This window comes from Sminthopsis crassicaudata, chromosome 2 (genome assembly GCF_048593235.1).
Source record: "Sminthopsis crassicaudata isolate SCR6 chromosome 2, ASM4859323v1, whole genome shotgun sequence".
NCBI classification, from domain to species: Eukaryota; Metazoa; Chordata; class Mammalia; order Dasyuromorphia; family Dasyuridae; genus Sminthopsis; species Sminthopsis crassicaudata.
In genome coordinates, this window is record NC_133618.1 from 65,947,065 (window position 1) to 66,235,422 (window position 288,358).

Here is a 288,358-nt window from a genome sequence, read left to right on the forward strand (position 1 = left end):
GGTATAGCACTAAATAAATAGATTAGTTTAGGGAGTATTGTCATATTAATTATATTCGCTTAGCCTATCCAAGAGCACTGAATGTCTTTCCAATTATTTAAATCTGACTTTATTTTTGTGTCAAGTGTTTTGTAATTTTGCTCATATAATTCCTGACTCTCCTTTGGTAGATATATTCTCAAATGTTTTATACTATCGACCATTATTTTGAATGGAATTTCTCTTTGTATCTCTTGCTGTTGGATTGTGTTGGTAAGGTATAAAAATGCTGAGGATTTATGTGGATTTATTTTGTATCCTGCAACTTTGCTAAAATTCTGAATTATTTCTAATAGCTTTTTAGCAGAGTTTTTGAAGTTCTCTAAGTATACCATCATGTCATCTGCAAAGAGTGATAGTTTAATTTCCTCATTTCCTACTCTAATTCCTTGAATGTCTTTCTTGGCTCTTATTGCCGAGGCTAGAGTTTCTAGTACTATATTTAATAGTAATGGTGATAGTGGGCAACCTTGTTTCATTCCTGATCTTACAGGGAAAGGTTCTAGTTTATCACCATTACATATGACGTTTACTGAAGGTTTTAAATATGTGCTCCTTATTATTTTAAGGAATAGTCCATTTATTCCTATACTCTCAAGCGTTTTTAGTAGGAATGGATGTTGGATTTGTCAAATGTTTTTTCTGCATCTATTGAGATGATCATATGTTTTTTATTAATTTGATTATTAATATGGTCAATTATACTAATAGTTTTCCTAATATTAAACCAGCCCTGCATTCCTGGTATAAATCCCACTTGGTCATAGTGTATTTTCCTGGGGATGATTTTCTGAAGTCTATTTGCTAATATCTTATTTAAGATTTTAGCATCTATATTCATTAAGGAAATTGGTTTATAGTTTTCTTTCTCAGTTTTCGATCTACCTGGTTTAGGTATCAGTACCATGTCTGTGTCATAGAAGGAATTTGGTAGGACTCCTTCAATCCCTATTTTTTTCAATTAGTTTACATAGCATTGGAGTTAGTTGTTCTTTAAATGTTTTGTAGAATTCACCTGTAAATCCATCTGGTCCTGGGGACTTTTTCTTAGGAAGTTGGTTAATAGCTTGGTCTATTTCTTTTTCTGAGATGGGACTATTTAGACTACTTACTTCTTCCTCTGTTAATCTGGGCAAGCTATATTTTTGAAGGGATTCTTCCATTTCATTTAAGTTATCGAATTTATCGGCATAAAGTTGAGCAAAGTAGCTCCTAACTATTGTTCTAATTTCCTCTTCATTAGTGGTGAGTTCACCCTTTTCATTTTCAAGACTATCAATTTGCTTTTTCTCTTTCCTTTTTTTAATCAGGTGTACTAAGGGTTTGTCTATTTTGTTGGATTTTTCATAAAACCAACTCTTAGTTTTATTAATTAAATCAATAGTTTTTTTACTTTCAATTTTATTAATCTCACCTTTTATTTTTTGAATTTCAAGTTTTGTGTTTGTCTGGGGGTTTTTAATTTGTTCCTTTTCTAGCAATTTTAGTTGTAAGCCCAATTCGTTGGCCCTCTCTCTCTTTTATGCAAGTAGGCCTGTAGAGATATAAAACTTCCCCTTATTACTGCTTTGGCTGTATCCCACACATTTTGGTATGATGTCTCATTATTGTCATTTTCTTGGGTGAAGTTATTAATTATGTCTATGATTTGCTGTTTTACCCAATCATTCTTTAGTATAAGATTATTTAGTTTACAATTATTTTTTGGACTATTTTCCCCTGGCTTTTTATTAAATGTAATATTGATTGCATTGTGGTCTGAAAAGGATGCATTTACTATTTCTGCCTTACTGCATTTGACTTTGAGGATTTTATGCCCTAGTATATGATCAATTTTTGTATAGGTTCCATGAACTGCTAAGAAGAAGGTATACTCCTTTCTGTCTCCATTTAGCTTTCGCCAAAGATCTATCAAATCAAACTTTTCTAGTATTCTATTTACCTCTTTGACTTCTTTCTTATTTATTTTGTGGTTTGATTTATCTGATTCTGAGAGTGCAAGGTTGAGATCTCCCACTATTATAGTTTTGCTATCTATTTCTTCTTGCAGCTCTCTTAATTTCTCTTTTTAAGAATTTAGATGCTGCACCACTTGGTGCATATATGTTCAATATTCATACTGCTTCATTATTGATGCTACCCTTTAGCAGGATATAATGCCTTTCCTTATCTCTTTCAATTAGATCAATTTTTGTTTTTGCTTGATCTGAGATGAGGATGGCTACTCCTACTTTTTTGGTTTTGCCTGAAGCATAATAGATTCTGCTCCACCCTTTTACTTTTAGTTTGAATGTATCACCCTGTTTCAGGTGTGTTTCCTGTAAACAACATATAGTAGGATTCTGACTTTTAATCCAGTCTGCTAACTGCTCACTCTTTATGTGGGAGTTTACCCCATTCACATTTATTGTTAGAATGACTAATTCTATATTGCTTGCCATCCTATTAACCCCTGCTTATGCTTTTCCCCTTTCCTTCCCTCTTATCCCCCTACCCAGTATTAAATTTGTGAACACCACTTGCTTTTCACAGCCCTCCCTTTTTAAGATCCCTTCCCCACCTTAAAGATCCTTCCCTTATTTTACCCTTTTTCCTCACAATTTCTTTATTCCCTTCCCCTTAGCTTACTCCTTCCCTTTCACTTTTCAATGAAGTGGAAGAAATTTCACCATAAATTGAATATGTCTATTGATACACACTATGTTCATCTCCCTCCTTTCTTTCTCTCAGATATAATAGGTTACCTTTGCCTCTTCATGAGATGTAGTACCACCACTTTACACTTTTTTATGATATAATTTTTTTTCCACCTCTAGTTTCTAAGACAAATTGTACATATGTTTTTTACATATTTTTTTTTTGGCAGAAGTATAGTTCTCAAAATTTCTTTTTACCTTCTTAGAAATCTCTTGAGTTCTGTATTTGAAGATCAAACCTTTCATGTAGGTCTGGTTTTTTCATCAAAAATAGATGGAATTCATTTATTTCGTTAAATTTCCATCTTCTTCCCTGGAAAATGATGCTCATTGTTGCTGGGTAAGTTATTCTTGGCTGCATACCAAGTTCCTTAACCTTTCAGAATATCATATTCCAGGCCCTGCATTCTTTTAATGTAGACACTGCTAGATCCTTGGTTATCTTTATTGTGGCTCCTCCATATCTAAATTAATTTTTTCTAGCGGCTTCCAATATTTTTTCCTTTGTCTGATGGTTCTTGAACATGGCCACTATATTTCTTGGCATTTTGATTTTAGGGTCCCTTTCAGTAGGTGATCGCTGAATTTTTTCAACGTCTTTTTTACCCTCTATTTCCAAAACGTCTGGGCAGTTGATAATTTCCTCGAAAATAGTGTCCAAGCTCTTTTTTTCCTCACATTTTTCAGGGAGTCCGATTGTTCTCAAATTGTCTCTTCTGGATCTGTTTTTCAGGTCTTTTGTCTTTCTAATAAGGTACTTAACATTCTTTTCAATTGTTTCCAGTCTTTGGTTTTGCTTGACTACCTCTTGGTTTCTCCTTGAGTCATTCATTTCTACTTGTTCGAGTCTAATTTTCAATGATGTGTTTTCTTCACTCACTTTTTTAATATCTTTTTGTAATTGTCCAATTGTGTTTTTAAGTGAGTTTTTTTCTTCTATGGAATTTTTTTTTCCATTTTATTTTTTAGAGAGCTTATTTCTTTATTCAGCTCATTAATCCTGTTTTCCTTGGAGTTGTTTATATTTTCCAATTCACTAATCCTGTTTTGCTTGGAGTTGTTTGCCTTTTCTAATTCACTAATTTTATTTCTCAATGATTTGATCTCTTTATCCACTCTGGATAACTTTTCCAGGCTCTCTTTCCAAGCTTCCCTTTCCTTTTCCAATTTCTCTTCTAGCTCTCTTGTGAGAGCCTTTTTGATTTCCTCTATGGATCATACCTCTCCCCCCTACAGTCTGAGCTGTGTAAGCTGTCTGACTTGCTCTGGCTGCAAGCCCTCAGTCTGTGCCCAGTCTGTTCTACCCTCCTCTGAGCAAACACAGACCTTCTCTGGCGAATTTCAAGGATGTCTTCTCTTGGTGATTATTTGTGGGTTTCTTTTCTGGTCAACTATTAACTCTGAGGCTTGTCATGAAGTAAGTCTTGAGAGAAAGCGTGGAGCTCAAGTAGCTGTCTTCCTCTATGCCGCCATCTTGGCCGGAAGTCCCAAAAACCTTAAGCCATCATCTTTTATATTTATTGCATTAATTCCCTTGATATTCTTTACCTTTTGTTGCTCCAGAATAATTTTATTATTTTTTTTCTAGTTCTATAAAATAAATTTTGCCAATTTTATTGGTATGGTATTGAACAAGTAGATCAATTTAGTCAGGATTGTAATTTTTATTATATTAACTCAGCCTCATGAGCAATTGATATTTTTTTCAGTTGTTTTGATGCGATTTTATCTGTGTGAGGAATGTTGTGCAATTATGTTCATCCAATTTCTGTGTTTGTCTTGGCAAGTAGACATCTAAATACTTTATTTTGTCTACAGTTATTTTAAATGATATTTCTCATTTTATCACTTGCTAAGTGGACTGTCAGTAATATATAGAAATTAAAATGATTATTTTGGGTTTATTTTATATCCTGTGATTTTGCTAAAGCTGTTGATTGTTTTAAGTAGGTTTTGAGATAATGTCCTAGGATTTTCTAAGTATATTATACTGTCATATGAAAAGATTAAAACTTTAGTTCATTCCTGATTATTCTAATTCCTTTAATTTATGTTATTTGCTTATTGCTAAAACCAACATTTCTAGTACAATGATGAATCATAGTGTTGATAATAGGTATCTTTATTTGACCCCAAATCTCATTGATAATACTTGCAATTTCTTTCCTTTAAAACAAACAATTCTTGTTATTGGTTTTAGCAAGATAATGCATATTGCTATTTTTATATGTCTTTTTATCATAGCTTTTTATTTACAAAGCAAATGGATGAATTTTTTTTCAGCAAAACCTTCTGTTCCAAATTTTCCTTCCCCCTACACCCTTCCCCAGATGGCAGATGGTCCAAAACATGTTAAATATGTTAAAATATATGTTAAATGCAATATATGTATGTGTGTGTGTGTGTGTATATATATACACACACACACACACACCATATATATATATATATATATATATATATATATCTTGCTGTAAAAGAAAAATCAGATATAGAAAGGAAAAAAAAAACTGAAAAGAAAAACAAAAATACAATCAAACAATAACAGAAAGAATAAAAATGCTTTGTTGTGGTCCAAATTCAGTTCCAGAGTCCTCTTTTTGGGTACACATGGATTTCTTCATTACTGAACAATTGATACCTCTCTGAAACATCTCATTGTTGAAGAAAGACACATCCATCAGAATTGTTTGTCTTATAGTCTTGTTGTTGCCATGTGTAATGATCTCATGGTTCTGCTCATTTCACTTAACATAAATACATGTAAATCTCTTTAGACCTTGATGAAATAATCCTGATGGTCATTTCTTACAGAAAAAATAATATTCCATAACATTAATATACTATAATTTATTCAGCCATTCTCCAATTGATGGGCATCCATTCAATTTCCAGCTTCTAGCCACTACAAAAAGGGCTGCCATAAACATTTTTGTACATGTGGCTCCTTTTCCCTCCTTTAAGATCTCTTTGGGATATAATCCAAATAGAAATACTGCTGGGTCAAAGGATATGCACAGTTTGATAACTTTTTGAGTATAGTTTCAAATTGCTCTCCAGAATGGCTGGATCTATGCATATTTCCACCAAAAATGCATCAGTGTCCCAGTTTTCCCACATTCTCTCCAACATTTGTCATAATCTTTTCCTGTCATTTTAGACAATCTGACAGGTGCATAATGATATCTCAGAGCTGTCTTAATCTGCATTACTATGATCAATAGTGATTTGGAACACATTTTCCTATGACTAGAAATAGCTCCAATTTCTTCATCTCAAAATTAGCTGTTCATATTCTTTGACCATTTATCAATTGGAGAATGGCTTGATTTCTTATAAATTTGAGTCAACTCTATATATGTTGGAAATGAGATCTATATCAGAACCTTTGAATGTAAAAATGTTTTTTCCAGCTTATTGTTTCCCTTCCAATCTTGTCTGCATTAATTGTGTTTGGCCAAATACTTTTTCAACTTAATATAATCAATATTATCTATTTTATGATCAATAATTATCTCTACTTCTGCTTTGGTCGCAAATTGCTTCATCCTTCACAGGTCTGAGAGGTAAACTATCCAATGATCTTCTAATTTATTTGTAATATCATCCTTTATGCTTAATATGGTATTAAGTGTGGGTCAAAGTTTTAATTTCTTTCAGACTAGTTTCCAATTTTCCCAGTAGTTTTTGTCAAATAGTGAATTTGTATCTCCCAAACTTGTCAAACACTAGATTGCTATACTTATTTAATATTTTGTTCTATGAACCTAACCTATTCCATTGATATGTAGTCTATTTCTTAGCCAGTACCAAATGGTTTTGATAACTGCTGCTTTATAATATAGTTGTAGGTCTGGTTCAGCGAGACCATCTTCATTTTCATTCTTTATTCATTAATTCCCTTGAAATTCTTGACCATTTTTTCTACCAGATGAATTTTGTTGTTACTTTTTCTAGGTCACTAAAATTGTATCTTGGGAACTTATTAGTTATAGCACTAAATACATAGATTGGTTTCTTAATATTGTCATCTTTATTATATTCTCTCAACATATCCAAGAGCACTTGATATTTTTTTTTTTTGCAATTGTTTAGATCTGTCTTTATTTGTGTGTTTTGTATTTTTGCTCATATAGTTTCTGACTTTCCCTTGCCAGATAGAGTCTCAAATATTTTATACTATTGACAGTTATTTTAAACTTAATTTCTCTTTGCATGTCTTCATGTTGGATTTTGTTAGTGATATATAAAAATGATGATTTAGGTGGATTTATTTTGTATACTGTAACTTTGCTAAAGTTGTAGATTATTTCTAATAACTTTTTATTTGATTCTCTGAGGTTCTCTAAGTATACCTTCATATCATCTGAAAAGAGTGATACTTTGGTTTCCTCATTACCTACTCCAATTTCTTTAATCTCTTTTTCATCTCCTATTGACAAAGATAGTATTTCTAATATTTCTAATATATCATCATTGCTAATGGTGATAGTGTGCAACCTTGTTTCACACCTCATCTTACTGGAAATGATTTCAGTTTATGGCCATTACATATGATACTTACTGATAGTTTTATATAGATGCTACTGATTATTCTTAGGAAAAGCCAATTTATTCCTATGTTTTCTAGTGTTTTTAATAGGAATGGGTATTGGATTTTATTAAATGCTTTTTCTGCATTTATTGAGGTAATCATATGGTTTTGGTTAATTTGGATATTGATAAAAATCAATTATGCTTATAGTTTTCCTAATAGTGAACAAGTCATGCATTCCTGATACAAATCCTATTTGGTCATGGTATGTTATCTGGGGGAAGATTTTTTGCAATCTCTTTGCTAATATTTTATATAAGATTTTTACATCAATATTCATTACAGAGATTAGTCTGTAATTTTCTTTCTCTATTTTCATCCTACCTGGTTTAGGTATCGGTACCATTTCTGTGTCATATAATGAATGTGTTAGGAGTCCTTCCTTCCCTATTTTTTCAAATAGTTTATATAGATTTTGAGTTAATTGTTCTTTAAATGTTTGTAGAATTCAAAGGTAAATCGTGGAAATTAATAATTATTTTAAGGAAAGTTCCCTTTACCTCTTTGCTCTCTACTGTTTTCAATAAGAATGGGTGCTGGGTTTTGTCAAATGTTTTTGAGATTATTTTATAGATTTCTGTTGGTTTTGTTATTGATATAGTCTATTCTCATAACAATTTTCCTGATACTTAACCAGATTTTTTCCCCCTGGTAAAAGACCTTAAGCATAATGTATTATCCTGATGATAAATTATTGTAGTCTCTTTGCTAATATTTTATTTAAAAATTTATATCAATATTCATTAGGGATATTGGTCTGTAATTTTCTTTCTCTATTTAAGCTCTTCCTCGTTTGGGCATCAATGACATATTTGTGTCATAAAATTAATTTTACAATACTTTTTAAAATCTATTTTTGCAAATAGTTTACATAGCATTTGAATTAATTCTTATTTTAATGTTTGGTAAAATTCACTTGTAATCTGGCCCTGAAGATTTTTTTAAAGAGTTCATTAATGGCTTATTCAATTTCTTTTACAAAAATTGTACCATTTAAGTAACTTATTTCATCCTCTGTTAAGCCGTGTGATTTATATTTTTATAGATATTCATCCACTTAAATTAAATTTTCAGGCTTGCTGCTATAAAGTTGGACAAAATAGATCCCAATTATTACCTTAATTTCTTTGTCATTGGTGACAAGTTCACTTGATGATGGTGTTTTGTTTTGTTTTGTTTTCCTTTCCTTTTTTTGATGACAGTAATGAAAGTTTATTGATTATACTGTTGTTGTTGTTTTTTCCCCCACAAAACCAACACTTAATTTCTTTTATAAGTTCAATATGTTTTCTTACTCTACATGTTGTTTATCTCTCCTTTTAGTTTCAAAATTTCTAATTTAGTATTAAATTTGGGCTTTGTAATTTTTTTTAAAAACTTTTTTAGTTGCAGCCCTAATTCATTTAACTTTCCTTATTCTATTTTATTCATGTACCTATTTAGAGATATACAATTCCCTCTAAGAACTGCTTTGAGTGCTTAACTTTTGGTATGTTTTTTGTTTGTTTGTTTGTTTCTTTTTGTTTTTTTATTGTCACTCTCTTGGATAATATTATAGATAGTTTTTTGTGATTTTATTATTTGACCAATTCATTATTTATAATTAGATTATTTAATTTAAAGTTGGTTTTTAGTCTTTCTTTTCCTGACCCTTTCCTGAATTTTATTTTTATTCCACATGGTCAGAAAAGAAAGCATTTGCCATTTTTGTCTTTCTTCATTTAATTCTGAGGTTTTTGTGATGTAATACATATTCACTTTTTGTGTAGATTCCATGCACTGCGAAGAAATTATATATTTATTTCTTTGTGTCTATATTCAATTTTCTCCAGGTGTCTATCCTATCTAGATTTCTTATTAATTTTGTGGTTAGAGTTGTCTGATTCTTAGAGGGCAAGGTTGAGTTCTTCCACTAGTATACTTTTGTTATACTGTAACTGGTTTAAAATCTTCTCTAGGAATTTGCTCATCTACCACTTGGTGCATATGCATTTAGTATTTTTACTACTTCATTGTTTACACTACCCTATATCAAGATATATTTTGCTTCCTTATCACCTTTAACTAAATCTATATTTACTTTTTTTTTTTACCTGAAATTAGAATTGCTGCCCTTGCTTATTTTAGTGCAGCCAAAGATCAATAAATTCTGTTCTAATCATTTACCTTTAATCTATATGTGTCTCTCTGTGAGAAATGTGTTTCTTGTATACAAGTATTCTATTTTTTAATCTATTATGCTACTCACTTCTGTTTTTATGGAAGAGTTCATCTCATTTACATTCACAGTTATGATTACCAACTCTGTATTCCTCAATCTTATTTTCTCTGCTGTATATACTTTTGTAATTTCTTTCCACCTTATCCTTAGTCTTGTTTATTTTTTAATTTTATTTATAAAATTTTTGACAGTATATACACATGAGTAATTTTTTAATAATAACATTTTCCCTGGTATTCATTTTTCCAAATTATCCCCTCCCTCCCTCCACTCCCTCCCCCGATGACAGGCAATACCATACATTTTACATGTGTTACAATATAACCTAGATACAATATATGTGTGTAAATACCATTTTCTTGTTGCACGTTAAGTATTAGCTTCCGAAGGTATAAGTAACATGGGTAGATAGAGAGTAGTGCTAACAATTTACATTCACTTCCCAGTGTTCCTGCTCTGGGTATAGTTGTTTCTGTCCATCATTAATCAACTGGAAGTGAGTTGGATCTTCTTTATGTTGAAGATATCCACTTCCATCAGAATACATCCTCATACAACATTGAAGTGTAGAGCAATCTTCTGGTTCTATTCATTTTACTCAGCATCAGTTGATGTAAGTCTCTCCAAGCCTCTCGGTATTCCTCCTGCTGGTCGTTTCTTACAGAGCAATAATATTCCATAAACTTCATATACCATAATTTTCCCAACTATTCTCCAATTGATGGACATCCATTCATCTTCCAGTTTCTAGCCACTACAAAAAGAGCTGCCACAAACATTTTGGCACATACAGGTCCCTTTCCCCTCCTCAGTATTTCTTTGGGATATAAGTCCAATAGCAGCAATGCTGGATCAAAGGGTATACACAGTTTGATAACTTTTGGGGCATACTTCCAAATTGCTCTCCAGAATGGTTGGATTCTTTCACAACTCCACCACCAATGTATTAGTGTCCCAGTTTTCCCACATCCCCTCCAAAATTCATCATTATTTGTTCCTATCATCTTAGCCAATCTGACAGGTGTGTAGTGGTATCTCAGAGTGGTCTTAATTTGCATTTCTCTGATCAGTAGTGATTTGGAACACTCTTTCATGTGAATGGATATAGTTTCAATTTCATCATCTGAGAATTGTCTGTTCATATCCTTTGACCATTTATCAATTGGAGAATGGTTTGATTTCTTATAAATTAGGGTCAGTTCTCTATATATTTTGGAAATGAGACCTTTATCAGAACCTTTTACTTTAAAAATATTTTCCCAATTTGTTACTTCCCTTCTAATCTTGTTTGCATTAGTATTGTTTGTACAGAAACTTTTTAGTTTGATGTAATCAAAATCTTCTATTTTGTGATCAATAATGATCTCTAGTTCTCCTGGTCATAAATTCCTTTCTCCTCCACAGGTCTGTGAGGTAGACTATTCTCTGTTCCTCTAATCTATTTATTATCTCATTCTTTATGCCTAAATCATGGACCCATTTTGATCTTATCTTGGTATATGGTGTTAAGTGTGGATCCATATCTAATTTCTGCCATACTAATTTCCAGTTTTCCCAACAGTTTTTTTTCCAAATAATGAATTTTTATCCCTAATGTTGGTATCTTTGGGTTTGTCAAGACTAGACTGCTATAGATGTACCCTTTTTGTCCTTTGTATCTAATCTGTTCCACTGATTGACTGGTCTATTTCTTAACCAATACCAAATGGTTTTGGTGACTGCTGCTATATAATATAGCTTTAGGTTAAGTACACCTAGGCCACCTTCATCCGACTTTTTTTTTCATTAGTTCCCTTGAAATTCTCGACTTTTTATTCTTCCATATGAATTTTGTTGTTATTTTTTTCTAGGTCACTGAAATAGTTTCTTGGGAGTCTGATTGGTATAGCACTAAATAAATAGATTAGTTTGGGGAGTATTGCCATCTCCATTTGATGGGAGAGTTCATCCCATTCACATTTACAGTTAAAATTACTAATTCTGTATTTTCTGCCATCATATTATCCCCAGATTATGCTTTTTCCCTTGACTGCCCTGAACCCCTTCCCCGATATTTAATTTATAGACCCCACGAGTGATGCACAGCCCTCCCTTTTTTAGCATCCCTCCCCCCTCCTTCCAAGTCCCTTCCCTTATTCCCCTTTTCCTTTTCCCTTTTCCTCTTCCCCCTTTTAAAGAAAAGCTATCATATCTGAGAGAAGTTAGAAAGGGGGAGGAACATTATGTGAATATTACTCTCATCAGAATTGGCTAAAAGATAAAATAATTGATATATTTGTTTTACAGAGAATTCTCTTACCTCATTAAAAAGGAGGGGAAAAAAAGGGAAAAGGGAAAGAGTAATAATGGAAGGATACAAGAAAGAGGAAGGAATTTAAAGGGAAGGGGAAGGGATACTAAAAAGGAGGGCTGCATGATGCAAGGGAGCCCATAAGTTTAATACTGGGGAAGAGGTTCAGGGGGGCAAGGGAAAAAAAAAGCATTATCTGGGGATAATATGATGGCAGGAAATACAGAATTAGGAATTTTAACTGTAAATGTGAATGGGATGAACTCTTCCATTAAGTGGAGGTGGATAGCAGACTAGATCAAAAGTCAGAACCTTACAATATGTTGTTTACAGGAAACACTTTTAAAGGAGGGAGATACATACAGAGTAAAGGTAAAAGGTTGGAGCAGAATCTATTATCCTTCAAGTGAAGTGAAAAAAGCAGGGCTAGCCATCCTTATCTCAGATCAAGTAAAAGCAGAAATTGATCTAATTAAAAGAGATAAGGAAGGAAACTATATCTTGCTAAAGGGTAGCATAGACAATGAAGCTATATCAATAATAAACATATATGCACCAAGTGGTATAGCATCTAACTTCCTAAAGAAGAAGTTAAAGAGAGTTGCAAGAAGAAACAGATAACAAAACTCCAATAGTGGGAAATCTTAACATTGCACTCTCAGAACCAGATAAATCAAACCACAAAACAAATAAGAAAGAAATTAAAGAGGTAAATAGAATATTAGGAAAATTAGGTATGATAGATTTTTAGAGAAAACTGAATGGTGACAGAAAGGAATATACTTTCTTCTCAGCAGTTCATGGAACCTATACAAAAATTGACCATATATTAGGACATAAATATCTCAAAATTAAAAGCAGGAAGGGAGAAATAGGATAGGTTTTCTTTTCACATCATAAAGCAATAAAAACTACATTCAACAAAAGTTAGGAGCAAATAGACTAAAAAGTAATTGGAAACTAAATAATCTCATTTTAAAGAATGACTGGGTGAAACAGCAAAATATAGAAACAATTAATAATTTCACTATAGATAATGACAACGATGAGACATCATACCAAAATTTGTGGGATGCAGTTAAAGCGGTAATATGGGGAAAGTGTATATCTTTAGAGGCTTACTTGAATAAAATAGAGAAAGAGAAGATCAATGAATTGGGCTTACAACTTAAAAAGCTAGAAAAAGACCAGATTAAAAAAAATCAAATAATAAACTTGAAATTCTAAAATTAAAAAGAGAAATTAATAATATTAAAAGTAAAAAAAAAAACTATTGAATTAATAAATAAAACTAAGTGTTGGTTTTATTAAAAAACAAATAAAATATATAAACCTTTGGTAAATCTGATTAGAAAAATGAGAGAGGAAAATCAAATCATTAGTCTAAAAAATAAAAGGGGAAACTTTCCACCAATGAAGAGGAAATTAGAGAAATAACTTTATGCCAATAAACTTTATGCCAATAAATTTGATAATCTGAGTAAAATGGATGACTACCTCCAAAAATATAGGCTTCCCAGATTAACAGAGAAGGAAGTAAATTGCTTAAATAGCCAGGATCAGATGGATTTATATGTGAATTCTACCAAACATTCAAAGAACAATTAGCCCCAATGCTATATAAACTATTTGTAAAAATAGGGAATGAAGGAGTCCTGGTAAATTCCTTTTATGACACAGACATGGTACTGATATATAAACCAGGTAGGTAGAAAACAGAAGAATCTTTGGGATTCTCTAAGTATACCATCTTATCATCAGCAAAGAGTGATAATTTAGTTTCCTCATTACCTATTCTAATTCCTTTAATCTCTTTCTCCAATCTTACTGCCAAAGCTAGCATTTCTAATACAATATTGAATAGTAATAGTGACAGTGGACAATCTTGTTTCACTCCTCATCTTAATTGGAATGGTTGCAGTTTTTCCCCATTACATATGATGCTTATTGATGGTTTTAAATAGATAATACTGATTATTTTAAGGAAAAGTCCATTTATTCCTATATTCTCAAGTGGTTTTAATAGGAATGGATGTTGGATTTCATCAAATGCTTTTTCTGCATCTATTGAGATGATCATATGATTTTTGTTAATTTGGTATTTATATGGCCAATTATACTGATAGTTTTCCTAATATTAAACCAGCCCTGCATTTCTGGTATAAATCCTACTTGATCATGTTGTATTATCCTGGGGATGATTTTCCGTAGTCTTTTTGCTAATATCTTATTTAAGATTTTAGCATCAATATTCATTAGGGAAATTGTTCTATAGTTTTCTTTCTCTGTTTTCTTGAATGTCCATCTTATTCTCTGAAAGATAGTGCTCATTTAAGTGGATAGCTTCTTCTTGGCTGCAATCCAAGTTTCTTTCAGTTTATGAATATCTGATTCCAAGCCCTTTGATCCTTTAAGGTGAGAGCTTCAAGATCCTGGGTAATCCTTATTGTGGCCCCTTGGTATTTGAATTGTTTCTTTTGTGATACTTGCAATATTCTTTCCTTGATCTGATACTTCTAAATTTTTGCCATGGTATTACTTGGGGGTTTTCATTTTGGTTTTCTTTCAGGAAGTTATGGGTGATTTTTTTTTTAGTAGAAAAAGATTGCTAAGGTATATATATACATATATATATATATATATACCTGTTTCAATTTCAACCCAGAAGAAACTGTCTAACAATATCTGGTTTGATACCCCATTTCCTTTTGGTATTTTCACCTGCCTTCCTGAGAAGTTAGGGACAGTGTGATCACCTCCTTTTTGGTGTTCTCATCTTTCTTCCTGAGGAGTGAGCGAAGGAATGACCACCTGTGTTCTAAAACAAAAAAAAAAAAAGTGGGAGATATAGTAGGCAGGAACTGTGAAAAGGTATACTTGAATCATGACATGGTGCTTATGGCTGCACATGCTAAATGTGATGTAGTGAGGTAATTTTACTGAAGGTTTTAAGTGTTGAGGGAGGGACAAAGAACTCTCTTAGCCACAACATTCTCAGGAAGAGAAGACTTCACGCTCCAAATTCCAGAATCCAGACTCTATCTTTGACCAGCCATGTGGCCATTCTCCTGCATCCTTCAATTCTCCACCTAAAAACAAAGCATTCTAGCTGATCTCTAGGTCCTCCAGAGAGCTATCCTGGACATTACAATAAGGGACAATAAAGTCTAGCCTGATAATTTCATAGTAAAAATATGGTTTTAAAAAGTTATATGATTTGCCCAAAATCACACAGGTTTGAAATTATCAAGGCAGAATTCAAATCTATGTCCTCTGACTTCAGTCATTTACTTATTTTCATAGATATGTTCCACTCAGAATATTAAGGGAAATTTTCACCTATATTGCACAAAATTGTGAGTAATGATGCAATTATTTTTAGGAGAACAGATTATATTTAAGACATTCTGACTTCTAACACAAATCTAGAAACATGTAAGGGAAGTATGTATGACTGGTAGAGCTGAACAAAAGGGATAGTGTTCAATTGTAACTCTTCAATGTGATGGAAATAGCCTCCCTAAGAAATGCAAAATTTTGATCTGCATAATGTTTTTGATAAGTGCCTTCTTTACAGGTAGTTTGAGGAATGTCAACTTAGTTCAATATAGTATATGAAATATCAAACTGAGGGGCTTTAGCCCTTATTTTGGCACAATACCTATGAAATTGACAAATAATTTCTAATTTTCAGCCCTCAGTTTCCACATTTTCTATGCTTCTACAAAGTGCTTTGGAGGTTATTCCCAGATTTTTATAAGATCTTCTGATCAAAGAACTAAATGTTTTCCATGGTACCTTTCTTTATATTATGAAATTCCTCCTAAATTATAAATTTTATGATTAAGTAATGATAGCTTATTCATGGGAAAAATTCATTAGAAGGGGGAACAAGAATCATATCAACTACAATTGAGATATAATTAAGAAAAACATTTCTCTAGTCAGTAACTTCTAACTTTCCTTTACATTTTAGTGAATATTGTCATAACTTGTATTGCACTCTATAGGGACAATTCTAGCTGTGTATTAGGAATTTGGCAGAACACACAAATGAAGGAAATGTCTTCTAATTATTTAATTCTCCCTAGCAAAGACATGTTGGGGCCAAAAGTCCAGCAGGAGAAGTCAATATTTTAAAACAGATTAGAGAGCATTTTAGACTGAGCATGTCAGAAGTCATGATGCCAGAAGACCAAAAGGAAGACTTTTCAAACTTTTCCTTAGGATTTAATTTTTATGTCTTTCAATATTAAGTTTTATTTGTAAAAACAGCAGAAAACCTTTGATATGGCCCCAACTTGTGTATTCACCAACTCAGAAGAAAGTTATTTTAATTTTCAGTGCTATCCATCATTTCTTGACTCCATAAACCACACTGTCCATAGGATTTTCTTGGAAAATATATTGGAATGGTTTTCTACTTCCTTTTCCAGTGGATTAAGACAAAAAGAGATTAAATGATTTCTGCAGTTATATAGAGAGTAAAAGTATTAGACCAAATATTAACTCAAATCTCCCAGACTCCTGGCCCAGCTCTCTATCCACTGAACCCCAGAGGTGCCTATTATGTATAAATAGAAGCTAAATGGCTGCCAAAAGTTACATAGATCTTAAATATTTGAAGCTGTTTTTGATCACACCTTCCTGACTACAGGTCTAACACTGTTTTCACTGAGCCATCTAACAGGCCTTCAAAAGGAAAATTTTTATGTTCTAACAGGACCCAGAACAAACTTTCAACAAATGTTCTAAAAACAATCAATATTGTGAAAAACAAAATAATTTAAAAGAAAGGATGCTGGATTTGAATTAAAAATAATTAGTTTTAAAACTTTTTTCATATACTATATTACCTAAACAAACCAGCTGTTCTCTTTGGGGTTGTTTTCACATTTATAAAATGAGACTGCTGGGCTGTATGACATTTGAGAGTCATTCCAACTCAAAAGCTGTTATCTTTTGATTTGTGGTACAGGGGCCCATTATAAACTCCTTAAAAATGATAATTCTGACCCATAGACAGTTGTAATTGTTTGGTTGTTTGTCTTGCAGATCCTGTTCTTTCATTGAGACTCGTTTCATGGTCAAAAAAATCATGTTGTCCTGAGAACTGGGAATGAATAGAAAAAAAGATATTTTCTTTCCCCCCCTCATCCTCAATTTAATGCAGATTACAACACAAAGTAAAATGATTTTACTAAAAAGATATTAGAAATAATCCACAACAAGATTAGAAGGGAAGCAAAGTGTCAGGATACAAAATAAAACCACATAAATCATCAGCATTCTTATATGCCACTAACATAATCCAACAGTTAGAGTTACAAAGAGAAATTCCATTTAAACTAACTACCAATAGTATAAAATATTTAGAAATCTATCTGCCAAGGAAAAATCAGAAAATATATTAGCAAAATTACAAAACACTTTCCACACAAATTAAGTCTGATCTAACCAATTGAAAAAATATTAAATGCTCTTGGATAGGGAGAGCAAATATAATAAAGATGACAATACTAATTAACTAATCTATTTATTTAGTGCTATACCAATCAGACTCCCAAAAAACTATTTCAATGACCTAGAAAAAATAACAACAAAATTCATATGGAAAAACAAAAGGTCAAGAATTTCAAGAGAATTAATGAAAACAAAATCAAATGAAGGTGGTCTAGCTGTACCAGATTTAAAATTATATTATAAAGCAGCGGTTACCAAAACCATTTGGTATTGGCTAAGAAATAGACTAGTTGATTAGTGGAATACGTTAGGTCCAAAGGACAAAATAATCAATAACTTTAATAATCTAATTTTTGACAAACCCAAGGACACTAGCTTTTGGGATAAGAACTCAATGTTTGACAAAAACGCTGGAAAAATTGGAAATTAATATGACAGAAATTATGTATTGACCCACATTTAACACAGTACACCAAGATCAGGTCAAAATGGGTTCATGACCTCGGTATAAAGAATGAGAATATAAATAAATTAGAGGAACATAGGATAGTTTCCCTCTCAGACCTGTGGAAGAGGAATGAATATATGTCCAAAGAATAACTAGAGATCATTTTTGATTGCAAAGTAGAAAACTTTGATCATATCAAATTGAAAAGTTTTTTTTTAAACAAACAAAACTAATGCAGATAAGATTACTTAGAATGGAAACAATAAACTGGGGAAACATTTTTACAGTCAAAAGTTTTCATAAAGGTCTCATTTCCAAAATATATAGAGAATTGACTTAAATTTATAAGAAATCAAGCCATTCTCCAATTGATAAATGGTCAAAGGATATGAACAAGACAATTCTCAGAGGAAGAAACTGAAATTATTTCTAGCCATATAAAACGATGTTCTGTCATTATTAATCAAAGAAATGCAAATTCAGACAACTCTGAGATTCCAATACACACCTGTTAGATTGGCTAGAATGAGGAAAGATAATGCAGAATGTTGGAGGGCATGTAGGAAAACAGGGACACTGATACATTGTGGGTGGAATTGTGAAAGAATCCAGCCATTCTGGAGAGCAATTTGGAACTATGTTCAAAAAGTTATCAAACTGGGCATACTCTTTGACCCAACAGTGTTACTACTGGGCTTATATCCCAAAGAGATCTAAAAGAAAGGAAAGGGACCTATATGTGCAAGAATGGTTGTGGCAGCCCTCTTTGTAATGGCCAGAACCTTTTTCTTCAAGAATCCATTGCCAATTATGTAATAGTAGCCAGGTTATCTTTAATAGAAATCTGTGTGTAAAATTTGGAGTTGTGGCCAATAAAATTTGCTCCTGAGGGATGGTTTTACAGCATACATTAAATTGTGCATATATTGTCAGGGTTTATCCCAGATAATTGTCCTATTCACTCAATGGACTTTAATAAAATTCTTGAGACAAGCACTGGGTAAAGAATAAGGCTTTGTAATGGTTGTGTTAGAAGTTTCACCTACTCTATCACACTGTGTCCTTGATAAAGGACTGCTGTGAATGATTCTTTTATAACAAAAACTGACATTTCCAAGAGTTTTTGAGTAACATTTTCAATCACATTGGATAAAGTCAGTTCAGTTTCTCTCAAAGCCTCTTGAGCTTCTCTTGTAAGCTCACATGGATGTTTAAAGCAGCTTCTTCCTTTAAAACGTCATATAATGTTTGTAATCCATTGGATATCTCCTATCAATTTCTGAAAGTCATTTAAGATGTTCATCATCTCTGTTCTTTTTTTAAATTTTATTTTAATTTTATTATTATAACTTTTTATTTACAAAATTCATGGATGGGTAATTTTTTTAGCATTGACCCTTGTAGGTTGCCAACTATCACCATTACTATTCAATATAGTACTAGAAACGCTAGCCTCGGCAATAAGAGCCGAGAAAGAGATTCAAGGAATTAGAGTAGGAAATGAGGAAATTAAACTATCACTTTTTGCAGATGACATAATGGTATACTTAGAGAACCCCAAAGACTCTGCTAAAAAGCTACTAGAAATAATTCAAAATTTCAGCAAAGTGGAAGGATACAAAATAAATCCAAATAAATCCTCGGCATTTTTATATATCACTAAAAAAATGCAACAGCAAGAGATACAAAGAGAAATTCCATTCCAAACAAATGTTGAGAGTATAAAGTATTTGGGAATCCATCTACCAAAGAAAAGTCAGGAATTATATGAGAAAAATTACAAAACACTTGCCACAAAAATAAAATCAGATTTAAATAATTGGAAAGACATTCAGTGCTCTTGGATAGGCCGAGCAAATATAATAAAGATGACAATACTCCCCAAACTAATCTATTTATTTAGTGCTATACCAATCAGACTCCCAAGAAACTATTTCAATGACCTAGAAAAAATAACAACAAAATTCATATGGAAGAATAAAAGGGCGAGAATTGCAAGGGAACTAATGAAAAAAAACTCAGAGGAAGGTGGTCTAAGTGTACCTGATCTAAAGCTATATTATATAGCAGCAGTCACCAAAACCATTTGGTATTGGCTAAGAAATAGACCGGTAGATCAGTGGAACAGATTAGATACAAAGGACAAAAAAGGATACATATATAGCAACCTAATCTTTGACAAACCCAAAGATACCAACATTAAGGATAAAAATTCATTATTCGGAAAAAAACTGTTGGGAAAACTGGAAATTAGTATGGCAGAAATTAGATATGGATCCACACTTAACACCATATACCAAGATAAGATCAAAATGGGTCCATGATTTAGGCATAAAGAGGGAGATAATAAATAGATTAGAGGAACAGAGGATAATCTACCTCTCAGACTTGTGGAGGAGGAAGGAATTTTTGACCAGAGGAGAACTAGAGATCATTATTGATCACAAAATAGAAGATTTTGATTACATCAAACTAAAAAGTTTCTGTACAAATAATACTAATGCAAACAAGATTAGAAAGGAAGTAACAAATTGGGAAAATATTTTTAAAAACAAAGGTTCTGACAAAGGTCTCATTTCCAAAATATATAGAGAACTGACCCTAATTTATAAGAAACCGAACCATTCTCCAATTGATAAATGGTCAAAGGATATGAACAGACAATTCTCAGAGGAAGAAATTGAAACTATATCCACTCACATGAAAGAGTGTTCCAAATCACTACTGATCAGAGAAATGCAAATTAAGACCACTCTGAGATACCACTACACACCTGTCAGATTGGCTAAGATGACAGGAACAAATAATGATGAATGTTGGAGGGGATGTGGGGAAACTGGGACACTAATACATTGCTGGTGGAGTTGTGAAAGAATCCAGCCATTCTGGAGAGCAATTTGGAACTATGCCCAAAAAGTTATCAAACTGTATACCCTTTGACCCAGCAGCGCTACTACTGGGATTATATCCCAAAGAAATACTAAAGAGCGGAAAGAGACATATATGTGCCAAAATGTTTGTGGCAGCTCTTTTTGTTGTAGCTAGAAACTGGAAGATGAATGGATGTCCATCAGTTGGAGAATGGTTGGGTAAATTGTGGTACATGAAGGTTATGGAATATTATTGCTCTGTAAGAAATGACCAGCAGGAGGAATACAGAGATGCCTGGAGAGACTTAAACCAACTGATGCTGAGTGAAATGAGCAGAACCAGAAGATCACTGTACACTTCAACAACAATACTGTATGAGGATGTATTCTGATGGAAGTGGAAATCTTCAACATAAAGAAGATCCAACTCACTCCCAGTTGATCAATGATGGGCAGAGGTAGCTACACCCAGAGAAGAAACACTGGGAAGTGAATGTAAATTGTTAGCACTAATATTTGTCTGCCCAGGTTGCATGTACCTTCGGATTCTAATGTTTATTTTGCAACAAGAAAATGATATTTGCACACATGTATTGTACCTAGTCTATATTGTAACACATGTAAAATGTATGGGATTGCCTGTCATCGGGGGGAGGGAATAGAGGGAGGGGGGCGTAATTTGGAAAAATGAATACAAGGGATAATATTATAAAATATATATATATATATATATATATATATATATATATAATAATAAAAAATTAAAAAAAAAACATTGACCCATGTAAACCCTTTTGTTCCAACTTTTCCCTGCCTTCCTCCCACCCCCTTCCCTAGATGGCAGGTAGTTAATACATGTTAAATATGGTAAAGTATATGTTAAATCCATTATATGTACACATATTTATACAGTTTTCTTGCTTTACAAGAAAAATCAGATGTAGGAAGAAAAAAGCCTTAGAAGGAAAACAAAAATAAAAGCAAACAATAACAAAAAGATTGAAAATGGTATGTTGTGGTCCACACTCATCTCCCATAATTTTTTTCCCCTTGGGTGTAGCTAATTCTCTTCTTTTTATTTATTTTAATTTTATTTTATTTTTAAATAGTTTTTATTTACCAATATATGCATGGGTAATTTTACAACATTTACAATTGCCAAATCTTTTGTTCTAATTTTTCCCCTCCTCCCCCCCAGATAGCAGGTTGACCAGTACATGGTAAATATGTTAAAATATAAATTAAATAAAATATATGTATACATGTCCAAACAGTTGTTTTGCTGTACAAAAAGAATTGGACTTTGAAATAGTGTACAATTAACCTGTGAAGAAAATCCAAAATGCAGGCAGATAAAAATAGAGGGATTAGGAATTTTATGTAGTGGTTCATAGTCATCTCCCAGAATTCTTTTGCTGGGTGTAGCTGGTTCAGTTCCTTACTGCTCTATTGGAACTGATTTGGTTAATTTCATTGTTGAAAATGGCCACATTCATCAGAATTGATGATCATATAAGATTGTTGTTGAAGTATACAATGATCTCTTGCTCCTACTCATTTCATTCAGCATCAGTTCATGTAAGTCTCTCCAGGCATTTCTGAAATCATCCTGTTGGTCATTTCTTACAGAACAATAATATTCCATAACATTCATATACCACAATACCACAATTTATTCAGCCATTCTCCAATTTATGGACATCCACTTAGTTTCCAGTTTCAAAAATTCAGGTGAATTTCATCTATTTCTGATGAAAAAGCCTTAGTTGAAAAAAAATTGATCTTGGATCCATACTAAAGAAAAACATAAAAAGATAAAAAGGAAAGAATGCTTGATAATTATATTTCTGTTATGGGTATATTTAGAGAGTGCAGCTATAATTTGATTTCATTATGAAAATATGAGAAAGAAATCATAAGTAGAAAGGGATTTGTACTAGAAAATAAAAAGAGGAAAATAGAGGTAAAATAAGGGTACTTCACATATCATGAAGAAGCAAAGAAGACCTATTATAACTGATGGACAGATGGGAGAGGGATGAGCATTGTGTGAATTTTACTCCTCTAAGAATTGGCTCAAAGAGATAATATCTGACATATTTGTTTTCACAGAGAGACTTGTCTCACCTTATAGGGAAATGGGAAGGAAAGGAAAGGAAATGCTAATAGAAGGGTATAATATTCTCCTCTAAAATGTAATGTTCTCTCGGAGCAGATTTCTTGGGGGGCTTATGGAGGCATCTGTCATTTCAGTTCAGAGTAATCACCCAAAATCCAGCCTGGTATTAAAGTCCAAATTATTTATTGTCTCCTTCTCTTGGGGCTGGGCTAATTTTTTAGAGGCCTTCCGGATCTTGGTCTCAGTGTTCTCCACAGGACAACCTGCCACCTCTTCTCTGTCTTCCTTGGTTCTGCCTGATTGCTTTCTCTGGCTTCTGAATCTGCTCAACTGAATTCTGGCTGAGGCTTGGAGAACTTCTAGTGGTCTTGTCCTTTCTGGCCCTGGGAGCTCTTCTTTATATGGTCCACACTGAATATACACCAATCGTTATATTACTAGGAAATCATTAATTTTTGTAGAATTAAATCAATGCTAAATTAGATTTAACCATTGTCTCCTCAATTCCACTTAGTAACTTGTTTCAAGTTCTGGCCCATAACATTTATTTATAAGATCAGATCAATCATACTGAACAATGCTAAATTAGATAATTATTTTCTCTTTCAATTCCACTGTCTTACTACCTTGTAAGAATTGTAATAGAAGGGAAAACAGAAAATGTGTAAGGAAGGGGGAGGGGTTCCCAAAAGGGAGGTGGTGGTGAGAAAGAAAATATTGGGGAGAAGGGAAAGGGGAAGGGAGTGAGAAAAGAACAACTTGAGGTGAATGAGATGGCAAGAAATACAGAACTGTTCATTTTAACTGTGAATATAAATGGAAAGAACTATCCCATAATACAGAAGTAGATAGAAGACTGGACTAAAAGTTAAAATCCCATAATATATATTTTTTACAATAACACATTTAAAGCAGAGTAAGGTAAATGACTAGAGCAGAATTGATTATGCTTCAGCTAAAGAAAAAAAAAAAGGGGGGGTAGCAATCCTGATGTCAGGTCAAGCAAAAGCAAAAGTAGATCTAGTTAAAGGAGATAAGATATCATGCTAAAGTATACCAAAGATAATTAAGCATATCAATACTAACCATATATACAGGAAGTGGTTTAGTATCTAAATTTCTAGTGGGAAGTTAAAAGAGCTGCAAGAAGAAATAGATAACAAAACTATACTAATAAGAAATCTCATCCTTGATTTCTCAGAGATAGTTAAATTAAATTACAAAATAAATAAAAATAAATTAAAGAGGTAAACAGCATTTTAGAAAAAAAATAGTTATGAGAGATCTTTAGAGAAAATTGAATGGAGACAGGAAGGACAATACTTTTTTTTTTTCTGGGCTGTGCATGGAATTTATGCAAAAATTGACCATATATTAGAACATAAAATCCTCAAAATCAAATGCAGAAAGGCAGGAATAGTAAATTCATTTTTTTTCAGATCATGATGCAATAAAAATCACATGCAATAAAAGGTCAGGCAAAAAGAGATGAAAAATTAATTGGTAATTAAATAATCTAATGCTGAAGAATGAATGAGTGAAACAACAAATCATAGACAAATAACTTCATCCAAGAGAATGAAAATAATGAGACAACATAACAAAATTTGTGGGATGCAGCCAAAGTGATTATAACGATAAATTTTATATCTCTATATGCTTAGTTGCATAAAATCGAGAAATAGAAGATCAATTAATTGGGTTTACAACAGGAAAAGCTAAAAAAAACAACAATTTAAAAGCCCTCAATTAAATATCAAATTTGAAATTCTGAAAATCCAAGAGGAGATTAATAAAATGGAAAGTAAGAACAATTTAATTAATAAATAAAACTAAGAATTGGTTTTGTGAAACAAGCTACAACCTTTATTTAATTTGATTAGAAAAAGCAAAGAAGAAATATCAAATTATTAAGTCTCAAAAATGAAAAGGGAGAACTTTCCCACCAATGAAGATTAAATTAAACCAATAATTAGGAGTTAATTTTCCAATTTATTTGTCAATAAATTTTATAATATAAATGAAATGGAGAAATATCTACAAAAATATATAATGTCCAAGATAACACAAGAGGAAATAAATTATTTGAATAGTCCCATTTCAGAAAAATAAATAGAACAAATAATTAATCACCTCCTTCAGAAAAAGTCTTCAGGGCAAGATGGATTTTCATGTGAATTGGACTGAATATTTAAAGAATAATTAATTCCAAATATATGAACTATTTGAAAAAATAGGGAAAAAAAGATTCCTACCAAATTCTTTTTATAACACAGATATGGTGCTGATAACTTAACAAGACAGGGTCAAAACAGAGAAAGAAAATTATAGACCAATTTCCTAATGAATATTGATGCAAAAATCTTAAATAAGATATTAGCAAAAAGATTATAGAAAGTCATCCCCATGATAATACAATGTGACTAAGTAGGATTTATACCAGGAATGCTGTGTTAGTTAATAAAACTATTAGCATAATTGACATTATCAAACAGACTAACAAAAATCATATGATTATCTCAATAGACACAGAAAAAAACATTTGCTAAAATCCAACACCCTTTCCTATTAAAAAACACTAGAGAGTATAGGAATAAATGAACTTTTCCTTAAAATATTCAGCAGCATCTATTTAAAACCATCAGTAAGCATCATATATAATGAGAATTAACTAGGAACCATTCCCAATAAAATGATCATTACTATTCAATATTGTTTTAGAAATGCTAGTTATGGAATTTAGAAGTGCTAGATTGAAATGAATTAGAGTAGATAATGAGTAAAACAAATTATCACTTTTTGCAGAAGATATGATGATATATTTAGAGAACCCCAGAGAATCTACTAAAAAAAAAACTATTAGAAATAATCCACAACTTTAGCACTTTAGCAAAGTTGCAGGATACAAAATAAATCTACATAAATCACAACATTTTAATGCATCACTAACAAAATGCTACAATAACAGATAAAAAGAGAAATTCAATTAAAAATGATTGTCAGTATGATAAAATATTTAGTAACCTACCTGCCAAGGGAAAGACAGGAACTATATGAACAAAACTACAAAACACTTTCCACACAAATAAAGTCAGATCTAAACAACTAGAAAAACATCAAGTGCTGTTAGGTCAAGCAAATATAATAAAAATGGCAATACTACTGAAACTAACCTATTTATTTAGTACTATACCAATCAAACTCCCAAAAAACTATTTTGTTGAACTAGAAAAGATAACAACAAAATTCATCTGGAAGAATTTCAAGGGAATTAATGAAAAAGTAAGCAAATGACTAGTGGGCTTATATCCCAAAGAAATACTAAAGAAGGGAAAGGGACCTGTATGTGCCAAAATGTTTGTGGCAGCCCTTTTTTATAGTGACTAGAAACTAGAAAATGAATGGATGCCCATCAATTGGAGAATGGTTGGGTAAATTATGGTATATGAATGTTATGGAATATTATTGTTCTATAAGAAATGACCGGCAGGATGAATACAGAGAGGATTGGAGAGACTTACATCAACTGATGCTGAGTGAAATGAGCAGAACTAGGAGGTCATTATACACTTCAACAACAGTACTATATGAGGATGTATTCTGATGGAAGTGGATATCTTTAACATAGAGAAGAGCTAATCCAACTCCAATTGATCAATGATGGACAGAATGAGCTGCACCCAGAGAAGAAACACTGGGAAATGAGTGTAAACTGTGAGGATCCAATTCTTCCTTTGCAAAAACAACAACAACAAAATTCGGTTCTGCACATATATATTGTACCTAGGATATACTATAACATATTTAATATGTATGGGAATGCCTGCTGTCTAGGGGAAGGGGTAGAGGGAAGGAGGGGAAAATTCGGAACAGAAGGGAGTACAAGGTATAATGTTGTAAAAAATTACCTATGCATATGTACTGTCAAAAATGTTATAATTATAAAATTAATAATGAAAAACTCCAGCACTGCTAACAAGAGAAAGAAAGAAAGAAAGAAAGAAAGAAAGAAAGAAAGAAAGAAAGAAAGAAAGAAAGAAAGAAAGAAAGAAAGAAAGAAAGAAAGAAAGAAAGAAAGAAAGAAAGAAAAAAAGAAAGAAAGAAAGAAAAGAGAGTCAGTGAAATAGGTTATATTCACAGGACAAAGTAGCCAATAACTATAGCAATATAGTATTTGAGAAACCCCCAAACCCCAGATTTGGGGATAAAAATTCACTATTTGACAAAAACTTCTGGGAAAATTGGAAACTACTATGGCAGAAACTAAGCATTGACCTACACCTAACACCATATAACAGATAAGGTCAAAATGGGTTCATGATCTAGACTTAAAGAATGATATAAACAAATTAGAAGAATATAGGGTAGTTTACCTCTCAGACTTGTGGAAGAGGAAGAAATTTGGTATCAAAGAAGAACTAGAGATTATTATTGACTACAAAACAGATAATTTTGATTACATTAAGTTTTTTTTTTTTGGGGGGGATGATATGATCTTTTTTTTAATTTTTATTTTATTTTATAATTATAACATTTTTGACAGTACATATGCATGGGTAATTTTTTACAACATTATCCCTTGCACTTACTTCTATTCAGATTTTTTCCCTTCCTCCCCCAACCCCCTCCCCCAGATGGCAAGCAGTCTTATATATGTTAAATATATTACAGTATATTCTAGATACAATATATGTGTGTAGAAACGAATTTTTTGTTGCACAGGAAGAATTGGATTCAGAAGGTAAAAATAACAGTTTACATTAATTTCCCAGTGTTCCTTTTCTGGATGTAGCTGGTTCTGTCCATCATTAATCATTGGAATTGGATTAGCTCTTCTCTATGTTGAAGAAATCCACTTCCATCAGCATACATCCTTGTACAGTATCATTGTTGAAATGTATAATGATCTTCTGGTTCTGCTCATTTCACTCAGCATCAGTTGATGTAAGTCTCTCCAAGATTCTCTGTATTTCTCCTGTTGGTCATTTCTTATAGAACAATAATATTCCATAACATTCATATACCATAGTTTACCCAACCATTCTCCAATTGATGGACATCCATTCATCTTCCAGCTTCTAGCCACTATGAAAAGGGCTGCCACAAACATTTTGGCACATACAGGTCCCTTTCCCTTCTTTAGTAGTTCCTTGGGGTATAAGCCCAGTAGTAGTATGGCTGGGTCAAAGGGTATGCACATTTTGATAACTTTTTGGGCATAATTTCAGATTTCTCTCCAGAATGGTTGGATTCTTTCACAACTCCAGCAACAATGCATCAGTGTCACAGTTTTCCCACAGCCCCTCCAACATTCATCGTTATTTGTTCCTGTCATCTTAGCCAATCTGACAGGTGTGTAATGATATCTCAGAGTTGTCTTAATTTGCATTTCTCTGATCAATAGTGATTTGGAACACTCTTTCATATGAGTGGAAATAGTTTTAATTTCATCATCTGAAAATTGTCTGTTCATATCCTTTGACCATTTATTAATTGGAGAATGGCTTGATTTCTTATAAATTAAAGTTAATTCTCTGTATATTTTGGAGATGAGGCCCTTATCAGAACCTTTAACTATAAAAATGTTTTCCCAATTTGTTACTTCCCTTCTAATATTGTTTACATTAGTTTTGTTTGTGTAGAAACTTTTTAATTTGGTGTAATCAAAATGTTCTATTTTGTGATCAATAATGGTCTCTAGTTCTCCCTTGGACACAAACTCCTTCCTCCTCCACAAGTCTGAGAGGTAAACCATCCCATGTTCCTCCAATTTATTTATGATTTCGTTCTTTATGCCTAAATCTTGGACCCATTTTGATCTAATCTTAGTATGTGGTGTTAAATGTGGGTCCATGCCTAGTTTCTGCCATACTAATTTCCAGTTTTCCCAACAGTTTTTGTCAAATAATGAATTCTTATTCCAAAATTTGGGATCTTTGGGTTTGTCAAAGATTAGATTGCTATTTTTATTCACTATCTTGCCCTGTGAACCTAACCTATACCACTGATCAACTAGTCTATTTCTTAGCCAATAGCAAATGGTTTTGGTGACTTTTGCTTTATAATATAGCTTTAAATCAGGTACACTTAGACCACCTTCCTCTGACTTTTTTTTCATTAGTTCCCTTGCAATTCTCGACCTTTTATTCTTCCATATGAATTTTGTTGTTATTTTTTCTAGGTCATTAAAATAGTTACTTGGGAGTCTGATTGGTATAGTACTAAATAAATAGATTAGTTTGGGGAGTATTGTCATCTTTATTATATTCGCTCAGCCTATCCAAGAACACTGAATGTCTTTCCAATTATTTAAATCTGACTTTATTTTTGTGGCAAGTGTTTTGTAATTTTGCTCATATAATTCCTGACTCTCCTTTGGTAGATATCTTCCCAAATATTTTATACTATCGACTGTTATTTTGAATGGAATTTCTCTTTGTATCTCATGCTCTTGGATTGTGTTGGTAATGTATAAAAATCCTGAGGATTTATGTGGAGTTATTTTGTATCCTGCAACTTTGCTAAAATTCTGAATTATTTCTAATAGCTTTTTAGCAGAGTCTTTGGGGTTCTCTAAGTATACCATCATGTCATCTGCGAAAAGTGACAATTTGATTTCTTCATTTCCTACTCTAATTCCTTGAATGCCTTTCTCGGCTTTTATTGCTGAGGCTAGAGTTTCTAGTACTATATTGAATAGTAATGGTGATAGTGGGCAACCTTGTTTCACTCCTGATCTTACAGGGAAAGGTTCTAGTTTATCACCATTACATATGATGTTTACTGAAGGTTTAAAATATATGCTCCTTATTATTTTAAGGAATAGTCCATTTATTCCTATACTCTCAAGCGTTTTTAGTAGGAATGGATGTTGGATTTTGTCAAATGCTTTTTCTGCATCTACTGAGATGATCATATGTTTTTTATTAATTTGATTATTAATATGGTCAATTATACTAATAGTTTTCCTAATATTAAACCAGCCCTGCATTCCTGGTATAAATCCCACTTGGTCATAGTGTATTTTCCTGGGGATGATTTTCTGAAGTCTATTTGCTAATATCTTATTTAAGATTTTAGCATCTATATTCATTAAGGAAATTGGTTTATAGTTTTCTTTCTCAGTTTTCGATCTACCTGGTTTAGGTATCAGTACCATGTCTGTGTCATAGAAGGAATTTGGTAGGACTCCTTCAATCCCTATTTTTTTCAATTAGTTTACATAGCATTGGAGTTAGTTGTTCTTTAAATGTTTTGTAGAATTCACCTGTAAATCCATCTGGTCCTGGGGACTTTTTCTTAGGAAGTTGGTTAATAGCTTGGTCTATTTCTTTTTCTGAGATGGGACTATTTAGACTACTTACTTCTTCCTCTGTTAATCTGGGCAAGCTATATTTTTGAAGGGATTCTTCCATTTCATTTAAGTTATCGAATTTATCGGCATAAAGTTGAGCAAAGTAGCTCCTAACTATTGTTCTAATTTCCTCTTCATTAGTGGTGAGTTCACCCTTTTCATTTTCAAGACTATCAATTTGCTTTTTCTCTTTCCTTTTTTTAATCAGGTGTACTAAGGGTTTGTCTATTTTGTTGGATTTTTCATAAAACCAACTCTTAGTTTTATTAATTAAATCAATAGTTTTTTTACTTTCAATTTTATTAATCTCACCTTTTATTTTTTGAATTTCAAGTTTTGTGTTTGTCTGGGGGTCTTTAATTTGTTCCTTTTCTAGCAATTTTAGTTGTAAGCCCAATTCGTTGGCCCTCTCTTTCTCTCTTTTATGCAAGTAGGCCTGTAGAGATATAAAACTTCCCCTTATTACTGCTTTGGCTGTATCCTACACATTTTGGTATTATGTCTCATTATTATCATTTTCTTGGGTGAAGTTATTAATTATGTCTATGATTTGCTGTTTTACCCAATCATTCTTTAGTATAAGATTATTTAGTTTCCAATTATTTTTTGGTCTATTTTCCCCTGGCTTTTTATTAAATGGTATTTTGATTGCATTATGGTCTGAAAAGCTTGCATTTACTATTTCTGCCTTACTGCATTTGACTTTGAGGTTTTTATGCCCTAGTATATGATCAATTTTTGTATAGGTTCCATGAACTGCTGAAAAGAAAGTATATTCCTTTCTGTCTCCATTTAGCTTTCGCCAAAGATCTATCATATCAAACTTTTCTAGTATTCTATTTACCTCTTTGACTTCTTTCTTATTTATTTTGTGGTTTTATTTATCTAATTCTGAGAGTGCAAGGTTCAGATCTCACGCTATTATAGTTTTGCTATCTATTTCCTCTTGCAGCTCTCTTAATTTCTCTTTTAAGAATGTAGATGCTGCACCACTTGGTGCATATATGTTTAATATTGATACTGCTTCATTATTGATGCTGCCCTTTAGCAGGATATAATGGCCTTCCTTATCTCTTTTAATTAGATCAATTTTTGTTTTTGCTTGATCTGAGATGAGGATGGCTACTCCTGTTTTTTTGGTTTTGCCTGAAGCATAATAGATTCTGCTCCACCCTTTTACTTTTAGTTTGAATATATCACCCTGTTTCAGGTGTATTTCCTGTAAACAACATATAGGAGGATTCTAACTTTTATTCCAGTCTGCTAACTGCTTCTTCTTTATGAGGCAATTTGCCCCATTCACATTTATGGTTAGAAGGACTAATTCTATATTGCTTGCCATCCTATTAACCCCTGCTTATGCTTTTCCCCTTTCCTTCCCTTTTACCCTCCAATCCAGTATTAAACTGGTGAACACCACTTGCTTTTCATAGCCCTCCCTTTTTAGAATCCCTCCCCCACCTTAAAGATCCTCCCCTTATTTTACCCCTTTTCCTCGAAATTACTGTATTCCCTTCCCCTTAGCTTGCTCCTTCCCTTTCACTTTTCAATGAAGTGGAGGAAGTTTCACCATAAATCAAATACGTCTATTGATACACACTATGTTCATCTTCCTCCTTTCTTTCTCTCAGATATAATAGGTTACCTTTGCCTCTTCATGAGATGTAGTACCACCACTTTACACTATGATATAATCTCCTTTCCACCTCTAGTTTCTAAGACAAATTGTACATATGTTCTTTACATATTTTTTTGACAGAAATATAGTTCTCAAGATTTCTTTTTACCTTTTTAGAAATCTCTTGAGTTCTGTATTTGAAGATCAAACCTTTTATGTATGGCTGATTTTTTCATCAAAAATAGATGAATTCATTTATTTTGTTAAATGTCCATCTTCTTCCCTGGAAAATGATGCTCATTCTTGCTGGGTAAGTTATTCTTGGCTGTATACCAAGTTCCTTAGCCTTTCGGAATATCATGTTCCAGGCCCTGCGTTCTTTTAATGTGGACGCTGCTAGAACCTGGGTTATCCTTATTGTGGATCCTCCATATCTGAATTGCTTTTTTCTAGCAGCTTCCAATATCTTTTCCTTTGTTTGATGGTTCTTGAACTTGGCCACTATATTTCTTGGCGTTTTGATTTTAGGGTCCCTTTCAGTAGGTGATCGATGAATTTTTTCAATGTCTATTTTACCCTCTGTTTCCAGAATGTCTGGGCAGTTCTCTTTGATAATTTCCTCCAAAATGGTGTCCAAGCTCTTTTTTTCCTCCCATTTTTCAGGGAGTCTGATTATTCTCAAATTGTCTCTCCTGGATCTGTTTTCCAGGTCTGTTGTCTTTCTGTTAAGGTACTTGACATTCTTTTCAATTGTTTCATTTCTCTGGTTTTGCTTGACTACCTCTTGGTTTCTCCTTGAGTCATTCATTTCTACTTGTTCCAGTCTAATTTTCAATGATGTATTTTCTTCACTCACTTTTTTATATCTCTTTGTGATTGTCCAATTGAGTTTTTATCTTCTATGGAATTTTTTTTCCATTTTATCCATTTTATTTTTTAGAGAGCTGATTTCTTTTTCCAGCTCACTAATCTTGTTTTCCTTGGAGTTGTTTACCTTTTCCAGCTCACTAATCCTGTTTTCCTTGGAGTTGTTTACCTTTTCCAGCTTACTAATCTTGCTTCTCAATGATTTGATTTCTTTATCCAGTCTGTCTTTGAATGCATGGGATGCCTTCTCCAGGCTCTCTTGCCAAGCTTCCCTTTCCTTTTCCCATGTCTCTTCCAGCTCTCTTGTGAGAGCCTTTTTGATTTCCTCTAGGAGATTCTTTTGTATTGAGGAGCAGCTTATATCCCTCCCAGGGGATACATCTGGGGACAGTCTGTTCCTAGTTTCCTCAGCATTTGAAGTCTGCTCCCTCTCCACACAGAAGCTGTCAATGGTTAGAGCCCTTTTGAATTTTTTGTTCATTTTGTCAGAGCAGGAATCAAAGAAAACAAACTGACAAGAGAAACAATTGGTCTGTTTTGCGGGGGATGGGGCTGGTTGGTATTAATGGGCTTCCTCTACAGACTGGGGGTAGGGCAGCAGAGAGCCACTAACAGAACAGTAATGACTGTACTGAGTCTGCGCTCTGAGGCTGGGAGAATGCACTAAGTCATTCCAGGTTTGCGTTGGGGGTGGCCGGGCTCTGAGAGATGCTGGCTTTCTGGGGTTTTAATCTTCACTTCTGGTGTTTACACCCTCTCCGCTGATCCTAGCTTGCTGCCAAGATGGAGTATCCACACTGGGGAAAAAGTCTTTTCTCAGAAATGGCAGAGATCGTACCCCTCCCCCTCTGGTCTGAGCTCTGTGAGCTGCCTGTCTGGCTCTGGCTTGCCTGCCCTCAGTCTGTGCCCAATCTGATTGACCCTCCCCCAAGCAAACACAGACCTTTTCTGGCGACTTTCAAGGATGTCTTCTCTTGGTGATTATTTGTGGTATTCTTTCTGGGTCAAGCATTAAGTCTGAGGCTTGTCATGAAGTAAGTTCTGAGAGAAAACGAAGAGCTCAAGCAGATGTCTGCCTCCACGCCGCCATCTTGGCCGGAAGTCCTTGATTACATTAAGTTAAAAAAAGGTTTTGCACAAAGAAAAGTAATGCAGACAAGATAGAAAGGAATCAATAAACTGACATATCATTTTTACATTTAAGTATTCTAATAAAATCCTCATTTTAAATATAGAATTGACTCAGATTAATAAGAATTCAAGCCATTTTCCAATATATAAATATTTGAACACATAATTTTCAGATGAAGAAATTAAAATTATGTCTAATAATATGAAAAGATGCTCTAAATCACTATTGATTAAAGAAATGCAAATTAAGACAACTTCAAGACACCACTACATACTTTTCAGATTGGCTAAGATGACAGGAAAAAATAATGGTGAATATTGGAGGCAATGTAGGAAAAATGGCACACTAATTTTTTGTTGGTGGAATTATTAAAAGATTCAGTCATTTTGTAGAACAAATTTTAAGTATGTTCAAAATGTTGTTAAACTGTGCATACCCCTTGACTCATCAGTGTTTTTACTGTTCTATCTCAGAGAGACTTAAAGGAGGGTAAGGGACCCACATTTACAAAAATGTTTATTGCAGCCCTTTTGTAGTGGCAAGAATTGGAAAGCTCATTGCTTGGAGAATAAGCTGAATAAATTATGGTATATAAATGTCATGGGATATCATGTTCCTATAAGAAACAATCAGGGAGACGATTTTGGTGATTCCTGGAGACTTACATAAATTCATGCTAAGCTAAATGAACAGAACCAGGATATCATTGTATATGGCAACATTAATATTATATGATTGTCAATTCTGAGGAATCAACTCTTTCCAACAATGAGATGATTGATGCCAGTTCCAATGATCTTGTGATGAAGAGAGCCATCCACATCCAGAGAGAGAAATGTAGCAATTTAATGTGGATCACAATATAACATTCTCGCTCTTTTGATGTTTTTTGCTTGCATTTGTTTTCTTATTCATTTTCTTTTTGTTTTGGTGTGATTTTTCTTGTGCAACAAGGAAATTATATTAATATGTTTACACATATTAGATTTAACATACATTTTAACCTGTGTAACTTATATTTTATTGTTTGCCATCTAAGGGAGTGGGTGGGGGGAAAGTGAGGAAAATGTGAAACATAAGTTTATGCAAAGGTCAATGTTGAAAAATTATCCATGCAAATATTTTGAATATAAAAAGCTGAAAAAAAAAGAAAAATTGCCCCAAAATGTGTACTTCTTTTAATCCTGGCCTGCTGATCATAGCAGATGGCTATCTCACTTTGTATTTAAAACCAATGTGCAGAATCTTTCTTGAAGATAATTTCATTTACCATTGATTCATGGGTGGTAAACATTCTGATGGGCAACAGAAAATCCTATAGACCCAAAAGATGAACAATTCTTGCTTCAAGAGAACTCAATAGGTATTTCATCCAAATAGCACCTCTAAGTGAAACACAGTTGACAAATGAATATAAAAATGAGAACTGAATACATTTTCTTTTTCCTGGAGTGAAGCCCTGTTTACCTGGCATGGGTTTTACAATCAAATCTAATATAATCAACATGCTTATATGCCTCCCAAAAGGGGTGAAAGACATATTCATGATATTGTTAACACTTGTAGACACATTCCACACCATGAGCAACAGTGTGTATGCTCCCACTATTATGAATCCTGATAAAGTCTAATAAAAAAATATTATGAAGACATGAAAACTGTCATCATCAATATTCTAGAGGACAAGCAGCTTGTATTTCTTGGGGTTAACAATAATAATTAATAATAATAATAATAATAATAATAATAATAATAATAATAATAATAATAATAATGTTGGCACCTTCAACCAGATGTGATAGTGAGCACTTAGGAGGAGTGAAGTAGGATTCAGAGACAATTGCTATCACTTATCATTCAAGACTTATTCATCTCATGAAATTCTTATCACCAAAAAATGTCTTCCATTTACCTAAACACAACAAAGTTTTCTATATACAACCTCACAGCAAACATTGACATTTACTAGACTATATCATCATAAGGAGAAAAGACAGTTAGGATGGCAGTATGAAGACAAAGTATGGCACAGTAATGGACAAGTCACAGACTTACCCTCTCCAAGCTAAGTTTTCACATGAAACAAAAATTGGCAGCCCCAAGGAAAGACAACTACCAGAAGACATAATATCAACAATTAGAGTATTTATCCATATGTGAACAATTTACTGCTAATTTAGAGGGAAAGCTGAGCCTACCAACAGTTGTCAACTCCAGAACAGAAAATGTACATACAGGTTTTAGATATTTTGTATAGAGCACCATATTTACTCTTCTGAGTCAGAAAACTCACAAATAATAGATTTAGTTTGATTACAAAGATGGGAAAATTCAGAAACTGTTAATAGAAAAAAAATGAGATCTTCAGAGTGATTATCAACAAAAGAGTTTGTCCATTTCTAACAAGGCTCTGTTCAACTCTATCACAAGTTAAATGTAGAAAGATTCAGAATTCTTGGCTAAGAAGACAGATGAGATGCAGTTTTACAACTTACAGTAAAAATTCAAAGCTCTTCTATTTATGGGTTAAAGATACTGGTTCATCTCATCCATTTTTGTGTTGATGGAACCCCACTGATTAATGATAAAAGACGTGATTCTAGAGAGATGGCTGAACACTTCCATAGTACTGTCAAGAGGCCATCATCAACCAGTGAAAATCATTAACTGTATAGGTTAGTTTGAAATAAATATCTCCCTAAGCTGAACTTCCAACTGAAGATAAAGTGTTTTTTAAGCTTTTTTATTTTCAAAATATATGCGCAGATAATTTGACAACGTTGACCCTTGAAAAGCCTTGTGTTTCAGATTATCTCCTCCTTCCCCTCACCTTCTCCCCTAGATGGCAAGCAAGTCAATATACTTTAAACATGTCAAAACATATGTTAAATCCAATAAATAAACATATTTATTCAATTTTCTTGCTGCAAATATAAATGAGTAGAAAAACAAAATTCAAGTGAACAACAAAAAGAGTGATAATGTTATGTTATGATCCATATTTAGTTTCAATAGTCCTTTCTATGGATGTACATGGTTTTCTTCATCACAAGATCAATGGAAATGGAATCAATCATCTCATTATTGGAAAGAGCAACATTCATCAGAATCATTCATCATATAATATTGATCTTGTTAGTTCAATGATCTTTTGGTCCTGCTCATTTCACTTAGCTTCAGTTCATGTAAATCTCTTTATATCTTTCCAAAATCATTCTCCTGATAATTTTTATAGAATAATAATATTCCATAACATTCATATACCATACCTTATTCAGCCATTCTTTAGATGACGGGCATCCACTCAGTTTCTTGCACTACAAAAAGGGCTACAACAAACATTTTTGCACATGTGTGCCACTTTCTTCCTTTAAGATTTTTGGGGGGATATAAGCCCAATAGAACCACTCCTGAATCAAAGGGTATACACAGTTTGATAACTTTTTGAACATAATTCCAAATTGCCCTCTAGATTGGCTGGATCCGTTCACAACTCCACCAACAATGTATGTGTCTGTATCCCTTTCAACATTCATCAATATTTTTTTCTTGTCATGTTAGCCAGTCAGAGAGGTGTGTAGTGGTATCTCAGATTTGTCTTAATTTGCATTTCTCTTATCAATAATGATTTAGAGCACCTTTTCATATGATTAGAAATTCTTTTAATTTCTTCATATGAAAGTTGTCTGTTTACATAGTTTGAACATTTATTAATAGGAGAATGGCTTGGATTCTTATAAATTTCAGCCAGTTATCTATATATTTTAGAAATGAGGCCTTTATCAGAACCCTTAACTGTGAAAATGATTTCCCAAGTTGCTGCTTCCCTTCTGATCTTGTCTGTGTTAATTTTGTTCACTCAAAAACTTTTTAGCTTAATATAATCAAATTTTTTCTATCTAGTGTTCATTTATGATACCCTGTACTTCTTTGGTCACAGATTCCTTCCTTCTTACAGATCTGAGAGGTAATTTACCCTATGTTCCTCTAATTTACTTAAAATATCAATCTTTATGTCTAGATCATGAACCAATTTACATCTTATCTTGGTATATGGTGTTAGATGTGTGTCAAGTCCTAACTTCTTCCATACTATTTTCTAATTTTCCTAGAAGTTTTTGTCAAATAGTGAGTTCTTGTCCCAGATGTTGCAGCCTTTAGCTTTATCAAACACTAGATTGCTATAACTATTGCCTATTTTTGAAGAAAAAGTTTTCAATACCTTTAGTGTTGCTTTATGTGCCAGAACATCTAATCAGTAGAGATTTACAAGGCAGCGTATTCATTACTCAAACAAAATTTAGCAAAAATCTTTCAGTTGACAAGGTAAAATCATATTATCCCTAAGAATATAAAGCTTGATGCTTTTGTCAACCTACACAAAGGAAAAGGAAATAAATTGGCCTATGCCAACTATATGGAAAGAGAAAGGGAGTTGATACATTACCAGTAAGATTATTTCCAGAGAAAAAAAGTTTTTTAGTAGGCTGATTCTTCAACTGGAATGTAGTTATCAACCTGGGAGCCAGTATGACTTCAGGAATGGAAGAATAATGAATATGTTTTGGGCTGTTTATTATTATTATTATTATTATTATTATTATTATTATTATTATTATTATTATTATTATTATTTTGCTATAGCTCATTTGTTTTTTTTTTCTATCTGACAACACCAACAGATATGCCAGAAGCATCCTAAGCACCTGAATGTAATGTTTATTAATATGACCAAAGCCTTTAGTTGTGTCAGTTAGGAGGAATTGGGAAAACAAGGTAAAATTTAATTTCTGAGAGAAAATTCTAGTGATCACACAGACTCTGCCTCTATTATAACATCTAAGCTTTCAAACTCTGCTGAGGAAAGCACAATGCCAATGCCTGGCCACATTCTTCAAATGCCAAATGTGCATTTACCTAAAAGACTGTTTTATAGTAAATTTTCTGGAATGTGCGTTCATAAAGGTAAGAAAAGTTTCAAGGGTATTCAGTGTCTCACTTAAGAATGTTGCCTTTGATTGTGAGATATGGGGAATTCTGGTATACGACCATAGCATCCCTGTATCAAAGAAAGTATTGTATTCCATGAGCAAAGTAGAGTTGTAGCTGCTCAGAAATGAGATTCATAAATTTAGAGATATCTTCAGTCTAAAAGTTCTTCTTGACTATTTATCCTCATTTTATGATTCACCCTTCTGAGCTTGGATTGGTCTGATCAGCCATAGTTGAATATATCTTACTTTGACCAGGATAACATGTTATTTTATTTTTCTTTATATGCAAAGGACAATGACAATGTCTTCTTAGGTTATGAGAAAACTCTTCTTTAAACTGTAAAGTTTAGTAGAAGACTGAGTTAAGGTTGCATGGCATGATTAATTGGTTAGAAGAATTCATATTATGTTTTGCTCCTCTGACCCCTTAGGACCTGACAGGGAAGGAAGAATGAGGCCTTTTATAGTTCCCTGAGTTGCTGCTTGTAGCATGTGTTCATTGTCAGTTTCCTTGAGCTTTAAATTGTAAGGAAATACTATTAATTATAAATGATTTGGCTGTCAGGAGGAATAAGGCTGGCATCCATCCATACAACACCTTCCCTTGGCTCTCACATAAAGTGTTTGTGCTGATAAATGACAGATTATGACCTCTGGGATATTGGTATTCTGAGTGGGATCTGCATTCTGTGAGGTGTACATGCATTTCTCAGTCTTATCCCTCTTTGCTTTCTGCAGTTTATAAAAATGTTCTGCTGACCAAATTTCCTTGTAACTCATTGCTAAAGAATCCCTAAACTAGCCAGAATGATGCAATAGGAATAATGTTGAACTAGAATCAAAAGAAATTACATTTAATTTTAACTACAATTATATTTGGAATTTTGGTTTTAAATGATTCTAGGTTCTGAAAAGCATTGTCCGAGGGTCATGCTTTCTATCAAGGCAGAAAAGATGATAGGCTCAGTGTATTTTGCAAAATTGTCAATCAAGTGGGAAAGGACTTGTCATTAAGTAGGGGACAGATTTTGGTTATCATCATGAACATCATCTACATAAGTGATTAATACAACACATTGTAAAGAGTAAGTGCATAATAAATAGTAATTATATTTGTTGTCCTTCAAGTAATTCAATTAATGTTATTCCTCATAGTAGAATGAAGATGATTCTGAGTTTCCAAGTCCTGTGATAGTAGAACATAAGTTTTAGTTGGTCATACCAAATTGTCCTGACTTTGAATCCATTATAATTTAGCACAGTGTTCTTTTATAAGAAGATCATTCTACTTAAGTTCAAAAAAAGTCAGAATAGCTTTTGAGCATAAGGAAATCTTTGAAAATTTCATTTTGGAGAGGATATTGGAAAGATGGGGAATAGGTCAGGAAATATCAAGCTCTCCAGATTCCCACCCTCCAAAAAATCATCTTGTAGTTAACATAGACTAGTGGAAAATTAAGAAAACTTGGGGACCTTCTGTAAAAACCCAAGAAGGTCTAAAGAAAAAGCACAGTCTCTGCATTAGCCCATATAAAGTACAAATACCTAGGCTACCTCCATAAAAACACCAAGTGTGGACTCCTGGGGCTAGCAGGGTTTGGCTAGAGCCTCTGGAGGAACCACAGGAGTTTTCACCTCCTGCAATGTGAGAGAAGTAGAGTGGTCTGAATCTAGGAAGATTGAGTGAACTTTGAGAATGCCAAGCCTGGTTGAACTATAGAGACTCAGTCTTGGATGAAAAGGAGTTAACAGTAGTCAGGGATGCTGCTGGCTGTGGACACTTATCGGAGGGGAAAGTTTTGATTTGGTATTCTATATCAGAGGGGAGAGATGAAATGAAATTAGAGGTGCCATATCCCCATCCCATGATTAGATGTATTACACTAATACTTCTCATTAAATAAAATAAACCAGCAAAGGCTCAGCAAAGAAAGAACCTACCTTAGAAATTTAGTATGAGAAGAGGGAGGACACCTTTTCATCTTCAGAGGAAGACACTGAAGTAAAAAAGCCTCTTCTACCCCAAAGAATAACATTAAATGGCTCCCTACTCAGAAGAATTTATAGAATAATTCAAAAATTATTTAAGACTCAAATAATAGATATTGAAAAAAATTAAAAGTGAAATAAAACAAAAACCATCCAAGAAAAACAAGATTGTGAAAAAAATTATCCAACTGGAAAAAGAGGTACAAATCTTAAAGATGAAAATAATTCTGAAATTTAGAATTGGGGGGCAGCTATATGTCATAGTGGAAACAGCATGAGACCTGAATTTAGCAGATCTGAGTTCAAATCTGACTTCAAACATTTAACACTTTGTAGCTGTGTAATCATGGGCAAGTTAATTATCCCCACTTGACTCAAAACAAAACAAAAAAGCAAAAAACAAAAAGAAAGAAAGAAAGAAAGAAAGAAAGAAAGAAAGAAAGAAAGAAAGAAAGAAAGAAAGAAAGAAAGAAAGAAAGAAAGAAAGAAGAAAGAAAGAAAGAAAGAAAGAAAATTAGAACTGCTCAAAGGGAAGCCAGAGAAGAGACCAAGAAATAAGAAAACATAATGTAAAAAATGAAAGAAAAAAAAAAAAAAAGAATGTGAACCATATAAAAAAACAACAGATCTAAAAAATAGATCAGGAAAAGAAAATAAGAATAACTGAACTGTGACCCAAAAAAGAAACTTGACTCCTCAATAATCCAAAAAATAATACAACAAAATTGTCCTGGAGTGATAGAATATTATGGGGAAATAAAAATAGAAAAAATCCACCAGTCATCATCTCAAAAAGACATACAGGGATATTATTACCAGATTTTGAAACCCCTAGATAAAAGAGAAAAAAAAAAAATTAAGAAAAAATTCAAATAAGCTGAAGCTACAAATAGAATTGTGTAGGACTTTTCAATAGCTACAATAAAAGACAGTAGATTCTGAAATCATATATACTGGAAATCAAAGGAACTAAGCCTGTGGCCAAAATAACATAGCAAACATAGCAAAATTATCCATACTTGTATTTAGCTCAAAAGACTTAGGAAGCATATTTTTGCCTCCTTATGATTGTAACTGCCTCCAAGATGATTGTCAAGAATTAAAAAAAAAAAAAATAGAATTTTTGAGTAAAGAACTACTCTTGCTTTAAGGTCTGAAAAAGCAAGCTGTTGTTTTCTCTGAGAATCTTTCACTAATTCTCTCTGGTGCTTGTCATTCTCTTATTCTTTCTAACTCTATGTGTATGTCTCTGCCTCTCTATCTCTTCGCCTCTGTCTTTCTCTGAGTCTCAGTGTCTCTGTTTTCCTGCTTCTGTAGGTATCTCTCTCTGTCTCTATTTTTATTTCTGTATGTCTGTGTGTGTCTCTTTCTCTCACTGTGTGTGTGTGTGTGTGTATGTGTGTGTGTATGGGGGGGTGTGTGTGTATGCCTCATTCTGGCTCTCTATATATCTCTCTGTGTCTCTGTCTCTCAAGTGAAGTGATTTTTGTCCACCACATTCCCTGTGAATTTAATGATAACTTAATTTAAAACTTACCAAAAAAGTACAAGGAGAGTTATATGTGCTCCTCCATAGAGTTTCAGATACTTTGAACTTATACTAATGAAAATTATATTTCTTTTTATTTTGGTACCTCTCCCCATTTTTTTAATAAACCAGATTTTCAAGTTCATAAGAATGAGTTTTCCCTACCAAAGCATCTAGATTCTAGAGTGTTGATACATATTTCTGTAGAATTATTTTGCAGCACAGAACTGAATAAGAACAAAAGTGAACTTTCCTGTTTTGGCACAACCTTCAGATGGAATTTTTCTAAGGTTAAGTTTATCTAAAAGCCACCTAAAGGAAGAGTTCTTCAAAGGCAAGCTTTTTAGGAGAAAGAACAAAGGCTATAATAGCCTTATTATTGATTATAATCATTGTCAGAGATCCCAAAGAGATCTTATCTATATGATAACTATGATAACTATATGATATATATATTTGTGGCAGGAGGAGGAAGGGAGATGGCAATAGCTTGAATACCGTAGTTACTATATCTAACAGAGTTGAAATTGATGTAAATTACACTTTATCCTTAATAGAATTTCAAGAATTAACATTGAATTTTACATGTAAATAAAAATATTATTTGATTGGTACAATAATTCTTTAAGGTAATTCTTATTACCTACATTTCAAAAGATAGGAGGGCCAGTAAAATTAAGAGATTTACCAAGAATTATACAGCAATAAAATATTTAAGAAGTAATTCTGATCTTTCTGGATCTAAAAAGCTATATTCTATATAGTCATATATATCTGTATTTATTTATATATCATTCTCTATATAGGTACAGTATAGGCATATATTACATAAGCATATACTCTACTTGCATACCTAAAATGCATATGTATACACGTTGGTCATTCATATTTTAATATATCAAAAAAGTTAATATTTATGCATGTATATAAAATCTGGTTCTCATAATTGTATATATTTTTAAACTTCCCATTTTTTGTATTCTGATATTTCTCACAACTAGTGTCAGCCTTATATCCAGACTTTTTTTTTATGTACAACATTGTGTGACTGGCAAGCTGGGATGCTCATGCCTGCTACAGATGCTGCTCCATTTCATGGATTTTACATGTAGTATATATACAAGAGTTCCTGTACATACATACATACACACACACACACACACACACACACACACACACACACACACACTCACACACATCTTTTCTTCAAAAAAAAAAAAGACTTGAAGTTGACCATTTCCAATATCCAAGCTTACAAGTGAACACGATGAATCCATTTCTTAGCATTGGAGTTCCAACTTTGTCCGCCAAGTATGATTCATGGTAATGTTTCTTCTCAAGCTGAAAGGAAATTTCACTGCTTTGTACATTTGTTACAACATGAATGATGAACTGATAGCTTTGAGGGAAAAAGAATGAATCAGCATCAGGCTTTTGAAATGTCATTGTTCTTTATATTGAAATTTACAGAAACAATATCACTACATAAAGTAATGCCGGGGGAACATGTTGCTGGGTTTGCTATCACTATTTGTGTCAATGAACAATAATTCCTTTTAAAATAGGACAATTGTAATATTAACAACTTCTCTCATACCCTCCAAGAAATGCTGATACACTTTTCTCAAAATGTGTTTGTGTTCCCTTTTATAATCAAATGAAAAATTGTGCCCTCATATTATTGACTGTTGCTATTAAATATCAAAGAAAACAAAAGTTCTGATTATTTCAACATGTTTAATGGCCTCTGTTGGTCATCAAACAGATCATAGACTAGCAGAATGATTCCTGGTTTCCACTAACAATACATCATGGTGAAGCTAGTGCATTTATAATAAATGATGCTGTAACACAAAAGATAAAAGAAAGCCAAAAATGTCTACTTGAACTGCAGTAGCTCAGGATTGTTTAAGTTTGCTTTTCTGGGAGTTTGGGAGATGTTTGGTAGGTTGACATAGTCAGACATATTAGAAGACCTGGGTTTAAATCCTAAATTCACCAATTATTGGATATGTGACCCTAAGACAGTTATTCAACCTCTTTAAGCTATCTAAATGTAAAATGGGAAGATGGAATTTTAACATCCTCACAGTAAATATACTAAGACGTGCAAACGGATGTAGAAAAATACAATTAGAACTTAAGTAACATTGTGCAAAAAACCCCAAAAAAACACTAAGAGAAGGTGAAATGTTAAGTATAATGTTCAATTTTGTATTTTTTTTCTTTTTTTTCTTTAATTTTTATTTTATTTTATAATTATAACATTTTTGACAGTACATATGCATGGGTAATTTTTTACATTATCCCTTGCACTTACTTCTGTTCAGATTTTTTCCTTTCCTCCCCCAACCCCCTCCCCCAGATGGCAGGCAGTCTTAGACATGTTAAATATATTACAATATATTCTAGATACAATATATGTGTGTAGAACTAAATATCTTGTTGCACAGGAAGAATTGGATTCAGAAGGTAAAAATAACAGTTTACACTCATTTCCCAGTGCCCCTTTTCTGGATGTAGCTGATTCTGTCCATCATTAATCAATTGGAATTGGATTAGCTCTTCTCTATGTTGAAGATATCCACTTCCATCAGAACACATCCTCGTACAGTATCATTGTTGAAGTGTATAATGATCTTCTGGTCCTGCTCCTTTCTTTTTTTTTTTTTTTTTTTTTTTTAATTTTTTTTTAATTTTTTATTTTATTTTATAATTATAACATTTTTTGACAGTACATATGCATGGGTAATTTTTTACAACATTATCCCTTGCACTTACTTCTATTCAGATTTTTTCCCTTCCTCCCCCAACCCCCTCCCCCAGATGGCAAGCAGTCTTATATATGTTAAATATATTACAGTATAATTTAGATACAATATATATGTGTAGAACCGAATTTTTTGTTGCACAGGAAGAATTGGATTCAGAAGGTAAAAATAACAGTTTACATTCATTTCCCAGTGTTCCTTTTCTGGATGTAGCTGGTTCTGTCCATCATTAATCAATTGGAATTGGATTAGCTCTTCTCTATGTTGAAGAAATCCACTTCCATCAGCATACATCCTCGTACAGTATCATTGTTGAAGTGTATAATGATCTGGTTCTGCTCGTTTCACTCAGCATCAGTTGATGTAAGTCTCTCCAAGCCTCTCTGTATTTCTCCTGTTGGTCATTTCTTATAGAACAATAATATTCCATAACATTCATATAACATAGTTTACCCAACCATTCTCCAATTGATGGACATCCATTCATCTTCCAGCTTCTAGCCACTATGAAAAGGGCTGCCACAAACATTTTGGCACATACAGGACCCTTTCCCTTCTCTAGTAGTTCCTTGGGGTATAAGCCCAGTAGTAGTATGGCTGGGTCAAAGGGTATGCACATTTTGATAACTTTTTGGGCATAATTCCAGATTGTGGTCCTGCTCCTTTCATTTAGCATCAGTTGATGTAAGTCTCTCCAAGCCTGTCTGTATTCCTCCTGCTGGTCATTTCTTACAGAGCAATAATATTCCATAACAGTCATATACCATAATTTACCCAACCATTCTCCAATTTTTTCAATGTCTATTTTACCCTCTGTTTTCAGAACGTCTGGGCACTTCTCTTTGATAATTTCCTTGAAAATGGTGTCCAAGCTCTTTTTTTCCTCACATTTTTCAGGGATTCTGATTATTCTCAAATTGTCTCTCCTGGATCTGTTTTCCAGGTCTGTTGTCTTTCTAATAAGATACTTTACATTCTTTTCAATTATTTCATTTCTCTGGTTTTGCTTGACTACCTCTTGGTTTCTCCTTGAGTCATTCATTTCTACTTGCTCCAGTCTAATTTTCAATGATGTATTTTCTTCACTCACTTTTTTTATATCTCTTTGTAATTGTCCAATTGAGTTTTTATCTTCTATGGAATTTTTTTCCATTTTATCCATTTTATTTTTTAGAGAGCTGATTTCTTTTTCCAGCTCACTAATCCTGTTTCCCCTGGAGTTGTTTACTTTTTCCAGCTCACTAATCTTGTTTCTCAATGATTTGATTTCTTTATCCACTCTGTCTTTGAATGCATGGGATGCCTTCTCCAGGCTCTCTTGCCAAGCTTCCCTTTCCTTTTCCCATGTCTCTTCCAGCTCTCTTGTGAGAGCCTTTTTGATTTCCTCTAGGAGATTCTTTTGTATTGAGGAACAGCTCATATCCCTCTTAGGGGATTCATCTGGGGACAGTCTGTTTTTAGTCTCTTCAGTGTTTGAAGTCTGCTCTCTCTCCATACAAAAGCTGTCAATGGTTAGAGCCCTTTTGAATTTTTTGTTCATTTTGTCAGAGTAGGAATGGAAGAAAACAAATTGACAAGAGAAACGATTGGTCTGTTTTTCAGGGGATGGGGCTGGATGGTGTTAATGGGCTTCCTCTACATACTGGGGGTAGGGCAGCAGAGAGCCACTAACAGAACAGCAATGACTGTACTGAGTCTGCACTCTGAGGCTCTGAGAATGTGCTGAGTCATTCCAGGTGGGCATTGGGGGTGGCAGGATTCTGAGATATGCTGGCTTTCCAGGGATTTAATCTTCACCTCCGGTGTTTACACCCTCTCCCTGCTCCTGGCTTGCTGCCAAGATGGAGTATCCACAGTGGGGAAAAAGTCTTTTAGCAGAAACTGCAGAGATGGAACCCCTCCCCCTCAGGTCTGAGCTGTGTGAGCTGCCTGTCTGGCTCTGGCTTGCCTGCCCTCAGTCTGGGCCCAGTCTGATTGACCCTCCCCCAAGCAAACACAGATCTTTTCTGGCGAATTTCAAGGATGTCTTCTCTTGGTGATTATTTGTGGATTTCTTTCTGGGTCAAGCATTAAGTCTGAGGCTTGTCATGAAGTAAGTTCTGAGAGAAAACGAGGAGCTCAAGCAGCTGTCTGACTCCACGCCGCCATCTTGGCCTGATAATGTTCAATTTTCAACAAGGAAATCAAGTAATTAAATATAGCAAGTTATGTGAAAAAGTTCTAAATTTTGAGGCTCAAATTCTAACTTTACCCCTCATAAAGTAGTTAAATTTATATGTGTTGTTTGTTTAGTCTCTGAACTTCAGTTTACTCATATTTAAGGTTTTAGACCACATAGCTTCTTAGTTGATTTAAAAAAAACAATTATTAAAGGCCTGTCTCCTGACTTTTTCTTTTCTTTTTTTTTAATTTATTTTTTTTATAATAGTATCCCTTGTATTCATTTTTCCAAATTATCCCCTACCTCCCTCCACTCCCTCCCCCCGATGACAGGCAATCCCATACATTTTATATGTGTTACAATATAATGTAGATACAATATATGTGTGTAAATACCATATTCTTGTTGAACATTAAGTATTAGCTTCTGAAGGTATAAGTAAACTGGGTAGATAGACAGTAGTGCTAACAATTTACATTCACTTCCCAGTGTTCCTTCTCTGGGTGTAGTTATTTCTGTCCATCATTGATCAACTGGAAGTGAGTTGGATCTTCTTTATGTTGAAGATATCCACTTCCATCAGAATACCTCTTCATACAGCATTGAAGTGTACAGTGATGTTCTGCTTCTGTTCATTTCACCCAGCATCAGTTGATGTAAGTCTCTCCAAGCCTCTCTGTATTCCTCCTGCTGGTCATTTCTTATAGAGCAATAATATTCCATAACCTTCATATATAATAATTTACCCAACCATTCTCCAATTGATGGGCATCCATTCAACTTCCTGTTTCTAGCTACAACAAAAAGAGCTGCCACAAACATTTTGGCACATACAGGTCCCTTTCCACTCTTTAGTATTTCTTTGGGATATAATCCCAATAACAGCAATGATGGGTCAAAGGGTATGCACAGTTTGATAAGTTTTTGGGCATAGTTCCAAATTGCTCTCCAAAATGGCTGGATTCTTTCACAACTCCACCAACAATGCATCAGTGTCCTAATTTTCCCACATCCCCTCCAACAGTCATCATTATCTTTTCCTGTCATCTTAGCAAATCTGACAGGTGTGTAGTGGTATCTCAGAGTTGTCTTAATTTGCATTTCTCTGATCAGTAGTGATTTGGAACACTCTTTCATAAGAGTGGAAATAGTTTCAATTTCATCATCTGAGAATTGTCTGTTCATATCCTTTGTCCATTTATCAATTGGAGAATGGTTTGATTTCTTATAAATCAGGGTCAGTTCTCTATATATTTTGGAAATGACACCTTTGTCAGAACCTTGAACTTTAAAGATATTTTCCCAATTTGTTACTTCCCTTCTAATCTCGTTTGCATTAGTATTGTTTGTACAGAAACTTTTTAGTTTGATGTAATCAAAATCTTCTATTTTGTGATCAATAATGATCTCTAGTTCTCCTCTGGTCATAATTCCTTCCTCCTCCACAGGTCTGAGAGGTAGACTATTTTCTGTTTCTCTAATCTATTTATTATCTCATTCTTTATGCCTAAATCATGGACCCATTTTGATCTTATCTTGGCATATGGTGTTAAGTGTGGATCCATATCTAATTTCTGCCATACTAATTTCCAGTTTTGCCAACAGTTTTTTTTCCAAATAATGAATTTTTGTTCCTAATGTTGGTATCTTTAGGTTTGTCAAATATTAGATTGCTATAGATGTACCCTTTTTTGTCCTTTGTATCTAATCTGTTCCACTGATTTACCGTTCTATTTCTTAGCCAATACCAAATGGTTTTGGTGACTGCTGCTATATAATATAGCTGCTATATAATATAGCTTTAGATCAGGTACACTTAGAGGTATATAATATAGCTGCTATATAATATAGCTTTAGATCAGGTACACTTAGAGCACCTTCCTCTGACTTTGTTTTTTTTCATTAGTTCCCTTGCAATTCTCTCTTCTTGGTTTTGTCTAGAAGCCTGTTTGTTTATAGTTCTACCCAATACATTTAAATGATAACCTGTTTGTTTATAGTTCTACCCAATACATTTAAATGATAATTCATGACAAACATAATATCTGTGCATGTACCCTGATAATCTAACTTAGGTCCTCTTCTTCTTTCTTTGTATATTCTCTCATTTAATGGCATTGTTCTTCTATGTTTTCATCTATAATATATACAAACATGATTTTCTGATCTACATATCAAACTTATTATATGACATAGGGGACTCTTTTTATCTATATATAGGACACAATCATATCTAAACCATTTTCTCTTACTGTTTTACTCTTTAAAAAGATCTATGATGCACATCCATCTATGTACATTTTCCTTTCTCTTGTGCTTCATATACTTTTTAGGTCTTACTCTATACTGATGCTTCAAATCCATTTTATAGAAATGTAAGAAAAAGAAATAATATTTTCTCTAAAGTTTAAGTGAAGTAATTAATTATATTAATATGGCAGTTTGGCAGGAAATCCTCACCCTCAACTATTAGTGGGAGTGCATTTCTAGTCTAATTTTCTTCCTTTGTTTCTGTCCCAATCTAGAAACCAGCTAGACTACTTTAAGGCTAAAATGAGATTGGAGTAACACATCTCTTCCTTCTGAAGAGTGAGAAAATAACCATGTTTTAATAATTGTCCTGATGCTGTCTACTAAAATTCTTCTTGCCCTTACCATTTGTCCTCCCTATTTGCCTTAAAAGATAAAAAATATTTGTACTGTTACCTGATATACAAAGTTAACTGAAGATGCCTGGGGTTCATTATGTACACTTTCCATACACCATTCTGAATTCCAGTTCTTTCTACCTCTATTACAGTTTAACTTGCCTGACAGTGTTGTGTCCTCCAATAAAGAAATAGTTTCTTAAGAAAAGTCATTTTTAGTTCCAATTGATCTGTAATGAACAGAACCAACTACACCCAGAGAAAGAACACTGGGAAATGAGTGTGGACCACAACATAACATTTTCACTCATTCTATTATTGTTTACTTGAATTTTTATTTTTTCTTTTCAGGTTATTTTTACCTTCTTTCTAAATCCAATCTTTGCTGTGCAACAAGATAACTGTATAAGTATGGATACATATATTGTATTTAACATATACTTTAACATATTTAAAATCTATGGGACTACCTGTCATCTAGGGGAGGAGGTGGAGTAAAGAAGGGCAAAAGTTGAAACAGAAGTTTTTGAAAAGGTCAGTGTTGAAAAATTACCCATGCATATATTTTATATATAAAAAGCTATAATAAAAAGTAAAATAAAAAAGAGATCTTTTTCCTATTTGCATTTTTAGGACTTGGTAAAGCCTTGTAGGTCACTTAGTAAGACAATTAATAAGCATAACCTGAATTCATACAATTAATAGTAAAGCTTTCATAAATGCTTTTTTATTCATTATGGCCCATTTAATATATTGCTTTGGAATTAAAGACAGCCACCAAATCTCCCTAAATCTTATCTTTTATACATTACATTCTATATTTCCTATAATTAAATTCCATTTGGAATTGTTTCCCTACTATTCATTATCCTAGTTTTCCTTTAAATATTAATTACTTTGCCAATGCTCTTCACAAATTTAGTAATTCATATATATTTTATATGAATATGTATGCATGTATATGTAGGAATGTATTTGTATAAATATGTATAGACATGTATATATGTACAGCGTATACACAAATATGCACAACATGTACGTATATATGTGCATATAAACAAATTTTATATACACATATATCTGTATATGTAGATACACACACACACACACATATATATATACTTAGAAAGTTAAGTGATATATTTATATATTTATACAAACATACACATATATTAAATGTGTATATATAATATGTGAATATATTTTTCTGTTTGTATGTGTATAAAAATCTTTGTGTATATATGTACATATTAATATGTATATGTGTGTGTATACATATATATATATATATATATATATATATAAAATCATTTAACTTAACTTACTGCTTAACATTTTTGTCTTCTTGGAGAATATGATGGAAGTACAATCTCCTTTGCCCTGGTATTCAAAAATTTCCATTATTTCCAAAAACCTGCTTCTACCTAACATTTAAAGAACAATTAATTCCATTGCTATGCAAACTATTTGGAAAAAAAGGGAAAGGCGTCCTATCAAATTATTTTTATGACACAGATATGGTGCTGATACTGAAACCAGGTAAAATCAAATTAGAGAAATATAATTACACATAATTTTCCCTAATGAATATTACGTTTAAATAAAATATTACATTTAAATAAAATATTACATTTAAATAAAATATTAAAAATAAAATAAATAGAATTTAAATAAAATATTAGCAAGGAGACTATAACAAGTTTTACCAGGATTACCAAGGAACATTTATATCAGAACTATATGGCTAGTTCAATATTAGGAAAATTATTAGCCTAATTGACTATATCAGCAACTAAAGGAGTAGAAATCACATGATTGTATCATCATAGATTTAGGAAAAGCATTTGACAAATTCTCCAGTCATTCCATTACAAAAAAAAAAAAAAACACCACAACGTATAGGAATAAATGGAGGTTTTTTTGTTTTTTTGTTTGTTTGTTTGTCTTAATGATGAGTAGCATCTATGCAAAATCATCAATAAGTATCATCTGTAATGGAGATAAACTAGAATCACTCCCAAAAGATCAGGAGTTAAACAAGATTGCCAAATATAAGCATTACGTTAAATATTGCATTGGAAATATTAGCTTTAGCAACAAGAAAGAAAAAATAAATTAAAGGAATTACAGTAGGTGATGATGGCAAAATATATCACTCTTAAGATAGACACGTAGACAATCTTAGGGTATCACATAAAAAATGAGAAATAATTCATGACTTTAACAAAGTTGCTTGATACACAATATACCAAATATATCATCTGCATTTTTAATATCACATTAACAAAGTCCAGCACAAGAGTCATAAAAAGAAATCCCATTTAATACAACAGTGTATAAAATAAAATATTTGGAAGTTTACCTGTCAAGAGAAAGTCTGACACTATATGAGCACAATGACAAAACATTTTCCAAACAAATAAAGTTGGATCTATGTAATTGTAAGAATATCATGTGCTCATGTATAGGCTGAGCTAATATAATAAAAATGACATTTCTACCTAAATAAATTTACTTAATCAATGTCATAACAAGCCATATATCAAGAAATTAATTTATAGAGCTAGAAAAAATAATAACAAAGTTCATATGGAAGAACAAAAGGTCAAGAATTTTAAGGGAATTAAGCAAAAAATCCAAATGATGATGGCTTAGCTATACCAGACCTAAAATTATATTATAAAACGGTGGTCATCAAAATTAATTGGTATTGGCTAAGAAATAGAATAGTTGATAAATGAAGAATTGAAAAACATCCTTATGAAATTCAAAAAAAGATAATTTTGATTATATTAAACTTAAAATGTTTTTGCATAAACAAAATCAACGCAGCCATGATTAGAAGAAAAGCAGAAAACTGTAATTTATTATTATTTTTTACATAGAAGTATTCTGATAAAGACCTCATTTCAAAAATATATAGGGAATTTCCTAAAATTATATGAATAAAAGCCATTCTCCAATTTATAAATGGTCAAAACATAGGAACAATTTTCAAATGAAAATTGTTCCTATCTAGTCATATGAAAACATTCTGTATATCACCAATAATTAGCAAAATGCAAAGGAAAACAACACTGAGCTATCAGATTGGCTGAGATAACAGGGAATAGATAATAATAAATGTTGGAGGGCATGTGGGGAAAACTTAGACATTAATACAATGTTAGTGCAGTAATGAATTGCTCCAACCATTCTGGAGAGCAATATGAAACTAAACCTAAGTGATAACAAACTGTGTATATATCCTTGATCCAACACTGTCTCTACTGGATCTATATCCCAAAGAGATCATAAAAAAGGAAAAGTACTCATGCAAAAATATGTAGTGGCAAGGAAACAAAGTGGATACTTATTAGTTGGGAAATGGCTGAACAACTTATGGCATATAAATGCTTTGGAATATTATTGTTCTGTAAGAAATCATCAGCAGGATGGTTTCCAAAAGAAAGAAGAGACTTACATCAACTGATGCTATGTAAGGTAAGTAGAACCACAAAATTATATGATGGTCAATTCTGATGTACATAACTCTTTTCAATGGTCAGGTGATTGAGGCCAATTCAAATAGACTCATGATGAAGAGAGACATCTGTGTCTAAAAAGAGGATTGCGAGAACTGAATTTTTATCACAACATACTATTTTCACCTTTTTATTGTTTGTTTCCTTCCTTGTCTTTCTCATTTTTTCCTGCTTAATATGATTTTTATTGTGCAGCATGATAACTATGGAAATATGCATAGAAGAATTGCATGTGTTTAATATAAATTTAATTATTTGGTATCTAGTGGAGGAGATGGGGGAAGGAAAGGAGAAAATTTTGGAACACAAAGTTTTGCAAGAGTTAATATTGAAAACTATCTTTGCATGTAGTGTGAAGATAAAAAGCTATTATTAAAAAACAAACAAACAAAAAAAAAAAACTAACCTGCCTTTCAAGAATTGTTGATTGTAAGTCTATCTAATTCATTGTTACATTGGAACTCCATTAGACTTCCAAGTTTCCAAAGTTCAAGGATAGTCAATTACATTTCTTTCTATCCCCAGCATTTTACAAGGTCTATGCAATACAGCAGGCAATAAATAATTCTTAATTACTGATCACTTTGATGACACTTTTTTTTCTATAAATAAAATTACTAATTCACAGATTTTTGAGTGCTTTTCTTAAATATTAAAATAGTCTCTTAATTATTTTTTTGATTCAAGTCACTTCTCAGAGTCTCCCATTCATCCATTATCTAAGTAAATAGTTATTCATGAATTATAGGTCTGGTCACTTCTTACTCAAAATTCTATAATAAATCCGTATTACTTTTAAGGATCCTAAAGTAGAGCCTTTAGTCTATTGAAGAGGCTATTGATAAATTTCAGAAAACTAATTAAATTGGTAGGAGGAAATACATGTGTATTTACTGTGGAATCTTTCAAAAATTATGATTTTTTTCAATTATGAATTACAAAAAGAGATACATATCAAAAGAAAGTGGCAATGACCTTCAAAAGACTAGTATAGGAGTTCAATTCACAGATGTTATGTTAAAGGGGAAAATAAAATATTTTAAAGGAAAAAATAAAATAAAATAAATATAGGTTATTATCCTGTTCTATAATAAGTAAAATGTATTTAGTCCACCTTTTATTATGCTCCACATGCTAATTTCCATCTATCTTTCCATCCACATTTCAAAATAACCATTCCTTTATGTTATATTAAATGAAACTAGCCACAAATTCATCTTGGTGTTTAAGACAGGGTGCCAAACATTAAAATCTTGGGAGATTCCCTGAAAAGGCAAAAATATAGTTTCTAGTTTTATTTGTTCATGTGATAGCCCTGATATAATGACATTTTCTGATCCACCAATTTTGAAGAGCATATATGTCTCTGAATTAGTTTATAATTGCTTACCATTGTGCATGTTTCAGTGCTGCCCCATCTCCCAATAGAATATAAATTGTATGGAGTGTGTTATTTTTTAAGATATCTATTCTCAAAAGTGACTTGCATAAAAGTCAGTCAAACATTTATTAATGACCCACTGAATGCCAAGTACTACACTAAACATTAAAGATACAAAGAAAAACAAAATGTATTTTTCTTCTATGGTTCTCATAGCCAAAATGGAAAAAAAAAGTAAACAAACCTGTATAAGTAAACCATAAATTTAAATTTATAAAAATTTTAAATTAATGATTAATTAATTTAATTAATTAGGGTAAATTTAAATTAATCATCAAAGAGCAAGCATTAGAATTAAGGATAAATTTTCTTGTAAATGTTGAGATATTATCTAGTACTTGAAGGAATTTAGCAAAACCAGGAAATAGAAATGATAATGGATAGCATTCCCAGCATGAAGAAAATCACTGAAAATGCTCACTTAGGAAATTGATAATCTTTTTTTCAAAAATCACCCCTGGGGGGCAGAGCCAAGATGGCAGAGAAGATACATGCAAACTTCTAAGCTCCCTTTTACCCTCAATACCAACTATTTAACTCAGCCTCAGAAATAACACTGGACTGATAATAACAACAAGGATTAGAAGCACAACTTACCAGTTGAAGAGAATCTGGAATTTCATCAGAAAAGGTCGGTCTGGAGGGGAGGAAAAAAAGACCAGCAGCAGACAGTGTTAGACTAAAGGCTAGCACATTGTGCCAATTGGGCTGGGGAGGCCTCTGGGGTAAGAAAATCTACTGAGATAGAGGAATCTGGCATAGGCTGATAGCTCTACTCTGCTTGAAAAACAGCAGATCAGAAGAGAAATCAAAGCCACTTAAAAAAACAAGCAAACAAAAAAACCCAAAACACCAGAACCTAAAAATAATTATCCCAAACGGGAAGTGACCCAACACTGATTCTGGCATGGCTGTGCAGCCGCCTTCTGCTTTCCAGGGATTTCCCTTGGGGCAGTTAAGAAACTGCACAGCAGGGAACACAGCCTGGGGCAGCCTCTAACCCATATAGTGGGAGGCTCAGCCTGAGGCAGTGGAATTTCCACAGCAGTGAAACTCCCTCAGCAGCGAAACTCCCAGAGCAGTGACTATGCTTCCCTGGCAGAGACTTCAGATCTGTGCAACAGGGCTTCTCGCTGGTCAGCTGCTAATATCCATGGCCCCATGGGGGGGAAGGGGAGAAGAGGGGGAAGAGGAGGGCTTTAGACTGAGGTTGTGATGCTTTCACTGTTCAGCCTCAAGGCAGTTGCTAGGCCATACAGCAGGGGTTCCTCACTAGGCACTCCTCCCAATGCAGCCATGCTAACCACCTCTGAGTCATTTCTGGGGGGGGAGAACTCTCTCTCAGAGATCCCTCTTAGCCCATTCACAAGACTGCTGCAATCCAGCCTATCTCTGTTCTGCCAAGAAGCTGGTAAATTTCCTACCCAAAGGGTAATAATGAGTAAGAAATTGAAGAGAATGATTGACACCTTCTATACAGAGAAAGAACGGGTATCCAAAGAAAAATAAATGTATTTTCTATCTTTTATGAGTTTACATTTTAGAGCAGGGAAATCAGAAGGGCATTTTGTATAGGGGTATGTTTTTGAAATCTAAAAGATCAAGAATAGTACTTAGAGGAAAATTAAGATAGGTAAGACAGTGTCAATTTATATATTAGAAACTCCAAATGAAGTTCACCTATAGAAATGGAAATGGAGTATTGAGATCTTTGAAAATTTTATTCCATCTTGGGCTTGAAGGATGGTAAAATGTTTTAGCTAACTAGAGTCTAGGATATGGAAAAATGATGAGACAGCAGTAGAGGCATAAATTTGAAGACCAAAATGGCAGAAACAGAAATAGACAGGATGAAAATGATATTTAGGGCCTATAATTTGTTTTACTCCACTTATTTCTCTTTTAATCTCTTAGAAAGATAAAAAGGCAAGTATAGCAGAAACCCCAAGGAAAAAGAAAAGTCTATGAAAATCTGTTAATGCTCTCTTTTGGATGTTTTAAGGAACCCGGGATTATCAAAAGTATCACCAGGGCTTAAGCCACAAAGGAAAATTATCATGATTGATTTATGTATCTCCAAATAATTGGGGAAAGTGATGAATTTAGAGTAGTACATCAAGGGTTTGTATTCCAGATCTTCCATTTATAGCTTTGTGACAATGTTCAAATTACAAAAGTTCTCTGGGTTCAGTTTTCTCCCTGTAACATTAGGAGACAGAAAAATGAGTTATAAAATATGCCCAATTATAGCAGACTGTGACTGTCCTCTGCTGCTTCCTATGGATGGTGTAAGCCACATTAACCCCTCTTTTCTGAATATCATATATCCTAGGCTTACATTCAACTTAAGCTGTTTTTTGTTTGTTTGTTTGGTTGGTTAGTTGTTTGTTTTTTTTTTTGTTGTTTTTTTTTTTGTTTGTTTTGTTTTGTTGTGTTGTGTTTTGTTTTGTTTTTTACTCTTTTTTTTTTCTTTCCCCAGGATAAAGCAGCTAAGTTAGGGATCAATGTAATAATAACATGGCAACATCTTCTACTCCTCTACCCTCATAAAAATGTTGTCAAAAATTTCAATAAATCCACTCACTGAATCAATAGTCTGATATGCTGGTAAAATGTTCATATGATGTTAAAATTACCCTCAGAGAACAGGATTAGAGATCACAGATAAGTTTATTTCCATTTGAGAGTTAATATAGATTTAATGAGAGGTTGAATTGTATTCTTCAGCTGAGGAATAAAAAAAATACAATGTTTCCTCCATGAGTATCAGAATGCATAGGCAAATTGCTCCTGTCAGAGTGAACCATTCTGCTTAGGGCTTTGTCAAATTTGACTGGGAGGCATCATTTTCTAATACTCCAAACTTATTTAGAGATCAAATAACAATATCTATTTCTAGCAGACTGTTGTCCCCATTGGTATTCTTCCTGGCCTTGGATGACAGCCTGCTATGGTTCATGTTCTCTGGATGACTCCATGATTTTTTATATTCTCTATTTTAACAAACTGAGTATAATAGTAACATTTAAAGCACAGTGAATGATACAGCTTCCTCCTGAATATATACGATGTTTTCCTTTAGCAATTCTTGCTAACTATAACTTATTTTTACCAGATCTTTGGAAATCTATGGAAATGTAAACCTTTTTCACAATCATAACTCTTTACTTCATTTCTCCATATGAACCTGGAATAGCAATTCTCTACGGGTTCTTAGAGTATTAACATTCCAAGTTCTGTGTTCTAAGATCCATTTTACTAATAATAGTCTATATCCTAAGTTCCTTCCATTTTAAATATTTATTGTTTGAAATACAACTTTCTAATACATACATCCATTTGATATTCAATGACTATGTTTTAAATATTTTTATTTTAAATTCCTTTTTATAAATTAAATTTATTATTATGATTGCAGTAATATTCTACAATCTAAAATTCCTTTTCATTCTAAGAATATAGATTGTAAATTCCTTCCTACCACTAATAATCTACATTATTTATTTTAAAAATCATGTATTTTTAAGAGCTTTCTATCTCCACATTTTTTTTACCTGGTGCATTGTGATATGGCTTTGTGGATTTTTTTTAGTGAAAGGACCATGAAATTTCGTTTGGAATATCCCTTGTAAATCATCTAGTCTAAAGACTACCCAAAGAATGATTTTACTTTATATAAGTATTGGCATGAACAGATAGGGGGTGTAGTATATAGTCTCAATATTAAATCAAGATAACTTAAGTGACTTAACACTGTTAACCTCAATTTCTTGTCTGCAAAATGAACTGAAGAAAAGGAAAATCAATCTAGTATATTTGCCAAGGAAAACCACAAAGTCATGAAGAATTGAGCATGACTGAACAACAACAAGTGTTAGCTATGATATCTGAGAATTTTTCTGGTTATTTTGATCCACCTAAAGAACATAGACTTCCAGATAATATGGCTTGAAATGCATATAGAAAGAAAGAAGCAGACATAAAAATCAAGTCTCTAAACATCATATCAAGTTTTTTCACTGCAAAATATTTTGCTGAAATGAGGGGCCTGGTCTGTATAGTCCTGATTTTACTTCCTCAACTCTATGTGGTTCCACTGGCTAGGCTCATAATAATGGGGCTAATATATATCCACCATTCACTGGTTATTTCAGGAAAAGGAACAAGAAAAAAGAATATACTTGAGTGTCCAAATTGAAAGGCATATTTGGCAAGGCTTCCACAAATCACTATATAAGCAATGAAAAAAAATGTGGATATTTTACCTTCTATTGTATTTTCCTTTATATTTAATTAGCAAACATAACTTTATGTTCCAAGTGATTGCATTCTGCTATGAATTAGTGTATTTCCATTATTACTTCCTGGGAAGGTTAGAATTGCATTAATTCTTTCACAGCTGAACTTAGTATCCTTGTTTTAGTTTCTTTGGATAGATACTTTAAACCACAGTAAACATTTCTAAAAAGTTACTGTGGATGACTCCACAGGAACCACAAACTAAAGCAACCAACCACTACCAAAAAGAGCTCTAGTATTAGTACTAGAGAGTACTATTAGTATTAATAACATAATTCTAGTTCTCAGCCTGTCTTCAATTAACTCAACTTTTCTTTAGAAAAATGTGCTCTAAAATTCGTTCTGAACTCAAGAATTAACTGGCAGTTTCCATATAGAATAAGGTTTGATTATTCAGGATATTTTCAATGACATGATGAAATCTGCTTCTTCATAAAAATAATTTTTACTACTGGAGAGCTGGTGAGTACAAAATCAATCAGTCAATTATTTCTTGAGAAAACTAGACTCTCTATCACAAACACCCACTTTAGAATTCTAAACATATGCTTTGTTATTGCCCTCTTCCATTTACTGGAATCAATAATATCTGGGTCATTCCTCTGGAAATTCTCACTGACCCATTGAAAGAGAGAGAGCTATTGTACACAGCTTTGGGACATCTAGGTTCAGTATAATCTGTGCCCTCAAAGACCTGGGATTCTTTTAGAAGAAAATCTCATTTATGCTGATAAGTAAATAATACAAAAACATAGTATAATTTCAATGGATGGGAAATCACAACTGTATGATGCACCAAAGACGTTTTGTAAGTGATGGTAATTCAAGAAAGTCTTTGAGGGAATAAGGTGGAGGTGTGAAGACAATGTATTTCTTTTATTTTCTATTTTTTTTAATTAAAGCATTGTATTTTCAAAACATTATACATATGTATTTATATGTATGTATATATATATATACATATACATATATATGCATATATATATATATATGGATAATTTTTCAACATTAACCCTTGCAAAACCTTGTGTTCCAATTTCCCCTCTTCTCTCACCTCCTCCCCTAGATGGCAAGTAGTCCAACATATATATGTTCAACATGGTAGAAATGTATTTTAAATCCAATATATATATATATATATATATATATATATATATATATATATATATATATATATATATATATATTAATACAATTATCTTGTGGCACAAGAAAAATGAAATCAAACAGCAGAAATCAAACAGCAAAAATAATAAGAAAATAAAATGTAAGAAAATGACAAAAAAAAAAGAGTGAAAGTGTTATGTTGTGAACCAGAGCAGTTACCACAGTCCTCTCTCTAGGGATAAATTGCTTTTTTCATGACAAGATTACCCGAAGTGCTTTGAATCATCTCATAGTGGAAGAGAGTCATGTCCATCAGAATTGACAATCTTATAATCTTCTTGTTGCTATGTACAACAATCTTCTGGTTCTCCTCATTTCACTTTCATGTAGGTCTCTCCATGCCTCTCTGAATTCATCCTGCTGATCATTTATTACAAAACAATATTCCATAACAATCATATAGCATAATTTATTCAGTCATTCTCAAATTGATGGGTATCTACTCAATTTTCAGTTTCTTGCTATCACAAAAAAACTTACCACAAACATTTTTTCCTGTGGATCCTTTACCCTCCTTTATGATCTTTTTGGAATATAAGCTGCATAGCAGTCACCAAAACTATTTGATATTGGCTAAGAAATAGACCGGTAGATCAGTGGAACAGTTTAGATATAAAGGACAAAAAAGGGTACATCTATAGCAATCTAATCTTTGACAAACCCAAAGATACCAACATTAGGGACAAAAATTCATTATTTGGAAAAAACTGTTGGGAAAACTGGAAATTAGTATGGCAGAAATTAGAAATGGATCCACACTTAACACCATATGCCAAGATAAGATCAATATGGGTCCATGATTTAGGCATAAAGAATGCGATAATAAATAGATTAGAGAAACAGAAAATAGTCTACATCTCAGACCTGTGGAGGAGGAAGGAATTTATGACCACAGGAGAACTAGAGATCATTATTGATCACAAAATAGAAGATTTTGATTACATCAAACTAAAAAGTTTCTGTACAAATAATACTAATGCAAACAAGATTAGAAGGGAAGTAACAAACTGGGAAAATATCTTTAAAGTTAAAGGTTCTGACAAAGGTGTCATTTCCAAAATATATAGAGAACTGACCCTAATTTATAAGAAATCAAACCATTCTCCAATTGATAAATGGTCAAAGGATATGAACAGACAATTCTCAGATGATGAAATTGAAACTATATCCACTCATATAAAAGTGTCTTCCAAATCAGTACTGATCAGAGAAATGCAAATACTCTGAGATATCACTACACACCTGTCAGATTGGCTAAGATGACAGAAACAAATAATGTTGAATGTTGGAGGGGATGTGAGAAAACTGGGAAACTGATACATTGTTGGTGGAGTTGTGAAAGAATCCAGCTATTCTGGAGAGCAATTTGGAACTATGCCCAAAAAGTTATCAAACTGTGCATACCCTTTGACCCAGCATTGCTGTAATTGGGATTATATCCCAAAGAAATACTAAAGAGCAGAAAGGAAACTGTATGTGCCAAAATGTTTGTGGCAGCTCTTTTTGTAGTAGCTAGAAACTGGAAGATGAATGGATGTCCATCAATTGGAGAATGGTTGGGTAAATTGTGGTATATGAAGTTTATGGAATATTATTGCACTGTAAGAAATTACCAGCAGGAGTAATACAGAAAGGCTTGGAGAGATTTACATCAACTGATGCTGAGTGAAATGAATAGAACCAGAAGATCTCTGTATACCTCAATGGTGTATGAAGATATATTCTGATGGAAGTGGATATGTTCAACATAAAGAAGATCCAACTCACTTCCAGTTGATCAGTGATGGACAGAAATAACTACACCCAGAGAAGGAACACTGGGAAGTGAATGTAAATTGTTAGCACTACTATCTATCTTCCCAGATTACTTATACCTTCGGAATCTAATACTTAACATGCAACAAGAAAATTGGATTTACACACATATATTGTATCTAGATTATACTGTAACACATGTAAAATGTATGGGATTGCCTGTCATCTAGGGGAGGAAATGGAGGGAGGGGGAGATAATTTGGAAAAATGAATACAAGGGATAATATAATTTAAAAATTACTCGTGCATATATACTGTGGAAAAAAATTCTAAATAGAATATAAGTTGCATCAAAAGATATGCATAGTTTGATAACTCTTTGGCATAGTTCCAAATTGCTCTTCAGAATGGTTGAATTGTTTGCAACTCACCTAAAATGTATTGATGTCTCAGTTTTCCCATGTCCCATCCAAGAATCGTCATTATTTTTTGCTATCATTTTAACCACTTTGAAAATTATGTTGTGGTATCAGAGTTGTATTCATTTGCATTTCTCTGATCAATAATGACTTGGAGCACCTTTTCATATAACTAGAAAGGGTTCCAATTTGTCATCTGAAAATTGTCTATTTATATCTTTTGGCCATTTACCAGGTGGAGAATAGCTTGAATTCTCATAAATGAGTCAATTTTCTATATATTTTACAAATGAAACCTTTATCATAATCCTTGAATGTAAAACTGTTTCCCCACTTTATTTCTTCCTTCCTAAGCTTATCTGTATTAGTTTTGTTTGTACAAAAACTTTTTAACTTAATATAATAAAGATTATCTGTTTTGCATTCAGTAATGATCTCCAGTTTTTCTTTGGTCACAAATTCCTGCCTTTCTCCACATATCTTAGAGGTAAGGTATTTGATGACCTTCTGATTTGCTTGTAATATCACTCTTTATTCTTTTATCATGAAACCATTTTGCCTGTATTTTAGTATATGGTGTTAGATAGCTCATTGCCTAATTTCTGCTATACTGGTTTCCAATTTCTCCAGACGTTTTTGTCAAATGAGTTCTTTTCCCAAAAGCTGGAATTACTGGGTTTGTCAAATACTAGATTATCAAAATTTTCCTGTGACCCACCTATTCCACTGATCAACTACTCTGTTTCTCAGCCAGTACCAAATGGTTTTGATGCTGCTGCTTTATAATATAGATTTAGATTTGGCATCAGTAGGTCACATTCATTTGCATTTTTTTCATTAATACCCTTGAAATGCTTGACTGTTCTTCCAGATTAACTTTGTTAGTATTTTTGTACCTTTGTAAGACAATTTCTTGGGAGTTTGATTGGTATGGCACTAAACAAGTAGATTAATGTAGATAGGATTTTCATTTTTATTATATTCTCTTGGGCCACCAAAGAACACTTTATATTTTTCCAATTGTTTATATATGATTTAATTTGTGTATAAAGTGTTTTACAGTTGTATTCATATAATTTTAAACTTTGCCTTTGTAGGTAGACTCCAAAATATTTTCTATTGTCAATAAAAAGTTCTTCCTTTTAATCTTTGAGACTAACAATTTGATTTTCCAGTAATGTTCTTAATTCGGTTTTCTGGTGGTCTCTGAATCGCTGGGATCATCATTCTTTTAGTTCAATAATCACCACAAGGACACAGGACACCATAGGTGTAATGTTCAAATCCTTTATTGCCTCCTGGCCTGGGACTGGGCAGCTTTCTTAGAAGCCTTTCAGAGTCTTGGTTTCAGTAAAAAAAATAAAAATAAAAAGTATAGCCCTGCCACCAAGGTGGTGTGAGATGGAATGAATGAATCTGAGCCAAAGGGCTTGCTATTTAGCCTTCAGTTCACTCGTCTTTTCTAGCTCTCTCTGAATGAACCTGCCTGAGGCTCTTAGCTTATATGCTCTACACTGAGTATATCACATATTATAACACTAGGAAACTATTATTTATTGTAAGATTAAATCAATCACACTGAACTTAGAGAACTATTAAGCACCATGCTAAACTAGATAACCATTGTCTCATCAATTCTACTGAATTAGCACTTTGTAAGAATCCTTGTTTCAACTTCAGAGTTCTGGCCCATAATTTCTCCCAATTTCTTTTGTTTTAGAACATAGGGTAGTTATACCCTCCCTGAATTTTCAAGGAGGTTAGAAGCCCAAAAAGGAGATGATTACGCCTTCCCCAACTGCTCAAAAAAGGGGTGAAAACACCATAAAAGGAGGTGATCATACACTCCCTGATGTCTCAGGAAAGGAGATAAAAACACCAAAAGAAAATGGGGAATCAAAACAGATTAGTGAGTTTCTGAAGGGTTTCATTTGAAACAGGTATACATAATAACATGGGACGTATTCCACATAATTACATAAATTGCATAAGCACATGCATAAGCTAGTAGTAATGTAACAAATAACATGAATCCCCATGAGGAATTATACATGTCCATAAGTCCTAAAAATAATCCAAAACCAATTTATTATCCATTACTTTATATTCCAGGAATTGAATAATTTCTGCAAATTTTGAAGTCCTGCAATAGTCTTATCATGTGTTAGGGAGTCCAATGATTCCTGCAGATTTTGAAGTTCTGCAACAGTCTTAACAATTTTCCATCTCATGAAACCCAGTGACTTTTGCAAGTTTTAAGTTCTTCAATGATTCATGCTGATTCTGAAGTGATGCAATAGTCTTAGCAACACTTTTGCATCTCAGGAAACCCAGTCATTCCTGTGGGTGTTCAAGTTCTGTAACAGTCTCATTATCAGCCATGCTCTTTCAGTGTCAGATGTTTCTTAGGGTTTCTCCTTTGTTTAAAGGTTTCTCTCTCTCTCTCTCTCTCTCTCTCTCTCTCTCTCTCTCTCTCTCTCTCTCTCTCTCTCTTTTGGTCTCTCTGCAGGTGCTCATTGGCACCTATCTGATTCCTTCTAAATCTATAGAAATACAAGTAAGACAATTTTCCTAAGCAGTTAACTATCTGATCCTTTCTATTTACCACTTTGGGGATTTCTCCTCATCACCTGGCAATTAAATTGGAGTTGCTTGCACTGATCACTTCCCTTCTATTGGTTTAAAAAGCCTGTATTCTTCCCAATTGCAGTCCCTTTCTCCCATAGGATTCAGAAGGTGAAAGTGACCTGGGAAGAAAAACAAAAATCAAGTAGTCCAAATTCATTTCCCAATGTTCCTTCTCTGGGTGTAGCTGATTCTGTCCATCATTGATCAATTAGAACTGAATTAGATGTTCTCTTTGTCGAAGATATCCAGTTCCATCAGAATACATCCTCATACAGAATTGTTGTTGAAGTGTATAATGATCTCCTGGTTCTGCTCATTTCACTCAGTATCAGTTCATGTAAGTCTTCCCAAGCCTCTCTGTATTCATCCTGCTGGTCATTTCTTAGAGAACAATAACATTCCATAACATTCATATACCACAATTTACCCAACCATTTTCCAATTGCTTGGTATCCATTCATTTTTAATTTCTAACCACTACAAAAAGGACTGCCACAAACATTTTGACACATACAGGTCCCTTCCCCTTCTTTAGTATCTCTTTGGGATATAAACACAGTATTAACACTGTTGGATCAAAGGATATGCTCAGTTTGATAACTCTTTGTGCATAATTCCAGAGTCCTGAATTTCTAAAGACCCTCTGGGTGTAACGTTAGCTGCCATCATGCCCCAATTGTTTTTTGTTTAGAACTCTGGAGCTGTGCTCTGCCTTTTATTTCCCTGAATCAATCTACATGCTGAGGCACAGTGGAAACCTTAGTTGCATTTTGGACATAAAATTCTCTCATCTGTCCTCTCACTCTATCTCTTTGCCTTCATTGATCTTTCAGTTGTCCTCTTTTTCCACAATCAAAGCATCAACAAATCTCTCTAGAAATCACTTGCCAAAAGGGACACTGTTTTCCCATATTTTACATTATAGCCTGGGTATAAAAAATACTTGTTTCCACTGGGACACAGCATCTGATGATCTCCTCTAAAGGAGTTTCTTTGTGTATTCCCCATATAATTCTTCTACAACTTCATTAGCATTTTCCATAGCCAGTTGTCTTGTCATTATTCTTTTAATCTCATTTTCTCCAATGGTTCTTGTGACAGTTGACTGCAGACATCCAACAAAATCAGCAAAGGGTTCATTGGGACCTTGTTCTATTTGTGTTAAGGTTTCCCCTCCATCTTTTCCTGGAAGGAGCTCCATGCTTTGATTGCAGCAATAGCAATTTGCTCATATGCTGATATGGCGCAATTAATCTGTGCTGAAGTGTCTGCTTTCTGATTTGTATATTAAATGCAGTTTTTTTCAGGTTCTAAACATGTCCTTGCTATAGATTTCCAATCACTAGAGGTTAAAATTTCATAAGTCAAATTCTCTAATATCAACTTAGAATAAGATGACATACCCCATAGAAATACAACCCTTTATTAAATCTTTATTTTTTTTTCCAGATCAAAATGAGTGTATGTTTTCTTTCTTGACCTGAAGAATCAAATTCTTCAATCACAGGATATGCATTTATTTTTAAATCAGATATATCCTATCTTTCTTTTTATTTAGCTTTAACTAGTGATTTTCTTGTCATAGGCAGTTTCATAAGTGGTGCTGATTCTATTACTGCCCCTCCCTCACATCCAAAATGCTCCTCCCTCCCTCCTCCCTTCACCCTTGAAGGGTTAATTGAGGGAGATAGGTCAGGGGATGGAGAATATCCTACTGGCTCCTGCTGTGAAGCACCACACTCCTTAATTCCATCAGAATTATACTTAACTCCATTCTTGTCTAATTCTTCATCCTTTTTCCCTAGTTTGTCTGGATCCTCCCTCTCCTACTCTTTCTTCTTTTTCCTCATTCTAATACTTATATAATTTTCTATAGCTAATTGTATGAAGTTATATGTATAAAGTGTTTCTTTAGAAATTGAGTTAGGGGATAATGGACTTCTGGCCAAGATGGCAGCGTGAAAGCAGACAGCTGCTTGAGCTCCATGTTTTCTCTCAGAATTTACTTCATGAGAAGCCTCAGAGTTAATGCTTGACCAGAAAAGAAACCCACAGATAATCACCAAGAGATGACATCCTTGAAATTCGCCAGAGAAGGTCTGTGTTTGCTCGGGAGAGGGTCAAACAAACTGGGCTCAGACTGAGGGCAGGCAAGCCAGAGCAAGACAGACAGCTCACACAGCTCAGAGTAGAGGGGGGAGGGGTAAGATCTCTGCCTATTCTGTGAAAAGGCTTTTACCCCAGTGTGGATGTTCTGTCTTGGCAGCAAGCCAGGAGCAATGGAGAGGGTGTAAACACCGGAGGTGAAGAATAAAACCCCGGAAAAGATCTTTCCAAACCCAGCCACCCCCAACCCCCACCTGGAGTGACTCAGCGAGTTCTCAGAGACTCAGAGCACAGACTCAGCACAACTATCTCTGTTCTATTAGTGGCTCGCTGCTGCCCTCCCCCCCAGTCTGTAGAGGAAGCCCATTAACACCATCCAGCCCCATCCCCTCTAAAAACAGACCTATTATTTCTCTTGTCAATTTGTTTTCTTCAGTTCCCACTAGGACAAAATGAACAAAAAATTCAAAAGGGCTCTAACCATTGACAGCTTCTGTATGGAGAGAGAGCAAATTTCAAATACTAAGGACACTAAAAGCAGATTATCCCCAGAGGAATCCCCTAAGGGGTATATGAGCAGCTCCTCAATACAAAAGACTCTCACAGAGGAAATCAAAAAGGTTCTCACAAGAGAGCTAGAAAAGAAATGGGAATCTTGGCAAGAAAGCCTGGAGAAGTCATTCCACACATTTAAAGACAGAATGAATAAAGAAAACAAATCATTTAGAAACAAAATTAGTGAATTGGAAAAGGTAAACAACTCCAAGGAAAATAGGATTAGTGAGATGGAAAAGGTAATCAACTCCAAGGGAAACAGGATTAGTAAGCTGGATAAGGAAATCAGCTCTCTAAAAAATAAATTGATAAAATGGGAAAAAATTCCATAGAAAAACTCACAATTACAAAAAGTTAGAAAAAAAAGTGAGTGAAGAAAATACATCATTGAAAATTAGACTGGAACAAGTAGAAATGGATGCCTCAAGGAGAAACCAAGAGGTAGTCAAGCAAAACCAGAGAAGTGAAATAATTGAAAAGAATATCAAGTACCTCATTAGAAAGACAACAGACCTGAAAAACAGATCAAGGAAAGACAATTTGAGAATAATCGGACTCCCTGAAAAATGTGAAGAAAAAAAGAGCTTGTACATTATTTTTGAGGAAATTTTCAAAGAGAACTGCCCAGACGTTTTGGAAACAGAGGTTAAATAGACATTGAAAAAATTCATAGATCACCTACTGAATCAAAATGCCAATATACTGGCCAAGTTCAAGAACCATCAGACAAAGGAAAAAATATTGGAAGCTGCTAGAAAAAAAGCAATTCAAATATGAAGGAGACACAATAAGGAAAACCCAGGATCTAGCAGCATCCACATTAAAAGAATGCAGGGCTTGGAACATGATATTCCGAAAGGCTAAGGAATTTGGTATGCAGCCAAGAATAACTTACCCAGCAAAAATGAGCATCATTTTCCAGGGAAGAAGATAGACATTTAACAAAATAAATGAATACTATCTATTCTTGATGAAAAAAGCAGACTTACATAAAATGTTTGATCTTCAAATACAGAAGTCAAGAGATTTCTAAAAAGGTAAAAAGAAATCTTGAGAACTATACTTCTGCCATAAAAATATATAAAGAACATATGTATAATTTATCCTAGAAACTGGAGGTGGAAAGGAAATTATATCATAAAATAGGGTAAAGTTGTGATAATACATCTTATGAAGAGGCAAAGTTAACCTATTATATATGAGAGAAAGAAAGGAGGGAGATGAACATAGTGTGTATCAATAGACATATTCGATTTATGGTGAAACTTCTTCCATTTCATTGAAAAGTGAAAGGGAAGGAGTAAGCTAAGAGGAAGGGAATACAGAAATTGTGAGGAAAAGGAGTAAAATAAGGGGAGGAACTTTAAGGTGGGGGAGGGATACTAAAAATGTTGGGCTGTGAAAAGCAAGTGGTATTCACAAGTTTAATACTGGGTAGGTGGGGTAAGAGGGAAGGAAAGGAGAAAAGCATAAGCACGGGTTAATAGGATGACAACAAATATAGAATTAGTCATTCTACCCATAAATGTGAATGGGGCAAACTGCCTCATAAAGAGGAAGCAGTTAGCAGACTGGATTAAAAGTCAGAATTCTACTATATGTTGTTTACAGGAAACACACCTGAAACAGGGTGATACATTCAAACTAAAAGTAAAAGGGTGGAACAGAATCTACTATGCTTCAGGCAAAGCCAAAAAAGCAGGGGTAGCCATCCTCATCTCAGATCAAGCAAAAACAAAAAATGATCTAATTAAAAGAGATAAGGAAGGGCATTATATCCTGCTAAAGGGTATCATCAATAATGAATCTGTATCAATATTAAACATATATACAACAAGTGGTGCAGCATCTAAATTCTTTTCTTTTTAATATTTTTTTTTTATTTTAGAATTATAACTGTTTTTTTTTTTGACAATACATATGCATGGGTAATTTTTTACAACATTATCCCTTGCACTTACTTCTATTCATATTTTTTCCCTTCCTTGCCCAACCCCCTCCCCCAGATGGCAGGCAGTCTTATACATGTTAAATATATTACAGTATATTATAGATACAATATATGTGTGTAGAACCAGATTTCTTGTTGCACATGAAATATAACTAACTTTGATTTTGCATCATTCATTGAGAACATAGTGTGTATATATGTATATATATATATATATATATATATATATATATATATATATATATACATACAAACATACACATCTATCTGTTTCTGTCAGGGACTGATATTTATGATTTTTATTCACCCAGTGTGTCATTGATACTCTGCACATAGTAGATAATTAATATCTTCAACAACGATACTGTATGAAGATATATTCTGATTGAAGTGGATATCTTCAACATAGAGAAGATCTAATTTAGTTCCAGTTGATCAATGATGGACAGAATCAGCTACACTCAGAGAAGGAACAATGAGAATTGAGTGTAAATTGCACTATTTATTGTATTTCTACCCAGGTTACTTTTACCTTCTGAATCCAATTCTTATTGTGCAACAAGAAATTCGGTTTTGCGCACATATATTTTATCTAGGATATTCTGTAACACATTTAACATGTATGGGATTGCCTGACATCTAGGGGAGGGGGTAGAGGGAGGAAGGGGAAAATTCAGAAAAGAAGTGAGTATAAGGGATAATGTAAAAAAAAAAAATTACCCCTGCATATTTACTGTCAAAAATTATCATTATAAAATTAATTTTAAAAAATTGGAACTGAACCAATGTAAGTGAATAACTCCATGAGACCTTGAGGATCAGTCAAATTAAACCCAAAAATGAAAGGAAAAATAGAAGAAAATGTAAAATACTTCAATGGAAAAGCAACTGACATGTAAAATAGATCTTGGAAAAATAATCTAAGAATTATTGGATTTCCTGAAGATCATGATTTTAAAAAGCCCCTAAAAATCATGTTTCATAAAGTCATTAAGGAAAACTGTCCTGATGACCTAGAATCAGAGGGTAAAATAGCCATTGAAAGAATTCACTAATCAGCTCCTGGAATGGACCCCAAAATGAAAATTCCAAAGAACATTGTAGACAAATTTCAGAATTATCAAAGGAAGGAGAAAATATTGCAAGCAACAAGAAAGATAAAAAAATTCAAATATTGAGGAGCCACAAACAGTATTACCCAGAACCTTGCAGCTTCCCTTTAAAAGATAGAGGGGCATGAAATTTGACATCATGAAAGGCAAAGGAACTTGGATTGAAGCCTGGATTCAACTACCCAGCAAAATTAAGCATTATCTTTCTGGGAATATGATGGACATGAATTGAAACAGGTGAATTTAATTTATTTATGATGACAATATAAGAGATGAATAAAAAATTTGAACTTCAAACACAAACCTCATAAGAGACATAAAAAGGTAAACAGGAAAGAAAAAGTAACTTTCTTTAAAACGTTAAAATATACTTAGAAGGTGCTGGTATACATTCATTTTATTGTGATTGGTATAAAAATGAAACTATAGGAGGAAAGGGGATTTTCCTAGAAAAAGAGGAAAATGGAGTTAAAAGGGGCTAAATTACATTCCTTTGAGACATAAAGAAGGGAGAAGATGAACATGATGTGAATGTTATTCTTATCAGATTTTGCTCAAAGAGGGAATATCAGACATAATCATACTACACCCAATACAGAAGTAATGTAGGAAAGGGAAAAAGAAAGAGGGAGGCTAATAGAAGGGAGAAAAGAAATAGAAGGGGAAAGGTATAATAAAGGGCTAAGGATTGTAAAAGTGGAGGGCTGTTCCGGGGATGTTATAGTAGAAGCAAATTACAAAAGAGGATAAAGGGGAAATGAAAAACAAAAGTATAACTTGTGAAAAATAATATGGCAGGAAATACAAAACTAGTAATTTTAATTGTGAATGTGAATGAGATTAACTCTCCCATACAACGGAAGCAAATAACAGATTGAATTAAAAGTCATATTCCTACAATATTTGGCTTACAAGAATCACATTTAAAGCAGAGTAATACATTTAGAATAAAGATTAAATGTAGAGTAGGATCTATTCTCCTTCAGCTAAAGTAAAAAAAAAACAAAAAAAAAAAAAAACAAAAACAAAAACAAAAACAAACAAACAAAAAACAGGGATAGTGGTTCTGATCTTAGATTAAGCAAAGGCAAAAGTAGATCTAATTAAAAGAATTAAAGAGGAAAATCACATCTTGTTAAATGGTACCATAGATAATGAAACAGTATCAATATTAAACATATATACACTAAGTGGCATAGCCTCCAAATTCCTAGAGAAGTTAAGAAATGTACAAAACATTACTAGTGGCCATCAACAACTTTGCTCTTTCAGAACTATATAAAATGAACCACAAAACAAATAAGAAATATATTAAGGAGCTCAACAGAATTATAGAACACTTGGGAATGAGAAATCATTGGAGAAAATTGAATGGAGATAGAATTGAATATATTTTTTTCAGCAATTCATGGAACATATAAAAATGATGATAAATTATGGTATAAACCCCTGAAAATCAAAATCAGAAAAGCTAAAATGTCAAATGCATTTTTTTAAGATTATGATGCAAATCAAATTTACATGCAATAAAAGGCCAGGAGAAAACAGACCAATATGCATGGGTAATTTTTTAGCATTGACAGTTGCAAACCTTTTGTTCCAATTTTTCCCCTCCTTCCCCCCAACTGCTCCCCCAGATGGCAGGTAGACCAATACATATTAAATATGTTAAAGTTTATGCTAAATGCAATATATGTATACACATCCATATAATTATTTTGCTGCACAAGAAGAATTGGACTTTGAAATAGTGTACAATTAACCTGTGAAGGAAATAAAAAATGCAGGCAGCTAGAGAAGTACCTTGGTAAGAGCCCCACAGTGCAGATTAGCAACTGCCCTGGGGCTAGAGACTGAGCAGCATAATTCACTACCCCAGGCAGAACCTAGTAGTTGGGATTAGCAATTACCCAGGAAAGATCCCCACATTGGAAGTGTCTCTGCCCTGTGGAGCACAGTCACATTGCAGCAGTTCTATTGCCTGAGCTAAGCCCCCTTGCTATGCAGATTAGACTCTGCCCTGGGCTGAGCGCCCCCTCCCCCAACTTGTGCAGATTTGTGTGCCTGGGGCAAAGTGCTACAGAATGTAGCTACACATCTGTGCTTTGGTCTGTGCTGAGTCTCTCACTTCTGGTGCTATGTGGGTGTAGTCAGATCCTGTTAGATTCTGGTGTTTTTTAGAGTACCCTCTACCTTTGGCTTTAATTTCTCTGCTGCTCTATTGCCTTGCAACCAAAGCAGAGCAGTCAAACTGTGGTAGAGTCCTCCCTGTAAATTTTCCAACCATGGAGACCACCCCCCACCCAGTCCACTCAGTATGCTAGCTTCTCCTTCTATCTCCCTGCTTTTGCAGGTCTACTCATGCTGCTCAGGACAAACATTTTCTGGCGATCTTCTAGATTATCTTCAGCTGGTAAATTGTTATACTTCCAATCTTCATGAATTTTACCAGCAAGCACTATTTCGAAGGCTGAATTTGGTAATTAGTAGTGAGGGTATGAAAGGAGTTTAGAATGTCACATATATCTTCTCCTACATCTTGGTACCACCCCTCCAAACCAAAAATTCATTGAAAACTAAGCAGTCTAATACTAAACAATGAGGTGGTTAAACAATAAATCATAGACACAATAGATATTTTCTTCTGAGAAAATGAAAATGAGACAATATATCAAAATTTATGGGATTCACCCAAAGCTGTTCTTAGGGGAAGTTTTATATCTCTAGATGCTTACTTGCATAAAATAAAGAGAAGATCAATGAATTGGACAAGCAAATAAAAAAAGCTAGAAACAACAAATTAAAAACCCTAATTAAATACAAAATTTGAAATTCTAAATATAAAAGGGTAGTTTAATAAAATTGAAAATAAAAAAAACTATTGAATTAATAAATAAAATTGAGTTATTTTTATTAAAAACAACAAAATAGATATACTCTTAATTAAATTCATTAGAAAAAAGTAAAGGAGAAAATCAAATTGTTAGCATCAAAAATGAAAAAGTAGAAATTTCCATGAATGAAGAGGAAATTAGAGCAATAATTAAGAGTTATTTTGCCCAAGTATATGTCAATATATCTGATAATCTAAGTGTAATAAAGGAATATTTATAAAATTATAGATTGCAGACTAATGGAAGAGGGAATAATTTACTAAACAATACCATTTTTGAAAAAGAAATTGAGTGATCAATTAATTAACTTCCTAAGAAAAAATTTCCAGGGACAGATGGATTTACATATGAATTCTACCATACATTTAAAGAACAAGTAATTCCAATACTATGTAAACTATTTGTTAAAATAGAGAAAGGAGGAGTTCTATCAAATGCCTTTTATCACACAGATATGGTACTAAAAACCTCAACCAGGTGAGCTAAAGAGAAAAAAAGAAAATTATTGACCAACTTCCCTAAGTGACTTTCCCGGGTCACACAGCTAGGAAGTGTTGGTTTCTGAGGTCAGATTTGAATTTAACTCCTCCTGACTTCAGGGCTGGTGCTCTATCCACTGTACCACCTAGCTGCCTGATGCAAAAATTGTTAAATAATAAAATAGTAAAAGATTACAGCAAGTTATCTCCTGAATAATACATCATTATCAATTAAAATTTATCCCAATGCTAGAACTATTCAATTGGAAAACTATTAGCATAACTGACTGTATCAATAGCCAAGCTAACAAAAAACATAAGATTATCTCAATTTATGGGGAAAAAAGCATTTTATGAAATCCAAAGCTCATTCCTATTAAAAACACTAAAATACAGGAATAAATGGATTTTTCCTCAAAATGATTAGTAGCATATATTTAAAACTATCAACAAGCATCTTATGTAATAGAAACTAGAAGCATTCCCAATAATATCAGGAGTGAAATATGGTTGCCCACTATCATCATTAGAATTCAATATTGTATCAGAAATGTTGGCTTTGTCAATAAGAGAAGAAAAAGAAATTAAAGGAATTAGAATAGGTAATAAAACCAAATCATCACGTTTGCAGAAGAGATGAAGGAATACTTAGAGAATCCTGGAGAATTAAGTAAAAAACTACTAGAAACAATTCACAACTCTAGCAGATTGGCAAGATACAAAATAAATCCACATAAATCATCAGCATTTTCATATGTTACCAATAAAATCCAGCATCAAGAGATATAAAGAGAAATTCCCTTTAAAATAAATCTAGATAATATGAAATATTTGGGATTCTACCTGCCAAGCCAAAATGAGGAAATATATGATTATTATTATAAAACATTTTCCTTTCGATATCAATAAAGTCATATATAATCAGTGGGAAAAAAATCAAATTCTCATGTGCATTCTGCTCTAATATAATCAAAAAGACAATGCTATCAACCAGGAGATTATTATACACTTCAACAACAATACTATTTGAGGATGTATTCTGATGGAAGTGGATATCTTCGACAAAGAGAAGATCTAATTCATTTTCAATTGATGAATGATGGACAGAATCAGCTACATCCAGAGAAGGAAAACTGGGAAATGTATGTAAACTGTTTGCATTTTGTTTTTTCTTCCCAGGTAAAAATAACCTTTTGAATCCAATTCTTCCTATGCAACAAAAAAATCGGTTCTGTACACATATATTGTATCTAGGATATACTATAACATATTTAATATGTATGGGACTGCCTCCCATCTTGGGTAGGGAGGGGAGGGAATATGTATATGTATATATATATATATATATATATTATATATATATATATATATATATATATATACACACACATACATATCTAAATATGTATATACAGGTGAAATAAATGTTAGGCTAGGGTTGATAAGTGAGTTTCCTGAAGCAAAATATGCAACTTGAATTGAAATTATTTTCTTATAACCTCAAGCTTTAAGGCTCTCTCACTCAAACCACTACAATACAGGAACATAAAATAAAAATACAATTTTAAATAGAATTTTGGGAAAGGGGCATCTAGTGTAATACTCTTTTTCACACATCGAGGCAATAGAGAATAGGAAAATGATGTTTCCATGTCTTTGTTCATGTGATTACATACTTTTTACCTATTGCAAACCTCGTATTCATTCAATCATATGAAATGATATGAAGTCAAATTAAAACAACTGAATAGTTATTGAGCCTACTAAGCACAGTTTGTTAAATCCTGTAAATACATCCAAACCCTTCAATAACAATAGCAATTCTTTAAAAGACACAAAATTAAAGGGAGAAACAACATGAGAATTATGTACAAATAGCATATAAACATTATGAATTGGAAGTAAATTCAGAATAAAGGCATTAATATAAAGAAGTGGGAAAACCTATTTGTAATCATGGGGTTTTTGCTGGAACATAAAAGAAGTCTACATGTCCATAGTGAATAAAAATAACTGGAGATATTCAGCCATGAGATATTCAGAAAAAAAAAATTAATAGTGTTGGAAAATAGGATGCATTATGAAATAAGAAAAAGGAAGACTATATAAATGTAATGTAAAGTATATGAGGGGGAGTCAGAGAAATAAGTTATAAGAAGAAAGATATGAAGTTAGGTTACAAAGTGCTTATAAAGCCAAAAAAAGGATCCTATATACTAAGGAGAATAGGGAGCTACCAAAAGTATTGTTTTCATTGTTGTTTGTTGAAAGTAAATTTTATTTGCTTTTGACCATTATTTCTCTGATAGCTCAACAAAAAAACTTATTAGAACTGGAAGAGATTTTAGGGAAGGAGACCCAACTGAAGCCTACCTATAATAGTCCAAGTATGATGTGATGAGAATCAGGTAGTGGCTTCAGAAGAAAGAAGAAACTGGAATAAAACTGTAGAATAAATATAATTCATCAGACTTGGCAAACCAGGTGATATAATTAAATGAAAAAAAAAGGAAATAAGTTGGATATTTTAGTTTTCTAGGTGATTAACATTAACAACAATATGAAAATTAAAAAGAAGGGATGATTTGTAGGAAGAAAACTAGTTTAGTTTCATAAATTGGGTTTTGGGGGGGAAACTCAATATATATTATCTTTCAGTTATTTTGTTATTGTCTTTCAGATTATTTTTTTAGTCATGTCTGGGTCTTCACGACCCAGTCACTATGAGTCATTTTTTTAAATGAGGAAACTGAGGCAAAGAGGGTTAAGTGTCTTGTCCCAAGTTGCATAATTTTTAAATTTTAAAGACCAGGTTTGAACTCAGGCAAATGAATCTTTTTGATTCCATCCCTGCCCCTCTATCCTCTCTTGTCACCTAGATGCCTATGAGACATCAACTTTGAGATAAATAATGAAAAGTCAGAAATTCAAGTTTGGAAGTAAAGAGAGATTAGGGCAGGGCAAATAAACTTATCTAACTAGAAGTGATATTTGAATTCATGGGATTTGATAACATCACCACATGAAATAATATGGAAGACAAGACAATTTAGAACCTTGGCAGAAAGCATTTTGATGTCACAATGCAGTTGAATTTTTCTCTCTCATCTTTCCTGAAAGACAAGTCATCTCTCTCTATTCTGAATTCTGAGAGTACTTTGTGTTCTGCTTTATATTTATTTAGGCATATTTTTATTATCTATTATTTTGTGGTTTCTATGAGGAGATCAATCTTGTTTCCTTTATTTTTCTACATTCCAAGGAACTCACCTTTGGGCATTTATCTAAGGAGTTCTTTGAAATTGTCCCATGTAGAAATTGAACTTTTCAAGACTAAAGTATACTTAGACCTTTCCTTGTCACTCTTGGAGGTTACTTTTCACTGAATTTGCTTACAGATGTCTTTTTAATAAACTCTGCTTTCTAGCTAATATCTATTCAGTTTGGAAATAGATATAGTCATGTATTGTAGATTTTCATTGTATTTTGGATCATTATTGGAGCATATTTTACTGGTACAGTTATGTTAGAGCTATATGCTTTATCTTCCATTCTAGCAACCATTTTGAATCAAAAGCAATACTGTCATAAGATGACATTTCATAACCAGAAAATTTGGGGTAAATAAATAAGAATTTTGGGAAGCATATCACAAACCTGCTATATAGATATTTCAAGTAATATGAAGTATCAACTATTGGAAATTTGTAGATCTTAATTCCAAAAGAAACATATTTGGCATTTTTTTGTTTACCTAAAGCATTTTTACTTCCATAAAGAGAATTGCTTTTAAAGTATTTTTATATCACTTAACATTATGATACCTAGAAGGAACTTCCCAGATCATGCCCAAATCTCCTAAAATAAGTTTTATGAGATTCATAGCACAAATATGAATTAACCATATAAATGTAGTGTGTTTAAAGCTGATCAGATTGAGATATTACCAAGCCTACGTGACTTGAGCTCATGTATTCATGAGAATACATGATAAAAATTACCATTCACCTAAAATATAAGCATTATCATTTGAAAAAATAAAAAAAGAAAAAAATATCTTTTTTATTTTGCTTTCAGCTCTGAAAAATGGGTCTGTGGACATTTGTTGTTGTTTTCTGTGTTGTTTGTCATTTGAAGTTCTATATGAAGGTGGTATTTCTTTTTTAAGTAGATATTTTGCCAATATGATCTTTAAACTAGGATTCCAGGGAGAATATTGTAACCATTCAGAAAGACATGAAACCCAGAAAAGCCAAGGTACCTGGGTCTTCAGCCTGTTTTCTAGGAAGTGAACTAAGTTTATAAACCTATTTTCTTTGTGCTTGAGACTGAGACTGAAGTGGTACAATGGAGGAAAAGAACTGTGTTCCATATATTGAGAATGTGTTATTAGCATATTTGTTATTAAACCTCTTGTTATGCTTTGGGAAAAGGTACTCTGATAATATCTAAATGAAATTGGTTATAGAATATAACACTTACATTTTGTGGAATATGAAAGGTACAGTACCATTTCCCTTAATGGTACTGGGGAATCTAGTTGTAGGTTGAAATTCAATTTGCATGCAGTGAAGGACAAAATAGTCAGAATTCAAATGTTAGAAAATCCCCCCAAATGTAAATTTCATATTATCTTGTTTAGTGCATATATGCCCCAATATATTTCATAATGCTTTTGGATCTAGAAGGTACTATATAACTTGAATTCAATCCAAATCTGAAAAAATATCTTGACTACATTCTACCAAAAGAGTGGTGCAAATTCACTTTGAAAATTTCAATAATATGGGTGGAGCCAAGATGGCAGAGAGAACACACACATCTATCTAAGCTTTCCTTTACCCTCAAACTATTTTTTATGAAAATCAGGAATTGTGCTTGGAATTAGTGCTTGAGTGTCAAAACCCATAAATATTGGGAGTACAACACATTACCAACAGAAGATAATCTCGAAATTCACCAGAAAAAGGTCTGTTTTTGCTCCCAGACAGAGACGGAATGGGGTTAGGCCAGGTATAGAATCAGGCAGGTAGGCAGTGAGAACACAGAGAATAGTTCCCACAAGCAGACGGGAGGGGGGCAGGGTGTGGTCTTTGCAGGCTAAAAATTTGCAAGGAGAAATTCACCATAGTATTGGCTGACTGCTCTGAAAGTGAGCCAGTAGATCAGTAGAGAAGTAATAAACACAGGTGGTAAAGACTATAACCCCAAAATGCTAGAGTCTCTCTGGACCTAGTCACACCCACCCAACACTAGAAGGGACTCATTATGATATCAGAATGCAACCACTGATCCCAGCACAGACACTGATCCCAGCATAGCCATTGTTGCCCCACTAAAAATTACTGCTGCTTCTTACTGTCTGTTGAGGAAACTTGGTAACACCACACTGCCCCAAATACAGAGAAGACTGCAGATTTGTGTGTGTGTGTGTGTGTATGTGTGTGTGTGTGTTTGTGTTTGTGTATGTGTTTGTGTTTGTTTTGGTCTTTTGTTTCAACTGAGTAAAAAGACAAAGTGGGCTCTAACTATAGATAGTTTCTATGCTGAAAGAGAGCATACTTCAAACCCTGAGGAGACTAAAAACAGATTCTCTCTAGATGAAAGCCAAAAGGGGAATATGATCTATTTCCCATTACACAAGGCTCTCATAAAAGAAATTAAAAAGGTAATTAAAAGAGAGCTAGAAGAAAAATGGGGAAAGAAAAGGGAAGCTTTGCAAGAGGGTCTGGACAAGTCATCCCACTTATTAAAAGATAGAGTAGATAAAGAAATCAACTCCATGAAAAACAGAATTACTGAATTGAAAAAAGAAAGCAGTTCCTTAAAAAAAAATAAAATTGGTGAAATGAAACAAAATAGAACAAAATAACTTATTTAAAAACTCAATTGGACAATCACACAAAAAATAAGGAGGAAGAGAAGAAAATAATTCATTAAAAATCAGAACTGAACAAAAGGAAATGAATGGCTCAAAAAGATACCAAGAATCAGTCAAGCAAAATCAGAAAAAAAAAAAAAAAAAAAAAAAAGAAAAGAAAAAGTAGAAAAAAATGTTAAATACCTACTTGGGAAAACTACAGACCTGGAAAATAGATCTAGGAGAGATAATCTAAGGATTATTTCAACTCACTGAAAATCATAATTAAAAAAAAATCCTAAACACTCTTTTTTTTAATTAATAATTTTTATTATATATATATATATATATATTTATAATATTATCCCTTGTATTCATTTTTCCAAATTATCCCCCCCCTCCCTCTATTCCCTCCCCCCGATGACAGGCAATCCCATGCATTTTACATGTGTTACAATATAGTCTAGGTACAATACATGTGTGTGAATATCATTTTCTTGTTGCACAATAAACTTTAGATTCCGAAGGTACATGTAACCTGGGCAGACAGATATTAGCGCTAACAATTTACATTCACTTCCCAGTGTTTCTTCTCTGGGTGTAGCTACCTCTGTCCATCATTGATCAACTGGAAGTGAGTTGGCTTTTCTTTATGTTGAAGATTTCCACTTCCATCAGGATACATCCTCATACAGTATTGTTGTTGAAGTGTACAGTGATCTTCTGGTTCTGCTCATTTCACTCAGCATCAGTTGATTTAAGTCTCTCCAGGCCTCTCTGTATTCCTCCTGCTGGTCATTTCTTACAGAGCAATAATATTCCATAACCTTCATATACCATAATTTACCCAACCATTCTCCAACTGATGGACATCCATTCATCTTCCAGCTAAACACTCTTTTTCAGGAAATTATCAAAGATAACTGCCCGGATGTTATAGAAACAGAAGATAAAATAGACAATGAATGAATTTATCTATCACCTACTGAAAGAGATCACAAAATCAAAACTCCAAGAAATATTGTGGCAGGATTCTAGAACTATCAGTCCAAGGAAAAAATACTACAAGTAGCTAGAAAAAAATAATCAAATAAAGAGGAACCACAATAATGAAGTATAATCCAATAAGGATTACTCAGGATCTAGCAATGTCCGCATTAAAGGATTGAAGGGCCTTGAATCTGGTATTCTGAAAGACTAAGGAACTTGGTATGCAGCCAAGAATAACTTTTCCAGTCAAACTGCGCATTTTCTTCTAGGGAACAAGATTGACATTCAAGGAAATAAGTGAATTCCATTTATTTCTGATGAAAAAACCAGAACTAAACAAAACTAAATAAATAAATAACCTCCAAATATAGCACTCAAGACAAGCATAAAAAGGTTAAAAGAAATCTTTGGAATTATATTTCTGTCATGAATATACATAAATAATACAGGTATACTTTGGTTTTACTGTTATAAAATAAAAAAGAATCTAAAAGTGGAAAGGAAATTGTACCACAAAAAAGGAAAAGTGGAGGTACTATATTTAACAAAGAGGCAAAGGAAACTATTATATCTGAGGGAAAAAAGGGAAAGAGATGAACAGAATGTGAATCTTACTCTCATTTGAATTGGCTTGAAGACAAAATATTAGATACTCGATTAATTGAGAATATTCTCCCACCTCATTGAAACTTGGGAGGGCAAAAGTTAAAAGGGAAGGAGAAGGCTAAATAGAAGGAAATACAGAAGTAGTAAGGGGAAGGTTTAAAAAAAAGGAGAAGGACTCTAAGGGGGGGAGGAATTCTAAATAGGGAGGGCTATGTGAGACAAGTAGCAATCACAGGTTTAATATTGAGAAGAGGGTGTAAGGGGGAAAGGAAAGAGAAAAACATAATTTGAGGTTAACAAGATGGCAGAAAATACAGAATTAGTAATTTTAACCATAAACGTGAATGGGGTAAACTCCCTCATAAAGCAGAGGTGAATAGTAGACTACATTAAAAGACAGAATCCTATAATATGTTGTTTACAAGAAACACACTGAAGCAGGGTGATATATAAGGAGTAAAAGAAAAAGACTGGAACAGAATCTACTATGTTTGAGGTGAAGTCAAAAAATCAGGGGTAGCCATCTTGAGCTCAGATCAAGCAAAAGGAAAAATTGATCTAATTAAAAGAGATAGGGAAGGGTACTATATATAGCTAAAGGGTAGCATAGATAATGAAGCAATATCAATATTAAACATATATGCACCAAATTGTATAGCATCTAAATTCCTAAAGGAGAAGTTAGGAGAGCTACAAGAAGAAAGACAGCAAAGCTATAATAGTGAGAGATGTCAAACTTGTACTCTCAGAACTATATAAATCAAACCACAAAATAAATATGAAAGAAGTCAAAGAGGAAACTACTAGAAAAGTTAGGTATGATAGATCTTTGGAGAATACTAAATGGAGAAAGAAAGGAGTATACTTTCTTTTCAGCAGTTCAAGGAACCTCTACAAAATTGGCCATATGTTATGACACAAAGATGTCAAATTCAAATGCAAAAAGGCAAAAATAGTAAATGCATCCTTTTCAGATCATGATGCAATAAAAATTACAAACAATAAAAAGCCAGGGAAAATAGGCCAAAAAAGTGATTGGAAACTAAATAATCTCATCCTAGAGAATGATTGGGTGAAACAGTAATTTATAGACATAATTAATAATGTGACTCAAGAGAATGACACTAAGGAGATGTCATACCAAAATGTGTGGGATGCAGCTAAAGTGGTAATAAGGCAAAATTTTCTATTTCTAGAAGGCTATGTGCATAAAACAGAGAAAGGGTAAATCAATGAATTAGAATTGAAACTAAAAAAGGTAGAAAAACAGCAAATTAAAAACCCTCAAACACTAAACTTGAAATTCTAAAAATAAAAGGAGAGATTAATAAAATTAAAAGTAAAAAAAATATTGAATTAATAAATAAAACTAAGAGTTGGTTCTATGGAAAAAACCAACAAAATAGATAAACCCTAAGTAAATCTGATTAGAAAAAAGCAAGAGGAAAATCCAATCATTAGTCTTAAAAAAGAAAAGGGAGAAATTGCCACTAATGAAGAAGAAATTACAGCGATAATTAAAAGTTACTTTGGCCAACTTTATGATAATAAATTTGATAACTTAAATGAATTGGATGAATATATTAAAAAACATAGGTTGCCCAGATTAATGGAGGAAGACTTAAATTGATTAAAAAATTCCATTGTGGAAAAAGAAATAGAACAAGCTATTAATCTGCTCTCTAAGAAAAAAAAACTCCAGGACTAGGTGGATTTACATGTGAATTCTACCAAAAATTTAAAGAACAATTTACTCGAATGTTATATAAACTGAAAAAATAGGGATTGAAGGTGTCCTACGAAATTCCTTTGATGACACAGATATGGTACTGACATCTAAATCAGGTAGGAAGAAAACAGAGAAGGAAAATTATAGACCAAAATCTTAAAGAAAATACTAGTAAATACTAGTAAAAAGATTACATAAAATCATCCCCAGGATAATACACCATGATCAAATAGGATTTATACCAGGAATGCAGGCTGCTGCAATATTAGGAAAACTATTAACATAATATATAAAGTATTGACTAGCTCCCTGGAGGGCCTCAGGATCAGCCAGAGTCAAGATTCAATCAAAGTCCTTGGTCTTTAGGAGGAAAAGGGAAGGAGGCAGGCAAGTTGCCACATGGCTTGCCAAAGATGTATCATGGATTCTGATGCCCAGAATCTACAGCCTTTCTCCATCCTTGTCCTTCCACCAAGTGACTCTGACCTCTCTCTCCCAGCCTTCCAACCCATGCCTGTGATTATCTCAACACCAAACATTCAGCAAACACCAATTGTGAGGAGAGCCATCACATTACCATCTCATCTAAATCTTCATATAGAGCCATTATCTCACATCAAATAAATAATTAGCCTAAAGTGCTTTGTTGTCTGATTCAAGCACAGCTTTTTGGAGTTTCAGACTTCTACAATAATTGATTATATCAATAACCAAAATAACAAAGAGCATATAATCATCTCAATACACACAGAAAAAGCATTTGATAAAATCAAACACCCATTGCTATGTGTGGGAATAAATGGACTTTTCCTTAAAATAGTCAGTAACATCTATTTAAAACCATCAGTAAGCATCAAATGTAATGGTGATAAACTGGAACCATTCTCAATAAAATCAGGAGTAAAAGAAGATTGCCCAGTATCACCATTGCTATTCAATATTGTATCAGAAATGCTAGCTTTGGCAATTAGAGATGAAAAAGAGATTAAAGTAATTAGATGAAACCAAATTATCACTCTTTGTAGATGATATGATGGCATACTTAGAGAACCCCAGAGATTCTACTAAAAAGCTTTTAGAAATAATCCACAACTTTAACAAGGTTACAGAATACAAAGTAAATCCACATAGAGTTTTATCATTTTTATACATCACTAACAAAATCCAACAGCAAGAGTTACAAAGAGAAATTTCATTTAAAATACATGTTGATGGTATAAAATATTGGGGAATATATCTGCCAAAAGAAAGACAGGAACTATATGCTCAAAACTATAAAGCACTTTCCACAAAAATAAAGTCAGTGCTAAACGATTGGGAAAATATTAAGTGCTCTAGGATATGTTGAGCAAATATAATAAAGATAACAATACTCCCAAAATTAATCTATTTATTTAGTGCTATACTAATCAGACATCCAAGAAACTATTTTACTGACATAGAAAAAAATAATAACAAAATTCATCTGGAAGAACAAAAGGTCGAGAATTTTAAGGGAAGTAATGAAGAAAAAAAATCAAATGAAGGTGTACCGGATCTAAAACTATATTATAAAGCAGTAGTCACCAAACCATTTGGTATTGGCTAAATAATAGATTAGTTGATCAGTGCAATAAATTAGGTTTCCAGGACAAAATACTCAATAACTATTGTAATCTAGTGTTTGACAAACCCAAAGATCCCAACTTTTGGTATAAGAACTTACTATTTGACAAAAAATGCTGGGAAAATTGGAAATTAGTATGGCAGAAACTGGGCATTGACCCAAACTTAACACTATACACCAATGTGTTCCTTATTTAGGCATAAAGAATGAGATTATAAATAAATTAAAAGAACATCTGATAATTAACCTCTCAGACCTGTGAAGGAGGAAGGAATTTGTGACCTAGTACTATAAGAAGTAGAGATCATTATTGATCACAAAATAGAAAATTTTGATTATATTAAGCTAAAAAGCTTTTGTACAAACAAAACAAATGCAGACAAGATTAGAAGGGAAGTAATAACCTGGGAAAACATTTTTCCAGTTAAAGGTTCTGATACAGGCCTCATTTCCAAAAGAAAGAAATTGACTCTAATTTATACAAAATCAAGCCATTCTCTAGCTGATAAATGGTCAAAGGATATGAACAGATAATTTTCAGATAATGAAACTGAAACTATTTCTACTCATATGAAAAGGTGTTCCAAATCATTAACTATCACGGAAATGCAAATTAAAACAACTCTGAGATACCACTACACCTGTCAGATTGTCTAAGATGACAGGAAAAGGTAATGATGAATGTTGGAGGGGCTATGAAAAAACTGGGACACTGATGCATTGTGGTGAGTTGTGAACAGATCCAAACATTCTGTAGAGCAATTTGGAACTATGCTCAAAAAGTTATCAAATTGTGCATACCCTTTGATGCAGCAGTGTTAGTACTGGGCTTATATCCCAAAGAACATGAAAGAAGGGAAAGGGACCTATATGTGTAAAAATGTTTTTAACAGCCCTTTTCATAATGGCTAGAAACTGAAAATTGAATGCATGTCCATCAATTGGAGAAAGGCTGAATAAGTTGTGGTATATGAATGTCACGGAATATTATTGTTCTATAAGAAATTACCAAATGAATATAGAAAGGCTTGGATAGACTTACATAAACTGATGCTAAATGAAATGAGCAGAACTAAGAGATCATTATACACTTCAATAACAATATTATATGGTGAAAATTTCTAATAGAAGTGTCTGTCTTCATCAAGGAGAGGATGCAATTCACTTCCAATTGATCTGTGATGAAGAGAACCAGCTACATTCAGCAAAAGAATACTGGGAAATGAGTGTGTACCACAACATAGCATTTATACTCTTTCTGTTGTTATTTGCTTGCAATTTTTGTTTTTCTTCACAGGTTATTTTTGCCTTTCTAAATCTATATTGTCTCTGAGATATTACACACCTGTCAGATTGCCTAAGATGACAGGAACAAATAACGATGAATGTTAGAGGGGCTGTGGGAAAACTGGGACACTGATGCATTGTTGGTGGAGTTGTGAAAGAATCCAACCATTCTGGAGAGCAATTTGGAACTATGCCCAAAAAGTTATCAAAATGTGCATACCCTTTCACCCAGCCATACTACTCCTGGGCTTATATCCCAAGTAAATACTAAAAAAGGGAAAGGGACCTGTATGTGCCAAAATGTTTATGGCAGCCCTTTTCATAGTGGCTAGAAACTGGAAAATGAATGGATACCCATCAATTGGAGAATGATTGGCTAAATTATGGTATATGAATATTATGGAATATTATTGTTCTGTAAGAAATGATCAACAGGATGAATGCAAACAGGCTTGGAGAGACTAATATGAAATGATGCTGAGTGAAATGGGCAGAACCAGGAGATCATTATACACTTCAACAACAATACTGAATGAGGATGTATTCTGATGGAGAGGATCCAATTCAGTTCCAATTGATCAATGATGAACAGAATCAGCTACATCCAGAGAAGGATCACTGGGAAATGAGTGTAAACTGTTTGCATTTTTGTTTTTCTTACCAAGTTATTTTTGCCTTCTGAATCCAATTCTTCCTGTGAAACAAGAAATTCGGATCTGCACAGATCTATTGTATCTAGGATATACTATAACATATTTAACATGTGTGGGAATGCCTGCCATCTAGGGGAAGGGGTGGAGGGAAGGAAGGGAAAAATTGGAATAGAAATGAGTACAAGGGATAATGTTGTAAAAAAAATTATCCATGCATATGTACTGTCAAAAAAAGTTATAATTATAAAATAAAAAAAGAAAATAAAAATAAAAAAAGAAAAATATTCTAAATTTGAACCCACTCCCACCCCCCCCCACACACATATACTACTTTACAGTTCTCAGACACTGAAAGTTTCTATGGCTGGGATTGGGGTTACCTTCAAACACAGTTAGTCCCAAGACTTGGACTCTTTATTTTCTGTTATAAGGAAGGCAGTCTTATACATGTTAAATATATTACAGTATATTCTAGATACAATATATGTGTGTAGAACCGAATTTCTTGTTGCACAGGAAGAATTGGATTAAGAAGGTAAAAATAACAGTTTACACTAATTTCCCATAGTTCCTTTTCTGGATGTAGCAGATTCTGTCCATCATTAATCAATTGGAATTGGATTAGCTCTTCTCTATGTTGAAGATATCCACTTCCATAATCATACATCCTCATACAGTATCATTGTTGAAGTGTATAATGATCTTCTTGTTCTACTCTTTTCACTTAGCATCAGTTGATGTAAGTCTCTCCAAGATTCTCTGTATTTCTCCTGTTGGTCATTTCTTACAGAACAATAATATTCCATAACATTCATATACCATAATTTACCCAACCATTCTCCAATTGATGGATATCCATTCATCTTCCAACTTCTAGCCACTATGAAAAGGGCTGCCACAAACATTTTGGCATATACAGGTCCCTTTCCCTTCTTTAGTATTTCCTTGGGATATATGCCCAGTAGTAGTATGGCTGGGTGAAAGGGTATGCACATTTTGATAACTTTTTGGGCATAATTCCAGATTGCTCTCCAGAATGGTTGGATACTTTCACAACTCCACCAACAATGCATCAGTGTCCCAGTGTTCCCACAGCCCCTCCAACATTCATCGTTATTTCTTCCTCTCATCTTAGCCAATCTGACAGGTGTGTAATGATATCTCAGACTTGTCTTAATTTGCATTTCTCTGATCAATAGTGATTTGGAACACTCTTTCATATGAGTGGAAATAGTTTTAATTTCATCATCTGAAAATTGTCTGTTCATATTCTTTACCATTTATCAATTGGATAATGGCTTGATTTCTTATAAATTAAAGTCAATTCTGTGTATATTTTGGAGATGAGGCCTTTATCAGAACCTTTAACTGTAAAAATGTTTTCCCAATTTGTTACTTCCCTTCTAATCTTGTTTGCATTAGTTTTGTTTGTGCAGAAACTTTTTAATTTGGTGTAATCAAAATGTTCTATTTTGTGATCAATAATGATCTTTAGTTCTCCCTTGGACACAAACTCCTTCCTCTTCCACAAGTCTGAGAGGTAAACCATCCCATGTTCCTCCAATTTATTTATGATTTCGTTCTTTATGCCTTAATCTTGGACCTATTTTGATCTAATCTTAGTATGTGGTGTTAAATGTGGGTCCATGCCTAGTTTCTGCCATACTAATTTCCAGTTTTCCCAGAAGTTTTTGTCAAATAATGAATTCTTATCCCAAAATTTGGGATCTTTGGGTTTGTCAAACACTAGATTGCTATTTTTATTCACTATCTTGTCCTGTGAATCTATTTCTTAGCCAATACCAAATGGTTTTGGTGACTGTTGCTTTATAATATAGTTCTAGATCAGGTACAGCTAGACCACCTTCACTTAATTTTTTTTTTTCATGGGGGCAGAGCCAAGATGGCAGAGAAGAAACACATGACTCTGTGAACGTCCTCACTCCTTCACAATCAATTAGATAAATTAAGCCTCAAAATAAGCCCTGGACTGATAGATACCACAAGGACTAGAAGAACGACTTCCCAGCTGAAGAGAATCTGGAGTTTCAACAGAAAAGGTCAGTTCCCAGGGGAGGAAGAAGAGAGGCCAGCACAGACGGCTGGGTGCTAGCATACAGCACCGATAGCGCTGGGGAGGGCTCTGGGATCAGAAAAGCCACTGAGATAAAGGAATCTGGCACAGGCTGTTAGCTCTTCTCTGCTAATTATTTATCAGTTCAGAAGATAAAGCTAAAATACCTTAAAAATTCAGATAGATTAGATTTTCCCCGGATCCTGGGGGTGACTCAGCAGATCTCGACCAGGGGGCATGGCCTCAGCTACCTCCTGAGAATAGTTAAGAGATTGACAAGTGGGTGGATATGGCCCAAGGCCCAGGCCCAACTGCCTAGTTTAGCTGGAGGGAGTGGAACTCAGCTCCAGGAAGTCCCAGAGAAGCGGAACCTTTGAACTAGGGACCGCGGTTTCTGGCAAACACTTCCAGTTTGAGCGCAGGGGCTTTTCACGTCACCTGCTGCAGACATCCACGCCCCACAGGGACACATAGGCTAGGCTTTGTGCTGCCTTTACTGTTCAGTCTCAACCTCAGAGAAGCTGCTAAAACACAGCGCCCTCAGGGCACAGCAGTGCTAGTTACCTCTGAGGCACTTCCAGGGAGGGGGTGGGGAACTCTCTCCCAGAGCTCTATCTTAGCTCAGGCGCTAGAATGGCTGCATCCAACCGGTCTGTGAGGAAGCTGGTAAAGAAGTAAATAAATAATTAACTACCCCAGGGACAGATCCCAAAAGATTTTTTAAATATGAACAAAAAAACCAGAAAAACCATAGAATCCTTCTACACAGAGAAAGAGTGGGTATCCAACCCCGAGGAAGTTAACAGCAGAGAGACAGCAGATAACAACCTAAATGGGAATGATTCCTGCCCCCCATCACATAACTCTCTCCTTGAAGAGACTATTAAAAAATTATGGGAGTTTGAAGAAAAATGGGGAAAGGAAAGGGAAGCTATGATAGAGGATAACAACGTCCTGAAATTGGAGTTGGAAAAAATAAAGAATTCACAGGAGATGCAGGGAAACAAAATTTAGGAATTAGAAAAGGTTAAAAAATCACAGAAAAGTAAGATTTCTGAATTGGAAAAGATAAAAAAGTCTCAAGAAAATAGAATTTCTGAATTGGAAAAAGAAAATAATTCTCAAAAAAAAAATAGGGAAATGGAAAAAAATTCAATAGAGCAAAATAATTCATTTAAAAACGAAATTGGGCGTTTACAAAAAGAACAAAAAACTGTGAAAGAAGAAAATAACTCCTTAAAAGTCAGCATGGAACAAATAGAAATGAGTGACTCACAGAGAACCCAAGAATCAGTCAAACAAAACAAAAATAATGAGAAGCTGGAGAACAATGTCAAATACTTACTGGGAAAATCTATAGACCTGGAAAATAGATCTAGGAGAGATAATCTGCGGATCATTGGACTTCCAGAAAACTATGACCAAAAAAAGAGCCTAGATTCTATTTTACAGGAAATTATCAAAGAGAACTGTCCAGAGATAATAGAAACAGAAGGGAAAGTAGATGTGGAAAGAATCCATCGAACTCCTTCTGAAATAGACCCTAAAAAAAGAACACCACGGAATATTGTGGCTAAGCTGCAGAATTACCACACAAAGAAGAAAATCCTGCAAGCAGCTAGAAAAAAACAATTTAAATACCAAGGGGCCACAATAAGGGCCCCTCAAGATCTGGCTGCCTCCACATTAAAAGATAGAACGGCCTGGAACCTGATATTCCGTAAGGCAAAAGTTCAAGGACTGCAACCAAGAATGAACTACCCAGCTAAGTTTAGCATCTTTTTCCATGGAAGAAGATGGTCCTTCAATGAAACAGAGGAATTCTATATGTTTCTAAGAAAAAAACCAGACTTAAACAAAAAATTTGATCTACATCCACAAGACTGAAGAGAAACAGAAAAAGGTACACAGAACCTTTGAGAAATATAACTCTGTTGTGGGTATATAAAAAGTACTCAAGGATAATTTGATTTTACTGATATAGAAGAAAAAAAGGGGGGTGTAGTAAAGGGAAGGAGGTTGGTTCAGAAAAAGGGGAAGGAATGATAAAAAGAGGGAAACTACATCCCAGGAAGAAGCATAGAAAATACACCATATCTGAGGGAACTTAATGAGGGGAAGAATCATTGTGTGAATCTTACTCTCATCAGGAGAGGTTCAAAGAGTAAATAATTAACATATTTGATTTGCAGAGAATTTTCTCTCACCTCATTAAAAGGGGAGAGAGGAAAAGGGAAAAGGAAAAGGAGAATAAGTGAAGGGACTTGGAGGGAGGGGGGGAGGGATACTAAAAAAAAAAAAAAAAAGAGAGGGTTGCGCATCAGAAGGTGGGGCCTGTAAATTAAATATCGGGGAGGGGGATCAGAGGGGTTAAGGGAAAAAGCATAATCTGGAGATAATACGATGGCAGGAAATACAGAATTAGTAATTTTAACTGTAAATGTGAATAGGATGAACGATCCCATCAAACGGAGACGGATAGCAGATTGGATCACAAATCAGAACCCTACAATATGTTGTCTACAGGAAACACACTTAAAGCAGGGAGATACATACAGAGTAAAGGTAAAAGGTTGGAACATAGCCTATTATGCTTCAGGTAAAGCCAAAAAAAGCAGGGGTAGCTATCCTTATCTAAGGTCAAGCAAAAGCAGAAGTAGATCTCGTTAAAAAAGATAAGGAAGGAAACTATATCCTGCTGAAAGGTAGCATAAATAATGAAACCATATCAATACTAAACATATATGCACCAAGTGGTATAGCATCTAACTTTCTAAAGGAAAAGTTAAGAGAATTGCAAGAAGAAATAGACAGTAAAACTATAATAGTGGGAGATCTCAACCTTGCACTCTCAGATTTAGACAAATCAAACCACAAAACAAACAAGAAAGAAATTAAAAAAGTAAATAGAACATTAGAAAAACTAGGTATGATAGACTTTTGGAGAAAACTGAATGGCAATAGAAAGGAATATACTTTCTTCTCAGCAGTTCATGGATCCTATTCAAAAATTGACCATATATTAGGACATAAAGATCTCAAAATTAAATGTAGGAAGGCAGAAATAATAAATGCCTTCTTCTCAGATCACAATGCAATAAAAGCTACATTCAGTAAAAAGTTAGGGGTAAATAGACCAAAAAGTAATTGGAAACTGAATAATCTCATCTTAAAGAATGACTGGGTGAAAGAGAAAATTATAGAAACAATTAACAATTTCACCCAAGATAATGACAATGATGAGACATCATACCAAAATCTTTGGGATGCAGCTAAAGCAGTAATAAGGGGAAATTTTATATCTTTAGAGGCTTATTTGAAGAAAATAGAGAAAGAGAAGATTAACGAATTGGGCTTACAACTTAAAAGGCTAGAAAAAGACCAAATTATAAACCCCCAACCAAAAATTAAACTTGAAATACAAAAATTAAAAGGAGAAATCAATAATATTGAAAGTAAAAAAAAAAAAAAAAACTATTGAATTAATAAATAAAACCAAGAGTTGGTTTTATGAAAAAGCCAATAAAATAGATAAACTTTTGGTAAATTTGATCAAAAAAAGAAAGAGGAAAATCAAATTGTCTTACAAATGAAAAGGGGGATCTTTCCACCAATTAAGAGGAAATTAGAGAAATAATAAGGAGTTACTTTGCCCAACTTTATGCCAATAAATTTGATAACTTAAGTGAAATGGATGACTTCCTCCAAAAATATAGGCTCCCTAGATTAACAGAGGAGGAGATAAATTGCTTAAATATTCCCATTTCAGAAAAAGAAATAGAACAAGATATTAATCAACTCCCCAGGAAAAAATCCCCAGGACCAGATGGATTCACATGTGAATTCTACCAAACATTTAAAGAACAATTAGCCCCAATGTTATATAAATTATTTGAAAAAATAGGGGATGAAGGAGTCCTACCATACTCCTTTTATGACACAGACATGGTACTGATACCTAAACCAGGTAGAGCAAAAACTGAGAAAGAAAATTATAGACCAATCTCCTTAATGAATATTGATGCTAAAATCTTAAATAAGATATTAGCAAAAAGACTTCAGAATATCATCTCCAGGATAATACACTATAATCAAGTAGGATTCATACCAGGAATGCAGGGCTGGTTTAATATTAGGAAAACTATTAATATAATTGACCATATGAATAATCAAATTAATAAGAACCATATGATCATCTCAATAGATGCAGAAAAAGCATTTGACAAAATCCAACATCCATTCCTACTAAAAACTCTTGAGAGTATAGGAATAAATGGACTATTCCTTAGAATAATCAGGAGCATATATTTAAGACCTTCAGTAAGCATAATATTCAATAGAAATAAACTGCAACCTTTCCCAGTAAGATCAGGAGTGAAACAAGGTTACCCACTATCACCATTACTATTCAATATAGTACTAGAAACGCTAGCCTCGGCAATAAGAGCCGAGAAAGAGATTCAAGGAATTAGAGTAGGAAATGAGGAAATCAAACTATCACTTTTTGCAGATGACATGATGGTATACTTAGAGAACCCCAAAGACTCTGCTAAAAAGCTACTAGAAATAATTCAAAATTTCAGCAAAGTGGCAGGATACAAAATAAATCCACATAAATCCTCGGCATTTTTATATATCACTAACAAAATGAAACAGCAAGAGATACAAAGAGAAATTCCATTCCAAACAAATGTTAGAGTATAAAGTATTTGGGAATCCATCTACCAAAGAAAAGTCAGGAATTATATGAGAAAAATTACAAAACACTTGCCACAAAAATAAAATCAGATTTAAATAATTGGAAAGACATTCAATGCTCTTGGATAGGCCGAGCGAATATAATAAAGATGACAATACTCCCCAAACTAATCTATTTATTTAGTGCTATACCAATCAGACTCCCAAGAAACTATTTCAATGACCTAGAAAATATAACAACAAAATTCATATGGAAGAATAAAAGGTCGAGAATTGCAAGGGAACTAATGAAAAAAAGCTCAGAGGAAGGTGGTCTAAGTGTACCTGATCTAAAGCTATATTATATAGCAGCAGTCAGTAAAACCATTTGGTATTGGCTAAGAAATAGACCGGTAGATCAGTGGAACAGATTAGTTACAAAGGACAAAAAAGGTTACATCTATAGCAATCTAATCATTGAAAAACCCAAAGATACCAACATTATGGATAAAAATTCATTATGCAGAAAAAACTGTTGGGAAAACTGGAAATTAGTATGGCAGAAATTAGATATGAATCCACACTTAACACCATATACCAAGATAAGATCAAAATGGGTCCATGATTTAGGCATAAAGAGGGAGATAATAAATAGATTAGAGGAACAGAGGATAATCTACCTCTCAGACTTGTGGAGGAGGAAGGAATTATGACCAGAGGAGAACTAGAGATCATTATTGATCACAAAATAGAAGATTTTGATTACATCAAACTAAAAAGTTTCTGTACAAATAATACTAATGCAAACAAGATTAGAAGGGAAGTAACAAATTGGGAAAATATTTTTAAAAGCAAAGGTTCTGACAAAGTTCTCATTTCCAAAATATATAGAGAACTGACCCTGATTTATAAGAAACCGAACCATTCTCCAATTGATAAATGGTCAAAGGATATGAACAGACAATTCTCAGATGAAGAAATTGAAACTATATCCACTCACATGAAAGAGTGTTCCAAATCACTACTGATCAGAGAAATGCAAATTAAGACAACTCTGAGATACCACTACACACCTGTCAGATTGGCTAAAATGACAGGAACAAATAATGATGAATGTTGGAGGGGATGTGGGGAAACTGGGACACTAATACATTGCTGGTGGAGTTGCAAAAGAATCCAGCCATTTTGGAGAGCAATCTGGAATTATGCCCAAAAAGTTATCAAACTGTGCATACCCTTTGACCCAGCAGCGCTACTACTGGGTTTATATCCCAACGAAATACTAAAGAGCGGAAAGAGACACATATGTGCCAAAATGTTTGTGGCAGCTCTTTTTGTTGTAGCTAGAAACTGGAAGATGAATGGATGTCCATCAGTTGGAGAATGGTTGGGTAAATTATGGTATATGAAGGTTATGGAATATTATTGCTCTGTAAGAAATGACCAGCAGGAGGAATACAGAGAGGCCTGGAGAGACTTAAATCAACTGATGCTGAGTGAAATGAGCAGAACCAGAAGATCACTGTACACTTCAACAACAATACTGTATGAGGATGTATCCTGATGGAAGTGGAAATCTTCAACATAAAGAAAAGCCAACTCACTTCCAGTTGATCAATGATGGACAGAGGTAGCTACACCCAGAGAAGAAACACTGGGAAGTGAATGTAAATTGTTAGCGCTAATATCTGTCTGCCCAGGTTGCATGTACCTTCGGAATCTAATGTTTATTGTGCAACAAGAAAATGATATTCACACACATGTATCTAGAATATATTGTAACACATGTAAAATGTATGGGATTGCCTGTCATCAGGGGGAGGGAATAGAGGGAGGGGGGATAATTAGGAAAATGAATACAACAAATAATATTATTAAAAAAAAATAAAAAAAATAAAAAATAAAAAAAATTTTTTTTCATTACTTCCCTTGAAATTCTCAACATTTTGTTGTTCCACCTGAATTCTGTTGTTGTTTTTTCTAGGTTATTTAAATAATTTCTTGGAAATCTGATTGGTATTAGCACTAAATAAACAGATAAGTTTAGGGAGTATTGTCATCTTGATTATATTCACTCTGCCTATTCAAGAGCACTGAATGTCTTTCCAATTATTTAAAAGTGACTTTATTTTTGTGGCAAGTGTTTTGTAATTTTGCTCATATAATTCCTGACTCTCCTTTGGTAGATATATTCCCAAATATTTTATACTATCGACCATTATTTTGAATGGAATTTATTTTTGTATCTGTTGCTGTTGGATTGTTTTGGTAATGTATAAAAATGCTTAGGATTTATGTGGATTTATTTTGTATCCTGCAACTTTGCTAAAATTCTGAATTATTTCTAATAGCTTTTTAGCAGAGTCTTTGGGGTTCTCTAAGTATACCATAATGTCATCTGCAAAAAGTGATAATTTCCTACTCTAATTCCTTGAATCTCTTTCTCGGCTCTTATTGCTGAGGCTAGAGTTTCTAGTACTATATTGAAAAGTAATGGTGATAGTGGGCAATCTTGTTTCACTCCTGATCTTATAGGGAAAGGTTCTAGTTTATTGCCATTACATATGATGTTTACTGAAGGTTTTAAATATATTCTCCTTATTATTTTAAGGAATAGTCCATTTATTCCTATACTCTCAAGCGTTTTTAGTAGGAATGGATGTTGGATTTTATCAAATGCTTTTTCTGCATCTATTGAGATGATCATATGGTTTTTATTAATTTGATTATTAATATGGTCAATTATACTAATAGTTTTCCTAATATTAAATCAGCCCTGCATTCCTGGTATAAATCCTACTTGGTATTGTATTATCCTGGGGATGATTTTCTGAAGTCTATTTGCTAATATCTTATTTAAGATTTTAGCATCAATATTCATTAAGGAAATTGGTCTATAGTTTTCTTTCTCAGTTTTCGATCTACCTGGTTTAGGTATCAGTACCATGTCTGTGTCATAGAAGGAATATGGTAGGACTCCTTCAATCCCTATTTTTTCAATTAGTTTACATAGCATTGGAGTTAGTTGTTCTTTAAATGGTAGAATTCACATGTAAATCCATCTGGTCCTGGGGACTTTTTCTTAGGAAGTTGGTTAATAGCTTGGTCTATTTCTTTTTCTGAGATGGGACTATTTAGACTACTTACTTCTTCCTCTGTTAATCTGGGCAAGCTATATTTTTGAAGGTATTCTTCTATTTCTTCTAAGTTATCGATTTTATCAGCATAAAGTTGAGCAAAGTAGCTCCTAACTATTGTTCTAATTTCCTCTTCATCAGTGGTGAATTCACCCTTTTCATTTTCAAGGCCAACAATTTGCTTTTTCTCTTTCCTTTTTTTAATCAGTTTTACTAAGGGTTTGTCTATTTTGTTGGTTTTTTCATAGAACCAACTCTTTGTTTTATTAATTAATTTAATAGTTTTTTTTTACTTTCAATTTTATTAATCTCACCTTTTATTTTTTGAATTTCAAGTTTTGTGTTTGTCTGGGGGTCTTTAATTTGTTCCTTTTCTAGCAATTTTAGTTGTAAGCCCAATTCGTTGGCCCTCTCTTTCTTTATTTTATGCAAGTAGACCTGTAGAGATATAAAACTTCCCCTTATTACTGCTTTGGCTGTATCCCACACATTTTGGTATGATGTCTCATTATTGTTATTTTCTTGGGTAAAGTTATTAATTATGTCTATGATTTGCTGTTTTACCCAATCATTCTTTAGTATAAGATTATTTAGTTTCCAATTATTTTTTGGTCTATTTTCCCCTGTCTTTTTATTAAATGTAATTTTGATTGCATTATAGTCTGAAAAGGATGCATTTACTATTTCTGCCTTACTGCATTTGATTTTGAGGTCTTTATGCCCTAGTATATGATCAATTTTTGTATAGGTTCCATGAACTGCTGAGAAGAAAGTATATTCCTTTCTGTCTCCATTTAGCTTTCGCCAAACATCTATCATATCAAACTTTTCTAGTATTCTATTTACCTCTTTGACTTATTTCTTATTTATTTTGTGGTTTGATTCATCTAATTCTGAGAGTGCAAGGTTGAGATCTCCCACTATTATAGTTTTGCTATCTATTTCCTCTTGCAGCTCTCTCAATTTCTCTTTTAAGAATTTAGATGTTGCACCACTTGGTGCATATATGTTTAATATTGATACTGCTTCATTATTGATGCTACCCTTTAACAGGATATAATGCCCTTCCTTATCTCTTTTAATTAGATCAATTTTTGTTTTTGCTTGATCTGAGATGAGAATGGCTACTCCTGCTTATTTGCTTTTGCCTGAAACATAATAGATTATGCTTTACCCTTTTATTTTTAGTTTGAATGTCTCACCCTGTTTCAGGTGTGTTTCTTGTAAATAACATATAGTAGCATTCTGACTTTTAATCCAGTCTGCTAACTGCTTCCTCTTTATGAGGCAGTTTGCCCCATTCACACTTATGGTTAGAAGGACTAATTCTATATTGCTTGCCATCCTACTAACCCCTGCTTATGCTTTTCCCCTTTCCTTCCCTCTTACCCCCCTACCCAGTATGAAACTGGTGAATACCACTTGCTTTTCACAGCCCAACCTTTTTAGGATCCCTCCCCCCATTTAAAGATCCTCCCCTTATTTTACCCCTTTTCCTCAAAATTTTTGTATTCCCTTCCCCTTAGCTTATTCTTTCCCTTTCACTTTTCAATGAAGTGGAAGAAGTTTCACCATAAATCGAATATGTCTATTGATACACACTATGTTCATCTCCCTCCTTTCTTTCTCTCAGATATAATAGGTTACCTTTGCCTCTTCATGAGATGTAGTACTACCACTTTACACTTTTTTATGATATAATTTCCTTTCCACCTCTAGTTTCTAAGACAAATTTTACATATGTTCTTTACTTATTTTTTTAGCAGAAGTATAGTTCTCAAGATTTCTTTTTACCTTTTTAGAAATCTCTTGAGTTCTGTATTTGAAGATCAACCCTTTTATGTAGGTCTGGTTTTTTCATCAAAATAGATGGAATTCATGTATTTTGTTAAATGTCCATCTTCTTCCCTGGAAAACGATGCTCATTCTTGCTGGGTAAGTTATTCTTGGCTGCATACCAAGTTCCTTAGCCTTTCAGAATATCATGTTCCAGGCCCTGCATTCTTTTAATGTGGATGCTGCTAGATCCTGGGATATCCTTGTTGTGGATCCTCCATATCTGAATTGCTTTTTTCTAGCAGCTTCCAATATCTTTTCCTTTGTCTGATGGTTCTTGAACTTGGCCACTATATTTCTTGGCGTTTTGATTTTAGGGTCCCTTTCAGTAGGTGATCGATGAATTTTCTCAATGTCTATTTTACCCTCTGTTTCCAGAACGTCTGGGCAGTTCTCTTTGATAATTTCCTCGAAAATGGTGTCCAAGCTCTGTTTTTCCTCACATTTTTCAGGGAGTCCGATTATTCTCAAATTGTCTCTCCTGGATCTGTTTTCCAGGTCTGTTGTCTTTCTAGTAAGGTACTTGACAATCTTTTCAATTGTTTCATTTCTCTGGTTTTGCTTGATTACGTCTTGGTTTGTCCTTGAGTCTTTCATTTCTACTTGTTCCAGTCTAATTTTCAATGATGTATTTTCTTCACTCACTTTTTTTATATCTCTTTGTAATTGCCCAATTGAGTTTTTACCTTCTATGGAAATTTTTTCCATTTTATCCATTTTATTTTTTAGAGAGCTGTTTTCTTTTTCCAGCTCACTAATCCTGTTTTCCTTGGAGTTGTTTACCTTTTCCAGCTCACTAATCTTGTTTCTCAATGATTTGATTTCTTTATCCACTCTGTCTTTGAATGCATGGGATGCCTTCTCCAGGCTCTCTTGCCAAGCTTCCCTTTCCTTTTCCCATGTCTCTTCCAGCTCTCTTGTGAGAGCCTTTTTGATTTCCTCTAGGAGATTCTTTTGTATTGAGGAACAGCTCATATCCCTCTTAGGGGATTCATCTGGGGACAGTCTGTTTTTAGTCTCTTCAGTGTTTGAAGTCTGCTCTCTCTCCATACAAAAGCTGTCAATGTTTAGAGCCCTTTTGAATTTTTTGTTCATTTTGTCAGAGTAGGAATGGAAGAAAACAAACTGACAAGAGAAACAATTGGTCTGTTTTGCGGGGGATTGGGCTGGATGGTATTAATGGGCTTCCTCTACAGACTGGGGGTAGGGCAGCAGAGAGCCACTAACAGAACAGAGATGACTGTACTGAGTCTGCACTCTGAGGCTCTGAGAGTGTGCTGAGTCATTCCAGGTGGGGATTGGGGGTGGCCGGGTTCTGAGAGACGCTGGCTTTCTGGGGTTTTAATCTTCACTTCTGGTGTTTACACCCTCTGCACTGCTCCTGGCTTGCTGCCAAGACTGAATAACCACACTGGGGAAAAAGTCTTTTCTCAGAAATGGCAGAGATCGTACCCCTCCCCCTCTGGTCTGAGCTCTGTGAGCTGCCTGTCTGGCTCTGGCTTGCCTGCCCTCAGTCTGTGCCCAGTCTGATTGACCCTCCCCCAAGCAAACACAGACCTTTTCTGGCGACTTTCAAGGATGTCTTTTCTTGGTGATTATTTGTGGATTTCTTTCTGGGTCCAGCATTAAATCTGAGGCTTGTCATGAAGTAAGTTCTGAGAGAAAACGAGGAGCTCAAGCAGCTATCTGCCTCCACGCCGCCATCTTGGCCGGAAGTCCTATTTTTTTTTTTTGTTTCTGTGGAACTAGCCTGTGGTTGGTTACATTTCACACTGTATAAACCTCAATCCTGGGGGTCCTTATTCTGGTGTTCTCAGGTTGTCCAAGAAGGACCCCTGTTCTCCCTAAAGTCATATTTGTTTGTCACAGGTATAAATTTAACCTGAGGCTGAATTTTATTTTGTTTGTGGAAGACCTCTGAAGAGCTTGGAATTTTCTAATCTACTCAGCTATTTTCCCAGAATTTCCCCTAACACTGTAACATTTTAGGGGATTTGAATGCTGTTATTGGTGAAATCCTCTCCTATTCTACTCTTATTTCTACATTTTAGGATAGTTGAGTTTGCAATTGTTTGATAAATTTAAAAAGTAGGAAAGTAGATTTGGGAGAGAGTATTTAAGTTCCTTGAATATAGGTATATTACCTTCTATATTCACAGGACAGAGGCTCGCCTTTGGTAAGCTTAATAAATTATTATTAAATAATTACAATATTACTAAGTATAAAATGTAGTTTAGATTATTTTCATGTTAAGGTTCACCGTTGCCATCTGGAAAATTCAATTATAAAAATGAACCTAAGCTAAATAGTGTTTGGTACATTTTCCCTGCTTCCTTCCTTCTTCTTTTTTTTTTTTTTTTTTTTTGTTCCTCCTTCCCTCTCTCACTTTCTCTTTCCCTCCCTCTTTCCCTCCCTCCCTTCCACCTTCCATCTCTCCCTCTTTCCTTTCCTTCCTTCTTTCCTTTGTTCTTTCCTCTCTCCCTCCCTCTCTTTTTTATTTAATCACTCTTTCTTTTCTTCCTCCTTTCTTTCTCTTCTTTTTCATTTATTCTCTTCTTTCATTCATTCATTCTTCCTTTCACTCTTATTTGCCTATTGCTATCTACTTAGCCAAAAAAAAAAAAAAAAAAAAAAAGTTATTTGAACAAGTGGGAAGGGATATATCATCTTTACATCGCCTCTTAGATCATAATTTAATACCTTGCATAGTTGCTCTGACTTTCTCTTTATTAAAAAAATAACAATAAAACACTATATTGCTTCCTATGACATCCCAATTCTTTCACATTCAGGATGAGAGAAATAACATTTTCTTATTTAATCACAATACTCAGGATGATATAGTCTCTTGAGCCAAGAAATAGACTTCCTTATTTAGTTAGATAAAGTTGTAGGCACAGAGAATAGGCTCTGTCTTCTCTATGAAACTAGTCTGACAGAAGATAACCCACTTTGATCTTCTGCCTAAAGATACCAGTTTCATCATAGCTGGTGCATTTTGGCACCTGAGGTGTATAATGTCACAGCTGTGGCTGAAATATTGTGTAATTAAATTTTATATTACATCAGTCCAACTGTATAATAAAATGTCATCTGGTTAATTTTGGTTTGCAAATGTGCTTTATAAACAACTCAGAACATAGTCCATGCAATTCATACAGAAAAATTTTAGATAGGCATGTAGTAGCATATTTATATTATTATGCTACATGCCAAATGATGTACTAAATTCAAATATGGATATGGTAATTTCCCTTGTGTTGACAATATGAGGGCCTAAGCACTTTTTTTTTTTTCTTAATCGGGATAGAACCAACACACTATGAGCATAAAATGGACATCTTCCAATTCTACTTCCTACCTTCTTTGCTAAAACAGACTCATTAAATCAAAAGATTCTTTGACCTGTGGTAAACTTGTTTTAAACAATACATAAATTACTATTTCTGAAAAAGAAAACATGATTGAGACAAAAATAACTCTGGCTTTTACTGAAAAAACTGATTGGGATATTTACTTTCTAATATTCTTCCAAAAGTAGCTATGTTATTTTGTACAAGTGATTTAATAATTTAATAATCTATGTTTCCTCAGTAATGAATCTGACATAAATATTTTGTATTCACAGAGTCAATGTAAATCTTTTTTTTAAATTAATTTTATAATTATAATTTTTTTTTGACAGTACTATGCATAGGTAACTTTTTTTTTTTTTTTTGACGGTATTCTTCCATTTCATTTAAGTTATAGAATTGATTGGCATAAAGTTAAGCGAAGTAGCTCCTAACTATTGTTCTAATTTCCTCTTCATTAGTACTGAGTTCTCCCTTTTCATTTTCAAGACTAACAATTTGCTTTTTCTCTTTCCTTTTTTTAATCAGGTTTACTAAGGGTTTGTCTGTTTTGTTAGTTTTTTCATAGAACCAACTCTTAGTTTTATTAATTAATTCAATATATATGTGTATATATATATATATATATATATATATATATATATATATATTTGTTTTTACTTTCAATTTTATTAATCAAACCTTTTATTTTTAGAACTTCAAGTTTTGTGTTTGTCTGGGGTTTTTTTAATTTGTTCCTTTTCTAGCAATTTTAGTTGTAAGCCCAATTTGTTGACCCTCTCACTATTTTATGCAAGTAAGTTTCTAGAGATCTATCATATCAAACTTTTCTAGTATTCTATTTACCTCTTTGACATCTTTCTTACTTATTCTTTAGTTTGATTTATCTAATTCTGAGAGTGCAAGGTTGAGATCTCCCACTATTATAGTTTTGCTGTCTATTTCTTCTTGCAGCTCTCTTAATTTCTCAATTAAGAATTTAGATGCTGCACCACTTGGTGCATATATGTTTAATATTGATACTGCTTCATTACTGATGCTACCCTTTAACAGGATATAATGCCCTTCCTTATCTCTTTTAATTAGATCAATTTTTGTTTTTGCTTGATCTGAGATAAGGATAGCTACCCATGCTTTTTTGGCTTTGCCTGAAGCATAGTAGATTCTGCTCCTTCCTTTTACTTTTAGTTTGAATATATCACCCTGTTTCAGGTGTATTTCCTGTAAACAACATATAGGAGGATTCTGACTTTTAATCCAGTCTGCTAACTGCTTCCTCTTTATGAGGCAGTTTGCCCCATTCACATTTCTGGTTTGAATGACTAATTCTGTATTACTTACCATCCTATTAACCGCTGCTTATGCTTTTCTCCTTTCCTTCCCTCTTACACCACCTACCCAGTATTAAACTGGTGAACACCACTTGCTTTTCACAGCCCAACCTTTTTAGGATCCCTCCCCCACCTTAAAGTTCCTCCCCTTATTTTACCCCTTTTCCTCACAATTTCTGTATTCCCTTCCTCTTAGCTTACTCCTTCCCTCTCACTTTTCAATGAAGTGGAAGAAGTTTCACCATAAATCAAATATGTCTATTGATACACACTATGTTCATGTCCCTCCTTTCTTTCTCTCAGATATAATAGGTTACCTTTGCCGCTTCATGAGATGCAGTACCACCACTTTACCCTTTTTTACGATATAATTTCCTTTCCACCTCTAGTTTCTAGGACAAATTATACATGCATTCTTTACATATCTTTATGGCAGAAATATAGTTCTCAAGATTTCTTTTTACCTTTTTAGAAATCTCTTGAGTTCTGTATTTGAAGATCAAACACTTTGTGTAGGTCTGGTTTTTTCATCAAGAATAGATGGAATTCATTTATTTCATTAAATGTCCATCTTCTTCCCTGGAAAACAATGCTCATTTTTGCTGGGTAAGTTATTCTTGGCTGCACACCAAGTTCCTTAGCCTTTTGGAATGTCACATTCTAGGCCCTTTGTTCTTTTAATCTAGACGCTGCTAGATCCTTGGTTATCCTTATTGTGGCTCCTCCATATCTGAATTGATTTTTTCTAGCAGCTTCCAGTATTTTTTCCTTTGTCTGATGGTTCTTGAACTTGGCCAATATATTTCTTGACATTTTCATTTTAGGGTCCTTTTCAGTAGGTGATTGATGAATTTTTTCAATGTCTATTTTATCCTCTGTTTCCAAAACATCTGGGCAGTTCTCTTTCATAGTTTCCTGGAAAATAGTGTCCAGGCTCTTTTTTCCCTCACATTTTTCAGGGAGTCCAGTTATTCTCAAATTGTCTCTCCTGGTTCTGTTTTCCAGGTCTGTTGTCTTTCTAATAAGGTACTTGACATTGTTTTTCAATTGTTTCATTTTTCTGCTTTTGCTTGACTATTTCTTGGTTTCTCCTTGCACCATTCATTTCTACTTGTTCAAATCTAATTTCAAATGATGTGTTTTCTTCACTCACTTTTTCATATCTTTTTGTAATTGTCTAATTGAGTTTTTATCTTCTATGGAATTTTTTTTCCATTTTATCCATTTTATTTTTTAAAGAGCTGTTTTCTTTTTCCAGCTCACTAATCCCGTTTTCCTTGGAGTTGTTTACCTTTTCTAATTCACTAATTTTATTTCTCAATGATTTGATCTCTTTATCCACTCTGGATAACTTCTCCAGGTTCTTCTGCCAAGCTTCCCTTTCCTTTTCCCATTTCTCTTCTAGCTTTCTTGTGAGAACCTTTTTGATTTCCTCTATGAGAATCTTATGTATTGAGGAGCAGCTCATATCCCCCTTAGGGGATTCCTCTGGGGACAATCTTCTTTTAGTGTCCTCAGTATTTGAAGTCTGCTCTCTCTCCATACAGAAGCTGTGGATGGTTAGAGCCCTTTTAAATTTTTTGTTCATTTTGTCAGAGTAGGAATGGAAGAAAACAAACTGACAAGAGAAACAATTGGTCTGTTTTGCGGGGGATTGGGCTGGATGGTATTAATGGGCTTCCTCTACAGACTGGGGGTAGGGCAGCAGAGAGCCACTAACAGAACAGAGATGACTGTACTGAGTCTGCACTCTGAGGCTCTGAGAAAGTGCTGATTCACTCTGGGTGGGGGTTGGGATGTCCGGGTTCTGAGAGATGCTGGCTTTCCGGGATTTTATTCTTCTCCTCTGGTGTTTACAGCCTCTGCACTGCTCCTGGCTTGCTGCCAAGACTGAATAACCACACTGGGGTAAAAGTCTTTTGGCAGAAATGGAAGAGATCATACCCCTCACCACTCTGGTCCAGGTTGTGTGAGCTTCCTGTCTTGCTCTGGCTTGCCTGCCCTCAGAGTTTGCCCAGTCTGTTCAACCCTCTCCAGAGCAAACACAGACCTTCTCTGGCGAATTTCAAAGATGTCTTCTGTTGGAGATTATTTGTGGGTTTCTTTCCTGGTCAAGCATTAACTAAAAGGCTTGTCATGAAGTAAGTCCTGAGAGAAAACACGGAGCTCAAGCAGCTGCTGCCTCCACACTGCCATCTTGGCCGGAAGTCTCTCTTTACCTTTTCTAATTTACTAATTTTATTTCTCAATGATTTGTTTTCTTTATCCATTCTGTCTTAAATGTGTGGAATGACTTCTCCTGGCTCTCTTGCCAAGCTTCCCTTTCCTTTTCCCATTTCTCTTCTAGCTCTCTTGTGAGAGCCTTTTTGATTTCCTCTATGAGATTCTTTTGTATTGAGAAGGAGATCATATCCCACTTTGGAGATTCCTCTGGGCACAGTCTGTTTTTAGTCTCTTCAGTATTTGAAGTCTGCTCTCTCTCCACACAGAAGCTGTCAATGGTTAGAGCCCTTTTAAATCTTTTGTTCATTTTGTCAGAGCTGGTATAGAAGAAAACAAATTGAGAATTGGTCTGTTTTTTGGGGGGATGGGGCTAGATGGTGTTAATGAGCTTCCTCTATAGACTTAGAGAGACAGTAGTGAGGCACTAACAGGACAGCAATGGCTATGCTGCATTTCAGCTCTGAGGCTCTGAGAACATGCTAAGTCACTCCGGGTGGGGGTACGGGTGGCCAGGTCCCTAGAGAAGCTAGGTTTCTGGCATTTTATTCTTTACTTCCAGACTTTACACTTTCTTTGCTGCTCCTGGATTGCTTTCAAGACAGAGTATCTGCACTGGGGTAAAATACTTTTTTGCAGAAATAGCAGAGATCGTACCCCTCTCCCCTCCTGTCTGAGCTGTGTGAACTGCCTGCCTAGCTCTGGCTGCCTGCCCTCAGGTCTGTGCCCAGTCTGTTCATGCCCTACCCGGAGCAAACACAGACCTTCTCTGGAGAATTTCAAGGATGTCTTCTGCTGGTGATTATTTGTGGGTTTCTTTTCTAGTCAAGCATTAATTCTGAGGCTTGTCATGAAGTAAGTCCTGAGAGAAAACACGGAGCTCAAGAAGCTGTCTGCCTCCACACTGCCATCTTGGCTGGAAGTCCAAGTAAATGTAAATCTTCAATTACAACAGAATTTTGAATTAAGTTCCTCTTCTCATAAAATTGTCATTCAGTAAACTTTTGTTTTATTTCATTTTTGCATCATGGTCACTTTCCAATGATAATAAACAGTTAATTTGAAACAACTCAGACACAAAAAGTATAAAAGAGTCTGAAATATTCTACATATAATCCACTGTCTTTTTGTACTGAGCAAAAATTTACATATCATTTGTGAGGACTTGAGATCAAAGAATGGTGCATGTATTTAATCTAAATTCTGATATACATGTATATATGTATATATATATATATATATGAAATAAATCATTTTCCTTTATTACATTGTGGGTATTTTTACTTAGTCTTTTTTTTTTTCTTCTTTCTGATTAGCTAATAATATGTATTGGGCAACCAGTAGTCTTTATTCTGTTATCCATTTAATTTTTTTTTGTGTGTGTGTGTGTGTGTGTGTTTGTTTTCTGTTAACACTGTCCTAAATATGTAGACTAGAAACAGAGTGATGATTTTTAAGAGTAAGACTTGCACAGAAGTGGGATCTAGGTCTTAATATAAATGGAAATGAAGCAATATGGGACCAGGGAAACAAGCCAATCTTAACATGAAATCGCATTTTCAGAGTAGAAATTATCTCAAAGAATAATCCCAACTTTAATTCTTCCCCATTTCCCCAAATTGTCTGTATAGCCAATCTCCATGTGTTTTAATCCTTTCTCTTCTTGATTGCTTTTGTATATCAGCTAGGAGGGTGGTTTATGGATGGAGGATGAGCAAAGATTAAAAGAAAAAGTGAACAAACATTTATTAAATGCCTATTTTTATATATTTTCATATATATTTATGTTTTCAACATGTTATCAGTGAAAAGTTCCAGATGTGGTAACTACTTTATACATATCTATGTGACTGTCACAAACTTTGAGGAAATACCCATTTATTGTTAGCTTCACTTCAAAATTGAGACAAATAGAAATTAACTAATTTGCCTAGGGTCACATAACTAGTACATGTCTGAAATTTATCCTTACTCCAGGTCCAATCCTCTATCAATTAAGTTACTAGACTGCTTTTTAAATCATAAAACTATGAAGGAAACTTTGTTATAATTTTGTTACACAATATTTTTTAGATTTATTCACACTACATGTTTCCATTAAAAGAAAAAAAAATAACTAACTACCCTAATTCTCTAAGAATTCAGAACGAGATTAGTCAATTGTTCATATATGAAAATACTAAAAGGCAAACCTAGAGTTCTACAATTTTCATACATTTCAGAGAAAATTTTCATTTTCTAGATAAATTTTAGTTTGAATCTACAAGCTCTTATACTGGCAGAAGAAATAACCTGTTGCTAGGAAATAACCTGTTGCCTTTCAATATCATTAATCATATTTAGACCTTTAAGACAGCCATTACATGAGGACTAAATAACTTCAATGGACCTAATTGGCTAGGGGATTGAAAGCAGACTCACCTAGTGGCCAAATAGTATTATATACTTGAGGACAGTGAAGTACTTACATAACATAACGATTGTTTGTTTTCTAATTGGTAGAATATAAGTAGGAAGAGTCTAGGAAGGAATGTAGGAAGGAAGGAAGGAAAGAAAAAACAGAAAGGAAGAAGTGATAAAGAGAACTATTGCTATTTCAATGTAAATGTCACCTATCAAACATGGACTCAAATACAAATTGAATCACATAAATGATATCATTCAGTTTTCATTAAACTATTGTGAGATAAGTAATACAATTTTTAAAACTCATTTTACAGTTATGGTATCTTATGCACAGAGAATTGATGACTTAATTGCCCATGATTACACAAGTTGCAATTGTTGCTATACCAATAATGGATACTATAATATTAGCCAGTAAGGTTTGAGTCTTAAATACTAATATACTTGGAATAAGACAGAGAAATCACACTTGCAGTCTCTGCTACCTTTCAAGCCACTTGACCATAATTAGCTCTCTCTCCTCTTTTTCCCCCATAATTTTAAATAAGAGAATTTCCATCAGCACAGTAGAAAGTAGGATAGTATTATTCTTTATTTCTACACTTTTGGTCAATTGATTAATAATAATTTATTAAGTGCCTTTTATGGGCATAGAAAAGCAGGGACCATCTGAACTCTCCCTCAATCATCTCCAAATATATTTAAATAATATTTTTAAACAAGAACAAATGAAAAAAAACACACAAAAAATACTTAACAAAATGTCATTTAAGGGGGTGGAGCCAAAATGGCAGAAAGCAGAGGAAACTTTCTGTGACTTCCTCTGACCTTCTCTCAGACCAACAGCAGAGTAAGCCTCTAAACTGCTTTTGGAGTCAAAGAAGCCACAAATATTTGGAATAAAACACATTCCCAGAAGGAGATATCTTGGAATAATTTCTGGGTAGATCGGTTTCAAACAAGGCAGGAGGGCAGTCAAGCTAGCCCAGACAGCAGCAAAGAAAGACTGGGGCAAGAAGCTGGGGAAGGCAGTCAGAGTCTTGCAGCTTCCATGCCTCTGTGAATCTTCTTTGAGTCTCTTAGGCTACTCTCTCCTGGTTTCAAGCAGCTGGTTTGGCAGAGTTGTTACAAAAGGCAAATTGTATTTTTTGAGTGTATTATTTAATTAATTTTATAATTATATTTTTTTGGACAATACATATGCATGAGTATTTTTTTATAACATTATCCCTTGTATTCATTTTTCCAAATTTACCCTTTCCTCCCTTTACTCCCTCCACTAGATGACAGGCAATCCCATACATATTAAATGTGTTACACTATAACCAAGATACAATATATGTATGTAAATCCAATATTCTTGTTGCACTTTAAGAATTGGATTCCACCATTCCTACTAAAAACTCTTGAGAGTATAGGAATAAATGGACTATTCCTTAGAATAATCAGGAGCATATATTTAAGACCTTCAGTAAGCATAATATGCAATAGAAATAAACTGCAACCTTTCCCAGTAAGATCAGGAGTGAAACAAGGTTGTCCACTATCACCATTACTATTCAATATAGTACTAGAAATGCTAGCCTCGGCAATAAGAGCCGAGAAAGAGATTCAAGGAATTAGAGTAGGAAATGAGGAAATCAAACTATCACTTTTTGCAGATGACATGATGGTATACTTAGAGAAGCCCAAAGACTCTGCTAAAAAGCTACTAGAAACAATTCAAAATTTCAGCAAAGTGGCAGGATACAAAATAAATTCACATAAATCCTAGGCATTTTTATATATCACTAACAAAATGCAACAGCATGAGATACAAAGAGAAATTCCATTCCAAACAAATGTTGAGAGTATAAAGTATTTGGGAATCCATCTACCAAAGAAAAGTCAGGAATTATATGAGAAAAACTACAAAACACTTGCCACAAAAATAAAATCAGATTTAAATAATTGGAAAGACATTCAGTGCTCATGGATAGGCCGAGCGAATATAATAAAGATGACAATACTCCCCAAACTAATCTATTTATTTAGTGCTATACCAATCAGACTCCCAAGAAACTATTTCAATGACCTAGAAAAAATAACAACAAAATTCATATGGAAGAATAAAAGGTCGAGAATTGCAAGGGAACTAATGAAAAAAAAAAAACTCAGAGGAAGGTCATCTAAGTGTACCTGATCTAAAGCTATATTATATAGCAGCAGTCACCAAAACCATTTGGTATTGGCTAAGAAATAGACCGGTAGATCAGTGGAACAGATTAGATACAAAGGACAAAAAAGGGTACATATATAGCAACCTAATCTTTGACAAACCCAAAGATACCAACATTAGGGATAAAAATTCATTATTCGGAAAAAAACTGTTGGGAAAACTGGAAATTAGTATGGCAGAAATTAGATATGGATCCACACTTAACACCATATACCAAGATAAGATCAAAATGGGTCCATGATTTAGGCATAAAGAGGGAGATAATAAATAGATTAGAGGAACAGAGGATAATCTACCTCTCAGACTTGTGGAGGAGGAAGGAATTATGACCAGAGGAGAACTAGAGATCATAATTGATCACAAAATAGAAGATTTTGATTACATCAAACTAAAAAGTTTCTGTACAAACAATACTAATGCAAACAAGATTAGAAGGGAAGTAACAAATTGGGAAAATATTTTTAAAAGCAAAGGTTCTGACAAAGTTCTCATTTCCAAAATATATAGAGAACTGACCCTAATTTATAAGAAACCGAACCATTCTCCAATTGATAAATGGTCAAAGGATATGAACAGACAATTCTCAGATGAAGAAATTGAAACTATATCCACTCACATGAAAGAGTGTTCCAAATCACTACTGATCAGAGAAATGCAAATTAAGACAACTCTGAGATACCACTACACACCTGTCAGATTGGCTAAAATTACAGGAACAAATAATGATGAATGTTGGAGGGGATGTGGGGAAACTGGGACACTAATACATTGCTGGTGGAGTTGCAAAAGAATCCAGCCATTTTGGAGAGCAATCTGGAATTATGCCCAAAAAGTTATCAAACTGTGCATACCCTTTGACCCAGCAGCGCTACTACTGGGTTTATATCCCAACGAAATACTAAAGAGCGGAAAGAGACACATATGTGCCAAAATGTTTGTGGCAGCTCTTTTTGTTGTAGCTAGAAACTGGAAGATGAATGGATGTCCATCAGTTGGAGAATGGTTGGGTAAATTATGGTATATGAAGGTTATGGAATATTATTGCTCTGTAAGAAATGACCAGCAGGAGGAATACAGAGAGGCCTGGAGAGACTTACATCAACTGATGCTGAGTGAAATGAGCAGAACCAGAAGATCACTGTACACTTCAACAACAATACTGTATGAGGATGTATCCTGATGGAAGTAGAAATCTTCAACATAAAGAAAAGCCAACTCACTTCCAGTTGATCAATGATGGACAGAGGTAGCTACACCCAGAGAAGAAACACTGGGAAGTGAATGTAAATTGTTAGCGCTAATATCTGTCTGCCCAGGTTGCATGTACCTTCGGAATCTAATGTTTATTGTGCAACAAGAAAATGATATTCACACACATGTATTGTACCTAGACTATATTGTAACACATGTAAAATGTATGGGATTGCCTGTCATCGGGGGGAGGGAATAGAGGGAGGAGGGGATAATTTGGAAAAATGAATACAAGGGATAATACTATAAAAATATATATATATATATATATAATAAAAAATTATTAAGTTAAAAAAAAAAAGAATTGGATTCCAAAAGTATAAGTAACCTGAGTAAAAAGACAGTATTTCTAACAGTTTACATTTAATTCCCAGTGTTCCTTCTCTGGGTATAATTGTTTCTGTCCATCATTGATCAACTGGAAGTGAGTTGGATCTTCTTTATGTGAAGATATCCACTTCCATCAGAATATATTGTCATACAATAATGTTTTTGAAGTGTATAGTGATCTTCTTGTTCTGCTCATTTCACTCAGCATCAGTTCATATAAGTCTCTCCAAACCTCTCTGTATTCATCCTGCTGGTCATTTATTACAGAGCAATAATATTCCATAACCTTCATATACCATAATTTACCAACCCTTCTCCAATTGATGGGTATCCATTCATTTTCCATTTTTTAGCCACTACAAAAAGGGTTGGCACAAACATTTTGGCACATACAGGACCCTTTCTCTTTTTTAGCATTTCTTTGGGATATAAGCCCAGTAGTAGCACTGCTAGATCAAAGGGTATGCACAGTTTGATAACTTTTTTGGGTATAGTTCCAAATTGCTCTCCAGAATGGCTGGATTCTTTCACAACTCCACCAACAATGCATTAGTGTCCCAGTTTTCCCACATCCCCTCCAACATTCATCATTATTTGTTCCTGTCATCTTATCCAATCTGATAGGTATGTAGTGGTATCTCAGAGTTGTCTTAATTTACATTTCTCTGATCAGTAGTGATTTGGAACACTCTTTCATAGGAGTGGATATAATTTATTTTTTTTAAATAATTTTTTATTATATATTTTTATAATATTATCCCTTGTATTCATTTTTCCAAATTATCCCCCCCTCCCTCTACTCCCTCCCCCCGATGACAGGCAATCCCATACATTTTACTTGTGTTACAATATAACCTAGATACAATACATGTGTGTAAATACCATTTTCTTGTTGCACAATAAGCATTAGATTCCAAAGGTACATGTAACCTGGGTAGATAGACAGTAATGCTAACAATTTACATTCATTTCCCAGTGTTTCTTCTCTGGGTGTAGCTACCTCTGTCCATCATTGATCAACTGGAAGTGAGTTGGCTCTTCTTTATGTTGAAGATTTCTACTTCCATCAGAATACATCCTCATACAGTGTTGTTGTTGAAGTGTACAGTGATCTTCTGGTTCTGCTCATTTCACTCAGCAACAGTTGATGTAAGTCTCTCCAAGCCTCTCTGTATTCCTCCTGCTGGTCATTTCTTACAGAGCAATAATATTCCATAACTTTCATATACCATAATTTACCCAACCATTCTCCAACTGCTGGACATCCATTCATCTTCCAGTTTCTAGCTACAACAAAAAGAGCTGCCACAAACATTTTGGCACATATATGTCTCTTTGAGTGGATATAATTTCAATATCATCATCTAAGTAATGTCTATTTATATCCTTTGACCATTTATCAATTGGAGAATGGTTTGATTTCTTATAAATTAGGGTCAGTTCTCTATATATTTTGGAAATGAGGCCTTTATCAGAACCTTTAACTATAAAATATATATTCCCAATTTGTTACTTCCCTTCTAATCTTGTTTGCATTAGTTTTGTTTGTATAAAAGCTTTTTAATTTGATGTAATCAAAATCTTCTATTTTGTGATCAATAATGATCTCTAGTTCTCCTTTGGTCATAAATCCCTTCCTCCTTCACTGGTCTGAGAGGTAGACTATCCTCTGTTCCTCTAATCTATTTATGATCTCATTCTTTATGCCTAAATCATGGACCCATTTTGATCTTATCTTGGTATATGGTGTTAAGTGTGGGTCCATATCTAATTTCTGCCATACTAATTTCGATTTTTCCCAACAGTTTTTTTTCAAATAATGAATTCTTATTCCAAATGATGGTATCTTTGGGTTTGTCAAACACTAGATTGCTATAGTTGTACCCTATTTTGTCCTGTGTACCTAATCTGTTCCCCTGATCGACTAGTCTATTTCTTATCCAAAACTAAATGGTTATAATATAACTTTAGAGCATGTACAGCTAGATCACCTTCATCGGACTTTTTTTTTTCATTAATTCCCTTGCAATTCTCAATCTTTTATTCTTCCATATGAATTTTGTTGTTATTTTTTCTAGGTCATTAAAATAGTTTCTATGCTAACTTTTAGCAGGATATAGCTTCATTCCTCATCTCTTTTCATTAGATCAATTTCTGCTTTTGCTTGATCTGAGATAAGGATGGCTACCCCTGGTTTTTTGCCTTTACCTGAAGCATAATAGATTTTTCTCCAATCTTTTACCTTTACTCTCTATGTATTTTCCTGCTTTAAGTGTGTTTCCTTTAAACAACATATTGTAGGGTTCTGACTTTTGATCCAGTCTGTTATTTGCCTCTGTTTAATGGGAGAGTTCATCCCACTCACATTTACAGTTAGAATTACTAATTCTGTATTTCCTGCCATGATATTATCCCCTGATTATGTTTTTCCCCTTGTCCCCCCTGAACCCCTTCCCTAATATTTAATTTATGGACCCCACTTGTGATGAGCAGCCCTCACTTTTTAGTATCCCTCCCCTCTCCTTTTAAGTCCCTTCCCCTTTCTTGTACCCTTCCCTTATTCCCCTTTTCATTTTCCCTTTTCCTCTCCCCCCTTATAATGAGGTGAGAGGGAATTCTCTGAAAAACAAATATGTCAATTATTTACTCTTTGAGCCTACTCTGATGAGAGTAAGATTCACACAATGTTTCTCCCCCTCTCTAAATTCCCTCAGATGTGGTAGATTTTCCATGCCTCTTCCTGGGATGGAGTTTCCCTCTTTTTATCTCCCCTTTCCCACAAATAGGAAATTGTAAACCACTGAGCCCTGGAAGAATGCATGACATAGCCAGGATTACTCAGGACCAAAGTCAATCAGCAGAATTGCCCCAGGACAAACTATAGCAGCTGTTACTCCTTTCTGTTAAGAGCAGACATCAAGCCTTAAAAATGATGAATAAAAAAGCAAAAAGGACTCTCATAATAGACAGCTGTTAGGATTACTAAGTGAGAACTGAGGTTGTCTGGATAGTTACAAGGTGAGAACTCAGGTTGACTTGGTAGAAGGAGCAAGCCCATTGGCTGAAGTGGTTCTTCCCAGAAGCCCTTGCATTATCCCACGCCCATTCTCTGGGAGGATAAAGAGGACTCTCAGAGAAAGAAGAAGACTCTCTGCATTACATCAGGCCTGACGGGGCTCTCTGCAGGAAGGGAAGTCACTTCTAAGGACAAGAGTTAACAGCAACTGCCTGGAGACAACAGTTCACTACAGGAAGAAGAATCTGTCTGAGAGATTTGAGTAGACACAGCAGATCTCTTCCCAGAGAGCGATCCGGCAGCTTCTGGAGACGACAGCTCGCTACATTTGGCGCCCGAACAGGGACAGACACGGTCCTGATTTCAGTGGAAAAGCCTCCCATCCAGATCTCAGTCTCTCTGACCCAGAACCGTGAGTAACGAGGAAACTTTGTTAAAGATTAAGTGAGTGTGCTAATAGATAAATAAGGAACTTGTTAAGGACTAAACCAGGAATCTCTTATAGCTGAAATGGGGCAAACACCTTCTGTTCAAGGAAAATGTTTAGAGAGCATCATCAAGGTTATGAAAAGCCAAGGATTGATTATAATTTTAGAGGAGATTACTGAACTTTTAAGAACTGTGAAGGTCATATGTCCTTCTTTTTCTCTGGAAAAAGAATTGGATCCAGATGAGTGGAAATTAGTAGGAGAGCAATTAGGTGAACAGTACAATTACCTTTGTGACATTTTACCCTTTGGTTCCAGACCAAACTCAGTTTCCAAAGATACAATTCATACCTACAATTTAATCCAAATGGCTTTAAAAAATGTTATTCTAAAGGAAGAGATGAAGGAGCAAAATGGGGAAGTGTCAACTAAACTAGGTGAAAAGGATGAATCAGATAACAATGAAGTTAAGTACAATTCTGAGCAACAGCAACAGGAGCACCTCCCATCTCCTCCCTCAATTAACCCTTCATGGGTGGAGCAAGAAGGAGGAGAGGAAGAGGCAGAAACACAAACAGAATTGCCTGTGAAGCAGCCTAAGCCTATGACAAGATTAGAAAAAGCATTGGTTAAAGCTAAGAGAGAAGGACAGGATATAAGTGATTTTATACATGCATATCCTGTGATTGAAGATATTGACTCTGTAGGTCAAAAAAGGAGAAGATATGCACCTTTAGATTTGAATAAAATTAAGGATTTGAAAAAAGGTTGTACCCTTTATGGGGCTACATCAGCTTATGTCAAAATGTTACTAGATGGTTTGTCTTATGAAGTCCTAACCCCGAATGATTGGAAATCCATAGCAAGGACATGTCTGGAACCTGGAGAAAATTTATTATGGCTTGTGGAATTTCATGAATTATGTAAAATTCAAGTCAGATGCAATTTGGAAATAGGAGTTAACACACAATTCACTTTTGAGCACTTAGCTGGTGAAGGTCAGTATGGAGAGAATTCGGAACAGATTCATTATACCATGACAATATATGAACAAATTGCTAAGGCTGCAATAAAAGCTTGGGGTGTCCTTCCTGGACAGAAAGATCGTGGAGAGGCTTTCACTAAAATACAGCAAGGTCCCAATGAACCTTTTGCAGATTTTGTGGGACGTTTGCAAACTGCTGTCAAAAGAACTATTGGAGAAAATGCAGCTACAGAAATAATGACCAGACATCTGGCTAAGGAAAATGCCAACGAGATTTGCAAAAGAATTATATGGGGATTAGACAAAGATGCTCCTTTAGAGGAGATCATAAGACGCTGTGCTACAGTGGGAACAAATGCTTTTTACACCCGGACAATGATGAATGTGGAAAGACAGGGTCCCTCCTGGCAAAGGCCTTCTAGAGAAACTCGGCGATGTTTTCAATGTGGAAAAATTGGGCATCTAAGAGCTCAGTGTAGATTTGGAGATACAGTGAGAAGACAGGGTGAAAGAAGACCTAAAACCCCATGTCCAAAATGCAACAGAGGACTCCATTGGGCATCAGAGTGTAGATTAATTCAGGGAAATGGGATGAGGGGCCCTGGACCTGAGCCCCAGGCAAAAAAGACTTGGGGCATGATGGCAGCTGATGTTATACCCAAAGAGTCTTTAGAAGGCCAGGACTCTGATTTAATCAACCAGCAGAAAAGCAATCATATGGCAGAAAGGGATTACCTAATAAGTGAGCCAAAAGGCAATCAGATTGCAAAAATGGATTACACTTGGGGAGAATACAGGCCTTTTAAACCAACAGGGCTGTGTCCAGTGCAAACAATTCCAATGTAATTGCCAGATGATGAGAAGAGATTTAGAAAGTGGTAAATAGAAGGTAATTAGATAGGTTAAATGCCTGGGAGAGAGGGTTTGCTTGTATTTCTTCAGCAGGAGAAGGAATCAGATGGGTGCCAACGAGTCATATTCGCCTTGTCCACCAGAGAGAGACAGAAAAAGAGAAAGACCTCAAAATAAAGGAGAAGATCTAAGAAACATCTGACACTGAAAGAGCATGGATAATAAGAAGACTGTTAAAGAACTTTAAAAACCAGCAGGAATCATTAGACTTCCTCACACAAGATGAGACTAATGGACAATGGACTTATGGACATTTATAAATTTTCAATTTATGATTATTTGATTATGATTATGTTATATACTTCTAGCATGTGTTATGTTACTATGTTACTATGTGCTTATGTAATTTATGTAATTATCTGTAATACTTCCCATATTGATGGATTTATGTTTCAAGGTCATTTATGTAATTATCTGTAATACTTCCCATATTGATGGATTTATGTTTCAAGGTCATGACTGTCCTATGTTCTAAATCAAAAGAAAGGGGGAGATGTTAGGATTACTAAGTGAGAACTGAGGTTGTCTGGATAGTTACAAGGTGAGAACTCAGGTTGACTTGGTAGAAGGAGCAAGCCCATTGGCTGAAGTGGTTCTTCCCAGAAGCCCTTGCATTATCCCACGCCCATTCTCTGGGAGGATAAAAAGAGACAGCACTGGGCGCAGAGAGCAGATCGGCCTGGAGAAGGATAAGAGCTGGAGGAGATTCAGAGCCAGGATTCAAGAAGGAAGACTCTCTGCATTACATCAGGCCTGACGGGGCTCTCTGCAGGAAGGGAAGTCACTTCTTTGGACAAGAGTTAACAGCAACTGCCTGGAGACAACGGTTCGTTACAGGAAGAAGAATCTGTCGGAGAGATTTGAGTAGAAGACACAGCAGATCTCTTCCCAGAGAGAGATCCAGCAACTTCTGGAGACGACAGCACGCTACAATTGCTTATGTAATTTATGTAATTATCTGTAATACTTCCCATATTGATGGATTTATGTTTCAAGGTCATGACTGTCCTATGTTCTAAATCAAAAGAAAGGGGGAGATGTTAGGATTACTAAGTGAGAACTGAGGTTGTCTGGATAGTTACAAGGTGAGAACTCAGGTTGACTTGGTAGAAGGAGCAAGCCCATTGGCTGAAGTGGTTCTTCCCAGAAGCCCTTGCATTATCCCACGCCCATTCTCTGGGAGGATAAAGAGGACTCTCAGAGAAAGAAGAAGACTCTCTGCATTACATCAGGCCTGACGGGGCTCTCTGCAGGAAGGGAAGTCACTTCTAAGGACAAGAGTTAACAGCAACTGCCTGGAGACAACAGTTCACTACAGGAAGAAGAATCTGTCTGAGAGATTTGAGTAGACACAGCAGATCTCTTCCCAGAGAGCGATCCGGCAGCTTCTGGAGACGACAGCTCGCTACAGACAGCTTTTTAGAAGAACAGAACTAAAATCCTGAGGTTTCAATAAGCAATGTAAATCCAGATGAAGTCCTAAAGGGAGATATGAGCTGATTTCTATTTCACAAGGCTTTGTTGGAAGATTGCATAAATGATCTTAAAAGATAGTTAGAAAAAAATGAGGAAAGGAAATGAGATCATTGCAAGAAGAAGTGTTAAAATTATATAATGCCCTAAAATAGATATGGAAATGATACAAATTCTTTGAAAAACAAAATTTTTGAAATGGAAAATAATTCAATGAGCAAAACAATTTAATTGGCCAAATGCAAAAGGAGCTACAAAAAGTAACTGAAGATAATAATATACCGAAACTCAATATTGAACAAATGGAAGTGAAATGACTCAATATCTACAAGAAAAAGTGAAACTCAAAAACAAAAACAAAAACAAAAACAAAAAAAAAAGAAAGAAAAGAAAAAGAAAAAAATGGAAGGAAAATATAAAAAACCTCCTGGAAAAACAACTTGACTCTGGAAAATAGATCTAGGAGAGACAATTTTAAGAATTATTATATTTCCTGAAAACCATCATTAAAAAAAAAAAAAAATCTGTACATTACCTTATAGGAAATCATAAAGGAATATTTTACCTGATATCTTAGAATCAAGAAGATAAAATAGACACATTGAAAGAATTTACCCTCCTAAGAGAGACCCCAAATTAAATCCATAAGGAATATCCGCAAATTTCAGAACTAAGTAAATCACCCAAGTAAAAGATATTGCAAACAGCCAGAATGAAACAATTTAAATATGGAGGGGCCACAATTAAGATTACCCAGGACCTAGCAGCTTACACCTTAGAAGATTGAAGGGCCTGGATTCTGATATTCTGAAAAGCAAAAAAAAAAAAAAAAAAAAACAACAAAAAAACAAAAAAGAACTTGGATTATAGTTAAGAATAAGCTATCCAACTAAAATGAGCATTATCTTTCAGGGAAGAATGTGGACATTCAATGGTAGAGGTGAATTTCATATATTTCTAAAGAAACGACCAGAACTGAACAAAGAATGTTATCTCCAAACACAGAACTCAAAAGAAATATATTTCTCTTATGGCTATGCTTAGAAAATGTGGGTATAATTTGATTTTAATATGATAATATGGAAAACAAACTAGAGGTGCAAATGGAATTGTACTGGAAAAAGAGGAAAAAGGAGGTAAATTAAGGGAAAGTACATCTCATAAAAATCAAAGAAGACCTATTATAATTGGAGGAAACGAAGAGGAATTAGCATTGTGTGATTCTTTCATCAGATTTGGCTCAAAGAAAAAATATGAGCCATATTTGATTCCACAGAGAAAATTGTCTCACCTTATGGGAACGTGGAAGGGAAAAGAAAGGGAAAAAAAAGACTAATAAAAGGAAAAACAGGAGTATTAGAGGAAAGGCATAAAAAATAGGAATGGGCTATAAAGGGAGAGGGCTATTTGAATGAGGGATCATCAAAAGCAAAATAATAGGGAGGAGGGAAGAGGGAAAGGAAAGAGAAAAGCATAACAGGGTAAATAAGAAGACTGGAAATATAGAATGTGTTATTTTAACTATGAATATGAATGGAATAAATTCTTCCAGAAAATGGAAGCAGATGGAAGACTGGATTAAATGTCAGAAATCTACAATATGCTGTTTACAAGAAACATATTTAAATCCTAGTGATACATACAGAGTGAAGGTAAAGGACTGCAGAAGAATCTATTATGCTTCAGATGAAGTAATAAAAACAAACAAAGAAAAAAACCAAAGAAACAGAGATATCAATCCTGATTTCAGATCAAGTAAAAGCAACAATAGATCTAATTAAAAGATATAAGGAAGGAAACTATATTTTATTAAAGGTTGCTATGGATAATGAAGAAATATCAATACTTAACATATGTGCATCAAGTGGTATAGCATCCAAAATCCTAGAGGAGAAGTTAAGAGAGATGCAACAAGAAACAGACCACAAAACTAAACTAATAGGTAAAGTAAACCTTACTCTGTCAGAATTAGATAAATCATGCCACAAAATAAATAAGAAAGAAATTATGGAGGTAAAAAAATGTCAGAAAAGTTAGGTATGATGGATCTTTGGAGAAAACTGAATGGAGAGAGAAAGGAAGTGAATTTATTTCAGCAGTTCATGGAACCTTTATGAAAATTGACCATGTATTAGGGCATAAAACCCTCAAAGTCAAATGCAGAAAGATAGAAATAGTAAATGCATTTTTGTTTAGATCATAATGCAATAAATATTACATGAAATATAAGGCCAGGAGAAAATAAAACAAAACTTCATAGGAAATTAAATAATCTAATTGTGAAGAATGAATGAGTGAAACAACAACTCATAGACATAATAAACAACTTTATCCAAGAGAATGACAATAATGACATGATATACCAAATTTGTGGGATACAACAAGCTTTTCTTGTATAAGGGGAAATTTTATATCTGTAGATGATTTCTTGTATAAAATAGAGAAGAGAAGATGAAAGAATTGGCCTAACAACTAAAAAATCTAGAAAAAGAATAAATTAAAAACCCTCAATTAAATACCCACTTTGAAATCAAGAAAATAAAACAGGAGATTAATAAAATTAAAAATAAGAAAACTATTGAATTAATAAATACAACTAAGAGTTTATTTTTTAAATATATTATATATAATATAATTATATATATATATATATAATATATATAGTATAATTAGAAAAAGGAAAGGAAAGAATCAATTTGTTAGTCTCAAAATGAAAAGAGAGAACTTTCCACAAATTAAGAGGAAATTAGAGCAATAATTAGGATTTCTTTTGCCCCATATGCCAATAAATTTGATATGGAATAAAAATGAAATGTAGGAATATCTACAAAAATTATAGATTGTCCAGGTTAACAGAAAGGAAAAATAAATAGAAAAAATTACTAATCAACTCCTTAAGAAAAAATCTTCAGGGTCAGATAGATTTACATGTGAATTTTACCAAACATTTAAAGAACAATCAATTCCAATCTTATATAAACTATTTGAAAAAATAGGGAAAGATGGAGTTCTACCAAATATTTTTATGACACAGATATGGTGCTAATAGCAAAACAAGGTAGGGTGAAAAAAGACAAAATTATACACCAATTTCCCTATTGTATATTGATGCAAAAATCTTAAATAAAATAGCAATAAGGTTACAGAACGTCATCCTCAGGATAATACACTATGACCAACTAGGTTTTATACCAGGGATGCAGAGCTGATTCAATATTAGGAAAACTATAACTATAGGTTATATCCATAACCAAATTAACAAAAATCATATGATTATCTCAATAGATGCAGAAAAAAGCATTTGATAAACTCCAAAAACACATTCCTATTAAAAACAGTAGGGAATATAGGAATAAATGGACTTTTCCTTAAAATGATCAGTAAAATCTATTTAAAACAATCAGCAGCATCAGACATAATGTGAACTGGAACAATTCCCAACAAAATCAGGAGTGAAACAAGGCTGCCAAGTATCACCATTACTATTCAATATTGTATTAAAAATGTTAGTTTTGTCAATAAGAGAAGGAGATTAAAGAAATTAGCATAGTTCATGAGGAAACCAATTATTACTCTCTGCAGATGACATGATCATATATATAGAAAACTCTAGAGAATCAAGTAAAAAAAACTACTAGAAAAATTCATAACTTTATCAAAGTTTCAGGATACAAAATAAATCTACATAAATCATAGCATTTTTATATATTACTCACAAAGTCCAGCAGCAAGAGATACAAAAATAAATTCCATTGAAAATAAATATTGATAATATAAAATATTTGGGGAATATATCTGTCAAGGGAAGTAGGAAATATATGAATACAACTGCAAATCACTTCCCAAACAAATAAAGTCAAATATAATCATTTGAAAAAAATCAATTGCTCATAGGTAAACTGAGCAAATACAAGAAAAATGACAATACTACCTAAATTAATCTACTTATTTCATGTCATATAAATTCAACTTTCAAGCAATTATTTTAAGGATCTATAAAAAATGATAACAAAATTAATCTGATAGAACAAAAAGTCAAGAATATAAAGGGAATTAATGAAAAAAAAAATGCTCATGAGGGTGGCCTACCTGTGCCAGACCTAAAACTATATTATAAAGCAGTGGTCATCAAAGCCATTTGTTGGAGCAGCGGGATGGCAGAGTTTATAGAGCACTAGCCCTGAAGTTCAGAAGACCTGGGTTTAAATATGGCTCAGACACTTAACACTTCTGAGCTGTGTGATCCTGGGCAAGTCACTTAAACCCAATTGCCTCAGCAAAACAAACAAATAAACAAATAAGTTTGTTACTGGCTAAGAAAAAGAGTTGTCAATCAGTGGAATAGGTTAGGATCACAGAATAAAATAACTAAAACAATCTAGTATTTGACAAACCCAGAGACCCCAGCTCTTGGGATAAAATCTCACTTTTTGAGAAAAACTGCTGGGAAAATTGGAAAGTAGTATGGAAGAAATTAGGGCTTGATACACATTTTACATCATACACCAAGATAAGAGATCTAAATGAGCTCATGCCTTAGGCATAAAGAGTAATATTAAAAGCAAATTAGAAAAACATAGGATAGTTTAACTCTTAGATCTGTGATAAAGGAAGGAATCTGTGTCCAAAGAAAAACTGGATTTCATATTTGACTATCAGCTAGATATTTTTATTATGTTAAGTTAAAAAGTTTTTGTACAAACAAAACTAATGTGTACAACATCAGAAGGGAAGCAATAAATTGGGAAAATATTTTTACATTAAAGGGTTTTGATAAAATCCTCTTTTCTAAAATATATAGAGAATTGACTAAGATGGTAGGAAAAGATAATGACAAATGTTGGAGGAGATGTGGGAAAAATGGGACAACGATACATTGTTGATGGAACTTTGAATAGATCCAGCCATTCTAGAGAACAATTTAGAACTGTGTTCAAAAAGTTATCAAACTGTGAATACCCTTTGATCCAGCAGTGTTTCCCAAAGAGATTCTAAGAGAAGAAAAGTTCCCCTCATGTGCAAAAATGTTTGTGGCAACCCTTTTTGCAGTGGCAAGAAACCAGAACCTAAATGTATGTCTATCAGTTGCAGAATGGCTGAATGAGTTATTGTATATGAATGTTTTGGGATATAATTGTTCTGTAAGAAATAATCAGTAGGATGTTCAGAGAATTCTTGAGAAATGTACATGAACAGATGCTAAGTGAAATGAGCAGATCCAGGAAATCATTGTACAAAGCAACATCAATATTATGGAATGATCAGTTCTGATGAATGTGATTCTTTCCAACAATGAGAGGATTGATGAAGACAGCCATCTACCCCAGAGAGAAGACTGTGGGAACTGAATGTGGATTACAACATAACAATCTCACTCTTTTTGTTGTTGTTCACTTCCATTTTGTTTTCTTACACATTTACTTTATTTTTTAATCTGGCTTTTCTTGTGCAGCAAGAAAATTGTATAAGTATGGTTTTTACATATTGGATTTAACATATATTTTAATATGTATAACATATATTGGATGGCTTTCCATCTAGGGAAAGGAGTGGAGAGAAAGAGGAGAAAATATGAAACACAAGGTTATGCAAGAGTCAATGCTGTAAAATTGTGCATATGTTTTACAAATTAAAAAAATAAAAATTAAAAAATACCATTCAAAAACAGTTTAGATTAAATTGTGAAGGAAATACAAAAAATCAATGGGGAGAAGAATACCTTAAAATGTAGAATTGGACATATTTTGTGGAGTGAAACCAATGAAGAAAACAATTCATTTAAATGACAAATTGAACAAATGAAAAAGGAGGCACAATAGCTCTCTGAAGAAAATCATTACTTAAAACATATACTTGAGCAAATAAAAGCAAAGAGGCATTAATAAAAGATAAAACAAAATCAAAATAATGAAAAAAAATTAGAAGACAATGAAAAAAATGTCTTTGATGGGAAAACATGATCTGGAAAATAGTTCCATGAGAAATGATTTAAAAATTAACGGATTACCTAAAAGCAATGATCAGGAAAAGAGCTTAGACATCATCTTTCAATAAATTATCGATGAAAAAGTGCCCTGATATTATAGAAGCAGAAGGCAAATGAAATACTTCACTAATATTGTCAGTGAGGATATCCCAAAATTAAAACTTCTAGGGATATCACAGCCAAATTCCAGAGCTCCGATGTCAAGGAGAAAATTATGCTAGCAGCCATAGAGGGAGGAAAAAAAAAATAAAAAAAACACTTTCATGGAGCCATAGTTAGAAAAACATGATATTCAGTACCTTCTGCATTAAAGAATTCTAGGGCTTGTAATATGATATGACATAGGACAAAGGAACTAGTATTGCAATCTAGAATCATCTACCCAGTAAAATTAAATATAAATTTTCAGAAGAAAAGTGGTTATTCAATGAAATAAAAATGCCCTGTATACAAAGTAGCAAAACTATTGTAAAATCATCTACTGTGAATGTCATAACTATTTTCAGTAATGCAATGATCTTAAGACAACTTTGACGGTATTATAATGAAAGATTCTATCCATTTAAATAAGAATGGAGAACGAAAAGTATAAACCAATTTCTCTAATGAATATTGATACAAAAATCTTAAATAAAATATAATCCATATTTAATTATACTAGCTTCAAAAACTGTTGTATAGATGGAAATACTATGGAAATGCCATATTATGTTAGCAATATTATCACATAACCTCTCTTCATACCTCTGTGGTTCAGTTGCATTGTCTCCTCTGTGGTAATAAGAATAATGCATATGAAGCTGGGTAATTGTCAGGTCTATTGAAGATCTGTGCTTTTTGTAAATTCTTTTAAAAATAATTTTGGAGTAAAACTGTTTGGCAGGTTTGGACCTCAGACAAAAGAAGTGAAGAACAATTCAAAAATAACCCACACTCTTAATAGTTAGATGTTAGGATTACTAGGTGAGAACTCAGGTTGTCTAGATAGTGACAAGGTGAGAATTCAGGTTGTCTGGACAATTACAAGGTGAGAACTCAGGTTGACTTGATAGAAGGAGCAAGCTCATTGGCTGAAGTGGTTCTTCCCAGAAGCCCTTGCATTATCCCACGCCCATTCTCTGGGAGGATAAAAGAGAGGACACCCCTCCAGAGATAGAAGAAGACTCTGCACTACATCTGGCTTGATGCAGCTCTCTGCAGGAAGGGAAGTCACTTCTCTGCACAAGAGTTAACAGCAACTGCCTGGAGACAACGGTTCACTACAGGAAGAAGAATCTGTCCAAAAGATTTGAGTAGACACAGCAGATCTCTTCCCAGAGAGCAATTGGCAGCTTCTGGAGACAACAGCTCACTACAGTTAGATATTACATGAAAATGAGCAATATATTAATTATTTAGTCATTTTAACTAACATGAACATGACACCACTAAAATTTTTATGGTAAAATTGCTATTTTTAAGACATTCCTAATGTTATTAAAAAAAAAAAAGATATATTTAAATAAAAATGGCCCAATTATGCTTATTCTCTTACGATATCATTACAGTTTCAATTATTTCACAGTTTTCATGAGAAACATCACCTGCTAGCAATGGACATGCAAATCCTCTGATCATTTTATGGGATTTTTTTTTTAACCAGTGGAGATAATCCAGACAACTGTAAAAGTTCAAGATGAAAAACTGAAGCCATAACTTCCCCTATTTGATGAGACAGTACATGAAGTATCTACTTTCCATGCCCTCATTTGTTCTGTTCAATGAATATGGATTAGCAATTAACTATGGCTACACTCAAAGTTAAGATATATTGCAGGAACTGGGGCAGCTAGGTGGCATAGTGGATAGAGCACCAGCCCTGAGTTCAGGAGGACCAAGTTCAAACCTGATCTCAGACACTTAACACTTCCTAGCTGTGTGACCCTGGGCAAGTCACTTAATCCCAGCCTCAGGGAAAGAAAAAAAAAAGATATATTGCAGGAATAAATTCAGTATGGATTGTGTGATGCACAATGCTTATTGATCAGCTTGCTAAAAGTGACCTCAAAACTACTGTCAGTTTTATGTGGCTGGTGATACTTGTTGTATTATAAATTTATCCAGTTACATGGAAAGTCTTCATAAGAGAAGAGGGTAAATGTTGAGTTAGTAATTAGTCCTGAATCTACTCTAGGAGAGAATTGTATTTTAGGAAAACAAAACCTAAGTTCACTAACTCAAAGCTCCAGAGGATGTGCAATACATGAATAATATTAGAGATAATCTAATTCAGTGTTCTCACTTTAAAGATGAGAAAATATGAGGACCAGAAAGGTGAATTAAATTGGCCAATGATATTGTGCTTCAATCCTAGCTAATTTAAAATAATGGGCAGAATGGCTACAATTATATTTGAAGCAGAAACATATAATCACATGTGAGCTCATAAATTTATTGATCACTCCTTGACCCTACTATACTACTAAATAAACAGCCACCAAATCAATAGCAATGTATTTTAAATAGAAAAACAAGTCTAAAAGGCAGAAATAAACATTAGTCATTTCCTTTTCACACCTTCAAATAGTTAAATGAATATTAAATTCAGCAAGAAGCTTGGGTTCAAGTCTAAGATTCATCAAAGTTTTATATATATATATACACACACACACACATGCATATACACACATACATTTGGGACATGTTCATTTAATCTCTGAGTCTTTTTTCCTCATATGCCCAATGGAACAAGGAAGACTGAGTTGAACAATTTAAATTTCCTATATAGTTTTAAATCACATGGTCTTTCTTTCCTTATAGCACTTTCAAACATAATACAGCCCATCTTTTTTGAAACATTTCAATGTCTTACTAAAAATCCCCTTTGTAGTAGATAATGACCTTCATTTTGGGAGCAAAACCACTATATCTATGCACTAAATTGTAATGCTATCATTGTATCATTTGTGCTTATCCATCTTCTCTATGAAAATATTCTTGCCTCAAACTTTTAGCAAAAAAATTTATTATCATATTTTATTTTTGTTTCTTCTCCTTTGAAGCCTCGCCCCTTTATTAAGAAATCCCATTAAAATATATATTACCAGTCTTCAAACATCAGGTACCTATGTGGCAAACTAGATAAAACTTGGGGCCTAGAGTCAGGAAGTCCATATTTATAATATAGCCTCAGACACATTACCTGTGTGATCCTGGAAAAAATCACTTAACCTGATTTTTCTCAGTTTCCTTATCCGTAAAATGATCTGGAGAAATAAATAGCAAACCATTTTAGTATCTTTGTTAATAAAACTCCAAATGGAGCCATGGAAAAACCATACAACTATAAAACAATAAAGTCATTAAACATCAGAATAGTATCATTTTCTTTTACCATGTAAAAGTTGGTGAGAGAATTGAAGAACAGTAAATAGAAGTTCACTAATGGAGTGTGATTATAATGTGTAACCCTAAATTAGAGTAGTTGTGTGATGGAAAAAACACCACTCCTGAAGTCAAGAAAAGTAGAGTTTTGCTTTCTGTACTTGTTAGTCTTCATCTATAAATTGCAGTTGTTAATATCTATAGTAATGATACCATAGTGTTATCATGAGATTAAAAAAAAAATCTACCTAAAAACCTTTTAAAAAGCCCTTAGAATTCTTTTGACTAAAACCTAGTTCTCTTCATTTTCTATGTATTACTATTGCTTTACAAGAATGTCCTCCTCAGATAATCATATACTAGATTGTCATCTTCAGTAATGTTACCAATGGATTTTAAGAAGAGCAGTTCTATTCCCTATCATTGGTTCTTATAGGTAAACTATGAACACAGACAAAAAAGATATGAAATATTTACATTCAAAGTCATAGTATCATTGAAAATTGAATTTCAAAATGTTCCAAATCATCTATACCAGCCTTTCATTTAATAATAGATGAAACGCAGGTGGGAGAGAGACAGAGACAAAGAGACAAACACAGAGACAAAGAGTCAGAGAGACATACAGAAACACACACAGAGGTGGGGGGAGAAAAAGACAAGATACATAAAACATAAAGAGAGGATTATTGTCAATTCCATACATCCAGATGTCTAGTTAATTGTTATCTCTGTGAAATACAAAGCATCTAATAATTTCTTTGTTCTTCCTATTGGTTTCCTTCTTTAAAATGTGGAGGAAAAAGATAAAGATAAATTACAAAACTAAACTTGCTAATCTCTAAGGTCTTTTATCTCCTATTACATAAAAAAAAAAAAACAAAAAACAAATCAGGTACTATGTACATGAGTAAAACAAACTTCACTTGCCTTATTTGTCCATATCTCAAAATCCCCCTTTTCCTTCAAGTTTAGACTAAGTTATCACTCCTTTTATAAATTTATCCCTAACTTCACAGTATTTTAGAGGAAAATAAAATTTCCCTTCCCTAATACAGAACTTTACCTAGACGTCCTTTTAAAATCTATTTTGATTAACCTTAAGATAAAAAAAGATCAAAGGTTTCAGAGGCAAAATTCACCTTAGAAATAGTTCAGTTTAACAGCCTCATTTTATAGAAAATTAAACTGGTTCATGAATATAATCAATTGCTCTTCTGTTCATTTATGTGCTTGCTATCTGCCCAACACTTCAACTATTAGTTTGCCATTTCTTTGAAAGGAGAATGGTTTTTTTATTTACCTTTGTGTTTATCATTAGATCTGCATTTAGGTGTGAAACCATAAAGCTGCATAATAAATATTTTGTAAGAATTGAATGAATAAATGACCTACCACCATGAAGAATCATTGGCTTTTAATGCAATCAATGGCTGAAGAAATAGAACTGTTTTTCTCCTTGGATAGAAATGCAGATGGAAGGAAGAGAGCATTAGTGCCCATGTAATTTGCATATCTATCATTCATGAAATAAAAAAAAAAGGTTCAGTGAGCCCAGATGTTCATCAGCGGCTCATATGGATAGCAATCACAACATTATAGAAATTTATTCAGATTAAAAATAAAAATCATATATCCATATTCAGGATATTGAAATCCCTTTCCTCCTGCCCTGGAAGAAGGAGTCCAGTGACCTGAAATTATGTTTCTTTTATAAGTAAATTTTGTGCCTCATACATTTGATGAAACAGAACTTAAGGGGTTTCCACTGGCCAATAAAATTCCAACAGCACACAGAATGTAAATATAAATTTAATCTACTTCCCAATGTGCTAGTTATTATGAATAATTCCACGCAAATACATGATTTAAAATAAAGAAAATTTTCATTATAATGATATTTAAAATACTTATCAAATGATTCCTTATATTCTTGTCAAGCAAAATATATAACCCAACTCATAAGACAAATCCATTGATGATAATCAAATACAGTTCCCAAACTGTAAATAAGAGTAAGTTAGCATTTACAGCATTTTAGAAGATTTTCAAAATTACATATATCATCTCATTTGAATCTCACAACAACTCTAGGAAATCATAAACTTCATTTTACAAGGAGAGGAAACTCAGCAGACAAAGATCAATAACTTGACTAGAATCACAAAACAGGAACAGTTTGAGGTCTTATTTAAATTAAAAGAATGCCAATACTATCTTAAGAGATCTTTTCCAATGAAGGTTCTCACATATTCTTGATAGTCAATCAATGTTAGGCTTTAAAATGAGGTAGGGAAAATGAACTGAATTATCTAATTAAAAGTGAATACATTACAGCTGCCTTAGTATAATCCAAACATAAATTTGTTGTCAGTGTAGACTGCTCACTAATTGCTTTAATTAGCTTAATCTGCATATCTCTTACCCCCATCTTCATCTAACCCCCTGCATTCTACCCCTCCTCTAGGTAGAGAATAATGATATAAGCTGGTTATGTGATTAGCTGTGTGATCTTGGAGAAATGGCAATTTCTTTTAACTCAACAATAAAAAAATAAAACCCCACAATAAAAATCATCATAATCACTTCCCTAACTCAGGTTTGCTTTGATAAAAGTGCTTTTGTAATATTACCTCATGAAACAAATGGAAGCTATTTCTGTTAACAAATATTGAATGTAATGTTCGAGCTAGCTTTCTGAAGGTCCTCCAGAAGGGCCTTGATCTAAGAAGGATAGACACCATTAGGATGGACAAGAATAGACTCCAAAGTCTTTATTGTCTCTTACACAGCACAGCCTATGTCTGTCATAGTTTGCCACAGTCTCTTCCAGCAGTCTGCCAGTCTGCCAGTTTTTACCAGTCTCCTCCATAGTATAGGAGGCAGGAGAGTCATCACAAGGAAGTTCAAAGATAGAATGTCTATCTTTCAGTCCTTCTTAGCCCTTATATACCTGATTGTAATTACATCATTACAGAACTTAGAGAACCATTACATCATCATACTAAGTAGTAAGTATATATGTGTACTAGAGAACCATTATATTATAAATTCCATTGAGTTAACACCTTGTTTCAAGTACACTTCTCCAGAGTTTCAGACCTCTATAATAGAAAATACAGGTCATGAACTTTATTTATAGAAAATGAGGAAACATGCACAAGATCAAAAGTCAACTCAAACTGATTCAGTGTCTGCATTTTTCCTATAAGTTCATGTTGATATATTTCTTCCCTTTGATGATGATATATTTCACCACTTTGTAATGCCTTATATAGCTGAAAAGAAAGATGTAAATTAAAAATCTTCACCTTGTTGATTACAAAAAGATAAGACTTGTGGTTGAAGTAGAAAGGCATTATTTCTTCTTTCATCCAAGATTCAAAACCTATCCAGATCGTAATGCATGATAGGCAAATATTTATGCTTCTTATGTCTCCTTGACATTGGTATTTCTCAGGGCTCTTTCATAGGACAACTTCTCTTGGTATAAATGGGTTTTTGGATATGTCTCTCCCATGAGTTTCAGTATCATCTCTATGCATCTCTCTCTCCACGTCATCTCTCCACATCAATATATGTAATCATATGTTAAGCTCACTATTGAATTCTAATTACACATCATTATCTATTTCTGAAATATTTTCAAGTCCTATAGACATTGAAGCCTCAATATGTCCAAAATAGAAATTTCACTTTATTAATATATTTCTTCCCAAAAACTAATTCCTTTGAGACTCCCACTATTCTTTTGGTTTTTCATGTTCTGACACTCATTCTTGACATTCTTTCCTTTTCTTATCTTGTATAGTCCTTTAGTTATTGAATCTTGATAACCCTACCTCCACTGTCTTATTCACTTAATTTCCCTTTCTTCTACTCACAAAATTATCATCTTTCACGTGGATAATTATGCTGGCTGCTAGTTCCTTCATCTTTTATTTTTCCATTCTATCATTCAAATGTCTGCCAAAATCATCTTCCAAAGGCATAAATCTAACCAAGATATTTCAGTGATTTCTCACTCCCTATAGTTTAAAATGAAAAATTATTGAAGTCCTTTAAAATTTAACTCATCCATCCTTTCTTCAGCTTATTAATTAATTAATATTAAATTAAATATTATTGTAATTTTTATTGTAGAGCATCTGGATTATTAATCATTCCCTAATGCTAATGCTCCATCTTGTGATTCTGGACAAGTTATTATCAATACCTCTTCACTTCCTTCCAAGGTCAAGAAAAATGTCATGAAGCCCTTTTATATCTCCATAATTATTGTTAATTTTGTACTTCCATATTGGGTTTCTATAATACGAGAACTTCCTTGGGACAGGGGGACGGTAAATGTAACCTTCTTGATGATCTTCTCTTCCTATTGCCAGATCTTAGCTCAGTAATTTGGACATAATAGTCACATAATGATTGTTGAATTAAATTATATGGGTATTTGTAGATACTGTGTGTACTATGTATGTACCCATAGCCATAGGCACACATGCATATTCAAACTTATAATAGAATTATATGATGGTAGAATTGTAAGAACCATTAGCATATTTGTATTTAAATTATGACACATTATTGATATGTTAATGGAATCTTCCTTAGACATTTAAAAAAATGAAACCTAAAAATGGAGTTTATGGTAAGAGTAAATGATTTGAATCTTTCTCCTTTGATTGATAGTCTTACTTTCTCACTGAACTAACTTTAAAATAGCCCATCAAGTTTGTATACCATTTTCAAACTTTGTTCAAATGTTTTAATTTTTAATGTCATCCATACTGCATAGTATGGTAAGTGTTAGTATCTTCACTTCTTTATTACAAGAAACAAACCACTGATAACAAAATGGAAGTTGAAAAGAATAAAATTATTTAGCTAGGACCATAGGATTATTGTGTAGGGCCCTTTAAATGGGCTGTGCCACAGCGCATCATTGAGGCCCGGAAGTAATTTCTGTGGATATTAGGACTGCCTTGTAGGTGGGATCCTGTCCATTTTGAGATAGCTTTTTAATGGGTGACTCTCTCGCTGATTGGCTGTGTGTGTGACCTCACAGGCCCTATGTAAGCCCACTGCAGGCAGCAGTCACTCTCTTTAACCTGGCGCCCTTCACCCTGGCTCCCTAGCCTGGGTGGCCAAGCCAAGATGGATAGCCAAAAGAGGTAAGGGTTTTGGTAGTGAACACATGGGTCTTCTGACCAGGTGTTCACTCGGGAACCAACAAGTCAGGGCATCAGTCAGGGCATTATGTGAGTAGATATAATAAAGGCTCTTAAGATTACACGTGGCTGTTCTTGAGTGCGCTACAGGTTATTAAGCTATAGATTCAAGAGATTGTGGCCTTTGAAAGCCTCAAAGGAGGCGAGCCAGGTAGAGTTCACACTGCAAAGGACAGTGGTAAAAGGTACTCTGGTGGGTCTAGGACAGACTAGTAATTGTAACTGCCAGGAGAGCAGGTTACATTATTGAGTGTCAGAATTCAGTTGGAACTCAAATCATTTTCCCTGGCCTGTACCTCTTTTCAGTACACATCACTGTAGGCAGATACAGGTTGCTTAAAAATTAATTGCTGATTGGTTTATTAAAGTTAAAAATTACACATTGCATATGAAAGCTGTATCATGGAATTTAAAAAAAAATTGTCAGGTTCTTATTATTTGAACTAAGGTAAAGTTGAATACATTTAAGAATCAACACGTTTTACTAAATAACCAAAAATTTCCTATAATATATTTATATGGATATGATGGGACCAATACGTTCAATCTTCCAAGGTTTTTTCTTGCTCTCACGTCTATGATTGTCTATTCTGATGTCTTAAATTGAAATGCTATTTCATTTACAGAGTAATATGTTCATAATATTTGGAAAGTATCTCTTTTCAACTTAATTATAAAACTCAACTTTAGTTCAGAGTAACCCATTTTTCATATTAAGCTCAACATTTAAAAAAAAATCTCTTACACAGAAATTGCATATAGACAATGAGTTGGATCCAGAATTTAAGAGAATTTCATTTTCTTCAGATTATTGAAATGTATTTTAATAACCTAGATCTCTCTAAAACAAAACTCTACCTTTTTAAACATGTAGAACATCAGTTTCTGAAGACCTGAGCTTGAATATCATCTAAAGAGCAATGGAGACTTATGTGGTAGGTAAGAACAGATTACAGCACAGTAAAACAAGTAATTATTATAGATGATTAGCATATAAGAATTGTTTTATTATTAAGAGTTAAGCAGATATACTTCCATGAGTGTTGGCAAGAAAGGAAAATAGCCAGAGGAATAGTGGATGCTTCATCAATATCTTCATGTCAGGGAGAGGCAAGAAGGGTCAATAGCAGATTGAGTGGCCCTCCCATGGTTACCTTATTGCAGAATGTAGGCAAGAGCCACATATGATGGGAAAATACATTATGTTATACTGGGGAGGAGGGAATGCCCACAATAAAGTGAGCACTAATCTTAAGGAAAAAAACAAAACAAAACAAAACAAAACATTGTTTCCCTTCCATTTTAAACCCCTTACTTTTAGAAATACAATAGTTTGTAGTAGAGAGGAAACTGATCTTAAAATGAGAAATTAGCATTTTTAATTATATTACTTGGGAAAGTTTCGAAAAATCAACTGACTTTGCTTTTGCTTTTTGGGTTGCTTTTGTTTTTGTTTTTGTTTTTTTTTTTTTTTTTATATTTTTTTAATACTTGCAAAATGTTAAGTAATGTTATCGACAACATTTTCAGGTTCATGTGGAATAGAAATTGGGGGTAAAATAAGACAATACTTTTTTTAAAAGTATTTCACCCAATGTTCTGAATATATAATTACTAAATAAATTCTATTCCTTTCTTTCTTTCCCTTCCCCTTTATAAATTCTAAGGGTAAAGAAATCAAAACCAAAAAGAATTATCATTATCATCATCAAAATCACATCTCCTTTTACTTCTCCTCTTCCTCTTCTTCCTTCTCCTCTTCTTTTTTCCTTATCTTTATCCTCTTTCTACTAGTTCTTATCTTATTCCCTTTTTCCTCCTTTTTCTCATCCTCTTCCGTATAGCATTTTGGGTTTGAGATTCAAAATCATTAAAATGAGAAAACAGTTTGGTGATTTCTCTAATTTCTTTAAACTTATTTAAATGATATTAAATTTAATTTATTCAATTTCCTTCTAATCATCAGCAATTTTTATGCTTTTGCAACTCACAGAAGATTTTAATTATACCTTCATCTCTTAATTTTAGTTATAGTTTTTATAAGAAATATTAGAAAAAAAAATAGACAAAAAAAGACTGTTCCTCATTGCTGATGAACAATAAGCAGCTAAGGAAAATACCCATGGGCGGCAATACTATATTTACCTGTAAAACCAAAGGCAAAGATGTGAAAACCCATAACAGAAGTGGTCTTTTTAAATGATCTAGTTAAATTCCCTCCATATATCACATGAGGGAAACGAGATCCAAAAACATTAAGTGATGTAACTAATTCACATGTCAAAAAAAAAAAAAAATAGAAGATACAAGACTAAAAGTAGACTTCTGAGTCAGGAGTCTTAACATAGTACTACAGCTTGTTTTTGAAATTAAAATCCAAGACATCAATAAGTATGCATTTATGAAAAAATTTTGGTTTTTTTTAAGTTATTATACAAGGTACTGTGAATAAAAAAATTGAGGCCAATGTGGTTATTTGCGCAACTGCCTGACAAACCAAGACACTTGTTCTGTTGGAATCTGTGAGATATAAATCCTGACCCCCTGGATTTTATATATATATATATATATATATATATATATATATATATATATATATATATATATATATATATATATATATATATATATATATATATATATATATATATATATGTATGTATGTATGTATATATGTATATTCTTACTCCCTCTGATTTCCTTCCTAGGTAATTGCAATGAGGGTCATCTTTTGCCAAGTTAAGCAACAAAACAAATTAAAGGTATAGAAACCCAAGATTTGCCAAAGGAAGAACAAACTTAATAATAACTCAAATATCCTATCTTATTACAGTTAAACACTTGTTTCCTTTTAACAAAAATGATGGGGTCGATAGTGCAAAGATTAGTGCCTTATTTTATATATTGGGAAAATCTGAGGGCAAGAACAGGTACATGACATTTATGTCTATCTACTTAGCAGATATTAGGATTAGAATTTTCAATTGGGTATCTTAAGTCATGAAATGAGCAAAGATAAAGTGATAGGAAAGATTCTGATATATATATATATATATATATATATATATATATATATATATATATATATATATATATATATATATATATATATATATATATACATATATATATACACATATACAATATAATAAATTTAATTTGCTTGTTGATGAACACAATAAGGAAAATATGAGGTATGAGTATTTTACATTTTTTCAGCATACTAAACTGACCAGATTATATTAAATAAGCATGTATTATATTATCATTATAACAATTTATTAAAAACATTAGCTATATTTTTCCTATTTTCAATTCATGAATAAAAATGTTCAAAGACAATACTAAAAAAATAATTAGAAGGAAAAATTCTGAGTTTTAAAAAATATTAAATCAATTCTTCCAAATTAAGGTGCATTTATATATAGCCTGTTTATTTTTCATCATGAACAGCAGTATTAAATAGAAGAATATGACATCCTATAAAGAATTTATCTTTAAAAGATCAGTCATGATAACAAGTCCTATTAGCTTATTGGTAATCAGAATAATAAGCTTTCTTAGGGTCTCCTGATCTTCAAAGTTACCTATATATTTAAAATGTTATGAAGCTAATTTTTAGGAAAATGTTATTTTATATTTCCAATGCCTCATTGATGAAAAATATCTACATCTGTAGAACGACTTGAAGTTTCTGCTGAATGATTCGATGGTAGCAAATTAAACAGTTGGACACTATTTCAATCTGTTCAGAGTTGATTATGTAAAAATAGTGCCATATGGCATCTTGAATTTCTTCAGGCAGGATGCATCCGTTTGGTGCTTAAAGTCTCAGGTAACTTTGAGCCAGGAGAATGAGATCACTGCAGGTGCCTACAAGTTTAGATTCTGTCAAAGAGGGGTCATGCTGTTTTGAACCAAATTAAGAGTAAAGGGCTCTGTTTTTGACAAAGGCTCAAGCTGCAAACATACCTGGGAAATAAAAAGAGTTTTCAACAGTGAAAGAGGGAAACCTGTATATTATAATTGGGAAATATTGAAGGAAAAAAATCAAATGACAAAAATTCTTAATTTGACATTCAAGGGCTTTAACAATAAGGTCCCATCATATCTTTTCAGATCTCATTATCACATTATCTACACTATAGCAACAAACAGACAACTTGCTATCTTCAATACAAACCTACGTTCTAATATTTTTTTTGATTGGGCTGTACTCTGTCCTGGTAATAGCCTACCTTCCATTCTCTGCCCAGTGAATGTATATTTTTCCTTTAATGTTAATAAAGCCATTTCCTCCTGAAAGACTTTTGTCATGCAATCAATACTTATATCCATTAAAATTCAATTTTCACTTACTTTTATGCACTTATAAGGAACTTATAGTGTGATTTTTACCTGGCTTAGAATATACATTAATGAAGTGCATAAAATGTTTCCTCAATGTGTAGTTAATGGTTTTTTTGGTTGAATTAAGGAATGATAAATTATACCCTAAGAGTACAGAATATAGAGTTTTCTTCTCATCTATAGCTTAGTCTATGTTACTAAACCCATAATGGGAGATTGGAATTTAAAAATCAAAAAGTCCACATTTCCCCCCAAAAAATGTTGCCTTTAATATGAGCGCACCTTATCAAAAATCTAAAGAAAAGATAGGTTAATTTATTTTTCATTGTCTCTAAAGACCGAAAGTTCAGATGAGGGTCACTGAGGAGGATTTTCAAAGTATCTAGATCTTTTTCTGTCATTGATAGAGGACAGAACAACTTTTATCGTGTGTTTATATATCTATATCAAATTTTAATCGCTTAAGTGGAGAAAAGCCATCTATGCATTAGGATTTTTAAAAATAGCTTTATCTTCAAGAACCTTATATTTTTATTATTATTAAAGCTTTTTTATTTTTAAAACACATGCATAGATAACTTTCAACATTCACCCTTTCAAAACCTTGTGTTCCAATTTTTTTTCCTTCTCTTCACCCACCATCTCCTCTAGACATCAAGTAATATAATATATTCTAAATATGTCTAATTCTTCTATACATATTTGCACAATTATCATGCTACATAAGAAAAATCTGATCAAAAAGGAAAAACAATTAGAAATAAAACACCATGCAAACAACAAAAAAGAGTGAAAATACTTTGTTGTGATCCACACTCAGTACCAACAGTTTTTTCTCTGGGTGCAAATGGCTTACTTCATCATAAGATCAGTTGAACTTGTCTGAATTACATCATTGTTGAAAAGAGCCTTGTCCATCAGAATTAACCATTGTATAATCTTGCTGCTGCCATGTAAAATGATCTCCTGGTTTTACTCACTTCACTTAGCATCAGTTCATATAAGTATCTCTGGGTCTGAAATCATCATATACCATAACTTACTCATCCATTTTCCAACTTATGGGCACCCATTCAGTTTGCAATTTCTTGCTAATAGAAAAAGGGCTACCACAAATATTTTTGCACATATGGGTCCCTTCCTCTCCTTTAAGATCTCTTTGGGACATTAGCCCAGTAGAAACACTGCTGGATCAAAGGGTATGCACAATTTGATAATCCTTTGGGCATAGTTCCATATTGCTCTCTAGAATGGTTGGATTAGTTCACAACCCCACCAAAATGCATCAGTGTTCCAGTTTTCCTATATACTCTTTAACATTCATTATTATCTTTTCCTGTTCATCTTAGCCAATCTGAGAGGAGTGTAATGGTACCTGAGAGCTGTCTTTATTTGCATTTCTATTACCAATAGTGATTTAAAGAACTTGTTATATTATTATAAATGGTTGCAAATTCTTCATCTGAAAATTGTCTGTTCATAGAATTTGACCATTTTTCAATAGATAATAGTTTTTATTCTTATAAATTTGAGTCAATATTCTATATACTTTAGAGATGAGTTCTTTGATGAACTTTTTTCCAGTTTAATGCTTCCCTTCTAATTTTATCTGCACTGGTTTTGTTTGTACTAAAATATTTGACTTAATATAATCAGAATTATACATTTTGCATTTCATAACCTAGTGTTAGTTGTTCTTTGGCTACAAATTCCTTCCTTCTTCACAATTCTGAGAGGAGGAATATCCATTATTGTTCTAATTTTCTTATAGTATATCTTTTTGTGTCTAAATCATGATTCTTTTTACCTTATCTTGTATAAGGTGTTAGGTATGGGTCAATGGCTAGCTTCTACCATATTAATTTCCAATTTTCTGAGCAATTATTGTCAAAAAATTATTGTCAGTTTGAGTTCATCAAACAAGAGAATCTATTGTGTCTTGTGAAGCTAACCTATTTCACTGATTGACTACTCTATTTTTAGACAGTATCAAATGGTTTTGGTGACCACTGTTTATATATAATACAATTTTAGGGCTCTAGTATAGCTTGACCACCTTCATTTTCATTTTTTTCATTAATTACATTGAAATTCCTGACCTTTTGTTCTTCCAGATAATCTTTGTAATTTTTTCTAGCTCTGGGAAATAATTTCTTGGGAGTTTGGTATGCCAATGAATAGATTTAGTTTGTTTGTCATTTTTATTATATTAGCTCAGCCTCTCCATGAATACTTGATATTTTCCAATTGCTTATATTGGACTTTATTTGTGTGAAAAGTGTTTTGTAATTGTGTTCAGTTTGTTCCAGGCTTTGCCTTGACAGGTAGTCTCACAAGAATTTTATACTTTTTGCACTTATTTTAAATGAATTTCTCTTTGTATCTCTTGCTGCTGTACATTTTGGTAGAAAAAAGCAATGATGATGATTTCTGTGGATTTATTTTGTATCCTGCAACTTTGCTAAAATTGTGAATTGTTTCTACTAATATTTTAGTTGATTCTCAAGATTTCTGTAAGTATACCATCATATCATTTGCAAAGAGTGATAACTTGGTTTCCTCATTAAATACTTTAATTCATTTGATTTTTTATTTTCTTTTTGCCAAAGCTAATATTTCCAATACATTATTTAATAGTATTATTGATAGTGGGCAACCTTGTTCCACACCTTGTTCTTATTGGGAATAGTCCTATTTTAACCCCATTACATATAATGCATGGTCATGGTTTTAAATAGATTCTATTCATTAATTTAAGGCAAACTTCACTCACCTATATTCTTTAGTGTTTTTAATAGGAATGGGTGTTGGGTTTTGATAAAATGCTTTTTTCTGTATCAGTTGAGATAATCATATGATTTTGTTACTTTTGTTATTTATATGTTCAATTATACTAATGTTTTTCCTAATATTGAACTAGCCTTGCATTCCTGGTAAAATCCTCCTTGGTCATTATATATTATACTGGGCATAGCTTCTTTTAATCTCTTTGTTAACATTTTATTTAAGACTTTTATTTTTCAACATCCATTAGGAAAACATGTCTATAATTTTCTTTCTCTCTTTTGGTTGTGCCAAGTTTAGGTATCAGCACCACATCTATGTCATAAAAATAATTTGGTAGGATTCCTTCTTTCACCATTTTTTCCAAATAGCTTGAATAGTATGGGAATTAGTTGCTCTTTAAATGTTAGGTAGAATTCACATGCAAATCCAGCCAACCCTGGAGATTTTTTCTTAGGGAGTTGATCAATAGCTTGTTCCATTTATTTTTCTAAAATGGGGCTATCTAAGTAATTTATTTACTCCATTGTAAATCTGGACAATCTATATTTTTGTAAGCATTCATTTTACTTAGATAATCAGATTTACTGGCATATAGTTTGGAAAAATAGTTCCTAATTAGTGCTCTATTTTTTTTTCTTTATTTTCTTCTTTTATTTTCATTGGAACATTGGAAGTCTTACAGCTAATCTGCTGATCCACTGGCCTCTGAACTGGAAGAATAGGCAATGCTATTATATTTTGGCTAAGAGTCTCTTGGTACATTTCCCAGCATGTGGATATCACATTACCCTGGCTCCCTGCTCCTGTACCAGGCTGCCTTCCTCCCACCCCAATTGCAAATGGAATCATTTTTTTAATTTCTTCCAAAATATCATCTGCTGAAAATGTGTCACACTTTAAATATCTGTGGATTCTGTCACTCCAAAACCAGATAAGAGACTTGATCTGTTGTCGATCTGAGAGATGCAAGGAATTCCTCAGATTAAGACCTATCTACTCTCAGTCATCTTGCTACTGCCCAGAAAACCTCAAGAAGCCTAAATTGTAATGGAGAAAACATCATATGGATAAATTGAAACATACAAAATATTTATAAAATATATGGCAGTATTTCTAGTCATGTCAAAATGTTCTAAACAATTATTAGAATGAAAATTAAGACAAATCCCAGGGACCACTTCCCACTTCTCAAAGTGATTAAGATAACAAGAAAATATAATGATAACTTTTGGAAGGGATATGGAAAAACCAGGATACGAATGCATTGTTGGTGGAGTTGTAAAATGGTACAACCATTCTGTACAGCAATTGGAAACTATGCCAAAAAGACTATAAACTGCATTTTTTTTTAATCCTGCAAGTGTCACTAGTGGTTCTATAGTACAAGGAGAAAAACTGGATAGGACTAACATGTGCAAAAGTGTTTGTAGGAGCTCTTTTTGTGGCATCAAGGAACTGGAATCTGAGTGAATCAACATCAATTGGGGAATGACTGAATAAGGTATGGTATATGAATGTAATGGGATATTATTGTTCAATAAGAAATGGTGAACAGGGTAATTTCAGAAAAGCATGAAAAAATTTGAATAGAGTGTTGCTGAGTGGAGTGAGTAGAATCAAGAAAACAGTATCAAAAATATGTGATAATAAACTTTGATGGACTTGGGTACTGTAAACAATATGATGATTCAAGGCAATTCCAGTAGACAGGATAGAAAATGTCTTCTGCATCCCCAGAAAAACCATGCAGACAGAATATATTGAACCATAGTCTTTAAAAAAAGATAAGAACTTTTCTGTAACATTTGATGACTCTCTCAGGAAAAAAAAAAAGATTTAATATGTTCTCCTCTTCTTTTGTTATGTTATTTCAACTGATTATTTGTATCTATTTATCTATGTATATGTATTTTGTGTATACATGCATTCATGTATGTTTGTGTGTGTGTGTGTGAGAGAGAGAGAGAGAGAGAGAGAGAGAGAGAGAGAGAGAGAGAGAGAGAGAGAGAGAGAGAGAGAGAGAGAGAGAGAAAGCACTCAGGTGAATTCTGAAATATTTCACTCTAAAACTTCAAAATTACTCAAATCAATTTCTGGAGTGGAAGAGTCAACAAAAAGTCAGAGTGAGACATTCTTCCAGTTCAAGTCAACTTAGGTTGTCTGAAAGAGAGAATTATGATATAGTGAAGGAGGTTCACCCAGATCCCATGTAGATCAAACACCAGTAGTGACACTGGACTATGCTGACAAAAGCAGAGCAGATTTAAGAGCCATCAAGTCAGAGATAAACAGGAAACTTGCGAAAGGAGCAGAAAGTGATTATAAGGTAACTAACTGGTGCTAGCATTGTATGGAGGACCAGAAATTGTCTGGCACTGCCATTCAACTTCTGGATCATAATTAATATTTTTACATTTCACTTCAGTTGATTATTTTATTCCATGTAATTTGACAAAATAGCTCCTTATGGCATCCAGTATTTAGCAGACCCTGACTTTTTGTTAACATACAAATCTTCAAAGAAATAAAAGCATTTATTTTGGAGAAAACATTTCATTGTTAGGATGATAACTTTATTAAAGTAATTAAAGCATTGTCATTCACATTTTTCAATTAGACTTGCTCTTTTGGGATCTAGAATGTGGAACCTGGAATAAAATGTGAATGGTGCAAATTGGATATTGTGCTTGCATAGTGGTAGTGGAAATAAAAGACTTCTAAAGTAGAGATATAAAAAATCCCAAAGGATTGACCAACCTAGCTAAGAAGTGGTATTTCTCTTCCCTTGCAGGCTCTCATACTGAGTCTGGGTGACTATTTAACAGGTATAGTATAGAGAGGATTTTCTTTGAACATGGGCTAATCAATGTTGAGAGATCCCTTCCAACTCAAAAAATCTGTTTTTACTTTGAGAAGGCAGTATCAAACCACTGATGTTTTTTCTATCTAGTGGAACTTTGATATTTCAAATTTGTTTCAGGATTATGTTGACTTCTTGTGTCAACAGAATATGAAGTGTCATAAAATCTATTATTCTATACTTCCATTATGAAGTTTTGACAGTTTTGAGTTTGACTAGTCAACAACTCACTTACAAATCTATTCCATTGCCTTTTAGAAGCATTACAATTACACTGACCAGAATGATGAGCAAGTTGTTGGTATCATCACAGCCCAATTCAATGATGCAGCAAATTTACTTCTGACCTTTCAAAGTTACCATTATTTTCTCAAGGCACATTATCATTATCACTTATCATTACCCTCCGCAAATTTTTGGCTTGGTCATTTATTGCATACTCATAAATTTTGGAAAAAGGGTTTAACTTCAAGCAGTAAAGTGTTTTCTTATTCTTATTCTGGCACTCAATTTTAGAGATAATACTTTAAACATAAACTCTCTTATCTGTAAAGACTGCCAACACCTTCATGTTGTTTATTCATTCAATAACTCATTTAATTAACAAATAATCATTAATCACTTACCTTGTGTAAAGGGAAAACAATATATATATATATATATATATATATATATATATATATTTAAATTGTCATATAAGTAATTGTTTTCCTGAACTTGGACAGTTATTGAATTTTGAATTTTCTTCTTTTCTGGAAAGATTATGATTTAGCATATATTTTATTTTAAATTAACGGGCAACAAAATTAAATTTTACTTGGAATATTTATCCTGCCACTTACCACAGACATATTAAGTTGTTTGTAAATGCAGGAGGGAAGGGAAAGCCAGAGTCATTGATCTCCTTATTTTTAGGCTACTCTATAAAATTTTAAAAATAATTCTTTACATATATATAGAGAATTGTATTAGAACCTAACAGATTCAAAAGACTGCAGTAAGACAAGCATTATTTTTAAGACTTACCTGAGATCATCTGAGCCAACATATTATTCTATTAGTAGATTTCAAAACCTCAGGAGTTAGGACAGAAAGAACAATGGACTATACTTTCATAAACATTAATTTGAGTCCTAGTTTCACACTAATTGGCTGTACAACTAAGAACAAAATACCCACTTACTCCCTCTATGAGACTCAGCTTCTTACATTGTAAAATGAACGGATTTGAATTAAATGATATAGAATTCTTCTGTCTATCTCTTGTTTTCAAGATTATTTTAAACATATTATCTGTGGAGTATTATATTAAAGGCTATTGATACTAAAAGAAAAATAAATAGATGACTTACATTGAAGAAATTACATATTTTAACATAGAAATATGAGACATGTTGACAAGGGGAGAACACTAGCAACTGGGGCAATCCAGGGAGATGTCTCAGAGGAGATGGAACCTGAACCTCATCTTTCAATGAAGACATGAATTGTGGAATGAAGAGGTAAGGAAAGAATATATTGATGGTATAGACGATAATTTATTTGAACATACTAAGAAATTACAGGCAGAGTGACTTTTATTTGTGTAATGTTTGTACAGAAATTGTTTTATTTTTTTCCCAGGTTAAAGGTTTGTGACAACACTACATTGTAACAAGTCTGTATACATCCTTTTTTCCCAATGTCACATATTTAAATTAAATCTTTATGTCACATTTTGATTTTATGATATTTAATTTTTAACATTATTATTTCTGTCATGATAATTTTTGATTAGCAATTTTAGTATCAATATGTTATTGTTTTGGGGAGTAGCAACCCAAATCCATACAAGATGATGAACTTAATAAATTTTGTTTATTTACTTACTTACTCTAACTTACCTCTTCCTCCATCTCTTCAAACCTCTTTATTCCCTAGGATGAAACAATATTGAAATAAAGCCAATTAATAACCTTACAATGACCTCTAGTTATTTAACACTTAACCACATCATGATGTGATCTAACATAAATAAAGTTTGAATAGAAAAAAAGAGACTAATTTTTTACTGGATGTTCATTGAAGTACATAGCAAAAATAAATAAATAACATGAAGGATACATGTGATTCATTAAAAACATAACAATTCATCACATACATTACCCAATGTATAAATAAAAAGAAAAATATGAAGACATTAACAGCAGTAACAATTCTTTTTTTTATTACTATTGCTGATGCTATTTCTTCTAAAAGTCTTTGCATAAAACAACCAACCCAATGAAGAAGGAATTCAGGGCATGAGACTGTTGAGTCAGTAAAAAAAAAAGGTAGAGATCGGAAACAACTAATAAACCCATATTAAGCCCATTTTTCCAACTTGTAATGGATATTTTCCACAAGATAACAAAGAGACTGCTTGTCCATGTGTGGCACACATATTTTAAGTCAGTTTATTTACAAGAAAAAAAGTTGGGGGAAGCAAAATAGTAGGTGTAAACAAGATTTATTCTGTGTGAACTAGTAAATTCCTAAAGATATAAATCTAACTCCTTAAATGGAAGGAATTTGGGCATATTGTCCTCATTTCTCAGGCTTACAACAATTAGGTCAGTACAATGTTTCTGTAGATCTTCAGTTTGATAGCCTAATAGCTCTTTTCCTCCATGTTTTTCTTTGAAGTCTTCCAAACACTGAGCAAGGTCTGGAAATATATATGTCAATGTCATCATCTATGTGGACAGACTTTAAAAATATACAGTGAAGAAAATTAAACTTATCCACAGCATTCAGAGTTTCTCCATTTAATATAACTGATAGTTTTCCATGAGAATAGCACACTTCTGGGTGGTAGAAAATCTGTGTTTCCTTGATATTAATTGCCAGGTCATAATTTGCTCAATTGGAAGAGAATCAATACATACTCCCTGCCTTTCATTCTCAGAGAATGCATTGAATGAGCAATTAAATGAATGAAAAACCAAAATATTCCTTACAAACTTTTCTTCTACTTTAATCTTAGCTTATAGCCTTTTCAAGTTAAATAATTTGTTACCAGTGAAGTAATTGGCCATGATGCTTATGTCAATTCTCCTTGAAAGTAATTGCCAATATCACTGAAAATATTATGCCAAAATCTATGGGTGCAAACATACAGTCCTGCTTTACTTTACTGAGGATAAGCAAACCAGGAGAGCATCATTCATTATTCAGACCGCTTGTGAGCATGAAAGCATGAGACAAGCATAAAACATTGATGAATTTTTCCAGGAAACAAAATTTTGCCATAATATCCAGACAAGAATTTATAGATAGAAAAGAAGAAAATATACAGTACAAAACTTTAGATTTGTGGGCACAACCCACATGAAGTTCCAGCAAAAGAAACAAGGTATAAAATAAAATCCCGTATAGAAGAGAATATTCAAATTAAATAAAATATTAGCAAAGATATTTTAGCAAGTGATCTTAAGGATAATACACCATTAAAAAGTAGGATTTATATCAGGAATGAAGGACAGATTCAATCACAGGAAGACTATTAGCAGATATTACAAATATTATTTTAGAGAACTGGAAAAAATAATAACAAAATTCATCTGGGAGGACAAAAGGTCAAGAATTTCAAGGGAAGGAATTGGAGCCAAGATGGAGCAGAAGGCACACACAACTTTTTAAACTCCTCTCATACCTTCACAACCAATTATTAAATTCAGCCTCAAAAATAGTGCTTGACTGGTAAAATTCACAAAGATTAGAAGTACAACAATTTACCAGCCAAATCTGGAAGATCACCAGAAAAGGTTTGTCCTGAGTGGCTTGAGCAGATCAGTGCAAGTAGGGATAAAGGAGAGGCTAGCATCTGAAGCAGAACAGGGGCAGGGGTGGCCTCTGTTTCTAGAAAAGTCATACAGATGACACTGTCGTAGGCTGACTGCTCTGAGTTGAATACAAAGCAGTAGACCAGCAGAGAAATTAAAGCCAAAAGTAGAAGATACTCTAAAAATGGCAGAACCAAAAAGATCTGGCTGTACCCACCTCAAACCAGAAGTGACTCAGCACAGACCACAGCACAGCTGTGCAGCCACATTCTGCAACATGGTTCAGGGTTGTCACAATCTGAACAGCAAGAAGGGATAGCCCAGGGCAGCCTCTAATCTGCACAGTGGGGGGCTTGGCCTGAGGTAATAGAACTTCATCAGGGCAACTGTGATTTCCTGGGCAGAGCCACTTCCAGTGCTGTACAGAATTATTCCTTTGCAACTGCTAATGTCCACAGCCCTACAGAAGCTTTGACCTGGGGTAATGGCAATTTCACTGCTCAGCATCTAGTCCCAGGGCCATCACTAATCACCACAGTGGGGGGGGGGGGAAATTTTTTTCCAGAGCACTCCCATACCTTGCAGCACTTTGCAGCCTATTGGTAGTACATCTACTGTCTATATACCTATCCCTGCTCTGCAGAGGAAGCTGGTAAAGGCCTATTTCAGCTGTCCAGGGCTTCACCTGGGAGTAGTTAAGAGCTTGAAAAGCAGGGACAAGGCCCAAGGCAACATCTAATTCACATAGTACCTGGCTCGGCTGGAGGCTGTGGAACTCAGCCACAGAAGTCCCAGAGAAGATGAACCTTTGAAATAGGGACCACGATTTCTAGGCAGACACTTCCAGTTTGAGCTCAGGGGCTTTTCACTTTAGCTGCTGACATCCACTTTTTTAGTATCCCTCCCCCCTCCTTCCAAGTCCCTTCCCTTATTCCCCTTTTCCTTTTCCCTTTTCCTCTCCCCTTTTTTAATGAGGTGAGAGAGAATTCTCTGAAAAACAAATATGTCAATTATTTACTCTTTGAGCCTCTTCTGATGAGAGTAAGATTCACACAATGCTTTTCCCCCTCTCTAAATTCCCTCAGATATGGTATATTTTCTATGCCTCTTCCTGGGATGCAGTTTCCCACTTTTTATCACTCCTTCCCCTTTTTCTGATACTACCCCCTTCCCTTTACTACTCCCCTTTTTTATATCAGTAAAATCAAATTATCCATGCAGACTTTCTATATATCCACAACAGAGATACAGTTCTCAAGAGTTCTATTTACCTTTTTCTGTTTCTCTTTAGTCTTGTGGATGTAGATCAAATATTTTGTTTAAGTCTGATTTTTTTCTTAGAAACAAATGGAATTCCTCTGTTTCATTGAATGACCATCTTCTTCCATGGAATAAAATGCTAAACTTAGCTGGGTAGTTTATTCTTGGTTGAAATCTTTGATCTTTTGCCTTTCTGAATATCAGGTTCCAGGCCCTTCGATTTTTTTAATGTGGAGGCAGCCAGATCTTGAGTGATCCTTATTGTGGCACCTTGGTATTTAAATTGTTTTTTTCTAGCTGCTTGCAAGATTTTCTCCTTTGTGTGGTAATTCTTCAGCTTAGCCACAATATTCTGTGGTGTTCTTTTTTTAGGGGTTTTTTCAGTAGTTGTTCGATGAATTCTTTCAACGCCTATTTTCCCTTCTGTTTCTATTATCTCTGGACAGTTCTCTTTAATGATTTCCTGTAAAATAGAATCTAGGCTCTTTTTTTGGTTATAGTTTTCGGGAAGTTCAATGATCCTCAGATTATCTCTCCTAGATCTATTTTCCAGGTCTATTGATTTTCCCAGTAAGTATTTGACGTTATTCTCCAGCTTTTCATTTTTTTTTTTCTGACTGATTCTTGGGTTCTCAATGAATCATTCATTTCTATTTGTTCCGTCCTGATTTTTAATGAGTTATTTTCTTTATTCACATTTTTTAGTTCTTTTTGTATATGCCCAACTGAGTTTTTAAATGAATTATTTTGCTCTATTGAATTTTTTTCCATTTCCCTAATTTTTTTTAGAGAATTATTTTCCTTTTCAAATTCAGAAATCATGTTTTCTTGAGACTTCTTTTTTATCTTTTCCAATTCAGAAATCCTACTTTCTTGAGATTTTTTAACCTTTTCTAATTCACAAATTTTGTTTCCCTGCATCTCTTATGAATTCTTTATTTTTTCCAACTCAAATTTCAGAATGTTGTTATTCTCTACCATAGCTTCTCTTTCCTTTCCCCATTTTTCTTCAAACTCTCTTAATTTTTAATAGTCTCTTCTAAGAGAGAGTTATGTTTTGGGGGGCAGGTATGTTATCTGCTGACTCTCTGCTATTAACTTCCTCGGGGTTGGATACCAGCTCTTTCTCTGTGTAAGAAGAATCAATAGTTTTTTGTTTGTTTGTTTGTTTGTTTTGTTTTGTTTTGTTTTTTTGGCTTTTTACTCATGGTTAAAAAATCTTTTGGGGTCTGTCCCTGGGCTAAGAAGTTTATTTATTTATTTCTTTACCAGATTTCTCCCAGACCATATGGGTGCAGTGGCTCCTGTGCCTGAACTAAGAGATAGCTCTGGGAGAGAATTCCTCTCCCCCTCCCTGGAATTGCCTCAGAGGTGATTAGTAGGGCTACACTTTGAGGGTGCTGTGTGTCCTAGTGACTTCCCTGAGGTTTAAGACTGAACAGTAAAGGTGACACAAAGCCCAGCCTATGCGTCTTGTGGGGCGTGGATATCAACAAATGAAGTGAAAAGCCCCTGCACTCAAACTGGAAGTGTCTGCCCAGAAACCACAGTCCCTATTTCAAAGGTTCTGCTTCTCTGGGACTTCCATGGCTGAGTTCCACAGCTTCTAGCCAAGCCAGGCACTATGTGAATTAGATGTTGCCTTGGGCTGTGTCCCAGCTTTTCAAGCTCTTAACTACCCCCAGATGAAGCCCCAGGCAGCAGAAGCTGGGTGCACTCTGGTGCTGAGATCTGTTAGGTCACTTCCAGATTGGGGTGGTTCCAGCATCTGGTTTTATATTTTAAAGTGGCTTGATTTCTCTTCTGATCTGCAGAGAAGAGCTAACAGCCTGTGCCAGATTCTTTTATCTCAGTGGATTCTCTGATCCCAGAGTTCTCCCCAGACCGATTGGCGCAGTGTGCTAGCACCTCACCCTGTTTGTGCTGGCCTTTTTTTTTCTTTCTCCCTTGGGAACCAACCTTTTCTGTTGAAACTCCAGAGTCTCTTCCGCTGGTAAGTTGTGCTTCCAGACCTTGTGTTTTCTATCAGTCCAGCGTTATTTTTGAGGGTGATTTAACTAATTGGTAATGAGGGAAGAAGGGAGCTCTCAAAATCATGTGTATCTTCTTTGCCATCTTGGCTCCGCCCTCCGGTCCTCAAACTTTTTAAATAGGGGGACAGTTCACTGTCTCTCAGACTGTTGGAGGACTAGACTATAGTAAAAACAAAAACTAACACTCTGTCTCTGACCCTCAGCCCATTTGCCATAATGCTGAAGGCCACATAAACGTCCTCAGCAGGACACATCTGGCCTTTGGCCCATAGTTTGAGAACCCCTGCCCTATAGGCTTTAAAAAAATGAGTGAAAAAAATCAAAAGTATGATCAATAGTTTCTATACAGAAAGAGAGCAGGTTTTCAACCCTGAGGAATTACTAGCAGACAGTCTCTAGATAATATCCCAAAGGGGGCTTCAACTTGGTCCACATTACAAAAGGCTCTCCTAGAAAAAACTATAAAATATTCTTAAAAGAGAGCTGGAAGAAAAATGGGGAAAAGAAAGGGAAATTATGCAAGAGAGCAACAACTTCCTGAAATGTGAATTGGTAAAATAAAGAACTCCCAGGAAAGTAGGCTTTGTGAATTAGAAAAGATAAAGAACTCCCATGAAAATAGGATTTTTGAATTGGAAAAAGAAAATAACTCATTTTTAAAAATAGTGAAAAGGAAAAAAAATTCTATAGAGCAAAACAACTCTTTTAAAAACTCAGTTGGCCATATAAAAAAACAAAAGAAGTTAAAAAAAAAAAGCTAATGAAGAAAATAATTCATTAAAAATCAAAACTGAACAAATAGAAAAGAATGGTTCATTGAGACATCAAGAATCAGTCAAGCAAAACTAAACAAATGAAAAATTAGAAAAAAAAAATACTTAGATAAATAACAGACCTGTAAAATAGATCTAGGAGAGATCATTTGAGGATTATTGGACTTCCAAAAAATTATGATGAAAAAAAAGAGCCTAGATACTATTTCACAGGAAATCATCAAAGAGACCCGACCAGATGTAATGGAGTCAGAAGGTAAAATAGGCATTGAAAGAATTCATCAATCACCTTCTGAAAAATATCCTAAAATAAAAACTACAAGGAATATTGTGGAAAATTTTCAGAACTATCAGACTAAGGAAAAAATGTTACAAGCAGCCAGAAAAAAAAAATCAAATTCTGAAGTGCCATAATAAGGACCATGATCTGCCTGCTTCCATATTAAAGGACAGAAGGGCCTGGAACCTGATATTATGAAAGGCAAATGCAGCCAAGAATAAACTACCCAGCTAAGCTGAGCATTTTCTTTCATGGACGAAGATAGAGATTTAATGAAACAGATGAATTCCATTTGTTTGTAAGGAAAAAACCAGATCTAAGCAAAAACTTGAGCTCCAGTGATAGGACTCAAGAGAAGCAGAAAAAGGTAAAAAGAAATCTGTATTTCTGCTGTGTATCTACATAAAGGCCACATGTATAATTTGATTTTTCTGATATAACATAAAAAGGGAAGTATAAATGGAAAGGGGATAGTGTCAGAAAAAAAGGAAAAGGGGAGATAAAAAGAGGGAAATTACGTACCATGATGAGGCAAAGGAAAATTATCATAGCTGAGGGAATTTATAGAGGGGGAGGAACATTGTGTGAATCTTATTCTCATCAGAGTTGGCTCAAAGAGAAAATAATTGACATATAAGTTTAAGAGAGAACCTGCTCTCAACTCATTGAAAAGTTGAAGAGGAAAAGTGAAAAGGAAAAGCATAGTAAGGAAAGGGTACAAGAAAGAGGAAGGGATTCAAAGGGAGTGGGAGTGGTCGTAAAGAGAGAGATCTGTGTGATGCAAGTGATGCTCATAAATAATACTGGGGAAGGGGAAAGGGGGGGCAAGAAAAAGAAAAGCATAATCTAGGGATAATAAGATGGCAGGAAATACAGAATTAGTAATTTTAACCATAAATGTGAATAGGATGAACTCTCCCATAAAGCAGAAGTGGATAGCAGACTAAATCAAAAGTCATAACCCTACAATATGCTGCTTACAGAAAACACATTTGAAACAGGGAGATACATACAGAGTAAAGGTAAAAGGCTGGAGCAGAATCTATTATACTTCAGGTGAAGTCAAAAAATCAGGGGTAGCCATCCTTATCTCAGATCAAGCAAAAATAAAAATTGATCTAATTAAAATGGATAAGGAAGGAAACAATATCTTGCTAAAGGATAGCATAGACAATGAAGCAATATCAATAGTAAACATGTATTCCCCATATAGTGAAGCATCTAACTTCCTAAAGGAGAAGTTAATAGAGTTGCAAGAAGAAATAGACAGCAAAACTATAATAGCAGGAGATCTCAACCTTACACTCTCAGAATTAGATAAATCTAACCACAAAATAAATAAAAAAGAAATTAAAAAGGTAAATAGAATATTAGAAAAATTAGATATGATAGAATTTTGGAGAAAATGTAATGGTGGTAGAAATATATTTTCTTCTCAGCAGTTCATGGAACGTCTACAAAAATTGCCCATATATTAGGCCATAAAGACCTCAAAATTAAGTTCAGGAAGGCAGAAATAGTAAATGCTTTCTTTTCAGATCATGATGAAATAAATCTACATTCAACAAAAAGGTAGGGGTAAATAGACCAAAAAGTAATTGGAAAGTAAATAATCTCATCTTAAAGAATAATTAAGTGAAACTGCAAATTTTAGACACAATAATTTCATTTAAGATAATGACAATGATGAGACATCATACCAAAATTTGTGGGATGCAGGAAAAATGGTAATAAGGGGACATTTTATATCTTTAGAGGCTTACTTAAATAAAATAGAGAAAGAGAACATCAATGAATTGGTCTTGCAACTTGAAAAGCTGGAAAAAGACCAAATTAAAAACCCCCAATCAAATACTAAACTTGAAATTCTAAAATTAAAAAGAGAAATTAATAATATTGAAAGTAAAAAAAATGAACTAATAAATAAAACGAAGATTTGGTTTTATGAAAAAAAAACAAATAGCAATATAGATAACTCTTGGTAACTCTGATTAGAAAAAGGAGAGACCAAAATAAAATTATTTGTCTTAAAAATGAAAAGGGAGAACTTTCGACCAATGAAGAGGAAATTAGAGAAATAATAACAAGTTACTTTGCCCAATCTTATGCCAATAAATTTGATAATTAAGAGAAATGTATGACTACCTCCAAAAATATAGGCTTACCAGATTAACAGAGGAAGTAAATTGCTTAAATATTCCCATTTCAGAAAAAGAAATAGAACAAACTATTAATCAATTCCATAAGAAAAAATCCCCAGGACCAGATGGATTTACACGTGAATTCTACCAAACATTTAAAGAACAATAAGCTCCAAGTGCTATATAAACTATTTGAAAAATAGGGAATGAAGGAGTTCCATCAAATTCCTTTTATGATACAGACATGGTACTGATACCTAAACCAGGTAGGTTGAAAACAGAGAAAGAAAATTATACACTAATCTACCTAGTGAATATTGATGCAAAAATCTTAAATAAAATATTAGCAAAACAATTATAGAAAATCATCTCCATAATAATATACAATGACCAAGTAGGATTTATACCAAGGATGCAGGGCTGGTTCAATATTAGGAAAACTATTAGTATAATTGACCATATTAATAACCAAATTAACAAAAACCTTATGATCATCTCAATATATGCACAGAAAGAATTTGGTAAAATCCAACATCCATTCTCGTTAAAAAAAAAATACTTGAAAGTATCAGAATAAATGGACTTTTCTTTAAAATAATCAGTAAATTTACTAATTTAAAACCATTAAAAAACATCATATGTAATGGGGATAAGCTGGAATCATTCCCATTAAGATCAGGAGTGAAACAAGGTTGCCCACTATCACCATTACTATTTAATATTGTATTAGAAATGCTAGCTTTGGCAATAAGACTTGAGAAAGAGATTTAAAGAATTAGAGTAACCAAATTACCCAAATTATCACCAAATTATCACTCTTTGCTGATGATATGATGGTATTCTTAGAGAATCCCAGAGATTCTACTAAAAAGCTAATAGAAATAATCTACAACTTTAGCAAAGTTGCATGATATAAACTAAACCCACATAAGTCATTAGCATTCTTATATATCACTAACAAAATCTAACATTTAAGAGTTACAAAAAGAAATTCCATTTAAAGTAACTACTAATAGTAGTAAATAGTTAGGAATCTATCTGCGAAGGGAAAATCAGGAACTATATGAGCAAAACTATAATACACTTTCCACATAAATAAAATCAGATCTAACCTTTTAGAAAAATATCAAATGGTCTTGGATAGGGTGAGCAAATATAATAAAGATGACAATACTACCTAAACTAATAACTTTATGTAGGGCTATACAAATCAGACTCAAAATAAATAAATAAATAAATAGATAAATAAATAATGACCTAGAAAAAAATAACAACAAAGTTCATACGGAAAAACAATAGGTCAAGAATTTCAATAGAATTAATGAAAAAAATCAAATGAAGCTGTACCAGATCTAAAATTATATTATAAAGCAGGGTTACCAAAACCAGGTACTGGCTAAGAAATAGACTAGTTGATCAATGGAAAAGGTTAGGTTAAAAGGAAAAATAGACAACAACTTTCATAATATAGTGGTTGACAAACCAATAGATTCCAGCTTTTAGAATAAGAACTCACTGTTTGACAAAAATCGCTGGGGAAATTGGAAATTATTATGGCAGAAATTAGACAGTGACCCACACTTAACACCACACACAAAGATAAGGTCAAAATGGGTTCATGAGCTAGGCATAAAAATTGAGATTGTAAATAAATTAGAGGAACATGTGATAGTTTACCTCTCAGATCTGTGGAAGAGAAAGGAATTTATGACTAAATAAGAACTAGTGATCATTATTGATCACAAAATAGAAAATTTTGATTATATCAAATTGAAAAGTTTTTGTACAAACAAAACAATTGCAGATAAGATTAGAAGGGAAGAAATAAACTGAGAAAACATTTTTACAGTCAAAGGTTCTGATAAAGGCCTCATTTCCAAAATATATAAAGAATTGACTCTAACTTGTAAGAAATCAAGCCATTCTTCAATTGATAAATGGTCAAAGGATATGAACAGACAATTCTCAGATGAAGAAATTGAAACTATTTCTAGGCATATGAAAAGATTTTTCAAGCCATTATTAATCATAGAAATGCAAATTAAGATAACTCTAATATACCACTATACAACTGTCAGATTGGCTAGAATGACAGGGAAAGTTCAGAATACTGGAAGGGATGTGGGGAAACAAGGTGGAATTGTGAATACATCCAGCCATTCTGGAGAATGATTTGGAACTATGGTCAAAAAGTTATCAAACTGTATAAACCCTTTGACCCAACAGAATTACTATTGGGCTTAGATCCCAAAGAGATTTTAAAGAAGGGAAAGGGAATAGTATGTGTAAGAATGTGTGTGGCAGCCCACTTTGTAGTAGCCAGAAACTGGAAAATGAATGGGTGTCCATCAATTAGAGAATGGCTGATTAAATTGTGGTATATGAATATTATGGAATATTATTGTTCTGTAAGAAATGACCAGCAGGATTACTTCAGAAAGGCCTGGAGAGACTTATATGAACTGAGGCTGAGTGAAATGAGCAGGACCAGGAGATCATTATATTCTTCAACAATACTACTATATGGTGATCAGTTCTAACGGACATGGCCTTCTTCAATAATGAGATGAAACAAATTAGTTCCAATAGAGCAGTAATGAACTGAACCAGCTACACCCAGTGGAAGAACTCTGGGAGATGACTATGAACCATTACAGGGAATTCCCAATCCCTCTGGGTTTTTTTCCATCTGTATTTTTTATTTCCTTTATAGGCTAATTGTACACTGTTTCAAATCCGATTCTTTTTTTGTACCGAAAAATAACTGTTTGGAGATATATATATATATATATATATATATATATATATATATATATATATATATATATATATAAAATTTAACTTATACTTTAACATATTTAACATGTATTGGTCAACCTGATATCAGGGGAAAGGGGTGAGAGGAAGGAGGGGAAAAGTTGGAACAAAAGATTTTGCAATTGTCAATGTTGTAAAATTACCATGCATATATCTTGTAAATAAAAATCTATAATAAAAAGAAAGAATTTCAAGATAATTAATGAAAGAAAATTCAAGTGAAGATGGTCTAGCTGTATTAGAACTAAAACCACATTAGAAAATAGTGATCATCAAAATCATTTCTTACTGGCTAAGAAATAGTGTAGTCAATCTGTCTAATTGATTAGATTCACAAGACACAATAGTCAGTGATTATAGTAATCTAGTGTAATACAAACCCAAAGGTCCCAGCCTTTGGAAAAAGAACTCATTGACACAAATTGATGAAAATATTGCAAATTTGTATGGCAGAAAATAGGCACTGACCTATACCTAGCACCCTATAGGAAGATAAAACTGAAATGGTGTCATTTTTAGACATATAGAGTGGTATTGTAAGCAAATTAGAAGAACAAAGGAGAGTTTACCTCTCAGATCTGTGGAGAAATAAGGAATTTGTGGCCAAAGAAGAATTTGAGCACCTTATTTAATGCAAAATGGATAGTTTTGATTATATTAAATTAATTTTTTAACAAATAAATCAATGCAGACAAAATTAGAAGGGAAGCAATAAACTGGGAAATTTTTACATTCAAGGGTTTTGATAAAGACATCATTTCTAGAGTATTGAATAAAATTGGCTTGAATTCTTAAGTCATTCTCCAATTGATAAATGGTCAAAGGATATGAACAGATAATTTTCAGAGGAAAAAATTAAAACTATTTCTGGTCATATAAAAAGGCACTCTAAATCATTTTTGCATTTTAATTAAATTTAGACAACTCTGAGCTACCACTACACACCTCTCACCTTGGCTAAAATCATAGAAAAAATAATGACAAAATTTAGAAGGGAATGTGGAAAAACTGGGACACTTGTTGGTGGAGATGTAAACTGATTTCACTATTTTGCAGAGTATTTTTGAATTAGGCCCAAAGGGCTATCAAATTATGCATACCTTTTGATCTATCAATATTTCTACTGAGTTTGTATTCTAAAGAGATTATAAAGGAAGGAAAAGAACCTACATGTGCAAAAATGCTGGTAGCATCATTTTTTGTAAGTGACAAGAAACTAGAAACCAAATGGATGCCCATCAGTTGGAGAATGGCTAAATAAGTTATGGTATATGAATATTAAATGCAATATTATTGTTCAATAAGCAGTGACAAGCAGGATGGGTTTTGTTTGTTTGTTTTTGTTTTTGTTTTTGTTTTTTTGTAGAGGCTTACATCAAATAATGCTGAGTGAAATGAACAGAATCAGGAAATCATTATACATGATAACAACCAGATTATATAATGATCAATTCTGGTGGACATGGCTCTTGTCAAACATGAGTTGATTCAGACCAATTCCAATGATCTTGTGATGAAGAAAGCCATCTGCACACAGAGAAAGGATAATGGGAATGAATGTGGACCACAACATAGCATTCTCATTTTTTTTTGTTGTTTAATTAATTTTTGTTTTCTTTCTCACCCTTTTCCCTTTTTGATCTGTTTTTTGTGCAGCATCATATTTGTGGAAATCTGTATAGAGAAATTGTACATGTTTAAAATATATTGGATTGCTTGCCTATTGGGGGAGTTGGTGGAGGGTAGAGAGGGAAAATTAAAACATAAGGATAGGGTTGAATATCGAAAATTATCCATGTATATGTTTTGAAAATGAAAAGTTTTAATTAAAAATTATTAATGAGAAAAAAGGAAAGAACATTCAAGAGAAAAATACAATTGACAGTTTTTAAAATATGCAACAAGATCAAAAATAACCAATAGAGTTTGAGGGCATATGGGTAATACAGTAGATTGCATTCTGGGCTTTGAGTTAAGAGGACTTATCTTCCTGAATTCAGATATGGTCTCAGAAACTTACTACCTGTGTGATTCTGAGAAAATCACTTAATCTTATTTGCCTCAGTTTCCTCAGGTATAAAATAAGTGGGAGATGAATATGGCAAACCACTACAGTATCTTTGTCAAGAAAACCCCAAATGAAATCATAAATTGTTTGACACAATTGAACAACAACACAAACTTTGAACTTAAGAGGTCACTGACAACTTCAGAAAGTATTTTGGTTATACTGTGTCCCAGAAGACTAAAAAGAGACAGAGTATACTGAACATTGTGATAGTAATTTAGTTTAATTTAATGTAATTTTATTTTTAAATTTCTTTTTGCATAGGCAATTGGGGTTAAGTGACTTTCCCAGGGTCACAGAACTAGGAAGTGTTAACTGACTGAGACCAGAGGTCCTACTGACTTCAGGGCTGATCCTCTATCCACTGTGTCACCTGGGACATTAATTTTAAGCATAATTTTCTCTTAAAGAATTTTAGCTCTAAAAGAAGAGTTGGAGACATCTAGGTGGAGTGGATAAGCACCAGCCCTCAAGTCAGAAGGGCCCAAATTCAAATTAGGCCTGAGACACTTAACACTCTGGGACAAGTCATTTAACCCCAGTTGCCTTGGGGAAAAAAAAAAAAAAAAAAAGTTATCAGATAATAACTATTGAGAATTATCAGATACACTTTTTTTTCTTTAATAAGAGTGGAGACGTGGTTATGATAAAAATTTGGAAAGAAAACTCTAGAAAATGAGGCACATAATTACTGAGAATGGGTTTCACAAAGTAAAGGGGACAGTCTGATAAAGAAGCAAAAGCAGAATGATATCAAGGGTGAATGCACATGGGTTTTTTCTTGGAAAAGGGAAGAATTAGCTCTTCATGTAGAACATAGGTGAAGTTAATGATAATAGGAAAATAATTAAATGCTAAGAAGTGAAGAAGGAAACATTTTACAATCAATGTGTCCAAAACCAAGCTTATCTTTCCCACCAAAACTGCTCTATTATTATTGAAGGCAATGCCAACTTCCCCAGTCCTTCAGGATCAGAAAAAGGTATCCCTCACTATTTGTCCTTCCCCATCTATCTTGTTACTAACAACTCTTAATTACACCTTAGCAACATCTCTCAACCACTCTTGCTTTCCTCCATGGACACTACCACCACTTTGCTACAGATCCTTAGCACTTCACACCTGTAGTATTGAAATAGCCTTCAGATTCTCCCCTTGATCTATCCTCCATTCATCAACTAAAGTAATTTCTCTAAACTGAAAATTTATGTTAACCTCTACTCAATAAACTATAAGGGCTATTGCCTCCAGGATCAAATATAAAATTATCTTTGTGGTGTTCAATGTTTTTTATAACCTAATTTTCAACAACTTTTCTAATTTTCTTCTTGTCTCATGTTCCTCACTTGTGTTACACTTGGTGTCCTGTTTGTTCCATAAACAGTACACTTTTGGGAATTTTTTTTCTGGGGATCCCCTATACCTGGAAAACTCTTCCTCCTTATCGTTACCTCCTAAGTCTTTATTTTCCTTTAATTTTTAACTGAAATTTCTGTCTCTATAAGAAACCTTTCTTAATCCCTCTTAATGTTTACACCTTCACTCTCTTAATTTTTCTGCTATTTATTTTATATTGAGCTTGTTAGATAATGTTCATTTCATTCATTTCTTCATTCTTTCCATTTTATTAAACAAGTCTGATGGTTAGGTAAGATCCCTGAAGATTAGGACAGTCTTTTCCTTCTTTTTTTGTAGACACTTAAATGTTTATTGGCTAAAATCTGATTGAATTGTCCCATTTTATCAATGGAGTAAAAACCAAATTTCTTAGCTGAGAGAGTAAAAGAAAGAGCATATTGAATAGCACAAATAACTTAAGAAGGAATTAAATCATTTGAACTATATATTTTGATAGATTAATGATATAATGATAAAATAATTGTCTTGCTTCAAAAAATCAAAATAGAGAAGCACAGAGACTGCTATACAGCAGTGCAGATGTAGAAAAGAACTAAGGGGCAGGGAGATTTAGAAGTTTAATGATTTTGAAGATTTTAGAGGGTCAGAACTTTGAGAGAAGTATACTTGAAACAAGAATACTTATTAAAAGATGTTAAGTCAGTGGAACTGATGAGATGAGGGTTCTCTAGTTTACATATATACTTAGTACTTAATATGGTGATGTAATGATTCTTTAGTTCACATATATTTAGTATTCTGTAATGATATAATTGTAATAGGGTATTTAAGGGCTGAGGGGACTAGAGAAGAGACATTCCATTTTTGACCATCCTCTTGGTGACTTTCCTGCCTCCGGCACTCCTCCACTAAGATCACGACTGAGTTAGACTGTGACAGACACAGAGTGTAAAGGAGACATGAAGGAGACAATAAAGATCTTAGAATCTATTCCTGGCCATTCTCGTGGTGTTTATCCTCCTGAGACCAAAGCTCATCCAAAGGACCTCCAGAAAGCTAGCCCGAACATTACAAAGATAATGTTTGTGGTAGGGTAAATAGAGAATTATTGAATATTAGAATCAGATCTTGCAACTTTAGATTTCATCAATATAAAAGTTAAGAAATCTATGTAAGGTCTTACAACAATGTGGGAAGTAATAATTTATTATCATTATTTATTTTATTATGATTTTATTATCATTATTATTATTTATTTACTATATTATTATTATTATTATTATTATTAATTTGTATAACTATTTTATATACTTATAAACCCAGGATCATGTAAAAATATCTTGGACAAAAGGGATCATGACTGAAAAAAAGAAAAACTTAGGAAGCTCTACACTAAAGGAGTAGCAGAAGGAAAAGGACTGAATTTCTGATTAATAGTATGGGTTAATGTTTGACGTGCAGCTATCTCCCCATTAAGTCAGAAGGAGTTATGGAACAGCGCATTCAAAGTCTCTATGAACAACTTTGATGTCTATGAGACATAGGAGACACTGTAAAAGGATGGTCCAGCTTGGGATGCTTAATGCTATGCTCTATGAACAAAGGACAATTATACTATATCTAAGGAATACTCTTTGGGACGTTAATGCTGTGAAAGAGTAGTCATTAGAGATAAGTATTGTACAAGAGATGTATAAATTCAGAGAAATATTCATTTCAAATGTTGATATAGGTTATCTGTTCCGGACCTTTGGTAGAGTTTTCTGAGTTCTTATTGGTCTGATCTGCCATACTCAGACATATAGAAATTTACTCCAACATATTAATATCATTTTGTTCCTCTTCAAAAAGGATAATATCTAGTAATAATTTCCAAGGGACTTGAGTTTCTTGCTTCCATAACAGTAGATGATATCATATGGACTTACTAAAAATAGGAATGTCATATTGAATAACAGTACAGATTCAATTCATGTTAACTTCTAGAAGCTTGAATGAAAGGAAAGTGGTATTGTGAATAAGAAAATATGACCCAACAAACTTTGGATACTGAATGCATTTCTGCATCAAGCTTCAGAGTCATGCCACAAATCTGTTCTAATCATTCAACATTGTTTTGGGGGTGGGTGGGAAGGAGAATACCCTTTAGGGAATCAATTCTGTCACAACTGAAAGAGTACTTCTTAGAGATAAGAAATCTATATGTCAAATTGCTAACAGGTGATTGTGATTTCTCTCACTGCTTAATTAGTTTCTGCTATTTCAGTAAGGCCCTCTGGCCAAGAAGTCCAAAGTCAACCTCAATAACATTGCAATTCTCCTAATCTTCTGATACAATTTAGTGGAGTGATAGGGGCATGTGTGAAAATGACAAATGTCAATATGTTAAAGATTCAACAGGGAGAAATTTATATTCAGATTTCTAAGCCATATGGATGCTTTTGGCTGTTCCAAGTCCCTATTACCAGGGAAGTGATCAAAGTGTTTCAAAAGGTGTAAAAATGAATTAATCACTGTTTGTAAAATTCGCCAAGACTAGTATTGCAAACCATCATTTCTACTCCTTCACAAACTTTTATGTTAATCTCATTGAGAACACTGAGTTCTAAATAGCTATTTAATAGGATGTATGTTCTGAAAGTCTAGGCTTCAAGTAGTGACCCAGTACCAAACTATTCACACTCTGAGTTAAGTGGAGGGAGGATAATTACCAGTGAGCTCAATACAGGAAAATGAAGTTTCTTGAGACTCCTTTAGTAAGTCATTGTTTTTGGTTTTGTTTTTTGCTTTCTTGGAAGGAATGATTAAAAATAACATATATCTATACTATTCAAAATTATTTCTCAAAATAACTCTGAAGGAAAAAAATGGTTAATGGAGTTCAAAACAATGAATAATATCCTAATTGGATTAGAATGAACATTTCACATCTTTCAACATTATAACTATCTTTGCAGATTTTTGGGTTTTTGTCTCACAAAAAAGACAAGACTCTACTGGATCTTGACTTGCTTTTTCATTTAAAAAATAAACAGCTGGAGCACGTAATCTTAATCTCTACTATGTGTAGTTAGCAAAGCCTCTTCATTTGATAATCTTGGGCTAACATTTCCAATTAATCTTAGTGAATTGGAAATTGATATTTAGTCCTTCACAGTTTTGAAGAAGAAAAAACAATAGCTTCATCTTTTTTTTTTCTTCCATCCTATCCCATATCAATCGAAAAGAAAGTACCTGAAAATAATATTTCAGTAAGTAAATGTTATATTTAAAAGGAATTAAATATTATTCTCTATATGAGTGGGCTTAGGGATTGAATATATTTCTATAAATATATTGAAATAAAGATTATTTAAAATCATATTATGTTAAACCCCAAAGGAAAAAGAATAGAGAACATCAGGAAGCATGCCTCAAAAGAAAGCCTGATGGATTTGGAGCAAGAAGTAGTGGTTCAAATTTCAGGACACTACTTACATTATCTGCTTAGATCATGGACAAGTTCTTTTAACCTCTCTCACATTAATTTTCCTCAATTGAAAAACATAGATTTTAACATTACCTATCTTACAAGTTGTGAAAATAATTAGGTAATTCTATAAGAACTGCTTTATGATAAAACACAATATAAATTTGAGCTTTGATTACCACTTCCATTGCCACTGGGAGTTCAATTATCTGCCCTTTAGGTAAACTCAAATTAGATATCTAGAGCCCCAAATCATAGAATGGTCACATTGGAAGGGATTTTAGAAATCATTTAGCTTAATTTCCACATTTTGAAGAGAAGAATTTGATGTGAAGAGAGAATCTAACTTGATATTTTAGAAGTTATAAGGGAGTCAACATCTTAAGGAAAATGTCCGGGTTTATTTGGTATGCTTAGACATAACTATACAAAAAATATGTGAGCTGCTTCTTTGTTTTCAATTTCACAAAATTCTCTGCCATATGCCTCTCTTCGAAGTAAAACTTTTAGTTTGAATTATATAATGAGTAGTTAATATTAGGCATCATTTGAACTCAACTGCAAAGGTATAATGAAACCCTGATTCAATATCTATTATAAATGATGAACTCAACTTTTATACCTCCAAAAGTGAGGATCTCACCACCTATTGAAGCAGCCCAACTAATTCTTAAATAATCCTCACTGATAAGGAGCACAGATCAAATTCTGATGCTGCCACTTAGCACCTGTTTAATCTTTGTGTAAATCATATCTCTTTTGAGCTCAGTCTCCTTTTACAATTAAGTAATTAAGTAATTGGACTAGATGATTTAAATTATTCCTTCCATATCTAAACCAATAGTTCTACAAAAAAAATAGTATAGTAGTAAAAATAATAGTAGTAAATTACATGTGTACTATATTTCTCCAAATATATATATATATAAAAAAACATCATTTTCAAGAATATCGAGCTGATTTGCTTTTATTATACTTACATATGACCTCATTCTTCTGACTTAAAGTCCAATGTATTCTCCACTAAGTGCATTCATGCTCCTTTGCAAAGTGTTTTTATATGGAGAATATATGATTAAATTATCATTGCAATTGACAGTGGAATTATTAGAAAGGATAGAACTCTGTTGTTTTTAAGATTGATTTCTGATGCTTTTGGTCTTAAAATTCAGACCAAATTAAACCTGTATGATTTTTGAAGTGCACATCTATATTGTGTAGTTTTTTGTTTGTTTGTTTGTTTGTTTTCTGGAAATCTCTTTGATTTGGCCATCTATGCCTTCAAGAATGTGTCAGTCTGGTACAACCATGTGTCCTGTGCATATCTCCTTACTTCAGATGGTCTGCATGATAAAGCTGATTTTGCTATCTTCCTAATTAATAAGAATTCATTTGGAAAGGTTGAAGGGATCTATAACAAAAAGATTGATTTTGAACTGTTACATATGATTATATATCTCTTATATTTAAATAACCAATGAGATTAAGATATACCATTTTGTATTCTCTCATTTAGAAATCAATGTCTTAAAAGTTATTCAACCAGCATCGTTCTGAACATTGCTAGTGATGAGACTGGCAAAATTCAGGTGAAAGATGCTTTTTGTACTTTGAAACCTCAAACATTCTGGGAAGTTTAGTTACTATTGTAGAGTAAAACATAATCTAATTCAGGTAAATCAGGTAAATTCAAACCTATTATGATACTATATTCAGATAAATTTGAATGGAGGTACATCCTTTTTTTTTTTTTTTTTTTTTTTTTTTTTTTTTTTTTTTTTTTTTTTTTTTTTAATTGTCCAAGGCAGGAAATGTTCTGGATAGAGAAGGAAAAGTGACAACTTAAATCACTGCCTTCCCCCTCATTAAAATAGATCCACCACTCATTAAAATATTTATTCTCTCATTAATTGTTAGAGTTGATTTCTGCCTGTGGGAAATATCTACTCTTCCAAGGACATTTAAGCATAAAGATGTTTCCATGATTTTTCTTTCAGTTTATGAGAGAAAGCCAAGTAATCTTATTAATTATTTACTAGTCACAATTAACAAAATATTAATTACTCAGAGATTGTCTCTATAATGTTATATTACATGCACTTTCATTCTTTAAAGTCAAAGCTACTATATTCTGGATAATCCTGATAATGATTATTTTATGTCTGAATTGTTTTCTATCCATATGCAGTATTTTCTCCTTGATCTTAGAATTCTGAGATTTATCTATGACTCTTTGGCATTTTCATTTTGAAGTCTCTTTCACAAGGTGATCTGTGGATTCTTTGATTTATTTTCTTTATTTTATCCTCTAATTCTAGGACATCAGGGAAGTTTCATTGATGATTTTTTGAAAGATTTTATATTGGCTCTTTTTTTTTTTTTTTTTTTTTTCATTATGGTTTTCAGGTAGTCCAAAAAATCTGAGATTGAATCCCCTGGATCTATTTTCCAGATCAGCTCATTTTACAAAGAGGTATTTTACTTTAGGTTCTATTTTTATTTTGTTTTTTGGTTTTGTTTGACCGACTTTTGAAATCTCATTGTGTCTTTCACATTTGTTCTATTTTCTTATTTAGTTAATTATTTTTTCATTTAGCTATTTTACTTCCTTTTGCATTTGGCCAATTGAACTTTTAAATGAGTTGTCTTGTTCATAGGATTTTTCTTTCTACTTTACCAATTTTTTTTTTTTATTTATTCCCTTTTTCATTTAACCAATTGAGTTTTTCAAAAAGTTGTTTTTTCCCCTTCATTTTGAAAAATCTATTTTAAGTAATTTTCTTCAGATAATTTCTGTTTCCTCCAGCAAATCTCTCCTTTCCTCTCTCCAATTTTTTTTCTAAATATTTTAAGATTTGTTTTAGTTATTCCAAGAGAGTGTTTTAAGTTAGAGAGCAACTCATATCACCTGTTGAGTCTTCATCTGCTTACATTTTGCCTTTATTGCCCTCAAGATTTGAGATTTATTCTTCTCTGTTTCCATAAGTTATCTATGACCAGCATACTTTTTGCCTTTTTACTCATTTTTAAAGGTTAAGGCATATTTATAAGACAACCAGTAGGTTATACCAAGCTTCATACCAACAGTGGCTTCATACTGCCCTTGGGCCAGTACTACCATTTTCTTTCCAATGCTAGATGTGGGTATAGTCAAGTTCCATATTACACTAGAGTTTAATGTATTTGTCTTCTGTAGTTGCATTGGGTGTCTCACAGCTAGTTTGCTGATCCACTTGCTTCTGAACCAGGACGGAATAGTTAACACTGTTGTATTTTGGCTTACTCCTTTCCAGTAGATTCCTCCAACACACCAGAGGACTCTCCATGCTGTACCTGCACTGGATCACCCACCAACTCTGTCAGATTGAAGCAGACTTTTCCTGAAGTTATTCCAAATTATCTTCTGCTGGAATTTATTACATTCTAAATATGTGTTGGTTCTATCACTCCAAAACCCATTCAGTGCCTTTATGTGGTTTGTTATGAGAAGCCAGAAAGAGTTCATGCAAAGACTTGTCTATTTCCTACCATATTGCTTTCACCTCTCCCGCCATCTAATGTAAGTCTTACCAGTGTCTTCCTACAAATTTACAAGAAGGGATTTTTCTAATATTATTAGGGACTTTCTCAATTTTTTTTCTTAAAACTCATGAGGACCCAAAGGAGTAAATGTGTGATTCAACAAATATTTCTCCTATTGATTCTGAAACCAGATCATTTTCTGTTTCAGTCATTTAATTTACTGATGGTCTCCTTTTCTCTGGCATGTTCTCATAATCATAGTTTATAATGTAATACTGCCTCATCAAAAGCAACATGTTCTTTTACATTATCCTGCATTTTAGGCCAATATTTAATTTTTCAAAAACATCAATAATATAAAATTGAAGACATAAAACATCAAAATAATATTAGTCATAAAATGCTAATCTTTTTTTTCCCGCAGAGATTCCATGCAAATAAAGCTCATTTTCCCCTGATGTGAAAAAGTCAAAGCACTTTTGAATTGCATAGTTGAAGGTGCTCTGTCTTGGGTGACCAATATTTAAGTATTAAATGAATATAATTGAATTTCCTTCCTCACATAATAAATAGGTTTTTGAGAAAAGCACTTTGCATTTCTGAAAAACATTTTAGAAATATTATTATTAAAAGAAGCAAAACATGAATACAAATAATTATCCTACCAGGTAGTATAAGGTGAGTATCCTATTATTAATAAAAATAGATAATACAATATTACACAAGGAGTATGTAAATGTTGATTGGAATAAAGATAAAAAGTCTCATATGGGATATTGCAGTGGGATTGTAGGTTCAATCTTAGAAGAGGATGATGGGGGGGGGGCAAAGCCAAGATGGCGGAGAAGATACACGCGAATTTGTAAGCTCCCTTCTTCTCTCGATACCAATTAGTTAAATCAGCCTCAAAAATAATGCTGGACTGATAGAAATCACAAGGATTGGAAGCACAATGTACCAGCTGAAGAGAATCTTGAGTTTCAACAGAAAAGGTCAGTTCCAAGGGGAGGAAGAAAAAAGTCCAGCACAGACAGTTAGGTGCTAGCACACTGTGCCAATCGGGCTGGGGAGAATTCTGAGATCAGAGAAGCCACTGAGATAGAGGAATCTGGCACAGGTTGTTAGTTCTTCTCTGCTTTTAAAACAGCAGTTCAGAAGGGAAATCAAGCCACTTTAAAATATAAAGCCAGATACTAGAACCACCCCAATCTGGAAGTGACCTAACAGATCTCAGCAAGGCTGTGCAGCCACTTTCTGCTGTCCAGGCTTCACCTTGGGATAGTTAAGAGCCTGAACAGTGGGGATACAACCTGAGGAAACATCTAATCCACATAGTGCTGGGCTTGGCAGGAGGCTGTGGAACTCAGCCACAGAAGTCCCAGAGAAGTGGAACCTTTGAAATAGGGACTGCAGTTTCCGGACAGACACTTCCAGTAGCACAGGGGCTTTTCACTTCAGCTGCTGATATCCATGCCCCACTGGACGCATTGGCTGGGCTTTGTGTCGCCTTTACTGTTCAGTCTTAAACCTCAGGGAAGTCACTAGGACACACAGCAGGGTCCTTCTCTGAGGTACTTCCACGGGGGGGGAAGGTATATCTCTCCTAGAGCTATCTCTTAGCTTAGACACAGGAGCCTCTGTATCCATCCAGTCTGGGAGGAAACTGGTAAAGAAAAAAATAAATGAAGTTCTTACCCAAAGGGCAGACCCCAAAAGGTTTTTAACCATGAATAAAATGCTGAAGAGAACCGTTGATTCCTCCTACACAGAGAAAGAGCAGGTATCCAATCCCAAGGAAGTTAATACCAGAGAGTCTGCAGATAACAGCCTAAAAGGACACGATACCTGCCCCCCATCACATAACTCTCTCCAACTCTTGTTGGACTATTAAAAACTTAAGAGAGTTTGAAGAAAAATGGGGAAAGGAAAGAGAAGCTATGATAGAGAATAACACCGTTCTGAAATTTGAATTGGAAAAAATAAAGAATTCACAAGAGATGCAGGGAAACAAAATTTGTGAATTAGAAAAGGTTAAAAAAAATCACAGAAAAGTAGGATTTCTGAATTGGAAAAAGAAAATAACTCTTTTAAAAAAATAGGGAAATGGAAAAAAATCCAATTGAGCAAAATAATTCATTTAAAAACTCAATTGGGCATATACAAAAACAACTAAAAAATGTGAATGAAGAAAATAACTCATTAAAAATCAAGACAGAACAAATGGAAATGAATGATTCATTGAGAACCCATGAATCAGTCAAACAAAACAAAATTAAAAAAAAAAAAATGAAAAGCTGGAGAATAACGTCAAATACTTACTGGGAAAATCTATTGACCTGGAAAAAAGATCTAGGAGAGATAATGTGAGGATCATTGGACTTCCCGAAAACTATGACCAAAAAAAGAGCCTAGATTCTATTTTACAGGAAATCATCAAAGAGAACTGTCCAGAGAAAACAGAAACAGAAGGGAAAATAGGCATTGAAAGAATTCATTGAATACTTTCTGAAAAAGACCATAAAAAAAGAACTCAATGGAATATTCTGGCTAAGCTGCAGAACTACCAAACAAAGGGAAAAAAATATTGCAAGCAGCTAGAAAAAATCAATTCAAATATCAAGATGCCACAATAAAGGTCACTCAAGATCAGGCTGCCTCCACATTAAAAGATAGAAGGGACTGGAACCTGATATTCCAAAAGGCAAAAGATCAAGGATTGCAACCAAGAATAAACTATCCAACTAAATTTAGCATTTTCTTCCATGGAAGAAGATGGTCATTCAATGAAACAGAGGAATTCAATTTGTTTCTAAGAAAAAAACCAGACTTAAACAAAATATTTGATCTACATCCACAAGACAGAAGAGAAACAGAAAAAAGGTAAAAAGAACTCTTGAGAACTGTATATCTGCTGTGGATATATAGAAAGTCCGCATGGATAATGTGATTTTACTGATTAAAAAAGGGGGGAGTAGTAAAGGGAAGGGGGTAGTATCAGAAAAAGTGTAAGGAGTAATAAAAAGAGGGAAACTACATCCCAGGCAGAGGAATAGAAAAACATACCACATCTGAGAGAATTTAGAGAGGGGGTGAAACACCATGTGAATCTTACTCTCATCAGAAGAGGCTCAAAGAGTAAATAATTGACATATTTGTTTTTCAGAGAATACTCTCTCACCTCATTAAAAGGGGGAGAGGAAAAGGAAAAAGGAAAAGGGGAAAAGGGAAGGGTACAAGAAAAGGGAAGGGATTTGGAAGGAGAGGGAGGGATACTGAAAAGGGAGGGCTGCGTGTCACAAGTGGGGTCTATAAATTAAATATTGTGGAAGGGGTTCAGGGAGGTCAATGGAAAAAAGCATAATCTGGGGATAATATGATGGCAGAAATACAGAATTAGTAATTTTAACTGTAAATGTGAATGGGATGAACTCTCCCATCAAACAGAGATGGATAGCAGACTGGATCAAAAGTCAGAATCCTACAATATGTTGTTTACAGGAAACACACTTAAAGCAGGGAGATACATAGAGTAAAGGTAAAAGGTTGGAGCAGAATCTATTATGCTTCAGGTAAAGCCAAAAAAGCAGGGGTAGCCATCCTTATCTCAGATCAAGAAAAAGCAGAAGTTGATCTAATTAAAAGAGATAAGGAAGGAAACTATATCCTGCTAAAAGGTAGCATAAACAATGAAGCCATATCAATACTAAAAATATATGCACCAAGTGGTATAGCATCTAACTTTCTAAAGGAAAAGTTAAGAGAGTTGCAAGAAGAAATACACAGCAAAACTATAATAGTGGGAGATCTTAACCTTGAACTCTCAGATTTAGACAAATCAAACCACAAAACAAATAAGAAAGAAATTTATAAAGTAAATAGAACATTAGAAAAACTAGGTATGATAGACCTTTGGAGAAAACTGAAAGGGGATAGAAAGGAATATACTTTCTTCTAAGCAGTTCATGGATCCTATACAAAAATTGACCATATATTACAACATAAATATTTCAAAAATAAATGCAGGAAGGCAGAAATAATAAATGCCTTTTTCTCAGATAACAATGCAAAAAACTACATTCAATAAGAAGTTAGGGGTAAATAGACCAAAAAGTAATTGGAAACTGAATAATCTCATCTTAAAGAATGACTGGGTGAAATGTAAATTATAGAAACAATTAATAATTTCACCCAAGATAATGACAATGATGAGACATCATACCAAAAATCTGTGGGATGCAGCTAAAGCGGTAATAAGGGGAAATTTTATATCTTTAGAGGCTTATATGAACAAAATAGAGAAAGAGAAGATTAATGAATTGCGGCTGAAACTTAAAAAGCTAGAAAAAGACCAAATTAAAAACCTCCAATCAAATACAAAATTTGAAATACAAAAATTGAAAGGAGAAATCAATAATATTGAAAGTTAAAAAACAAAAAGAACAACTATTGAATTAATAAATAAAACCAAGAGTTGGTTTTATGAAAAAGCCATTAAAATAGATAAAACTTTGGTAAATCTGATCAGAAAAAGGAAAGAGGAAAATCAAATTGTTAGTCTTACAAATGAAAAGGGGGATCTTTCCACAAATGAAGAGGAAAATAGAGAAATAATAAGGAATTACCTTGCCCAACTTTATGCCAATACATTTGATAACTTAAGTGAAATGGATGACTTCCTCCAAAAATATAGGCTTCCTAGATTAAAAGAGGAGATAAATTGCTTAAATACTCCCATTTCAGAAAAAGAAATAGAACAAGCTATTAATCAACTCCCCAAGAAAAAAATCCCTAGGACCAGATGGATTTACATGTGCATTCTACAAAACATTTAAAGAACAATTAGCCCCAATGTTATATAAACTATTTGAAAAAATAAAGGATGAAGGAGTCCTACCAAACTCCATTTACGACACAGACATGGTACTGATACCTCAACCAGGTAGATGGAAAACTGAGAAAGAAAAGTATAGACCAATTTCCTTAATGAATATTGATGCTAAAATTTTAAATAAGATATTAGCAAAAAGACTTCAGAAAATCATCTCCAGGATAATACACTATGATCAAATAGGATTTATACCAGGAATGCAGGACTGGTTTAATATTAGGAAAACTATTAGTATAATTGACTATCTTAATAATCAAAGTAATATAAACCATAACATGATCTCAATAGATGCAGAAAAAGCATTTGATAAAATCCAACATCCATTCCTACTAAAAACACTTGAGAGTATAGGAATAAATGGACTATAACTTAGCATATTCAGGAGCATATGTTTACAACCTTCTGTAAGCATAATATGTAATGGAGATAAACTGGAACCTTTCCCAGTAAGATCAGGAATGAAACAAGTTTGCCCACTATCACCATTACTATTCTGTATAGTACTAGAAAAGTTAGCCTCGGTAATAAGAGCCGAGAAAGAGATTCAAGGAATTAGAGTAGGAAATGAGGAAATCAAACTGTAATTCTTTGCAAATGATATGTTGGTACACTTAGAGAACCCTAAAGACTCTGCTAAAAAGCTATTAGAAATAATTCTGAATTTTAGCAAACTTGCAGGATACAAATAAATCCACATAAATCCTCAGCATTTTTTTATATCACCAACAAAATGCAACAGCAAGAGATACAAAGAGAAATTCCATTCCAAACAAATGTTGAGAGTATAAAATATTTGGGAATCCATCTACCAAAGAATAGTCAGGATTTATATGAGTAAAATAAAAAACACTTGTCACAAAAATAAAGTCAGATTTAAATAATTGGAAAAACATTCAGTGCTCTTTGATAGGCCGAGCGAATATAATAAAGATGACACTACTCCCCAAACTAATCTATTTATTTAGTGCTATACCAGTCAGACTCCCAAGAAATTATTTTAATAACCTAGAAAAAATAACAACAAAATTCATATGGAAGAATAAAAGGTCGAGAATTGCAAGGGAACTAATGAAAAAAAAATTCAGATGAAGATGATCTAGGTGTATCTGATCTAAAGCTATATTATATAGCAGCAGTCACCAAAATCATTGGTATTGGCTAAGAAATAGACCAGTAGATCAGTGGAACAGATTAGGTACAAAAGACAAAAAAGGGTACATCTATAGCAATCTAGCCTTTGACAAACCCAAAGATACCAACATTAGGGATAAAAATTCATTATTTGGAAAAAAATGTTGGGAAAACTGGAAATTAGTATGGCAGAAATTAGATATGGATCCACACTTAACACCCTATATCAAGATAAGATCAAAATGGGTCCATGATTTAGGCATAAAGAATGAGATCATAAATAGTTTAGAGGAACAGAGAATAGTCTATCTCTCAGACCTGTGGAGGAGGAAGGAATTTATGACCAGAGGAGAACTAGAGATCATTATTGATCACAAAATAGAAGATTTTGATTACATCAAACTAAAAAGTTTCTGTACAAACAATACTAATGCAAACAAGATTAGAAGGGAAGTAACAAATTGGGAAAATATTTTTACAGTTAATGGTTCAGATAAAGGTCTCATTTCGATAATATATAGAGAACTGACCCTAATTTATAAGAAATCAAACCATTCTCCAATTGATAAATGGTCAAAGGATATGAACAGACAATACTCAGATGATGATATTGAAATTATATCCACTCAAAGAGACATATATGTGCCAAAATGTTTGTGGCAGCTCTTTTTGTTGTAGCTAGAAACTGGAAGATGAATGGATGTCCATCAGTTGGAGAATGGTTGGGTAAATTATGTTATATGAAGGTTAAGGAATATTATTACTCTGTAAGAAATGACCAGCAGGACAAATACAGAGAGGTTTGGAAAGACTTACATCAACTGATGCTGAGTGAAATGAATAGAACCAGAAGATTGCTGTGCACTTCAATGCTGTATGAAGATGTATTCTGATGGAAGTGGATATCTTCAACATAAAGAAGATCCAGCTCACTTAAGTTGATCAATGATGTACAGAAACAACTTCACCAAGAGAAGGAACACTGTGAAGTGAATGTAAATTGTTAGCACTACTGTGTATCTACCAGGTTACTTATACCTTAGGAATTTAATACTTAACGTGCAACAAGAAAATTGGATTTACACACATATATTGTAACTAGATTATACTTTAACACTTGTAAAATGTATCGGATTGCCTGTCATCTAGGGGAGGGAGGGGATAATTTGGAAAAATTAATACAAGGGATAATGTTATAAAAATATTCATGCATATATATTGTCAAAAAATGTATAATTATAAAATAAAAAAGAGGTTTTGTCAAAGGATAATTATAATAAAATGGTTATCTTCTTTAAAGGAAGTTTCTTTTCAATCATTGGTTTGGGATTTATCTAGACTTTGAAAGTAACAAGGCTCTGCTAGGGCCCCACAAACAATGATCCTATATGTCAAGAAATTATCAAAAACGACTACACCAGTATTCTCAAGTCAGAAAGTAAAATAGAAATTAAAAAAAAAAAAAAAAATATATATATATATATATATATATATATATAATCACCATCAGAAAGAGAATCCAAAATAAAATCTCTAAGGGATAGTCAAATCCACATATCCCAGATGAAGGGGAAAAGAGTAAAAGCAGCTAAAAGGAAATAATACAAATATCAGGGAGCCACAAATAAGATTGTATAAGATTTAACAGAATCTGTATGAAGCGGTTGGAAGGCTTGGAATATGATATTTCAGATAGCAAAAGATCTGGGATTACAACCACTAAGCAAAAAAAAAATGAGATTAATCTGTCAATTAAAAAATGGATCTTTAATTAAATAGAGGATTTTCAAATATTACTGATGAAAAGACCAAAGCCAAATAAATAATTTGGCTTTCAAATACAAAACTGAGGAGAAGCATAAAAATTGTCTGGAAAAGAAAATTCATAAGAGCTTCAATAAGGTTAAATTGTTTATTTTCCATTTGGGAATATAGTACATTACTTCTTAACTTTTATCATTATTAGTGCAATAAAAATAATTTTATAAAGCAGGACATGGAAATAAGTCAATTATTTGTGATGATTCAAAGAAATTGAAAGTTGAGAAAGATAGTACCCTGAAAAGAAATAAGAAAAAAAGGGTTGAAAAAATTAACTTGCATAGAAGATGCAACAAAGAAAAACCTTTTTAAAGTGGAGGAGATCTTAGGGGGAGGGGGAAGGCAACAGTTGGATATTAGTCAAATTTAAATTGATTCAAAAATGGAATGTGTGTGTTTGTGTATGTTTGTTTGTGTGTGTGTGTATGTGTGTGTGTGTTTAAATAACAGAAATAACCAAAAGGGTAAAGGAGAAGAATTGGGCAAATCAAAAAAGAAGTGATAAAGGAAAGGCAGAAAAAAGAAAGTAATGGTCAAAATCAAAATAGATATTAGAAGAGGGACAATATAGAAAGAGAAAAAGATAAACAGGAGAAAATAGGCGTTGGGGAGTGCAAATTTAGTTATTACAGTTTTGAATGTGAATGGGATAGAACTCATAAAACATAAATGTTTAGTAGAATGAATTAAAAATCAGAATATAATTTTGTAATAGAGAAATGTGATACACTTTTAGTAGAGAGGCAGAGCTAAAAAGTGTTGGAATAGAATCTATTATATCTCAGTTGAGGTAAAAAAACATAGGGGTAAGAAATCATAGTTTCACATAAAGCAAAAGCAAAAGTTAAAATTAGACCTAATTCAAAGAAGTAAGCAGAGAAGCTACATATTTTAAAAAGCATCATATACAAGGAAGTAATATCAATGCTAAATATGCATATACATCAAATAGTATGGCATTCAAATTCTTAAAGGAAAAGTTAAATAAATTACAGGAGAAAATAGTAAAACTATGCCACTTGGATATATTAAGTTTCTACCTTAAAAAAAAAAAAAAAAAAAAAAAAAAAAAAAAAGAATACTGATGAACTCTGAATGAAGATTAAAGGATACTTTTTTCTTTTTTTTCTTGTTTTATTTTTCTTTGTGTGTTTTCTTTTGCATGATATATAACATAGAAATGTGTTTTGCCTTACTTCATATGTATAGACAATATTAAATTACTTGCCTTCTCAAAGACATCAAAGGGGTGGGATACAGAAAGAGAATTTGAAACTCAATTTTTTTTTCCAAAAATGACAACATATTTTTGTAAGTAATTGGAAATAATTTAATGAAATTAATTTAAAAATGTATACATATATATATATATATATATATATGTTCATATCCTCTGGGCAAAACCTCTTAAAAAACTAAAGTACTTTTTCACAGACACCCAATTATTCAATTTTATCTTGGTCTTAAATTCAGATCTATTTTCGAAGAAAATCATTTTTATTATTTTATTTATTATTTTGATTATACATATACATTATTTTTTAAATTATACATTTCTTTATGATCATATTAGGAGAACAAGAATTAAAACAACAGGAAAATCTGTGAGAAAAAAATGGAAGATAGCTTTGTTGATCCACATTCATTCTCAATAATTCTCTCTCTGGATATAGATGGCATTTTCTATCCAAGTTTAATGGGATTGCATTGATCACTGAAACACTAAGAAGAACCAAGTATTTCACAATTAATCATCACACAGTTTTATTGTTACTGTGTACACTGTGTTTCTGGTTCTACTTGTTTCATTCAGCATGAATTCATATTATTATTTCCAGGCCTTTCTAAAATCTGCTTGTTCCTCATTTTTTATAGAATAATAACATACCATTATCTTCATAAAACACAATTTGTTTAGCCATTCCACATCTATTCACTTTCCAATTCTTTGCCATTACAAAAAGCTCTGCTACAAACTGTTTTGCACATATAGATCCTTTAACCTCCTTTATTATTTCCTTGTGATCCCATTACAGTAGTGACAATGCTGCATCAAAGGGCATACACAATTTTATAGGCCTTTGGGCATAATTCCAAATTGTTCTCCACAGGGTTTGGATCATTTCATAACCTTACTAACAATGCATCTTTGCCTCAGTTTTCCCACATCCCCTTCAACATTTATAATTTTATTTTCCTGTCATCTTATATACATAGAGATGTATGAGGTAATATTTTAAGATTATTTTAATTTTTATTTCTGTAATCAGTAATGATTTAGATCATTTTTCAAATGATTATAGATAGCTTCAATCATCTGAAAATTGCCTAATCATTTCTTTTGACCATTTTTTTTTCATTAAAAATTTTTATTTATGTATGCATGGGTAATTTTACTATGTTGACAATTGCCAAACCTTTTGTTCTAATTTTCCCCCTCCTTCCCCCACCCCAGATGGCAGGTTGACCAATACATATTAAATATGTTGTATTACATATGTTGTATTAAATACATATTAAATATTATTAATATATTAAATACATATTAAATAGGCTAATTGTACGCTATTTCAAAGCCTGATTCTTTAAGAATCGGACTTTGAAATAGTGTACAAGTAGCCTGTGAAGGAAATCCAAAATTCAGGCAGACAAAAATAAAGGGATTGGGAGGTCTATGTAGTGCTTCATAGTCATTTCCCAGAGTTTTGTTTTTTTTTTTTTTTTTTTTTTGTTTTTGCTGGTTGTAGCTGTTTCAGTTCATTACTGCTCTAATGGAACTGATTTGGCTCATCTCATTGTGGAAAATGGTCACATCCATCAGAATTGATCATCATATAGTGTTGTTGTTGAAGTATACAACTATCTCCTGGTCCTGCTCATTTCACTAAGGATCAGTTCATGTAAGTCTCTCCAGGTCTTTCTGAAATCATCCTGTTGTTGACCATTTATTAATTAGAGAATGGCTTGTATTTTTTTTATAAATTTGAGAATTCTCTATATACTTTAGAAATGAGGCCTTTATTCAGAATCCTTGGATTTATTTTTTCTCAGTAGAAATCATATGTTTAAAGTTAACTGCAAACCTTTGAGATCCACATAAATGCTACAATTCTTCCCTAAAAGGAACAGACTTTCTTTTTGTTTTACTCCAGCAAGTAGAAATAGAAAATGAAAAAAAAAATAGATAGATGTTCAAACCCAAGTTAAGTTTACCCTATGATTGAGGAGGGTATCTTTCTAACTATATTCAGCTTTCTCTCCATCAATGTAAAATGTAAACTTTTTTCGTGGAAGGATTTAATTTATGTTTTATCATAAATGCCCCATGTCAAACACAATTTCTGATATGCAGTAGATATTTTTTAGAAGTATCCAGCTGGTTCAATTGATCTGTATTCAGGGGAAATGTAGTTTAAAAATAGACTTATATTCTTACTATTTGAATTAAGCAATTAACTTAGTTTCTGGATGTCTCAGTTTCCTCAGCTATAAAAGAAGAATAATAATCATACCCACTTCCTCAGGTTGTTGTAACAATCAAAAATTGGCACTTAATAAATGAATGTTACATTGCTTAATAAATGTTTAGGGTAAAAATTTTAAATAGATTGGTACATTAATAAATACACAAAGAAGACAAAATAAGTTATTAAAACACCAAAATTCTTACATCTATTAAATTGACTAATATGAGAAGGAAAGGGAAACAGTGGATGTTGGAGGGGATATGGGAAAATTAACACCAATGCATTGTTGAGGGAGCTGTGAGTTGATTCAACCATTCTGAAGAACAATGCCCAAAGGACTATAAAAAATTTCCATACTCTTTCATCTAGCAATTCTGATACCTATGTCTATATCCTAAACATTATAAAAAATAAAGTGATCCATATATACAAAAATGTTTTTACAAGGCCTTTTTTTGGTGACAGGTAAGTGTTTGTTGAAGGGATGGCCATCAATTGTGGAAGGGCTAAACAAGTTGTAGTATATAGTAGTGATAGAATATTACTGTCATAAAAATTATATCCAGGGTTATTTTAAAAATCTGAAAAGTCTTAAATGACTGATGCAAAGTGCAGTGAGCAAAACTAGGAGAATATTAAACACAGTATTGACTTAGCTATTCTCAGCAATACAATAATTCAGTACATTCCTGAAGGACTAATAATAGCTTATACCTAAAAATAATGGTCGTCTTCCAGACTGCTAAACCTGCATTGACCCCAAATTTCCTATTCATAATCCCAAGAAGCAACTCCTATGAAAAAAGGCCTGATCTTTCTGACTACCTGTCACTCATAAAGCAAACAATGGATCCTAGTTGATGTATCAGGCAACCCTGAAGACTGAGAAGTGCTTTATGAAACAAACTATCACTTCCACCAACTTCATCACAACTTCTTCCCTCACACACTGATGGAGAAAACCCAGGACCAGTAGTGCAAGAGCCTTAGGAATAAATCTTCCTTCTACAGCAAAAATCTTAGGGAAGCAACTACTCAGAAAATGCAATTTGGCAATTATTACTAATTAAGAAAAACAACATTTAGGGGCAGCTAGGTGGCTCAGTGGATAGAGTACCAGCCTTGAATTCAGGAGGACCAGAGTTCAAATCTGGTCTCAGACACTTAACACTTCCTAGCTGTGTGACCATGGGCAAGTCACTTAACCCCAGCCTCAGGGAAAAAAAAAAAAAAAAAAAAAAAAAAAAAAAAAAAAAAAAAAAAAAAAAAAAAAAGAAAAAAGAAAAACAACATTTATTAAATATTCAGAAAAATTTCATCACAAAAGCCCCTGGTGACAACAGATAGTTCAACATCAAAAACTGTTATTATTTTAAATAGAAATGGCATTAAAGCAAGAGTATCCACATCACCTAAGGTTAGGGAAATCTTTCTATAGAGTACACACTAGTTCCCTGGAGGGCCTTGGGGTCAGCCAGAGTCAGGATAAATTAACATCCTTGGTCTTTAAGAGGAGAAGTGAAGGAGGCAGGCATACTGCCACAAAGATTGCCAAAGATGTATCCTAGATTCTGGAGTCCAGAGTTACCAGCCTCTCTCTTCCTCATCCTGCAGCAAAGTGACTCTGGCCTCTCCCCCTCCTCCCTCCAATCCTTGCCTATGATTATCTTAACACCAAACATTTAGCAATCACCAAGGGTAAGAAGAGCCTTTTATCCAAAAATGTGCTAATAGAGTCATTATCTCACATCAAATAGGTAAATAGCCTTAAGTGCTAGGTTGTCTGATTCAAGCATACCTTTTTGGAGTTTCGACACTCTATACCTTTCTATCTAACTTTCAACTGAAAACTTCTATATGTATTGTTTTCTTTATTAAAATATGTATACCACTAGATTCAAAAATTGAATTCCTTTTCTATTTGTATCACTAGTGCTTTCCTTATTGATTTGCACAAAATAAGCACCTAAATAATTCATTAATTCATGCTATATTCAAACTCATGACCTTAATTTTTTGACAATTTGTTATTTAGGTTTTATTTATGAACATCTACTGATGGAAAATTCATTATCTACTTGTATAGTATACTTTATTTATTTTATTGCAAAAAGTAGGCACCTAATATTTACTTATTAAAGACCTGACAAGTGCTATAAATTTTAGTTAATAATGACAAAATATTAAAAGTTTATTTCTTTTTGTTTTAAGCAGAATGATACTATGACTACATATAGGTATATAGATTATTTTAGTACCAGTTTAAGATTTTTCTCTTAGAGAATGTTGTGAAGACCAAGTTAGCATGCTGGATACCTTAGGTTCAGCCACAGGCAGGATAAGCAAAAGTCCTTGATCTTTATTCTTGGTCTTTTAAGGGAGCAGTCAGGAGAATGGACACAGGAATCTCCACATCTTCCTTATCTCTCCCCACCACCCAAAGGTCACTCTTGCTTGTCTTACTCCATCCTCCAATGCCTCTTACCATTCTCTATCTACACCAACAGATCAAGCCAGCACAGAGTAGTGGGCCTGGCCATTTTCCAATCATATGCTAATAGAGTAATTAGCCTTAAGTGCTTGTTATCTGACCTCAGTGCAGTTTCAGCCCTTTACAGATTGTGATAATGGATATGAAAAGACCAATTAGAAAGACCAATTATTCTATATGAATAATAATTTTGGTATTTTTGGAATTGAAAATAAAAAATTGCATTTGGGTGATATTCAGAATATTGAAGTGGAAAGATATAGTAATAGATTCAATTTAAAAGACAGAGAACAAAATGGTCAAATATTTTGAAAAGGAAACAAAACAACAACAACAACAACAACAACAGCAAAACATACTATCTTGGTATCATACAGAGGAATGTGCAAGTTATAGAAGGGAATAGGTTTACTGGAAAAAATGAATTCAACTGTGAACATTGTGAGTTTAACCTATTGATATGACATATATAGGGATATGTCTTGAATGGAATTGAAGATGTGGTTATGGAGCTCAAAGGTAGAAATAGAATTGAAAATATAAACTTGAGGTTCAACTTCACAGAAGTAGCAAAGTAATTGAAAGAACTTAATGTAGAATGATAGAAGATGAAGGTCAGGAACAAGTTCTTAATTTCATGTGATAATTATGTGAAGAAATGAAGCAGAAGTAGTGAGCATAAAGAATGTAGTCAATGGCCAGTTAGAAAAATAAAAGGTAATGTATACTTTTGAGAAGTCAAGATAAAAACTATTTTCCAGCTCATGAGGAATTTCATAAATAATGTTACATCTTGACAAGAAATCATGAAGAATAAAGCCTGAAAAGAAATAGTGCTGAAAGTAACTGGTTACCTTTGACTGAGCATCTTGAAATATAAGTGAAGACAAAAAGCAGAATACAGGAGACTGAGTAGAGAATGGGGAGTAAGAAAGTAGAAAAAAGAGCAACTTTTTAAAAACTGCTTAGTAGTGAATGAGAGCAGAAAAAAAAAACTTAATAGAAGCTAGAAAAAAAGTGGAATCAAGGAATTTTGTTTTTGTTTTGTTTTGAATGTTTTAAAAGAGTTGAATTTGTTTTCAGGAAGATGGAAAAGGATGAATAGAGAGGGACATCTAAAATGCAAGGAAAAAAAGGGCATGACCAAACAAAAATAAGCATTTTGGTGCAAAAAACATAATTCTGTAAGGATTAGATGGAGCTTCAAATGTAGCCTCTTAGTTATTACTGTTTGACTCTGAGCTTAAATCCCATCAAAATTTGACTATTAAATTGGTCTTGATTGGATGAATGCAAATTAAAATTCTCAGGTACTACCTCATATCTATTATATCGGCTAAGAAGACAGAAAAAAAGGTGTGACAAATGGGGGTAATATGGGGAAACTGAGGCATTAATCCACTCAGTACAGTTCTGAATTGTTGTAAATATTCTTTTTTAATGTTCTAATTTATATAAAACTTAGATGCAAAATAAAAAAAAATAGTAAAAGACAGAAAAAGGAAAAAAAAATTGTCATGTGCCCACCCAGTAGAACCTAATGGAAGAACCAAAATATTTAACAATAATTTTCCATTTTAATAAAGCATACATAATAACAAAAAGTGTATTCATAACTATTATTTTTTTCTTGCTTCATTGTAGGTTTTTTTTAGTTTTCTGTTGTACCCTTTTTACATTTTTTTATTCCTTCCTCCCTCCACCTGTCCCAGATAGGCTATAATTAAGCATAGATGTATTTAGATATCCATATCCATATCCAATCATCTATCCATCCATACACATATGCATATATACATATGGCAGCAACAACTCTGAGGAGAAATTCAGGAACAGAACAGAAATCTGTATACAATATTTGTAGATCTGTCCAAGGTTTTTGGGTCATGAAGGCTTTATTGAAAATTATGCCAAAATTTGGTTGCCCAGAGAAGTTCATCAGTATAATATGTCAATTCTTTGAGGGCATACTTGCCCAGTGGACAATGTATAATGCACCCAAGGTTTCCCATCTGCTAATGGAAATGAACAATGTTGTGTACTTGATCATATGCTTTATAGCATGATGTTTCCAGGCATAATTTCAAATTCTTTCAATGAGGCCATACATGGTACTGATGGTAAATTTTTCACTTTGAAAAGTGGAAGGAGTGTTGGTGCATGATTTTTTTGTTTATTGTGCACTCAATGCAGCATCTAAAGCTGAGATGCAACAAAGTATGAATTAATTTACTCCTGCTTGTGCTAATTTTGACTTAACAATTAACACCAAGAAAACATTGGAACTCTATTATCCAGCATTACGACATCTATATGTGGAAGCATCAGTTACAGCAAATGGAGAAGTTTTGAATGCTGTGAATAAGTTCACGTACCTTGGCAGTATACTTTCCAGGGAAGTACATACTGATAGAGATTGAGAGATACATTGCCAAAACTAGTTCAGCATTTGAAAGACTCCAAAAGAAAAAAAAAATTAGAGAAATATTAGATTGATTACAAAACTGAAGAAGTACAGACCTGTTATGTTGACATAATTGTTGTATGCCTGTGAAACCTGAACAGTATGCCAGTACCATATCAGGAAACTGAATTACATCCATATAAATTGTCTTAGAAAGATTCTAAAGATTGACACTAGGGTCCTTTCTCGAACTAAACTTCGAGACATTCAAACTCATAACTCCTTTGGACTGGCCACATTATTCGAATGTCAAATATACACTTGCCAAAAAGACTGTTTTATGGAGAACTCATAACAGGGCAAGCATTCAAAAGGTGGTCAGAAAAAGTGATACAAGAACACTCTCAAAGCATTTCTAAAGAACTTTAGCATTCATTATATGGCATGGAAGACACTGACACAGAACTGTGTAGTATGTGCAGAACTGTGCATACTTATCAGAAATTGTACTTTGTATGAGCAAAGCAGAATTGATTATTTGTCTCTTACCTGTGGTTGAACATTCTGAGATCATATTGGTCTGATTAGCCACAATCAGACACACTCGACTCCCGTATGTTATTTCATTTTGTTTTGTTTTTTTTTTAAACTAGAACAGCCATCATCAAATATATATGTGCATATAAACATACATATATGCACATGCATACATACTTATACCGGCAAACATACATGTATATATATATATATATATACACATATACATACATGTCTAAAACAATATTAATATGGCTGCCATATAATGTAGATTTCTTTCTTGATTGAATCTTTTTGGAATTTGGGTTTGAGATCAATTACTATCTCTTCTTTTTGTCCACTAATAAATTATACTGCCAAGAATCAATTATCCAGCAAAACTGAGCTTCATCTTTAGAGAAAAAGATGGACATTCAATGAAATAGGTGAATTTTATTTATTTCTGAATAGAAAACAATCTTCAAATATGAAGTCAAGAGAAGCACAAAAAGGTAAAAAACAACAACAAAAAATAACTTTAAAAGTTAAAAAGCTTATATCCTGATATCGCAAGATGATATATTTAACCCTTGAGATCTGTGTGTCTGTTATGGGTATACTTAGAGGATGCAGGCCAGATTTGATGTTATTGTGATTTTTAATTTTTTTTTTAATTTAAACATTTTAAAAATTAAAAAGAATGGTGATTCTATTGGAAGAAGAGGAAAATCGAGTTAAAATGTGGTAAATTATGTCTCATGAGGAGGCAAAAAAAAAAAATAATAAAAGACCTATTGTAATTGAGGGAAAGAGAAGAAGGGGATGAACATAGTGTGAACCTAATAAATTCTATCCCTGATCATTTTCATTGTGTTTTTGTATATCTCTTATTTTCTATTCCTGCTAATCCTTTTACTTTTCTTCTTTCTGCTAATTTGCCTGTTACTGCTTAACATCCTGTTAATTTCCTTCCTGTTCTCTTCCTTATTCTTCCTTTTTCCTCCTCTTTATTTCATTCTTATTAATCTATGTTCCTTAATCTGCAAAATAATCTATTCACCCTTCTAAACCCCATTTTATCCTATTCTCTCCCTTTCTTATTTCTTTGCAAATTTTGAAGTGTATAATACCCTTCTGGACATATAGATAGATAGATAGATAGATAGATAGATAGATATACATACATATATATATATATATATATATACATATATATATATATTATTCCTTTTTTAACCCATTCCTGATGTGAGTAGGATTCAGAACTACCAGATCTTTTCATCCATCTAATATTTCTGTGTTAGTTCTTACTTTCCAACTCATTGCATATCATAAATACTGCTTTATTTTGGGAGGGGATAGTGTTGTTTGTTTCTTTTCATCTTTTCCTACATGATTTATTTTTTTAAAGTCTCATTATACTCAGCTCTATCAATTTTTCTTTTAAATTTTTCCTTTATTAATGACCATCTTAGATATGTGGTTTACATTTCCATGTATAAAAGAAAAATGTGCATATTGAGTTTGCATAATAAGTATTATATTATATATGAATGGAATATCCATTGCATAATGACATTCTGACAATTCATTGAATGTCTATGTTTTTTCATTTGATATACTTAATGTTGCTAGATGTGATATTCTCTGGCTACAACTTGAGTTCTTTTGATTGTTGATATATGGTATTCTAGGATCTGCATTTTTTTGTAGCCACTAATATGTCTTATGCAGTTCTAACTATAGTTCCAACATATTTGAATTGATTTTGTTTTTATTATTATTGCTTGTGTTTGAAAATTTTCCTTTCATCTCAGGGTTTAGAAATGTGATCCAAATATATTAGAGCAATTTGAAACTCTGACCAAAAGGGTATAAAACTATACATGCTTTTTGATCAAATAGTGATACTACTAGGACTATATCAAAGATAAAAATAATTTTTAAAAGGAAAATTACCTATGTGTATGGAAATATTTATAGCAGCTCATTTCTGATGGCAAGGAGTTAGAAATCAGGAGGATACCAATAAATTGAGAAATGGATAAACAAATTGTGCTCTCTGATGGTAATGAAATATTATTCTGCTTTTAAAAAAATGATAAGAAAAATTCTCTCAGAAAAACCTGGAAATACTTCCATGAGATGATGTAAAGTGAAATGGCTATGTACAAAGTAACAGCAATATTTACAGTAATCATTTGAGAATGACTTAGTTATTCTTAGGGATACTATGATTCAAGACAATACTGCAGGATGTATGCTAAAGAGTGCTGTCCATCCTTAGGCAAAGAATTAACAATGTCTGAATATAAATAGAAGTATATGCTTTTTATTTTATTTTATTGCATTTTTTGACTTTTATTTTGCATCTTGATTAACATAGAAATATGTTTTGCATTACTTCACATGTATCATCTATGTGACATTGTTTGCTTTCTCAATGGAGCAGGTCCTGGGAATGAGGAAGGGAGAAAATTTGGAATTCAAAGTTTAAAAAATAAATATTGAAAATTAGGGGGCTGTGAATAAAATATTAAATAGGTTAAAAAATAATTTGAACTTTTTTCTAGCCTATGTACATGGTTAAAATTTCCTTAACTAAGCCAGTCATCAAATGAGATAACCATCCAAATTGTCCTTCACAGAATAAGGTATAATAACTTCTACTTCTATTCAGCCTTGCTAATAGGACTATTTGAGAGTCTCAAGTGTCCTTCAAGACTTCAAAAGTCAATAATATCTAAAAGCTCAGTGATGTACAAACTAAAACATTTTTGAGTAGGTTTTGACACAACTCAAAAGACACATGGAATACTTAATATTTGAAAGAGTTCACATAGAAAGTAAAAATATTTGATTTTCAGATCTGTTAACTTCAGAATTTTATACTTAGATTCATGTTTATTTCAGTATTCATCTTAGGAATCTATATATAAGCTGCTAATGTCATGTTGTGAAGGTGAATCTTCTTAATTAAGCAGTTTTATTACATTTTTACTATGGAATTTTAAAGTAGAAAGGGCCTTTTGGGCAACAAATGTAAAAAAGATAAAATGCTGAAAATGAAAGCAAGTTTTTTAGGATTATAGAATCATATATTTATTCTTTGTGGTAACATTAAAACTTATCTAGTCTAAATCAAGAATTTTATGGGATGGAAACTGAGCTTCAGGGTAGATAAATGACATGTCTATAGCCAAACATCCAGTTTTAGGTTAGCAGTGAAGGGCACACAATTTTGCAAAAGAGAGTTAAGCTGTTAATATCTGTACTCAGTAGGTTAAGGAATTCATAAATTTATGAATCACAAAAGAGTTGTCTTCAGCCAGATAACTGGAAGAAAAAGGGTTCTCAGTGCTACTGTTTAGAAATGAATCCTCATCACATTTTTTGATGAACCTTGAAGTTCTCTGGAAGTGAGATGGAAAGATACATTTAAGGGCCTTGTAAAAGACAAACCTGCCTAAATTTATGGGGGAGGTATCTAAAGATTATGCTCTCCTTTGAGTGGCTTATATATCCATTGCATTTTTGTTTTGTTTTGTTTGTCGTTTGTCTTTATTTTCAAAGAGGACCATGACATCAAAGAGGAGATGCCATACCATTCAAGTGAATTGGATTTAATTGGGGAGGGCTTTGCAAGATCACCTGCCTCATTTTCTCTAGAACCAGATGAGTTCAGTATCCAAATATAGATCAAAATGACTGGAGATGGCAAGTAGAACATGACAATTGTGAATTTGTTGCTCTTGCTCTAAAACCTTTCACTAAATATTTCATTTATATGCCTTATTGAATTTAAAATTTCTTTATGTTTTGGTTCAATTTCAGGAAGTGTGGTGAAGGATTTGCAAATAAAAGATAATAAAATTTATAATAGAAGAGATCTCAGAGATCAACTTTACTAACCCTGTCATTTCACATATGAGTGAATGAATATGGAGAGTTAAAGTCTCTTACTCAAAATTACTCCGCTAGTAAGGATTCAATTTCTGGTTTTACAATTTCAAATCCAACATATTTTAATGAATAGTTGATGAAACTAAAAATGTGAAATTTGAAAAAAAGAAAATACTTCAGTGAAATCAATCTTCTTGTATATATAGGGTCCTCGTACAGAGGAAATATTAGCATTGGTTTCCTTGCTTTGATCAAGAGAAATAAAACATATTGGCAGAAATTAAATAGTAATAGAGAGGAGATGGATAGCTGTTTGAATAGGGGAAAGCAGTGCCTAACAGAACCATCTCATTTAATAGTGCATTGTCCTAAGAAGTAGCAATTTCTCCATCACAAAAAGTGTTTAAATAGAGTAAGGCTGATTTCTGATTAAGGCTGTTATTATAGTAATTCAAGCCTATAGTGATAATTGGACAATCAGAACAAAATAAAGTCTATAAATGGGGTAAGAGAGTTGCATAAAACCACCAAGTGAGATCAAGATCTTTGGCAGTCCTTGAAAACTAGAAGTGTAACTCACAAATGTAAAGAGAAGAACAGAATGTGAAATATAGATAATGAGGTAAAAAAAAAATTAAGAATTTTGTTCTTGTGCCAGTTTTATTCATATCCATCTCTTTGTGAGCCCATGTAAGGTTTTCTTGGCAAACCACTAGCAAAGATACTGGAATGGTGTGGCATTTGCTTTTCTAGCTCACTTTATAAATGAGGAAATTGACACAAACAGTGATTTGCTCTGGTAACACAGGTAATAAGTGTTGAAGATAAATTTGAACTTATAAAAATGAAGCTTTTGACTCTAAGGCCAACACTCTAGCTGTTGTAGTGCACAACTGACCTAAGAAATAAATGTGTACAAGTGAAAGTAAAGTAACAAAAGAGTTAATCAAAAGGCAAAGCTAAGCCTCAAAGTGCTCTTCAACCAAGTTGTCAAAGTAAAGGGCATGTCTATGGATGAAATGTGACCTAAAATCATGGGAGGCTCAAACCAAAAAATGTAATTGAGAAATGGTTAACTAAATAAAAAGACAAAATAATGCTTGCATTTGGTTTTCCAAGTCAAAATGCAGCTCTTACAGATTTGTTTCAATGTGAACTTGACACAATTGTTTTACAAAATCAATTACCCAAACATGTTTACTGTACGAAAGTGAACACTAAGGAACATCATAAAAACAGCCATCAACTATATGAAAAGCCATGCTGTGGAAGAAAAATTAGACTTGTTCTTTTTGGTTTCAAAGAGTAGAATTAAATATATATGATTCACACTTTTGTAGATTTTAGTAGAGGGAAAAAAAAATGGAACAAATATAACTACTTAAAATGAGGGGGAAAAATTACATTAAAAAAGCAGTTATTTGGGGAAATTTATATCTCTAGATACTTACATGAACAAAATAGAGAAAGAAAAGATCTATGATTTGGTCATGTAACTAAAAAAAAAAAAAAAGAAAAAACTATAAAAGACCAAACTAAAAACCCACAATTAAACATCAAATTTGTAATTGTGAAAATAAAAGGAGATTTAAATCGAAAGTAAAACAATTGAACTAATAAAGCTAAGAGTTGCTTTTATGGAGAAAAAAATACAAGTAGATAAAACTTTTGTTAATTTGATTATAAAAAGAAAAAAAAAAAAGAAAGAAAATCAATTGCTATTATCAAAAATAGGTGAACTTTCCAACAATGAAGAGGAAATTAAAGCAATAATTGGACACTGTTTTGCCCAACTGTAAGCCAATAAATCTGATAATCTAATTGAAATGTATGAATACTTGCAAAAATATAGATTGCTCAGATTAACAAAAGAGGAAATAAATTATTTAAGTAGTACCATTTTAGAAAAAGAAATTGAACAAACTATTAATCAACTTGCTAAGAAAAAAACTTCTTAGCAGTACTAAAGCTAAAATTATATTATAAATCAGCAGTCAGAAAAGTCATTTTTTACTGCCAAAGAAATAAAGTGGTGGAGTAGTGGTATATATTAGATATACATAACAATATAGTAATCAAGTATTTGATAAACTCCACAAGTCTGGTCATTGGAATAAAAATTCACTATGTGACAAAAATGGCTGGGAAAACTGGAAAATAATATGTCAGAAATGTAGCATAGACCTAATCCTCACACCCCATACCAAAATAAGGGTTAAAATGGGTACATGATTTGAGCATAAAGGATGATACCATAGACAAATTAAGAGAGCAAGGATTAATTTACCTATTAAAACTTTGGAGAAGGAAATAATTTAGGACCAAAGAAGAACTAGAAAACATTATCAAAGGCAAAATGGGCAACTTCGATTACATTAAATTAAAAATTTGTTTCTACACAAACAAAACCAACAGGATCTTTGGACCAGCCTTGATCTTAGTGGAGGAATGTATGAAGTAGAAGAGCCACCAGCAGGATGGTCAAAACTGGAATGTCTAATTTCCAGTCCTTCTTAGCCCTTAAATACCTTGAATATATGTGAACTAAAGAACCATTACAACACCCTGCTATGTACTAAATAAAAGTATAGTAAAGAACCATTATCTCAGCAATTCCACTTGCTGTGAGTATTCTTGTTTCAAGTATACCTCTCCACAATTACAGTCCTCTACATCTCCCATTTTCTTTTGTTTTAGAACACAGGTGGTCACTCCTTCCCTGACTTCTCAGGAAGAGAAGTAAAAACACCAAAAAAAGGAGGTGATCACTCCTGCCCTGACTTCTCAGGAAGATAAGAACACCAAACCAGATATTGTTAGCAGGTTTTGGCTGGAATGAAGGGTCTTACTTGAAACTTGAAACAGAATTCCATAAGCATGGGAGATATTACACAAGTATATAGTAATATAACACAGACTAGCAGTGATGTAAGAAACAACATGAATCAACATGAGAAATTATACATGTCCATAAGTCCTAGAGAAAGTCCAAAATCAATCTATTATCCATTACTTCATATGTCAGTGAATCTAATGATTTCTGTAAGTTTTGAAGTCCTGTAATAGTTTCATCATATATCAGGGAATCCAATGATTTTTATGGATTTTGAAGTCCTGTAGTAGTCTCATCAACAATTTTTGATGTTCACTATCATGCTTTTTCAGTGGCACATGTAGTCAGAGATGGAACCATTTGATATTTCTTGGATCTTTTCCTTCATTTTGTGGGTCTTCTCTTTTTCTGTCTCTCTCCAATGGACAAGGTGAATACATTTTGTTGACACACATCTGACTTCTTGTTCATCTAAAGATATGTAAGCAAACCATTTCCTTCAAGCAGTTAACTTGTCTGGACCCTTGCATTCACCACTTTCTATATCTCTCCACATCACATGATGATTATCTAAAGATAGTAGAGCTACTTGCAATAGAACCAGCCTTTCCAGTGGGTTTATGAAGCCTGTCTACTGGAACCAGTGCATCTTTATGAAAAATCAAAAGATTAATAATGTTAAGAGATAAGTTTAGAAGTTCTCTATGGTTACATGTGGCTCCCCCTTTCTTTTCTTTTTGTAGGAGTGTCTTGATGTCTCGCTTTCTCCTCTCTACTATTGTCTGTCCTTGAGGATTAACAGGTATGTCAGTGGTGTGTAAAGTCTGATACTGTGCACAAAACTGTACAAAATGTTTAGACATATATGCAGGAACATTATCTGTTTTTATTGCCTGTGGCAAAACCGTTATTGCAAAAGCTTGTATAAGGAATTCAGAGACCACTTGGGCTGTTTCTTTTGCTACTGGTATTGCAAAAGTAAATGCTGAAAAGGTGTGTACTACAATATGGATTAAAGATAGATCACCAAAAGATTTAAAGTGGGTCACATCCATTTGCCAAATTTAGTTGGGTGTCAAACCATGAGGGTACTTTCCTGAAGGGAATGTAGGAGCATGAAACTGAAGGCAAGCTGTACAGCTTTTACTATGCTCCTAGCTTCCCCTTTTGTTATCCCAAATTGCAAATTTAAAGCTCAAACAGCCTGATGGTATTTAGAATGATATTCCTGGGCTGTCTGAAACAAAGGAGTATAGGGTAACATGATTAGAAGACTATTTGCCTTTGAATTTCCATAAAAAATAGGACCAGGAAGTACACTTTGAGAGTGGGACATACAAGATATACATTTACCTGGATGCTTTCTCATTTGCTTAAAGTTAAAAGTTCCTTAAAGTGCTGATATATATTAGAAGCTACAAATTTTATTTGGACTGTGGCAATTCTTTGTACTATACCTACTGAATAGGCCAAATCAGATATTATATTTACATCTCCTGGATCATAAGTAAGAGCTAACATGGTTGCATACATTTCATTCTGCTGAGTGGACTGAAAAGGAGTTCTAACTATTCTCTTTATAGTTAATCATGAGAGTATATAGCACAAATGTTATGTTTGGATGCATCTGTCAAGATAGTTGGTCTTATTAGAAATCTTTTCTTCAAAAATCCATTGTCAATTATGTAATACCCAGGTTATCTTTAAGGGACACTCATGTGTAAATTTGGAGTTATGACCAATAAAATTTGCCGTTCCAGGATAGTTTCATAATATACATTCATTTATGTATTGGTATAAAATTGTGTATATCTTGTCAGGCCTTATCCCTGATAATTGTACTACTGACTTAATGGCCTTTAATAAAATTCTAGCCACAAGAACTGGGTAAAGAACAAAGCTTTGGTCTGGTTGTGCTGGGAGAGTCACCTACTCTATCAAATACTGTCTCCTTGATGAAGGACTGCTGTGGGTGCCTCTTTTGTAACAAAAACTATTTCCAAGGATTTTTGAGTATTTCAACCACTTTGGCTAAAGCCAGTTCAACTTCTCTCAAAGCCTCTTGAGCATTTTTTGTAAGCTGACATGGTGAGTTTAAAGCAGTGTCTCCCCTTAAAGTGTCATATAATGGTTGTAACTGATTAGTAGTCAAGCTTAACACTGTATGCATCCATTGGATATCTCCTATAAAGTTCTGAAAGTCATTTAAGTTGTTTAGCTTCTCTATTCTTAAGGAAAGTTTTTGTACTATAAGCACCTTAGGATATATTTCATATCCTAAATATTGAAAAGAAGCATATCTTTGAATTTTTTTCTGGAACTATATGCAATTTGTAGTTCCATAGTGTTTAATTCATGTAGTTCAGCAACATAACTTTTGGAGATGCTTTTCTTGCTGGAGTAAGAGCAGCAGTGATATACATTTGACACATAGTAGTACAATTTTTCATTCCCTGTGGCAAAACTCTCCATTCCTATATTTTATAAGACTCAGCTAAATTAACACTGGGTACTGAAAAGGAAAATCTTTTTATATCCTTCTTATCTAGAGGGATAGAATAGAAACAATCCTTAATATCTATAATCCAAAGAGGCCATTCACTAGGCAATTAAGTAGGAGATAGAAGTACATGCTGAAGAGTTCCCATAGTTTCCATAAGTTCATTTACTTTTCTTAAATCAGTCAACATTCTTTATTTTCCAGATTTCTTTTTTACAAAAAACACAAGGGGATTCCAAGAATTTAAAGAATGTTATAAATGTTCTTGGTCAATTTGCTCCTATACTATTTCTAATAAGGCCTGAATTATTTTACTTCTTAAAGAACACTGTTTTTCTCACACCAGTGTATTAGTTTTCCATTGAATGGGAAGAGATGAGTGTTGGCATGCTTTCAACAGCAGCTCTGCCTAAAAAAAACTGAAGTACTTATGTGTAATCCCAACTGCTGCAAGGTATCTCTTCCTCATAGATTGATGGGGATTTTTTCAACTACAAAAAGAGCAAAAACTATTGTTTCACCTTCAAATAGCCATCTCAAAGTAGTAGTATTAATTCAGCTGCTATTAATCCTTTTATGCCAGACATATAGGAAGCTGCCTTAATCTTTGGCTAATGACTGGGCTAGCTGGCACTTCTAATGATTGCACCATCTACACATGTGTCTATCAACCCTTCTAATGGTATTCCATTTACATAGATAGTGAGCATAGGAAAGTCACCTATCATAGCTGCAGTCCAGAATATTCCTGGATTCAGTTGCTGGGAAGAAAAATCTGGGTAAATATCTTCAGATTGACTATCAGGAGTATGCATCAGGACGCTTGATGCTACTACTTTTTCTGGTTGATAAGTCACACATTGTCTAACTATATTAATGACTGGGATATTAGCTACACATTCTCTAGTTTCCCAAATCAGTGTATGGATAGACACTGTTTTGTAAGGATTTATCAGGAGGTGAAATATTTAAGCCTACTGTGCTTGGAGGCAAGGGATCCGTAGGCCATACAGGGACAGATTTCACTTTTCCAGGGTTTTATCTCAGTAGGCCCAGCTACATCCTATCTATTCTATGGTGTCATCTCTTTCCCTCATCAGATTTTTTTTCTTGTCTGATTGATCATGTTGGAGTACTGAACTTCTAAAATCTTTCTGTGTGTAACGTTGGCTGCCATTATGCCTCAAGTGATTTTTGCCTGGGGCCTTGGCCCCAGGTCCAGCCTCTTATTTCTATAAATCAATCTATGTTCTGATGCCCAATGGAAGCCTCTGTTGCATTTTGGACATAGGGTTTTGGGTCTTATTCTCCCACTCTGTTTTCTCTGCCAATATTGAGGTTCCAGGTGCCCTACTTTACCACACTGAAAGCATTGACACCTCTCTCTAGAAGTCCCTTGCCAAAAGTGACCCTGTTTTCCCAATGCAGACCTTGAGAAGTTTGCATTGTAGCCGGGGTAGAAAAGGTATTTGTGACCACTGTTGCACAGTATTTTTTCATCTCCTCTAAAGGAACATCCTTGTGTTAATTAAGGATAATTCTTCTACAAACCTCATTAGCATTTTCTCTAACAAATTATCTTACAATTTCTGTTCCTTACATTTTCATCAATAGTTCTTATGACAGCTGTCTGCAGATGTCTCATGAAATCAGCAAAGGGTTCATTTGGATCTTGTGATGTTTTTGTGAAGACTTCCCCTCTATCTTGTTTTCCTGGTAGAGTGCCCCATGATTTGATAAGAGGAGAAGAAATTTGCTCATAAACTGCTATAGGGTAATTAATCTGTGCTAAAGTGTCTGAATAAAGACTTAAATCTTCTAGTTGATCAAAGGTGACTGGTATATTAACTCCAGTTTGCCTATTTCGTTTCACTTGTATCCTACAGAGTTTATTATATTCAGAAAGACACAAGTTTTGTCCAGATTCTAAACATGTCCTTGCCATATATTTCTAATCATTAGAGGTTAAAACTTCAAAAGCTGAAGTCTCTAATAACAACCTATCATAAGACATTGTAGACCCATTAAAGAGTGCAAGCCTTTTTCTGATCTTTGATAATTTTCAAATTAAAAGGAGTGTATCTTATTTTTTCTTCACCTGAAGAGTCAAACTCTTTAATTAAAGGGTATACTTCTATTTTTTAAATCATATATATCCTGTCCTTAATTTTAGCTTTAATTAATGCATTTTGTAATCTTGTTATAGGGGGTGGACAAAGCTGCTCATAGGTGGTGCTGACTGAGAAGCACCACACTCCTTAATTCATTAGCACTTTACTTAAGTCCGTTTGTGTCCAATTCTTCATGCTTTTCAGCTGCTTTGTCAGTACCATTGCCCTCCTGCTCTTTTTCCTTTTTCTTTATTTTAAAATTTGTGGGGTTCATTAAAGCCAATTGTATTATGTTATATATATATAGAGAGAGAGAGAGAATGTTTCCTCAGGAATAGAATCAGGGATATTATCACTATAATATTCAAAAAATTCCTCTCCCACTAGTTTCCCTTATCTGGCTCTAATTTTTCTTCTTTAGAGAACCAAGGAGATATGTATACTAATATTTCTAAGAGTCTGGTGATCTGCTCCCAAATTACCAACAATCCTTGCTTCTTTTTTTAATCAAATAATGCTTAATACACACTTCCCTTGGAGTGATGAAGACTCTTTTTTTTTAGTATATGCCCCATTTTAGTTAAAAAATAATGAAATTCACTAATTTACTTACCCTATTTCTGGATCACAGGGACTTCTCCACCGAAATTATGATCACATCAGTCATACTGCTGAGTGTAGGTCCTTACATCCATGTTTGGGCACCAAAAATGTAATGTTCATATTAACTTTCTGGAGTATCTCAGGACCAGCCTTGATCTTAGTGGAGGAGTGCAGGAGGCAGGAGAGTCACCAGCAGGATGTTTAAAAATGGAATGTCTCATTTCCAGTACTTCTCAGCCCTTAAATACCTGGGTTTTTTTACATCATCACATCATACTGAATATGTGTGGACTACAGAATCATTACATCACCAAGTATATGTATACTAAAGAATCATCATTTCATTAATTCCACTGAGTCAATACCTTGTTGTAAGTATCCTTGTTTCAAGTATACTTCTCCAGACTTCTGGTCCTCTACAAACAGCATTAAAAGGGAAGTATGAATTTGGGGAAAAAAAATATTTGCAGCCAGTGTTTCTGATAAAGATCTCATTTCCAAAATATATAAAAAACTGTGTCAAATTTATAAGAATGCAAGTTATTTTTCCAATTGATAAATGATCAAAGGATATGAACACACATTTTTCAAATTAACATGTTAAAGTCATGAAAAAATGTTCTAAATCACTATTGATCAGAGAAATGCAAATGATGACAACTCTGAATTACTACTTCATACCTTTCAGATTGGCTAAGATGACAGGAAAAGATTTACAAATGTTGGAGGGGATGTGGGAAAACTGGGACACTAATACATTTTTGGTGAAGTTGTGAACTGATTCAACCATTCTGGAGAGCAGTTTGGACCTATGCAGAAAAAGCTATCAAACTACATACTTTTTGATCCAGCAGTATCTCTACTGAGTCTGTATCTCATTGATATCATCAAAAGGGGAAAGGACCTATGCATGCAAAAAATATTTGTGGTAGCCTTTTTGTAGTGGCAAGGAACTGGAGAGTGAATAGATACCCATAAATTGGAGAATGGCTAAATAATTTATGTTATGAATGTTATGGAATATTATTTTTCTATAAGAACCAATTAGCAGGACGATTTCAGAGAGGTCTGGAGAGACTTACATGAACTTATGCTAAGTGAAATGAGCAGAATCAAGAGAATATTATACATAGAAATAAGATTATGTGATGATTAACTGTAATGGAATTGGTTGTTTTCAACAATGAACAGATTGAGACCAATTACAATAGATTTGTGATAGAGAGAGCCATCTGTATTCATAAATTTGGGGGCCTGAATATAAATAATGACATACTATTTTCATCTTTTCTTGTTTTTTTTTCTTTCCCATTTTTTTTTTTCATTTTGATTTGGCTTTTATTGTGTAGAATGATTAATGTGGAAATATGATTAGAAGAATTGCATGTATTTAATCAATACTGGTTTGCTTGCTGTCTGAATGGGGAAGAGGGAGGGAGAAAATTTTGAAAATAAAGTGAATATAGAAAACTATCTTTGCATGTATTTTGAAAAATAAAAAAAACATTATTATTAAAAAAAAATTAGTTGCCCTTCACAGGAATACTCTAAGGACAGTATGTAAGATAATGTGTAAGACATATTAATCGAAGGGTACACTTTGGAGAGTATAAGGAGTAAGATAAGATAAGATTATTTGTTATGTTCCTTCATACTCTGCAATCCCATGATTACATGAGCATTCTCTCAGAATTCTGTCTTAGCCTTGCCCTGATTATTGTACTGAAGGACATGGTACAGAATCCCAAATTTCTGGTGTGGACTATTTCCGAGTACCATATGGTAAAAATAATATTGACAATCTGTGAGGTATCCCTGACTATTTTCAAGATGGGAAATATCTTCAAAATTATGTTCTCTATCTCTGAATGTAGATCCATCATTTCTGACCTGAATGTACAAAATCTGTACACACACACACACACACACACACACACATACACACACACGCACACACACGCCTATGACAAATAGCTAAAAGCAAAATTCTTGAATTTTATGACTTCCTTTTTTATCCTCACTTCAAAAAGAATCTACATTTATATACACAGAAAAAATGCTCACTAGAAAAAAAAATGAATGAATTGTAGTTCTGTCATAATTATAGACAAGAAATAACATTCTGAATGAATTTAAACTTCATATTTTAAGTGGACTCTTTTAATTCCCCGTTGCAATACCTAATAATATACACTGGCATGATAGATACCACAAGTAATGATTATTCTCCACTTTATAAGAAATTGAAGTTCAAAAATGAGATGGTGACATGGTCCAATTCTCTCTGTTAATTTGTGGAAGAACTAAGGCTTTATCTCATATCTTAAGACTTCAAATCTTTTGTCATTTCAACTGTGCATCCCAGGCTGCCTCCTAAAATCATGTCCTTGGCAAAGAGAAGGTTATCTAGAGATTTTATCTGGGAAAATTCCATTTAGATGAAAAGTACATCAATTAGTTGAACTTAAGCAAAAAATGGCTGATGACCAATGTGTGTGGCACAGGACCAAGGTTGTGTAATCCCTAAATTCACCCAAAAATAAATCCTTGTTACAATAGCCTAACAGCACTGCTGGACAGATAGGTCACACAGATTTCATCACATTGAGGAAAGAGCTGGCATGCCATTCTCTCTTGAGGAAAGGCTCCTGACAGCTTTTCCATGCCAAAGAAAAGAGCCCAGATGGAGTCCCACAGGCCTGTGCCATCTTCTTGGCTGGCCTACATGGCTGTCATTCTCTCACATCTGTCTCTTTAGAGAGAAGGCAAAATACCTCTTCATACCTCCTCTTCTAGCACCTACCAAAATAAAACTTTTTATGGACTAGTTGTTTTCTTAAGTAATGCTTAAAGACATTTGAACTTTACACTAAAACAAACTATTTCCTACAGGATATCCATTTAATTTCCTGTCTGCAGCAGGTGTTATTGTTCACAAATCTTGAATAAAAAATCTTGAAACTGCTATAAAAAGCATTGCTTTAGAGGTTTTATATAATTTTCAAAGTAGATGACATTAAGAAACTTGCTCCTGCACCTGCCTACTCTTGGAATTTGCATGTGTCCCTATCTCTGCAAATGGAATATGGCATTTGCTTATGCTTAAAAAAAAAAAAAAAAGAGTCAGTGTCCATCTGCAAGGCATCTGCTAAAAGAGGAGAGCTCTCAGTTCTGCTTAATTAAACACAGGAAAAGAAGATATTACTCAAAATTTCATACTGAGTGAATTTAAAATGCAAAAAAAAAAAAAAAAAAAAAAAACAGAAAGAAAGAAAGGGAACGGGCATAGAATTTTTTCCCCTAAATAGTATATGTCCACTTGGAAGGGTAACTAGCCATATTGTGTTTAGGCTATGTGAGAAAATTACTACATATATTGTTTAAAAACTCTCCTTTTATATTGTATTCAAAATACATTTTGTTAAAAAGATGTTAGGGTGAATCTAATTAGATGAATAGAATATAAACTAATATAAAGAGCTATATGGTATAATAACTAGATTGCTGGACTTGGAAACAATGAGTTCCATTTTTGATGCTTTCTAATTGTGTGATCCTTGTGGGTCTTATTACATTTATCTACCTTAAACAACCTTCCTGCATTTATATTTTCCATTAAATCTGAAATTTCCTAAATTGAGAGATCCTTAGGCTGACAAAATCAAATATTCTTATAATATTGGCCTAAATATAATGCCATAGAATCTTAGAATGTGTGAGTTGGAAGACTTATGTGGTGATTTTGGGGAACTCAGAATTGATCAGGCATTCTCTTTATAATAGACAGAAGAAGGAATCACCTAAACTCTATTTGAGAGGTTCAAAGTAATAAAGAAATACTCCCAAAGAAGCCAATTACACTTTTGGGTCAGCTTTAATTGTTAGGAAAAACATCATTACATTAAACTCAAATCTGATTCTCTGACTTTTATTGATTTAATTTTGTTGTTGGCTCAATATTTTTATAGGTGGGTGTCTTTCATCTTGCTTGGTCAGGGGAAGTTGACAGATGCTATTAATATTTCCAAGAAAAGAAGGAAAAAATGAACAACAGAATATTCAAAACATATAGACAAGTCAAAGGAAATTGAAAAGGGAGTGTTTATGAATGGGCAAAGCAGTATTGTTAATAATATTAAAGTAATATTATAAAATATTATAAGTATTACACTTGTATATAAGGCTAAAAGAAGTTAAAAAAAAAAAAAAAAAGGCTGCACTTTTCTACTCTTCAGTGAGACAACCATCAATAACTTTCATTTGTTCCCTGTTCTTTTACGTAGAGAATGTTCCCTTCAACCCCCTTAGTGTTGTAAATATAAATTTAGAATTAAGCACAATATTCCTCAATGGCAAAGACAGCATGAGAAATTAGTCTTATTCTTTACCAATCTGTTTCACTTTGTCCTCACGTAAAATTCACAGCAGGTCTTAGTCTGAACCAAGCTCTAGGTAACACTGATCATGGATTGCTATAGTCTAAATGAAGTGAAGTTGAAGCCAAATAACCTTCATTGAGAGTGCTTTTGGGGGGGCGGAGCCAAAATGATAGAGAAGATAAACGCGAATTTGTAAGCTCCCATCTTCCCTCAATACTAACTAGTTAAATCAACCTCAAAAATAATGAAGGACTGAGAAAAACCACAACAATTAGAAGCACAACTTACCACCTAAAGAGAATCTGGAATTTCAACAGAAAAGGTTGGTTCCGAGGGGAGGAAAAAAAAAAGATGAGCATGGACAGGGTCCATGGGGAGAACTCTGGTATAAGAGAAGCCACTGAGATAGAGGAATCTGGCACAGGCTGATAGCTCTACTCTGCTTATAAAACAGCAAATCAGAAGAGAAATCAAGCCACTTTAAAATATAAAGCCAGATCCTAGATCCACCCCAATCTGGAAGTGGCCTAGCCCCAATCTTGGCATGGCTGTGCAGCCACACCGTGGCTTCTCCTTGGGGTAGGTTAAGAACCTGAACAGTGGGGGACACAGCCTGTGGCAGCCTCTAATCCACATAGTGCGGAGCTCAGCCTGAGGCAGTGGAATTCTGGCAGTACCAAAGCTCCAACAGCAGCGGAACTCCCAGAGCAACAGAACATCAGCAGCAGAAACCGTGGTTTCCAGGCAGACACTTCTGGTTTGAGCACAGGGCCTTTTTGCATCAGCTGCTAATATCCACAACCCCAAGGGAGGCTTTGGCTGGAGTTTGTGATGCTTTCACTGTACAGCCTTAAAACTCAGGGCAGTTCCTAGGACACACAGCAGGGTTCTTCACTGGGCACTCCTCAAAGCAAAGCTGTGCTAACTATCTCTGAGGTATTTCCGGGGATGGGAGGGGAACTCTCTCCCAGAGTTCTCCCTTAGCCCAGTCATAGGATTGCTGCATCCTATCTACTGTCTGGGAGGAAGCTGATAAATAAATTTCTTATCCAAGGGAAGACCCCCCCCCACAGAGTGTTAACAGTGAGTAAGAAGCTGAAGAGAACAATTAACACCTTCTATAAAGAGAAAGAGTGGGTATCCAAAGCCGAGGATGCTAACAGCAGACAGTCTCCAGATAACTCACTAAAGGGGAATGATACTTGCCCCTGCATCACATAACTCTCTCCTGGAAGAGACTATTAAAAAGTTAAGAGAATTTGAAGAAAAATGGGGAAAGGAAAGAGAAGCTATGATAGAGAATAACAAAATCCTGAAACTTGAGTTGGAAAAAATAAAGAATTCAAAGGAGGTGCAGAGAAACAAAATTTGTGAATTAGAAAAAGTGAAAAAATCACAGAAAGTAGAATTTCTGAATTGGAAAATATAAAAAAATTCCAAAGAAAGTAAGATTTGTGATTTGGAAAAATAAAATAACTCACTAAAAAAACAAACAAACAAACAAACAAACAAACAAACAAAAAAAAACAATAGTGAAATGGAAAAAGTTCAACAGAGCAAAGTAATTCATTTAAAAGCTCAATCGGACATATACAGATAGAACTAAAAAATGTGTATAAAGATAATAACTCATTAAAAATCAGGACTGAACAAAAAGAAATGAATTGAGAAACCAAGAATCAGTCAAACAAAACAAAACAAAACAAAACAAAACAAAACAAAAAAACAAAAAAACAAAAAAAAAAAGGAAAAGCTGGAGAATAATGTCAAATACTTACTGGGAAAATCTATAGCCCTGGAAAATAGATCTAGGAGATATAATCTGAGGATCATTGGACTTCCCAAAAATTATGATGAAAACTATAAGTTGGGGTTAATAAGATGACAGGAAATACAGAATCAGTAATTTTAACTATAAATGTGAATGGGGTAAACTCTCCCATAAAACATAAAACCATAGCAAATTGAATTAAAAGCCAGAATACTACAATATGTTTTTTACACAAAATACATTTCATGCAGATCTATACATACAAAGCAAAGATAAAAGTCTGAAACATAATCTATTATGCTTCAGGTGAAGTTTAAAAAAAAAAAAACAGGGGTAACCATATTGATCTCAGATCAAATAAAAGTTAAAAATGGGTCTAATTAAAAGAGATAAGGAAGGAAACTATATCTTACTAAAGGGTACCATAGATAATGAAGTAATATCAATATTAAATATATATGCACCAAGTAGTGCAGCATATAAATTCCTAAAGGAGAAGTTAAGAGAATTATAAGAGAAATAGACAACAAAATTATAATAGTGGGAGATCTCAACAATGCTTTCTCAGAACTTGATAAATCAAACCACCAAATAAATAAGAAAGGAGTAAAAGAGATAAGTAGAATACTAGAAAAACTAGAAAAATCTTTGGAGAAAATTGAATGGAGACACAAAGGAGTATACTTAATTCTCAAAGTTCATGGAACCTATGAAAAACTGACTATATATTAGAACATAAAGAACTCAAAATCAAATGCAGAAAGGCAAAAATAGTAAATGCATTTTTTTCAGATCACAATATAATAAAAATTACATTCAATAAAGGACCAGTGGAAAATCGACCAAAAAGAAATTGGAAACAAAATAATCTCATCCTAAAGAATGAAGGGGTGAAACAGCAAATCATAGAAACAATCAATCATTTCAGCAAAGATATGACAATATTGAGACAGCAGACCAAATTTTTTGGGATGCAGTTAAAAACAGTAATAAGAGAAAATTTTAAATTTCTAGATGCTTACTTGGGTAAAATAGAGAAAAAGAAGAAAAATAAATTGGGCTTGCAACTAAAAAATCTAGGAAAAGAACAAAGTAAAACCCCTAATCAAATACCAAATTTAAAATTCTAAAATTAAAAGGAGGGATAAATACGATTGAAATTAAAAAACAACAACAACAAAAAAGAAGCAAAAACAACAACAACAACAACAACAAACTATTGATTTAATAAATAGAATTAAGAGTGGTTTTATGAAAAATCAAACAAAATAGATAAACATTTATTCAATTTTATTCAATATCAGTCTCAAAAATGAAAAAGAACTATCCACCAATGAAGAGAAAATTAGAGCAAGATAACAAGGAGTTACCTTGTGCAACTTCATGCCCATAAATTTGACCATGTAAGTGAAATGGAAGAATACCTACACAAATATAGATCACCCAGATTAATAGAAGAAGAAATAAATTACTTAAATAGTTCAATTTTAGAAAAAGAAATAGAACAAGCTAGTAACCAACTTCCTAAGAAAAAAAATCCCCAGTACCAGATGGATTTACATGTGAATTCTACCAAACAATTAAAGAAAAATTAACTCCAATACTATATAAACCATTTGAAAAAATAGTGAATGAAGAACTCCTACCAAATTCCTTTGATGACACAAACATGATACTGATACCCAAACCAGGTAAAACCATGAAAACATAGAGCGAAATTTATAGACCAAGCAACGTTCTATAGTAATGCAAAAATCTTAAATAAAATATTAGCAAAAAGACTACAGAAAATCATCCCAAGGATAATATGCTATGACCAAGGAGGATTTATACCAGGAATGCAGAAGTGGTTCAATAATCGGAAAACTATTAGAATAAATGACTATATCAATAACCAAATTTAAAAAAATGATTATCTCAATAGAGGAAGAAATAGCATTTGCTAAAATCCAACACCCATTCCTATTAAAAACAATAGAGCATACGAATAAATGGATTTTTCCTTAAAATAATCACTAACATCTATTTAAAATCATGAGCAAATATCATGTATAATGAAGATAAACTTGAACCATGACCAGTAAGATTCAGGGTGAAACAAGATTGGCCACTATCACCATTGCTATTCAATATTGTATTAGCAATGATAACATTGGCAATAAAAGAAGAAAAAGAGATTAAAGGAATTTGAGTAGGCAATGAGAATACCAAATTATCACTCTTTGCAGATGATATGATGATATACTTAGAGAACCCCAGAGAATAAGCCAAAAAGCCTTAGAAATAATCCACAACCTTAACAGTTACAGGATACTAAATAAATCCACATAAATCATCATCATTGTTATACATCACTAACAAAATCCAACACCAAGAGATACAAAGAGAAATCCCATTTAACATTGGTTGCTAATATAAAATATTTTGGAATTTATCTACCAAGAACTAAATAAGCAAAACTACAAAACATTTTCTACAAAAATAAAGTGAGATCTAAGCAAAAGGAAAAATATCAAGTGCTCATGGTTAGGTTGAGTAAATATAGTAAAGATGATAATACTCCCTAAACTAAACTATTTATTTAATGCTATATGAATCAAATTCACAAGAATTTTTTTTTTACTTAACTAGAAAAAAATAGTAAATATTCATCTAGAAGAACAAAAGATCAGGAATTTCAAAGGAATTAATGAAGAGAAAAGAAAATGAAGGTGGCCTAGCTATACCAGATCTAAAACTATATTATAAAGCAGCAGTCACCAAAACCATTTGGTACTGGCTAAGAAATAGAGAAATTGATCAGTGGAATAGGTTAGGTTCATAGAACAAAATAGTCAATGACTATAACAATCTAATATTTGACAAGCCCAAATGCCCCAACTTTTGGCATAAGACTTCACTATTTGACAAAAACTACTGAGAAAATTGGAAACTAGCATGGCAGAAAGTAGGCATAGACCCATACCTAACACCATATACCAAGATAAGGTTGAAATGAGTCCATGATCTGGACATAAAGAATGAGATTATAAATAAATTAAATGAACATATAATAGATTACCTCTCAGATTTGTGGGAAAGCAAAGAATCTGTGACAAAAGAAAAACTAGAGATCATTATTAATCACAAAATAGATAATTTTGATTATATTAAGTTAAAAAAATTGTACAAACACAATGCAGACAAGATTACAAGAGAAGCAATAAACATGTTTACATCCAAAGGATCTAATAAAGACCTCATTTCTAAAATATATAGAGAATTGACTCAAATTTATAACAGTTTAAATCATCCTCCAAATGATAAATGGTCAAAGGATGTGAACAGAACATTTTCAAATGAAGAAATTGAAACTATTTATAGCCACATAAAAAGTTGCTCCAAATCAGTATTGATCAGAGAAATGAAAATTAAGACAACTCTGAGATACCACTTCATACTTGTCAGATTGGCTAAATTGACAAGAAAAGATAATGTCGAATGTTGGAGGGGATGTGGGAAAACTGGAACATTGTTGGTGGAAGTGTGAATGGATCAAACCATTCTGGAGAGCAGTTTGCATCTATGCACAAAAAGTTATCAAAATATGCAAGTTTCAGAATAAAATATGAATTTTTCTCAAACTCAAAAAGCCTTCTTGGAAAAATTCACAAAAGATTTTTAAAATTAGATTAAAGAGTTAAAAGGAAAAAAATTGGGAAAGAAATGAGAATTTTGTAAGTAAAAATCAACAGTTTAGAAAAGGAAAAAAATAAAATAAAAAAAAAAGAGCCCAAATAAAACAACTCTTAAAAATACAGTTGTTCAAATGGAAGAAATATATTAGTTTACTGAAGAAAATATCTTTAAAAGTAGAATTGTATAAATGGGAAAATGAGACACAAGGAAGAAGGTGGAATAGGTCAAAAGATTCCAAACTCTTCAAGTTTCATACAGACCAAAAAATCTTGAGTGTCAGGGTGATTGTAGACTAGTGAAAAGCAATTAAGACTTGAGGCAGGCAGGGATTTTCCTATAATAAACAAAGAAGCCTTAAAGAAAGATCCTTGGATGGAGGTTTAACCAGTGTGAAGTGTAAACACTTCCAGACAAGCTCCACAGAATCAGCAAGCAGGGATCCCTGAGACTAACTGGGTTTGGATGTAGCCGAAGCCCCAACTACATGAACTTTCAATTTTCCAATAGTGTGGAGAGCCAGGGGTCTGAGTCCAGAAAGTTTTGAATTAACTTCTGTTGATAAGGAAGGTAAGACACAAATGCACTCTTGAGACACAGGTCCGAGCAAGTAGGAAATAGCACAGCTGATGAATGTGAAAACAGTGGGGCAGGGAATCTTCTGGGTATAGGCTCTAAAAGGAAGGCAAAATTTTTGGTGTGGGGTTCCAGGTCAAAGAGGAAATCTGAACGTAGACCTGCAGCCATAGACCTACTATCCCCTACCTCAAGTCTAGAAAGTATTACAATATTAAGTGTTTGTGGAGAAAAAAATGAACACGCAATAGAGAGAAAAAGCTAAACAGTGCTTGTTGGTGGATGAGGCAGTGTATGGCTATTGGATGAGAATGGTTATGTTTGTCCATCTCTTGGCTAATATGAACAATTATTCCTGTCTTAGACCCCACCATGCTAGGGGCACCATCAGTTATCATGCTGGCTGGTTTAGTCTAGTCTAGCTCCAAACCATTCATAGTTTGGCAAACCTTTTCATAGATATCCTCTCCTGTAGTTGTTCCTTTGTTGCTTTGCAGTGCAGCAAGCTCTTCTATGACTTCAAAATAATCATTCATCCCATGAATTTACAGACCTGAAAACTTAGATTGATAAAAGAGGTAAAGTCTTGTTGGTAAAGTTGAAGGTAGAGATAAAAGGCACTGAAACCAGGGTTCAAGTGGGCAGAAATCCTTTGACATGTCAGGCATAAGGCTGTCATGTTTGGGACTTCTGCAAAGAGAGGACTCCAGCTTGGTTCTTTTATACCTAAAGGGAGGGCCTGTGGGAGGAGTCCCAGGTTGGCTCCAGGCTGGGTTTCAGCAAGGGCTAGAATTTGCTAGGTGGGGGTTGGGAAACCTGAGCAGATCATTAGAATGGGGTCTGGGAAAGCCTAAGTTGCCTCAGATTCAATGGGGGCTGGAAGAGCCTGGATATCTCCTGTTGGAATTCAAAAGGGTGCTTTGATCAGGATTTGTGAATCAAAAGTCCTAGCTTTTTCAGCTAGGAAGGATTAGGAATCAGAAAGGAATAAGTCAATCTGAAAGTACTAGTCTTTTTTTTTTTTTTTTTTTTTTTTAAATTTTTTTTATTATATATATATATATATATATATATATATATATATATATATATATATATATTTTATAATATTATCCCTTGTATTCATTTTTCCAAATTACCCCCCCTCCCTTATTCCCTCCCCCCGACGACAGGCAATACCATACATTTTACATGTGTTACAATATAGTCTAAGTACAATACATGTGTGTGAATATCATTTTCTTGTTGCACAATAAACATTAGAATCCGAAGGTACATGCAACCTGGGCAGACAGATATTAGTGCTAACAATTTACATTCCCCTCCCAGTGTTTCTTCTCTGGGTGTATCTACCTCTGTCCATCATTGATCAACTGGAAGTGAGTTGGATCTTCTTTATGTTGAAGATTTCCACTTCCATCAGAATACATCCCCATACAGTATCGTTGTTGAAGTATACAGTGATCTTCTGGTTCTGCTCATTTCACTCAGCATCAGTTGATTTAAGTCTCTCCAACCCTCTCTGTATTCCTCCTGCTGGTCATTTCTTACTGAGCAATAATATTCCATAACTTTCATATACCACAATTTACCCAACCATTCTCCAACTGATGGACATCCATTCATCTTCCAGTTTCTAGCTACAACAAAAAGAGCTGCCACAAACATTTTGGCACATATATGTCTCTTTCTGCTCTTTAGTATTTCTTTGGGATATAATCCCAGTAGTAGCGCTGCTGGGTCAAAGGGTATGCACAGTTTGATAACTTTTTGGGCATAATTCCAGATTGCTCTCCAGAATGGCTGGATTCTTTCACAACTCCACCAGCAATGTATTAGTGTCCCAATTTCCCCACATCCCCTCCAACATTTGTCATTATTTGTTCCTGTCATCTTAGCCAATCTGACAGGTGTGTAGTGGTATCTCAGAGTGGTCTTAATTTGCATTTCTCTGATCAGTAGTGATTTGGAACACTCTTTCATGTGAGTGGATATAGTTTCAATTTCTTCCTCTGAGAATTGTCTGTTCATATCCTTTGACCATTTATCAATTGGAGAATGGTTTGGTTTCTTATAAATTATGGTCAGTTCTCTATATATTTTGGAAATGAGACCTTTGTCAGAACCTTTGTTTTTAAAAATATTTTCCCAATTTGTTACTTCCCTTCTAATCTTGTTTGCATTAGTATTATTTGTACAGAAACTTTTTAGTTTGATGTAATCAAAATCTTCTATTTTGTGATCAATAATGATCTCTAGTTCTCCTCTGGTCATAAATTCCTTCCTCCTCCACAAGTCTGAGAGGTAGATTATCCTCTGTTCCTCTAATCTATTTATTATCTCCCTCTTTATGCCTAAATCATGGACCCATTTTGATCTTATCTTGGTATATGGTGTTAAGTGTGGATCCATATCTAATTTCTGCCATACTAATTTCCAGTTTTCCCAACAGTTTTTTCCGAATAATGAATTTTTATCCCTAATGTTGGAATCTTTGGGTTTGTCAAAGATTAGATTGCTATAGATGTACCCTTTTTTGTCCTTTGTATCTAATCTGTTCCACTGATCTACCGGTCTATTTCTTAGCCAATACCAAATGGTTTTGGTGACTGCTGCTATATAATATAGCTTTAGATCAGGTACACTTAGACCACCTTCCTCTGAGTTTTTTTTCATTAGTTCCCTTGCAATTCTTGACCTTTTATTCTTCCATATGAATTTTGTTGTTATTTTTTCTAGGTCATTAAAATAGTTTCTTGGGAGTCTGATTGGTATAGCACTAAATAAATAGATTAGCTTGGGGAGTATTGTCATCTTTATTATATTCGCTCGGCCTATCCAAGAGCACTGAATGTCTTTCCAATTATTTAAATCTGATTTTATTTTTGTGGCAAGTGTTTTGTAATTTTTCTCATATAATTCCTGACTTTTCTTTGGTAGATGGATTCCCAAATATTTTATACTATCAACATTTGTTTGGAATGGAATTTCTCTTTGTATCTCTTGCTGTTGCATTTTGTTAGTGATATATAAAAATGCCGAGGATTTATGTGGATTTATTTTGTATCCTGCCACTTTGCTGAAATTTTGAATTATTTCTAGTAGCTTTTTAGCAGAGTCTTTGGGGTTCTCTAAGTATACCATCATGTCATCTGCAAAAAGTGATAGTTTAATTTCCTCATTTCCTACTCTAATTCCTTGAATCTCTTTCTCGGCTCTTATTGCCGAGGCTAGCGTTTCTAGTACTATATTGAATAGTAATGGTGATAGTGGGCAACCTTGTTTCACTCCTGATCTTACTGGGAAAGGTTGCAGTTTATTTCTATTGCATATTATGCTTACTGACGGTCTTAAATATATACTCCTGATTATTCTAAGGAATAATCCATTTATTCCTATACTCTCAAGAGTTTTTAGTAGGAATGGATGTTGGATTTTGTCAAATGCTTTTTCTGCATCTATTGAGATGATCATATGGTTCTTATTAATTTGATTATTAATATGGTCAATTATATTAATAGTTTTCCTAATATTAAACCAGCCCTGCATTCCTGGAATAAATCCTACTTGATCATAGTGTATTATCTTGGAGATGATTTTCTGAAGTCTTTTTGCTAATATCTTATTTAAGATTTTAGCATCAATATTCATTAAGGAGATTGGTCTATAATTTTCTTTCTCAGTTTTCGATCTACCAGGTTTAGGTATCAGTACCATGTCTGTCATAAAAGGAATTTGGTAGGACTCCTTCATCCCCTATTTTTTCAAATAATTTATATAACATTGGGGCTAATTGTTCTTTAAATGTTTGGTAGAATTCACATGTGAATCCATCTGGCCCTGGGGATTTTTTCCTGGGGAGTTGATTAATAGCTTGTTCTATTTCTTTTTCTGAAATGGGACTATTTAAGCAATTTATCTCCTCCTCTGTTAATCTAGGGAGCCTATATTTTTGGAGGAAGTCATCCATTTCACTTAAGTTATCAAATTTATTGGCATAAAGTTGGGCAAAGTAACTCCTTATTATTTCTCTAATTTCCTCTTCATTGGTGGAAAGATCCCCCTTTTCATTTGTAAGACTATCAATTTGATTTTCCTCTTTCTTTTTTTTGATCAAATTTACCAAAGGTTTATCTATTTTATTGGCTTTTTCATAAAACCAACTCTTGGTTTTATTTATTAATTCAATAGTTTTTTTACTTTCAATTTTATTGATTTCTCCTTTTAATTTTTGTATTTCGAGTTTAATTTTTGGTTGGGGGTTTATAATTTGGTCTTTTTCTAGCCTTTTAAGTTGTAAGCCCAATTCGTTAATCTTCTCTTTCTCAATTTTCTTCAAATAAGCCTCTAAAGATATAAAATTTCCCCTTATTACCGCTTTAGCTGCATCCCAAAGATTTTGATATGATGTCTCATCATTATCATTATCTTGGGTGAAATTGTTAATTGTTTCTATAATTTGCTCTTTCACCCAGTCATTCTTTAAGATGAGATTATTCAGTTTCCAATTACTTTTTGGTCTATTTACCCCTAACTTTTTACTGAATGTAGCTTTTATTGCATTGTGATCTGAGAAGAAGGCATTTATTATTTCTGCCTTCCTACATTTAATTTTGAGATCTTTATGTCCTAGTATATGGTCAATTTTTGTATAGGATCCATGAACTGCTGAGAAGAAAGTATATTCCTTCCTATTGCCATTCAGTTTTCTCCAAAGGTCTATCATACCTAGTTTTTCTAATGTTCTATTTACTTTTTTAATTTCTTTCTTGTTTGTTTTGTGGTTTGATTTGTCTAAATCTGAGAGTGCAAGGTTGAGATCTCCCACTATTATAGTTTTACTGTCTATTTCTTCTTGCAGTTCTCTTAACTTTTCCTTTAGAAAGTTAGATGCTATACCACTTGGTGCATATATATTTAGTATTGATATGGCTTCATTATTTATGCTACCTTTCAGCAGGATATAGTTTCCTTCCTTATCTTTTTTAACGAGATCTACTTCTGCTTTTGCTTGATCTGAGATAAGGATAGCTACCCCTGCTTTTTTGGCTTTACCTGAAGCATAATAGGCTCTGTTCCAACCTTTTACCTTTACTCTGTATGTATCTCCCTGCTTTAAGTGTGTTTCCTGTAGGCAACATATTGTAGGGTTCTGCTTTTTGATCCAATCTACTATCCGTCTCCGTTTGATGGGATCGTTCATCCCATTTACATTTACAGTTAAAATTACTAATTCTGTATTTCCTGCCATCGTATTATCCCCAGATTATGCTTTTTTCCCTTGACCCCCCTGATCCCCCTCCCCGATATTTAATTTACAGACCCCCCTTGTGACGCGCAACCCTCCCTCTTTTTTTTTTTTTTTTTTTTTTTTAGGATCCCTCCCCCCTCCCTCCAAGTCCCTTCACTTATTCCCCTTTTCCTTTTCCCTTTTCCTCTCCCCCCTTTTAATGAGGTGAGAGAAAATTCTCTGAAAAACAAATATGTTAATTATTTACTCTTTGAGCCTCTTCTGATGAGAGTAAGATTCACACAATGATTCTCCCCCTCACTAAGTTCCCTCAGATATGGTGTATTTTCTATGTCTCTTCCTGGGATGTAGTTTCCCTCTTTTTATCACTCCTTCCCCTTTTTCTGAACCGACCTCCTTCCCTTTACTACACCCCCCTTTTTTTCTTTTATATCAGTAAAATCAAATTATCCTTGAGTATTTTTTATATACCCACAACAGAGTTACAGTTCTCAAGGGTTCTGTGTACCTTTTTCTGTTTCTCTTCAGTCTTGTGGATGTAGATCAAATTTTTTGTTTAAGTCTGGTTTTTTTCTTAGAAACATATAGAATTCCTCTGTTTCATTGAATGACCATCTTCTTCCATGGAAAAAGATGCTAAACTTAGCTGGGTAGTTCATTCTTGGTTGCAGTCCTTGATCTTTTGCCTTACGGAATATCAGGTTCCAGGCCCTTCTATCTTTTAATGTGGAGGCAGCCAGATCTTGGGTGACCCTTATTGTGGCACCTTGGTATTTAAATTGTTTTTTTCTAGCTGCTTGCAGGATTTTCTCCTTTGTGTGGTAATTCTGCAGCTTAGCCACAATATTCCGTGGTGTTCTTTTTTTAGGGTCTATTTCAGAAGGAGTTCGATGAATTCTTTCCACATCTACTTTCCCTTCTGTTTCTATTATCTCTGGACAGTTCTCTTTGATAATTTCCTGTAAAATAGAATCTAGGCTCTTTTTTTGGTCATAGTTTTCTGGAAGTCCAATAATCCGCAGATTATCTCTCCTAGATCTATTTTCCAGGTCTATAGATTTTCCCAGTAAGTATTTGACGTTGTTCTCCAGCTTCTCATTTTTTTTGTTTTGTTTGACTGATTCTTGGGTTCTCTGTGAATCATTCATTTCTATTTGTTCCATCCTGACTTTTAAGGAGTTATTTTCTTCTTTCACAGTTTTTAGTTCTTTTTGTAAATGCCCAATTTCGTTTTTAAATGAATTATTTTGCTCTATTGAATTTTTTTCCATTTCCCTAATTTTTTTTTTTTTGAGAATTATTTTCTTTTTCCAATTCAGAAATTCTATTTTCTTGAGACTTTTTTATCTTTTCCAATTCAGAAATCCTACTTTCCTGTGTTTTTTTAACCTTTTCTAATTCACTAATTTTGTTTCCCTGCATCTCCTGTGAATTCTTTATTTTTTCCAACTCCAATTTCAGGACGTTGTTATTCTCTATCATAACTTCCCTTTCCTTGCCCCATTTTTCTTCGATCTCCCTCAATTTCTTAAGAGCTTCTTCTAGGAGAGAGTTATGTGATGGGGGGCAGGAATCGTTCCCCTTTAGGTTGTTATCTTCTGAATCTTTGCTGTTAACTTCCTCGGGGTTGGGTACCCGCTCTTTCTCTGTATAGAAGGAATCTATAGTTTTTCTAGCTTTTTTGCTCATATTTAAATATGTTTTGGGGTCTGTCCCTGGGGTAGGAAATTATTTACTTCTTTACCAGCTTCCTCCCAGACCGGATGGATGCAGCGGCCCCTGCGCCCGCGCTAAGAGAGAGCTCTGGGAGAGAGTTCCCCACCCCCTCCCTGGAAGCGCCTCAGAGGTGATTAGCACTGCTGTGCTTTGAGGGCGTAGAATAGTGAAGACAGCAAGAAGCTCAGCCTATGTGTCCGGGTGGGGAGTGGATGTCTGCAGCAGGTGACGTGAGAAGCCCCTGCGCTCAAACTGGAAGTGTCTGCCAGAAACCGCGGTCCCTAGTTCAAAGGTTCTGCTTCTCTGGGACTTCCTGGAGCTGAGTTCCACTCCCTCCAGCTAAGCTAGGCAGTGTGTGTTGCCTTGGGCCGTATCCACCCACTTGTCAGTCTCTTAACTATTCTCAGGAGGTAGCTGAGGCCACACCCCCTGGTGCCGAGTCACCCCCAGGGTGGGGGGGGGGGAAATCTAATCTGAGTTTTAAAATATTTTGGCTTTCTCTTCTGAACTGCTAAATAATTAGCAGAGAAGAGCTAACAGCCTGTGCCAGATTCCTTTACCTCAGTGGCTTCTCTGATCCCAGAGCCCCTCCCAGCGCAATGGGCGCAGTGTGCCCCTACCCCACCGTCTGTGCTGGTCTTTCTTATTCCTCCCCTGAGAACTGACCTTTCCTGTTGAAACTCCAGATTCTCTTCAGCTGGTAAGTCGTGCTTCCAGTCCTTGTGGTATCTATCAGTCCTGAGCTAATTTTGAGACTTAATTTATCTAATTGGTTGTGATGGAGTGAGGACGTTCACTGAGTAGTGTGTTTCTTCTCCGCCATCTTGGCTCCCTGAAAGTACTAGTCTTAAAGGGACCACAACCTGCATCATTCTTGCAGCTCTCTTAACTTCTCCTTTAGCAATTTAAATGCTATACCACTTGGTGCATATATATTAAGTACTGATATTGCTTCATTATCTATGCTACCCTTTAACAAGATATAATGCCCCTCCTTATCTCTTTTAATTAATTTTTGCTTTTGCTTGATCTGAGATCAGGATGGCTATCCATCCTGTTCTGACTTTATCTGAAGCATAGTAGATTCTTTTCCAGCCTTTTACCTTTACTCTGTATGTATCACCTGCTTCACATGTATTTCCTGTAAACAACGTATTGTATGATTCTGGCTTTGAATACAATCTGCTATCCGCCTCTGCTTTATCAGGGAATTTATCCAGTTCATATTTATGGTTAATATTATTAATTCATATTTCCTGCCATCTTGTTAATCCCAGATCATGCTTTTCTTTTTCCATTTTCTTTACTCCCCTCCTTAGTATTAAACTTATGAGCACCACTTTCTTTAGAATCCCTCCATCCCCCTTAGAGTCCTTCCCCTTTTCTTAAGTCTTTACATTTCAATTTCTGTATTCCCTTCTATTTATCCTAACCCTTCCCTTTTCACTTTTCCCCTCCCACTTTCTAATGAGATGGGAGAGACTAATATTTTCTCTTTGAGCCAATTCTGGTGAGAGGAAAATACATACTTTGATCATCCCCTTCCTTTTTTTTTTTTTTTTCCTCCAATATAATACATTTCCTTTGCCTCTTTGTGAGATGTAATTTCCCTCTTTTTACATTCATATTTCCCTCTTTTTCTGGTATAATATCCTTTCCACCTCTGGATCTATTTTTTAAAATTATGATACTAAAGCAAATTATACAAGTATAATATAGTATAGCTATAATGGAAATATAGTCTTCAAGAGTTATTTTTCCTTTTTTATACTTCTCTGGAGTCCTATAGTTGTAGGTCAAATTTTTTGTTTAGCTCTGTTTTTTTCATCAGAAATATATGGAATTCACCAATTTTACTAAAAGACCATCTTCTTCCCTGGAAGAAAATGCTCAGTTTGGCTTGGTAAATTATTCTTGGCTGCATACCAAATTCCTTTGCCTTTCATAATATCAAATTCCAGGCCCTTTGATGCTTTAATATGGAAGCTACTAGATACTGAGTGTTCCTTATTGTGGTTCCTTGGTACTTGAACAGATTTTTTTTTTCTGGCTAGTTGTAGTATTTTAGTATTTTTTCCATGGTCTGCTAGTTCTGGAATTTAGCCACAATATTTCTAGGAATTTTAATTTTGGGATCCCTTTCTGTAGGTGAATCAATGAATTCCTAATGATCTCTGAGTTCTGCTTATTTCACTTAGCATCAGTTCATGTCTTTCCAAGTCTCTCTGTATTCACTGATCTGTATTCACTAATTTTCTATAACATTCATATAACACAATTTACCCAGCCATTCTCTAATTGATGGTCATCCATTCAATTTCTAGTTTCTAGCCACTACAAAAATGGCTGCCACAAACATTTTTTGCACCTATGAGTCCCTTTCCCTACCTTAATATCTCTTTGGGATATGTCTAGTGGTAAGACTGCTGGATCAAAGGGTAAGCACAGTTTGAAAACTTTTTCAGCGTAATTCCAATTTACTCTCCAGAATAGTTGGATCCATTTACAACTCTACCAACAAAGCATCATTGTCCCAGTTTTCCCACATTCCCTCCAACATTCATCATTATCTTTTCCTGTCATCTTAGCCAATCTGATAGGTGTGTAGTGGTATCTCAGAGTTGTCTTAATTTTCATTTGTCTGATCAATAGTGATTTGGAACAGCCTTTCATATGAGTAGAAATAATTTCAATTCCATCATCTGAAAATTGTCTGTTCATATCCTTTGACCATTTATCAATTGGAGAATGACTTGATTTCTTATAAATTTTGGAAATGAGGCCTTTATCAGAACCTTTTACTATAAAGATGTTTTCTCATTTTGTTGCTTCCCTTCTAATCTTGTCTGCATTAGTTGTGTTTGTACTAAAGCTTTTTAACTTGGTATAATCAAATTTTTTTATTTTGTATTCAATAATGTTTTTTAGTTTTTCTATGGTCACCAATTCTTTCCTCCTCCACAAGTCTGAGAGGTAATTATCTTATGTTCTTCTAATTTATTTTATTTGTGCAGAAACTTTTTAATTTGGTGTAATCAAAATTTTCTATTTTGTGATCAATAATGATCTCTAGTTCTCATTTGGTCACAAATTCCTTCCTCCTCCACAAGTCTGAGAGGTAAACCATCCCATATTCCTCCAATTTATTTATGATTTCATTCTTTATGCATAAATCATGAACCCATTTTGATCTTACCTTGGTGTATGGTGTTAAGTGTTGGTCCATGCCTAGTTTCTGCCATACTAATTTCCAGTTTTCCCAGTAGTTTTTGTCAAATATTGAATTTTTATCCCAGAAGTTGGAGTTTTAGGTTTTCTTAACACTAGATTACTACAGTTTTTGACTACTTTGTCCTATGAACCTAACCTATTCCACTGATCAACTAGTTTATTTCTTAGTCAATACCAAATGGTTTTGGTGACTGCTACTTTATAATATAGTTTTACATCAGATACAGCTAGGCTATTGTGATATGATTTTTTTCTCATTAGTTCCCTTGAAATTCTGCACTTTTTGTTCTTCCATATGAATTTTGTTGTTATTTTTATAGGTCGTTAAAATAGTTTCTTGGGAGTCTGATATAGTACTAAATAAATATATTTCTTGGCCTATCCAAGAGCACTTAATGGTTTTTTTTTCAATTGTTTAGATCTGACTTTATTTGTGTGGAAATTGTTTTGTAGTTAGGCTCAAAAAGTTCCTGACTTTCCTTTGCCAGATAGATTCCCAAATATTTTATACTATTGACAATTATTTTAAGTGGGAATTTTCTTTGTATCTCTTGATGTTTAATTTTGTTGGTGATGAATAAAAATGCTGAGCATTTATGTGGATTTATTTTGTATCCTGCTACTTTGCTAAAGTTGTGAATTATTTCTAATAGCTTTTTAGTAGAATCTCTGGAGTTCTCTAAGTATACCATCATATTATCAGCAAAAAGTGATAGTTTGGTTTCCTCATTACCTACTCTAATTCCTTTAATCTCTTTCTCAATTCTTATTGCCAAAGCTAGTGTTTTTAATACAATATTGAATAGTAATGGTGATAGTGGGCAAACTTGTTTCACTCCTGATCTTATTGGGAATAGTTCCAGTTTATCTCCATTCCATATGATGCTTACTGATGGTTTTAAATAGATGCTCCTGACTATTTTAAGGAAAAGCTCATTTATTCCTATACTCTCAAGTGTGTTTAGTAGGAATGGATGTTGTATTTTATCAAATGTTTTTTTTTTTTTTTTTTCTGCTTCTATTGAGATGATCCTATGGTTTTTATTAGTTTGCTTATTAACATGGTCAATTATACTAATAGCCCTGAATTGCTGGTAAAAATCCTACTTGGTCATGTGTATTATCCTGGGGATTTTCTGTAATCTCTTTGTTAACATTTTATTTAAGATTTTTGTATCAATGTTCATTAAGGAGATTGGTTTATAATTTTCTTTCTCTCTTTTCATCCTACCTGGTTTAGGTATCAGTGTCATGTGTGTGTCATAAAAGAAATTTTCCTTCTTTACCTATTTTCCCAAAGAGTTTACATAATATTGTAATTATGACAGAGACATGGCACTGATATCTAAATCAGGTAAGACGAAAACTGAGAAAGAATATTTATAGACCGATCTTCATAATGAATATTGATGCAAAAGTCTTAAATAAAAGTCTTAAAATGCAAAGAGATTACAGAAAGATATCCCCAGGATAATATACCATGACCAAGTAGGATTTTTACCAGCAATTCAGGACTGCTTAAATATTAAGAAAATCATTAGCATAATTAACTATATCAATATCCAAATTAACAAAATCATATAATCATCTCAATAGATGCAGAAAAAGCAGTTGGCAAAATTATTCCCATTTCTATTAAAAATAGTAGAGAGTATAAGAAATGGAGTTTTCCTTAAAATGATCAATAGCATCTATTTAAAGCAAATAGCAAGCATCAGATATAATGAACATAAACTTGAACCATATGCAATAAGATTAGGGGTGAAACAAGGTTACCCACTTTCACCATTAGTATTTAATATTATATTAGAAATTTTATTTTTGTCAATATGAGAAAAAAGAGGTTAAAGGATTTAGAACAGTAAGGAGGAAAACAAATTATCACTCTTTGCAGATAACATGATAGTATACTTGGAGAATCCTAGAGAATCAAATAAAAATTACCAGAAACAATTCACAACTTTAGCTAAGTTGCAGGATACAAAATAAATTAACATAAATGATCACCATTTTTCTATTTTACCAGCAACATTCAGCATCAAGAGATAGAAAGAGAAATTACATTTAAAATAACTGTAGATAATATAAAATATTTGGAAGTCTATATCCCAAGGAAAAGTAAAGAACTATATAAACATAGTTATAAAATCTTTTGACACAAATAAAGTCAGATCTAATCTGAAGGAAAAATATAAAGTGCTCACAGGTATGTTGAGCTAATATAATAAAAATGACAAAACTACCTAAATTCATCTACTTACCATACCATACCATACCAATCAAACTTCCAAAAAAATAATTTCACAGAGCTAGAAAATAGAACAAAAGGTCAAGCATTACAGGGGAATTCATGAAACAAAATGTAAATGAATGTAACCTAGCTGTACAAGGCTTAAAACTATATTACAAAGCAGTAGTCATCAAAGTCATTTGGTACTGGCTAAGAAAAGAGTGGTTGATCAATGAAACAGGTTAGATTCACATGACAATAGTAAATGATCATAGTAATTTATTGTTTGGCAAACCCAAAGACCCTAGCTTTTGGGATGAAACCTCACCATTTGACAAAAACTGCTAGAAAACTTGGAAATGAGTAGGGCAGAAATTAGGCATTGACTCACAGCTAATACCTTATACAAAGATAAGATCAAAATGGCTTTATGATCACACAAAGAGTGATAGTATAAGGAAATTAGAAGAACAAATGATAGTTTGCCTCTCAGATCTATGGAGAAAGAAGGAATTTTTGTCCCTTTTTGTAGTGGCAAGAAACTGGAATCTGAGTGGTGGATGCCTATCAATTGAGGAGTTGCTGAATATGTTATATGAATGTTATGAAATATTATTGTTCTCTAAGAAACAACCAGCAACATGATTTCAGAGAGGTCTGGAGAAAGCACCTTCTGTGGCAGGGTTAAGACTTTTACCCTAACACAAATACCCCCTTCTACCACTGACCCTCATCCTCATTGGCTGAGAATTTTACATTCTAAATGTGAGAACTACCCAAGAAATTGAACTTGACCAATAAGTACATAGTTGCCCATATTTGACTGAAAGAGGGAGAAAATGATGTCATGGGAGGATAGCAGGAAGGGGACTTAAGTATGCCCTTGACTTAACCTTCAAAGTCTTTCAAGCCTACTCAAACTTTGAAGCAGATGAAGCCTTACTCGATTTTCACAACTGTCTTAAAAGATCTCACCTAATCTCATTCAAAAGTAATCAGGAAATGGATGTCATAAGGGACTTAATAAGTTTTATCTGTTTACATTCCTCTATGAAAGGATGATACTTGTAACTCATAGTTATAGTATATATAGAATAGTTTAAATTATTAAACTATTAAATTATTAAATTATTCATAGAATTCATAGAATTATCTGCCATAAAAGAATAAAAAATAAAAAAAATATAAAAACATAAAAACTTTTACAGTGGAGGGGAAAAGAGCTGTTAAAATGTAAGGTAAAAGAAGGAAGTAAATTGGCACAAAGAGAAAATAACATTAACATTCAATATGTACAGTGATCTCTCTTACCCTACAGGAAAGTTGGAGTAAAGGGGAAGATGATAGAAGAAAAGGCATTTTGGGTGTCCAGAAGATAAACTTTTTCAAGAAGAGATAAAGTGCAAAGAGAAATAATATATAATAAATGGAGGAGAGGGATACAGTGAGCAATAGTAATTGAAAAAAAGAATTTTGAAGTAAGTTTCTCTGATAAAAGTATAAGGAACTGAGTCAAATTTATTTACAAAAAAAAGACCCATTTCCCAATTGATAATCAAAAGATATGAACTATGCCCAAAGAGCTATAAAATCATGTGTATCTCTTAACATAATAAAATTACTAGGCATGAATCTCAAAAGAGATTTTAAAAAATTAAAGAGCTATTATGTAGAAAAATATTCATACATCTTTTCTCAGAGAAAAGATTTGTTGTTGTTGTTGTTGTTGTTGTTGTTTTAATCAGTATACTGATTATATTTAATCAGTATAACTTAATCAGTTATACAACTAATGAGGTTGCAAATACTACAACCATGAACAATTTTGTACAATATTCTGATTTTTTTATCATCTCTATCAACTTTGCTTTTTATTTCTCATTTCTGAAACATAGTTATACCATTCAATTCTATTGAATAACATTGAAAGTCACTCAACAATTCTGTTTATTCATAAGAAAAAAGATTAATTTCAATACTTTCATTAAATGATCTCTGCACTCTGTCCTCACAGAGTTTCTTTAGCTATGAAGAAAAAGTCTTCTCACAGATGACAGTTAAAACTCAATCTTTTTGCAAATAGCAGTTAATACTCCCCATTTCCTCACAGATTCATCAAGGAACAAAGCTAAAACTTTCCTTCTTCCCATTGATTCTTTGGCAAATGGAGGTTTAACAGTCACTCTTCAACATTCCAAAGCTTCTTAAAGTGAAAGTAACAGTTTCTCTGATGTCTTTTTGGATTGCTATTATATTCAGAACCCTTTGAAAAGAAAAAAAAAAAAAAGAAAAAAAGAAAAAAAAAGAGCAAAAATTCTCCTGGAAATAAATCAGTCAAGAGGGAAGCTTTTTGAGGCAATGTTTCATAAAGATATCACAATTAAGGATCCCTATAATATTATTTTCCCCTTCCCTACTCTTAATTTCTGAACTTCCCATGTGGGAATTCCTGCATTGCTCAAATTTTTTTCGATTTTTATATTGCATGCATGCCTCCCTGCCTGTTGATCCCATTCTCTGGAGTCTTCCCTCTCATTTTAAGAGAAATGTGTTATTCAGGCTCACTATCACTTTCCTAAAAAGTTCAGTGAAAAGATTTGGAGATTGAGGGAATGCCCATCATTTGAGGAATGGCTCAATAAATTACATTCTGTGATTAAAATGGAATACCATTGTTCTATAAGAAACAATGAGCAGCATTTTCTCAGAAAAGCCTGGAAAGTCTTTCATGAATTCATGCAAAATAAAATGTTATATACAAAGTAATAGTAATGTTGTGAGATGATCAGCTGTGAGTGATTTTGCTTTTCTCAGAAGTACAGTGATACAGAACTACTCTGAAGGAATTATAATGAAAAAAAAAAAATGCTATCCATATCCAGAGAAAGATCAGATTATGTTTGAATATAGATGGAAGTATACTTTTTTAAACTTTATTTTTTTCTTCTTAAGGTTTTTTTTTGTTTTTTTTTTTTTTGGGGGGGGGAGATCTGTGTTTTCTTTTACAAGATGATTTTTATGTAAATGTTTTCCATAACTTTACCATGCCTTATCAGTAGGGGTGGAGTGGATGGAAGTAAGGGAGAAAATCTGAAAATCAAAGTTTTAAAAACAAATATAAAAATTGTTTTACATGTAACTGAAAAAAAAAAAAAAAAGAAATTAAAGAGAAAGCATTTCCCATAGCCAAAAATAAATCATACCAATATGATTGCCATAGTCAGAATCAAACAATATTTAGCAGGTACCATATTAAAGGAGTGTAGTGTTTGGATGACATTGCAGCAGGTAAAACAGCTGGGATTATAACACAAAAACAAACAAAAACAAACAAACAAACAAAAAAAAAAACAAGGAAACAAACAAACAAACAAACAAAAAAAAAAACATTTCCAGCAAAACTAAGTAAAACTTTTTCATGGAAAAATGGCATTTAATAAAATAAAGGACTTTTCAATATTTCTAATGAAAAATAAAACAGAACCAATTATAATGTTTGACTTTAAAATAAAAACTTAAGAGAAAGTTAAAAAAATATGAATCAAAAATTATAAGGGGCTAAATAAGGTTAAACTGTTTGTATAGGTGATGATAATCTATGTATCTCCTAAGAACTTCATCAGTATTAGGTAATCATAAGTTAAAATAATTAGTAAATCAATTAAAAATAGGTTGTAGACATAAATCAATTATGTTAGCATGATACAAAAAGAATAGATAGGTGAGAAAGAAGGAAAGAACTTTTACTATGGACAGAGAATGATAGAAGGGCAAGATAATGCATGAATATCACTCACTTCTAAAATGTTTCATAAAAGAAAAATATGTATACATATTTAATTGGTAATACAAATGTGAATTATCTAGCAAGGGAATTAGAAGGGGAAGGGGATAATAGAAAGAGTGATAAAAGGGGAGGTAGATAAAAGATAGTGGTCAGAAACAAAACAGACTTCAGAAAAGAGATGTGATAAAAAGAGAGAGAGGACAACCAAAAGAAAATAGAAGGAAGGGAAATGCAAAGTTAGTAGTGACAATTTTAAATATGAATGGAATAAACTCATTCACAAAACAGAACCAAATAACAGAAGGGATCAGAAATCAGAATTTAAAATACAAATTAAAAGAAACACACTGGAAACAAATACACATTAAGTGTCTAAATAAAAGTTTCAAATGAAAGGACTGGGAAGCAATCATGACCTCAGACAAATCAAAAACAAAAATAGATTGAATTCAAAGAGATTAGCAGAGAAACTGGTAGCTAAGCCATTCATTTTAAAAGAGTAACTGCACAGTAAGAAGGACCTGATTTCAAATGTGTCCTTATACACTTTCCAGTTGTGTGATCTTGAGGAAGTCACTTAACCCAGTTTTCTCTCCATTCTTCATCTTTACAATGAGCTAGAAAAGGAAATGACAAATCACTCCAATATTTTTGCCAAAAAAACCTTAAATGAAATTACAGAAAGTTAGACAGGACTGAAAGATTTAACTATTACCATAACAAAGGTAAATTACATCTCATTAAAGACATTATATATAAGTCAAGATCTATCCTAAACATTTATATATTAAGTAACATTATATTCACATTGTTAAGGAAAAAGGTTAAATAAATTACAGAAAGAAATAAGGAGAAAAAAACCATTCTAGTGAGATTTTTCAATGTTCCCTTCTCTGAGCTAGATAAATTTAAAATTATAAAGAAAAAAGGAAAAGATGAATAGAATCCTAGGAAAATTAGATAATGAAAAACTTTGTAGAAACCTAAATGAGAATAACTAGACACATACTCTTTCATTGGGGTCAATGGCACGTTCATGAAAATTAAATATGTATTAGAGTATAAAAATCTCATAACTAAATTCAGTAAAGAAGGAATATTAAATGTACACTTTTTAGACCATAATGCAATACAAAATTACACTTAATAAAGTGAAAGTGCTTCCATGAAAGAAAATAAATGAACTAACCCTAAAGAATTAAAGATAAAAAAAAAACAAAAAAACAAAAAAAAACATTTCTAAAGGGAATGTAGTCAAAGCAGAAATTATAAGAACATTTATATTTCTAAATTTTACATCAGCATAAAAAAGAAAGAACAGATTAATGAATTGGGCATGGTATTAGAAACCTTCAGGTGTAAAATATTTTCACAGAGAGAATTTATTCATCAGTCAAGAAACGCATTGCATTCTCTTCTAGGTCTAGGCTTATGTGAATCTCTGTTTTGTACATATTTCATGAAAGTATTTTATGGATAATTCTTTTAAATAATTTTTATGAGACTAGATAAAATCAATTTCTTAGAACCTTTGCTGATAGAAGTTGTAGAAGAAATGTACATACTTTAAATTCCCCATAACATAATTAGAAATTACAAATGCCTTTACAATTAACTGTGATGGTTTCAAAAAGACAATAAGAGAACAGCTGCAACTAATGAGCACAATGGATAATACACTAATTACCTTTGCCATCTATTTTTTTCCCAGAAATGTTCTGATTTCTTCTAAGATTTAAAGACTAATGACAAAAAGGAAACGTGTTTAATGAATCAATGTACTACATTTTTGGGTTCATAAGAATTCTGAAAATCGAAATATGTGAATTAAAGTGAAAATTCTCAACCAATGTGACCAATTTAACTATTTTTAGGAAATTTTATTCTTGGAAGTAGTCTACCAAAAATTTTTACTTTGGGATGGGGGGAGGGGGAGGCTAATTAAAATTACCTAGAAAAGTTGAGTAAAAGACAAAATGGAATTATAGCAAGCAATTTCTAATATTTTATAGAGAAAATGGGAAAAATAGTATGACTGTTTTGTTTCAGAAAATATCAAAGAGAAGAACAGGAAGATTGTGAAGGGTCTAAGAATCTAGAATGTAGTCTAAAAGGGTAAATTTTTCAGATAACAGACTACATAATTCAAGCCCAAGAATAGTAGGACACTGTCAGAAATGAAATCTGAAAACTGAAGAGACAAAAAGAAAGCTTGAAATATGGAAAATAAGCTGTCCAGAAAGACAAATGTGGATTCAGAGGGACTTCACCAGAGGATCATACATTTGAAATGATAGATTTTAGATGATAGTACAGGTAAGTAAACTCAGTAACTGGCTAAATGACTGAAAACAGAAAATTGCCTTTAATGTTTACATGTCAGTCTGCAATGTTTTTTTTGTTTGTTTGTTTGTTTGTTTTTCTTTTTCTGGGAGAGTAACCCCCCAGAGCTATGTCTCTGCAGACAATAAGATTTTCTTCAATGATTTTGGGGAAAGGATAGATGTTTTATTTATCAAATAAGCATATGTCACAAAACTAGATTGGCTTTATTAAAATAAAATTTAAACTATATTAGAGATAATATACAGTGTTATTCCTGGGTTAAAAAAAAAAATCAGCAACAAAAGCACAAAATGAAAAGGCTTTATTTGTAAGCACTTCATCTGAATGACAGCTCTGATTCTATTAGAGGATATGGGAGTGAGTGGGTAGAAGGAGGGACTTTGTATTTAAAGTGTACTGTTTAAATCAACAATATAATATGACTTAATAAAGTTGCTAATGTGACAATAGGCTACATGTTAAATTAAATATAATATCCAGGAATAGATAAGGGAATGTTCCACTGCATTCTTCAGTCACACCAGAACTATAGTATTATGATCCATTTTGTATCTTAAATTTGAAGATGTATAATTATAATCCAGAAACATTCAAAATGTGAATAGCATGAGGGTAGTTTTATCTTAGATCACTGCAATTTGGAAGCTACAAAATGATTTTAAAGTGTTTTTTTTTTTTTTTTTAATAAATGTGTATATATTCATGATTACAGTAGAAGCCCCCCTACTATTATGCTTTTCAGTGACCTCAAGGAATTCCAGATTCTCCACCTATATATTAGATATAATTGCTCTTTCAAGGTCCTGAGTCTTTTCCACATGTGGGAACAGTATCCTCAGTTCTCCATTCTTGCTTTACTAAATTTGTCACTTATTGCATTATTGTCATTTTATAATGCCAAAATTGATTTGAAAAATGGCTTAATGCTTGTTTTAAATGAATACCAATATCAGTATTTGTGCCTGATTCCAGAAGAGGACAAATGGAATAGGAAAATACTTCAAAACAATTCCATATTAGATTTAAAAAACAAAAATCAAAAAAAAAAAAACAAAAAAAAAAAAACTTTGGGAGACCTAGTATACAAACTATTTTTATTTATTTATGTATTTATTTTAGGAACATGATAGCTATCTTCAAGATATCCAAAGCTTTTATGTAGAAGAGTAATTGGATTTCTTATTATTGTTTTCAGGAAAATTAAGAGTAATTGCAAAGGAACAAATTGGGTTTGTTATAATTTTCCTATTCATTCTATCGGCTCTTGAATAGATTTCATGTCTTCTAGGATTTGGTTTTCTCTTATTAATAAAGAAGTGTAAGGTTGTCAATCTCTTTATCAAAAAAAAAGGTTAATGAAACTTTCCAAATATGATATAGTATATTCTTATTCAAGTATGGATTGGATTTGATGAATTCAAAGGTCCTTTCTAATTTTGAAACTTAATAAATTTGTAAGTGGACTTCGAAAAAAGGGAAGAACTGCAAATGATGGAATATAAACATAGAAAAAAGATAAAGATCAATGCCTAGAATCTAGAAATGATAGGAGCAGTGATGGCAATAGAAAGTAGTCTAATTTAACTAAAATGTAGAATGTGCAAAGTGGAATACTGTGAAATTAATATCATAAAGTTTGGACCTTTATTGTGAAGATCTGTGAATGAAAGTTACTGATTTTTTTTTTTACTTAGAAGAAATGAATGTGCAATATTTCTACTATAAAAATATTAAGAAACTCTTATGTTCTGATTATTTTTATTTATTCAACATCAACACAATATAATTTCTAAAGAGAGTGAAACTATATTTCATTTTGAATGGTATTTTTTCTGTTTCTTAGGGTTTAATTCAGATATTCTCATCATCATCATCATAAGATTTTTTTCCCCCAATCTTCAATAAGTCCTCTTTTCCTTGAAGTGATATAATGATAGCATTATACTGTGAGACTTAGTTTCAGGAATATGTTTTCAAGTTCCTCTTTGCTCCCAATCAACTGGCTAAATATAGAAAAACTATTCCTCCTTCAAGGATCTCAGTTTCCTAATTTTTAATGTCAATAAATTTGAAAAAACAATTTCTGTGATTTCTTCCAATTGTGACATTTGTTTCCTAAGATTCATTAGGGTTCCAAAATGCTATATTCTAAGTAGCATCACTATTTTCTCATACACTTTTTAACTATTGCATTTAGCTCTAATGTAAAGTAGTATGATACTTAAGTAATATGGTATACAAAAAACACTTGATTTGAACTTACATCTGAGTTTATATCTTGGCTATGTCACTTGCTTGTGTGTGACCATTAAATAAGTAATTTAAATTATCTGAATCTCAATTTTTCATCTGTAAAATGAATTAACTAGCTCACATTTGAGATAGCTCTCAGTTCTAAATTTATGATCTTGTATATTATCCTAACCATGTCAGTATCATAAGGATCCAACAAATACTAATATCCTACATATTTTTTAAATGACTATGTTCCTTACTTTCACCTTTTTCACTGAGTTTTATTTCAATGAACAGTTATTTTGCTGAATATCTAACATTCTGGGGCACCTCAAGTTTTCCAATAATCTCAGAGTACATTTCTTTTAATTCATATATATTATCTACCTAATAATGAGTCTATTGAACCCAAAAGGAACTTCTGCCCTTTAAACAATATTATAAATATTAGTAGTCATAGGGTATTCAAAACAATGGAACAAATGAATTACAGTTTTTCTTTGTGTCTCCAGAGTTGAGCACATAGAAAGTGAATGATAAAATATTTTTTAAGATAATGAAGAGAAAGAGGATAAAGGTAAAAGTGAGGATATGGATAATGATAGAGCAGGAAGCTAGCTGTAAAATCATTTATTACAACTTATGAGCAATCAACTAGCTCAGTGAATAAAGTGTTGGACATTGAGTCATCTTCCTGAATTCCAATCTGGCTTCACACATTTACTAACTGTAACTCTGGTGAAATGACTTAACATAGCTTGCCTCAGTTTCTTCATTTATAAAATGAGCTGAAGAAAAAAAAAAGTCAAACTGTAATACCAGAGAAACTGAGGCAGGATAGAGATTAGAGAGTTTTTAATATTTTATTTGAAAGGGAGAGATTTACTGGGATCAAATGGATCCATGGTTTGATCCCAGGGCTGAATGAGACTATCTTTTCCAAGAATCTAGCAGCAAAAGTCAGATACAAAGATTATTTTATAGGGTAACAAGAACAATGACCTAGTGGGGGAGACACCTGGGAAGGGGATGACCTAATGGGGGGAGCCACCTGGGATGGGAATGACAAAATGGGGGGAGGTACTGAAGATGGGGAGAGGCTCCTGATATTCTAATGATATCTAAGATATAAGACCTTTATTCTATCAAACATTCTAATGTTTAAGAAGAAATGGTTATAGTGTGAGGCAGAATAACTGAGGTAGGAAATTAGGCAAACTGGATCAAGACATTAAAAAAGAACTGTGGCACAACAACATCACTTCAGCATCTTTACCAAGAATACCTCTAATGAGGTCATAAAGAGTTGGATGTGATTGAAATGACTGAACAGCAATAACATTACAACTCATTCATTTGAAAGATGAAAAAACAATTTTGTTATGGGGAAGTTACAATTTAATATGTAAGTATTGTATTATTTTCTTTATCAATTAATGAACAGCAGTTATTAAATTATTTCCTTATTACACAGTGTAAAAACACTAGGGATATGTAGACAATATTTTCCCAATTATTTAAGTCTCCCAAGTGGCTGCATTGTGTATCTCCAATGAGATTTTAATTTGATAAACATTTACTTAATAAGCACTTAGTGTGCTTAAGGCTAGGGATGCTATACAGTTTAAATAAGACATAGTTCCTACCATTATGGAAATTACATAATCACCTTGATAACTGGGTTGGGAAGAAATGTTATCCAATCTATTATCTTCATTTTATTTTAAAATTATGCGGTCTATACATTAATATAATTCAATATTAAGTTCCAAAAAGAAGAAATGATTTCTCCAGAGTTTTATCTATAAAATGGAGCGAAGCTATATTCAAATATTAATACTTTTATTACAAATCCAGTGGAATCTCCACTTCATTTTAATGCCTTCACCTTTATAGTTGTTTTTTGTCTCCTTGTCATTGATGTTTTCTCTTTTATACTTTGGCTTTTAGTATATAATAGGGCACATAGTATATTTTGAAATAAAACTTGATAAATAAATGAAGGTTATTAGGAAAGTGTTTCTTTGCCTTCCTTTTTATTTCTTCTTGATTTCTTGGCATTCTATCCTGCTGGGAGGTTATTCTGGTTTTCTGGATTTTTTTTTTAAATGTGAAGTGATTTGTCTCTAGCCAGATGTATTGGGTGACCATCTAGAGTTATTAGGTTTTGAATTATTTTTAGACTAAATAGTCAAGAATTCTTATTTTATTCAGGCTAACAACTTTCTAGGAATTCAGAAGAAACAGTAGGAGAATTCTTACACCAGACTCCAAGACCCTAAGAAAAGCTATTTTTAGTATCTTAAAAAAATAAAACTATGAAAATAATATTTTATTCTGTTTCATTGTAGATTATATATACTAATGTAAATGGAATATGTGGCAGAATTTAACAAGGCTCTATAGCTCTCTTTTGAAATAGTAAAATCTTTCATTAAAGTTAACAATTCTTTTAGGAATAAAATCATTTCAAAATACTAACAACAACAGAATTTATGTGATACATATATTGGAAAGCATTTCAAAATATCTCACTTTATATTCACAAGCACTCATTACACACACCCACACACACATGAAGGCATATATATATATATTGTATATATACATATACACATGTTGTTGTATATGTGTTGTATTTGTGTTTTTAAAACTCTTGTCAAAGTTATGTATACAATAAAAATAGCATCTATTTATATGGTACTTACAGTTTCCCACCCTGTGAGATAGGAAAATAAGGAAAATTAACAACATTTTATAGTTGAGGAAACTGAACTGACTTGAGTGCGGTCAAACAACCAATAGATAGCTGAGTTTGTACCTAGTTGCCAGTGTTATCTGATTTCAAATTCAGTTGAATTTCAAGATGTAATGAAAAGCTCAAAATGTTTTACTGTTTCCAAATTTGTATTATTTTATTGATGTGGATTCTTTCTCTCGCCAAACAGATTATAACCTTACTATGACTTAGGAAAAAATATCATGAACTGAAATTTGGGAAGAAATAAATTACCATGTTTCCTAATGTTTAATTAAGTACACTTTTTTTTTTTTTTTTTTTTTTTTTTTTTTTTTTTTTTTTTTTTTTTTTTTTTTTAGCAAGACCATTATCAAAAGCCCCACAATTCATTCTGTAGATTATGTTTGGGTACTTTGTACCTTTTGGGGGCATTTGAGCTAATGTATCTCAAGTACAAATTATAATACTAAAAGCTAGGATTAACTATATAAAAAAGGGAATCAGAAGAGATGGACTTTATTGAAAGATAAAAGAAAAGGAGGTGAAAATGTGGAGTGTTCAATTTGGTATAACAAATGCCAGCAATGAATGTAGGTGTCCCTTATATTGATTCCAAGGAAAAATGATTTCAAACAACAAGTGACTTTGTGATTGAATTTGCCCCTGAATTTGTCATGATATCATGTTAAAATTTTTGATAATGTATTTATGCAGAGTTTGTATTATTGCAAATAAAGCATATGAAGATTAAACAATTTATATATTTTTGTATATGAAATATGCGTATATTAGGTGTATGTGCATATTTAAGCAGTTTCATTTTTTCTGTATTCTAACTTTCCTATATCATTTTGAAAAAAGTTACCTAACCTCTCCAGAGTTAGTATTCTCATCTCTCACATGATAGGGCAGAATTAGTGGACCTACAAATTCAATTCCAGCTCAAAAATCTAATCCTTTATATTTCTAATGCTTATATTCTCTTTTTTCCAGAGATTTCTTTGACATTCCTTTTCCCTTTAATTGAAATAACTCATTGGTTTTATTCTTCTGGTTTCACTATAACACAATAACTTTCAGTCTTTCTATTTCTTTCATCAAAAATGTTTTGAATTAAAAATAATGGCTCACATTCTGGAGAATGATTTGGAACTATGCTCAAAAAGTTATCAAACTGTGCAAACCCTTTGATCCAGCAGTGTTACTACTAGGCTTAATCCCAAAGAGATCTTAAAGAAGGGAAAGAGACCTGTATGTGGCCAGAAACTGGAAACTGAGTAGATGGCCATCAATTGGAGAATGGCTGAATAAATTGTGGTATATGAATGTTATGGAATATTATTGTTCTGTAAGAAATGACCAACGGGATGATTTCAGAAAGTCCTGGAGAGACTTACATGAACTGATGCTGAGTGAAATGAGCAGGACCAGGAGATCATTATATACTTCAACAACAATACTATATAATGATCAATTCTGATGAACGTGGCCCTCTTCAACAATGAGATGAACAAATCAAGTTCCAATAGACCAGTAATGAACTGAACCAGCTACACCCATCGAAAGAACTCAGGGAGATGTCTATGAACCACTACATAGAATTCCCAATCTCTCTATTTTTGATTTCCTTCACAGGCTAATTGTATACTATTTCAAAGTTCAATTCTTTTTGTACAGCAAAATAACTGTTTGGAAATGTATACATATATTGTATTTAATTTATACTTTAACATATGTAATATATATTGGTCAACCTGCCATCTGGGGGAGGGGGTGGGGGAAAGGAGGGGAAAAATTGGAACAAAAGGCATAGCAATTATCAGTGTTGTAAAATTACCCATGCATATATCTTGTAAATAAAAAGCTATATAAAAAATAAAATAAAAATAATGGCTCAGGGAATGAAATTCTTTCATTTATTTAATGAGATAATTTTTTTTGGATTCTATAACATGTACAAATAAAAACATTTTGGATAAAATATTAGGAAAATGATTCAGAATTGTTTTATTTTTTTCACAAATAGATCTATTTGAAAACTTATCTTTTGAAAGGTGATTGGGTGATTATGATGAAGAAATACAATGTAGCTATATATATATATATATATATATATATATATATATATATATATATATATATATATATATATATATATACAGAGAGAGAGAGAGAGAGAGAGAGAGAGAGAGAGAGAGAGAGAGAGAGAGAGAGAGAGAGAGAGAGAGACAATGAAAGCTGTGTGCTGAGGTTAAAATATTAAAGGGCATCAGTGTTGAAAAACAAAACTTGTTTTAAATTTGAGCAATGGCAATTGCTATTAGCTAAAATAAAATATTCAGGGGAGGTTAGAGTATATTGCCAACTGAGAGACTGAGAACAGTATAAAATCAAATGTGTTGTTTTGGTTTCATACATATTTTTTCCCTGTTTGTAGATTATGCAATCTGCCTATTGAACCTCTGAAAGAAATGGTCAAATGTTTGAGTTGGCTGGTCTATATTCTCTAGACACCTGTATGGGTCAAAGTCAATTATATCACTCCAGAGATAGATGATAAAATATAAGAAAACAAATGCACCCAGAGCATATAAATATTGGAATAAATAATAGATTCAGACTATTAATGTCTTTTGAAATTTGGCTCACACTTATGTCCCTATTTAAAAGATACAAAGTGATAGACACTGGACTAAAATGCCAATCATCATGAGTACTGTCTTTTTCTTTCATTTTCTCTCTTTTTGTCTCCATTATTTTTGATTTTGGGGTTGAGGCCCCAAAGATCTCTTGCATCCTTTTTTATGTGCAAGGATGTTTGAATGTTAAATATTATTTGAAAGCATTTAAGTTCATTCAGGAACTCATAGATAAACAGTTAATTTTCTTGAAAGTTTAAAGTATTCTCTTTCTGTTTTAATAATTCTAATATACATAAAAGAGCCCCTCTTTTGAAATTGGATTCATTACAACTTGATTACTAATCAATTTGAATCTCTTGCTATCAAGAGAAAAAAAATAAAAAAATATTTTGCATCACCCTGATTATTGATTTTCTCTTGGGATTTTTGATGGAAAGGCAGAGATCAAAATCAATTTTAATTGTTGAATCCTAAAAATGAAACAGATTTACAACATAACATTTTGTAATACCACTTCATTGTTGCTTTGTTATTTTATGAACCATAGAGGAGGCACAAAATTAATGTGTTTTACCCCCTGAAATCATTTTAGCCTTGAAAAGCAAAAGAGAAATCATAAATTTTGGAAGTCAGTTCATGTTCTTTTACTTACAAACTGTGACATAGGTTTTTCCATCTATCTTGGATTCATTTTCCTTAATCATAAAATTAGCAGCTAGGTGGCTCAGAGAATGAAATGATGGGACTTGGACCAGGAATATTCCTCTTCCTGAGTTTAAATTTAATTTGATTACAGCTATGTGAACCTGTACAAGTTGCTTAACTTTCTTTGATTCAATTTCTAACCTGTAAAATCATATGGAGAAAGAAATGGCAAACCACTAAAATATCTTTGCCAAGAAAACCCAAAATAGGGTCACAGGGTCAGATAGGACTAAGTAAAATGATTGATAAACAACTCAGATAGAAATGAAAACAGTTGATTTTCCATTTTAATATATATTTCCTTATTAACATGTCAAAATTTTTAACATTTTAAAAATGTTTTAAATTTTAAATTTTATTCCTCCCTTATGTCCTCTCCCATCCCTGAGATGGCAAGTAATCAGAAAAGGATTATAATTTGCAATCATATAAAACATTTTCATATTAATCATTTTATACTAGAAAACTCAAATAAAAGGAAAAGAAAAAAAAAGAGTGAAAATGGCACACTTCAGTCTGTATTCAAATACTATCAGTCCTTTGGAGGCAGTGTGCTTCATCATTATTCTTTTGTAATTCTTACATACTGTCTTTCTGAGAGGAGCTAAGTCATTTCAAATCATCTTACAACTTTGTGTTACTGTATATTTGTTATCCTGTTTCTGCTAATTTCATTTTCCATTAATTCATGTCTTTCCAGATTTTTTTTTTCTGAAATCATTCTGCTCATCATTTATTATCAAAGAATAATATTCTACCACAAACATACACCACATATTGTTTATCAATTTCCCAATTGATGGACATTATTTTGAACTGCAATTCTTAGCCATCACAAAAAGAATTGCTCCAAATATTTTTTTCTACAAATTGATCATTTTCTTCCCTCCCTTCCTTTTTGTCTACCTTCCTTCCTTCTTTCCTTCCTTCCTCCCTCTCTTTCTTCCTTCCTCCTTTTTTTCTTCTCTTCCTTTCTCCCTTCCTTCTTTCCTTTCTCCTTTCCTTTTGTTCTCATAATGATAACTTCAATTCCTTTATTTCAAAATTGCTATTTCATATTCTTTGAATATTTATCAATTGATGAATGATTATTTTTTGTGCAAATTTGACTCAATTCTTTACATATATGAGAAATGAAGCCTTTATTAGAGATACAAAATTCCACAGGTATTTTTCTTTTGTTTTAAATTTTTATTGCATTGATTTTGGTTGAAAAATAAATATGGTGATATAGTAGCTATTACAACACATATATTCTCCATTCCATTTTTCTCATTCTCTCTTGCCCAGAAAATTATTATATTTAATAGGGAATTAATTTTTAAAGTCCATCAAAAGAAATGGTTCAACGAAGATTGACATGAAATCAAGATATATTAAAGCAAGACAAAAAAAAAATCTCATTGTTAAATGGTCAAAGGATATGAATAGACAATTTTCAGATGATGAAATTGAAACTATTTCTACTCATATGAAAGGGTGTTTGTGATTTGTCACTATTGATCAGAGAAATGTAAATTAAGACAACTGTAAAATACCACTACACACCTGTTAGATTGGCTAAGATGACAGGAAAAAGTAATGATGAATGTTGGATGGGATGTGGGAAAACTGGGACACTAATGCATTGTTGGTGGAGTTGTGAATGAATCACCATTCTGGAGAGTAATCTGGAATTATGCCCCAAAAAAGTTATCAAACTGTGCATAGCCTTTGATACAACAGTGTTACTACTTTGCTTATATTGCAAAGAGATACTAAAAAAGGGAAAGGGGCATATATGTGCCAAAATGTTTGTGGCAGCCTGTTTTGTAGTGGCTAGAAACTGGAAAATGAATGGATGACCATCAGTTGGAGAATAGTTGGGTAAATTGTGGCATATTGTAAAGGGCTGAAACTCTGAGCAGATGCACTTGGACATTTGGACAACAGAGAACTTAAGGCTAATTACAAATTAGACAATACTCTATTAGCATAAGGTTGGAGAATGGCTCTGCCCACTATTCTATGCTGGCTGGATCTGTTGGTGTATGCAGAGAATTGTAAGAGGGATTAGAGGTTAGAGTAAGACAAGCAAGACTTACTTTTTGCTGTTGGAGAGAGAGAAAGAAGGTATGGAGATTCCTGTGTCCATTCCCCTGACTACTACCCCAAAAGTTCAAGAATAAAGATTAAGGACTTTTGTTTATACTTACTCTGGTTGACTTGACAGTTCTCTGGCTCAGACCTTTGGTTCGGGCCTTTAAAGGGAGTTTACACCTTAGGAATTCTAAGAGGAGCAAGTTCATTGGTGGAAGTATTTCCTCAGGCCCCATTGAGTTCTCACATGCCTATTCTCTGAGAGGATAAAAGAAGGGCAGCATTGAGTCTGGAAGAATTTACTCTGGGATAGAGTTGTAGCATCAAGCAGGCTGAAAGGAGACCAGTCTGATTTGGGGAAGGACAAGAGCTGGAGCAGATTCAGAGCTCCCAAGAAACCTGTGCACAGAGGAAAAGATTTTACAGATCTTCTCCCAGAGAAGGATTATAATTGAGCAGACGACCAGAGTTCTCATCTTGTCACTGTCCAGACAACCTGAGTTCTCACTTTGTAATCCTAACACCCAACATGTGTACCAAGGACACTAATGTCACTGAAGAAGTCCTTGGTGAACAGGAAATAGAGTGAATATTTTAATAGACAAACAGGAAACTTACTTTCTTTAGGGCAAAACTAGTAACCTTTTCTAGCTGAAATGGGGCAGATATTAGGAAAAGGTTCTTCCCCCATCTCCAGCCCCATTCCCCCACCCCCACCGGAAAGGGGCACTATAAAAAGTATACTTAAGTTAGTTGATCGTGGGACAAGGCTTAATTTTAACCTTGGAACAGATATGCTAGAACACATATCACCTGGGTTCTTAGAGGAAGAAGAAATAGGCCAGATAATTGGAAACTAGTAGGAGATCAACTATGTGAATTCTACAATGATAAAAGTCCTCATTCAATTTCCAAGGAAGCATTCTATAAAAATCCTGGAAGTTATAGAAAAAAAGAAAAGTTTTAGAAACAGCCAGAAGAGGAAGTGTGAGGAAAAAGAGGAAGACAAGGAACAGATTAATGACATCACCCAAGGGCATGGGGAATTAAGTCAGGTTCAAGGGTGTGGTGATTCTCCCTCTCCCAAGGCAGCTTCAACCCCACCTATGGAGCAGATTATTTTATGCCCCCATCAACTCCACCTTCCAGGATGGAGGGAGGAGAAGTAGTGGGAGGGGCAGTGATACCACCAGCACCTCCTCCCACCCAGCAATCACCCCCTCCTATGACTAGATTGCTAAAGGCAGTACTTAAAGTCATAGAAGAAGAGAAGGATTTAGGTTATTTGAAAATAAGCATGTATCTTATAGAATTTAGCTTATGAAGTCTTAACCCCATCTGACTGGAAATCTATAGCAAGGACATGCTTAGAACCTGGACAAAAGTTGTTGTGGCTTTCTGAATATAGTGAGCTCTTTAGGATACAAGCCTAACAAAATCTTCAAAGTGGAGTTAATACTCCAATCACCTGTGACCAACTATCAGGTTTAGGTCCTTATGCAGAAATTTTAGTACAGATTGATTACTTTATAGTAGCATATGAGCAAATTGCTGCTGCTGCTATTAATGCATGGGCTTCTCTCCCCAATAAAAACAACAAATGTGACACCTTCACAAAAACTGCATAAGGACCAAATGAACCCTTTGCTGATTTAGTGGGATGTTTGCAGACAGCTATCATATAGACTAATGGTGAAAATGCAGTAACAGACATTTTGATAAAGCAACTTGCTAAAGAAAATGCTAATGAGATTTGTAGAAGAATTATACTAGTACTAAAGTATGCTCCTTTAGAGGAGATCATAAGATGCTCTAACACAGTGGGCACAAATGCCTTTTATAGCTAGGCTATGATGCAGACTTCCCATGATACCAACATGAAAAGACAGGGTCCCTTTTGGCAAGGGAATTCCAGAAAAACTCATTAATGCTTTCAATGTGGTTAAGTAGGGCATCTGAAAGCTCAGAGTTGGCACAGAGACAGAATGAGAAAACAGGGTGGGAGAACAAGACCCAATACCCCATGTCCAAAATGCAACAGAGGCTTCCATCGGGCATCAGAATGTAGACTGATTCAGGGAAACAGGTTAAGGGGCCCAGCTCCAGGGCCCCAGGAAAAAACACTTGGGGCATGATGGCAGCTGATGCCACACCCAGAGAGTGTGACAGAGAGCAAGGACCAAGGACACTTAAAACCTTCTCTAAATCCTTGGAATTCCCCAGTATTTGTTGTAAGAAAGAAATCTGGAAAATGGAGAATGTTGACTGATTTAAGAAAGGTAAGTGAACAGATGGAATATATGGGAACTCTTCAGCCTGGACTTCCATCTCCAACTCAAATTTCTAGAGAATGTCATCCTTGGATTAGAGGCATTAAGGATTGTTTCTATTCTATCCCTCTAGATAAGGAGGATATGAAAAGATTTGCCTTTTCAGTGCCCAGTGTTAACTTAGCTGAGCCTTATACAAGATATGAATGGACAGTTTTGCCACAGGGAAGGAAAAACAGCCCTACTATGTGCCAAATGTATGTTAGTGATGTTCTTACTCCAGTAAGAAAAGCATTTCCAAAAGTAATGCTATTACATTACATGGACGATATATTGGGATGTGCACCTGAAGAACAAATGTTAGAAGCATGTCTACAAAAGACCATAGAAACACTAAGGAATTATAAATTGCACATAGCTTCAGAAAAAATTTGAGACATCCTCCTTTTCAATATATATGATATGAAGTATACCCTAAGGTGCATATAGTACAAATACTTTCCTTAAAAACAGAGAAGCTAAATACATTAAATGACTTTCAGAAACTGATAGAAAATATCCAATGGATGCATACAGTGTTTGGCTTGACTACCTATCAATTGCAACCATTATATGAAATTTTAAGAGAAGACAGTGCCTTAAACTCACCACATCACCTTACAAAAGAAGCTCAAGAGTCTTTGAGAGAAGTTGAACTGGCTTTATCCAACATGGTTGAAGAGTCACTCAAAAACCCTTGGAAATATCAGTTTTTTCTTACACAAGAGGCACCCACAGTAGTTCTTCATCAAAGAGACAGTGTGATAGAGTGGGTGAACCTCCCAGCACAACCAGAACAAAGCCTTACTACTTACCCAGTGCTTGTGACTAGAAATGTATTAAAGGCCCTTAAGCAAGCAGTATTATAATTATTATAAGTATATTATATAAGTATTATAATTATCTGGGATAAGGCCTGACAAGCTATCCACCTATTATACTAATGCACAAATTAATGTGTGCTGTGAAACCATCCCAAAGTGGTAAATTTTATTAGCCATGATTCCAAATTTTACTTATGGGTCTCCATTAAAGATAACCAGACTATTACATATTTGGAATGGATTCTTGAAGAAAAGGTTTCTAAACTTCCTTTTAAAGGGCAAACTATCTTTACAGATGCATCCAAACATAATATTTATGTTGTATACTCTCCTGACTTAGCTATAAAGAGATTAGTCAATACTCCTTTTCAATCCACTCAGGAGAATGAATTGTATGCAATCATTCTAGCTCTTACTTATTATCCAGGAGATATAAATATAATATCTGATTTGGCCTATTCAATAGGTGTGATACAAAGAATTGCAACAACCCAAATAAAATTTGTAGCCTCTAATATATAGCAGCTCTTTAAGGAACTTCAAGAGCAAGTGAGAAAGCATCCAGGTAAGATTTATATCTTGCATGTCCACTTTCATAGTAGACTTTCAGGTCCTATTTTTGATGGTAATTCAAAGGCAGATAGCCTTCTAACTATGTTGGCCAATACTCCTTTATTTCAAGAAGCCCAAGAATTTCATTCTAAATATTATCAGGCTGCTCCAACTTTATATTTACAATTTGGAATAACAAGAGAGGAAGCTAGGAGCGTAGTAAAAGCCTGCCCAACTTGCCTTCCTTTCCATGCTCCTACACTCCCTCTAAGGAAGAACTCTCATGGTTTGAGACCAAATGAAATTTGGCAAATGGATGTGACCCGTTATAAATCTTTTGGTCCTCTGTCTTTTATCCATGTTGTGGCAGACACCTTTTCAGGATTCACTTTTGCAATACTAGCAGCAAAAGAGACAGCCCAGGTGGTCACTGAATTCCTTATACAAGCATTTGCAATTATGGGTGTGCCACAAGAAATAAAAACAGATAATGGATCTGCGTATACTTCTATACATTTTCCATACTTTTGTGCACAATAAAATCATTGGCTGTGAAGAGAGTCATCACTAATAGCCTGTGTGTTATTGCTATGTGCTTGTATAATACCTCCCATGAAGATGAGTTTATGCATACCTGCTTCTAATAAGATCCTTCAGCCCAGAAACCTGCTAGCAATCCCCACTTTCCTTTGGTTTCTATCTCCTTCCTGATATGTCATGGAGGGCATGATCATCTCCTTTTTAGGGCTTTCATCTCCCTTCCTGAGAAGTCAGGGAGTGTGTGATCACCTCTTTTTTGGGGTTCTTATCTCCCTGAGAAGTCAGGGATGGCGTAATCATCTGTGTTCTAAAACAAAAGAAAGCAGGAGATGTAAAGGGCTGAAACTCTGAGCAGATGCACTTGGACAACCAAGCACCTAGGGCTAATTATCAATTGGACTATATTATCATATGCTTGGAGAATGGCCCTCCCCACTATTCTGTTCTGGCTCTATCTGTTGGTGTACACAGAGCATTGTAAGAGGGATTAGAGGGTGGAATAAAACAAGCAAGAGTTACTTTTTGGAGATGGAGAGAAAGAAGGTGTGGAGATTCCTGTGTTCATTCCCCTGACTGCTACCCCAAAAGTCCAAGAATAAAGATTAAGGACTTTTGTTTTCCTGACTCTGGCTAATTGTAAGGTATCCAGGATGCTAACTTGGTCTTCACAGCATATGAATGTTATGGAATGTTATTGTTCTGTAAGAAATGACCAGCAGGATGAATACAGAGATGCTTGGAAAGACTTACATGAACTGATGCTGAGTGAAATGAGCAGAACCTGGAAATCATTATAGACACTAACAAAAATAGTATATGAACATGTACTCTGATGTAAGTGGATAGCTTTAACAAAGAGAAAATCTAATTCATTTACAATTAACCAATGATGGACAGAATCAGCTACACCTAGAGAAGGAATACTGGGAAATGAATGTGAACTACTTGCAGTTTTGTTTTTCTTCCCAGCTTATTTTTACCTTCTGAATCCCATTCTTCTTGTGCAACCAGAAAACTGTACAGTTCTGCACACATATATTGTATCTAGGATACACTATAGCATATTTAACATGTTAAGACTGACTGCCATCTAGGGGAGGGGGTTAAGAAAAGGAAGGGAAAAAGCTAGAACAAGAGTGCAAGGGGTAATGTTGTAAAAAAAAATTAGCCATGCATAAGTTCTGTCAATAAAAGGTTATAATCAAAAAAAAAATCTAATTGTAAAAACAATTGACCTGGAAATTAGATGCAGGAGAGATAATTTTAAATGTATTAAACTATCTAAAAGCCATAATCAAAATAGAACTTGGGCATCATCATTAAAGAAATTATCAAGGAAAACTGACTTGATTTTCTAAAATTAGATGGTAGAACATAAATTGAAAGAATCCACATATCACCACCTGAAAGAGATCCCAAAATGAAAACTTCCAAGAATATTATCACCAAATTCCAGAAGTCCCAGGTCAAAAAGAAAATATTGCTATCATCCAGAAAGAAACAAATCAAGTATAATGGAGCCAGAATAACACAAAATTTAATAGTTTCTCCATTCATGGACCTATGGATTTGGAATATGATTTTCAGGAAAGTAATACATCTAGGATTACAAAGCAAAAATCACTTACCCAGCAAAACTGATTACATCCTTCAAAGGTAGTCAGTCATTCAATGCAATAGAGGATTTTTCAAGCATTCATGATAAAAAGACCATAATTGAATGCAAAACTTATATGATTCTGGAACAGCATAAGGAAGTAAATCAGGAAAGTGATATAAGGAATCTAATAAAGTTTATCTATTTATATTCCTACATAAAAGGATTACACTTGTAACTCAGAACTTTTTCATTGTTAAGACAATTAGAAGGAATATATATAGACAAAGGGGACATGTGTGAGGTGAATATGAAAAGATATATTTTCTTTTTCTGAGGTTGGGGTTAAGTGACTTGCCCAGGGTCACACAGCTAGGAAGTGCTAAGTGTCTGAGACCAGATTTGAACTTGGATCCTCCTGAATTCAGGGCTGGTGCTCTATCCACTGCGCCACCTAGCTACCCCTTATATATTTTAATAACGATAAAATTTAAGGGGGAGAGAGGAATGTAATGGGAGAAAAAGAAAAGGAGAAGTGGAATGGTGTAAATTATTTGCAAGAAAATCTTTTACAGTGGAGGGGAACAAAGGGAAGAGAGAGGGAATGAGTGAACCTTACCCTCATCAGAATTGGATTACAGAGGAAATAATGTACATACTCAATGAGTATAGAAATCTATCTTACCCATCCAGGGAAACAGAAGGGGAATGGGATATGGATATGGAGAGAGAAAAAAAAAATAGAAGAAATGGGGGAAAATAGTTAGCAATAGTAATTATAAAAAAAAATAATAAAGCAAGTTTTTCTAAGTCTCATTTCTGAAACATTAGGGAAGTAAATCATATTTGTGAGAAAAAAGTCATGCACCTATTGATAAATGATCAAAAGGTATGATCTATGTCCAAACAGCTATAAATTCATTCATATCCTTTGACATAAAGACACCATTTCCAGTCAAGAATACCAGTGAGATTACAAAAAAAGAAAAATAAATAAATAAAATGGCCTATATGGCCAAAAAATATTTATAACAGCTCTCTTCTATAATGGGCTAAATGGAAGTTGAGGAGATACCCATCAATTAGGGAATGGCTGAATAAATTGTGGTTTGTGTTTGTGATGGGGGAAAATATTAAATTAAATTAAATTAAATTAAAAAGTTCATAATTCAAATCCCTGGATTATAAAACTAGTAATGGAATCTTTGAGTCAAAATAAATAGAGATTTTAGTTTGAGTTAACATAATTCAAAATTCTTTGCAAAGGGTTTGGACCATTTCATAGCTTCAATATATGTTAAAGTATCACTTATCTATCTACCATTCATTAGTCCTTGACTTTTCTTACTTATTTATCAAATTTGACAGTTTTCTACATGTTTAGTCCACCCTCAAATATGTTTTAATTAAAATCATATTATATATGATTGTGAGCATTTTTTCACATAGTTGTTTGTAATAAGAAACTTTTAAGCCTTTTTGACAATTTATGTATTGCAAGTTCAGATAAATACATATACACACACACATATACACAAGCTTAAACATATGTATAAAGATATAGACAACAGAAAAAATTTCAGAAGTTAATTGACACATACAAAGTTATAAAGTGTTAAATATCTGAGATAAGATTTTAATTCAGATGTATTTTTTAATAAAACATTTTTAAAGTGCTTTACAAGTTCTTAAATTGTTATATAAATGCTAATTGCTTCCATTACTATTGACATTTGTAACGTGCTCTCCTAGCAGTTACAATTACCAGTCTGTCCTAGGCCCAACAGAGTACCTTTGACCACTGACCTTTGCAGTATCAACTCTACCCAGCTCGCCTCCTCTGAGGCCTTCAAAGGTCTCTGGCCCATGATTTCTTGAATCTATATTTTAATAACCGGTAGCACGCTCAAGAACAGCCACCTATAATCTTAAAAGCCTTTATTATATCTACTCACATAATGCCCTGGCTTAATACCCTGACTTGTTAGCTCCCTAGTGAACACCTGGTCTGAAGACCCACGTGTTCACTACCACTACTACTATGGTTATTATTTATTATTTTTGTTTCTATTTTAATGGGGGAAGACTCTGCCTTAGAGAAGTGTGACTACTACAAGGATAAAATTCCTAAGCAACAGTAGGCCAGCAGTGATTAACATAGCTCTACTGGCATTAATTTAATAAATAGAATTCCAGAAATGAAAGAATCATAAATAGAGAAAAAAGCCATTGAATAGAAGATTTGTTCCTTTTTTTTTTTTTTTAAGCTATCAAATGAGATATTTATAAATGATTTAGGAAAGTATCTGGTACAGTTAAATTTCATGTTCTCAAACCTCCCTGCAACTACATATATTATATGATTGCATTGTGCAAAATGGAAGTGAAACACAAACTAGTTAATGAGAGGTAACTATTTTTATATAAATTTACTTTTTATTTATATGAAGTTTGAAAACTGTCTTCCCAACTTCCTATTGTGTTAATATAAATTACTGAATTATGTATTAATAATTTTGTATTATATATTATGAAACATTGTATAGATTTTTCCCTTTACTTTATAGTAATAAAGGATATATTCTACATCCATAATGTGAATAATTGAAATAAAAAGTCTTGAAAATATCTTCTAGTTCTAAAGCCATGATAATATGATTTTGTGAAACTGATAGATTTATTTGATTATTGATGAATTAAATCAATATTAATATGATTTTGTTCCTAGGTAATATTTAAGTTATCATGTAAAAACAGGTGATTTCTATTCCATTACTTTGGGAACAAATGCCTTTCTCAAAGCCATTCTACTCGAAATATATGAATTATAGTTAAAGACATAGTTAGTGTAAAGTTATTAATATCTTTTTTATTTAAAAAAATGGCTTAAGGAAATTGCCATTGATCAACATGAAGGATCAGGAAGCTTTAATCTTAAATCTCTATACAAAAGAATTAAAGAAATAGAAGGAAGAAAGTGGAATTAGAAAGGAATACTCTGTTGGCCTCTGTTGGCTTTTTGGGGACAAAGGGATTCATGAACATCTGGGCTTTTTCCTAGTTCAGTCATTGTTAATTATTTTCCCACCTCCCCCCAAAGAAGGAATCAGTCATACCCAAAATTATTATGGGACTGACAGATATTCTTGCAAATCCTTTTCTATCCATTATTTCTATTACGTTTTCTTGGTTCTCGAGTTTTGATAATTATTATGGTTTATGGATTCTTAATATGTTGTTTCAGTTAAAATTGGAGTTTTTCCTTGACGTGAATGAACAGTAGATACTCCAAATCTTCAAATTTTCTGTGCAGATTCAAATTAGTCCAGTAAAATAATTGTCATCTATCAATCTATCTTTATGTATGTATATATGTATAGAAAGATAGATAGACAGACAGATATAAAAAGAGATAGATAACATTGTACATGTATGGGATCTTCACATTTTAGAATTTTAAGTGTGTTGGCCACAACAAGATTATATGATGATCAATTCTGATGGATGTTGATTTTTCCAACAATGAGATGATTCAGATAATTTCCAATAATCTTGTGATGAAGAAAGCCATTTACACCCAGAGAGAGGACTGTGTGTGGACCACAACACAGCATTTTTACCCTTTCTGTTGTTGTTTGCTTGCATTTTGTTTTCTAAATTTTTTTTCTTTCTTGATTCAATTTTCCTTGTGCAGGAAGATAACTGTATAAATACACATACATATATTGGATTTAACATATATTTTAATATATTTAACATGTATTACCTGCCATCTATGGGAGAGGGTGGGTGGAATGAGAGGAAAATTTGGAACACAAGTTTTTGTAAGGATCAGTATTGAAAAGTTATGCATGAATATATTTTGTAAATAAAAAATAATAATTTTAAGTACATTTTATTTAGTGAAATAATTTATTTTTTAAACATACATATTTATCTATACATATATTTATATGTAAATATACATATATTGAAGTTAATTATTTTCTTGTTTTCTTATTCTTGCTTCCATATTATAAATTCAAGAAGATTATATTGATTTTTTAAAATGAAATGCTATTATCTAATTGTTAATTTTTTTTAATTTTTTTTTTATCCAAATCATTTATTAAGATGTCTAGGGTAAGATCAAGATAGTGGAAAAGAGAAAGCATTCACCTCGGTTTTCCCAGAGGTAAGAGTCAAAGCATAATTCCTACCAAAAAGAGACTTAATTAGACAGGGAAGAATATATATATATATATATATATATATATATATATATATATATATATATATGATAAAGAGAATATAAAAAAGAGAAAGCACTGAAATTATCAGGAGAGAGGTGTGGGGAAGTTTATAAATAAAGGAAACCCAATTATTCTAATTTCCTGGAAATTTTCCTCAGGTAGGAAAAAACAAAAACAAAACAAACAAACAAAAAAAAAAACTACAGTTATTTTCAAAAAATGAAATAGAATCCCCCCCCCCCATTTAGCACTTTATTTCCTCCTGGTTATATGTAGAAACAATTTGTAACATCCTTCCCTTTGATAATTGCAAGCAATTCAATGTAGGTAATACATGTCAGGCAAAACATTTCCATAAAAGTTATGGTGTAAAAGAAAACAGAACAAACAAAAAAAACCTCAAGAAAAATAAATTTTACAAATAAAACAGAGGTTTTAATCTGCAATCAGACAGTGTCAGTTCTTTCTCTATCAGTCAGAATAGCATTAATATCAGAAGTACTGCTGAGAATAGTACTTCGGAATTGTTTTATCTTTAATTTATCTAATCAATATTAACAAAGGGCATTTTTCATGTGATTGTAAATAGCTATGGTTACTTTATTTGAAAACTTCATATCTAATGGTCAAAGGATATGAACAAACAATTTTTAGATGATAAAATTGAAACTATTTTTACTCATATGAAAGGGTGCTCCAAATAACTATTGATCAGAGAAATGTAAATTAAGACAACTATAAAATACCACTACATACCTGTCAAACTGGCTAAGAAGACAGGAAAAAATAATGATGAATGTTGGACAGAATGTTGGAAAACTGAAACACTGATACATTGTTGGTGGAGTTGTGAATGAATCCAACCATTCTGGAAAGCAATCTGAAATTATACCCAAACAGCTATCAAACTATTTACCCTTTGATACAGCAGTGTTACTACTGGACTTTTATCCCAAAAAGATACTAAATAAGGGAAAGGGACCTGTATGTGTCAAATTTTTGTGGCAGCCCTTTTTGTAGTGGCTAGAAGTTGGAAATTGAATGGATGCCCATAAATTGGAGAATGGTTGGGTAAATTGTGGTATATGAATGTTATGGAATATTATTGTTCTGTAATAAATGACCAGCAGGATGAATACAGAGAGGCTTGTAAAGACTTACATGAACTGATGCTGAATAAAATGAGCAGAAGCAAGAGATCATTATACACTCCAACAACAATAGTGTACGAGGATGTACTCTGATGTAAGTGGATATCTTCAATAAAAAGAAGATCTAATTCAGTTCCAATTGATCAATGATGGACAGAATCAGCTATACCCAGAGAAGGAACACTGGGAAATGAATGTGGACTACTCACCTTTTTCTCCTGAAGAATTATATACAGTTTGTTGGACAGTAGTTAATTCTTGGTTGTAATTTGTCAGAAGCCATTAATAAACTTCTGCTGTGAACAGACGACCTGGCTCCCATATCACAGGATATTTCTAGGGCTCATGGATCTCAGAACTCCAGGTGGCAGGATGATTTCTTTCTCCCCCAAAGGCTGTCTTGAGGCATGACGACCTTGAGGCACCTAGAAGGACAATAAATTACCACAGAAGTCTTCTTTTAATTACAACAATTCTGAGGCCCTAGGAGAAGCAATAAGCCACAAATGTTTTCCTCTTTGAAGTCCCTTCCTCCTCTGCCGCCCCCTCCCCACACCCCTGCTACCACGTAGTCTTATCCTATATAACTTGAGCTGTTCCCAACAATAAACTGAGACTTGCTCCAACTGTATGCTGTCTCCCTCCTCTTTCTCGCCCGTAACTCTTTCAGGCTGGGTTCCACTCTGTACCCCATGAATAACTAAGTCCTGGACAATAATTATAGTCCCTTTGCCTTCAAGTAGATCATATTCCAACTTCTTTCTTTTTTAAAGGTAGAAAATAACTTGATTTTTTTTTCTTTCTGCATAATTGCAATGTTTTTTATTTGACCTGAACACTTGGGAGTTTGACTGTGATATTGCTGAGTGTTTTCTTTTGGGAATCTCAGGATCTGATTGGTGAATTTATTCAATTTCTAGTTTACTCTCTTGTTCTAGAATATCAGAGCACATTTCCTACTTGATTTTGTGAAAGATGATGTATAGTTTTAGGGGTTTTTTGACCATGACTTTTACATAGCTTAATACTTTTAAAATTACCTCTCCTAGATCTATTTTCCATGTCCACTTTTTATGTAATATTTTCCTAGTTACACTCAAAACAATAAAGAAGTTATGTTTGTTTCTAAAAATTTTGAGTTCTTAATTCTCTTCCTCATTCACACACACAAAACTAAGAAATCACTTGTGAAGTTATACAAAATGTTTCCATAAAAGTCATTGTGAAAAAGTATTGATCTTCCACCCTAATGAAAATAAAAACCTCAAGAAAATTTAAGTTAAAGAGTAGAGAAAGAAAAAAAAAGAGGAGAGAGAGAGAGAGAGAGAGAGAGAGAGAGAGAGAGAGAGAGAGAGAGAGAAAGAGAGAGAGAGAGAGAGAGAGAGAGAGAGAGAGAGAGAGAAGAGAGAGAGAGAGAGAGAGAGAGAGAGAGAGAGAGAAAGAGAGAGAGAGAGAGAGAGAGAGAGAGAGAGAGAGAGAAAGAGAGAGAGAGAGAGAGAGAGAGAGAGAGAGAGAGAGAGAGAGAGAGAGAGAGAGAGAGAGAGAGAGAGAGTTTGCATTAAGACACAATCACATCCTTCTCTGGCTATGGATAGGATTTTACTCCTTCAGAGTAGTCACGGATTACTGTACTACTGAGACTAGCAAAGCCATTCATTACAGGTCATCTTAAAACATTGTATTACTTTGTATACAGTACATTTCACTTTGCTGTTTATGCAAAGTTTATGGAAAACTTTCCAGGTTTCCTTTTTTTTTTTTCCATTTCTGAGAGCATCGTAATCATTTCCCATAGAACATTTCATCATAAACACACTACAAAGTTTATTGAAACATTCCCCAATTGATGGACATCCTCTAAATTTCATCTTTTTTTTTTTTTTTTTTTTTTCCCCTGAAAAGAGAGATGTGGTCATTCTTTGTAGATATAGATCACTTTGCTTTATTTTTTTCCCAAAAAATGTCTTTTGGTAGTCAGGCCAAGAATGATGTTGTTAGGTCAAAGAATATGCAAGAATTCATAGCCCTTTAGGAACAGATCATATTTCTATTGTAATGTTCTTGTTGGTTTTCTGGAGATCTTGGAGCAGCCTTCTTTTCAGTAGGTTAATTTCCACGAGCCCTGTTCAAGCGTCAAAAGGTACTTTCTCCTTTGGTTTTCTTAGAGGCCTCTGGAATCAGACTTTGTTTCAGCTGAGTAATCTCCACAAGAATAGCCACGTGCTAAAGTCCAAAAGTCTTTATTGTCTCCTTAGCCTGGCGCTCAGCTAGCTTTCTTGTGGGCTTCAGAGAGGACTTGGTTTCAGTGGAGAAAATGCAGAAGGAAAGGCCACCATGAGGCTGATGAAGATGGAAATGTATCTCTCTGAGTTTGAGGGCTTGAGCTCCCACCTCCAGTCTGCTTGTCTTCTCTGGCCCTGAATCTGGTTGAGGCTCCCAGCTTATATGCTTTCTTATAATAACATTATCATATCAAAGATATGAATCTTGTAGAACTATATTAAATACTAAGCACATGCACTGAACTAGAGAACTATTAGGCACCATGCTAAACTAGATAACCATTTTCTCATCAATTCCACTGAGTTAGCAACTTATAAGAATTCTTGTTTCAAGTTCAGAGTTCTGGCCCATAACATTCTACAATAATAATTATATATATATACATATGTATATATACATATGTAATGTATATACACATATATATTACATGTATATATATATATTACATATGTATATGTATATATATGCATATATATGTATATGTATGTATATATGTATATATATTCATATATATATTCATAGATAGATACACACACACACACACATCATGTTGAAAACGAAAACTCAGAACAAAAGAGAAAAACCACAAGAGGAAAAAACAATAGAAAAACAATGTGAACATAGCATGTATTAATAACCATTTAACCTCCATACTTCTTTTCTTGATGGGATGGGATTTTCTATTCAAAATTTATTGGTATTGCCTTAGATTACTGAAGTAATGAGAAAAAACAAAATTTTTATTGGTGATCATCACATAATCTTGCTGTTACTGTGTACAATGTATTACTGGTTCTTCTTATTTCATTCAGCATCAAATTATATAATTCTTTCCAGCCTTTCTAAAATCAGTTTGTTCACCATTTTTTATGGAACAATAGTATTCCATTACATTCTTATAACATAACTTATATTCAGCCATTCCTCAATTGATGGGCGTCTACACATTTTCTACTTCTTTGCTACCATAAAAAGAATTGCTACAAACAATTTTTCATATGTGGATCCTTTTATTTCCTTTATGATTTCCTTGAGATACAGAAAAGTAGAACTGTTGGCTCAAAGTTTATACACAAATTATCCCACTTTGGGCATAGTTCCATATTGCTCTCCAGAATAGTTGGATCATTTCACAACTCCACCAACACTGTATAAGTGTCCCAGTTTTGCCATATCCCCTCCAACATTTATCATTTTTTTTCCCTGTCATCCTAGTAGACCTGACAGGTGTGAGGGGATAGTTCAGAGCTGTTTCTGATATTCAACCACAGCTACATTATTGGTATAAATCCTACTTGGTCATAGTGTGTTAAACTGACAAGAAGTTGAGGTAATCTCTTTGCCAATATTTTAATTAATTTTTTTGCATCAATATCCATTAGGGAGATTGGTCTGTAATGTTCTTTCTCTGTTTTGGCTCTTCCTGATTTAGGTAACAGTATGATATGTGTGTCATAAAAGGAATTTTGCAGAACTTCTTTACTAATTTTTCCAGATAGGTTACATAATATTGAAATTAAATTTTCTTTAAATGTTTGATAGGATTCATTTGTAAATCCATCTGGCTTTGGAGATTTTTTTTTTTTTTTTTTTTTTTTTTTTTTAGGGAGTTCATGGATGGTTTATTCCATTTCTTTCCCAAAATGTAAGTATTTAAATAATTTTCCCTCTTTTGTTAAACTAGGCAGTTTATTTTTTTTAAATATTCATCTATTTTGCTTATTTTGTCAGGTTTGCTATCATGCAGTTGAACAAAATAGATCCAAATTATTCTTTTTCTTTTTCATTGTGTTAAATTCACCCTTTTCATTTTTAATGCTGGTAATTTTTTTTATTCTTTTCTTTTTGCTAATAAATTAATAAAATGTTTATTTTGTTTTTTTATAAAAGCAACTTTTAGTTTTATAAATTTGTTCAATAATTTTCTTAATTTTTATTTATTAATCTCTCGTTTGAGTTTCAGAATTTCTAATATGCATATAAATATGGTCTTTTAATTTGTTCTTTTTCTAGCTTTTTTAGTTGCATGTCCAATTCATTGATCTCATTATCTGTTTTAATCATGTAACTATTTAGAGGTATAAAATTTCTCCTAAGAACTGTTTAACTGTATCCCATAAGTTATAATATGTTCTTTTATTATTATCATTCTCTTGGATGAAATTATGGATTGTTTGTGTGATATATATGATATCTTTGACTTACTCATTTTTTAGAATTAGATTATTTAGTTATCTATTTGTTTGTAGCCTACATTTCACTTCCCCTTTATTGGATACATATGTATTTTCCCATGTTTGCCTTTCTATATTTTTGTTGAGTGCTATGTTTGAAGATTAAAATTTCTATTTATTTTTTTTATTCCCCATAGAAATGATTTTTAAAATATCTTACTTCACTGAAAATCCATATCCTCCTTTGAAAGATAATGCTCAGTCTCAATGAGTAGTTAATCTTGGGTTATGACCCAGGTCCTTTATTTTTTTGGGAATATAGTATTCTAGGCACCTCCAATCCTTTATTGTGGATGCTGCTAGATCCTGGGTAATCCTTACTGTTGTTCATTTATATTTAAATTGCTTTAGTCTCACTGCTTGCAATATTTTCCTTGAGATTATAGTTCTGGAATTTTGCAAAGTTCCTTGAAGTTTTCCTTGTGGGATCACTTTCCATAGGTGATCAATGGATTCTTTCAATGACAACTTTATCCTCTGTTTTGAGAACATCAGGGCAGTTATCCTAGATGAAATCATGAAGAATTCTATCCATGATCTTTTTTTTTTAGTCATAACCTTCAGATATATTAAAAAAAATAATAAATAGGCCTTCCCTTTACTATTTTCTAGATCTGCTGTTTTTCCAATGAAGTATTTTACATTTTTTTTCCATTTTTTTCATTTTTTTTAGTTTGTCTGGCTGATTTTTGATGTCCCTAAGAGTCATAACCTTCTATTTGCTTCATTCTAGTTTTAATGTGTATTTTTCTTCAGTTTGATTATACATCTCCATTTCCATTTGATCAATTCTATTTTTTTTTCATTGGATTTTTTTTTTTTTTTGCATTTGACCAATTTTATTTTTTAAGGAGTTGCCTTCCTTTTCTAAACTCTCGATTCTTTCTTGCACACTTCTCATTTCTTTTCTTATTTTTCCTATTTCTCTTATTTGCTTTTTAAAGACTTTTATGAGCACTTTCAAAAAGCCTTTTTAGGTTTGAGACTAATTATTAGTCTTTCAAATTTCCTTAATGGACATTTTGTCTTCATCTGAGTTAGTATTTTGTTCTTCCTTATCACCATAGTAGGTTTCTTTGGTTCAGGTTCTTTTCTGCTTCTTGCTTATTTTCTTTCCTTTTTTAATTCCCCCCCCCCCCAATATGCCCTCTATTTTATCTTTAGCCTCCCCTTTCCACATTCCACCTCTCTCCTATTTCCCTGCAGAGTAAGATAGATGTCTACATCGCTACTGAATATGTTTTTTAATTACTCATTCAGTCAATTCTGCTGAGATGAAGGTTCATTTGCTCCTCCTCTTCTCCCCTCTTCTTTCTTATTCTTCATCTTTGTAAAAGCTTTTTCTTGACTCTTTTTTTTATGGTAGATAATTTGCACCATTCCACTTCATCCATTTCCTTACTCTTTACTTTCCTCTCATACCTCATCATTAAAAAAAAAAAAAAAAAAAAAAAAAAAAAAAAAAAAAGATATTTCCCTTTCATATTTATCAGTTGTTGTTGGGTTTCTTTCTTTCTTTCTTTTTTTTTTTTTTTTTAATTTGATTTAATGTTTTTTTTATTTTATTTTATGATCTACCTTTACCCCTGGGAAAAAGAAGGCAATATCCCAAATATCCCAAAGTTCTTGTTAAGCTTTTACTCTTGGCTCTATCCCTAGAAGTTCATATCATATATTTTTATTATTTATCACTTGAGGTATGACTCTTATTTTTTTTTTAATTATGATTCAGTGCCTTCTATGTTTAATAGAAAATCAGGTCTTAAAAAAACTTGCTTTTAAATTATTTTTTACTAACTGCATTTTTCCCTTTTTATTCTGTCATTTTACCTTGTCCTTCTTCAAAAGTGTTTTGTTTTTGACCATTCCTTCCTCCAATATGCTATTTTATCTTTCTCCTTACCTTCTCATATTCCGTTTCTTTCCTATTTTCCTGCAGGGTAAGATAGATTTCTATATCCCTTCTGTGTATGTGTTTTATTTCCTAATTGAATCAGTTCTGATGAGAGGAAGGTTCACTTGCTCCCTCTCCTCTCCCCTATTCTTCTCCTTTTTGAAAGCTTTTTCATGACTCTTTTTTTATGGCAAATAATTTGCACCATTCCACTTCATTCTTTTCCTTTCTCATTACTTTCCTCTCTCATCCCTCATCATTTTTTTAAAAAGATATTTTCCTTTCATATTTATAAGTTATTTTAAAATTAAACATTAGACATTATTTTCCTTTTTTCCTTCTTTTACTTTTGTTTTATTGTTTCTTGATTTTTCATAATTAGCATTCATTTGCTCCATTCTAATTTTTAAGTAATTATTTTCTTCAGTGAGCTTTTTTATCTCCTTATCCATTTGTCCAATTTTACTCTTAAAGGAGTATTTTTTCTCCAGTCTTTTCCCCCCTGCTATTCAATTATATTATATATACATATATATATATATATATATATATATATATATATGCATATATATAATATTATGTATATTATATTATATTATATTATATTATATTATATTATATTATATTATATTATATTATATTATATTATATTATATTATATTATATTATATTATATTATATATTATAGTATATATAGTATATATATTATATATGTTATTATACTATATATTATATATATATTTATTATTATAGTATATATTATATATATATAATATATATATTGCATCTACATATTATATTATTATATTATATATAATATTATATTCATTACATTACATTATATTATATTATTTTATGTTTTATATATATTATATTATATTATATATTTCATATATTTATTTTATTATTATATTATATTATATACATATATAATTGTATTATATTATATATTTATATATAATATTTTATATTATATTATATATATTATATATAAAATATATATTTTTTATTTAAAAAAGCAGAATAAGAGAAAAACAGAAAAGGAATGCCAAAACAAAATAAAACTAACCAAAGAGAATATTGTTATGTGCACAGTAGAACATCAGGGAGCATTCAAAATTTATAATAACAAATTACCCATTTAAGAAAGTATATATATGTGTGTGTGTGTGTGTGTATGTATGTATGTATGTATATGTATATGTATGTATGTATATATATATATATGTGTATGTGTATGTGTATATATATATATATATATATATATAATTTAAAGAAAGTATATTCATGAATGCACATTACTTCCTTATAAATTATTTTGTTTTCTGCTGTGCACTCTTCCTATTTTATTCTTTTCTCCCCTTTCATCTCTTTTACCACCCCAAGCAAACTATAACTAGACTTATGTAGATATTTAAATATGTATACATACACATACATACCCTGTCTTACCACATACACCCACCTATCTTTTCTATTCCTGCTGACTCTTTGCTTTAATTCTTGTCCTTAAATTGCCTTGCTATTACTTAACCGCCTCCACTCATGGATGCCTTCCTTGTCTTCTTCCATCACCCTTTGCTTTTCCATTTGCCTATTCCTCCCCTTATATTCCTTTATAGATTTTATAAGGTGCTATACCTTTCATGATATGTTTATAGTGTTGCCTGTTTAACCCATTCTTGAAGTGAGTTTGTTTTCAGAACTGCAATCCCTTTTTCTTCTAATGTATTTTTGTCTGTTATTGATCTGCACCTCATTTATATAACAAAATTACTATTTTACCTTAAATCTGCCCCAATATTTTTTTTGACCTATCCTATTGTAGATGTCAATCTTAAACAAATGTTATATATTTCATATATTAAAAAAAAAACAAACTCCTTAAATTTGTCAACTTAATGTAATCAGTTCTTTAAAACCAATCATTGATAGTGGCTCTTAAATGTCAAATTTTCTATTAAGTTTGAATTTGGTTGAAAGAAAGTCATGAAAATCTGCAAATTCATTGAATGTCATTTTGTACTCATTCCATATTATTGATAATTTTGCTGGATATGATATTTTTGGTTTCAGATCTAATTATTTTGATTGTCACTTAATATGATGTCAGGTCCTGCATTTTTTTTTAATTGTGGCTGCTGCTAAACCCTGTATAATTCTAATAGTAGCTCCAAGATTTTGAAAATTGACAATAATATTCCTTTGTTTTTCACAGAAAATCTCATTGAGGTAGTGATTGGTGTATTTTCTCTATTTCTACTTTCCTTTCATGTCCCATCACTCCACAACAATTTTCTTGGATTATTTCTTGCATTATTATGTCAATAGTTTTTTGGGTTTTTGTTTTTTTTTGGTCACAACTTTCAAGCAATCCAATTATCCTTATATATACATATATATGTATACACACACACATATACATGTGTGTGTATATATATATATGATCTGTTTTTCATATCTGTTATTTCACTTTTTCTTGGATAAAACTATGGATTGTTTCTGTGATTTGCTGTTTGACCTACCCATTATTTAGCATTAGATTATTTAATTTCCAATTGGTTTTTAGGCTATCTTTCCATGGCCCTTTATTGAATATGTTTTATTTCATTGTATTCTGAAAAGGAAACATTTACTAATTATGCTTTTTCATATTTGGTTGTGAGGTTTTTATGCCCTAATATATGGCCAATTTGTGTGTAAGTGACATATATTGCTGAGAAAAAGGTGTATTCCTTTCTGTCCCTATTCATTTTTTTCCAGAATTCTATCATATCTAGATTTTCTACTATCCAATTCCATTATCCCGCTTTATTATTTTTTTTTCTTGTTAATTTTGTGATTAGATTTTCTAATTCTGAGAGGGGAAGTTTAAGGACTCTCAATAGAATAATTTTGGTATTTATTTATTTCTGTAACTAACTTAAATTCTTCTCTAGTAACTTGCCTGCTCTATCACTGGTGAGATTGTTTTCTGTACTGCCTTTACCATTTGGCATAGTCTATTTTTTGAAGTGTTATTTTCTTCAGTGTATATGTTTGTGTATGTGTGTCTCCTTTACAAACTATTGACTTATTTTTCACAATTCTTTTGCATCACTCTCATTTCTTTTCCCAATTTTCTCAACTTATCTTATTTGGTTTTTAAAATCCTTTGTGAGCTTTTCCATGGACTGAGATTACTTCTTTTTTTTTTTTTTTTTTTTTTTTTTCCCCCCCTTGGATACTTTAGATGTAGAATCTTTGACTTTGACATTTTCTGAGTGTTTGTTTTGATCTGCCTTATCATCATAATACCACTTTGGTCAGAATTTTTTTTTCCTGTTGTTTACTCAATTTCCCAGCCTGTTATTTGATTTTTAATTCTTTGTTAAAGTAGGGCTCTCCTTCCAGGGTGGAGGGTTCATTGTCCCAAGGTTCAGGGTTTTTGTGCAGTTGTTTTCAGAAATACTTCCATGGAACTGTAATTTTTCGGTTCTTCAAGATGAAATGATCTAAGGAAAGAATATTTACTCCTCTTCTGGCCTATCGTCTAGTCTGTTAGTGACCAAAAGTGGAACTGTGACAAAGTCCCTGATGCACTGTGACTATAAGCTCTGGTAGGCTAGTGTTTCTCCTTGCACTGGGACCGCCATTCAGTTCTTCAACCAGGATTCAAGTATGGGTAAAGCAACAGAGTCTTTCCTTACTGCTAGCAAAGAGACTCTTGTAATCATATTCTGGCAAGTGATTTATTCACCTTACTTTATGTGGATTGAGAACTCCCAAAGTCACAGATGCTCCTGCTGATTCACTAGTTCTTAAGACCTACTTCTGGTTTGTTGAGAAAAGTACTTAGAAAAGAGGTAATTTGTTAATAAGCAGGAGTCATATATCTCTGAAGACTGCAAAATAATAACCAAAGTAAATTTTTCCAAATACCACCGTGCTTGCAATTCTATCACTGAACCAACTGAGCTTCTCAGCTGGTTAAATAATGGCTAAGTCCAGAAACAATCTACTATTCCTTAGACTGAAATTCAGGTCAGGAACTTGCAGGACTTATATCAAAAGAATAGTAATCAGACTTCACCTGAGATGAGACCACATTGGGAGCACTGAAAATTTACTAATCCCCAGACTGACCTGGGACATGAAACAATACAACACTTAATAAACCAATTATAACTGAAAAAGCACAGACCTTCACTCCAGAAGAATCTAGCCTTAACATCAAGTCCAAAGTCAGAAAGTTGGCTAGAAATAAGAGCAAACAAAAAAAGAATCCCAACATAAAAGGCCATTCTAGTGATGGGAATGGTCAAGAAAATGATTCCAGAACATTTTTTAAAAGGCCTAAAAGAACATCATACCTTAGGAACAGGTTCAATTAGAATTCTTGGGAAAAAATGAAGCAAAAGGATGAACCCCCCAAAATTTTTAATAAATTAAATGATTGATATAGGGAAAAAAAAACTGGAAAAGGAATGAGAGCTATAGAAGAAATTTAGAAAGCAAATTAAGAGATTGGCACAGGAAATATACAACCTTGCCCAAGCAACAAAATGACTGAAAAATTGAATGATCAAATAGAAGCTATTGACGACATGAGACAAAAACAAAAACAAAAAAGGTTAAAACAAAGTCAAAACACTTAAAATATAGATGCAAGTATCTTTCTTAGCAAAAATCAAACAAAACAAAAATCAAACAAACAAGAAAAAAAAAAAAAAACAAGAAACAAACAAACAAAAAATTCACCTTAAGAGACCAGGAACAAAAAAAAAAAAATTAAAAATCATAAGATTATTTGAATGCCATGACCAAAATAAATCTTAGATATTAAATTTCAAGAAATCTTAGAACAAACTTGTCCAAATCTCTTAGAATTTCAGGTTGGAGAAGAAATAGAAAGAATTCACCAGTTATCCTGTGAAAGAATCCCCTAAATGAAAACTTCCAGGAACATGATAACCAAAAGTCAGAGTTACAGTTTAACAAAAAATAATGTGCAAGCAGCCAGAAAGAAAAGAACTCAAATGCCAATGAGCTTTAATCAGGATTACATATGATCTTTTATATTGTAAGCTCCTGTCCTTTAATCTTTTTTTGCGTCCCCAGCACTTAGCACAGACTACCTGGCACATAATAGGTCCTTAATAAATTTATATTCTTTAAATGATTTATTTGTCACCCCACACTGTGAGAAAATCAAGAGCTTGAAATGTCATATCTAGAAGGCAAAGAAAATAAGCTTACAACCAAGAATAACTCCCTCAACAACACTAAAGATACTATTTTAAGGAATACTATGGATATTTAATGAAACAGAAGACTTTCAAGAATTACTGATGCAAAGAGCATAGCTGAGTAGAACTCTGAAATTCAAACACTTCATGGCAAAGAACTTAACAATGATAAACTTCTTAAATTCTAATACAAGAAAATGGTTCCTGTGTCCCCATTAAACCCTAATGTCATCAGTAGTTTTAGGGAGATTCCAATTAGAATGTTTAGGAGTGGTTTTTATTACATAGTGAAGAAGTTAAAGAGAAAAATGAATAGATAAGAATACTAGGGAGAAGGCAAAGGAAGAGGAAATTATCTCACATAATCAGGATGTGAAAGGGATGAGGTTCTAACTATCTGACACTTCGACCTCATTCTGATTTAAACTGATCAAATGAGAAGAGAATGCATACAACTTTGAAAGAAAATGCATCTCACAAAGTGGAAATTAGAGAAAGGAGAATTAATCTGAGGAGGATTTCTAAGGTAGGTATTAGTTGTAAGGAAAACAAACTCATTTGGAATTCGTGTGTGTGTGGAGGAGAGGTATGCCCACACATTAAGGAATGGCTGAACAAATTATGACATAGGAATGCAATGGAATATTATTGTGCATTAGGAAAAAATAGAGGAGAAAGTTCCAGATAGACCTGGGGGGACTGATATGAGATAATACAAATTAAAATGAAATGAAACAAAAGAACAATTTATACTGCAAAAGCAATATAAAAGAATATTTAACACCCATGATTCTAGCAAACTAATGATAAAACATACTACCCACCTCTATATAGAGGAGGGAGGACCTCTAAGACAGAATGAAACCTAAATGTATTTTAATATGAACTTTGTAGAATTTTTTTTTTTTGTTTAAGTATATATATTTGTTAATGGTATTTTATTTTTAATTCTCAATAGCAGGGAGTAGTGTTAAGGAAGATAATTTGGATTTTTGCTGACTATATATATATATATGATTTAAATAAATAAGCATCTGGTTTCTTTTATCAAAGATTGGGAGACTTTAAGTACCAAGTCTCCTGAGTAAGCCCATTACATTTTTTGGACTTTTTTGGACAACAGTAATCATTGATATTTCTTCCTTTAAGCCAAACCACAATTTGCTTTTTGAGAACTCTCACCTAATTTCCCTAGGTCTGTGGTTTTAATACAAGGAAAACAGAGAAGTTTTGATTCAAAGAAATAAAAAGGATCTTAGAATAGGCCATCTAGAACCCCTCACACCTCACTGTTCCCTTTCAGTACCCTTTCCAAATGCTCTCCCATTTTCTTCTTAAGTTACTCCCTCTAAGGTTTTTCTTTTTTGTTTGCTTCTTTTTTGACCATTCAGGGATATCTTTGATCTTTAAAATATTCACTGCTAACATGACTTGTATTTATGTAAGCTTTAATAAGCTTCTTAAAAGTGGGTCATAAAATTTAATATTACAAATTAGTGGAAATCTCAGTATAATTACAGAACAAAGCTTTTTGTACTGACAGTATGGTATGATCCTCCCAATTATCAAATGAAACACACAATTGTAGCTTATGAATAAAATCATGAAAGAACAAGCCAGAGGACGACACTTTTAACATTTTCTCAACAGAAACTCATATCTTTTGTTATATTTCTGGTGTAAAATCTACTTGATTTTAACTGGAGATATTCAAAAATAGTCCCTTTATTACTTAGCCTGTTCCACTATCTCCTCAAAGAGGGTTTTATAAAAATGAAGGCTCACAGGAGACAGAGAAAAAAAAAAAGTGGGAAAAGGGAAAGAAATAATTAGAAACCCTCTAGGCTGGTTAATGTGGGTTGAATGATTGTACTACTGCTTTAAGAAAGTAATTGTACCACTGTAGCAAATTAGTAGAAATGTCCAGTATAAGGTCTGATCTTATTATTATAAAACCTACAACTTTGGAAATCTGATATCTTATTTAAATGTTGAACTTGACTGTGTCATCCTAATTCTAAGCCTCATTTTCCTTTCCAAGAATGAACCTTGGAGATTAACTACAAAAAGGAAAAATTAGAATCAAGGAAATTATTATATATTTTCAATACCAAAAGTCGCTATGAAGATTAATAAGAAGCTAGGCTTCACACATCATTGTCTAGTGTTGGAAAACATGAATAGAAAAATATGTTCAGAGACAGAGAAATAAATAGTGAGAAAAAACTGAGAAAAAGAGATAGAGATAGAATATATTTATTAAGCTATTTAATAATATGTGGCAAGTTTTGTGCAAAGCAATGAGGGTAGGGATACAATTTGAATCAAGCAACAACAACAATGAAAAACCTCATGCCTAATTCTAAGAAGCTTATATTTGAAATAAGGAAAAATAGTAGATAAAGGGGGCTAAAAATGAGGGTGGGGCATGTTTATCAACAAAGTGACAGCAATGCCTAAATTAGAGAGCTGATTAAGGAGGGAAATTAACTTGACTTGGGCATTTTATAAAATTGAAGTCGCTGCTAAGAATTCACCATTCAGGTTAGCAGGCCACAAAGAGGAGGCCTGCCTTCCAGTTCTAACGTCTACACTCTAACTAAATGTCCATTAAATTTTAACAGTTTATTTTTGTGGCCACATCAATTCCAGCATTCTATTTCTAAACTTTGTCTTGCAATATCTTCTGTGCTTTAATTTTTGTTTTATTATGCTTTAAAACTAATATTTTATGTTTACTCTTCCGATTTTCTATACTCTCTTTTTTTACTTCATTTTTCCAACCTCTCTGTGAATCTAAACAATATTTCAAAAAAACAAACTATTTACTGAACATATAATGTAATTTTGTGTTGTCATAGTACTATGGGAATATACACTTGAGTTGTATATAGTTTCTGTCTGCCAAAATAAGCAACAGCAACAAATAATAATAGCCAATTAGTGGTAGTAAAGAATACTAATAATTTGTGTATATATAAGTTGAAGGATACTGTCAAATCTACTACCTTTATGGCCTTTACCATGATAGAATTTGGTCCTAAAGTCTAGTATTAGCTTTCTTTATTATTATTATTATTTTTTATTATAACTTATTTATTGACAGAACATATGCCTGGGGAATTTTTTACACCATTATCCCTTGCACTCACTTCTGTTTCGAGTTTTCCCTTCCTTCCCTCCACCCCTTCCCCTAGATGGCAGGCAGTCTTATACATGTTAGATATATTATAGTACATCCTAGATACAATATATGTGTGTGGAACCAAATGTCTTGTTGCACAGGAAGAATTGGATCCAGAAGGTAAAAATAACCTGGGGAAAAAACAAACAAACAAACAAAAAAACAAAATGCAGACAGTTTACACTCATTTCAAAGTGTTTCTTTTCTGGGTGTAGCTGATGCTGTCCATCATTGATCTATTGGAACTAAATTAGATATTCTGTTTGTTGAAGATATCCACTTCCATCAGAATACGTCCTCATACAGTATTGTTGTTGAAGTGTATAATGATCTCTTGATTCTGCTCATTGCACTCAACATCAGTTCATGTAAGTTTCTCCAAGCCTCTCTCTATTCATCCTGCTGGTCATTTTTACAGAACAATAATTTTCCATAACATTCATATACTATAATTTACCCAACCATTTTCCAATTGATGGCCATCATTCATTTTCCAGTTTCTAGCTACTACAAAAAGGGCTGCCGCAAAAATTTTGGCACATACAGGTCCCTTTCCCTTCTTTAGTATTTCTTTGGGATATAAGCCCATTAGTAGCACTGCTGAATCAAAGGATATGCACAGTTTGATAACTTTTTGGGCATAATTCGAGTTTGCTCTCCAGAATGGTTGGATTCTTTCACAACTCCACAAACAATGCATCAGTGTCCCAGTTTTCCCACATCCCCTCCAACATTCATCATTATTTTTTCCTGTCATCTTAGCCAATCTGACAGGTATGTAGTGGTATCTTAGAGTTGTCTTAATTTACATTTCTCTGATCAATAGTGATTTGGAACACTCTTTCATATGAGTGGAAATAGTTTCAATTTCAATTTCTTTCTCTATTTTATGCAAGTAGGCCTCTAGAGATATGAAATTTCATCATCTGAAAATTTTCTTTTTATATCCTTTGACTATTTATCAATTGGAGAATAGCTTGATTTCTTATAAATTAGAATCAGTTCTCTATATATTTTGGAAATGAGGCCTTTATCAGAACCTTTAATTGTAAAAATGTTTTCCCAGTTTGCTTCTTCCCTTCTAATCTTGTTTGCATTAATTTTGTTTGTACAAAAGCTTTTTTTAATTTGATGTAATCAAAATTTTCTATTTTGTGATCAATAATGATCTCTAGTTCTCGTTTGGTCACAAATTTAGGATCTTTAGGTTTGTCAAACACTAGATTGCTATAGTTATTGACTATTTTATCTTGTGAACCTAACCTATTCCATTGTTCAACTAATTTATTTCTTAGCCAATATCAAATGTTTTGGTGACTGCTGCTTTATAATATAGTTTTAGATCAGGTACAGCTAGGCCACCTTCATTTGAATTGTTTTTCATTAATTCCCTTGAAATTCTTGACCTTTTGTCCTTCCATATGACTTTTGTTGTTATTTTTTCCAAGTCATTAAAATAGTTTCTTGGGAGTTTGATTGGATTGGCACTAAATAAATAGATTTGTTTGGGGAGTATTTTCATCTTTATTATATTCACTAGGTCTATCCAAAAGCACTTATTATTTTTCCAGTTATTTAAATCTGACTTTATTTTTGTGGCACGTGTTTTGTAATTTTGCTCATATTATTCCTCACTTGCCTTTGGTAGATAAATTCCCAAATATTTTATGCTATCAACAGTTATTTTGAATGGAATGTTTCTTTGTATTTCTTGCTGTTGGATTTTGTTGGTGAGGTATAAAACTGCTGAGGATATATGTGGATATATTTTGTATCCTGCAACTTTGCAAAAGTTATGACTTATTTCTAATAGCTTTTTGGTAGAATCTCTGGGTTTTTCTAAGTATACCATCATATCATCTGCAAAGAGTGATAGTTTGGTTTTCTCATTACCTATTCTAATTCCTTTAATTTCTTTTTCAACTTTTATTGCCAAGGCTAGCATTTCTAATACAATATTGAATAATAATGGTGGTAGTGGGCAACCTTGTTGCACTCCTGATCTTACTGGGAAAGGTTCCAGTTTATTTTAATTTAATTTATATTTTTATATTTTATATTTTATAATTTATTTTATATATTTTATATTTTATATATTTTATATTTTTTATATTTTATATATATATATATTTTTATATTTTATATATATTTTATATATATATATATTTATATATATATATATATATATATTTTTATATTTTATATATATTTTATATATATATATATTTATATATATATATATAAATAAATATATATATTTTATATATATATATTTTATATATTTATATATATATATTTTATATATTTATATATATATTTATATATATAAATATATATATATTTTATATATATATATTTTTTTATATTTTATATATTTTATATTTTATAATAATACTTTTATATTTTGAAATTTCCCCTTATTACCACTTTGGTTGTATCCCACACATTTTGGTATGACGTCTCATTATTGTTATTTTCTTTCGTGAAGTTATTAATTATGTCTATGATTTGCTGTTTCACCCAATCATTCTTTAGTATAAGATTATTTAGTTTCCAATTATTTTTTGGTCTATTTTCCCTGACATTTTATTGAATGTAATTTCCATTGCATCATGGTCAGAAAAGGATGCATTTACTATTTCTGCTTTACTGCATTTAAGTTTGAGGTTTTTATGTCCTAATATATGGTCAATTTTTGTATAGGTTCCATGAATTGCTGAGAAGAAAGTGTACTCCTTTCTGTCTCCATTTAACTTTTGCCAAAAATCTATCTTATCAACCTTTTCTAGTATTCTATTTACCTCTTTGACTTCTTTCTTATTTTGTGATTTGATTTATCTAATTCTGAGAGTGCAAGGTTGAGATCTCCCACTATTATAGTTTTGATGTCTATTTCTTCTTGCAGCTCTCTTAATTTCTCTTTTAAGAATTTAGATGCTTCACCACTTGGTGCATATATGTTTAATATTGATACTGCTTCATTATTGATGCTACCCTTTAGGACGATATAATGGCCCTCTTTATCTCTTTTAATTGGATCAATTTTTGTCTTTGCTTGATTTGAGATGAGGATGGCTACCCCTGCTTTTTTGGCTTCACCTGAAGCATAGTAGATTCTGCTTCACCTCTTTACCTTTATTCTGAATGTAGCACCCTGTTTCAGGTGTGTTTCCTGTAAACAACATATTGTAGGCTTCTGGCTTTTAATCTGAGACTGAATCTATTTGAAGTTTTATCTATGCTACCCTTTAGCAAGATATAGTGCCCTTACTTGTCTTTTTTTTAATTGGATCAATTTTTGCTTTTGCTTGATCTGAAATGAGGATAGCTACCCATCTTTTGTTTTGTTGTTGTTTTTTTTTAAACCTCACCTGAAGCATAGTAGCTTTTGCTCCAACCTTTTACCTTTACTCTGTATGTATTGCCTTGCTTCAGGTGTGTTTCCTGTAAACAACATATTGTAGGATTCTGGCTTTTAATCCAGTCTACTAATCTCTTCCTCTTTATGGGGGAATTTACCCTATTCACATTTATGGTTAAAATTACCAATTCTCTATTACTTGCCATCTTGTTAACCACTGCTTATGCTTTTCTCCTTTCTTTCCCCCTTATCCTCCTCCACAGTATTAAACTTGTGAGCACCACTTGTTTCTCACAGCCCTTCCTTTTTAGTATCCCTCCCCCAACTTTAGAGTTCCTCTCCCTATCTTACTCCTTTTCCTCACAATTTCTATATTCTCTTCTCCTTAGACTCCTTCCCTTTTCACTTTTCCCCTCCCACTTTTCAATGAGGAGGGAGAAGTTTCGCCATAAATCAAATATGTCTAATATTTTTCTATTTGAGCCAATTCTCATTGCATTAGGATACACACTATGTTCATCCCCCTCCATTTTTTTTCTCAGATATAATAAGTTTCTTTTTCCTCTTCATGAGATGTTGTACTTCCACTTTACCCTTTTCTGGGTACAATTTCCTTTCCACTTCTAGTTTCTAGAACATTGTATACATATGTTCTTTATATATCTTTATAGCAGAAATATAGTTCCCAACGTTTCTTTTTACCTTTTTAGGTTTCTCTTGAGTTCTATATTTGGAGATCAAACTTTTTGTTTAGATCCATTTTTTTTTTTCATCAAATATAGATGAAATTCACTTATTTTGTTCAATGTCCATCTTCTTCCCTGGGAAAAAATGCTCATTTTGGTTGGGTAAGTTAGTTTTGGCTGTATACCAAGTTCCTTAAAGAAATCAAATCTTTGAAAAACAGAGTTGTGAGTTGGAAAAAGAAAATAACTCTCTACAGAATAAAATTGGCAAGATGGAAAAATATTCCATTGAACAAAACAACTCACTTAAAACTCAATTGGACAATGAGAAAAATATATTTAAAAAATGAGTAAAGAAAATAATTCATTGAAAATCAAAATCAAACAAATGGAATTGAATGACTCGAGGAATATCAGGTTCCAGGCCCTTCAGTCCTTTAATGTTGATACTACTAGATCCTGGGTAATTCTTATTGTGCCTCCTCTGTATTTGAATTGATTTTTTTCCTAGTAGCTTGCAGTAATTTTTCCTTCATCTGGATAGTTCTGGAATTTGGCCACTATATGTCTTGGTGTTTTGATTTTAGGGTCTCTTTCAGAAGGTAATTGATGAATTCTTTCAATTTCTATTTTACCTTCTGTTTCTATAACATCTGGATAATTCTCTTTGATAATTTTATGGTAAATAGTGTCCAAGCTCTTTTTTTCATCACATTTTTAGGGTGTCCAGTAATTCTCAGATTGTCTCTCCTGAATCTATTTTGCAGGTCTGTTGTTTTCCCAAGAAGGTATTTGACATTTTTTCCCCATTGTTTCATTTTTTGGTTTTGCTTGACTGATTCTTGGTATCTCCTCGAGTCATTCAATTCCACTTGTTTGATTTTGATTTTCAATGAATTATTTTCTTTACTTACTTTTTAAATATATTTTTCTAATTGTCCAATTGAGTTTTAAGTGAGTTGTTTTGTTCAATGGATTTTTTTTCCATTTTGCCAATTTTATTTTATAGAGAGTTATTTTCTTTTTCCAACTCACAATTCTGTTTTTCAAAGATTTGATTTCTTTATGTGCTCTATCTTTAAATGAGTGGGATGACTTTTCCAGATTCTCTTGCCAAGCTTCCTTTTCCTTTTCCCATTTTTTTTCCTAGCTCTCTTGTGAGAGCCTTTTAAATTTCTTCTATGAGAGTCTTGTGTGTTGAGGACTAGTTGATATCCCCCTTTGGGGATTCATCTGGAGACTGTCTGTTTTAGTCTCCTCAGGCTTTAAAGTCTGCTCTCTAGCCATATAGAAGCTATCAATAGTTAAAGTGTGCTTTAATAGTATGCTCATTTTGTCAAAGAAGAGTCAAAGAAAACAAACTAACAAGAGAAACAAATGGTCTGCTTTTTTTTTTTTTTGGGGGGGGGGGGGACTGGATGGCATTACCTAGTTTTCTCTACAGACTGCAGGGTGCAGCAGTGAGGCACTAGCAGGGCAGCAATGGCTGCCCTGTGTCTGTGCTCTAAGACTCTGAGAGCCTGCTCAGACACTGTGGATGGATGTGGCCAGTCCTTAGAGATGCTAGCTCTTTGGGATTATCATCTTTATCCCCTGTGTTTTTAGCTTCTCTGCTTGTATACTGGCTTGCTGCCAGGGCAAAGTAGCCAACATGTGTTAAAGCTCTCTCCACAGAAATGGCTGAGATCACACCCTACCCCCTTCTAATCTGCTCAACTGTGAGCTGCCTGCCTTACTGTCTGCTGTGCTACAGCTGCCTGCCTTCAAGCTGCATCCAATTTAACCATCCCCACCCAAGAAAAAAAAAACAGACACTTTCTGTCAAATTTTGAGGATATCTACTCTTGGTAATTATTTGTGGTTATTTTCCAGTCAAGCACTAATTTGGAGGCTTGCCATAAAATAAATTATTCTCAGACAAAACACGGAGTTTAAATAGATATATGTGTTCTCTCTGCCATCTTGGCCAGAAATATCATGTTGGCTTTCTTAACCTACAGATAAACAAGACATCATTGTCTATTGTGTATACCATATGAAATATCCAGTGAAGGAATACAATATTTGTCTGCAAAATGACTGAATTCTGCAGTCTTTTCATCAGAGTTTCCTTGGAATATATGGGAAATAGTTTTGCTAAAGGTCTATGAACATCCATACTGGCCTACCAAAGATGAATAGCTTAAGATGGCAGGAAAATATAATGACAAATGTTGGAGAGGATGTGGGAAATGTGAGACATTAATACATTGCTTGTGGGGTTGTGAAGTTATCCAACCATTTTGGAGAGTAATTTGGAACTATGCCTAAAAGTCTATCAAACTGGACAAATCCTATGAAGTCCTTTGATCCAGCAGTCTCTACTAGATCTGTATCCTAAAAAGAGCTTAAAAATTGAAAAGAAACCATATTGCAAAAATGTTTGTAGCATCCCTTTTAGTAGTAGTAAAAATATTGAAAACTAAGTGGATGCCCATTGATTTGGGAATGGCTAAATAAGTTATGGTATATGAATATAATGGAATATTATTATTCTATAAGAAATGATCAGCAGGATCTTTTCAGAAAGGACAGGAGAGACTTACATGAACTGATGCTAAGTGAAGTGAGTAAAATCAAGAAGTGAGCAAAAAGAAGATTATGTGATGATCAACTGTAATGGACTTGGCTCTTTTCAGTAATGAGGTAATTCAGGTAATTTCCAACAGATGTGATGGAGAGTCAACTGCCTCCAAAGACTGTAAGCACTTAGTGTGGATCACAAAATAGTATTTTCACCTTTTTTATTGTTTTTGTTGTTTGCTTGCAAAAAAAAAAAAAAAAAAAAAAAAAAGTTCTCTTTTTTCACCTTTTTGATCTGTATGGGATTGCCTGTCATCGGGGGGAGGGAATAGAGAGGGGGGGGGTAATTTGGAAAAATGAATACAAGAGATAATATTATAAAAAATATATATATATAATAAAAAAATTAAAAAAAAAGAATAATTACTGGTAAAGATATGCTTCAAATGATTAAACAAAGTTTTTTAATGACAAAATAAAACTTTAAATAACCAAAAAAAAAAAAAAAAAAAGTCAAATGAGATGTGTTTGTAAAGTGTTTAACATAGTACTTGGGACATTGTATGTGTTTAATAAATGCTTATTCTTTCTTCCTTTCAAGAGTAAAGCAATCTTGGTTGGAAACAATATAAAAAGATTATGTTGTCAGGAGCAGTTGAAAATTTAAGAGAGGGCATAGTTCAGAATGCGATCTGCTGGAAAAACTATTCTGCTCCTTCACCACTACTGAGTCTTGGGTGGTGGTACTACATGAGTCCAGAATTAATTCAGAAATAAAATGAAATATTACTTAAAATATTAAAGGAAAAAAAAAAACAATGCTTTTCACAAAATTTATAAATCCCTAGTCCATCTGACTAGTCATTCTTCTTCTGACATGGTTTCTTGCATCTATGTATTCAAATGTCTATCATACATTTTTGAACATAGTATACATGTAAGAAAATAGATGAAATTTATATGTCTGTACATATCTTCCTCCTAACACTTGACTTTTAAATTTTTGGCAATACTGAGTAAGATGGTAGGGGAATTCTTGAATCAGCTGTATCTTCTTCAGTTATGGAAAGGATAAGTCTATTCAGGATAAATGGATTCATGAATGATGAATTAATGAATAAATAAACATTTATTTATTAAGTTCCTGCTAAGTGCTAGATTTGGGAATGCAGATACAACACAAAAGAGAAACAGTTTCTATGCTTAAGGGTTTTATATCCTAATACAAGTGTACAAAATATTTAAGGAGTCAAAGTGAAGGAAGCTAAAGCTATAGAAAAGCTAATCATCACAACTTTCCTTAGTTTCAGTTGTAACATTGATTTATTACTATTCCAAGGTTCAAGGAAACAAGTGGAATGCCAGTATATGTAACAGGTGTAGATGAAGAATTCCAGATGCTTATTTTGATAAATATGCATTTTGTAGTAGATGGGTATGTGGGATACAAATCATAATATGACTCTAGTTAGAAGTCTCAGATAAGAAACTTTTCTCCTCTCTCCCCTACCATTTTGGATAGCTCAGTTCCAAAACAGTAATACCAATATCAGTGGATTAATTCACCAAAGATTGGAAAAGCTTGCCCTCTGGATGTGTGATTAAGGTTCAGTATGATGAAATTCTGAGTTTGGAGAATATTACGGCAGCCTAAATGGCAAGTTTTTGGTTTTTTTTTTTCCAAGGTTTGGATGGGAAATAATAATTTAATATAATGAGGAACAACAGTGGGAAAAGTTGTGAGAGAAATCAGTCCCCTCTCTGACTCACCAGCCTGACAAGCATGAGAAAAACTGCCTATCTTGGGAGTTGCAATCTTCCATCTGCTGAACTTGGTCTTTTTCCTCTGCTTCAGTACCTAAGAGTTACTCTGCAGTGTTCACATTCTACAACGTCAAAATCCAGGAAAGTGACTGCTCATGTCCTATGCTCACAAGGTGTGCAATGAATTTAACTCTCAAGGGTTGTAAGAGGAAGAAACAGCAACCAATCATGTATAACCACATAAATATCTCATAATCTTCTATCTAGCTCATTGGCAGTGTCTTCTCTCTGAGCCTTTCAGTGAACAGGAAGGGCAACCTTGGGCACAAGATCTTTTTGACAGTTTTTCATGGTCCCTGGATCATAATTAATCTGATCTTAGAGCAAAATAATAATGAAGAAAAATCTAAAAGGATAAAGCAAGTTTAGACATATGTTCCCTTGGATTACTGAGTACTGATGCACGTACTAGTGTGTTTAGGGAAAAGTAGCTGTGAACTAGAAAGAAATTTTCAAGTCAGGGAGGCTTATAATTTAATGAATAGTGGTGGGAAGTGACACTCAAATGAATTTTCATTCTTTGCACTAAAATGTTGATTCATTAAAAGGTGGACAGTGAGAAAGTTGGCAAAAAGGAAAGTCTTAACCTCCTCAAGACTTTATGGGCTTTTCCAAGATTTTTGGCATCTTTCCTTTTATCCTATTAGCAATAACACAGAAAAGAAGGATTTATTTCAGATTTAAAAGTGTTTCAGATTAATTCCTTTAGGCATCAGAGGATGAAAGGCAACACTTTTGTGTGCTGAAAAAGGCTAACATGATGAATGCTTATGTTATCTAATGCAGACATTATTTATTTACCATTCTTGGTAGCCAACTGATTCTCAGTGCCAATCTTTACTAGTGCTGGTGTCAGCAGTGTTTGACAACTTTCTCAGAAGATTTAAATGTTTGTTTTTGACCCATAGTTATGTTATAAAGCTAAGTCTTCTATTATTAAAGAATCACCAGGATATCACATTAGAATGTCCCCATTTCTTTCATGACATTGTTTATAATAATAATATCTTCTTCCACTTAAGTCCTGCTCTAATATTCCATTGAAACCCAGAGTAGGCCTGAAATTTTAAAGCAAAATATAAGCTCTGGTAGGTCTCTTATCTGAGAAAGATTTTGAATATGGTCTTGGTCATGCTTTTGTTTCTTTTTTCTAAAAAGTAGGATGATTTAATTCAGAGAAACTTATCACAAATGGTCTGACCATGAAAGGAATTTTTGCTTTTCTTGTCTAAGGTAATTATAAATGTTATCCATAAAGACACAGAGGAAATACCCCACATTAATGACAGCATGACTTTTAAAAAAATATTGAAGACTGAAAACTTGAATATATTAGTATATTTCTTTATAATCTAAAATGTATACTCTTTACAGTAAACTTATGAATGTAGATAATCCAAGTGTTATTTTACTCATTTTGTAGATATCTCGGAAAAATAAAACAACATGCCCAGACTCTTATGGTATATAAACATCACACCAATGATTCCAGCTCAGATCTTGTAACTCCAAAGTTTCATCATATGGACCTAACATATACACTACTATCATCAGTTTTTTCCTTTTATTTCTTCAATGTAGATTTCTCACAAACTACATCTTTGTAAACTCTGATGAGATAAGAGAGCACATGACAGATGATATATATATTTGGCCCATGTCCTTTAAAATACCCTTATGAGGAAGCCATCTCAAGGAAGTTCAGTTATAAATTTCTCAATAATTTACAGCTGCTGGGAAAGAGGCAGGACAGTTCCATGGTCAGCATACAGCTAACACTTTAAAGTAGGCAGAAATATGTCTCTTTTTACAAAATCACTTTAGGGATGATCTAATTACCAAATCAATCAATGTCTAGCCATGGATGTTGCCATAAGAACAGACTGATGGTTTAGTGCAGTTTACTGCTATTTAGAAATTGTCAGACCTGGGAAGACCTTGTAAAAAATTAGCACACTCATTTCTAAGTGCTATGCATGGTCAGCACCCAGAAGATAGTGAGAATAAAAAACATATTGTAATGACCATAATCTACAACAAACTTTAAAATCTCTCCCCAAATTACTATGTTAATATGTTACATCTCTATACTTTAAGTGGATTTTAGTATGCAGTGTAAAGCCCATGAAGTATCTTTTCCCACAAAGACATAAGTTTATAAGTTCTAGAACAATAAAAAAGTTCAACAAATCAAGCAGCAGAGCTGGAAGCTGGAAGACAAATAATTTAAAAGAAAGAATATCAAAAATAATAGAGGCCTAAGAACATAAAAGTTTGAAGCAGACATCATTAAACTAGAAGGAACCTACAGGGCCCTCTAGATCAAACTGTTTGGTTCAAAGATGAATAATTATTAACAAGCAAAAAAGTAATTGCTTATAATGTATCAAATACGGTGAAAAATGATAGTAATAAAAATGAAAAAGGAAATTCTTTGTTATTTTTCTCATTGGAATAATAATAATAATAACAATATTGTATGGTACTTACTATGTGTCATGTACTATACTAAGCACTTTACAATATTATGTCATTTAGGCCTTGCAACAGCTCTGAAAGGTAGATGCTATTATTATTCCTATAGTAAAGATGAGGAAACTGAGGCAAGCAGAAAGTAAATGATCACATAATGAATGTCTGAGTCTAGATTTCAAATCAAGTTTTCCTGACTTCAGGCCCATTGCTCGATCCTCTGTATCACTTACTCCTACCATAGACCTCACAACTTTAAAGAAAATAATAGCAGATGCAAATTCTCCTTGAATACATGTAAAATATAGAATCATATGAAGATACCTTTATTCCTTTATTCTGTGATTTCTTGTCACTTTATAAAAGAATTTGCAGAAGTAACCAGCATAGTATATTCCTCTCATATATGTCCATGTTTTCATTTGACTCTAACTTGGAATATGCTGAGTAGTATCATGTCCTCTCTTGCCCTGACACTCAACTGATTTCTTTCCCATGAAGATCATAGGTTTAAAGATAGAAGAAACTTTGGAGGCCATCAAATTCAAACTTTCATTTTACTGATGAGAAAATTAAGTAACAGAGAAGTTAAATTATTTGGTTGGCTAATAAAAGTAGCTGAGGTGAGATTTCAACTTAGGAGTTTCACTTTAAAATTTACAATTTAGGAAAGAAATCTCCAACAGAGAACATATTAAATTCAAGAACAGTCTGAGACAAATCATGAAGATAGGAGTGGAAATAAAAAGAATAGGAGCTAAAAAGTTTTTTTTTGTTTGTTTCTAGAAATTCATATATAACTAAAAAAGTTATATATGAATTTCTAGAAACAAAGAAAAAACTATTTTAGATTAAAAAAAATTAAGCCTGGGCAAAGAAATTGAATTATGGTTATGAAGCATCAGGAGCTGATGATGTATTCACTTGAAAATAGGGGCTAAATTCAACTAATTCATATAATCAAATATGTTTATTATACCTTCTTTCCTTGGAGGGGAAACAGTAAAGTGGAATGTATTTTAGAGATCTGTAGCCCATATACTCGGATTCAGAATGTAAAAATAACTTGGGGAAGAAAAATAAAAATGCAAACAGTTTACATTCATTTCCCAATGTTACTTCTCTGGGTGTAGATGATTCTGTCCATCATTGATCAATTGGAACTGAATTAGATCTTTTCTTTGTTGAAGATATCCACTTCCATCAGAATACATCTCATACAGTATCGTTGTTGAAGTGTGTAATTATCTCCTAGTTCTGCTTATTTCACTCAGCATCAGTTCATGTAAGTCTCTTCAAGCCTCTCTGTATTCATCTTGCTGGTCATTTCTTACAGAACAATAATATTACATAACATTCATATACCGTAATTTACCCAACTATTCTCCAAATGATGGGCATCCATTCATTTTCCAGTTTCTAGCCATTACAAAAAGGGCTGCCACAAACATTTTGGCACATACAGGTCCCTTTCCCTTCTTTAATATTTCTTTGGGATATAAGCCCATAGTGGCACTGCTAGATCAAAGGGTATGCATAGTTTGATAACTTTTTGGGCACAATTCCAGATTGCTCTCCAGAATGGTTAGATTCTTTCACAACTCTACCAACAATGTATCAGTGTTCAGTTTTCCCACATCCCCTCCAACATTCATCATTATTTGTTCCTGTCATCGTAACCAATCTGACAAGTGTGTAGCGGTATCTCAGAGTTGTCTTAATTTGCATTTCTCTACTCAATAGTAATTTGGAATAGTCTTTCATATGAGTGGAAATAGCTTCAATTTCTTCTCTGACAATTGTCTGTTCATATCCTTTGATCATTTATCAATTGGAGAATGGCTTGATTTCTTATAAATTAGAGTAAATTCTCTGTATATTTTGGAGATGAGGCCTTTATCAGAACCTTTAACTGTAAAAATGTTTTCCCAATTTGTTACTTCCCTTCTAATCTTGTTTGCATTAGTTTTGTTTGTACAAAAGCTTTTTAATTTGATGTAATCAAATTTTTCTATTTTGTGATCAATAATGATCTCTAGTTCTCGTTTGGTCACAAATTCCTTCCTCCTCCACAAGTCTGAGAGGTAAACTATTCTATGTTCCTCTAATTTATTTATGATCTAGTACTTTATGCCTAAATTATAGACCCATTTTGACCTTATCTTGGTATGTGGTGTTAAGTGTGTGTGCATGCCTAATTTCTGCCATACTAATTTCCAGTTTTCCCAGCAGTTTTTGTCAAATAATAAATTCTTATCACAAAATTTAGGATCTTTAGGTTTGTCAAACACTAGATTGCTATAGTTATTGACTATTTTATCTTGTGAACCTAACCTATTCCATTGTTCAACTAATTTATTTCTTAGCCAATATCAAATGTTTTGGTGACTGCTGCTTTATAATATAGTTTTAGATCAGGTACAGCTAGGCCACCTTCATTTGAGTTTTGTTTTTTTTTTTTTTTTTTTCATTAATTCCCTTGAAATTCTCAAACATTTTTTCTTCCATATGGATTTTGTTGTTATTTATTTTAGGTCATTAAAATAGTTTTTTGGGAGTCTGATTGGTATAGCACTAAATAAATAGATTAGTTTAGTATTTTCATCTTTTTTATATTTGCTCAGCCTATCCAAGAGCACTTAATATTTTTCCAGTTATTTAAATCTGACTTTATTTTTGTGGCAAGTGTTTTGTAATTTTGCTCACATAATTCCTTAGTTTCCTTTGGTAGATAGATTCCCACATATTTTATGGTATGGAAAATTATTTTGAATAGAATTTCTCTTTGTATCTCTTGCTGTTGCATTTTGTTGATGATGTATAAAAATGCTCAGGGTTTATGTGGATTTATTTTGTATCCTACAACTTTGCTAAAGTTGTGGATTATTTCTATTAGCTTTTTAGTAGAATCTCTGGGGTTCTCTATGTATATGATCATATCATCTGCAAAGAGTGATAGTTTGGTTTCCTCATTACCTACTCTAATTCCTATAATCTTTTTCTCAACTCTTATTGTCCAGGCTAGCATTTCTAATACAATAATGGTGATAGTAGCCAACCTTTATTCACTCCTAATCTTACTGGGAAAGGTTCCCGTTTATCCTCATTACATATGATGCTTACTGATGGTTTTAAATACATGCTCCTGACAATTTTAAGGAATAGTCCATTTATTTCTATGCTCTCAAGTGTTTTTATTAGGAATGCTTTTTCTGCATCTATTGAAATGATCATATGTTTTTTGTTAATTTGGGTATTGATATAGTCAATTATGCTAATAGTTTTCCTAATATTGAACTAACCCTGCATTCCTGGTATAAATCCTACTTGGTCATAGTGTATTATCCTGGGGATGATTTTCTGTAGTCTTTTTGCTAATATCTTATTTAAGATTTTAGCATCAATATTCCTTAAGGAGATTATTCTATAGTTTCTTTCTCAGTTTTCAACCTACCTGGTTTAGGTTTCAATACCATGTCTGTGTCATAAAAGGAATTTGGTAGGACTCCTTCATTCCCTATTTTTTCAAATAGCTTATATAACATTGGGGCTAATTGTTCTTTAAACATTTGGTAGAATTTACATGTAAATCCATCTGGCCCCGGGGATTTTTTCTTAGAGAGTTGATTAATAGGTTTTTTTTTTTTTTATTTCTTTTTCTGAAATGGGACTATTTAAGCAATGTACTTCCTTCTCTGTTAATCTGGGAAGCCTATATCTTTGGAAGTAGTCATCCATTTCACTTAGGTTATCAAATTTATTGCCATAAATTTGGGCAAAGTCACTCCTTATTATTGCTCTAATTTCCTCTTCATTGGTGTAAAGTTCCCCCTTTTCATTTTTAAGACTAACAATTTGATTTTCCTCTTTCCATTTTCTGATCAGATTTACCAAAGTTTATCTATTTTGTTGTTTTTTTCATAAAAGCAGCTCTTAGTTTTATTTATTAATTCAATAGTTTTTTTTTGTTTGTTTTGTTTTGTTTTGTCTTTTTACTTTCAACATTATTAATTTCTCCTTTTCATTTTGGAATTTCAAGTTTTGTATTTGATTGGGGGTTTTTAATTTGGTCTTTTTCTAGCTTTTTAAGTTGCAAGTCTAAATCATTGATCTTCTCTTTCTCTATTTTCTTCAAGTAAGCCTCTAAAGATATAAAATTTCCCCTTATTACTGCTTTAGCTTCATCCTACAAATTTTGGTGTGATGTCTCATTGTTATCATTATCTTGAGTGAAATTATTAATTGTTTCTATAATTTGCTGTTTTACCCAATCATTCTTTAAGATGAGATTATTTAGTTTTTATTACTTTTTTTGTCTATTTGCCCCTAACTTTTTGAATGTAGTTTTTATTGCATTGTGATCTGAAAAAAAAAAATGCATTTACTATTTCTGCCTTCCTACATTAATTTTGAAATTTTTATGTCCTAATATATGGTCAATTTTTGTATAGGTTCCATGAACTGCTGAGAAGAAAGTATACTCCTTTCTCTGACCATTCAGTTTTTTCCAAAGACATATCATACCTATTTTTTCTAATATTCTGTTTACCTCTTTAATTTCTTTCTTATTTGTTTTGTGGTTTTCTGAGAGTGCAAGGTTGAGATCTCCCACTATAGTTTTGCTGTCTATTTCTTCTTGCAACTCTCTTAATTTCTCCTTTAGGCAGTTAGATGTATACCACTTGGTGTATATATGTTTAGTATTGATATTGATTCATTGTCTATGCTACCCTTTAGCAGGATATAGTTTCCTTCCTTATCTCTTTCAATTGGATCAATTTTTGCTTTTGCTTGGTCTGAGATAAGGATGACTACCCCTACTTTCTCTTACTTGATTTTTAAAATCCCTTTTGACCTTTTTTTATGACCTAAGCCTAATTTTTATTTTTCTTGGAAGCTCTGGATGTAGGAATTTTTACTTTATTTTCATTTCCTGAGTGTGTTTTGTTCCTCCTTGTCATCATAAATCTTTTAATGGTCAGAAATATTGGGGTTTTTTTGTTTGTTTTTTGTTTTGTTTTGTTTCTTCTCATTTCCCTAGCCTATTAGTCAGGTTATAACTCTTTGTTAAAGTAGCACTCTGTTTCCAAGGTGAAGAGTGCACTTTTCCAAGATTCAAAGGTTTTGTGTAGCTGTTTTCAGAAATCCAGGTAGGTATGGGATCACAAGCATTCTTTTCTGCCCTGGAGCTGTGAGGTGTGTCCCCATCACTGTAGCTATAAGATCTAGCCTGCAGGCTTGAGCTAGGACCCCCACCTCATTGCTATAAACCTTCTCCATTGACTATTGGAGTTCTTTGTGGTGTCCCCATGCTGAGAGGTCCAGAAGCCTCCAGAACTGCTGCTGATTCAGAGATCTGAACTTGCTGCTGCTAGAGTCTGGGCTGGTGTTGGGATTAGGCCTCTGCTGAGATTGTGTACTGGGTTCTAGTTTCATAGATTTTTTTATGCTAACCTTCTAGATCCTGTTTGGTATCCTGAACTGAAAAGTCTGGAAGCCACCAGTGCTATAGCTGATTCATAAGTTGAGACCCAGGCTAAGGCTGGGGCTGGATCTGGAGCTGGGAGTGCTTGACCTGCCCTGGGACTCCCACCCTGATGTCACAGAACTTTTTTTTTCTCCTATAATTTTTTGGGGTTTATTATTATTATTATTATTAAAGCTTTTTATTTTCAAAAGATATGCATGGGAAATTTTCAGCATTCATCCTTGTAAAACCTTGTGTTCCAATATTTTTTTTTTCCCTCCCTTATCCTGACTAGCTCCCCTAGATGTCAAGTAAACCAAATATGTTAAATATCTGCAATTCTTCTATACACATTTCCACAATATCATGTTGCACAAGAAAAATCAGATCAAAAAGAGGGGAAAAAATGAAAAAGAAAACAAAATGCAAACAACCAACAAATGTTGTTGTGATGCTATGTTGTGATCCACACTCAGTTCCCACAGTCCTCTTTTTGGGTATAGATGGCTCTAATCATCACAGGATCATTAGAACTGGCCTGAATCATCTTATTGATAGGAAGAGACACATCCATCAGAATTATTATCATATAATCTTGCTGTTGCTGTGTACAATGATTTCCTAATTCTATTCATTTCACTTAGCATCAGTTCATGTAAGTCTCTCCAGGCCTCTCTGAAATCATCTTGCTGATCATTTCTTATAGAACAATAATATTCTATAATATTCATATGCCATAATTTATTCAGCCATTCCTCAACTGATGGGCATCCATTCAGTTTCCAGTTTCTAGCCACTAAAAAATGGCTACCACAAACATTTTTGCACACATGGTTCCCTGTCTCTCCTTTATGATCGGGATTTAGGCTAGTAGAAACATTGCTGGATCAAAGAGAATGCATAGCTTGATAACTTTTTGAACATAGTTCCAAATTGCTGTCCAGAATGGTTGGATCCATTCACAGTTCCACCAGAAATGTATTAGTGTCCCAGTTTTCCTACATTCCCTCCAACATTTATTATTATGTTTTTCTCTCATTTTATCCAATCTGAGAGATGTGTAGTGTTATCTCAGTTGTCTTTATTTGCATTTTTCTGATCAATACTGAATTAGAGCATTTTTTCACATGAATAAAAATAGTTTTGATTTTCTCATCTGAAAATTGTCTGTTCATATCCTTTGACTATTTATCATTTGAAGCATGGCTTAAATATTTATAAATTTGAGTCGGTTCTTCATATATTCTAAAAATGCAGCCTTTATCAGAACCTTTGAATCTAAAAATTGTCACAGAATTTTTCTGCTGGTCTTCTAATTTGACTTCAACTGAAAAAATGTTCTACTCCATCTTTTGGAGTATTCTAGTGTTCAAAAAAATTTTAGATAAATATTTAAAGGAATTTGGAACATTTGAGGGAGATTTTGGACAACTTCCTGACTTAGTTTGCCATCTTGAAAGGTATTTTTTTTTTATTTTACCATTTTTTCATAGGCCAATCTACAAGTAATCTTCACAGCTAAAATTATGTTTTTCCATTGACTTATACTCTTTCTTTCCTTGGAAGTTCAGGGAATTTTTTTCATTTTTCTTATGAATATATTATATTTTATATAGTATTAAAATTTGTGTCTTAAATACCCTATTATATAATGATCTGTTTGAAACTTTTTGGAACATTTTTTTATTCTTTAGTTTCTCGAAACCCTTCACAGATTATTTTATGCATAGTTGATTCTTATGTAATTAATAAATTTGAATTGATATGATCTCTCTGATGAGATCTTCAATATTAGGTGTGTTTAGCAAAGGAATTGATAAAAACTAATCCCTGGGGCTGGCAGGAAGAAGGCACTGATAATGGAGATCTGTTTAGTTCCATGGTCCTATGTTCTAAAGGTAATTTAGTCAGAAATCCAAATTATGTCAGGATCCTGAGGCTAAATTATCCCTATAAAACAAGTTATGGACCATGACGTTGTGCTACTTTCCTTTGGATTAGCCCACCAAAGCACTATACTTGGTGGTGTCTTTTCCTTTCCCCTTTCCTCATGCCACATGATAGCTCACCAAACTCTGATATGTTTCCCAAACCTACAGTTGACTAACTCGTTTAGGGTGCTAAGTCCTCTTTTAGAACTTAGCTTTCCAGCTAAATGCATACCCCAACCACATGGAGTGTTTCCTTTCTATTGGATAATTGTGAGTTCCACTGAGGAATTTTGTCTTTCATATTCTCTCTCACTCTATTTCACATTTATCATTCTTGGAGTCTTGTGTCCCCTTCATTTTGTCTGTAACTTATTTCCTTAAATAAAACTATCTTTTGTCAAAGAAAATGGCCATTGTGAATTCTTCACATGACTGAACCCTAACTTTTGGTGCTTGGAATCATTTGGTGACAAATGATCATAGATCGCATCATCTCCATTTAAATATTTTCCCATCCTCAAGCAAAGTTTTCTTCTAATTTCAAACACGGAGTTCAGAAAACTAAAGAAATAATCATGGTCTAAAATTGTTTTGAGACAATGTGACTTTATGATAAATGATTTGTAATACATTGTTAGCTAACTTTTGTAAAACTTACAAATGTCATATTAAAGGACAATTTCTCTTATTTAAACAAAAAACAAAACAAAGAAATAGTATAAATCACTTATCCATGAAACAAATGCCTGAATAAAAATTAGGAATCCCAAATAACAAATTACATTGTGAAAGGCAGTAGTGTCAAACTCAAATAGAAACATAATAAACCAATCTAAACTCTACATGACACTCCCTATCAGCCAGAGATTGAATTAGTTTTAAATTTTAATTTAACTTATTTTTTTATTATATTTTTACTTATTTTGTTAAATATTTCCCAATAAGATTTGAATCTAATTTAGGCTTCATTCAAGAGTTTTATAGGCTTCTTAGGGATCATAGAAATGTATTTATGATCTTGATGCAAAATATATTGCATATAAATAATTCTGAAAGTGTATGGAAATATTTTCAAATTAAAGGAATCATTCACTAATAACCCCTTTATAACTGAATATACCCAAATCTTGTTTGGTTGATTCTTGATGTTTCAAAGTTTCATTAACTTCCACTTGCCTAATTCTAACTTTTAAGAAATTGTTTTCCCCAGTTATCTGTATTTCCTTTATCATTTGGCTGATTCTAGTTTTCAAGGAGTTGTTTTCTTTTTTCCCAAGCTGTTGATCAAGAAGATGAGAGGAGTAGGAATCATTCTATAAGATAACTACTTGAGGGGGCAGCTAGGTGGCTCAGTGGATAGAGCACCAGCCATGAATTCAGGAGGACCAGAGTTCAAATCTGGTCTCAGACACTTAACACTTCCTAGCTGTGTGAGTCTGAGCAAGTCACCAAGTCACTTAACCCCAGCCTCAGGGAAAAAAAAATAAATAAATAAATAAAAATAACTACTTGAAGGAGATTTGGTTGTTGAAATTTTAATGAAGAAATAGATTAGTTGATATATTGTTCACTAATTTCAAACATGTGAACATTTCTTATATGAAAGTGAAACTTTGTTGCTGAGAGAGAAATAAAATGAGAGGAAATAAGAGAGGAATGAATGAAGGAAGTAAAGATAAATAATTGAAGCAAAAGAATAGATTTTAAATTTATGTAATTTCCTATGCCAATCCTGGGATTGAGATCACACACAAATTTATGTAATTTGTATGGTAGAGGTATTGATGAATTATAAAAATGGCCAATTGTTAGAGATTATGTTGAACTGTTATGTTTAGAAGAGATAACAACAGGATCATTTTTATGATCTTTATCATTATGGAGATTGTATGATATTTTTAAAATGCAATATGAAGATCTAAAATGTCACAGAGCCCAATTTCCTCCTTGTTTATCATTTATTTATTCAAAAACTCATTTCATATTCACTTGTTAGATTTTTTTATTTTAATATTTTATTATTGACAATACAATCATGGAAGAGCCATACCTGCATGTCTTGTTATTATTGTTGTTATGGTTTCTTATGCTGGTAGTTTTATCAATATTGAACCAGCCCTGCATTCATAGTCTAATCCCATCTGGTCATAGTGTATAACCTTTATATTAGGCTACTTTAATTTTTTTTTTTTACATTATTTTATTTAAAATTTTTGCATCAATATTCACTAAAGAAATTGGTTTATTCTTCTTTGTGCTTTTTCTGTGTGATTTAGGAATCAAAACTATATTTGTACCATAAAAGAAATTGGTAGCATCCCTTATTTACTTTTAAAAAAAAATATATCTTATATAGAAATGAGATTAGTTGTTTATTAAATGTTTGGTAGAGGAATGGAAGGAATTCTATTTTAAGATCTCTACCAGCTCTAGCATTTTATGAGCTTCTAGTCTATATTCTAAGATTCTTCTGATTAGTGTGAATATGGAATCACCTCCCATGGGTGAATTATATGAATCATTTTGCATGATTCCAGTGGATGAAGGATAGTAATAGGTTACATAATTATGACTTGAAATAAAATAATTTCAAATATACTTGATCACCTAAGATAATGATTATCATCATTAATTAAAACCTAACTCTATATAAATATGTAAATATATGTTACTCCCCCTTGAAGCCAGGACTAGGCAGCAATAAAATTGTTGGACCACAGATAACATTAAAGACATGTGAGGATCTGTATTCTAGAGATTCAAATCAAAATTGTTGACTTTTGACTTAGCATGGGGTTGGGTTGAAGCTCTAAATGTAGGTGAATCTGTGGATAAGGAGCATGCTTTTTATGTGGATGCTTTGAAACTGAGAAATGTTTGAACTTTGAGGATAAATTTCATTTGCACCTTAGAAACTATGTTCTAAAGCATTAAGATCTTTTAAGGCTTAATATTAGTAAGGAAATTGTTACTATAATAAAGGTTGTTCTAAACCAAATAACCAGCGTTTGCATAAGGCATTAGAGTGCATTGGAAAAATATACAAATACTGGATTCAGAATCTGGCTTTCACTTATTAACTACCAGAGTGCCAGGAGGCAAATCATGGAACTTTGTCTAGCTTTAGTTGTCTTTATTTAAAAACAAACAAACAAAGACAGATCTACCCAAGGACAAAGATTTCCCCTCCCCCACCACTTTGAATTCATTGACTATTAAGACTTGATCAGATTAGGATGGAAAAGAGAGAATTCTGATGACTTTAATTTATATGAATTTACTTAAAATGATAGAATTTACTTCTCAAAAAGAAGAAAATTCTTAAAGTAATGGTTTAGGAGGAATCGAATGCTTTTACAAATAAATAAATAAATAAAATAAAATAAAACAACACCTCTCCAAGGCAGTGTCAAAAGTTAATTAGTTGTTGCTATTTGATGAATTAAAATGTTAACTGAAAAACAAACAAAATACTAAAAGGTTTGAATGAGATGATTTCTAAGGTCTCTAATCTAAGTCTGTGACCTAGAATACTGAGAGGCTATGAACTCTCTTTTTGCTTTTGAGGATACCATCATCCACCTAGTCACCATGGCAAAAAACTAAATAAACTCCTTTCTTTTCACTACTTCACTCCAAAAATCCAATCAGTTGCCAAGGCATGTTGATTTTACATAATTGCCTTTGCATATCATATCTACCATTTGATTGTGAGCTTTTTGAAAACCAATTTTTGTATCTCCAGTATTTAGAACAATGACTAGTATAAGACTGGGTACTTAATAAGTTTTGAATGACTAAGTCCATCTCAGAATGACAAAAACAAAAGTTTGGCTTGAGTGGGTGGGAGGATTTACTGGGTGATAGACTTTGTCAATTTGGAAAAACTCAGATCAACTAAGTATTCAATAAATAAAGTGAGACATTTATTCAGGGCTGATTTATTCTGGGTGCAGTTTAGGAGAACCTCATTACATTATTCAGACAGAGTCACTTGAGGAAGAAGGGGAGAAGTGGATTGTTATAGAGCATAGTTATGGACCCACAGGATAGCTGCCCAGGAAAAGAATGTTTAAGATGTTGAGGCATTGCAAAAAACAAGGTTGCAGAAATGTCCTTGGAAGTATTTCTGCCCAGAAGCAGGGATAGATACAAACTTCTGGGATATGGGAGCAGTAAAAAACTTGTTCTGAGCAGGGCAGGGGCCTAGAGTTTCCCAGGAGTTTTCACTTTTCCCTCTTTTGATCAAGGTGAACCAAAAAAGTGTTGGGTTCCACATGCTGCTGTTAATAATGCTGTTATTAACAATGTTAATAACAATACAATAATAAAAATGACATATCTTCTTGGATTCAGTTAGAAATGTTCTCTTAATGTTTAGGCTATAATGTTATGGAATTTAAAACCCTACAAGACTGGTAATAAGGATAAGTGCATAACAAAATGCTTTGTCCTAGACAGAATGTTGTGTAAGTATAGGGGTCATATATCTTCCCACACTAACTGCCATTTGTTTAAACCTAAAAATCCTCATCTGGCTCACACAATAATCCTTCCATCATCCATTGTACCAATACTAAAGTCCCCATCCATCAATTTTTTTTCACTCTCCACCACTATTCAGTCTATACATTCCATCCTCTAGGAAAAATATTGCCTTCTCTGCCATCATGACTACAATGCTTCTGGTCAGACTGCTCTCCCAAAGGACTATTTTATAAAGCTCTACCTTTCCAGTATAGTGCCTTTCATATTATCACTCCCCAGTTTCATTTTCCCAAGTGAAAAACTATTCCTAGTTATAATCCTTGACTTTATATTGTGGCTAACACATTATGAATACACTAAAATTTTAGAACACTCTGAAATCTGAATCTTTCCTTTATAATAGATTTGTTATGGAATAAGTTGCCTGGTTCCTTCTAATATTTATTCTCCTTCAGTTTCTCCTTCTATTTACAAAAATGATTTCTATATTTATAAATTCCTATCAAGATTCTCATCTTGCATATTCCCTGAGGAATTGGACCTGACTAGGCTGGGTTACAAGCTCTCCTTAAAATTCAAAGAGCTTTCAAGTATGATTGAAGACATAACCTTTCTATGTTTGTTCTTGAAAAACAAAAACAACAACAAAGAAATAATTTTGCATTTTAAAGAAATAAGTCCATCACTGGTAGAAAAGTTAGATGTTGAGTGGTCTTCATGGATATTCAAATAATATTTGAAGCACTTTCTCCACCCCCTCCTTCTTGGTATTTCTATTACCTAAAAATTCAATCTGTATTCATTGACCTTGTAAAATTATAATTTTTTATTATTATAAATTTTATTACTTTTTATTTTATTTATTTTATTATAAAACAAAAGTCTTCTTAATCCACATATAATGAGCATTCTGTTTTCATAGAAGACTCAGAGACACTGCTGAAAAATAAATGGATTTGAATAGAGAAGATTTTTGCTCATACACCTAGACCTTGAAATTTATTTGTGCATAATGTAGCAAGGAGGAAAGAGGGTAAGTCACTGAACCATTCAATGTCTTTAATCAATTTCCATATGTGTAAAATGGGTATAAAATACTTATATGATCTACCTGAAAGAATTATTTCAATGCTTTAATTAGTTAATAGATGAGTATTTTGAGAATGCAAACTATTGCCATTATAGTAGTGAGCAATGTTTTGAAAGCATATAAATATTAAAAAATTTGGAATTTGAAGTAATTTTAGTAATCATCTTGCTTGAATTCTTTATTTCATTCATTGATCAGTAAACTTAAGTCCAAAGAAGACTAAAGCATTACTCAGAGACACAAGGATATATAAGTAGCAAGCCAATATTCAAACCCTTGTTTAACAATTATAATAAGCAAAATAATTAATGAGATCCTAGATCACTAGGTAGGATTGGCAGAGAAAGCCTGAAATAATTATAAGATTACTGCCTGAGGCAAGCTGGGAAAGGCACTGATGGCCATCAGTTCAACCTTATTGTCCAATCTCATGTGGAGGTCTTAGGTAACTCCACCCTACTGAATCTAATCAGAAGGACAAGATATGATATCAAACCCTGTGATGTTAAATTTCCCCTATAAATCTGCCCACGGCCTATCCCATCTTTGCTGGATCCCTTTTGGGTTAGCATTCTGCTTAGATGTGTCTTTCTCCTTACCCCCTCCCCAGTGCCAGTATCTTCCATGTCAATCAATTCTAAGTTCTTAAGCATGACCTTGAGAGTGTTCTGGTATCACCTTTTTCTGACCACCTTGTTAATGCTTGCCTTGTGTGAGTTCTCCATAAAATAAATTTTTTTGGCAAGCTCACATTTGGCATTCAAACAATCTGGCCACTCAAAGGAATTTTGCTCTTTGCAATAGAATTGGAATACTTGGCAACTGAGTTCGAGAAAGGACCTCAATATCTTATCCTGCCAAGTGATTTTCAGAACCTTCCTGATTCTGAAAGTCTCCCTATGACAGTTCAAATTGAAATGATTAAGTTTCCTGGCATAGTGCTGCTAGACTGTCCAGATTTCACTGACATCCAACAATGAGGTCTGTACAATAGCTCTGTAGAATTTATATTTATGTGACTATATAGTTATCTAGTTATATATTTATTTAAGGTCAAAAGTATTGTATTTCCTTTTCACAATACAATTTTTACCAAATTGGATACAATTCAACAATTTTCTCTTCAGAAACAACCTGAAAGTTTATCTCACCAAAAGCTTTATTTCCTTTACAGTATTCCTGACAAATGGTCATTTAGCCCCTACTGTAATGATGAAGAGCAATGTCCCAGAGCAGCTCATTGTAGTATAGGAAAGTCAGACTTGTTAAGATGAGGTCAGCTAGATGTACACAGTGGATAGAGTGGTAGGCCTCGAGTCAGATTCATCTTAAGTTCAAATACTTCAGTGAAGAGCCAAATGGAATTATGAAAAGTAGACGTGATTGATATGACTGAAAACAACAAAAGAATTAAACCTAGAAGAGAGCTTAAAGATTGAATTGCTCAATTTCAGGAGATATATGTGAGAGATGATAAGGTGTCATTCTATTGATTAAAACTGACAACTTTGCTGATATAAGTAGAATTGGAGGGGTGTATTAGTTAAGTTAAGGTATGCATAATGATCCTTAAAGAAACCCAGAAATTCAATCCAATAGTTAGGAACAGAACTCTTAACAGTGTGGTGCTCTCATCTTTCCTTTTCTTTTACAAAAGGAAGGGATAGAGTGTTTATAAGGAAGAGGGAGATCAATATTAATAAACATTATAGATGGATGAAGAAGAATCTGGACTAAGTAAATGTCTTAAATTGTATTTAGTAATGATTTGTGACCTTACAAATCATAGTTTCTGTTGAATGACTGAGAAATATATATCATCTTACAAGAGATGAAAAAGGCATGAGGAAAATGGAAAATTAAAGAAATGTAGCAACCTATTTTCAGGTGTTTGGCCTTTTTTAAGGATGGAGAATATACTAGAATATTGAGAGAGAGAGAGAGAGAGAGAGAGAGAGAGAGAGAGAGAGAGAGAGAGAGAGAGAGAGAGAGAGAGAGAGAGCTCTTTAAGCAAGTTACTATGATCCAGACATTTCTTAAGTACTGGGGATACAAATGCTATACAACAAAACAAGATGACTCCAACCCACAAGAAGCTCACATTTTAATTAGAGACAATCATGCATTAAAAGGTATCTGGGAAATATTGTAAAAGGATCTTGGCAACTTAGAAAAGGGAACTGAGATATAAGTCAAGTGAGCATACCTGGCACACTAATTGAAAGATGGTTTAGAAGCAAAGCTTTATTCAAAAAAAAATATCTGTGAGGTGGGAAGAAGTACTGAGGGTGAGCAAATGAGAAAAAAAAAAATATAATATCTGAAACAGGAATAATTTTAATGATAGCTTCCTAGAGGATATGGGTATGTGTGATATCAAATGGTTTGTTTGACATATCTCTTCCTCTAAGACTAGATCAAGGCAAAATATGGAGGATGATAGTGGTCATTTGAAGAAAGAATTTAGAGAGAATATGTTTGCGACTGATTGACTTTTTTAAGGAAATATGATTTGAGCTCCTTTGCAAAAAGTTGGAAAGGATTAGTAGGGATTTAAGAAATGGCAAGTTTCTGGACATTGGAGAAATATTATAACATTCAAATGCCATGAAGAGCTAGTCAAAGAAGAGTAAAATAAATACTATACTTTTGTTAATACACCTAAGCTTGTATTACCTTTTTCTGGATATTATGCCAAAGTTATGGAGTTTTCAGTCAACATAAACATAAGCTATTTATTTTCAAAAGACAATGAAAAGTAATACTGCCATTTGAATTACATGTAACTGTTCTATGTGCATTTGAAGAGCTCCTATGAGGAAGACACATTGCTTACTCATCTCTAAGGAGTAGGAGAAGAACTGATAGTAAACAATTAATGTTACTAGGTGTTCAAAGAACTCATAACTGAGATTTCTGAACTACTATCACTGATTCCTGAATACAAAATGAAAATACATGGGTCATAAATCTAAATATAGATAAATATAAATGTAAATGTAAATGTATCTATTTTAGATAATGAGAGTAGAGGGAATGCATCTGAAATCTTTTAACATTATGCTCCAAACAACTTAAAAGAACTCCTCAAGTTAAATTTTGAAGCCAACAGAACCAGAAAAAAGGTTAGAATGAGACATTTTTTTCTCAGACTAAGACAATTTAGGAGATTGCCAAGAGATGTTTCTTACAACATGGTGGGAGCCAGTTCAGAGTACAGCAACAACACAGTAGAAGCCTTGAAGGCAGCTATGACACTGGCAGTGGCAAAAACTCCCAGAACCTTCAGGGCAGAAATAGTAAGGAAGTCTGCAATCTAGTCATAAAAAGAATATTGAGGAGTATTATGTGAAGCTGGAGCTGATTTAACAGCTCTATTGCCTATGCACTTCTAGAAAGAAGAGAACTGCTGTCAATTGTAGATATAGGAGAATAGGGGCCCTTCCTAGGTAAAAACTAGAACAGGGACCAGGGTAGCAAAAACTGTTTATCTCTTAGGCTCACACATCCTTGGAAGCTCCAAAAAATTAAAGACTCTGAGAACGAAATCTGAAAACATGAAAAAGCCTGGAGTTTGAGGAGAGTGTCTATCCATTCAAAAGTAACCAGAGTCCAACTTTAACATAAAGTTCAAAGTCAGGAAAAAAAAAAAAAAAAAAAAAAAAGCTAAAAATGAATTAATAGGGTGGAAATAAAATGGGAAAAAACAATTAAAGAACAACAATTTTAAAAAATACAAACAAACCTTTGCCATAAAAAGCTATTTCAGTATGAAGAAAAATCAAGATATATATTTCGGAAAAAGGAA